The 235,902-nt window shown below is 46.2% G+C and overlaps 2 protein-coding genes across 5 annotated transcripts; both read right to left on the reverse strand.

Moving 5' to 3' along the window:
- Positions 1-10,340: 10,340 nt before the first annotated feature.
- PBK (PDZ binding kinase) lies at positions 10,341-43,803 on the reverse strand. Of its 3 annotated transcripts, none has more exons than XM_047762168.1 (8): positions 43,574-43,803; positions 28,610-28,687; positions 24,309-24,402; positions 16,530-16,672; positions 15,492-15,661; positions 13,392-13,521; positions 12,086-12,259; positions 10,341-11,293 (listed from the first exon to the last, which is right to left on the reverse strand). In XM_047762168.1, the coding sequence occupies exons 2-8, from the start codon at positions 28,665-28,667 to the stop codon at positions 11,094-11,096; spliced, it is 969 nt and encodes a 322-aa protein (XP_047618124.1). In that variant the 5' UTR covers positions 28,668-28,687; positions 43,574-43,803; the 3' UTR covers positions 10,341-11,093. The 3 variants fall into 3 exon arrangements, with proteins under 3 accessions (XP_047618124.1, XP_047618121.1, XP_047618123.1); XM_047762165.1 differs by lacking the exon at positions 43,574-43,803 and adding an exon at positions 33,265-33,447; XM_047762167.1 differs by lacking the exon at positions 43,574-43,803 and adding an exon at positions 33,361-33,446.
- A 37,738-nt stretch (positions 43,804-81,541) lies between these two features.
- SCARA5 (scavenger receptor class A member 5) lies at positions 81,542-214,497 on the reverse strand. 2 transcript variants are annotated; one of them, XM_047760395.1, is made up of 9 exons: positions 214,395-214,497; positions 209,943-210,060; positions 187,854-187,982; positions 140,844-141,518; positions 129,976-130,056; positions 127,056-127,154; positions 124,036-124,092; positions 94,953-95,147; positions 81,542-83,650 (listed from the first exon to the last, which is right to left on the reverse strand). In XM_047760395.1, exons 2-9 carry the CDS (start codon positions 210,052-210,054, stop codon positions 83,514-83,516), a joined length of 1,485 nt encoding a protein of 494 aa, XP_047616351.1. In that variant the 5' UTR covers positions 210,055-210,060; positions 214,395-214,497; the 3' UTR covers positions 81,542-83,513. The 2 variants fall into 2 exon arrangements, with proteins under 2 accessions (XP_047616351.1, XP_047616350.1); XM_047760394.1 differs by having other exon boundaries at positions 214,131-214,497.
- Between the last annotated feature and the right edge of the window lie 21,405 nt (positions 214,498-235,902).

A 235,902-nucleotide genomic window follows, 5' to 3' on the forward strand; every position in this document is an offset into this window, starting at 1 on the left:
ACTTAAAGAGGAGAAAATCAAGCCAGGAGGGCTATAGTTAACTAAGAGTCTATAAGGCTTATCATTAGCCGAGTTGTGACCGTCTCTCAATGGCTAAGCTTTTTCCAAGCAAGAAAAAGTTTGCTTCCGTTGGGTGCTGCTATCTTCATAGGTGGTGAGAGCTCCCCCTTCTGATCTCTCAACTTTGTTTTTTTTTTTAATACTTTTTTCTTTTTATAGATTAGAAATCTGCTTCCAAAATACATATTTACTTTGGCCATACAAAAGTGTAGCTGACGCTGATGTGTGAAAAAAAAATCTACAATAATATACACATTGAGGTCACTTATTTTTAAGCTTTTTTTTTCAATTTCATTATGATATTATTGAAGTATAGTTGATTTATTTACAGTGTTTCAGGTGTACAACAAAGTGATTCAGTTGTACACATATATTTATATGTTGTTATTTAGATCTTTTTCCTGAGTTCCCGTCGTGGTGCAGTGGAAACGAATCCAACTAGGAAGCATGAGGTTGCGGGTTTGATCCCTGGCCTCGCTCAGTGGGTTAAGGATCCCGCATTGCGGTGAGCTGTGGTGTAGGTTGAAGACGCAGCTTGGATCTGGCATTGCTGTGGCTGTGGCCTAGTCCAGCAGCTGTAGCTCCAGTTTGATCCCTAGCCTGGGAACCTCCATGTGCTGCGGGTATCGCCCTAAAAAACAAAAAAAATTCTTTTCTACTATAGGTATTACAAGATACTGAATATAGCTCCCTGTGCTGTGCATCCTTATGTATTTTGTATATACTCATGTGTATCTGTTAATCCCAAATTTCGAATTTATCTCCCCTGTCCCACTCCTTTCCCTTTGGTGACCATAGGTTTGTTTCCTATGTCTGTGAATCTATTCTGTTTTATAAATAAGTTCAATTGTATCATTTTTTTACATTCCACATATGATATCATATGATATTTGCCTTTCTCTGACTTAACTTGGTATGATCTCTAGATCCATCCATGGTGTTGAAAGTGGCATTATTTCTGTTTTATGGCTGAGTAGCATTCCATTGTATATATATTCCACATCTTTTTTTCCCCATTTTTTAAAGTTTTATTGAAGTATAGCTTTTCTATTGTATATTCTTGCCTCTGTCAAAATTAGTTAACCATAAGTGTATGGGGTTTATTTTTTTCTGTGCTTTCTAGCCTGTTCCATTGATCTATGGGTCTGGTTTTGTGCTGGTACCATACTGTTTTGATTACTATAGTAGAGTCTGAAGTCAGGGCATGTGATTCCTCAAACTCCATTCTTTCTCAAGAATACTTTGTCTATTCAGGGACTTTTGTGTTTTCATACAAATTAAATTTTGTTTTACTTCTGTAAAAAATGCATTGGTACAGATAGGGATTGCATTGAATCTGTAGATTGCCTTGGGTGGTGTAGTCTTTTTTTTTTTTTTTTTTTTTTTTGCTTTTTAGGGCTGCACCCACGCAATATGGAAGTTCCCAGGCTAGGGACTGAATCAAAGCTACAGCTGCCAGCCTACACCACAGCCACAGCAATGCAGTATCCAGGCAGCACCTGTGACCTACACTATAGCTCACAGCAATGCCAGATCCTTAATCCACTGAGCAAGGCCAGGAATCGTACCCATAACCTCATGGTTACTAGTTGGACTTGTTTCCACAGTGCCTCATTGGGAACTCCCAATCATTTTTAACAATATTGATTCTTCCAGTCCAAGAACATGGTATATCTTTGTTTGTGTCATCTTTAATTTCTTTCATCAGTGTCTTAAAAGCTTTCAGAGTACAGATCTTTTGCCTCCTTAGGTAGGTTTATTCCTAAGTGTTTTGTTTTTAATGTGATAGCAATGGGATTGTTGTCTTAATTTTTTTCTGATATTTCATTGCTACTGAATAGAAATGCAACCAATTTCTATAAATTTTGTACCCTGCAACTTTCCCAAATTCATTGATGAGCACTAATAATTTTCTGGTGGCATCTTTAGGATTTTCTTTCTGTAGTATCATGTTACCTGCAAACAACTTTTTTCAATTTGGACTCCTTGTATTTGTTTTTCTTCCCTGATTGTTGTGGCTGGGACTTCTAAAAACTAAGTTGGATAGAGGTTGGCATCCTGGCTTCTGCCTGATATTAGAGGAAATGCTTTCAGCTTTTCACCATTGAGTATGATATCTGCGGACTTGGCATATACAGTCTTTATTATTTTAAGGTATATTCTCTATTACTGAAGAGTTTTTGTCATAAATTGACATTGAAATTTATCAAAAGCTTTTCATGCGTCTGTTGAGATGATCATATGGTTTTTATTTTTAAATTTGTTAGTATGGTGTGCCACATTGATATGTGGATATTGAAAAATCCTCTCTTTCCTAGGATAAATCCCATTTGATCGTGATGTATGATCCTTTTAACACACTGTTAGTTTGCTAGTATTTTTGTCTTTTTTAGTATTTCTTGGGCTGCTCCAGCGGCATATGGAGGGTCCCAGGCTAGGGGTCGAATCGGTGTAGCCACCGGCCTACACCAGAGCCACAGCAACGCAGGATCCGAGCCACATCTGCAACCTACACCTCAGCTCACGGCAACGCCGGATCATTAACCCACTGAGCAAGGGCAGGGACCGAACCTGCAACCTCATGGTTCCTAGTCGGATTCGTTAACCACTGCGCCACGATGGGAACTCCCCAGTTTGCTAGTATTTTTGGAGGATTTCTGCATCTATATTTATCAATGACATAATGGTATCTTTGCCTAGTTTTGGAATCAGGGCGATGGCCTCATAGAATGAGTTCAAAATTGTTCCTTCCTTTGCAATTCTGGAATAGTTTAAGAGGAGTAGGTGTTAACTCTTCTCTAAATGTTTGATAGAGGGAGTTCCCAGCAGTAAAGAACCCAATTAGCATTCATGAGGACATGGGTTCGATCCCTGACCTCAATCAGTGGGTTAAGGATCTGACATTGCTATGATCTGGGGTGTAAGTCGACAATGCGGCTCAGATCTGGCATGGCTGTGGCCAGCAACTGCAGCTCTGATTTGACCCCTAGCCTGGGAAGTTTCATAAGCTGTGGATTTGGCCTGAAAAAGACTCCAAAAATTTTTGATAGAATTCACCTGTGAAGCCATCTGGTCCTGGACTTTTGTTTGTTGGCAGTTTTTTTGTTTTTATATTTTTGCTTTTTAGGGCTGCACCCACGGCATATAGAAGTTCCCAGGCTAGGGGTCCAATTGGAGCTGCAGCTGCCATCCTACAGCACAGCCACAGCAGTGCAGGATCCGAGCCACATCTATGACCTGGGCAACAGCTCACAGCAACACCAGATTCTTAGCCCACTGAGCAAGTCCAGGAATTGAACCTGCAGCCTGATAGATACTAGTCAGCTTCATTTCCACTGAGCCACAATGGAAACTCTCTGTTGGGAGTTTTTATTACTGATTCAATTTCACCACTGGTAATTAGTTCATATTTTCAGTTTCTTCCTGGTTCAGCCTTGGGAGATTGTACCTCTCTAAGAATGAATTTATTTTTTTTGTCTTTTGTCCTTTTAGGGCTGCACCCACGGCATATGTAGGTTCCCAGGCTGGGGTCTAATCAGATCTGTAGCTGCTGGCCTACACCACAGCCACAGCAATGCCAGATCCAAGCCGCATCTGTGACATACATCACAGCTCACGGCAATGCCGGATCCTTAACCCACTGAGCAAGGCCAGGGATCAAATCCACAACCTCATGGTTCCTAGTCGGAGTTATTTCTACTGTGCCATGACAGGAACTCCCATTTTATTTTTTTTTAAATAAGTCTGGTTAAAGGTTTATCAATTTTGTCTTTTCAAAGACCCGGCTTTTAGTTACATTGAACTTTTTTTTTTTTGTCTCTATTTCATTTATTTCTGCTGTGCCCTTCATGATTTCTTTCCTTCTACTAACTTTGGGCTTTGATCTTTCTCTAGTTGCTCTAGGTGTAAAGTTAGTTTGAGATTGTTCTTGATTCCTGAGGTAAGCCTGTATTGCTATAAATTTCCCTCTTAGAACTCCTTTTACTGTATCCCATAGGTTTTGGATCACTTTCATTCTCTAAGTATGTTTTTTAATTTCCTCTTTGATTTATTCAGTGATCCATTGATTGTGTAGTAAAATATTGTTTAGTCTCCTCATGTTTGTCTTTTCTGTAAATTTTTTCTTCTAATTGATTTCTATCTAGCCTTACAATGTTATGGTCAGAAAAGGTGCTTGAGGGAGTTCCCTATGTGGCACAGCAGAAACAATCCGACTAGGAACCATGAGGTTTCGGGTTCGATCCTGGCCTCACTCAGTGTGTTAAGGATCTGGCGTTGCTGTGAGGTGTGGGGTAGGTCATAGACGTGGCTCGGATCTGACATTGTTGTGGCTGTGGTGTAGGCCGGCAGCTGAGCTCTGATTAGACCCCTGGTCTGGGAACCTCCATATGCCGTGGGTATGGCCCTAAAAAGCAAAAAAAAAAAATAAAAAGAAAAGGTGCTTGATATGACTTCAACTTGGGATCTGTCTTAGAGAATGCTCCATTTGCACTTGAAAAGAATGTATATTCTGCTGCTTTTGCTTGGAATGCTCCATAAACATCAGTTAAGTCGTTTTTAGTCTAATGTGTTATTTATTTTTTGTCTTTTTAGGGCCATAGCATATGGAGGTTCCCAGGCTACAGGTCTAATTGGAGCTATAGCTGCTGGCCTACACCACAGCCGCAGCAATGCCAGATCCGAGACACATCTGTGACCTACACCACACCTCATGCAACACCAGATCCTTAACCCAGGTTCGATCCTTGGCCTGCAGCCTCCATGGTTCCTAGTCAGATTTGTTTCTGCTGAGCCACGATGGGACCTCCTAATGTGTTATTTATTTAAGACCTATATTTCCTTATTGATTTTCTGTCTGGATGATCTGTTGATGTAAGTGGGGTGTTAAAATCCCCTACTATTATTATTACTGTTAATTTCTCTTTTGCTTTTTTAGGGCTGCACCTACAGCATATGGGGGTTCCCAGGCTAGGTGTCGAATTGGAGCCGTAGCCACCAGCCTATGCCACAGCCATAGCAATTATAGATCTGAGCCACATCTGCAACCTACACCACAGCTCATAGCAATGCTGGATCCTTAACCCACTGAATGAGGGCAGGGATTGAACCTGTATCCTCATGGATATTAGTTGGATTCATTAACCACTGAGCCACAAAGGGAACTCCCCTTATTTTATTCTCTTGTGATATGATGACTGTCTTTACTGTTATGTTTGGATTCCTTTTGTGTGTGTGTGTGTGTGTGTATATCTATTGTAGATTTTTGGTTTGTGGTTACTGTGAGGTTTTTGTTGGTTTGGGGGTTGGTTTTCTTTTGTTTTTCCTTCTAAAGGTCACACTTGTGGTGTTTGGAAGTTCCTGGGCTAGGGGTCGAATGGGAGCTGCCGGCCTATGCCACAGCCATAGCAGCACCAGAACTGAGGCACATCTGTGACCTACACCACAACTCATGGGAATGCCAGATCCTTAACCCACTGAGCAACGCCAGGGATTGAACCTGCATCCTCATGGATACTAGTCAGATTCTTAACTTGCCAAGCCACAATGGGAACACCTACCAAAAGTTGATCATTCTAAGTCCATTTTAAATATCCTGCATTTGTGCTCTCCTCCCCTCCTGATTACTATTTCTTTTATCACATTTTACATCTAATTGTTCTGTGCATCTCTTAACTGCTTATTGTGGATATTGATTTTACTTTTGCCTTTTAGGTTTGGGTATGGGTGATTTCCTGCCTTTAGTGGTATGTTTGCCTTTATAATTATGCTTTTTCATTTCATTGTTTTCTTGTTTCTATTTGTGGCCTTTTCTTTTTTCTTAGAGAAGTTCCTTTAACATTTGTTGTAAAGCTGGTTTGGTGGTGCTGAATTCTTTTAGCTTTTACTTGTGTGTAAATCTTTTGATCTCTATCAAATCTGAAGGAGAGCCTGAGTATTTTTGGTTGTAGTTTTTTCCCTTTGATCATTTTAAATATATTGTGCCACTCCCTTCTGCCTTGCAGAGTTTGTGCTGAAAAATCAGCTGATAGCCTTATGGGAGTTCCCATATATGTTACTTTTTGCTTTTCCCTTGCTGCTTATAGTATGCTCTCTTTAATTTTTGTCATTTTACAGTGTCTTGATATGTTCCTCTGGGTTAATCCTATATGGGGCTTTCTGTATTTCTGGACTTTTTTCCTGTTTCTAGGAAAAAACCTGTTTCTTTTCCTAGCTTAGGGAGGTTTTCAGCTGTCATCTCTTCATATATTTTCTTGGGCGCTTTCTCTCTTTTCCTTCTGGGACCCCTATACTACAAGTATTAACTGCTTGATTTTTGTCCCTGAGGTCTCAAAATATCATTTCCTTTTTTCAGTTCAGTGGCAGTGATTTGCCCTGCTCTCTTCCAGCTTACTGAGCTGTTTTGTATCATTTAGTCTCTATTGATTCCTTCTCGTATATTTTTCATCTATTTGGTTGTTCTTTATATTTTCTCTTTGTTAAAAATTCTAATTTCTACGAGAAATTAGAAACAAATCTGATCAGTATCCAAATGAGAACACAGGTTCGATCCCTGGCCTTGTTCAGTGAGTTAAGGATCCAGCATTGCTGTGAGCTATGGTGTAGGTCACAGACGTGGCTCAGATCTGGTGTGGCTGTGGCTGCGGCATAGGCCAGTGGCTACAGCTCCGATTTGAGCCCTAGCCCTTGACCTCCATATGCCTTGGGTGCAGCCCTGAAAAGACAAAAAAAAATTTCTAACTTCTTGATTTGTGCATTTGTTCTTCCAAGTTTGTTGATCATCTTTGCCATCATTCCTCTGAACTCTTTTGGATAGATTGCCTGTCTCCACCTCACTTAGTTTTTCTTCTGGGATCTTACCTTGTTTCTTTGTCTAGAACATACTCCTCTGCTGCCTCTTGTCTAAGTTGCTATTTGAATTTTCTTGTGAGTGGTTGTTAGTTACATTTCTCAACCTCCAAGAAGTCATCCTGTGTACCCTCTTTACCCAAGCTGTATGTTCTAGCAGTTCCCCCTCTGAGAGCCATGTGGGTCCTTTTGTTGTGGTGAGCTGACTGTATGGGTGGTCTGGTTGTCTTGGCCCCTTCCAATTGGTTGCCCAGGCCTGCCTTGTAGAGATGCTGCTGGCTCTCTTTAGCAAAACTTGGTCACAAGGTGACTGGTTACAGAATCCTAGAGGGATTCTCACTAGTTGGCAGTCAGGGTCCCAAGCCTGGGGCTGTTGTCCACCCCCTGGCAGTTAAAGCCATTTCCTGCTATTAGTACCTGACTACTGGCATGCAGAGATGGTTCCTGGAGCCTGGCTGCAAGGCCCAGAGACCCGAGCTTCTTTCAGATCATTGAGGGCTTCCTGACACAGTTGGGTATAGGGTCTGGTGTGTTCCAAAGGTTGTGTTGGCCTGTTCCCGCAGAGCCAGGTCTCAGCTGGTCCCAGAGTAGGTAGGGTCTCACCTGCATTGCAGGGTCATGGTTCTCTTGCTCCTGGTGTCTACCCCCTTACACCCCTGGTTAGTAAGGCTGGTCTAGAGACTTGTGTCAGTGCCTACCCACTGGTGAGTGGAGCTGGGTCTTGGCCCTCTGGTAGGCTGGGGCATGTCTATAGGAAGCTATGGGCTCTTGAACAGCCTGTCTGATGGGTGGGGAATATGTCCCTGCTTTTTTTCATATGGAAGTTACCAGGTTAGGGGTTCCATCCAAGCTGTAGCTGCTGGCCTACACCACAGCCATGGCAACACCAGAGCCAAGCCTTGTTCATGACCTACACCACAACTCACAGCAACGCCAGATCCTTAATCCACTGAGCAAAGCCAGGGATCAAACCTGCGTCCTCATGGATACTAGTCGGGTTTGTTACCCCTGAGCCATGGCAGGAACTCCTGTCCTTGATTTCTTAGTTGTTTGGTCTGAGGCTCTCAGCACTGGAGCCTGCAGGCTATTGTGTGGGACCAGGTCTTTTTGCTAATGGACCAATATGGCAGTTGCCAGGATTGTTCACAAGGTTGGATGTTCCCCAATATGTCTGCACTAGTGTCCATGTACCCAGGATGAGCTACAGCTGTGGCCACATGTCTCCAGGAGCCTCCCAAGACCAGCAGGTAGGTCTGGCCCAGGCTCCTATTATATTACTTTTGCCTGGGTCCCAGCATGCCTGAGATTTTGTTTGTGTCCTTTAAGCGTGAAGTCTATTTCTTCCATTCTCCTGGGGCTCCTGCAGTTAAGCCCTGCTGGCCTTCAAAGGCAAATGCTCTGGGGGCCCATCTTTCTGCCAGACCCCTGGGCTGGGGAGCTTGAGGTGGGGCTTAGAACTCCCACTCCTGTGAGAGAACCTCCACTATAGAATTATTCCATTTTTTTTAATGGGTCACTCACCTAAGGGATATAGGTTTTATTGCAAATCTGCCCCTCCTACCTGTCTTGTTTATCCTTCTTTATGTCTTTAGCTGTAGAAGATCTTTTCTGGTAGATTCCAGTTTTTTTCAGTGATTGTTGTTCTGCAGATTGTTAGGATTCTTGTGCTTGTAAGAGGTGAGCTCAGGGTCTTTTACTCCATCTTGGCCACTCTCTTTAAGGATTCTGTTCTTTGATTTTTTTAACTGTTATATTCATAAATTGCCAAAGTATGGAAGCAGCCAAGATGTCCTTAATAGATGAAGAAACTGGTATACCCAGACACTGGAATATTTTTCAGTGCTAAAAAATTATCAAGCCACAAAAAGGAAACATTACTGAGTGAAAAAGCCAATCTCAGGTTACATACCATATGATTCCAACTATTATGACACTCTTGAAAAGGCAAAACTATGAAGATAGTAAAAAGATCAGTGGTTGCCAAGTGTTGGTGGGAGGAGAGGGATAACAGAACACAGGATTTTTAAAGTAATGGTAATACTATGTATGATATAATGGCAGATACATGTCATATTTTTCAAAACCCATAGAATGGACAACACCAAGAGTGAAACATCCTGGTTCTTAACCTTGCAACAAAGGTAGAACTCTGGTGAGGAAATGCTGATAATGGAAGCTAAGAAAATTGTTGGGGGTTATATGGGAAATTACTGCACCTTCTTGATTTTGCTATGAACCAAAAACTACTGTAAAAATAAAACCTTTAAAAAATAAGGTAAGACCAAAGGTAAATGACCAAAAAAAGAAGGTAACTTAAGAAAAGACTTGGAGTTCCCGTTGTGACACAGTGGAAACAAATTCGACTAGTAACCGTGAGGATGCAGGTTCGATCCCTGCCCTTGTTCAGGGGGTTAAGGATCCAGTGTTGCTCTGAGCTGTGGTGTAGGTCGCAGGTTCAGCTTGGATGCTGCGTTGCTGTGGCTGGGGTATAGGCTGGCAGCTGTAGCTCCAATTCAACCCCTAGCCTGGGAACTTCTAGATGCTGCAGGTGCAGCCCTAAAAAAGCAAACAAAAAGTTTCAGAGTAAGAATTTTAAACGTTTTCTTCCTGTTGGGAGTAAATTGTCCGAAACCTTGTTCTAAGGTCCGAACCAGACTCAAGGGGAAAACCAGACTGGGATCACTTTGTAATGTCTGCCATAGACAAGTGCTATGAATTTGTTGTCCCAATCCTTGGGTATTTCCCCTTAGACATTCCAACTATCGGATCTGGAAACAAATTACTCAAGGAAACAGCATATTTATGTATTAAAAAAGAAAGCTGTAATTCATGACAAGGGGCTGAGAGAAACTCCCTTGTTGGCTTGGCAGACCTAATGAGAAATGACACAACATCTAAGTCAAAGTCAGGATAACTGATGTGAGGATGTATATAAGTAATATTTTCAATTTATTTTCTTGGTATTTTAAAGTATTTTGATGGACAATTAAACCATTAATGATCTGTACAATATTGCTTGATACAATACTAAAAGGGAACACCTCATTGAATTCTAAAATTAAAGCTCAAAGTGGACCAGTTCTTAATCCAAGATCCCCATATGACAGTAATTTTTAGTCTGGGCATACCACCTAGATTCACAAGCACAATTCAATAACTGAAAAATCCCAGGGAATTGTGGCTTATAGATAAATACTAACGATTCAGGAGTTGTTGTGGTGCAGTGGCTTAAGAATCTGACTTCAGCAGCTTGGATTGCTGCAGAGGCACTGGTTTGATCCCTGGCCCAGGAATATGCTATGGGTTTGGCCATTTAAAAAAAAAAAATCACTCATTTTACATATTAAAATAAGATCAAGAGAGAGAAAGAAATGTACTCACATTCACTCAGTAATTTTAATAACACTCAAATAAAGGGAGTACAAAATAATATATTTTCTGGTAACTAAAGTGTCCTTTATTCTATATTCTGTTAGAATTTTATTTTTACAATACTATGAAATGCATATGATACAGATTAGTAAATTAAAACATTTAAAAGCTATCAGTACAGAAAATATATTTAATAGAGCAAAAACTAAAGATCTGGGTAGAGCCAAGAAAGCAAGACAAGCCTTAACCAAGAATATCTGGAGATAACCAAGAAGCTCCTCCCTCAAGCCATATCCCAGGTCTCTTAGTCTCAGTGACCATAGTTAATAAGCACATTAACCAGGAAAGACCAGCAAAAGGTTTAATGTTTTAAAAAAGCAAATGTAGACTTATTTTGTAATATACAAAGTGCTAATTTCAATAGCTCCATTAAAAGAATGAGAAAGAGCATTAATAAAAATAATGGTCACTTAATCCAGATGTTAGACATCAGAGATTACAGCACTTTATTGCTAGTGTTTTAAATCTGTATAAACAAGTTCAAATACTTGAGTAGCTAGTTTCTTAAACTTTTATAGAAAGCCCTCTACAATCTCAAATGCTTATCAGTGTAAGCATACATGTAATACCTTTATAATAAAAATAGTTGTTCAAATGTTATCAAGGTGTTATCTATGGTCCTAAAACAGGTTACTTCCAAACAGCCTAACAGTTATGGATCATCATGGTAGCGATATAAATGTACTATGGTAAACAGAACAGCTATACACCCGAACCATACTTTTGAAGCTGTGGTAGGCATGAGTGTGAGGTGATCACAGGACATCCATTTCCAAAGCGGCAACAATGTGCGCAGCAGAAGGGCGATCCTTAGGGTCTTCATTGGTGCATACAGAGAAGAGCTCAATTACCTTCTGGTACGTTGCATCCAATTCTTCCATATTAATAGGTGGCCGAGTTCCCAAGGCTGCATAGTACGCTTCATCATCAAAGTCACTTTCATCGAAAGTCTTATCTGATCAGGAGGAGTGAAGATTGAAATAATCAAAACACTAAATCATAGAAAAGTTTAGTGACTGCTCAAAATCAGCCTCCTGGCATAAGACAGCTGAACAGTCTTCAGCTGTCCTGCTGTTGTCAGTGGGTTTAAAGGTCATCAACCTCAAACCCCTTACTATGGTAGTTTTCCAATCTTTTTCTTAGGTAAGGGGATTTCTTAATTTTTTTGGCTGTACCTGCTGCACGTGGAAGTTCCTGGTCCAAGAATTTTACCTGTGCCACAGTTGCAGCCTGTGATCCTTAACCCACTGCGTGCACAAGGGAACTTCCAAGGGGAGTTTTTAAAGTAACTTTTTACTCCGGATTTTCTCAATTTATTCTCAAGCTACATCTCATCTTTATGAGATTAAACCAAGATAGTACCAAATTGGTCATCAGTATTAGAATAATTTATCTCATGCTGCTAAATCAAAAAACTTGTGCTTTTCTTTTTTTTTTTAAGGGTGCACCCATGGCACGTGGAAGCTCCCAGGCTAGGGGTTTGTTGGAGCTAAAGCTGCCGGCCTACACCACAGCCACAGCAATGCCAGATCCAAGCCGTATCTGCAACCTACACAACAGCTCATGGCAACGCTGGATCCTTAACCCACTGAGTGAGGCCAGGAATTGAACCTGCGTCCTCATGGATACTAGGCAGATTTGTTTCCACTAAGCCAAAGTAGGAACTCCAACTTGCTCTTTTAAATTTATAAGCTAATCTTGAGTTCAAACAGAGATTGGGATTTATGTTAAAATTATGTAGTTATACCTTCATCATCATCATCTGGAAGACTAATGTGTGGAATAGATAAAGTCATCATTTCCCACAGAGTAAGGCCAAAGGCAAATATGTCTGCCTTGTCAGTAATAATACCATTTTCCTCTAGAGCTTCCTTAGGTTTCCAAGGCTCAGTGCCGATGTAATAGGCCTCTGGGTCAGTCACTAAAACAGGTGAGATACAGATAAAATGGTCAGAAGAGCAAACACCAGAAACTAGTAAAAAAGGCAAATGACCCAAAGTGGGCAAATGATTTAACAGGTAGTTTAAAGTATAATAAATACAGCCAGTAAACATGAAGACACACTCAACCTCATAAAAAAACTACCTTTTCCCAACAGAGAGTCAAATATTCAAAAAGCTCATCAGTTGGCTGGGGTGTAGAGAAACAACAATTCTCTTAGATGTCCTTTTATTTTTATTCTTTTTGACAATTTCTAAATATATTTCCTAAGGTATCAACGTTGTAGCAGTTATTTATTAGCCTAAGGGTTTGTGCCAGTTCTATATTCATTAATGACTACAGACATCGTTATAAAATCAACCTACTTATCTTGGCTTTTTTCTTCAATTCAACTTGTAGACCTGAGATAGAAATTATGGTGTACATAAGTTCTAAACAGTATCAGTAGCCTTCCCTCTATCTTATATTTATATAAAGAAGCAAATTTAAATGTAATTTATTCAAGAGTATGTTGAAAGCAGAGGCTTCCTCTTTGAGGCTGGCTTTGGTTCTCATTAAGAACAGATCTTCAGTTCCCTGAGAAGAGAATGGTTAATAATATTCACAATAAAGGGAGCTGAATGAGTTGGGGTGGGCCAAGGGGCTAAAAGCAGAAGACTGGCCTTTATCAGCACCCCTCTTTCCTACTCCCACTCCAGTTTCTTCTAGCCGTTTCCCAAATATTGTCGCTATGCTAACACTAAATGAACTCCTTTATAACACCTTATAAAAATTTTATTTTCTCATTTGAGTAATATAAAAAAAAAATTTATTTTCTATTCCCCAATCTCTCACCACTTAAAAATCTCAATCCAGGTTAGAAATAGATACCCATGTTTCTTCAGTTAAAATATTTATTAGTAAGAAACCAATAATTTATCCTGTGTGTATGACAAGGGAAGAGGTTAGAGGCTGGATGGAAGAGAGACAGGAAAGAAGGAATTTTTTTAATTGTATACTTATTTATAAATAGTTTTTGATTTTTGAAGAATGTGAACTTATTACTTTTAAAATATGCAAAAACAAATTTAATATTTTATAAAAACAATTTTAAAAATTAGAATTCCACTTACCAGTCATATTTTCATCCAATGGTAGAGAGACTCCTACATCACAGATTTTAATTGTTTCAAAATCACCTTTAATAACAACATTTGAAGACTTTATATCTCCATGAAGCAGTTTCTTTTCTTGGTGCAGATACTAAAATAGTGGAAAATTTAACACATCTGAGCAACAATACAAACTAATCAGAAATGTATGACAAATTTCTATACAAAAATAACAACTTGAACTCCCTTCCTAACCTACAAGTTGACATCTGTCCACCATTTCAAATTATTTAAAACTAGAGAAGGGAACATCTCATGCTATCTTGGTCTGCCATACTGACCAGAAGTCTAAAAGATTCTTTGGAAATTGATATCTATTTATACATAAGCTAATTTTTTTTTTTTTTTAAAGGCTGCACCTCAGCAATATGGAAGTTCCCAGGCTAGGGATCAAAGTGGAGCTACAGCTGACTGACTATACCACAGACACAGCAGCATGGGATCCAAGCTGCATCTGTGACCTACACCACACCACAGGGCAATGCTAGATCCTTAACCCACCGAGTGAGGGCAGGGATCGAAGCCACGTCCCCGTGGATCCTTGTCAGGTTCATTAACCTCTGAGCCAGGAAGGGAACTCTAAGCAAATTTTTAATTTTTAAACCCACCACACATAACTTATACATCAAAGATGCTACTACAGATTTCAAAATATAATGCGATTTTACTTGAGGCTAGTAATTTTTAGAAATAATTTTGTAATCTTCACAAATAGTTTCCTCAAATTGTTAAGATAATGTTACATATAATTCACAGGCAGAAGAGGAAGAATAATGTAATCTAAAACTATATTGTGTTCTCACATTAACCCTTTCCTAGAATTGACAAGTGATGAAATTCATTCATAGTAAAAAATGTCCTGGGAATTCTTGTTGTGGCTCAGTGCATTAGGAACATGACGTAGTGTCCACAAGGATGCAGATTCAACCCCTGGCCTCTCTCAGTGGGTTAAGGATCCCATGTGTCCTAAGCTGTAACATAGGTTGCAGAGGTAACTCAGATCCAGTGTTGCTGCCTGTGGCTGTGACCGAAGCTGCAGCTCCAATTCAACCCCTGGCCCAGGAACCCATATGGCTGCAGGTGCAGCCATAAAAAGAAAAAAAAAAAAAATGTCCTGAAATTTGTTTTTCATCCATCAGCATTTGAGCATCTCCTCTGTGAGCTGGGCCTGAAAATGATGCAGAAACAATTCTTTTTTTTTTTTTAGCATAGAAATAATTCTTTGTATTTAACTTGGAATGCTTACTATCCTTAACTTAAATGCTGATCATAAATTGAATATGTTCAAATACATTTACAATGTAATTTATTAATTCCATTATAATACACATTTAAAATAACTATTGAATAATTCAAATTATTAATTTAGCTTATACGACACATTTAAAATCAGTTATTCTATACACATATTAAAATATATATTTAGAAATATTTGCCCTTTTTTCAGTTTCATGTTTCATGAATCAACTTTATTTGAACTTTTAACATGCGATGTTGACATTAATACTATTACATAATCTGTTTTTGAGTCATGCAACAATTTCCTGGACTCATAATTACTTAAGCTATTTAGGATTCAGAATTCTTTTGATTTCTTGCAATGTTACTATCCAAAGCACAATGATTTATTTGCGTAACACGGAGAACACTTTTTTTTAATCTTACATATGTCTATCCATCATGTCCAAAAACTTAACATACCTCAGAGCAATCTTTGAAAGGCTTGTTTACAGCCACAGAGGGTTAGCGTACACCCCCAGGAATAATGACTAAACTTGTGTTAAATTTATTAATCCTTTCAACTACATCTAACATGTGATTTCCAAAGCAAAACCACTTGACTTGGGTTATTTCAGGCTATGTGAAGGGCTCGAACAATACTCTGCTAATCAAAAGGAGTAAAGAGTGTACTCTTCACAATATGAGAGGTTCCATAAAGACTTTAACTTGAGGCAACTTCCTCTTTGGGAAACAGAAAAATCCACCTTGTAATTACATGTACAAAGTAGTTCGTTTTTTCATGCACCACTAAAGTCTTAAAATATAATATAGCACAGTTACCTTTAACCCTCTTGCCATGTTCAAAGCAACTTTTAAAATTATGGCTGCTGGAAAAGGATCTTGGCTATCTTTGTTTCGTTCTTCTATTAAGTCATTCAGAGATTTTTCACCTCCATATTCCATAGCAAGACACAGACTACCATCGCTGGCTTCAGTAAAAGCACGGTAACCTTAAAGAAAACATGATATTGTCTTACTGGAATAGGGAAGAACAGTATTTAAGTTTTTTATAATAATTTAATTAAAAACAGCTATGGATTAACACACTGCCAAATATACAATGAAGCAGCTATTCAGTAGATTTAATTTTAAAATGCCTTCAGTGTTTGCCAACAGTATCCAAATAGAAATATTTTTAATACTCTACGAGTTCCTAAATATAGTGATATCACCAGCCCCACTTACATTAAAAATGAAAATAAGGGAGTTCCCGTTGTGGCGCAGTGGTTAACGAATCCGACTAGGAACCATGAGGTTGCGGGTTCGGTCCCTGCCCTGGCTCAGTGGGTTAACGATCCGGCGTTGCCGTGAGCTGTGGTGTAGGTTGCAGACGTGGCTCGGATCCCGCGTTGCTGTGGCTCTGGCGTGGGCCGGTGGCTACAGCTCCAATTCGACCCCTAGCCTGGGAACATCCATATGCCGTGGGAGCAGCCCAAAGAAATAGCAAAAAAGACAAAAAAAAAATGAAAATAAGGAAATTACATTCACAAAGATCATTTTGCATTCCTGAATTCTCCACAGTACCAGCACTATGACGACTATATCTATTGCTGTGAGATGGCTTTTTTGTTATTGTTTTGCATGGCCATACCAGCAGCATGTGGAGGTTCCTGGGCCAGGGACTGAACCCAGACCACAGCAGCAACCCGAGCTACTGCAGCAACAACATCGTATCCTAAATCCACAGGAGAACTCCTGCCAAACTCCATCACTATTTTCTTTTTTATTAGAGAAACCAGTTAAGATATGATATAAACCATTTCTAGATAGACAGAATACTACACCAAATATTGTGTTACCAAATAAATCTAAACTTACCTATAATATTTGGATGATTAAGGCTTTTCAAAATCTTAGCTTCATCAGTCAGTCTCTTTTGATACATACTCTGATAATAATCATTACATCTAGGATTAATCTTTTTCACAGCCCAAGGAGAATGAGACAAACCTCTTGGAGATCTTGAAATATAATTAATCAAAAATACACATAAAGGTGGATAACATAAATACATTTCAAATGACTAATAAGAACTTCCAAACTTTGAAAAGAACTTGTAAATAAAAAAAGAAATTTTTTCAATTTTTAAAAAGAAATTTGAAACATTTTAGACTATCAACACTTCTATTACATGTCCTTTTGATTTAGATACAGCAGATAAATCCACTGATTACAAGAGAAGTCTGACATCTATTACTAGAAGGGAAGGATTAATTTAAAAAGAGAAAACCAGGAGTTCCCACTATGGCACAGTGGGTTAAGAATCCAACTGCAGGAGTTCCTGTCATGGCTCAGCAGTTAACGAACCCGACTAGCACCCATGAGGATGCAGGTTTGATCCTTGGCTTCGCTCAGTGGGTTGAGTATCTGGCGTTGCCGTGAGCTGTGGCGTAGGCTGGTGGTTACAGCTCTGATTCAACCCCTAAACTGGGAACCTCCATATATCACAGGTGTGGCCCTAAAAAGACAAAAAAAAAAAAAAAAAAGAATCCAATTGCAGCAGCTCAGGTCATGGATCACTGGTCACTGTGAAGGTGTGGTGGGTTCGATCCCTGGCCTGTGTGATATGGAAGTTGCCAGGCTAGGGGTCGAATCCGAGCTGCAACTGCCAGCCTACACCACGGCCAGAGCAATACCAGAGCTACATCTGTGACCTATGCTGCAGCTTGTAGCAACACGAGATCCTTAACCCACTGAGCAAGGCCAGGGACCGAACCCGCATCCTCAAATCCTAGTCAGGCTCTAAAGCCGCTCAGCCACATGGAAACTATTTTCTAGGAAGATTCAGCCGCTTTAAGATTATGTAAAGAATAAATGTTGGAGTTCCCGTCGTGGCGCAGTGGTTAACGAATCCGACTAGGAATCATGAGGTTGCGGGTTCGGTCCCTGCCCTTGCTCAGTGGGTTAATGATCCGGCGTTGCCATGAGCTGTGGTGTAGGTTGCAGACTCGGCTCAGATCCCGAGTTGCTGTGGCTCTGGCATAGGCTGGTGGCTACAGCTCCAATTCGACCCCTAGCCTGGGAACCTCCATATGCCGTGGGAGTGGCCCAAGAAATAGCACCAAAAAAAAAAAAAAAAGTATAAATGTTTTAAGGCCTAAATAAATGAGAAGGTAAAACAAAGTCAGAGAACGGTTTGCTTGCCTAATAAGATAAGCATTTATGAGCACAGCAAATTACAAAGGACAAAGTATGGTATCTAAGCACGAGAGCTAGTCAAACAGCATCAAAATTTAAAGATTAAAAGTTTAGGAGTTCCCTGGAGTTCCCGTCGTGGCACAGTGGTTAAGGAATCTGACTAGGAACCATGAGGTTTCGGGTTCAATCCCTGGCCTCACTCAGTGGGTTAAGGATCTGGCGTTGCAATGAGCCTATGGTGTAGGTCACAGACCTGGCTCAGGTCCTGCGTTGCTATGGCTCTGGCATAGGCCAGCAGCTACAGCTCCAATTAGACCTCTAGCCTGGGAACTTCCATGTGCCGTGGGTGTGGCCCTAGAAAAGGCAAAAAGACAAAAAAAAAAAAAAAGTTTAGTAGTTCCTGTGGCACAACAGGATCAGCAGCATTTTAGGAGCACTGAGACAAGGGTTCAATTCCCAGCTCAGCACAGTGGGTTAAGGATCTGGCATTGCCACAGCTGCAGCTTTGGTTGAGACTGCAAGCTGGATCTGATCCCTGTCCCAGGAACTCTGTATGCCGTGGGGCAACCAAAAAAGGGAAAAAAAGTTTAACCATGAAAACATGAAACAATAGAAACCAATTTACCATCACAAAGAATAAAATACCTATGAACAAATCTACCTAAAGAAACAAAAGACCCATACTCTAAAAACTAAGACACTGATGAAAGAAACTAAAGGTGACACAAATAGATGGAACATACCCTGTTCTTGGATTGGAAGAATCAATCCTGTCAAAATGACTATACTATCCAAAGCAATCTACAGATATAATGCAATCCTGACCAGTGACATTTCTTCACGAACTAGAACAAAAATTTTATTTTTTATTTTTTATTATTATTATAGTTGGTTTACAATGTTCCATCAATTTCTGCTGTACAGCAAAGTGATCCATTTATATATATATCATTTTTACATATATGTCATTGTTTTCTCACATTCTTCTCCATCATGGTCCATCACAAGTGACTGGATATAGTTCCCTGTGCTATACAGCAGCAAAAGGCTTTAAAATTGGTATGGAAACAGAAAAGACCCCAAATAGCCAAAGCAATATTGAAAAAGAAAAATGGAACTGGAGGAATGAGGCTTCCTGACTGCAGACTGATAGTAATCAAAAACACTATAGTAATCAAAACACTATGGTACTGGCACAAAAACAGAAATTTAGATCAGTGGAACAGGACAGAAAGCCCAGAAATAAACCCAAGCACCTGGGGTCAACTCATTTATGGCAAAGGAGGCAAGAACATACAGTGTAGGGGGAAAAAAAGCAACTTAAAATTGCACAGCAAAAGAAAACACTTAAAAAGTGAAAAGAACTCACGGAATGGGAAAAAAATCTTTGCAGATGAAGTGACTGATAAGGGATTAATCTTCAAAATATACAATCACCTCATGAGTTTTATATCAAAAAGACAAACAGGAGTTCCCATTGTGGCTCAGCAGTAACAAACCCAACTAGTATCCAAGAGGATATGAGTTCAACCCCTGGCCTCACTCAGAGGATCGAGGATCCAGCATTGCCAAGATATGAAAGCAACTTAATGTCCATCAACTAAGGAATGGATAAAGATGTGGTGCATATATACAATGGAATACTCATCCATAAAAAGGAATGAAATAATGCCATTTGTAGCAACATGGATGGACCTAGAGATTATCATACTAAGTGAAGTAAGTCAGATAAAGAGAAATATCATATGTAGAATCTAAGAAAAAAAGGAAACAAAAGAACTTATTTCAAAAGCAGAAACAAACAGATTTCAAAAGCAATCTTTTGGTTACCATAGGCGAAACTGTTGGGGGGAGGGAGGAATCGGGACGGTGGGAATAACATACACACACTACTGCATAAGACAGATAATTGCTGAGAACCTACTGTAGAGCACAGGAAAATCTACTCAATAGTTTTAATAACCTACATGGGAAAAAAGAATGGATATATTTATATATATGACTGATTCACTTTGCTGTACACCTGAAACTAATACAGCATTGTAAATCAACTGCATTCCAATAAAATAAAAATTTTTTAAAAAAGCATTCTAAGGATTACTAGATTTTTATTTATTTATTTATTTTGTCTTTTAAGGGCCACACCCACAGCATATGGAGATTCCCAGGCTAGAGATCGAATTGGAGTTGTAGCCACTGGCCTGCACCACAGCTCACAGCAACACCAGATCCTTAACCCACTGAGCAAAGCCAGGGATCGAATCTTCGTCCTCATGGATGCTTGTCAGATTCGTTTCCACTAAGCCACAATGGGAACCCCAAGATTTTTAATTCATGTATATCTATCATGTATAAGTCTATCTAAACTATTCTCAAACCTCCAGTTTTAGATAATAATAGCATGGATAATAATTCCATGTCATTATGAAAAATACATTTTCCAAGTTTCAAGGGGTACACTGTAGCTCTCGATTATTTAAAATTCAGGGGAGTTCCCATCACTGCTCAGTGGTAACGAACCTGACCAGGATCCATGAGGATGCGGGTTTGATCCCTGGCTTCCGTCAGTGAATCGGGGATCCAGCATTGCCATGAGCTGTGGTGTAGATTGCAAACAAGCCTCGGATCCTGGGTTACTGCGGCTGCTGTGCAGACAAGCAGCTATAGCTCCAACTTGACCCCTAGCCTGGGAACTTCCATAAGCTTCGGGTTCAGCCCTAAAAAGGCAAAAAAAATTCAGTGAACAAGTCCATCTTCACCTTTCCCATAATATACCTTAACCAACAGTATGACAAGAATATATTTATGAAAGCCGAATAAAATTTTGCCAAGATAAAACTTGGTTCACTGAAAATACTAATAAAACAGGATTTCTGTTGCGGTTGCACAAAGAAAAAAAAAAAAAAGGAGGCACAAATAATACTGCAAACAAAAATGAGGACATAACTATATATTCAGCAGAGAAAAAAAAAAGTGAATTCCAAAACTTTTAAGTCAATAGATTCAAGAGACAAAATGGAAAAATTATTTTTAAAAAGAGTCTAAGAAAACTGATTAAAGAAGAAATGTAATAGAGTTAAAAATCTTCCTACAAGAAATACAAAATCTAGATAATTTTATACATGAGTTTATTAAACTCTAAAGGAACATATTGCTCAATCACATACAGAGTGTTCCAGGGAACAAAATGAAAAGGGACTATGAGTCTAGTATAACCTTGACTTAACCCTAATTTAAAAAAAATCAAATAGGGACAAAAAAAAAAAAAAAAAAGGAAAATCACAAGCCAATTTTACTTATACCACAGATGCACAAATTCTTAGGAAAAAACCAGCAAAATGAATCCCTCAGTTTACTCAAAAATAATAATACATCACAGAAATGTTGGATTTAATCTAGCAATGCAAATTTGATTTAACATTAAAAAATAGAGGCATCTGAATTAAAATGATAGCTGAATTAAATTATACCACATATAATTTTGGTCCCTCCCAAGCACCACTAAAATGAAAGCAAATGAGGAGTTCTCATTGTGGTGTGATGGAAACGAATCCAACTAGTAACCATGAGGACCTAGGTTCAATCTCTGGCCTTGCTCAGTGGGTTAAGGATCCTGCATTGCCATGAGCTGTGGTGTAAGTTGCAGACATGGTTCGGACCTGGCATTCCTGTGGCTGTGGCATAGGCCATCAGCTACAGCTCCAATTTGACCCCTGGCCTGGGAACCTCCATATGCTGTGGGTGCAGCCCTGAAAAGCAAAAAAAAAAAAAAAAAAAAAATTAGAGGGGGAAAAAGCAGAGGGACTTTAGCCTGCAGTTGACTAGCATAGTTGAGGGGCTGTGAAGCATATATAGGAACAGAGTTAAGTCATGACTATGTACCACATGCATACAAGATGCTCAGTGAGTTTGCTCATGTGTACATAACTCTGTTACCAACATCCAGATCAAGATAAAGAATAATTCTAGCACCCCCATGAGACTTAGGGTGCCATTTTAAAAAGGAAATCTTTCAGATAATTAATTAAAAACAAGATATACAAAATTGAAAAATTAAATACAAGTATCAGAAGATGAAGAAATCTCCCAGAAAACAGAAAAAAGACAAAAAGACAAAAAAAGAAAAAGGTAGATCAAAGATCAGTCCAATAAATTCAACACACAAATAATAGGAGTTCCAAGATAGAGAACAAAACAACAGGAGTGAAAATGATCAACAAAGTTACTATTTAAGAATAGGAATTTTCAGATTCCAAGAGGCCCACACCCATGCATGCCGTTGTGAAATTCAGAACACTGATGACAAACAAAAGATCATATAAGGTTGCAGGACAGTGGGAAGAATAGATAACATAAAACAGACACATAAGGAGTTCCTGTCATGGTGCGGTGGTTAACGAATGCGACTAGGAACATGAGGTTGTGGGTTTGATCCCTGGCCTTGGCTCAGTGGGTCAAGGATCTGGCATTGCCGTGAGCTGTGGTGTAGGTCGCAGACACGGCTTGGATCCCGCGCTGCTGTGGCTGTGGTATAGGCTGGCGGCTACAGCTCCGATTAGACCCCTAGCGGGGGAACCTCCATATGCCACAGGAGCAGCCCTAGAAAAGGCAAAAAGACCAGAAAGAAAAAAAGAAATGCAAATTCTCAGGAGCTCCATGGTGGCCCAGCGGTCACCGCTGCAGCCTGGGTTCAATCCCTGGTCTGGGAATAGATCCCACCTCAAGCCACTGCACACTGCGGCCAAAAAAAAACAACTTTCTGTGCATCTTTTCATGGGGAGCTACCAAAGGTGTAAACTAAGAAACACTAAGACATAAGAAACAGAAAAACAGTGGATCCACTTCTCCAGAGAAGCAAAGGAAACCACTATGCTAGTAGCAAAGAAAAATCCCAGACTGACTGGGCCACATTATGAGAACTGGGGGCGGTCAGGCAGGAACTATTTTCAATATCAGTCACTTTGAAGTTTTTTTAAATTAAATCACATGCAGTATAACGTTGTTAACACACTTCATGTTTAAAAATATTTCTTTTAAAGAGAAAAAAAATGAGACTAACCATGAAGCTGTGAGAAATTATTTCCTTCAAAATAGCTTAGACAAGGGTTTTAGACAGTAAAAAATGGACCTTCACAAAACTAATGCAGGTGTTTTGTTTTGCTTTGCTTTTTAAGACTGCACCTGAGGTATATGGAGGTTCCCAGGCTAAGGGGCAAATCGGAGCTACGGCTGCTAGCCTACCCACAGCCACCACAACTCAGGATCCGACCTATACCACAGCTCACAGCAACACCAGATCTTTAACCAAATGAGCAAGGCCAGGCATTGAACCCGCACCCTCATGGATCCTAGTCAGGTTCGTTAACCTCTGAGCCATGGCTTTTCAGTCATTGACTTTTCTTTAAAGTATTTCTATTTGGAAACAATATAAACCTAGAGAAGCTCCGGTACCCTGGGTTGGACTAGTGAGGCTGATTCCAAGAGCATGTTAAGCAATTCATAACGGCTTGTTTGCCACTTAGTAAACATGAAACTAGGTAGAGAGTAATGAATAAAAGAAACAACTTTTTAAAAAATGTGTTTGTGGAATTCCCATCATAGCTCAGCAGAAACGAACGTGACTAGTAATCATGAGGACACAGGTTCGATCCCTGGCCTTCTTCAGTGGATTAAAGGATCCAGCGTTGCTGTGAGCACACAGATATGGCTCAGATCCCACGTTGCTGTGGCTGTGGTGAGGCCGGCAGCTGCAGCTCCAATTCCACCCCGAGCCTGAGAACTTCCATACGCCGCAGGTGCAACAGCCCTAAAAGGCAAAAAAAAAAAAGACGTGTTTGTTGTCATGTTTAGTACTAACAGTATTAGCTATTAGCACTTATTCTACTATCTTTTAATACAATTTTTCCACTGTAAAATCGCATACTTTCCCTTTCTACTTAACAATGATGATGTAAGAAATAAAAACATTCACTTCTTTAGAAGAGAATATCTTGAGAAGGCAACTCTCCAGACTGAAGGGATTAATAGTCACTGATCCCCCAACACTATCCTCTTTGAAGTTTTCTTACTGAGAATCCTGTGTTACTATCAGACAGAAACCCCTTTCCTTGGTCCTCTTCCCTTTTTACACAAGTGAAGAAAAAATTGTAAGGCAAATTACTTCTCTTTTAATAATCCATCAGAAGGACATTAGGAGAAAAGTATACCAGGCAAATCTATGAACATACCCCAAATCCATAATATTTGCATTTTTGTATTCTTTTTTGTCTCCAAGTACAGTGGAACTATGGTTTCACATAAAAACATCAATCTTAAATCTTTTTTTTTTTTTTTGGACACACTTGTAGCACGTGGAAGTTGCGAGACCAGGGATTGAATCTGTGTCACAGCTGCAGCAATGCCAGATCCTTAACCCACTGTGCTACACGGGAACTCCTTAATCTGAAATCTTACACTCACCTTTTCATAAGGTAGACATTTACTCCAGTACCATAGCCAAGCTTCTGCATAAACGGAGAGGCAGGAATGTTTATACATGGAGTTAAACACAATGCTAAATGTCAGAAAGAGAAATAAAAGGTAAAATTAATGTTTGAAAAAATCTCTACAAATGCATCCTAATATTAACACTATCAACTGGCAAAGTCTTTTCAAGAGCATTTTGACACTCCTTTCCTAATTTTAAATGGATACTCTTTGATCAAATTCACTTTTGGAGCTTTATCTTACAGTAACACTAAGCAGGAACCAGCAAACAGCCTGCTTGTGTGTGGCCCACAAGGCTAAGAATTGGTTTTTATATTTTAAAAGAGTTGTTAAAAATAGATCATGAAGGTCTCCTTAGACTTCATCACTGTCTTTCAACATAGCCCAAGACAACACCGCGGCAGCAAAGTGTAAATACAAGCTGCACCAAATTCACAGAAAATCAACTGAAAATCCTCATCAGCACTTTCGACCAAAACCTTATCCATGTTGTATTACCGAACGACTTGCCTTTTATAACACTGAAGAGTCTGGAATCCAGGTTTGGATTCCAGAAGAGCTAGGAACTGATTTCGGAAAAGATCAGAACCTTAAAACAAGACCAAGATCACCCTGAGGAGAAGATTCAAGTACAGTGTCATGCCAGCTACACTCCTCTCAATTACACACCCTCATCAAGGCATTTTCAGACAACCTTTATCCTGATTCCATTTCAAATTTGGTTTTGAAATTGAAGATCTAGATTCCATGTCCAGGATGGGAGAAAAGACAACCTGATGAGGCCTTAGAACAAAGACAAAACCAGAGATAAGATCTCTGAGATGAGGGAGCTCAAGGTGTAGAAACTAACTACACAGAATGGCACCAGTCTCATTAGGGACTGTCTTATTTCTCTGGAGCCAGGACAGGGGGAACAGAGAGACAAATTCAGTGTACTTGGTGTGATCAGACTGGATTCCAAATCTCTCTCACTCTTCCTGAGACCATAGCCTTCTAAACATACCTTCTGCATCTCCAGGAGCTGAGCCTTCTGGTGATGGTAAGCAAGACCTCAGGAGCCAGATACAAAGCACTGCAGCCCTACAGACTGAGCTTGCATCCAGAGTTCAGCAGATATTGAGGACAATGAAAATAAATTTATAGGAGTTCCCGTCATGGATCAGCAGAAGTGAATCTGACTAGCATCCACGAGGACGCAGGTTCAATCCCTGGCTCACTCAGTGGGTTGAGGATCCGGCATTGCCGTGAGCTGTGTAGATCACAGACGTGGCTTGGATCTGGTGTTTCTGTGGCTGTGGCCAGCAGCTATAGCTCTGATTCGACCCATGGCTGGGAACCTCCAGATGCCATGGGTGTGACTCTAAAAATATAAAAAAAAAAAATTATAAATATCATTTTCTAGCCATCACAGTAATGCCTAATTCAGGAAAAAAAATCATTGAAAAACACATAAAGAAGAATATACCAATAGGGTTCCTACACGGCTCACAAAGCCTAAACTATTTACCATCTGCTATTTACAAAAAATCTGCCATCACCTGCAGTACAGCATGCACGCAAAGACATCATACTCACACACATGCACATTTATGTGAATATTGGGATTAGCTTTTGTGGCTGCCAAAGACACAAAAAAGCCTGAGTAATCATCATTAGAGTCATAATTATAGTCTATACTACAGAGTATTATACAGTCATTAAAAAAGATGAGATAGAGGAGTCCTACTTTTGCTCATGAACAATTAACTGCTCCTGGAATTGCCATCTTGCAATGAACAACTAGAAATTTTGACAAAATATAATTGTTTTCAGATACTTGACAATAAGCAGAAAAGGACTGTAAACTCTGAGAGAAAAGAAACACATGAAGTGAGCCCTATCATTGCCCTAACTTACTGCTTAAAGGCAGTTTCCAAAAAATGCAGCCCAGAGGTTTTGTCAAATTGAGGAGACAAAGAGAGGTCAAGGAGACTTAACTAGCTAGAATTTGTGGAGTAGGGTGCTAAAGAGGGAGTCAAAAAAAGTGGGGAAAAAAAGCTCCAGAGATCTGAAAAGAGGTGTCCCTTTGAGCGTTTGGCTGAGTACTTATCTGCACACCCAATGGACAGAACCCCTCAAAGGTGAGGAAAGCAGAAAGTGAACCTTGAGCAGAAAGTACAACAATAACCATCCTAAATGTATTTGGTATCTAATAACAAGTTTCAAAACACATAAAGCAACAAATGACAGGACTGAAAAAAAAAAAGACAAATTCACAACTGTAGTTGGAGGCACTCTGCTCTCAGTAATACAATAAGTAAATAGAAAATCAGTAGGGATACAGAAAACTTGAACAAAACAACAAAAACAAGTCAACTGGCTTGACCTAATTGACATGTATGGAACACTGCACCCAGCAACAGCAGAAAATATCTGCTAGAATATGCATGAAATTCACCAAGACAGATAAACTTCTAGTCAGACTGATCAAAGAAGAAAATATAAAATACCAGTACCAGAAATGAAAAAAGAGAATACCACAGATCCTACTAACATTAGAAGAGTAATAAAAGTATATCACAAATAACTTTATGCCAATAACTTGAACAACTCAGAATAGACAAATTCCTTGAAAAAATACTAACAAAGTTTACACAAGAAGAAATAGATAATAGATGGAGGGCTAGTCAAGCTAACTGTCAATTCACACTTAAAATCTTCCAACTAAGAAAAGCCCAGGTCCACATGGTTTTACTGGTAAATTCTACCCGTTAAGGAAGAAATACTACCAATTCTACACACTGTCTTCAAGAAAAGAGTAGGAAATGCTTTCTATCTTACTTTATGAATACAAAATACCTTGATATAAAAACTAGACAGACATTTTAAAAAAAGGCAACTATTTCTTTCTATGTTCATGAGGCAAAATACCTCATGAACATAGAAAATATTAGCAAATTGGAGTTCCGTTCATGGCTCAGTGCTTAACAAACCCCCATGAGGCTGCGGGTTTGATCCTTGGCCTCACTCAGTGGGTTAAGGATCTGGCATTGCCCTGAGCTGTGGTGTAGGTCGCAGATGCAGCTCGGACCCTGCATTGCTATGGCTGTGATGTAGGCTGGGGGCTGCATTCAGATTCAACCCCTAGCCTGGGAACCTCCATATGCCACAAGTGCGGCCCTAAAAACCAAAAAAAAAAAAAGCAAATTGAATCAAGCATCATATACAATATACCATGACTAAATTAGCTCACCCTAGGAAGGCTGGATTGAGATTTGAAAACTAACATAATCACATGAATAGATTAAAAAAAAGAAAACTTTATCTTAATAGATTCTGAAAAAGCACTTAAAGTTCAATACCCATTCATGACAATAACCAGGAATAAAAGATAAATTTCTCAACCTGATAAAGGGCACCTGTGAAAAACCTACATCTAACATAATACTGCATTAGGAACAAAGCAAGTATATCCACTCATACCTCTTCTATTCAAAAATATATTGGAGCCAGTGCCATAAGGAAAGAAAAAAAAACTAAAGTAATACAGACTGGGAAAAAAAGTAAAACCATCTTTATTCATAGACATTACCAACTTTGTACTACATCCTAAGCAATCTACAAAAAAGCTAATAGAATAAGTGAGTTTAGCCTGGTTGTAGGGCGCAGGGTCAACATACAAAAATCTATAACTAAAAATGAACAAAAGATTTTCTCCTACGTTATCTACTAGAAATTTTATAATGTTAGCCATTATTTAATATGATGTAAGGTAAGAGTGGATTTACATATGGCTATCCAATTGTTTTTATTTGTTCAAAGGTTACCCTTTGTCCACTGAACTGCCTTGGGAATATCTTTCCCTCACAGGAGCAATGCATGTATGACAGGAGGAAAGGGGAAGTAGTTCCTTAGTGGTCCAAGTTAAGTTGATTCTTCACCAGGGAAGAACCTACAAATCTGTGAGAATGTCAATAAAATTAGCTCATAGATGACTAAAGCCTGACCTATAAAATAAGGCTTATTTCTTTTCTTTTTTTTTTTGGCCATCCCCATGGCATGCGGAAGTTCCTGTGGCCAGGGATCAAACCTGTGCCACAGCAGCAAGGCTGGATCCTTAACCCACGGCATCACCTGGGAACTCTGAGTCTTATTTCTTGGGATCAACATTATAAAGACAATTTAGGCTAAAATCATTTGCATATGATAGATAATAATTAAAGGATCAAACCACAATAATACAAAAACATTTCTGACAGCAATAACAATGAAGAAAGGTTTTATATCTATCTTACCAGGTTTCTTTTTTTCAGATAACTTGCTTGGTGTCTTGAAATTACTGCTTTCTTCCATTGTAATAATCACTCAAGATCCTACAATGAAAACAGATAGTTACACTGCAGTTATAAAGAAAAAAATGCCTGCAATAGTATCATTCATTTACATAAAACTTGAGAACTGAAAAAGACCACAAGTCAGTCCGATTTTATTTACAATGAGAGAACTAAAACCCAGAGATGTACAATTACATATCCAAGGTCATGCTATCAATAATGGCGGACTTCTTGTTTTAATCAAAAAATAATATATGCACTTGGTTAAAAATTACCTAGTACCCTCCCACCTTTCCCAGTAGTTATTTACAGGTGCTTTATATCCTTTAAAGAGACTGTCTACGCAAGCAGCATTATTCATAATAGCCAAAAAGAGGTAACAGAAGGAATTCCTGTTGTGGCTCAGCAGTAATGAACCCAACTAGGATCCTTGAGGATGTGGGTTCAATCCCTGGCCTCACTTAGTGGGTTAAGGATCTGGCATTGCCATGAGCTGTGGTGTAGGTTCCAGACTTGGCTTGGATCCTGTGTTGCTGTGGCTCTGGTGTAGGTTGGAAGCTATAGCTCCTTTGACCCCTAGCCTGGGAACTTCCATATGCTGTGGGTGTGGACCTTAAAAAGACAAAAAAAAAAAAAAGAGGAAACAAATCGTTATCAGATGATGAATGGATAAACAAAATATGGTATACAATATATACACAACAGGATATTATTCAGTAGAGAACCTATCTATACAATGGAATATTATCCAGTCATAAAAAGGAATAAAGAACTGATGCACATTACAACATGAAAGAATCATGAAAGCATTATGCTAAGTGAAAGACGCCAGACACAAGAGGCCACATATATGATTGCTTTAACATCAAATGTCCAGAATCTATAGACAGAAAATAGATTAGGAGTTGCTATGGGCTGAGGGGGGGAGAAATGTGGACTGCTAGTAGGTTTGGCCTTTTTGGGGTGATGAAAATGTTCTAAAATTAGGTGGTGGTTTAAAATATTCAACTCTGACTATTCCAAAAACCACTGACACTTTCAAAGAGTGAATTTTATGATATATGAATTATATCTCAATGAGCTATTTATTTTTTAACTTATTTTAAATTAAAAATAAAATATACATACTCCACACACAAACAAGTTAATCTCAGCTTTTTATTTCTCTAACATATTTCTTAAAGAATCTCTTTTATTTAAAAAAATTTTTCTTTTTTAAAAAAGTCAGGTTTCGGGAGTTCCCGTCGTGGCTCAGTGGTTAACAAATCCAACTAGGAGCCATGAGGTTGCAGGTTTGATCCCTGGCCTCGCTCAGTGGGTTAAGGATCCAGCATTGCCGCTAGTTACAGTGTAGGTTGAAGATGCAGCTAGGATCTGGTGTTGCTGTGGTGTAGGCCGGCGGCTACAGCTCGAATTAGACCCCAAGCCTGGGAACTTCCATATGCTGCAGGTGCGGCCCTAGAAAAGACAAAAAGACCAAAAAAAAAGAGTCAGGTTTCATATTAAATTTAATGTAAAGCAAAATGTTCCTCATGTGGATTGTCAAAAAAAAAAACTGCAAGGCAGAGAACATTTGCTTAAATGTTGTATAGAGCCCATAATATCCCTTAATAAACAGTATCTTTGTGTTTTATCTTTGTTTTTTAGGGCCACACCTGCAGCATATAGTTCTCTGGCTAAGGGTGGAATTGGAGCTGCAGCTGCCGGCCTACACCACAGCAACGCAGAATCCAGGCCACATCTGCCAGCTGTGCCACACACAGCTCATGGCAATGCTGCATACTTAACCCACCCGAGAAGATCCAGAAATCAAATCCACATCCTCATGGATATTTGTCGGGTTCCCTTCCTTACCACTGAGCCACAACAGGAATTCCAATAAATAGTATCTCTAAAAACTCTGTGCTAAGAAAGAAAAAAATCAGTTCAAAGCCCCAGATTTAATGGTTTATTATTCAAAGGCTTACTAATTTTCTTTAAACATAGCTAATGCCTATTCATTTTTTAAAAGTATAGCTAGTATAGCTACAATCGCCAGTTTTCAGATTTGCCTGAATTTAGAATATCAACGATCCCCCTTTCGTGCACTTGCCAAAGATATACTAATTTAATCAAGTGACATGTTCCATCCTCAGGAAGGAACAAGTTATTTGTTTCGTTTTGTTTCGTTTTCTTTTGTTTTTCAGTCACAGCTGCAGCATGTGAAAGTTCCTGGGCCAGGGATCAAACTGGCGCTGCAGCCAAGAACTCAATTTTGAATGCTTTTTTAGACATCCAAGTAGAAATGTGAAATAGGTAGCTGGATATAGGTCTGGAAACCTAGCTAAAGATATGTATTTGTGAGCTATCAGCATGTAGATGGTATTAAAACCAAGAGACTGGATAACATCACCTAGGAAGTACATGAAGATAGAAAACTGAGAATTCTGAGCAATCTCAACTCGAGAAATGGAAAACAAAGTAGCCTGAGAAGGGGTCAGAAAAGCAGGATGCAAATAAACCCAACAAGTATGGTATCTGGAAACCTTATTGCTTTATATGTCTCATTGCTCTTCCCTGCTCAGCATAAGGAGGATTTGGTCTTGAGACAGGCGGGGACCTGGAACCTTTTACTGAAGTGCTTGCACTTGCACCTGGGGGCAATTACCATCAATAAGATACAAAAAGGCCACAAACCAACTGCCACTTCAGAAGTGCTGGGACCAAAAGCAGGGTACTGCGCATGATCCCTGCACACAGCATCACCAAGGGGGTGGACAGACCATCCAAGCCACCAACCTGCCCCCACCCTCCTGAGCATGGGAACCTGTTACTTGTTTGCACTCCCTGATGCTGCAGCAGTAGTCCCAATAAAGCTCTACCTGAAATCCTCATCTGGCCTCATCAATTTCTATTGATGAGAGTCCATGGACCCTAGTTGGTAACAGTATTCAGAAGCAGAAGGAGTTTTAAAAATAAAATCTCTCATTAAAAAAGTGTAAGCTTAAACAGAAGCCTCTTAACATTTCATCACATCCTAGGACTCAGTCCTACCCACCATTCCAAGCTGCTTGCACCTAAATATACTATATCGTATCCATTTCACAGTTGTCTGAGGCAATGTTTTCCGCACAGGACTACATACTACTTTAGTCTACTGATAGATGGTTTCTAGCCACTAGCCCAAACTGTCTCAGATTCAGTATATACTGTATACACATTCTATATCTTTTTTTGTGTGTATTTTTATGGCCCCGCCCATGGCGTATGGAGGTTCCCAGACTAGGGGTCCAATTGGAACTGTAGCCATGGGCCTACATCACAGCCACAGCAACTCAGGATCTGTGACCTATACCACAGTTCTCGGCAATGCCAGATCCTTAACCCACTGAGCGAGGCCAGGATCGAACCTGCATCCTTATGGATACTAACTAGTTAGATTCATTTCTGCTGAGCCACAACGGGAACTCCCAAATCCTATATCTTAACTTCTAAATTTCCATACTAATCTAAGTCACAAGTTTCTTAGGAAGCACAAAATCATGACTATCTTACACGAAGATTCATTAGAAATGAGGGTGATATGACTTGGCAAATTTTCAGTTTGCCAAATACTTAGAATATTTTTTTAAAGTCATGTACTGTTGGAGTTCCCAATGTAGCTCATCAGGTTAAGGACCCAATGTCATCTCTGTGAAGATGAGTGTTCGATTCCTGGCCTCACTCAGTGAGTTACGGATCTAGCACTGCCCCTAGCTGCAGCACAGGTGGCAGCCGTGGCTCAGATCCAGTGTTGCCATGGCTGCGGCTGTGGTGTAGGCCTGCAGCTGCAGCCCTAATTCGACCCTTAGCCAGGGAACTTCCACATGCCCCAGGTGCAGCCCTAAAAAGTGGGGGAGGGGAGTCATGGACTATTTAAGAAGCAGTATTAAAAAGTGAACAGGGCTCAGTAAGCTAATCAACAGATCTACTGGATCAGATGTCCATTTCTGCTGGACCCTAAGTCACCATAGGACTAAAAAAAAAATGCATAGATACCACTGGCAAAGCTAAAGTGTAGCTAGGCAGCAGAAAGGAGGTGGGAGAATGGGAGAAAAAGTAAAGATAACTGAGAAAAGAGAAGCAAAACAGAAGGAGGAAGTAGAATGAAAAAGAACAGGAAAGTTCTGATCAGATTGTTTCTAAGGCCCTTTACACCTCACACCCTCAGTGGGAATCCCGGAGGAGGTGGAGGCACCACTGTTTACCCTAGGACCCAGGAGCTTATGCACGCTGTTAAAATCCTTCCCCCACCTCCTCTAGGCCTCACAGTACCCATTTGTAAAATAATGGCGGCTTGCTAGATCAGGGCTTCCCACATCTGTCTAACCGCCCTCTTCTCCTAGGGAACTTTCATAAGAAGTACAGACTGTCAAGCTTCGTTTCGAGAAAAGGACAATTTCTTTCTTGAAACCCCCATCCTACCCCGTGGCAAAGATGATTCCTAAGATCATTCCCAACTCAATGCCATATTCCAACGCCTTCCACCTTCCTTTTAAGCCCGGAGCTGTAGCCGAAAGCAAAAACAGAGGCCCCGGCTGGTGGCGACCCCCCCGGCCGGGCCACGCGTGAGCAGGACCCGCAAAAGCTCCCCTTACCCGAGCCGCGCGCGGGGGGCGACAAGAAGTTCAGGCCAAAATTGTCTTGAAAAGTGGTCCCGAGTGGCCCCAAACAACAAACGCAATCGACTCTACCTCCTATCCACCGCCAACACACTGGGCAACTGTCAATGCGATGGGAAACTCGGGCTTTCAAAAGTGCGCGCGCTGCCCCTACTCCCGCGAACTACGGCGTGGCGCGAAGGACACACCAAACCGCATTCGCCGTTCCTGCTCTTCTGCTTCTTTCTGCGTTGCTTATTGATCTGGTCTTACCACCCAACAGGGAGGCGCTGAAGCCAAAAAAAGAGAAGTGCAGCGAAAGACAAACTGATTTTTACAGCCACTGTCAGCCCTTCGGACGGGCAGCTCTAGTTAAAAGGAAGATACAGAAAATCATGGACTTGGAGAATAGACTTGTGGCTGCTCGACGGGAGAGGGAGGGAGGGAGAGGGAGGGATTGGGAGCTTGGGGTTATCAGATACGACTTAGAATAGATTTACAAGGAGATCCTGCTGAGTAGCATTGAGAACTACGTCTAGATACTCATATTGCAACAGAACGAAGGGTGGGGGAAAAATGTATACATGTAAGAATAACTTGATCCTCATGCTGTACAGCCGGGGCGGGGGCGCGGGGGGCGGGGGGGAAGGAAGCTATATTTAAAGCTGAGAAAGTTCCCCAATTACAAACACCGTGCCCAGGATATGTAATGATTATTACATACATTTTTATTACAGATTTATTTGGTCTTGAAACACTACAGCTAAAAATGCATTTGTCTAGTGTAATCATTTTTCTCTGAGAAGAAAAACAGATATTCAGAAATCTTGCTAATTCTTAAAATCACTACATTCAGTTCAACATTCCTTCACTTATTCAACAAATGTTTATAGAGCACATAATATGTGCCAAGTGTATATTGAATGCCCACCGCAGAGGCTATAATAGTCACTACTGGAACTGAGCAGGACCCTGGGCACAAAAGCTATTCTGTACCCCCCATTTCTTAGTTTTTTTAGAAAATGGGCCTCATTTAGTCTCTACAACCCTCCCCGAGTTCCAAGAGGGGCAGGTTCAGACACTTTTGATTGGGGAAGGGAGGGGATGCAGAGACAAGGGAGGAACAATCAAGCAGCAATCCTACAGCCTTGAGGCAGGATTGTGGTTTCCAACCCCACCCAACAAGGGATACACACAATGAGGTAGGCATCTTACACACCTCAAAGAAAAGTTATATTCCTTATACTTCTTATAGAAATGAATACTTTAATATTGAACAGCTTGGAGCCCTTCCTTATGCTTCTCCCTCGTTTGAGTGCACCCCAAACACAATCACCTGTAAGCTAAAGATTAGGCACCTTGACACAATGGCCTGTGGGTTAAAGACAATTAGCACATGATGTTTCCCAGAAACTTTCCTAGTTTGCTCTAACCTCTGATCAGTAGGCCTTTTTCGCAAGTATGGTTATTATAGGCAATAACCCAGAAGATCACCACCAGGATGACTCTGAGATCTCCTGAAGCCAGCTTCGATGACTAAGAGTCCCCCAAAGAAAAAATTCATGTCTGCTCCAATACTGATGCTTATCTGAAACCCTCTTTTTCGCCTTTTACTTTTTAAATTTTATTATTTATTTCCTTTTTAGGGCTGCACCCACAGCATATGGAAGTTCCCAGACTAGGGGTCAAATTGGAGCTGAGCTGTCTGCCTACATCACAGCCCCAGGGCAACACCGATCCTTTAACCCACGGAGCAAGGCCAGGGATCGAACCCACATCCTCATGGATATTAGTTGGATCTGCTACCGCTGAGCCACAAAGGGAATGCCCTGTTTTTCTTCTTTTAGAATATAAAACTCCCTGCAGTTCTTCCCCAAAGGAGGGTACAGTCTTTAAGACATTTGCCTGCTGTGGCCTCTTTTGCCTAGCAAAACAACAAAAGCTATTTTTTTCTCCTTCAGCCAAAACTCAGTCTCCATGTTTCTATTCAGCACCGGTGGACAAAGGCCAAGTTCTGGCAACACTACAAGAGACACAAAGATGATTACGTCACAGAACCCCCTCCTACTCAGGAGGAGCTTAAAAATCTATGTGGTGGGGGGAATGGGGAAAAGGTGGAAAAGTGCCCTAAGGAAGAAACACATACACAACTCGATGCAACATACACTATGATGTAGGTTACTGCGGTTGTAAAGGACATTTTTTTCAAATGAGGAAACTATGGCACAGAGAGGTTAAGTAATTTGCCTAAAGTCACAGAGCTAACAAATGATAGAGCTAGAAACTGAACTCATGTTAAAGTTGGACTTCCTTTTTAACAAATATGTTCAAAGTCTCTTTTATTTTACATACACACACGGACACACATACTCCCCTCCACCCCCAGGGCCTTCCCGTTTTTGGTCATGCTGTCCTAAGCAGAGATGATCTCATTGTACCTTCCCTCGCTCTCATTCTAATTTTTTGGTGGAGGCATAAGATAGACCTCATCGTCTTTAAAAATATGCCTATAATCTTCTATACTTTTTATTAAGCCCTACATTTTTTTTTTTACAAGTCCTCTGTTTTCTATTTTCACAGCTAATAAAGTCCTGCCTAAAGCCAGAGGCTTAGAGTTTCTTAATTAACCACTGCTTGTGCAAAAGAAACTCCTGGGAGAGGAGGATATTGACACAGGTGTAAGATGAGGCAGAAAATATTCACAGGAATGAAAGCCCTTGGGTAGAGAGTTACAACCATCCTGTTTGCCATCTTGTAACCATAGAAGTACCTCTAGAGATTATCCGAAGAAACATCTGATCTTCACAAGCTTAACGTTATTGCCTGTAAAATGTAATCATTAATCTCAAAATCTTGCACACCAGTCCACTGTCAGGGGAAACATCTTCCAACCTGAGTTGGTTATTTCTCCCAGTATATAAATAACCTAGATTTCTTGGCTCAGGCAAGAGAACCCAAACTCTGCATTTGACTCTTGGCTGGTGTGCCCAAGGAAACATCTGCATCGTCACCTATTTATGGCATAAATTCCAACTTCTGCTCCACGCAGGGCCTTCCCTTTTGAGGCTAGTTTTAAAGGGGGAAAAATGGATATTGGTTTTTTTCCCCCTCTTTTCTACTAATATTACATTGCAGTTCTCTTTGAGGCCATATGGATGCTGCTGATTGGCTAGAAGAATGGAATGTTTAGGGCAGAAAGGAAGGAAAAAATGAAAATTTCAAGATTTCATCTTATTACATCTCTAGACCCCGCCAGTCCACAGGTCCTGGGGTGCTGTTCAGGCATCCTGAAGACACTGGGTCCACAGCTGAGGCTGCCTGAGTGCCCTCCCACGCGGCAGTACTCCTCTCTAGGTCCCAGTTTTAGTGAATGGCACCTCCATCCATCCCCGCCACCTGAGCTTCCCTTCCATTGACCCATCCACGTTCTGACAACTCTTCCTCATGCATCTCTTAAATCCCTTTCTCCCTCCCCACCCCACCTTCCTACGCCTTGGACTATAAACTCTCACTTCTCTCTCTTGATGACTCCAACAACCTCCTATTTGACCCCTGCCTCCCTCTGGTCAGTCCTTTCTTCCAGGTGATTTCCACATGGCTGCTTAGTTAATCTTCCTGAAATGTAAATCAGGCCATGTCACTCTCCTGCTTGAAATGCTTCAAGGTTCCTCATTAACTTCAGAGTGAAAAACAACTCCCCTTAGCACCTGACCCTGAATGTCTCTAATTTGGATTCCTCCAACTCCAATTCTGATTTCCAACTACACTGAGTTAAGTTAGTTCCCAGAAAATGCATGTTTTCTCATGTCTCCAGCAAATGCACATGAATTTCTCTTGCCAGGAGAGCCCTGCTTCCCTTCTTGACTGGATCTGCATCTCCTTATCCTCCAGCACTCAGCTCAGATGCTGCCTGGCCCAGGACACTCTCTAATGCCCCCAATCTATGGGGGTTTTTGGTTGGTTGGTTGGTTGGTTGTCTTTTTGTCTTTTCTAGGGCCAAACCTGCAGCATATGGAAATTCCCAGACTAGGGGTCTAATCGGAGCTGTAGCTGCCAGCCTATGCCACAGCCACAGGAACACGGGATCTGAGCTGAGTCTGCAACCTATACCACAGCTCACGGCAACACCGGATCCTTAACCCACAGATAGAGGCCAGGATCGAACCTGCAACCTCATGGTTCCTAGTCAGGTTCAGTAACCACTGAGCCATGATGGGAACTCCTATGTGTTTTTGTTTGTTTGTTTGTGTTTTTTTTTTTTTTTTTTTTTAGAGCCGCACCCAAGGCATATGGAGGTTCCCAGGCTAGGAGTCCAATTGGAACTGTAGCCGCCAGCCCACGCCACAGCCACAGCAATGCCAGATCCGAGCCGCATCTGCAAGATACACCACAGCTCACAGCAACACCGAATCCCTAGCCCACTGAACAAGGCATCCTCATGGATACTAGGTGGGTTCGTTAACCACCAAGCCACGATGGGAACTCCCTCCCCAGTCTAGTTATTCCTCCTCCAAGGTCCCAGAATGCCTTTCAGTTCTCCCTGTCCCAGCATACACCCCAGTGCATTGGAACTTTCTCTCTCCTCCTGTCCTTCCCCCACTAAAGTGTCAGTTCTGAACCCCTGCCCTACATGCCTAGGTGAGTGCTCAGAAATATTTGGTGAATACATGAGGGAATGACAAGATGGATAAACATTGTTGCATATAGAATCCATCTGTCCTTCAGTGACAGAGAATATCCCAGTTTGGGGAGCTGGTAACATAAATGTCATTGAATCAATGTTTGCTGACTATTATGGACTGAATGTCTGTATCCCTTTAAACTCATATGTTGAAGCCTTAACACACACACACACACACATACACCGAGCACTGTGATGGTATATAGAGGTGGGCCTTTGGGAAGATAATTAGGTTTAGGTGAGATCATGAGGGTGGAGCCCTGGTCCAGTGGGATTTATGTTTTTTTATAAAAAGTGACACCAGGAGTTCCCATCGTGGCTCAGTGGTAACAAACCTGACCGACTAGTATCCATGAGGATTTGGGTTCGATCCCTGGCCTCACTCAGCTCACTCATTGCCATGAGCTGTGGTATAGGTTGCAGATGCCATTCGGATCCCGAGTTGCTGTGGTGTGGCCCTAAAAAAGGCAAAAAAAGAAGAGACACCAGAGAGCTCTCTCTCTCCTACATGAAGACCCGAGAGAAGGTGAGATCCGTGAGCCGGGAAGAGAGCCCTCACCAGAACCCAACCATGTCAGCACCCTGACATCAGACTAATAGCCTCCAGAACCGTAAGAAATGAATGTCTGCTGTTTAAGCTACCTGGTCTATGATATTTTACTATAGCAGCCCAAGTTAAGACACTGATCAGCTCTGGAAGTGGTTACCTCCAGCACAGGGGAAGGGGAGGAAAAGAATCTGAAGGCAACGAGGAGTATTTGCTCCCATCTATCTTCTCATTCTCATTTTCACCCATTCTCCCAACAGCTTCTCTGTTTTTTTTTTTTTATAATGATTTTTGTTTTTTCCATTATAGCTGGTTTACAGTGTTCTCTCTGTTTTTCTAATCATTCTCTGAAGTTTTATTTTTTTTTAATTGTTTATTATAGTTGATTTACAATGTTGTCAATTCCTGCTGCCCCAGCAAAGTGATCCAGTTATACATATATACTTTTTTTTCTCATATTATCTTCTATCATGTTCTATGACAAATGATTGGATACAGTACCCTATGCTGTACAGCAGGATCTCATTGCTTTTCTATTCTAAATGTAATAGTTTGCATTCACTCACCCCAAAATCTCAGTCCATCCCACACCCTACCCCTACCCCTTGGCAACAAGTCGGCTCTCCATGTCTGTGAGTCTGTTTCTGTTTTGTAGATAGGTTAATTTGTGCCATATTTTAGATTACACATATAAGTGATATCATATAGTATTTGTCTTTCTCTTTCTGACTTGCTTCACTTAGTATGAAAATTTCTAGTTTCATCCATGTTGCTGCAAATGACATTATTTTGTTTTCATGGCTGAGTAGTATTCCACTGTGTATCCATATCACATCTTCTTGATCCATTTATCCGTTGATGAACATTTAGGTTGTTTCCATGTCTTGGCTATGGTTAAGACCTTCTCTTTTGACTCCTAAAAATATATGACTCTCCAAACCCTCCATATTCAGTGGCTGGTCTAAAGTCTGTACTCATTTGCAATGGAAACACCTTGCTTCTCCTCCCCCATCACTTTCAGCACCAGGTCTCATATTTGAGAATAACCACAGAAATTACTTTGTCAGATTTTTTAAGATGTGGAAATGCCTCTGTGCCATCCCATTGCAGGGAGAGGACTTTAGACATGCCACACAGCCTATTGCTTTCTATACAGCCCTAGCTTTCAGTAAACTCTTCTAATACTGGAACAAAACTAGACATATCATCACAAACTCTAGCCCAGTGACAAAATTTAACAATATTTTTGATGCAACTACTTGATGCCAGGCACATCGGAGAACCAATATTGGGCAAGATCAATCTCTAGGCCCTCTTCTTCATAGAACTTCCTGTCTTCCAGAGAGGGTAGATAATACATGAGTAATTAAACTCTTTTAGACAACAACCTGAAGACTAGCCAAACAGGTCTTCTACCACTAAGGATATAAAGGGAAAAAAACCAAAACAACAACAACAAAACATGAACACACACATCAAGAATGGGTAGAAGGGGCAGAGACAAGACCTAATTAGGACCCATACCCCTGGCACAGGGACCAACAATCCAGAGAGTACGTGATAAACATAGAGGTCCTACCTAAAAAGTGATGATTTCATGCCCCACATTGCGCACCCCAGCCCTGGGGATCAAGCACCAGGAAGATAAGCCCCCTTTACATCTGGCTTTGAGTCCAAAGAGTTACCTCTAGGGACTGTAAGAATTGGTGGTGGCCAGAGGGGTGAAGATAGGGGATATGGGTGAAATAGGGAGAGGGGCTTAAGATATACAAACTTTCAGATAAAAATGATTAAGTCATGGTATTTCATACACAGCATAAGGAAAAAAGTTAATATTGTAATAACTTTGTATGATCATGATTGGAAACTAGACTTGTCATGTTATCACTGTGTCATGTTGACCACGTTGTGATTTATTAAAATACTGAATCACTAAAAAAAAAAAAGAGTAATTAAAGCTCTTGCAAGTAATGATCAAGACTGTGGTGGGCATATGCAACCTGCTGTGATAGAGAATCACGGGTGTGTAGAGGGTTATACTCTCACAGGATAGTCAGAGAAGCTTTATCTTAGAACTGATTTTTTTTTTTTCAGTCGCCCCGTGGCATATGGAACTCCTTGACCAAGGGGCCAAATTCAAGCTGGAGCTGCGACCTATGTCACAGCGGTGGCAACGCTGGATCCTTAACCCACTGCAGTGGGGATCAAACCTGTCTCCCTGCTACTGCAGAGACACCATTGATCCCATTTGCCACAGTGGGAACTCCCGAGAGCTAAATTTAAGCTGAGACCTCGGGGATCAGAAGGAGCCAATCTCAAGAGGAGCCAGGGGAAGAACCTTCCAAGCAGAAGGAAAGGCAAGTGCAAAGGCACTAGAGTGTTTCAGGGACTTAGAAGAGAGTACAGGGGCTGGACATACAGGGAGGTGGACAAAAGTGGCCCAGGATGAAGCTGGAGAGGTAGGTGTCCTCTTAGTGCAAGAAGGAGCCCCTGAAGAGTTTAAACAGGAGAATGACATGGTCTGACTTTTAGTTTAGGAGGATCACTCTGGCTGGAACATTTAAAAAAATATGCTGGATAAAATCCCAGGCCAAAAAAAAAAAAAAAAGAAAAAGAAAAGGAAAAAGGAAGAATCTTTACCTAAATCTTATTAAAAAATTAACTCAAAACAACATTATCCCCACCTAGATATATTATATATACAACTGATGCACATATGTGCACCAAAAGACACATACATAATTGTTTATAGCAGCATTATCTGTAATAGCCAAACTGGGAGACCACTCAACCGCCCATCAGCAGTAGAAAGACTAACTAAAATGGTGGTAATTTCTACAGTGGAATACCATATACCAGCATCATTGTTGCACCAATGGGGGATTAACTTCACAGTCCTGAGCAAAGAAGCTAGACACAAAATTACAATGCTGCATAATCAATTCCATTTATAGAATGCTTGAAAACAGGCAAAATGAAACCATACAATTTACCAGTGCATGTTTATCTGGCCAAAAAAAAAAAAAATTTCCTTTTAAACCACCACAGTGCTGACCATAAAAATCATGTTTATTGTCACTTAGGAGGAAGGGGGTGAAAAGTGATTGGGAAGAGAACAGGAAAGGCTCCTGGAGTGCTGACAGTCCAGCTCTCGACCTGAGTGATGCTACATGAGGGTTTGTTTTGATAAATCAGTGAGCTGAATGCTTCACTTTGAGTGCTTTCTGTATTTTTGTTACATTTTACAATAAAGGAGCTTTTTTTTAAAAAAAAAAAAAGTAAAGGAAGGAGAAGAAAGTGTAATATGGAGTATGATCCTGGGAGGTTTGGTAGCCTGTACAGTGGACAGAGGGAGGGGCTCTGGTTGTAAATTTGAAATTGCCAATGAGAGGTACTCAGTGCAATTTGGAAGGTGGAAGTGAGGTGGAAGCCCTTTCCTGCCCTTTCACCTGTGCGCCCCTGAGAAGCTGAGTTTTGGGGTTTGGGTAGCTACGTTGTATCTAGTGCCTTGTCACTCACTGTGTGAGTGTTGGAAGACATCTGTTGTGGCCGTGGTGGTCTCTCGGCCCCTGGGTCACAGCTATGGTGGATAACCTTGAACACGATGTTCCCCATCTGTTTTCTGCTAGCAGTGGGCACAGGTACTTAATCCTCATGAAGGGAAGAAGAAGGGTGAATAACACAAACATAATACAATCTACCATAGTAGCCTCGAAATCTTCATAACTGTATATAAAGTTCATTGTGTCAAACAACTTGGAAAACATGAACTCAAATGTAAAATACAAAAATAAAACTATAAAACTCAGAGTTTCTGTTGTGGCTCAGCAGTAACGAACCCGACTAGTATCCACGAGGATGAAGGTTCGATCCCTGGCCTTGCCCAGTGGGTTAAGAATCCGGCATTGCCGTGAGCTGTGGTGGAGGTCACAGACGCAGCTCAGATCCTGTGTTGCTGTGGCTGTGGCGTAGTCCAATTCTATCCCTAGCCTGGGACCTCCATATGCCACAGGTGCAGCCCTAAAAAGACAAAACAAACAAAAAACTATAAAACTCATAAAAAAACACAGAACTATAAAACAGTATAATGTAAGACATAACACTAAAACACAAGAAAAAAGCGTAAAACATAAAAACTATCAAGAACTTAGAAATGGAGTTCCCGTCATGGCTCAGATCCCATGTTGCTGTGTCTCTGGCATAGGCCAACGGCTACAGCTCCGATTAGACCCCTAGCCTGGGAACCTCCATGTGCCGCAGGAGCGGCCCAAAGAAATAGCAAAAAGACAAAAAAAACACAAACAAACAAACAAACAAACAAAAAAACCCCTTAGAAATACACTGGTGATGGTGATACTTGGAGAAAGTCTTTAGAACAAAGGGCTAGGTGACGAGTTTGTAGACTCCACACTAAAAGCAAACAAAAAGAAAAAGTGACAAAGTGAATCTCATCTCAGTGAGAAACTAGTTCTGCAAAAGAGCCTGTGAGAAAGGTTAAAAAAAAAAAAAGACACAGAGTGGGAGAAAATATTTGTGAACCACATGTTTGCAAAGGATTTGTATCTAGACTATTACATAAAGAATTTCCAAAATTCAGTAGAGAAAACAAACAATCCAGACTGAAAATGGGCAAAAGACTTTGTAATAGGCGGAATAATGGTCCCCAAAGACATCAGGTTCTCATCTCTGGAATCTATAAATGTTAGCTCAGTTGGAAATAGAGACTTTGCAGATGGGATTAAGTAAAAATTGTTGAAGGAGTTCCCTGGTGGCCTAGTGGTTAAAGGATCCAACATTGTCCCTGCTGTGGCTCAGGTCCCTGCTGTGGCTCAGGTCCCTGCTGTGGTGCAGGTTCAATCCCTGGGGTGGGAACTTCTGCATGCCCTGAGCACAGCCAAGAAAAAAAAAAGAAAAGAAAAAAAGATTTTGAGATGGGGAGATTATCCCAGATTACTGGATTATCCAGTAGGACCTAAATACAATCACCTGTGTTCTTATAAGAGGAAACAGGGAAGACTGACACAGGCACACACCCATCAAAAAGAAGGCAGTGCGAGGATGGAGGAGCGGATGCTGACCTTAAAGGTGTGGCCTTGTGGAATGCTGGCAATCATCAGAAACTAGAAGAGGCAATGATGACGACGATGATGATGATGAAACGGATTATCCCCCAGTCGCTTCACTCACACTCTTCATTCCACAAGAATCTGAACACCTGTTAAAGCCCGTGGCTGCCTCTTAGGCAATGTTTCTTTCTATCATGTTTTTCCTTTCCATTTCATCTCACCGGGAAACCACCTTCAGCTTAATTTTTTGTCATCTGCGTCATGGATGCACCTGTGGAAGCGGAGAAATGGTAAAAGACTGGGCAAACATGACCTCTCACTACCGTTTAATTATTTTTGGCTTCATACTCTGCTCCCTCCCCCTGAGGCCAGTGAATGTGTGTGTCGGTTCAGAGGGTGATCGTGAAAGGGAAACATTTAAAGACAGAAAAAAGAAAACAGAAAGGAGAATACTGGGGAACTCTAAACGGGAATCTGCTTGTCTAGAGCAGCTTCCTAAGACCAGGGCTCTGGGAGAGGGGGGCAGCTGCAAGCTTGGAGCAGAGCAGGAGCTGGGAAGCCCTCCACACAGCTGCATATTAGGACAACCGGACTCCACCAGCCTTTACTCATCCTCAACGGCTAAAGATTTCCACTTGCAGCTCTGACTTTTCCTACAGCCCAACAAAAAACACAATTTTGCTTGTTCTGGGAATATGGGGCTTGAGAAACAAGAAGAGCTTTGGAAAATGTGCTGGGATCTGAGTGTCACTGATGAGTTCCTTCCTCCATTGTGGTCCAGCAAACTGGGAAGATGTATCAGGGAATTCTAACCCTCCCTCAGGGAAGACGCCTACTTAATGCCTAACAAAGATGAGTGTTCCATCCTCTGTGATTGTGTAAGACTTCTGGACTGGTTGTGACATCTGGCCACAATTTCGGCACCCCAACATTGTTTTTGCGCTACGATGTTCTTTACTTTCTAATTCAGCCAGAAAACAGTTTCTTGATTCTTAACTTCTCAGGGTAAATCGATACAGCGAGTAACGGGAAAGAGGTTTTGGTGGTTTACATTTCAACTCCTCAAAACCTACCTGGAATGCATAGGGGGGTTAGAGGGAATGGAAATCCTTCTGCTTACTGCATGCTGTTGGAAAGTAGCCTGCCACTAAGGCTGTTGCCTTATGCATCTACTGAACGGATTGAGTGAAGAGAAATAAACCAGATGTTCTCAAGACATAAGGAAATTGTACATTCAGGCCCTTTCCTCCAGGAAGATAGTTAAATCGAGAAGCTGGTCGGGCTATACGTCAAAACGATATACCATACCGTATATTAAAACACACGAAGCCGAGCCGTTAAAACTAGCCCAGAGCTTGTTACCACCAGGCTGCCCTTAACTAGAGATCACTTTTCCAGCAACATGATATGCCCAGGTTTTTGTGAGTGAGTGTGAGTGTGTGTGTCTCTTTTTGTCTTTTTAGGGCAACACCCACGGTATATGGAGGTTCCCAGGCTAGGGGTCAAATCGGAACTACAGCTGCTGGCCTACACCACAGCCACAGCAACTTGGGATCCGAGCCGCATCTGCGACCTACACCACAGCTCACGGCAACGCTGGATCCTTAACCCACTGAGCAAGGCCAGGGCTCAAATCTGCACCCTCACGGATGCCAGTCAGATTCGTTTCTGCTGAGCCATGATGGGAACTCCAATACAGCCAGGGTTTGAAAATAATTGCCCCTCAGGTGAAGAGCCAGGTGGATATGAGAAGGGAAGGGTCCCCCAAGACATTGATACCTAGAGCCCTTCACATGTCTATTAATATTCTCTGCACAAATTCAGCAATGCTGAATGACAGGGCAGTCCTAAGGCAGGTATGGAGCATATTAAAATGGCTGCTGTGGTGAACAGGACAGAGCTAGCTTTTATTTATTTTTATTTTTATTTTTTTTGTCTTTTTGCTATTTCTTTGGGCCGCTCCTGCGGCATATGGAGGTTCCCAGGCTAGGGGTCGAATCGGAGCTGTAGCCACTGGCCTACGCCAGAGCCACAGCAACGCAGGATCCGAGCCACATCTGCAACCTACACCACAGCTCACGGCAACGCCAGATCCTTAACCCACTGAGCAAGGGCAGGGACCGAACCTGCAACCTCATGGTTCCTAGTCGGATTCGTTAACCACTGCGCCACGATGGGAACTCCGGAGCTAGCTTTTATTTACTTATTTACTTGTCTGTTTAAACTGGAAGCCTGAACTAAGTGGGCTTTGATAAGGCTCTTCCCTGTGGGTGGTAAGAGGGATTGTACTTTAAGAACTGCTCATGAAAATCCCAAGAAGTGGGTCAATTCATTCATTCATTTCTTCACTGAACCAGGTGCTAGAGGTTAAAAAAAAAAAAAAAAATATATATATATATATATATTCATATCCACCCTACCCTGCCCTCAGGAAGCATATAGACTAGTGAACAAATAGATATGATATAATATGATAGGTAAATAATGACAGCCTGGAATTCCCATCGTGGCTCAGTGGTAACAAATCTGACTAGTATCCATGAGGAGGTGGGTTCAATCCCTGGCCTCGCTCAAGTGAATTAAAGATCTGGGGTTGCCGTGAGCTGTGGTGTAGGTCACAGATGCGGCTCAGATCCTGCATTGCTATGGCTGTGGTGTAGGCTGGCAGCTGTAGTTCCGATTTGACCCCTAGCCTGTGAACCTCCATGTGCTGGAAGTGGGGCCCTAAAAAGACAAAGTAATAATAATACTAGTAATAATAATAATAATGACAGCCTGACTCTACTTAGGGTGGGGGAAGATTTCACTGATTTGGGCCTCGAAGAGTAAGAAATTTACCCAGCCATCCTGATTGGTGAGCAGAAGGGGAGTGGCTGGGGTGTCCAGGCTGAGGATAGTAGGTGTGGAGGCACAAGAAAGGATGCTTAATAGAGAACTAAATAGTAGGGGAAAGTGACTAGGAAAATAGGTTGAGGGCAGATCATGGGTTTTTCTTTTTTCTTTTTTTTCTTTCTTTTTTTTTTTTTAATGTCTTTTTGTCTTTTCTAGGGCGACTCCTGTGGCATATGGAGGTTCCCAGGCTACGGGTCTAATCAGAGCTCTGGCCGCTGGCCTATGCCAGAGCCACAGCAACGCTGGATCCTTAACCCACTGAGTGAAGCCAGGGATCAAACCCACAACTTCCTAGTTCCTAGTTGGATTTGTTAACCACTGAGCCACAACGGGAACTCCTCACGGGTTTTTTGATGGGAGGAATTTGGATTTTGGTTTGTAGGTGTGAGAGAGTCATAGAAAGATTTAAAGGGGGAGGGTAAGGAGTTCCCACCAAGGCACAGTGTGTTAAGAATCCAACTGCAGTGGCTTGGGGTTTGATCCTGGGCCTGGCGCAGTGGGTTAAAGGATCCAGCATTGCTGCAGCCATGGCATAGGTTGCAGCTTCGGCTCAGATTCAGTCCCTGACCAGGGAACTTCCATATGTCATGGGTGTGGCCATAAACTTAAAAAAATAAAATAAAAACTAAAGCGGGAGAATTATACGGTGAGATGCTAGGTGGAGAGGTCACCTGGCGGTGTACTGGGGGAGGGCAGCAGACAACAGGAGATTGTTGTGAGAGTCCAGATGAGGAGTCAAGAGGGTTACACTAGCCCAGAGCAGTGGGCTGGAAAGAACAAAATTAACTGGGGGCAATTGATGGAATAGAATCAACCTGTAAGAACTGGGAGGCCTGTAGAAGCCTATCAGCAAAACAAAAGGAGGTTGCCCCCCTCCAAGAAGAGTATGGGAACAGGGTCAAAGGAGAAAAGGCCAAAAGGGCTTCCCAGGTACTGCTCCCCTCTGGTGGGGACAGGCAGGGACCTGGGACAAAAGGAAGCTGGGAAAGGCTTCTGCTATGCTGAACAGACATCACACTGAGTCTACCTTGTGCTTTAGGATGGAGTGAAAAATTCCAGGCCAGATCACGACTGAAGACATGGGGTTTTTTTGGGTATCTTCTGTTAAATTCCTTTTAAAAAAAAAAAAAAAAGACTACTTTGAAAAATGTATTTAATTTGTGTTGAATCAAAATTCACATACAGGTATTCCCATTGCGACTCAGCAGTAACGAACCCAGCTAGTATCCATGAGGATGCGGGTTTGATCCCTAGCCTCGCTCAGTGGGTTGAGGACCCAGTGTTGCTGGGTCACAGATGTGGCTCGGATCCCGCGTTGCTGTGGCTGTGGCTGTGGCTGGCAGCTGCAGCTTCGACTCAACCTCTAGCCCAGGAACTTCCATATGCTGTAAGTGCGGCCCTAAAAAGACAGAAACACACACGAAAAATTCACATACAGTGAAATGCACAGATATTACAAGCACAATTTGATAAACTTCCCTTATCAACCCATAAATGTATACATGGTAAAATAATACACATTTCTGTCTCCCAGAAAGATCCATCTTGGAGTTCCCTGGCAGTCTAGTAATTAAGGATCTGGCATTGTCACTGCTGTGGCTTGGGTCACTGCTGTCCTGCAGGTTAGGTCCCCGGCCCAGAAACTTCTGCATTCTACGGGAAAAAAAAGTTTCCTCTCGTCCCCTTCCTGATAATCCCCACCACACGTAGATAACCATTGTTTTGATTTCAATATCTAATTCGTTTTACTTGTCCTTGAATTTCATATAAAAGTAGTCACACAGTATGTACTTTTTTTTAGCTGGATAGATAGATCGCAGTTTATTTCTCTCTTCTTCTGTTGATGGATATTAGAGTTGTTTCTAATTTGGGGTTGTTGTGAATATAACTGCTATAAACATTCTTGTACATGTCTTTTTATGGATATATGTTTTCATTAGTTTTGGATAAATATTAAAAGTGGAATTTCTAGGTCATGGGGCATGCGTGTATTTAACTTTATAAGGAACTGCCAAACCATTTTTCCAAAATTGCACCATTTTATACTCCCACTAACAACATATGCTTTTATTTCTAGTGCAAAGTGGTATTTTATTGTGCTTTTAATTTCTATTTCCCTGAGGACGAATAATGTCGAACATCCTTTCATAGGCCTGTTGATCATTCATATTACTACTTTTTTTTAAAGTGTCTGTTGACATGTTTAGCCCAGTTTTCAGTTGGGTTGGTCATCTTTTTATTATTGAGTTGTGTAAGTTATTTATATACTCTGTACACACAATCTTTCATGATCTGTGTGGAATACAAATATTTTCTCCCTTTGACTTGCCTTTTGATTTTCTTGACATTTTTTGTTTGTTTGTTTTGCTTTTTATTTTTCTGTTTTGTTTTGTTTTGGGTTTTTTGTCTTTTTAGGGCCACACTTGCAGCATATGGAAGTTTCCCAGGCTAGGGGTCAAATCAGAGCTGTAACCCCCTGCCTATTCCACAGCCACGGCAACACTGGGTTCTTAATCCACTGAGTGAGGCCAGGGATCAAACCTGCAGCCTTCTGGATACTCTATAGTTTGTAACCCGCTGAGCCACAATGGGAATTCCCTTTCTTGACATCTTTGTTGATGAATAGATTTTTAAATCCTTCGTGAAATCCAATTAAACAATTTTCTATTGGTAGAACTCCTTTGGCTTGATGGAAGCTGAGCTCCACTCCCCACCCGAAGTCCAGGGAGGAGACTTTTTGCCAGAATTATTATTTATTTCAAAACATTTCATATTCTGAGGAAGAGGGGGAGGAAGGTTTGGAAGTTATTTTGCTTTGCCCGGGTTATTCCTCCTCTTCCAAATAATTTGTGGGATGAATGGATTACCCAATATCTCTTGTGAAAAGGAAAAAAGGAAGAGGAAAATAACTCTTTTAATTCTCTGGAGAAGTAACATGGAATTAAAAATGGAAAAGGAGGCACCAATGATACATTCAATTTATCTCCAGCAAACACTGTAGGGGATGCCTTGACCACAGAATCCACAACGCAGGAATGAATGCTGACTCCTTTTTTCAAATGTGACATATTTTCCACAGAATTTGATTCTGATCTTTGCTATGACTGCCTGTGGCCACTCAGTTACTGGAAACCTACAATGCCAGTTCTTTTCTAAGTGTCTTTGGCAAGCCCTTTGCTAGTGTTTAATCACAGTAAGAAGATTCCAGAGACTTTATTAGCTGTATAAAGAATTATAGAGATATTAGCCTAAGTTGGATGAACCCCAGAGCAGCTGTATTGCTCTTCAAGTGCAAGAGAATTTCTCAGAGATATATTATGGTAACAGAAAAATATCCTGGGACTTAACCCTAAATTGTGTTAATAATGAACATAAGTGTTCTTTATTTTACAAAATAGCTGTATTCCTGAAAATTGTTGTGTAAATCTGACATCTCATACACAATCTTACTTCCCCATTCAATACACTAGAATTCTCCAGAACTCTTGATCTCCATTTATGGCTGCATGTCAAAGCACATACTGTTATCTTTCAATTCCTCTACTTCTGCAAGTTTCTTTGACAAGTACTTGAATATAAAAAAAATGTAAATATACTCTGATAGCTATGTAATTAGAGGAGTGTTTATTAAGCATTTCGGTAAAGGGAATTGTCACTCATTACATTTTGAGTTTTATATGTTGATAGGAATTCAGTCTAGGCTTTATCCAAAATATATGACTGGGGAAGGGGTGCCTTGTGAAAACAAAGGAGTCCATTAAGTTTGGCTTTTTTATTTGTTTAGCTTGCAAAGTCTGATGGTTCCAAAATGCCAATTTTCCAACCAGTCTGCAGCAAAGTTGCCACAGGGCTACCATTAAAGGAGTAAAAAGGGGGAATAAAGGACCTTTTAGAAGGCTAACAGCATTCAATTTCAAAGATTATTCTTCATAATCCTGAAATTACAAACTACTGTCTTTGTGGATGCTCAAATGTTCTCCCAGACTGAAATGGTGATGGTTGGTGTAGATGGTTTTTCAAAGACGTCCTTATACGGCAAATATTAAAAGTAGGCAACCTTATAACAGCCTCTCAATATTTTTTGGAAATTAACTGGTCAGTGAAACTCGGAAGGATGCAATCCACTGGCTTACCTAACTTTCTAAAATGTCTTTGCCTGTAATTAACATGCACTGGCATGAGGTACTGGGAGTATTTTGCATAATTTATGGCTGTGCATAATTTATGGAAGGAGGTAAATATGCTCTTCCTTTTGCAATTATAAATAAAAATATTCCACTGTTAAAATGAGTGCCTTCAATATACTTTCCATTAATCACTTAGATAGCATGACTTTCACATTAATTTAATTCTCAATTTATTCCAGTGCTTGATTAGCCTACAAGAGTGTTTCTCAAAGTAAATTTGGTAGAGCACTGGTTTTGTGTGTGACAGTTTTTCATGCTGAATGGAAAATGACCACAATCTCAGCAGTTTTAACACCAAACATTTAGATTTCCCCTTCTAGGATGACAGTGTGAAGAGCTCTACTATCTCCAGCAAAGCAAATATAAGTACCAAAAATTATTTTTTAAATCCTAGTATTTGAAGTCTCTGGAAATTATCCTTAGAGTATATAGCAAATAAAGAAATACTTATTTGGGAGTTCCCGCTGTGGCACAGTGGGTTAAGAACCTGACTGCAGCAGCTCAGTTTGCTGCAGAGGCGCAGGTTTAATCCCTAGCCCCAACACGGTGAGTTAAAGGATCCAGCACTACCTTTGGCTTTGATTCAATCCCTGGCCTGGGAACTTCCGTATGCCATGGGTGGGGCCTTTAAAAAAAAGAATAAAGAAAAGAAGAAAGAAATACTTATTCAAGCAAACCTACTAAAACTTGGTAAGAACAGTGAGAGTCTGTAGCATCTGAACCATGACTTATCCCCTCCCTCCACTCCCAGCTCAAAGGGACAGAAACTACTCCAGGCAGGTGAAGCCAAGAACCCAGGGATCTCTTTTCTCCCAGCTCTCACTTAAGGGATCTGGTATTTTCCTGGGAGAAGCAGGCCACCAAATGTTTTCATCAGCCCCCAAGACAAGTTGGTAAAGAGGAAGAGAAACTCATAAACTGCTGGTAGAAATGTTGCCTTGGAAAATAGTTTAGCAGTTCTTCAAAAGTTTCATCTTAAAGTTACCATATGACCCAGCAATTCCACTCCTATGTGTATGCCCAAGGGAAATGAAAACATGGCCCGCACACAAATTTGAGCACAAATATTCATACCATCATTATTCATAATAGTCAAAAGGTAGAAACAACCCAAAGACTCATCAGTGGATGAATGTGGTACATCCACATAGTGGCCTATTATTCAGCAATTTTTAAAAGATGAAATACATGCATATGTCACAACATGGATAAACCTTGAAAATATTATACTAAGTGGAAGAAGCCTGTCCCAAGAGATGGCATATTGTATGATTCTATTTACATGAAAAGTCTAGAATAGACAAATTTATAGGGACAGAAAGTAGATCGGCGGAAGCCTAAGGCAGAGGGACTAGAATGATGAGTCACTGCTAAAACATATGGGGTTTCTTTTGAGAATAGTGAAAATATTACAAAATTGACTGTGGTGATGGTTTCACAATGCTGTGAAGAGAATTAAAACCGTTGAATTGCACACTTTAGACGGGTGAATTGTATGACGTGAATAAAATTGCTAAGAAAAAAATGTACATAACCCAAATTATCTCACATTTTCTGTGGCTCTCAATTGAGACATGGCTTAACGAGATATTTTACTTAGGATCTCACAAAGCTGCCCTGAAGGTTCTGGGCAGCGCTGTGATCATATCTGAGGTTGGGATCCCCAAGTCAACTAGTTTTTGGCAGCGCTCATGTCCTTTCACTTGTAGGACGGAGGTCCTCAGCTTCTACAGGCCACTTGTCATTCCCTGCACATGGTCCTCTCCACAAGAAAGGCAGTTTGCTTCTTCAAGGCCACATACTAGCTTTTGTGATTTTGAATAAATGACCTAACCTATGTTCTACCTTCCTGACTTGAAAATAGTAACAACAACAATACTAATATCTGCTTACTATAGTTTTTGTAAGATCAAATAAGGTACACCTGCCTCCTCTTAGTTGTTGTAAGATCAAATAAGGTATACCAACCTCCCTTATTGGTTCAAGATTGTTGGGCTGTACCTGCAGGCCTAAACAAGGCCTGTCAACAAATTGCAGCTGATACACTATTAATAAGCAGAGGATAGTAACAGATGTTGCATGAAAAAAGTGTTCTAAGGTTTTAAAAATAGTTTGGAGGATCTAACTTCTAGAAAAATGTAGTAAATATTTGCAAAAATCTGTTTCTCTATAAAAACAATCACAACACCAGAAAAAATAAACAAAATCAACTTTTTTATAACTCTGGAAATTAAAAAAAGTTTGCAACAGGAGTTCCTGTTGTAGCTCAGTGGTAACAAACCCAACTAGTATCCATGAGGATGGAGGTTTGATTCCTGGCCTCGCTCACTGGGTTAAGGATCCAGCATTGCCATGGGCTGTGGTGTAGATCACAGACACGGTTTGAATCCTGTGTTGCTGTGGCTGTGGTGTAGGCCAGCAGCAACAGATCTGATTTGACCCCTAGCCTGGGAACTTCCATATGCCATGGGTGCGGCCCTAAAAAGCAAAAAAAAAAAGTCTGCAACAATCCAAGGAATGTTTATTAAGAGGAGGAGGAGAGGAGAAACAGCTGAATTTCAGTGAGAGTGAACCTTGTGGTGTTTTTACTTGCCCTATCCCATCTCTCTCTCCTCAGCTCCCTGGTAGCCAACAACAGTGATGGCAGCCATGAACTGGCAGGCTAGCAACCACTGAAGGGGGAAAACAAGTTTAATGTCCCCTAAAAAGCCCTATCCCCAGAGAATTGTCACTATTTGACCTGACTGCAGTTCCGTAGAAACACTAGTTTGCAGGGCTTATCTATCTGATCTGACATAGCCTTCCCTCAGTGTGAACAACCTTTTCTCTGGGGCGTTTGTTGAAAGTAATGAGCGGCAGTTGCTTAACATCACAGCTGCCTAAGGCACCACTAAGAGTTGGCGCAAACAAGAAGCCAATCCAAAAACATAAAAGGAAAATCTGGGGAATAAGATATGCATAGGGGGCTTTGAAAAGCTCTGACACTCTCCTGGGAATACAAAAGGCCATTTAGGGCTGTATATATTCCCAGGAAAGTTCTGAGAAGGCTGTAATCTCTCACCTCTGGCTGACTTTGAAGCTCTATGAATGCAGGAAGTGAGGGCCAAGGTCAAGTTGCAAACTGCCTGCAAACTGCACTGAAGATATTTTCCAACACACACAGAACCTCTAGACAGAGGCTGGGAGGCTTATTGGTTCAAGATTGCTGGGCTGCACCTGCAGGCCTAAACAAGGCCCTGTGCTTGCCCAGCTTCAAGACCAAAGAGCCTGGAGTCAGCAACAGAAATATGAATGGTTTCATGCATGGGGGAAGCTTACAAGTCTGAAGCAAGGTCCTAGAGGGACATCCCACCATGTGTGGCAGAAGAAGGTCAGGACATTGCAGTCTTCATTCCCAGGGGCAAGGGGAGATTGCCAGTTATAGGGGGAATTACATCAGGTTGGCTCATTAGTTACCAGGGAAACCAGCTAAGAGACATGCCCCCTACTTCCCCTTTGATAAGTTATCACTATGTGGGGCCTGGGGCAAGTACACGGAAAAGTCAGCCTCATGCAAGTGAGGCAGGCACTGGTTGAGCAGGGGATGTACGGAGAGCAAGAGGACAGTCATCTTTAGTGGCCCGATCATTCAAAGGTATTTAAGGAAATCTCTACTGGATTGCCACCCCAACCCCCCCACTGAGCCTTAAACTCATCTAGCAGAGACTTTGATGGCAACATACTGAGTATAGACTTTTCAGAATTCATTAAGGAAAGCCACTAAACAAACAGTAAAAATAACAACAACAAACAGCGATAACAAAAAACCCTGTGGAGTCAGGAGGGGGATCCAACTTTCAGAGTCTCCATATTATACTATTTAAATGTCCAGTTTTCAACAACAAAAAATGGCAAGGCATACAAAGAAACAGGAAAGTGTGTCCATCACAAGGAAAAAATAGCAGTCAAAGTAACTTTCTCTGGAGTTCTCTTGAACTGGTTAAGGATCTGGCATTGTCACTTCAGTGGCTTGAGTCACTGCTGTGGGGTGGGTTTGATCTCTGGCCTGGGAGCTTCAGTAGGCTGTGCGTGTGGCCAAAAACGAAAACAACAAGAAAGAAATACTAAAAGGAGTCCTTTCGGCTAACATGAAAGGACACTAGATAGAAATTTGCATACATATGAAGAAATGAAGAACACCAGGAAAGGTTAATAAGAGCAGGCAGTATGAATATTGCTTCTGTTCATAAGTCTCTGTTCCTTCCATCTGATTTAAAAGGCAACTGCGTAAAGGAGTAATTATAAATCCATGTTGATGGGTACACAATGTATAGAGATAGAATTTGTACAATGACAATAAGAATGCAAAGGAGAATGGAGGAAATAGAGCTACATAGAAATGAAGTTTTTGTATAGTATTTAAGTTGGTATTAATTCAAACAAGTGGTTATAAATTAAGATGCTATTTTTTTTTTTGCCATTTCTTGGGCCGCTCCCTCGGCATATGGAGGTTCCCAAGCTAGGGGTCTAATTGGAGCTGTAGCCAGCGGCCTACGCCAGAGCCACAGTGGGATCCAAGCTGTGTCTGCAACCTACACCACTGCTCACGGCAACGCCAGATCCTTAACCCACTGAGCAAAGCCAGGGATTGAACCCACAACCTCATGGTTCCTAGTCGGATTCGTTAACCACTGTGACACAACGGGAACTCCTAAGATGCTAATTTTAATCCTTAGGGCAACCACTAAGAAAATAACTGAAAATATAGTGAAAGAAGAGAAAAGGGAACTAATATAGTATGCTAGAAAACAACAGAAAAGAAAGCAGTAATGGAAGCACGGAGAAACAAAAAAGACATAAGATATGTGAAAACAGATAGCAAAATGGCAGGCATACATCCTTTCTTACCAGTAATTACAACACATGTGAAAGAATTAAACAATCTAGCCAAAGGCAGAAATTGGCCAAATGGATTTTTTTTTTTTTAAGTTTGGGAAATTATGGCCTAAATGAAATTAAACGAATTTCTTCACTACTTAGAGCCTTGAATAAGTTTTGAGATATGCTGGTGTCCATCATTTTAATGAGCAATAAATCCTATCTTGAAGTCAAATTTGGATACACTCTGGTCAATTTTGTGTCAGAACTGGTTTGTATTCAATATTGCACATTTCATTGTCAGAATTTCCCTAGTTTCTTTAATACAGTTGTGACGTTTTCCCCTTGTAGCTCCCTCATTTTAGCTATTAAAAAATATTTTTCCAAGAGGAACAGATTCTTCCTCAGTTTCCTAGTTCTCCTGGGTTTCTTTCAAGTGGTGTCAATAAGAAGGCAAAGAATGATGGCACAGTATAAAATTCCTGATGATGAGAATAACCCAGAGAATGCTTAACAACATTTTTTTAACAACTTTTCCTTTTTCATTATAAAAAAAGTGTTTCCAAGTGTTCGTTACCAAGGTGTTACTTGTATATAAAACACTTCCCTACAGCCTGTTGGTATCGGCCACCTGCAATTTTTGCCCTCTCCAATTCAAACCATTCTGTAAAAAATATTATTATTATTGTTATTATTATTATTATTTTGGTCTTTCTAGGGCCACATCTGCAGCATATGGACGTTCCTAGGCTAGGGGTTGAATCAGAGATGCAGCTGCCAGCCTACACCACAGCCACAGCAATGCCAGATCTGATCCACATCTGCAACCTACACCACAGCTCAGGGCAACACCGGATCCTTAACCCACTGAGCAAGGCCAGGGATGGAACCCACATACTCATGAATACTAGTCCGGTTCATCACTGCTGAGCCATGACAGAAACTCCAAGAAATATTAATATTAAATAACTTTTAAAATAAAGTCAAAATCTTATTTCAAGTCAAATCCTTGGTTTTGGGTCTTTGGTCATTTTATCTTTTCATTCTAGACTATCTCCCAAGGCAATGTTATCTTTCCCCATGGCTTTGGCACTAATACATGGTTAAGTGCTCAGAGTTTCTCCCTCTATATCTCTAGATAAGGACTTAAGTATTGGACATATTTCTTTTTCTGACTTGCTTCAATTAAAAATGATACAAAAGAACGAAGTCACAAAATAGAAACAGATTCAAAGATTTTGAAACCAAATTTATGGTTACCAAAGAGGAAATGCTGGGGGGAGGGATAAATTAGGAGACTAGGATTAACATATACACTGTGCTATATATAAAATAGGTAAGTAACAAGGACCTGCTGTATAGCACAGGGAAATCTACTCATTACTATGTAATAACCCATGTGTGAAAAGAATCTGAAAAGGAATGGAGGTGTATAGATAAATAACTGATTCACTTTGCTGTACCCCTGAAACTAACACAACAGTGTAAGTCAACTCCACTCCAATAAAAAAAAAAAAAAAAAGAACCTGCCCTAGTCTGTGGGGATCCCAGAAATCTTTGAGAAGAACGGAGTGTTTGAGCTGAAATCTGGCACAGGAGCAGTCGTTAATCAAGGTGACAGGGTCGTAGATGGGAAGAGCTGCTAGCCCAGAGGAAGAGCACGTCAGGGGCTCAGAGGCCTGATGGAATGGTACTTCCAATGGCGTGAAAGGCCGGCGTGCTGGAGTGCAGAGGGGAGGGCGAGCAAAGGAGGTACCAGGTGAGGCTGGGAGTTGGGGGAGACAAGCCAGACCATGCGGATTCTGAATTTCATTCTAAGAGCAGTGGGAATTTGTTGAAAGGTTTCCATCCAGGGAATGAAAAGACCAAATGTGTATTTTAATAGAGTTCTCTGGAGTTCCCTTGAGGCATAGAGGGCTAAGAACCTGATGTTGTCAGTACAGCAGCCGCTGCTATGGCATGGGTTTGATCCCTGGCCCAGGAACTTCCACATGCTACCGGCATAGCTAATAACAATAATAATGAAAAGAGGAGTTCCTGCAACAAGAACCACGGCATCTTTGGAGTACTGGGACAAAGGTTTGAGCCCCAGTCCAGCATAGTGCATTAAGGACCTGATGGCTGTGGCATAGGTTGAAACTGTGGTTCAGATTTGATCCCTGGCCTGGGAACTCCATATGCCGAGGGGTAGGCAAAAAAAAAAAATATTATATCTGGAATTCCCTGGTGGCTTAATGTGTTAAGGATCTGGCATTGCCACTTCTGTGGCTCTAGTTATGTTGTGTCAAGGATTTGATCCCTGGCCCAGGAACTTCTACATGCCATGGGCGGGGTCAAAAAAAAATTCTTTATGCCCACTCTGAAAAACTGCAGACAGGAAAGAGTAGAAATGGTGCAAATGAAGTTTCCTAGGAGCACTGGTGGCAGGGGCTAAGAAGCCTAAGGGAAGTGGAGAGCCGCAGACAGGGTGGGTGACACACTGGGTGGAGTGGCAGGAGAGGGAGCTGTCAGCCAGCCAACTGGACAGTGGCATTCAATGTTCACTGAATGGCAGAGGATGCTGTGTGATGGCACTCACGGATGGAAGGGAATCCCGGATTCCATTTTGGATATACTTTCTTTGTGTGGGGGGTGCGGGGGTGGGGGGCGCTTTTTAGAGCCGCACCCATGCGGCCCTAAAAGTTCACAGGCTAAGGGTTGAATTGGAGCTATATCACAATGTGGGATCCAAGCCACATCTGTGACCTACACCAGAGCTTATGGCAATGCCACACCCTTAACTCACTGAACAAGGCTAGGGATAGAACCTGCATCCTCGTGGATACCAGTCAGATATGTTTCCACTGTGCCACGATGGGAACTCCCTGGATATTCTCTATTTTAATTTGAAAAAAAATCATATACAGAAAAATCCAGGGCTCTTTTTCTGGAGAATATATATTTATACAAATTTTGGCAAATGCATAGATTCACACAACCACCACTGCAGTCAGGATATATAACAATTTCATCTCTAAAAATCCCAACCTGCTTACTCCTAAAACTTGGCAACCACGAATAGAGTCTTGGTCCCTATAATTTTACCTCTTCAAAACTGTCATTTAAATGAAATCATACAGTATATAATATTTTGAGTCTGGCTTCTTTCACTTAGCATAATGCATTTGAGACTCATCGGTGTTATTGTGTACATCAGTAACTCATCTCTTTTTATTCTATGTGGTGTTGCATCATATATACCACGGCTTGTTTATCCACTCACCCACTGAAGGACATTGGGGTTTCCAGTTTGGGGCATTTATTTATTTATTTATTTTTAAATTTTTTATTTTAGTTGATTTACAGTGTTACATCAATTTCTGCTATACAGCAAAGTGACCCAGTTATACATTTATATACATTCTTCTTTTCACATCATCCTCCATCATGCTTCATCACAAGTGATTAGATATAGTTCCCTGTGCTATATAGCAGGATCTCATCGCTTAGGCATTCAAAATTGGGGCATTTATGAATAAGGGTGCTAGAAAAATCCATGTGCAGTGAATATAGGTTTTCATTCCTCTAGAGTTGCTGGCTTGGATAAGTGTATGATTAACTCTTAAAAAACCGTTCAGGAGTTTCCATCGTGGCACAGTGGTTAACGAATCCGACTAGGAACCATGAGGTTGCGGGTTCAGTCCCTGCCCTTGCTCAGTGGGTTAATGATCCGGCGTTGCCGTGAGCTGTGGTGTAGGTTGCAGACGCGGCTCGGATTCCGCGTTGCTGTGGCTCTGGCGTAGGCTGGTGGCTACAGCTCCGATTGGATCCCTAGCCTGGGAACCTCCATATGCCGTGGGAGCAGCCCAAGAAATAGCAAAAACAAACAAACAAACAAAAAAAACCATTCAACTACTTTCCAAATGGCTATGCCATTTTGCATTTTCACTGGCAAAGTTATGAAAGTTCCAGTTCCACCATATCTTCATCACTACTTGGTTTGGTTTGTTTGTTTTTAATTTTGGCCTTGCTAATGGGTGTGTAGCAATGTGGCTTTTAGTTGTGTTGAGTGTGTTTTCACACACTTATTTTACATATGTATCTCTTCTTTGCTAAAGAGTCTGCTGAAATCTCTTGCTTAAATTTTTTTTTTTTTTTTGACCATACCTGTGGCATGTGGAAGTTCCTGGGCCGGTAATCGAACCCATACCACAGCAGCAACCCAAGCTGCCACAGTGGTAACACCGGATCCTTAACCAACTGTGCCACAAGGGAACTCCTTGCTTAATTTTTTTTTTTGCTTTTTAGGGCCACACTCATGGCATATGGAGTTCCCAGGCTAGGGGTCCAGTTGGAGCTATAGCTGCTGGCTTACACCATAGCCACAACAACGCCAGAACCGAGCCATGTCTGTGACCTACACCACAGCTCATGGCAATGTCGGATTCTTAACCCACTGAGCAAGGCCAGGGATCAAACTCGCAACCTCATCGTTCCTAGTTGGATTTGTTTCCACTGCACCACGATGGGAACTCCTCCTTGCTTAATTTTTAATTGGGTTCTTTGTTCTCTTCTTGGTGAATTGGCCACACTGCATTTGATAAGTCTGGGTGAAATCCTAGTGACAAGGTGTAAGCTTAGGGTTCAGAGATGCCTGGTCTGGAGATAGACATTTGGAGGTCAGGGGCATAGAGATGCATGATGCAGTGCAAAGAGTGCTCACAGAACTGAGTCTTGAGGAATTCCAGCATTAAAGGCCAAGGTAAAAGGGCGGCCCACAAAGAAGACTCAAGATAAGATGCCACAGGGGGGTGAGGGAAACTAGAAAAGTCTGGTGTCAAGGAAGCTGGATGATGCTGGGCAGCAGGGCTGAATGCTGATGTGTGAGCAGGATATTAAAGCCTACAAAAGGCCCATTTGGTTTACCAGCTAAAGAAAAATTGTTCCTCTACTCACAACACTTCTGACACCAAATGTGTGCGTTGTCCCTACCTAGTGTTTCTCCAACTGGTGTTTCACAACTCATTTCTACCCAGACACTAAACTACCTGCAGACCCCAGAGGTTAGGGGCTCTGTCTCCACAAATACCAAGTCTGGGCCTCCTGTGCTTTGGACTGACAAGCTATAAATCAAGGGTTCCCAGGACTCCCTCCTGTGATTTGATAATTTGTTATCACAGCTCACAGAACTCAAGGTAACACTTTACTGACTGTTACTGGTTTATCATAAAGGATAGACCTCAGGAACAGCCAAATGCAGGAGATGCAAAGGGCAAGGTGTGGTGAGAGGCAAGAAGCTCCCAGGCTCCCAGCCCCCTTTCAGCATCTCCATGTGCTCACTGACCCAGAAGCTCTCCCAACCCCACTGTTTAGGATTTTTATGGAGGTTCCATTATGTAGCATAACTGATTAAAACATTGGCCACTAGTAATTAACTCAATCTCCCTGACTCTCCTCCCAGAGATCAAAGCTAGGCTCAAAGTTTCAACTCTCTAATCAGATGGCTGATTCTTTTGGTAATAACCAACCCTCATCCTCCAAGAGTCACCCCACTAGCATAAACTTGGGTAAGGTGGAAAGGGACTTAGTATGAATACCAAAAGATGTCCCCTCTCATCTTTATCGATCAGGAAATAAGTGTTTTAGGAGCTCTACCCCAAGAAGCAGCAACCAAGACCAAATATACACATTTCACAATGTCACACCAGCACAGAAGTCACTGATGAGCTTAGAACTATTTCATTGTCCTCCAAGGGGTAGGTGTTAGTGGGAAGAAAGTAAATGGAATCAACAGGTCAGCCCCTTCTTTTTCTTTTTCCCCAGTCTTTTTACTGTATATGGAAGTTCCCAGGCTAGGGGTTAAGTCAGAGCTGTAGCTGCCAGCCGACGCCACAGCCATAGCAAGGTGGGATCCTTACTCACTGAGCGAGGCCAGGGATCGAACTCACTTGCTCATGGATACTACTCAGGTTCATTACCACGGTCGCAATGGGAACTCCCAGAAAATTTCAAAAAGCAAAACTTGAATTTGGCCGAACCAGTGACTACTGTTGACCCTTGAACAACATGGGTTTGAACTTTGCAGGTCCACTTATACACCGCTCTTTTTCAATAAAGATATTCTGTAGTATTACATGGTCCAGGGTTGGTTGAATCTGCGGATGTGGAACCTCGCATATGGAGGGCCGACTGTCAAGTTCACCTCTAATTTTTTACTTTGAGGGAGGTCGGCACCCCTAACCCCCCAAGCTGTTCAAGAGTCAACAGTATTTACAGAGCATTTACATTGTGTTAGGTGTTATGTAACTTAGAGATGATTTAAAATATACAGGGGGATGTGTATAGGTTATATTCAAAGACCGTGTGCCATTTAATATCAGGGATTTGGGCATCTTTGGATCTGGGTATCCATGGGACATCCTGGAACCAATCCCCCTTGGATACTGGGGGACAACAGTATACAGTTCCTGAGCAGAACAGATGGTTCTGTGTGTGACATCAAAGCAAGAGAACTCTTACAGCACTTTTCTTCTGTGGAATTTGTAAACCTATATGGTTTGAGGTCTTAAAAATTTGGAGCTAGCAGGGAACTGAGAAATCATCTAATACAGCCCTTTCATCTTACAAATGGACGAATTTGGGTCCCTGAGAGGCTAAGGAGCTTGCCCAAGGACACACATCTAGTAAGTGGCAGACTTGGGAATAAATCTTATCTTCTGCTTCCCAATTCAGGGAATTTTCCACTACTTCCTGCCAGATTGTACACACAAGTGTCAATTTCTGCATTTCTACTTTCATATAGCTGAACCATTACTTTAAATGGGTAATGTTAATGTATTCCATGAGTCAGCGCTTATTTTCATATTCTGCCAATTAATTGTGGTTTGGGGGTAATTCACTCCAAGGCCCTGGATTATAAAATGCAGCATCAGCTGTTTTTTCAAGGTAATGCATTCCAAAACTTGGACCAACAACACCTAATGCAGTTCAGAGTTAGCAGGATTTGTCTCTAAGTGTCCTTGAGTTAAAAAATCACGAGTCCTGTTTGTTTCCCCCAGGGCATGGCTACAGGAAACAATGGTAGCATTGGAGTGGGGGGTGGGGGGGTTCCACAGAACCAGGGGAAATAGGTACCCTGGAGAATGTAAGGGTTAGGCTTGAAGCAACCCCGCTATATCCTGGTGGATAATACGCTGGAGTGACTGTTTGGGGAGGTGACCTTTCTTTGTAATTGCAGCCAGAGATGACAGTAGGAAGAACCTATGTGACTTCTGACCTGGACCTCCCATCAGCAACCTGGACTGGGCCCTTACCATCTGGAAAATATCAATTTCACTTGGAAACCAGGAGCATCTTCTACCTCGTCTAGAAGTGGTTACTTCCTTAGCTAGGAACAGGAAAAGATCCAGGAGAAATAGGAAAAATTGTACAAAACAGTCATTTTTATACCCAAGGCATTTGGTGATCAGATTAATCTTTGGGGATGAGGGCCCTCTGCCATCCAACCTGACTCTTGAGCTCGTTAGAGGAGGCAAAGAACGAGACCAACCTGCACCGCTCTGTCTAAGCAGCGTGGCCTTGGGTCAGCGATGTTATCTTCAAGCATTAGAGCTGGAAAACCTTTCTGAGCTCATGCAGTTTCTTATTACAGACAAGGAAGCCAGGTTTAGAGAAATGAAACCTCTCAGGTTATTTACATTTGTGGTGGCACCTGTCTTCTCTCTTTGCTCTCCTGCTGCCTCGCCTTCCAAATAAGGAGGCTGAACAAGGTGACTTCTAATACCCTTTCCACCTTTGACATCAAATGTCCTGAAAGTCCCATAGAGCCCTGCTGCTCGGTGGCCTGTGGAGTGGCCAAGCAGCCCTGGGTATTACCTATGGAATCTTGGGTCCCATCCAGACCTACTGAATGTGAACCTGCATTTGAACAAAATCCCCAGGTGATCCATCTTCAGGTTAGAACTGGCTTTAGAAATCTGGTTGAGGATTTCCCGTTAAGAACCTGACGTAGGGGAGTTTGCACTGTAGTGCAGCAGAAATGAATTTGACTAGTATCCATGAGGATGAGGGTTCAATCCCTGGCCTTGCCCAGTGGAGTTAAGGATCCCGTGTGCCGTGAGTTGTGGTGTAGGTCACAGATGAGGCTTGGATCCTGCATTGCTATGGCTGTGGCTAGGCTGAAAGTCGCAGCTCTGATTCAACCCCTAAACTGGGAACTTCCATATGCCACGAGTGCAGCCTTAAAAAGGGAAAAATGGAAAAGAAAATAAATCTGGTTGATTTGGGCCCTGTCCTTTCTCTAAGGCTTTTAGTTTTCATTCCCTCATTAGCCTGCAGATGTCACCAGAGAGCCAACAGTGGTTTTATCAGAGCAAAGAGATGGATATAAAGCTTTTATTTTCCATTCACTTGCTGTCTACCTTCCTGCCCTGACACTCTGGTCTGTTATCCAGTAAAGCTACAGAGAAGTGGGCTTCAAAGTGTAATTTGAAGCTGTCCACACATCAGATGCTTCTGCGTCTGCTCTTCCAGAAAAGAACCAGACTTCTTGCTTCATAAGCAGACTCCCATAGAGTGATCAAAAACACCCCTCCCCCCAATTCTGTTTCCTCGACAACTCAGGTAAACTGGTGGTTGATACTCTAACAAGGTAATACTATAATGAATAATACTTTGTTTTAGTCCTAGAGTCTATTTATTAAGGCATTTGCATTGTATTTTATTGTCAGTCAATTTCTACAGTTTGAAATTATGACCATCTTTTCCACTAAACCAAAGGCCAAAGTCTTCCAGGTTATTATATAAATGTTATTATTTGTATAACCTTTTACATTTTGTAAAACACTTTTTTTTTTTTGTCTTTTGTCTTTTTAGGGCTACACCCGAAGCATATGGAGCTTCCCAGGCTAGGGATCAAATCGGAGCTACAGCTGCCGGCCTACACCACAGCCACAGCAACGTCAGATCCTTAACCCACTAAGCGAGGCCAAGGATCGAACCAGTGTCCTCGTGGATGCTAGTCGGGTTTGTTAACCACTGAACCATGACAGGAACGCCTAAAACCTTGTAATTTAACATTTTTTTCCTTTTTTTTTTTTTTTTAGGGCCACACCCATGGCATATGGAAGTTCCCAGGCCAGGGGTTGAATCAGAGCCACACCACAGCTCACTGCAATGTCAGGTCCGAGGCCAATTGAGCAGGGCCAGGGATTGAACCCATCCTCATGGATACTAGTCAGGTTTGTTACTGCTGAGCCACAGCAGCAAATCCCTAAAGCTTTTTTGGATACTCTCTCTTGTGCATCTCTCTCCTCTCCAAAACCTTTCTGTAAATTCTTTTTACCTTGGCTTTCCCAGGTGGATGGTGCCATCTCTTCAACTCAGGGAAAGTTCAGGGCTCCATGTGAATTTTTGCTCTGTGCTTTGGCCTGGAAATTCTCTCCAGAAAGTAACTGGAGGGAATCATGGACCTCACCGCTTTGTTTTTCACCTCTCAGGGATCCCTGTCCTTTATTGCCTAACGTCCAATGTCTTGAAAGCTGTCGTTTCATATTTTTTGTCCAGTTTTTTATTTCTCACTTATTTTTTTAAAAAAATTATTAAATTAATTAAGTAATTTATTTTTTTAAGGACTATACCAATGGCATATAGAAATTCCCAGGCTATGGGTTGAATCAGAGCCGCAGCTGCCTGCCTATGCCATAGCCACAGCAACACAGGATCGAAGCAGCATTCGCAACCTACACCACAGCTCATAGCAACACCAGATCCTTAACCCACTGAGCAAGGCCAGGGATGGAACCCACATCCTCATGGATCCTAGTTGAGTTCTTAACAGGCTGAGCTACAATGGGAGCTCCCTGTCCAGCTTTTTAATCATTTCAGATGGAAGGGTAAATTCAGAACTTGTTACTCCATCTTGGCTGGAAGCAGAAGTATTATAATTTCCATTTTGAATCTTACTTTTTTCATTTAGTGCCATCTTGAGCTCTTTCCATGGTGCTCTATGTATGCATCACATTTCTCTTTCATTGTTTTCTTTACATGATATTCTGAAGTATGCACCCGCCACATTTTACTTAACTGACTCCTTGATATACGTTCCTCTGACATGCATTCCTAAGACTGGGATTGCTTGATCATAGGCTTAACCATATTTAATTGTACTAAATACTGGCAGAATGTTCATCAGAAAAGCTGTATCTCCACTTAACACCAGCAGTGCACTAAAGCTCCTGTCTCCCACAGCCTCCTTCGTACTTGGTATCACCCACATTTTCAGTTTTTAATCCTCTGACGAGTTGTTTGAGCTCCCTTTCAGCTCAGGGGTGTGTGCTCTTAGAAAGCTCACCCCTTTGAGTTCAATGTCCTCCTCCACGCTGCCTTAACCCCTAGGCTTACCTTGACCTTTGCACTCAGCAAACCTTGTTGCCAGTTTCATTGTCCACCTTCCACTAAATTGAGAGCAACTTCAAAAAAAAAAAAAAAATGGAGTTCCCATCATGGCTCAGCAGTTAACGAACCTGACTGGCATCTATTAGGACGCAGGTTTCGATCCCTGGCCTTGCTCAGTGGGTTAAAGATCCAGCGTTGCCGTGAGCTGTGATGTAGGTCACAGATGCGGTTGGGATCCTGTGTTGCTGTGGCCCTGGCGTAGGCCTACAGCTCCAGTTGGACCCCTGGCCTGGGAACCTCCATATGTTGCAGGTGTGGCCCTAAAAAAGGAAGACAAAATAAATAAATAAATAATAAAGAAATAAATTTAGAGCACCTTGAGCCAAGGACTTCATACTAGAGATGCTGATCATCACCTACTCTCCACTGCTCCTAAAATAAATCTCCTGCCCACCACCCCCAACACAGAGACAGGGGAGTCTGTGCCACGGGACTGTGGTCTCTCATTGGCTCCTCCAGCCTGGTCACAGCTGATGAGACCAGGCAGTGGGTAACTTGCATGCAATCCTTTAAGGGAGCCACTTTGAGGGCATTTCTTTTTTGCAATCATTAGAGATTCGACTGGAACAGTCCTGTCTTTTGCAATTCTTTGTGCTTCCAGCACCTGACAGAGTACCGGGCATGAGGGAAGGACTCAATAAACATGTGAACGTGTTACTTCCTATTATTGTACAAATGAGGACACTTAAAGCAGGTCACCATTTGGTGTCCTAATGTAAGTTAGCCTTGATTAGCAGATAGGTACAGCACATACTGTTTGTTTTTTTTAGTTATTGAAGTATAGCTGGCTTACAATATTGCGTTAGCTTCAGGTGTACAGAAAATTATATATATATATGTGTATATACACATATATATATATAATTCTTTTTTCAATTCTTTTCCTTTTTTTTGGTCTTCTGTCTTTTTCAGGGCCACACCCATGGCATATGGAGGTTCTCAGGCTAGGGGTCTAATCGGAGCTGTAGCCGCTGGCCTACACCACAACCACAGCAATGCCAGATCTGAGCCACATCTGCCACCTACATCACAGCTCGTGGCAATGCCGGATCCTTAACCCACTGAGCAAGGCCAGGGATCGAACCCTCAACCTCCTGATTCCCAGTCAGATTCGTTTCCGCTGCGCCACGATGGGAACTCCTTAATTCTTTTCCTGTATAGAATTGTGCCTACTGTTGCACCTACTGTTTTGTGGGGAGGAAGAAGATGAAAACAAGAGTAAGCGCTGATTAACTAAGTGAACTAGGTCCAAGGAGATGGACAATCGCCTGTTCTGCACACTGACCATTTGACCCAGGCCTGCCTCACCCACGTAGCTCGGAGTGTTTCTGTGGCAGGAGGGGGTTTTCAGTTCTCCATCCCTTTCACTCCTCCCCATTCTCCCTCCTGGCGGGGAGGGGATCATTTAGCATCAGCCACTAACACTGTGCTCTGAGAGGCCATGGGGATAAGTGGCGGAGCTATGTTGCTATTGTAGGTACATCCCCCGAAGAACACAGGACTGGCACTTGCCACCCATGATGGAACCTAGGTCCTTGGAGCTGCAGCAGGACGGAGCTGGGCCCCTGGGGGCTAGGCCAAGGGGTGAGGAAGGAAGATAAGAAGTAGACCTAAAAAGAGGGGCCTTCTAGAGGCCCATCTGAGCTGGACTCTGTGTAGACCAAAAGGTAGCCTGACCAGCAGAGTGAAGACAAGTTTTTCAGCAGGACTGGATTTGGGGTGTGTCCATGACAGGCTCTGGGTAAAATGAGACATAACGAAAGGTAGATAGATATCATCGATTCTAAAGAAAGCACTGAAAAGCAGCGTGGGGCTCCCGCCTCCTAACATGTAAGCAAGAGAATGGATCTAATTTCCTTACCCTGAGGAATGCCCATCTCCTTTCTTTGTGAGAAGACTTGGGAGGACGCCCGAGGCAAAGAGGAGGTACAGGGCTGGTTATTTGCATCTCCTTAGACCCTTTGGCCTTAAGGGTAGCCAGAAGCATCATGGGTAAGTAATCACCACCCAAATCTCTCAAGCTGAACCCCTGTCTTCACTTGTCGCCATGGCATGAGGCCAGACATGGGCTTAAATCCCAGCTCTACCCCTGCGTAGTTACATGATCCTAGGCAAGTTACTTAACTCCTCTGGGCTACAGTTTGTACATCTGTAAAATGGTAATAACAATAATTTCCACTTCATGGGGTGGCTGTGAGGATTAAATAAGGCCCTATAAGGGAAGCACCTAGCACATGGCTGGCAAATATAAGGTAACCCAATCAGCATAGCTTCCCTTCCTTTCTCTCGCCCCCTCCCCAGCATTTCATACTCCACACTCCTCACATAGCGGAGTCATTTACTGATTGCTAAAGAAGAGCTGCTGATGACGTCCAAGGTCGCATCTGTAACACGAACCATAAGAAACGTCAGCCTTTACCCCTTTGCAATTTACTCCACTTCTCTGGTTTGCACTAATTATACCTCAGTGTCCTTATCTCATCTTTCCCACTCGATTGAGGGCTTCCTGGGGGCAAAGAATGCTGCTTTCTTCATTTTTAATAACCACTCGCCTATGTCCTAGGGCTGCGTCATATGCGTGCAGTGTGAATGTGTTCATTCTCTTTATTCCGAGAAGGAAGGATCTGTGCCATCCAGCTTCTAGAGCTTCATGGTACAGGTTACATCTGGGCTGAAGAGTCATTTATGCCAATTACTGGTTGTGTTACCCTGCCTTGGTTACTATCCTTTCTCTAGGTTATTCTCCTTATCTATAAATAAATGGGAAAACTAGCCAACAGAATTGTGTTAAGGCTTCTGGTGTGGGTGTGGTACTGAGGCAGAATACGAACTCAGGTAGTCAGTGTAGGAGCATGGGCTTCAATGCATTCTTTGATATGGCTATGGATTAATATTTGTGGTTTAAGGGCTCCAGAGAGCAATTCCCCACAGGCCTTTTTTAGTATAGGAAACGTGCCTTCCCCCACATGGAGCTTAATTTCTAACCCACTCCTCTACTGATAGAAAAGGAATGAGAGGAAGGGTGACTCTGTCTAAGGAAAGAGAAGGACAAAGATACCATAAAACTTATGGGACATTTCTACCCCTAAACGCCCCCATTGGACAAGGACAGATAGAGCTAACTGGGCAAAGCCAATGGGAGAAAACTGCATCTTTCTGGATCCCACATTGGTACCCACCCCCCATCTTTAAGGGATTAAAAACCCCTATAGGACAATGGGGGGGGGGGCACTCTTCTCCCACCTCCCAGCAGCCCTGGGAGCTATTTGCTTTCCTGTAATAAAGACTTTGCTTGCTTGCTGCCTGTGTGTTCATGGAGTTCATTCTTTGACTGTGTGAACATAAACCCCAGATTCCACTAACATCTTTTTGGCATCATTTTTGGGAGCTCATCGGGGATCCAATCCAATACACCAGTGCTCACAAGGTAAGCAGCAGCAAGCTTGCACTTTCTACTCTTTCAGTTTTGTTTACCTCTGAAAGGAGGGTGAATGTGCCAATGAGTGTGCGAGTTTGAGACGCGTCCTGGACACAAGCGAGTTCAGAGTCTGGATCCGCGGTTCTGTTTAAGCTCCTGAGCGACCTCATACAGCTACAAGGCAGCCCTCCTGAGTCTAATCGGGCCAGGAAGTCTGATCGGGGCTTTATACCATCCTGCCAACATGCCAAGAGGCACCAAATGGGGTGTCCTGAGAGGGAGACAGTGAGAGACAGAGGAAGCGAGTCATGAGGCAAACGTTTCTTCCCATTCCCCCCACCCCAAAATCTCCTCTCTCTATGTACTCTATAGTAAAGCATTTGGGAAATCACAGTTTATTATATTTCTGAAGGTTCACAATTGTTGAAAGGCATGTGAGGAACAAAAATGTTGTTTTTGTAAATTCTTGAAGGGTGATGAAGGGTTTAAAGTAGCACCCCCCCAACCCCTTACGAGACTCTCGCCTCCTCTTTCCCTGCTTCCTACGGTAAGTTAGGAGACAGCATTTTACAGTAAATGATGTTAGTTGAGTGGCCGGAGTCCAAATTTTGATGAAAATCTTTTAGTGGCGTCCCTAAGAGAACAAGACACAAGGAAACCCCTTGCACTGTGGGAGAAAAAAAAACAAAAACATTAAGGGATATATGGACAGAAGTCCTCATAATCCAGTTCTGTAAGCTTGGGGAGTTCCCCTTGAATTATAAATCCATCCAATTGTGTCGTACTTCCACTCTTCTACCCCTCGCTCTCTTTAGCCAGTTCAGCACCCCTTGGGCTTAAGGCCAATTGATACCACCTCTCATACGACTTCAGCCTCGTCCCCTATGCTGGGCTGGGTCCTTGTTATATTCTTCTCATCAAACAATGCCTGATCTCCTTAGGAGTACTTTATATATATATATATATATATATGTATTTTTTTTTGTCTTTTTTGTCTTTTTGTTGTTGTTGTTGCTATTTCTTGGGCTGCTCCCGAGGCATGTGGAGGTTCCCAGGCTAGGGGTCCAATCGGGAGCTGTAGCCACTGGCCTACGCCAGAGCCACAGCAACGCGGGATCCGAGCCGCGTCTGCAACCTACACCACAGCTCACGGCAACGCCAGATCCTTAACCCACTGAGCAAGGGCAGGGACGGAACCCACAACCTCATGGTTCCTAGTCGGATTCGTTAACCACTGCGCCACGACGGGAACTCCTCCTTAGGAGTACTTTAAAGGGCTCAACTCATCCGATCCTTTATCATTTCCTTTGCTATTACCTCAAATGGAGCTGCTGGAGCAAAGGAAACAGACCTCTAGATGTTAAGACCACCCTGAGTTGTTACCATGCCTTTGGGGTGAAGGAGTTCATAACTAGTATACAACCAACTAAGACAAGTGTTTAGCCTCAGAGCCCGGGCATGGTCAGTTTTGCTTTTGGCTATTTACTTTCACCCTGGTTGGAGAAACCGACAGCTGGTTCATCCAATTTACCTGTTAACTGTGGCTTAGGAACTTTCCTAAGATTAACAGAGGGCATGTCAGAGCGAGCATCTTAGGATTCGAAAGCTCAGGGCAGAGGCCATATGCCTGGGTTTTCTTGTTTTTTTTTTTTCTTTCTTTTTTTTTTTTTTTGTCTACATTAGTTGAATGTATCACCAGGTTTATTTGGTCCTTCTTTAAAGTGTCTTATTTTCATCGATGCCTGGGTTTTCTTCACCTCTGTCCAGAGACAGGCAATGGGCAGGGATGATGGGAAGAGAGGCTACGCTGGTGAAGAGTGGTTAAATCCAGTCAGCCTAAGGACATTGACCACTAATGTCTAGCTGCTCCATACAAGAGGGGGCACCCTCACATAACCAAGAAAGGATAATAGGCTCTGGATGCTGGTCTTTTCTCTTTCAGATGGGAGCGACATCCTCGAGCCTGGTGCCTGGCTCAGTAGCAACTCCTCTGACATGTGCCTTAAAAAAACTGGGAAAAGTTTGACCCTCACACTCTGAGAAAGAAATGTTTAATTCTCTTTTGCACGAAAGCTTGGCTACTATATAACCTGTGGGATGGGGGAGTGATGGCTACCTGAAGGCTCTCTAGATTATAATACTATTCTCCAATTAGACCTACTTTGTAGACGAGAAGGGAAAAGGTCAGAGGTACCTTATGGTCAGATCTTCTTTACAATGAGGGAAGATACTAAACTGAGGAAGGTTTGTGGACTTCCCCAGTGTGTTATGCCAACTCTCTCAGGACCTAAGTGCCCAGCATATCCTGGCCCAAATGGGTCAGACCCTCCCGAGGTTAATCAGCCTTCTCCAATAGTGCCCAAGGCTCCTCCTCTCCCTGCTCCAGTGCCAAAGTTATATCCCTTTACGAGAGGTAGCAAATCGAGAATGGGGACCAGTATGGGTCCATGTACCTTTTTTGCTTCAGGACTTAAGGCAGATAAAAACAGATTTGGGAAAATTTGCTGACGACCCAGAGAGATATACTGAGGTCTTTCAGGGTCTCACACAGTCCTTTGAGTTAGCCTGCAAGGACGTTATCACTAAACCAGACATTGACTATAAGTGAAAAAAATAAAGTCTTAGGAAATGCTCAAGGCTGGAGAGATGAGTGGTATGTCATGAATGCCAGAGGCAGATCAGAAGAGGAACAAAAAAGATTCCCCACAGGGCATCAGGCAGTTCCTATGAGCAATCCTAATTGGTCTGTTGATGAGGGGGAAAAAGACAATTGGCATAGAAATCATTTTATTGCTTGTATAGTTGAGGGACTAAAAGCCACACGAGTGAAATCTGATCACTACTTCAAACTATCGGAGGTTCGTCAAGAGGAACAAGAGAGTCTATCAGCTTTCTTAGAAAACTCAGAGAGGCATTGAGAAAACATACACCAATGGACCCAGGATCAATGGAGGGCCAAATCATTCTTAAAGAGAAATTCATAACTCAGTTGGTGCCAGATATATGGAGAAAGCTCCAAAAATTGGCTTATGGCCCTGATCGGGACCTGGAGCATCTTTCTAGAGTAGCAACTCATGAATATTATAATCAGGACCAGGAAGAACGAAAGGAGAACAAGAGGAGAGACAGAGAAAAAAGGCTGAGGCTCTAGTTAAGGCACTACAGGGAGTCCACCTGGGAGCTTCCAGGGAGAGAGGACTAGGGCAGAGACCTAAGCCTGGAGCCTGTTTCCTCTGTGGAAAAGAGGGACACTTTTTGTTTGTTTGTTTGTTTGTTTGTTTAAGATACTTTGGTATTTCTTTCTTTCTTTTTTTTTTTTTGTCTTTGCTAGGGCCGCACTTGAGGCATATGGAGGTTCCCAGGCTAGGGGTCTAATTGGAGCTGTAGCTGCCGGCATACACCAGAGCCACAGCAACGTGGGATCTGAGCCCCATCTGCAACTTACACTATAGCTCACGGCAACGCTGGATCCTTAACCCACTGAGCAAGGCCAGGTCGAACCTGCAACCTCACGGTTCCTAGTCAGACTCATTAACCACTGAGCCACGATGGGAGCTCCAAAGAGGGACACTTTAAATGGGAATGCTCCAAGGCTCAGACCCCACCACCTAGGCCATGTCCTATATGTCGGGGAGAGTACTGGAAGCAGGACTGCCCCCCAAAGACGGAGGTCCTTGAGGTGGATCCCTGAAGCCCAGGATCAAGACTGATGGGACCCGGGGGCTTTCCATATTGGCTCTTGTCCTTATCACCACTCAGGAGCCCCCAGTGACTCTAAATGTAGGAGAACCACCTGTACACTTCCTCCTGGATGTGGGAGCCACCTTTTCAGTCCTCCTCTCCAACCCTGGGCCCCCCGCAAATAGGTCTGCCACTATTTGTGGTATTTCTGGAAATCTTACAAAATTCTTTACCCAAACTTTTCTTCTCTCATGCTTTTCTGATTGTTCCAGAGGGGAGTCTAACTCTTCTTTTTATTTATTTTTTTTTAATTTTGCTTTTTAGGGCCACACCTGTGGCATATGGAGGTTCCCAGGCTAGGAGTCTAATTGGAGCTACAGCTGCCAGCCTACACCACAGCCACAGCAACGTGGGATCTGAGCTGCATCTATGACCTACACCACAGCTCCAGATCCTTAACCCACTGAATGAGGCCAGGGATCGAACCTGCATCCTCATGGATCCTGGTTGGGTTCGTTAACCACTGAGCCATGAAGGGAACTCCCAAATCCTCTTTTAGTCAAAGGTTAAAAACCTGCTCAACTTTACATCCCGAGACTTTTTTTTCTTGACTCACTAGATCAGAAAGTTAAGCATGATTGTCACCAGATATTAGCTGCTAATTATGCAGCCAGGGAGGATGTAAAGGATGAGCCCTTATCTAATCCTGATCTCACTATGATTACAAATGGCAGCTCTTTTATTGAAAGGGGAGGACTCGGAGTTCCTGTCCTGGCTCAGTGGTTAATGAAACTGACTAGGAACCATGAGTTTTCGGGCTCAATCCCTGGCCTTGCTCAGTGGGTTAAGGATCCGGCGTTGCTGTGAGCTGTGGTGTAGGTCACAGATGCAGCTCAGATCCCACATTGCTGTGGCTGTGGCGTAGGCCAGTGGCCACAGCTCCGATTAGACCCCTAGCCTGGGAACCTCCATCTGCCGCGGGAGCAGCCCAAGAAATGGCAAAAAGACAAAAAACAAACAAACAAACAAACAAAAAAGAAAAGAAAAGAAAAAAAGAAAAGGGAGAATGCAAGGCAGGATATGCAGTTGTAACTCTATATGAGACCCTAGAAAGTGGACCTTTGAAGCCAGGAACAAGTGCTCAATTAGCAAAATTAATAGCGTTAACTAGGAAAAAGGATAAATGTTTACACGGACTCCGAATATGCATATCTAGTCCTCCATGCACGTGCAGCACGTAAACTGGAAAATATTCAGTATTAAATTAATATCTTATATTAGAATTAAAGTTTGTTGATCTAATTAATACAGACATGTCATTACAGTTATCAAGTATAATATCTTATAGTATCTAGGTTTGATAGAAGTCAAATGAGACACTGAGACATCAGTTACTAAACAAAGAAACTAAAGTATTTAGGACTATTAATCAATATGTTTAGTGTCACCCTGAGATATTCTCTATAAGAAAAACATGCATTTTTAGAAATTATAAGAGACAGTCTGTGGTTGCTTTAGAAAAGCGGAATGTGTGTGCTTTCAGTAAAGAAGGCATGAAGGATGAAACTGCATTTTATTAAGGGAAAAGAAAGATAGTCTGTCTTTAGCTTGTTGCCCTGGATGGAAAAATAAGGGGCAGGCTAATATGTATACAAAAAGTGATGCAAGGTGTGTGGGAAGTGGACAATAATAGAGTTAATGGAGCAAGGTCAATGGGAGAAAACTGCATCTTTCTGGACCCCACATTGGTACCCCCCCAACTTTAAGGGATAAAAATCCCTATAGGACAATAGAGTAGAGGGGCTCTTCTCCCTCCTCCCAGCAGCCCTGGGCGCTATTTGCTTTCCTCTAATAAAGACTTTGCTTGTTTGCTGCCGGTGTGTTCTCGGAGTTCATTCTTCGACCATGTGAACAAGAACCGCAGATTCTGGTAACATCTTTCTGGCATCAGTACCTTGCAAGTTGTAAGTATGTATTTACTAAATTTCAATTCTACTCTTTGGAGTCTAAATGGAGAGCCAACATTACTTATGTTTTTCAGAACCTTGGGGGTTTTGCTTGTTTGTTTAGGTGGTAAAAACACGATATGGTCTAGAAGAAATGATGGTCTTGGTGGCTGTCACTGAAGGAGGGATTCTGGAGCAATGATTTCATCAGCTTCAATGCTATATCAGTGAGTGTCCAGGCAGAAAGCAAAACTGTCCCAGTTACTTGAGAGAAAATCCAATATGAAAACCTGTTAACTACGGAACTAAGAGAGCAAAAGGAGAACTCTACCAGATCATGGTGTTAGCGATCATAGAAAACAACTACAATCCCTACAGCTGAGAGAACCCAGAACACTATGGGAAACCTAGAGGAGGGGTCCTGCAGAGCGGAATCCAGGACCCTGGGGTGGGGGTGGGGGAGTGGGGGGGGAATGGGGGGTGGGGTGGGGGATGGGAAGGTGGGTGGGAGTGGGGGTGGGGGATGGGAGGGTGGGTGGGGTGGGGGATGGAGGGGTGGCTGGCTGGTGCTGGTGTCTCTGAGAGGATGTGATGAGGCTGGTTCTACAAGTGTTGGCAAAACTGTAGACTGAATCCAGCTGATGCTACAGGAAGGCACCTCAGAAGTTATAGGAAGGTATCTTGGTGGAGTGATGCTCTCAGAAACCTCAAGCAAACAGGAAAAGCTCACAGAGGGAAAAACTTTCTCCCCGTAGCTGCAGATAAGCAGGTAGGATCAAGTCCTTCTCTGGCTTCCAGACTCACAGTCGCCCTCTAGTGCTGCTACGTGTAGAGTGCAAAGCAGAGCCAGATAAGTGCAGCTGGCAGAGTTATCACAAGGTATCAGAAAAGCATCAGGATGCATATAACTTAGCAACTGACAAAAATGTTCTGAGCGGCCATTTGTAAAGTGGCAAAGGGCTTTGGATGCCAAGCTGGTCTGATGCCCTAGAACCACACATACAGGATTTTGGACCCTAAAAGAAGTGAGGAATTACAATGAAATCTTCTAATCCTTCGTAAAAAGTTAGAACTTGAATGGATGTTATAATACACACAGAGAAGGAGGTTCTTGACTGAGTATTTCATCAAATTTTGCTTGTCGTGGTCATCATTTTAGTAAAATGAGCAAATGTTATGCGTAACTTTTTTTTTTTTTTGGTCTTGTCTTTCTAGCGCTGCACCCGAAGCATATGGAGGTTCCCAGGCAAGGGGTCGAATCAGAGCTATAGCTGCTGGCCTATGCCACAGCCCTAACAATGCCGGATCCAAGTCGAATCTATGACCTACACCACAGCTCACGGCAACGCCGGAGCCTTAACCCACTGAGCAAGGCCAGGGATCGAACCTGCAAACTCATGGTTTCTAGTCGGATTCGTTTCCGCTGCACCACGACAGGAACTCCAGTGTAACTTTTAATAAGACTTCTGATTTGACATTTACTAGAATGAGTAGAAAATCAATAGTTCTGGATTTTGTATTGGCAATGTCATTTCAACAAAGGGCCACGCTTAGAGTATCACTTATCACCTGAGGGGAGATGGCCCTAAGTGAAGATAGAGTGTACAGAGAGATTAATCAGCTTAATATGCAGAACCACCACCATCATGACATATGCAAACATTCTGTTTCTTTTTCCTTTCTTTCTTTTTTTTCTTTTTTGCTTTTTAGGGCTGCCCCCACGGAATATGGAGGTTCCCAGACTAGGGGTCAAATTGGAGATATAGCCACCAGCCTACACCACAGCCACAGCAAAGCCAGATCTGAGCCACATCTACAACCTACATTGCAGCTCATGGCAATGCCAAATCTTTAACCTACTGAGCGACACCAGGGACTGAACCTGCGTCCTCATGGCTGCTAGTCGGATTTGTTTCCTCTGAGCCACGATGGGAACTCCCAAAGTTCTGTTTCTTAGACAGTGGAATCTTGCCATCAGGAGATACTATTGCCCAGAATTGTAGATAAAAAATGGACCACAGGAGAGGGCTCAGACTATTTATAATAAGATCCCTGATTCAAATCACTTTTCTTGGAGTTCCTGTTGTGGCTCAGCAGAAGGGAATCTGTCTATTATCCACGAGGACACAGGTTCAATCCCTGGCCTTGCTCAGTGGTTTAAGGATCCAGTGTTGCTGTGAGCTGTAGTTCAGGTCACAGGCGTGGTTTGAATCTGGCATTGCTGTGGCTGTGGTGTAGGCTGGCGGCTGCAGCTCCAATTCAACCCCTAGCCTGGGAACTTCCATATGCTGTGGGTACGCTCCTAAAAGGACCAAAAAAAAAAAAAAAAAAAAAAAGAAGAAGAAGAAAGAAAGAAAAAAACCTTTTCTCTGTGTTTATAAAATAGAATTTGAAGTTTCTGATCCCAGACTTGAAATTCTTGAATCCTCATAGTAAGCTCCAAAAAAGTTGGGTTTGTTGGTTTCTTAACAAGCACAACTCCTGCCCTGATTTTTCTACTGTAAAAGCAACCTGTTTCCCCTCCCTTCCAGACTCATATCCCAGCCTGAACCAACTCCCTTCCGGCCTACCCCTCCCTGTGTAGATACAGAGACAGTCTACCTCCCCTTTATCTTCTGCTGCCCAGATGGATGAAAAGCTAGCCAAGATGGATCTCAAAAGACTGGCCTTTAAGATAGGGAAGAACAAATCTGACTCCATATATTAGATCTGTTCCTTTTTCTTTAACTCTCCTTCAACCTTTGGCCTCTGTCACTGTGCTTAGTCATCCTGGCTCTGAACCTTGTGCAAAAGGATGCTGCCTAGAGCCTGAACCAAACAGGATAGCCTATTCTTAAGGTTATGACCCTTAAGAGCATAATTTTTTTAGATTAAAAGTTGCAGAGCAGAGGAGAACATTTATTTCCTTGGAGGTTTACAGGAACACCGTGACCTGACCTACTTGGATAGTTACAAGAACAAAGATTTCTGCACCAAGAAGTCTGCAACAACTGAACGCTCCCCCTCCCTTTTCTTGTATGAAAGGAGCCTGAATTCTGACTAGGGGGAGATGGTTCTTTGGGACATTAGTCGGCCGTCTTCTCCATCTGCTGGCTTTCCAATTGAAGGCATTATTTGCGGCCCCAACAACCTGTCTCCTGATTTATTGGCCTATTGTGCAAGGAGCAGAACAAACTTGGACTCAGAAACAATATGTTTCTTAACTCTCTGGTTGTCTATGTATCAGAAGCGCATGGAAGGAATAAGATATTTGATTATAACTAGATAACTTAAGTAATACTTCTTAGCTTTGATTCAGGAAATGTTACCCACTTGCTCTGACTAGGTGTGTTATAGTGGGCCCTGCCTGACATTCTTCTTTGCATAGTTATGTAGCTCCAAATGTCAACCAACATCCCCCCTGGCCCACTTTGTGATTCAGGAGTAAATAAATATGTCAGATGATTTTAAAAAGGGAAGAACTTACACTCAAACATGACTTGGGTGAAAACTTTGGCTAAGAGAGAAGACTTTAGGAATAACTTCAGAAAGACCAAAGGTGCCGAGGAATGTGGGAATCGAAAGAAGAAACCCAAAGTATTTGGGATCATAGATGGAATCCTCTGATGATGTAGTCGCTGAGCAGATCCTGGGTGCTCCGTACACATTTGTCTGACTCCTTTAAGGGCTGTAAAAAGCAGAGATCTTCTAGGACTGGCCAGGAAGGAGGGATCACCAGCCTCTTTACAGAGAGTGTATCGTGGATCAGAGGGAGTCTGTGATGGCTCTGTGTGGGTTGGTCCTAGGTAAAGGGCTTGCTCTGGGTTCTCTCTGTGGGTTATGCCTTGGGTCACTGAGATGTAGGTAACCGAATGCAAAGCTGTTTATTTCTGTAAGCATGTTAAGAGACTCAAGGGTTCAAATACTTTGTATTCGCACATAGTTGATCTACGATCTTCATTTCCACCTTCCTCAGGGTCAACCTTTTAGAATTCTAGTACAATCTCTGCTTGTGTTACATAGAATATAGTGTTTAAGGTTTCCTGCATTCAAGTCCAAATGTCTCCACTTACTGTGAGATCCTCTCAGTGCCCAAGTCTCCGGCATAGAACTGGGATGATGAGTACAGAACCAGTGTTTATAAAGATTCAGGGAGTTCATTCTTATAAAGCCCAGAGATGCTGTCTTATGGTAAATGCTCAAGGGATGCTAGCTATTGCTTCTGCATATGATGTCTGCTAACCTACTGATATTTTGAAAGAATGGGTATATGTACTTTGTGTTCAATCATCCCCATCTCCTATTGAGGATTATTTGTATAGCCAGAGCTACCTGTGCTATTGTTAACTCACAGCAATGACGACTATTTTTTTTTTGAACAATTGAGCTACTTGTGTTTTGTCTAAGTAGCTTGGCAAGTAAGCATTGACCCTTCACTGGGCATTTCCTGTCATTAGATATTACTGTTCTTATGCAGTTAATATTATACTGAAAGCCTGTGAAAAGGACATAAGAGCCAGAATGTAAGCTCCATGAGGGCAGGGACCAAATCAGTCTGGTCCTATATCTCCTGGACCTGATACAGGCCTCACAGGTGGCAGAGACTCAATAAACACTTATGAACATGCAAATGAATGAAGAGCAAGAACTTTGTCAGAACCATTCCCTTGTGGGGAGGGCATGGGTTTCCACTGGGAGAGAAAGGTGCTCCACTAGGCATGTTAAAGTGATCTGCATCCATCAATGGCAGAAGGATGAGGTCTTCCCCTCAGACCCAGGATGAGCTCTTAGTGACTGGAGGTCTGGCAGGCAACAGAGCCAGCACACGAGAGAACTTCTTATTGTTGAGAAGACGATGGGCAATGGTAAAGCAACTATGGTGTGGACACAGGCAGAGCTGAGAAGGAAATAGGCCAGGCAAAGAGCCAGGAAATTTTTACCTGCTCTCAGGGACCACAACTCAAGCCATTATTGCAGGATCTAAGACCTCTGTTTTGGAGACCTATTTTAAAGCTCTTTGCCTTTTTTTTTTTTTTTTTTTTTTTTTGCTTTTTAGGGCCGAACCCATGGCGTATGAAAGTTCCCAGCCTAGGGGTTGAATCGGAGCTATAGCTGCCAGCCTACGCCACAGCCACAGCAATACTAGATCTGAGCCGAGTCTGCAGCCTACACCACAGCTCATGGCAACGCCAGATCCTTTAAACCATGGAGCAAAGCCAGGGATCGAACCCGAATTCTCATGGTTACTAGTCGGATTCGTTTCCGCTGTGCCACAATGGGAACACTCTGTTTGTCTTTTTCTGAAACTATTTCCTTGTAGCTCATCCTTAGCTTAATTCAGCCAAGTACTAAAGAGAACCAAACAAGAGCCTTGGGGTAGTTTCCTGTTGTGGCTCAGTGGTAACAACCCAACCAGTGTTCGCGAGGACACAGGTTCAACCCCTGGCCTCGCCCAGTGGGTTAAGGATCCCACGTTGCTGTGGCTGTGGTGTAAGCTGGCAGCTGCAGCTCCAATTCAACCCCTATCCTGGGAATCTTCATATGCTTTGGGTTCAGCCCTAAAAAGCAAAAAAAAAAAAAAAGAGCTTTGGGGAACTAACCTTGGAAGAAATCTGAGCTGTTGAGGCTGAGGGAGGATGTGATGGGGAAACTCCCTCCCCACCTGAAGAGTCTCTCTCCAGAGCTGGTCTCTGCCAGACTCCCACCCCGTGCCGAGTTCAAACCATGAAGGCCCTTCCCTGTGATTCTCTCCCACCAGAAAGCACCCTCAGGGAGGACTTCCACTTTGGACTGTGAGAGGGTCCTTTGCAGAATCATCCCCCTTCTGTTCTAACTAGAAAATGGTCCAAAATCCTTGACAAAATAGTTTTGGACTTTGGACCACAGGTGGCTCAAGGCTGTGCTCCTTGATCAAAAGACTGCCCTGGCCTGGGCTCTCTGTTGACTGAGGCCGAGTCCCGCCACCTTGCTGAAGTGAGGAGACAAGCAGGACACCGCCTTTGCACATTTCCAGTTAAGTCCACATTTCCCTGTTGACTTCATTCAGCAGATTATCATGGCCCACGGCAAGCTTGGGCCATTAGCTTTTCTGAGGGGCAGTGATGAGCGTGTGGGCAGGACTACGCCTCAGCCTGGGCCAGCCCCACACACCGTCTGCCCCGATCCTCTGCCTGGGAGTTCCCGCCTCTCCTTAGGTGATGAGGCCCCATCACTTCACAGACCTTGTACCCAACTCTGGACGACTTGTACCCAACAAGTCAATGCATCTCCAGGTGAAAGCATGTTCCCAGGTGAAGAACTCTGGAGATGTGAGCCAATAGCGGTGTTTGTTCCTTTAAGGACTACAAAAGCAATTCTCTTACAAGCTGGGCCTCGATTATCATTTTGTTGCTGAGGAACCTTTCCTTAGGTGACCTAATAAGGTTTCAGACACCATGCTCTTGGTCTAGACTGTGCTTACTGTTCTTGAAGTTATTCAAGCAGCTTCTTGCAAGTCGCCCTACTGAAAAGTGATCAGACCCATCCAATTTTCACCAATCCTTCCCAGGCAGGCTGAGTTTTCATGAGAAAGGATGTGAAGGAAAACTTGTTGGTGACATGTTTTTAGCTTTATTGAAATTTTCTCTTACAAAAGGTCTGCTGCATTTTAGGCCTGGCCTAATTTCCTTTAGTCCCTGAAAGACGGGTCCACAGCTATTTCCATGGCCTCTTAAGTAGGAATGTAAACTTGTAGATGTTTAAGGTTCAAATGCTTATCACCATTGTTTTTATTTACCATAAATCAAGGCTTGTGTTTTCTCAAATGAAAAGACCAAGTAAGAAAGTCACGTGGGTCCTTCACTGGTGGGATAACTGGATTCCTCACCACAACAGACTTGGGGATTTATTTCATTCAATGTGATCTTTTTCCACCTTTAGCATTTTCTTGTTTGAATGCAAACATTGCAATGTGCTGGGCTATGTAGGAAAGAATGCTTTGTTCATATATGCATACATATCTTGGCTCCGGGAAAAGATGCACGAGTACGTGTTATGTAAACATAGCAATCGGTCAGAAGGAGAGTCTCTGATCGTTAGGACATTAATGAATAGCAAGCATATTGCAAGCAAGGAACAACCAATAGCGCATATCGGTCTAGTTGTCAGCTGGGAACTCTGCTGGTCTGACACCTGCAGCGTCCCAGGTGGCACTTTCCCCAGCTAAGTGATGCTCACCAGCTAGGACAGGTGATTGTGTAGCCCAGGCCTGACTGCCTTCATGACACCCCCAATGGAGGTGGGTCTGTACTCCCCCTAAATAGCTCCCCAGGCCTAGAGCACATACATATAGCCCAGTCTGACCTCCTCATGTCAAAAGCAGAATATGATCTCCCCACCACTACAAAAGGGATGCAGACCGAGGACTCGCAAAGGCCTATGGCCTCTTCTTCCCCCAAAGGTTGTAGGGAATCTTCATTTCCTTCCACTCCTGTAGGATTCATCCTGGCCACAGGATGACACTCAACGAAGCCTGGAAGGCTCAATATCATTACCTCCAAGCAGCTTTGGGACATGGGCAACATGGCTTTGACTCTGACCGCCAGATGGCTGAGGGTTGGTTTTGGTTTAACCCAGGAGGCCCCCATGTCACTCTTCAAGTTGGCTTTCCTGCTGTGTGGTTGATTGTCCTGGAAGCCAGTCATGTCTGACCTTGAACTCACGCCCCATGGGTCCTGAACGTCCTGCATCCAAGTTTCTTGCCTGAGCCTAGCAAAGTCGCATGGAAGTTCAGGTAGAAACAATGATCTAGGTCATTTTGGATCTGACTGATAGGCCAGAGGAGTGGGCCAGTAGAGTGCTACCTGGAGATCAAGTGGTACCCAAGCTAACATGACTGGTAAGAAGGCTGCAGAGTGAGCAATGAATTTAGCACCCAAGACACTATGATAGTCACTCAATAAATGTTCCTTTCACTCCCCTTCTCCAAATCCAGACTGGTTCCTGCAGGAGACTTGCATTTCCCTCTTGCTCCCACAGCTGGCCTCGCCTCCATATCATCTCCCCAAAATAACAAACGCTGTGCAGAGGCAGAGTAAAGAGGGGCAATGAATCATTCAGGACTGTCTCTTGCGGGGAAAGAAGAGGTCTCTTGGCCTGAGGTTTGAGAATCATCCGAAGAGGAAATGATCTGCAGTGCCTCCCTCGCATCCTCAAAGCTGCCTGGTCTCCAAGGATCACCTGCAACTCACAAACCACAGGGAACGTGGATATGGAGGCCCGAGGCAGGGTGTTTAGAGGACTAAGCAAGATGGTGATCCAGTTGATCAGGGCTCCACACAGGACCATAGTAGAAGGGACATATGGGCAGTAGATCCCAGAGTCACACTGTGGAGCAGAGGTCCAAGGGGAGGAGGACAACAGGCCCCCAAGGTCCTGGGATGGGCATATGGGGGGTATGGGGGTGCTGGGTGGGGAGAGCAGAGGTCCAGTCAGGGTAGCTCCGAGCGATGCCCCCACCCCAGGAATGCAGGAAGGAGGCTCAGCGGCAGGGCTGGGACTCTGGGCTGCTGCGCCCACTTTCAGTGTCTCTTGCATGTCACTCCAGCATCCTCAGCGTGGCCGCAGTTTGTCACCCCCCATTTGGAGAAGCTGCAGCGGAAGATGGTTTCCTCTGTGCCCTTGCAGGCAACATCATCCATCCAAATTCTCCCTGTGCCTGTGGAGACAAGTCAACATGATTTCTTAGCAGGTCTGCAGGAAACGCAGGACAGAAAAGGAGCACTGCTGTCTGTCCTTGACTCATCTGTCCCAGGCTCTGCTGTCAGTTCTCAGATCTAGTGGTTCCCATCTGCCTTCTCCATTCCACCAAGACCAAGACTTCTTTTTCTAGGCCCAGTTTCTTGAGGGCAGAATAATTGATAGTGGAGATGGTGGTATTTACTGAATAGCTCCTATGTGTCGGGCACCTTACATATATGGTCTTCTCTTTCTTACCATGGGGCTGTGAGATACATATCAATAAACCCTTTTTCTAGATGGGAAAACTGAGGTTCAGAAAGCAATGGGTGCAAGGTTGCTCAGCTGGGAAGCGGCAGAGTCTGAACTCAAACCCAAGTCTTGCTGCCTCCCGGGCTCACACTGTATATGAGACACTTCTTAGCTTCTGAGATGTATCTTGTAGTCTCTGTTGATGAATATTCAGTCAAGGCTAATTAGAGGAACGATGTCACACAGATCCTGGGTTGGAGAGATCCAGTGCCCCATAAACAAGTCAGAGCCAACTCACCTCCAATCTTTTGAATTTAAAGCAGATGGTCACTTTCTTTTCTTTTTTTTTTTTGCTTTATCTTTCGTTCTTTCTTTCTTTCTTTCTTTCTTTCTTTTTAGGGCCACACATGTGGCATATGGAAGTTCCCAGGCTAGAGGTCTGCAGCTGCAGCTGCCAGCCTACGCCACAGCCACAGCAATGCAGGAGCTGAGCCAAGTCTGTGACCTACCCCACAGCTCACGGTAATGCCGGATCCTTAACCCACTGAGTGAGCCCAGGGATCAAACCTGCAATCTCATGGATTACTAGTCAGGTTTCTCACCACTGAGCTACAACGGGAACTCCCAGATTGTTTCTTTCTATAACCCCAAAACAGTGGTACTTTGAATGACAGGGGATCCCAGAATGTAACTAGACATATATGTAATGACAGGCAGAAGCATCTCTAGCTATACATAATTAGGACAGGTCACAAAATACAAAGTTGCTAAGACAATCTAGTTGAGTTTTGCCTGCCTCTTCACCCTACCCTGTTCACTGAGGTGTTTTTTTGTTGTTGTTGTTGTTGTTTGTTTCTTTTTGCTTTTTAGGGTCGCACTGGTGGCATATGGAAGTTCCTAGACGGCTAGGGGTCCAATTGGAGCTACAGCTATGGGGCCTACGCCATAGCCACAGCCACATGGGATCAGAATGACATCTGCCACTTACACCACAGCTCATGGCAACGCCAGACCCCCAACCCACTGAGCAAGGCCAGGGACTGAACCCACATCCTTATGGATACTCGCCGGATTTGTTTCCACTGTGCCACGACGGGAACTCCCTCACTGAGTTCTTAAGGGGACCAACCTGCTAGTCTGAAGGTCCTCATGCATGGGAGCTTTTAGTTGGCTTTCCAGGATTGTACTTGAGCTTCAAGAGATATAAACTTTTCACTGAGGACCCTCAATGTCAGGGGAAGAGTTCCCATCGTGGCTCAGCAGAAATAAATCTGACTAGCCTCCATGAGGACACAGATTCAATCTCTGGCCTTGCTCCGTGGGTTAAGGATCCAACATTGCTGTGAGCTATGGTGTAGGTCGCAGACACGGCTTGGATCCTGTGTTGCCATGGCCGTGGCGCAGGCCAGCAGCTATAGCTCCAATTTGGCCCCTAGCCTGGGAACCTCCATATGCCATAGGTGCGGACATAAAAAATTAAAAAAAATAAAATAGAATGTCAGGGGGATAGGGCAGCTGGGTGAGGCTCTGAGGGAATGGAAAGGGCTTGTCTGGGGTCAGAGGGGTGGAGAGGGGAGGGGCTGCCCCAAAGTCACAGACAGCCCCACTGATAAACTGCGAGGGCCATCACCTGGGGTGGGCTCTCTGGGCTGATGGCTAAGCCAGGCCCCTGATGGTGGGAGCCCACTCGGGAGCCCTCTGGAACGATGCCTGAGCTTCAGGGCTCCCACAGAAGCAGTGGCTTAGAGCTTTGCTACTCAAAGTGTGGTCTTGGACCAGCAGCATCAACACTGCCCAGAGCTTGGTAAAAATGCAGAATCTCAAAACAGACTCACAGATCTTGAAATCAAATTTGTGGTTACCAAAGAGGGAAGGTAGGAGCGGGATAAATTACGAGTTTGAGGTTACCATATACACACTACTATATATAAAATAGATTTAACATATACACACTACTATATATAAAATAGACAACTAACAAGGACCTACTGTATAGCACAGGGGACTCTACCCAATGTTCTTCAATAACCTATATGGGGAAAGAAGCTGAAAAAGAACAGATATGTGTATATGAATAACTGATTCACTTTGCTGTACACCTGAAACTAACACGACATTTACTCAACTCTACTCCAATAAAAATTTTAAAAAAAGATTCTGAAGCAAACTTTTTTTTTTTTTGTCTTGCCTTTTCTAGGGCTGCTCCCGTGGCATATGGAGGTTCCCAGGCTCGAATCGGAGCTGTAGCCACCGGCCTATGCCAGAGCCACAGCAACGCGGGATCTGAGCTGAGTCTGCAACCTACACCACAGCTCACGGCAATGCTGGGTCCCCAACCCACTGAACAAGGCCAGGGATCGAACCCGCAACCTCATGGTTCCTAGTCGGATTCGTTAACCACTGCGCCACAATGGGAACTCCTGAAGCAAACTTTAATAGAAATAGTCACTGAGCTGAGGAAATAGGGAGCACCCACCATTCATATCCCCTTTGCTGAAAATAAATTTCTAAACAACAGCAACAAAATGCAGAACCTCAGGCCCTGCCCAGGACCTACTGAACCAAAAGCTACATTTGAACCAAGCCGTTGTGCACTGAAGTTGGAGAAGCATCAGTAGAGCAGAGAAGTAGAACCTTATAATAAATAAGACAAATCTGGAGTCAAATCTCAGCCCCATCTAGCAGAACCAGTTTTAAAACTGGGAGGGGATTTCCAGGGTATTTGGTGCTAAAGCTGGGTTGGTTCTGGATAACCCAGGATGGTTGGTCACTCCAGCACCCAGACGTGTAAGGTCTAGGAGCTGGCACTATAAGTCATGGGATTCAAGGTCATAAACTGGGTTCCAACATGACTGACTGTCAACCTAGGCGAGTTAAATGAGATAACGCCAGAGTTGCTGTATTTTAAAGGGCTTTGAAATAAACCAAAACCCTATACAAGAGCTAGCTCAAGGGTCAGTACTGGACTCTGAGCCTAGCCCAACCTCCTCCCTGTCCCATCACTCAGCAACCAGACAATCAGTCCTAGAGGAACTGTCAGGACCAACTACGGACATCTTTACACTGTCACTCACCCCTGGACTGCATGGGAAATCCCTTTACAAAGAACATCCAGGGAACCATTTTGCTGCCCACTGTGTCTACAACACGAACTAAGTGGTTTGGACCTGTTTTTGTTATGCCGGGATTTTCGGCATCTGTTGTCACAACATTGCCGAGCAACGAATTCGCGGACAGAGGCTTCCTTGGATGTTGTTCCTGCACCCGCGCCTCTTCTCTGGCCGGATACAATGCGCCTCTTACACAATAAGCCCTTTGAGGCCAAGCAAAAATTCATAGATTCAGTGTCTCCTGGAAAACACATCAGTTTACAAATTACCCAGGAAAAGGCTGCAGGCCCAAGAGCTCCACGGGATTAGTCACGCCCCAAACAAATAAAGAAGCAAAGGGAAGAGACCGACAAACACAGAACAGGCCCAAGGTTACCCACCCTGGTGCATTTGCAGGATCGTGAACTCTGGTTGATATTTGGCCAGGGAATTCTGGCAAATGTTCAGTCATGGAAGAGCGACTAAAACGAGAGCAGCACCGTTACATCAGCAGCACTGGACATCTGTAATTCCTGGGGCATGGCTGAAGGGCTGATTAACCCTCAGACCATCTCTGCTCCTGCCACATGAGAGAGGCCAGAACACCCAGGATCCAGGTACCAGGCATCCCTTTAGCTTCAGAGTGGACACCTGAGACTCAAGTGTGCCCTGGGGACCTCGAGGTCCGTATCACCTGGGAGCTCATCAGCAAGGCAGGGTCTTGGGCTCACCCAGCCCTCATTAGAGTCCACCAAGATCCCCACAATTCAATGTGCGTTGAAGTCCAAGACGCCCTGCTTAGATCAGGTCTGCTCTTCCGCACAGGTTCTGTCTGTGAGCTCTGTGACAAGCCTCGTCAGGTAAGCAGGGAGGGGGGTACTCTGTGCCCCACTTTACAGTCAGAGCATTAAAGCAACAGATGTTTTATCCGGAGGAGGCAAAATTGGGACTAGAGGCCAGGTCTCCTGACACTTAGAGCACTAGCGACTGTTGGAAGGTGATCCTGTTGGGATGAGTAGTGGTGGTTTTATTTCATCCTTATCATTCATTCATTCAAACACTTAAGAGCCTACCTCATACTCAGCACTACTCTACTTTTTTTTTTCTTCTGCTTTTTAGGGCCACATCCGCAGCACATGGAGGTTCCCAGGCTAGGGGTCTAACCGGAGCCATAGCTGCCGGCCACAGCCACAGCAACTCAGGATCTGAGCCACATCTGTGACTTACACCACAGCTCACGGCAACACCGGATCCTTAACCCATTGAGTGAGGTCAGGGATCGAACCTGAAACCTCACGGTTCCTAGTCGGATTCATTTCCACTGCGCCATGACAGGAACTCCGATCAGCACTATTCTAGGTGTTTGGACTACATCAACGAACAAAAGATGATTGGGGAAAAAAACAACAACACTGTTGGTGGGAATGGAAACTGGCATAGCCACTGTGGAGAACTGTGTGGAGGTTACTCAAAAACCTGAAAACAGAACTACCATATATGATTTAGCAGTTTCACTCCTGAGCATATATCTTAAAAAACCAGAACTACTAAATCAAAAAGATACATGCACCCCAATGTTCACAGCAGCATTATTTACAATTGCCAAGATATGGAAGCAACCTAAGTATCCATCAACAGATGAATGGATAAAGAAGATATGATATGATACACACATACCCATGCACACAATGAACCACTAGGCAGCCCATAAAAGGATAGAAATGTTGCCATTTGAAACAAATATGGATGGACTTGGAGGCCTTTATACTAAGTGAAACAAGTCAGACAGAGACAAATATTGTATGACATTACTTATAGGTGAAATCCAAGAACTACAACAAACTAGTGGCTATAACAAAAAAGCAACAGACTCACAGAAACAGAGAACAAACTGGCAGCTAAGAGTAGAGGGGGAGGGGCAATGTAGGGGTGGGGGAGTGGGAGGCACAAACTATTGGGTGTAAGAGAGGCTGCAGGGATGTGGTGAACAACATAGGAAAGAGCCAACATTCTGTTATAACCATAAAGGGAAAGTAACCTTTCAAAATTGTATAAAAAGAAAACCAAAATCTCTGCTTTATAGGATCAACGTGTGAGCTGCTGTATGTTTATTTAGAGTAATATGAAAAGAAGGAATGAGTTACACTGAATCCTACAGGCTGCAGGCTGCCATCAGAACCTCACACAGGAGCAGGCAGGACAATTATCAGATATTTAAGAGAAAGGAAAATGGAGGCCCCAGAAAGGTTAAGTGGCCAGTTCCACAATTATTAAGGGGAAAGAGATCATGACCCAGGCCTCTGACGTCTGGCCAGTCCAGCCCCTGTTCCTTGTAGGACCCCAGTACACAGTGCACAGCACTGTCACTAAGCCAGGAGGTGGCAAACCCAATTCTGCCCCCACCACCTACTTTTTTGTAAATAAAGTTTTATTGGCACACATCTGATTCTGGCCCCTCATCTGATTACATTTTATCTGTGGTTGCTTTCATGGTACATCTGTAGAGTTGAGGCATTGTCAAAGAGATTGCAAAGCCTAAAATAGTTACTCCCCGGCCCTCTAATGTTTGTTGACCCTTGCACTAAGCCACCTTCCACTATTTGCATTTTATCTTAGAAAAAAAGGGTAAAAAGTGCTAATAACGATGTAATTAGATGTGTACACTCCCAACTCCATCCACGCTCCCACCTACCAAACAGTCTGCATCTGGACTCACCCTCACCTCTTTTGTTTGTCTCACCGAAAGATTTTCTCTGAGGGTCCAAAACTAATTCCCGGCTGTGCCCTAGTGATCTCACCAGCTTCCATCTCCCCCTGGACCCTGTCCCAGCCATCACCTCCCATCTTCTCTACCTGCACTCACTACCCACCCCCTTCAACAGCTCTTGGACCAATTTAAAATTTAAAATAAAGCAAAAAACAAAAAACCTCCCAGTCTTTCTCATTTGGGCCTTTCCTTGCTTTTTTTCCCAGGGAAACCGATAATTTGATTCTTGAGCCCTGTCCAGGAAAACTTTTACGGTGCCAGACCACTGAGAGCACTGCCAGGGCTTGGCAGTTTCTTGGATTACACTGGGGAGGACGCAGGTTCACACGGACGGAAGTGCCTTCCTTCCTCTCCCCCACCTCCTGTCCCTCCTTCCTCCCTCTCACGTTTAGCCAGTACCTATCACGTCCCAGGCACAGTTCTGGGGTTTGGAGCTCTGCCCTCAAGATGTTCTCACATACCTTGGAGATCATGAGTGTTGGAGAGGGACGCACAGAAGACCGCCAAGGAGCAGAGGGGCGAGGCTACGTCATGCGCTGGGGGCGGAGCCGGCCCGAAGGAGCCACCGAGTCTCCCCCAGGAGGTGATCCTTGAGGGGCAGAGGAATTAGCTAGGTGAAGGAGAGGGAAAGGTATCCAGACCCAAGGAACAGCACGTGAGAAGATACAGAGACGGGAAACAGCTGGGTGAACTCAGAGGCCGCACGTGGATGCAGGCGGGTGAAGGGTGAGCCAAAGGTGGGAGGAGGTGGGAGGCACATTAGCACTGGCCAAGGGCCCTAAGCTAAGAAAACTAAGGGCCCTAAGCTATGGATCCCGAGATCCATAAAGGCCCACTGAACATTGAGCAGGGGTGTGACAGGAGCAGGAGCTTTTAGAAAGATCCTGGGCAGCCAGGAGGAGGAAGGCAAGGGGTGTCAGCTTGGAGGGGAAGGTATGGGGCAGCAGCTCACAGAGGACTATAGCTGCTACTGCACCCACCTGACTGACCCCCTACCTCCACCCAAAAAGTAGCACATAAATGAGCACCACAGGGCCTGCACTGTGCTAACTGCTCACCGGCCATGATCTCATTTCACATTTGCAATCATCCTGCCAAAGTGGAAGGGCTGAAGTCAGGAGAGGTTAAGAAAGCTGCTCCAAGGAGTTCCCATAGTGGCACAGTGGAAACGAATCCTACTAGGAACCACAAGGTTGCAGGTTTGATCCCTGGCCTTGCTCAGTGGGTTAAGGATCTGGCGTTGCTGAGAGCTGTGGTGTAGGTTGCAGATGCAGCTCAGATCTGGTGTTGCTGTGGCTGTGATATAGGCTGGCAGCTCCAGCTCCGATTTGACCCTTAGCCTGGGAACCTCCATATGCCATGGGTGTGGGCCTAAAAAGACAAAAGACAAAAAAAAAAGAAAGAAAAAAAAGAAAGTAAGCTGCTTCGGGTCACTAGGCTGGTATGTGGCAGATTTGTGATACTAGCTTTGGTTGGACCCAGAGCCTGAGCTCCTAAGGCAATAGCAGTGAGGACAGAGAGGAGGGGACAGAGTTAAGGGACCACAGAGACTGATACTGGTAGAATCTGTAGGATGCAGGGAGGGGGTGAGGGTGGGAGGAGGGACAGGACTGCAGTCCTGGCTGGAAGGGCAAGCACAGCGGGAAGAGACCAGGGCTGATGGAGGACGGGCCCAAGGCTTTGGAGACTCCCTGCGGCTGAAGCTGAGCAGACTGGGGCTGGGACGGAGAGTTGGGGCACCTGTGTGACGGGAGCTTGTGGTCAGAAGGGCGTCTGGACCTGATGCACTGCCCACCTTCTGCCGGGAGAGGCGGGCATCCTTTCCCTCTGCCCCAGAGCTGCAGCGTCATGATACCCCTTGAGAGTCTGTGAACATGTCTGCTTCCTCCTCTAAACTGAACACACTGAGGTCAGAGACAAGCTGACCCAACACTAGTGCCCCAGTGCTGAGCCTAGCCCTGCCCATGGAAGGTGCCAGAAGCTGTCTCAGGAAGCAGGGAGTGCAGCGGGGCTGGATGGATGGGCACCAGGCAAGCTTGCTGGGTCAGTCCCCTCCCTTCCCAGCCCCCACTTCCCTGTGTGTACCCGGGAATGACACCTGGCTTGCCTACCTGTCCAGGTCTTGGCTATCACATGACCTAAGCGATTAGACAACAATGGGGAAATAACGGTGCAAATCTGATGTGGACTGGGAAGTGAGTCTGGCATCCCACTGGCATCCCAAGTGGCAATTGTAGAGCATCCCGTCACGCCACATGATGCAAAAATCAAGGGAGAAAGAAAAAGGCCACAACGGCTCAGTTTTAGCTAGTCCTGCCCATGACATTCAAACGACGTACTGGGGCTTCTCTAAAAGAGGTTATGATTTTTTTCCCCTCCAAGGTTTGAATTCCACTTATTAGGGAGAAGTCCTCCTTGGAGCCAGAAATAGAGAAGCGAGGACTGTTCCCACTGCTTCTCTTCCTCCTGCAAACAAAAACAGCCCTTTTCCTTGAAGAAAACAAGCTTTAGGTGGGAGGAATGTGCTCTCCCCCGGTGGGCTGCCCTCCTCAGAGCGGGACTCTTTGAACTCCCCATGCTGGCCCTTAAGTAGAGAGGCTGAGATGCTGGGGTCAACCAGCCGCTCTCTGCCAGCTGTCACAACAGATTTCACAAGCGTCCCTTCAGTGAGTACGATTGTCCTAGTCTGCTCAGACTGGGTGGCTTATAAACTCAGACATTGATTTCTCACGGTTTTGGAGGCTGGAAGTCCAAGATCAGGGTGCCTGCGTGGTCTGGTTCTAGGGAGGCCCTCTTCTGGCTGGCGGGCTACCGACTTCTATTTTCCTTACAGAGGTAGGAGGCGGGAGCTCTGTGGTCCCTTTTATAGGGCACTAGTCCCATCATGAGGGCTCTGCTAGTGACCTCATCATCTCTCAAGGGCCTCCCCTCCCAAGACCATCGAAATGGCCGTTAGGATTTCAGCATGAATTGGGGGGGGGGGGGACACAAATATTCAGTCTGCAACAGGGATTAGGGTCTAAAGTACAAGATTCTGAGCAAGAATTGTGGTGGTCCAAAGTGGGGACAAGGAGAAAGGCAGCTGTGAGGAGTGGAGGGTTCCACGGCCAGTCAGGATGTGACCCAGCCCCGTGTCCCTGTCGGAAAAGGACGCCCCTCATCTCAGCACAAATCCCTTTACCATCTGGCACAGTGGGCTGGGCAGCCACGGTCTCTGGCAAGACAGTAAATGCTCTGTGACCCAAGGAGCTCCCACAGCAGGGCCAGTGGTCCCTCCCCAGGTCACAGGGAGATGCGGCAACCGAGTGTGAGAGGGTCAGTCCAAATCCCTCCCCGCACCTGCTGGGATGCTGGACCGCGTGACAGGTGAGCAGGTGCATTTCAAATCACAGGGACCCAGAATAGACATTACAGACTTTAGGTTACAGACACCAAGGTGCCGAGGGGAGAAGCAACAAGATCACACAGCCCAGGGCTGGGGGCATGGGTACATTATTATACCGGCACTGTGTTCACACACGTGGGACCAGGGTTTTAGTTGTGAGTCAACACAGGTTTCTCTAGGTTTGAGGTCTGATGGAGGACAAAGCATGTGTGACAGCGAATGCTTGCTTTTAAGTGTGAATGTGTAGTGTGCTAGGGAATGCGTGGCACACGCTAGTGCTCTCAGTTCACATGCAGGTCCTCATATCACCTTGCAGGGTGGCCACAGGAAGCGTGCCCGGGTATAGAAGAGTGTCATGGGCTGAACTGTGTCCCCCTCAATGTCCCTAAGTGGAAGCCCTAATGTGGCTGTCTTTGGACACAGGGCCTTTAAAGAGGTGATTAAGGATAAATGAGGTCATTAGGGGGTCCTAATCCACAATGACTCATGTCCTTATAAGAGGAGGAGACACAGACACACACAGAGGGACGACCATGTAGGACACAGCAGGAAGGTGTCCATCCATCCACAAGCCAAGGAGAGAGGCCTCAGGAGAAACCTGCCCACACCTTGACCTTGGACTTCCAGCTTCCTGACTGGGAGACAATAAAGGTCTGATGTTTAAGCCCCACGGTCTGTGGTATTTGTTATAGCAGCTGAGCTGACTAATACAGAGGACTAGCCTGAGGGGCAGACACAGAGCTGTGGCTAGAGACCGGAGCTGGGGAAGAGCCAACCTCTCTGCAACAGGAAAGGGACAGATGGCTCAAATCAGCTGCCTGCCCAGGAAGGGTCTATACCCCTCCCTCAAAGTCCCTTGTACCGTCAGTGAGAAGGGAGATGGGCTTGATCCTATTAAAGGAAAGCAACCAAGATGGTGAAGGCTGTCAAAATCTTATCCTCTGAGGACAAGATAAAGTACCTGGAGACATTCATCTGAAAAAGAAAAGGCTCAAAGAGGAGTGGAGTGATAAAAACACAGACTATTGAGCCACCTGCTTAGGCTTGAACCCAGGCTCTGCCATTTGCCAGCTGTGTGACCTTGGACAAGTTATTCAACCTCTCTGTGCCATTGTTTCCTCATCTGGAAAACAGAGATGATATCTAGTGTTGTGATGATTCCATGAGTGGTAACATGTTTGGAACTAAGCCTGGTACACAGGAAGTGCTACAGAAACATGAAATAATAATGGAAATATATGAGGGGTAGGTGGAAGTGGGGTTAGCTAAGTGCCCTGAGATGCAGAACTGAGGATAGGGGTCAACAGGGGTTCTGACAGGAGACAAAAAAAAGGGAGTCAGGAGCTCCCATTGTGGCTCAGTGGAAACGAACCCGACCGTAACCATGAGGGTGCGGGGCCAATCCCTGGCCTCTCTCAGTGGGTTAAGGATCTGGCATTGCCATGAGCTACAGTCTACAGTCAGAGGGGGCTCGGATCTTGCATTGCTGTGGCTGTGGTGTAGGCCAGAGCTGCAGCGCCAATTCGACCCCTAGCCTGGGAACTTCCACATACTGGGACCTAAAAAGAAAAAAAGGGACTCAATTCAAGGAAAGGAAGGAATGTTCTAACAATCAGAACTGTCTGAAGACTGACTGGCTTGCCTGGGGGTGGGTGAGCTTCCTGTCTTGGCATGGATCCAGGCAGAGGCCAGATGACACTGGGCAGGGTCCCAGTGGAGGGGGCGCTGCACAGGAGGGCAGGCCTAGGACTCCCAGGCCCTCGCCCAGGTTCTCCTCCTAGTGCCCTACCTTGTCCGAAGTGAGCCGTCCGGTGCACGTCCTCGGCGCTGGGGAAGCCCAGCATGCGGCACACCACATCTCCGTCCTTCTTGTCCCAGCCATCGTCACACACGGTGCCCCAGCGCCGGTCGTGGTACACCTCCACGCGGCCCTGGTGTGGGCCCGTGCCATTCACCAGCCGGACCATCACGGCCTCCACGATACCTGCCGGGAGCAGCACAGGGTCACTGGTCACCGCCTTGTTTTGGACTCAGCAGGGCCCCTCAACAGGGCCCCTCCCCCACTTCCCACTGCCACCTGCATAGGAAGGGGGCTGGAGCCACAGCCAAGGCCCAGATGGCGCCCAGCAAAGGCCAGGGCATCACCTTTGCCCTTTGTCACCCCTGCTCGTCTTTCTTCTTCCCTCTACTTTTTTTTTTTTTTTAAATAGGCTTTTTTTTTTTGGCCCTGCCCAAGGCATGAGGAAGTTCCCAGGCCAGGAATGACAATGACAATGTTAGGTCTTAACCACTAGGCTACCAGGGGACTCCCCCAAATAGACTATTGTTTTCAGAGTGGTTTTGGTTCACAGCAAAATCGAGAAGGAGGTACAAAGATTTCTCCTAGACCCCCTGCCCCTACACGTGCAGAGCCTCCTCCCCCCCCACCACCACCCCAACAGACTGACTGCACGTTTGCTATAATCTATGAACCTGCAATGACACATCACCATTGCCCAGGGTTGATGGGGTTCACTCCTGGTGTTATCCAGTCCATGGTTTGGACAAATGTACAAGGTCAAGCATCCACCATTACAGTATCACACAGAACAATGTCGAAAAAGCCCCTGTGCTCCACCTCTTCATTCATACCTCTCCACCCCCTAACCCCTGGCAACCACAGATATTGTTACTGTCTCCACAGCTTTGCCTTTTCCAGAGTGTCACATGGTTGGAGTCGCATCAAATTCAGCCTTTTCAGATTGGCTTCTTTCTCCCAGTAAAATGCACTTAAGGTTCCTCCATGTCTGCTCACGACTTGATATCTCCTTTCTTTTAGCATCAAACACTATTCCACTGTCTGGATGATGTACCACAGTGTATTTATCTCTTCAGCCATGGAAGCACATCTTGGCTGCTTTCGAGTTTTGGCCAATCATCCATAAAAATGCTGGAAACATTCCGTGCATGTTATTGTGTGCATGTATTTTTAACTCACTTAAGTAAATACCAAGGAGTAGTAGGATTTCTGGATTCCGCTCCACTTTGTTTGTTTGTTTTTTTTTGTTTATTTTTAGAGCTGCACCCGTGGCATATGGAGGTTCCCAGGCTAGGGGTCGACGCAGAGCTGTACCCGCTGGCCTACACCACAGTCACAGCAATGCAGGATCCAAGCTGTGTCTGCGACCTATACCACAGCTCACGGCAATGTGGGATCCTTAACCCGCTGCTGCTCCACTTTTTGAGACCTGGTGACCAGCAGTCAGGCCTGCCAGGGAGGAGGGTGAAGGGGAAGAGAGAAAACCAAGGGATGGTCAAAACTGCGGGCAAGTGGCCCTGCTGGGCAACCTAGTAGGTGGGGAAACCCTCAGGGTGTCTCAGCCCTGCAATCCATACTCGGGGTCCACTTTCCCAGTAGGCCATTGGCACGATATTGTTTGAAGCCAGGCAGACATGGGTACGAATTTTGGCTCTGCCCTTTGTTTGTTTGTTTGTTTCTTTCTTTCTTTCTGCTTTTTAGGGCCATACCTGTGGTATATGGAAGTTTCCAGGTTAGGGGTTGAATTGGAGCTACAGCTGCTGGCCTACACCACAGCCACAGCCACAGCAATGCAGGATCCAAGCTATGTCTGTGACCTACACCCCAGCTCACGGCAACACCAGATCCTTAACCCACTGAGCCAGGCCAGGGATTGAATCCACATCCTCATGGATCCTAGTCCGGTTTGTTGACCACTGAGTTATGATGGGAACTCCGGCTCTGCCCCTTACTATCTGTAAGAGGGAGACCGTAGTTCATCAAATCTAAGATGCCACTTTTTGTAAGGCCCATCACTATTTTCTTTTCTTTTTTCTTTATTTGTTTTTATTTTTTGTCTCTTGTCCTTTTAGGACCACACCCGCCATGTCTGCAACCTACACCACAGCTCACAGCAAAGCCAGATCGTTAACCCACTGAGCAAGGGCAGGGACCGAACCCGCAACCTCATGGTTCCTAGTTGGATTCATTAACCACTGCGCCACGACGGGAACTCCCCAATTTTTTTTTTTTTTTGTGTGTGTGTCTTTTTGCCATTTCTTGGGCCGCTCCCGTGGCATGTGGAGGTTCCTAGGCTAGGGGTCGAATTGGGGCTTTTGCTGCCAGCCTATGCCACAGCCACAGCAACGCCACATCCGAGCAGCATCTGCGACCTACACCACAGCTCACGGCAACGCCGGATCCCTAACCCACTGAGCAAGGCCAGGGATCGAACCCACAACCTCATGGTTCCTAGTTGGATTCGTTAACCACTGAGCCACGACGGGAACTCCCAACACCACATTCTTAACCCATTACATCACCAGGGAAGTCCCCATCACTATTTTACATGCTACTAAGAAGGAGGAAGCTTGGCCAGTTGCAATAACATGTTACGTCAATTGCTACATGCTTCCAGACTTCAGAGGTGTTTTCACTGTGTGTCAGAGAACCGGTGAAATATCGCCATAGATGTAAAGAGCTTACAATGGCAGCTGGCAGAGAGAAGACTCTTCTCTCTCCCTGAATGACCTTGAGAAAGTCTCCCAGCGTCTCTGAGGGCATTGCTGGCAACTGTGACGTGGGACAAGGCACTGGGCTATTTTGCAGACTAAGTAAAACGACCTGTATGAGGCTCTAAGCATGGTGCCTGGCACATAGTAGGAAATTAGCAAATCCTAGTTTGCCACCCACCCCCTTCTCTTTGCATTACAAAGTAAGGTGATACTTCTAGGGGAGGCGGGGTGGGGGGAACAGCTGCTAAAAGCCTTCTGATCATCTCAAAGCCAGAGTTTCACTGGAGTGTTACAGTGTCAGAGTGATACGCTGTGTGTGGGCACTGGGATGGGAGAGTGGGCCTCCACCTGTGTCATCAGCAGCCTGCCTGCCCTGCCCTGCCCTACATGGGGGCCTATCTTTACCTCTCAGGGACCCGACCTTCCTCACTTGACAAGATACTGCAGGGATCATTGAGATTTCTTTTTTTCTTTTTGGCTGCATCCATGTAGAAGTTTCTGGGCCAGGAAATGAACCCACGCCACGGCAGTGACCTGAGCTGTTGCCGTGATAACACCACATTCTTTTTTTTTGTTGTCTTTTTGCCTTTTCTAGGGCCGCTCCCGCGGCATATGGAGGTTCCCAGGCTAGGGGTCGAATCGGAGCTGTAGCTGCCAGCCTACGCCAGAGCCACAGCAACGCAGGATCCAAGCTGCGTCTGCGACCTACACCACAGCTCACGGCAACGCCGGATCCTTAACCCACTGAGCAAGGCCAGGGATTGAACCCGCAACCTCATGGTTCCTAGTCGGATTCGTTAACCACTGAGCCACGACGGGAACTCCCAACACCACATTCTTAACCCATTACATCACCAGGGAAGTCCTGGCCACTGAGTCTTAAATCTGGCCACACATCAAAATCATTAGGAATCTATACATATTTTTTACAAGTGTCCCAAAGGACTGTGAGGTAATTGATGTTTGTGGAGTGGCCTCTGGGAGTGAAAAGATTCAGGAATCCAGAAAGCTCCTTCCAGATCCACTGTTCAATGATTCCAAAACCAGGCGAGAGGTCAAGGTTGTTACTTCTGGCAGCCAGAAGCCACCTGGACATGTGGGCTGGAGATGTGACACAGTGACAAGAGGGTGACATCATACATCATGCAGGAAAATCCTCACATGAACTGCCATAGAAAACAGCAAAGCCCGATCATGTTCTGTTCCCAATAAGTACTGAACCCTTGGAATTTTTTTTTTTTTTTTTGAGTCTTTTTAGGGCTACACTTATGGCATTTGGAAGTTCCCAGGCTAGGGGTCCAATCAGAGCTGCAGCTGCCAGCCTATACCTCAGCCACAGCAACTGGGAATATGAGCCGAGTCTTTGACCTACACCACAGCTCACAGCAACACCAGATCCTAAACCCATGAAGTGAGGCCAGAGATCAAACAAACCAACATCCTCATGGATACTAGTCAGGTTCTAAACCCGCTGAGCCACAATGGGAACTCCACCCTTGGACTATTTTTTTGTCTTTTCTTGGCCAGCTGGCCTAGGGGCTTCCCTCTTCTAATGATTGTGACTCAGCAGAGAACTTTGTAGGCTCCTGGAGGAGCTGGCAGAACTGATAAACCCCACAGCTGTGCCACATGAGAAAGGAGAGGAGTTGGAACTGGCCATGTGTCTGTTTCGAGCTGCCCAGGCTAGGAAAACCCCAGAATACTCTGTGCAGGGGCACCAAAAAAGTCCCCAGGAACCACACCAAAGATGCTGAAAGAGGACAGACTTGGAAAAGCTCCTTGAAATGTTTAATGCAATTTTCTTTCTTTTTATCTTTTTAGGGCCCCATCCACAGCACATCCCAGGCTAGGTGTCCAATTGGAGCTGTAGCCCCAAGCCTGTACCACAGTCATGGCTACAGCAATGCAGGATCCAACCACAACCTTCAGCACAGCTCACGGCAATGCCAGATCCTTAACCCAATGAGCAAGACCAGGGATCAAAGCCTCATCCTCAAGGATACTAGTCAGATTCATCTCCACTGTGCCACAACGGGAACTCCTAATGCCATTTTCTATGTATCTCTCATCCCTGATCATTCTTCCTGCATGGCTTTACGAGCTCCAGCCAGGAAAGGCTGAGGACGAGCAAGAGAGCACAGGACTCCTGGAGACAGAGACCACGGAGGGGCAGGATGCAGAAGCCAAGTAAGTCTGAGACAGACATGCCTGCACGAGCAGTAATGACCAGCAAACCTGGAGCCACAGCAGCAAAGGCCACCTGGCCCTGGCTGGGGCTTGGCTCTGGTGGGGTGGCCAAGGTTGACACCAGCCTTGATTTCTCCCAGACCTGCCTCACCTCTGTCAGCACCCGGTCCCAAGTGGCAGTGGGCCACCCAGGCCAGGAGGCCTCCAAGGGCAGCCTCAGTGTGGGGTCATCAGTGTGGCAGGAGGGTGCTGTGTGTCCCAGAGCCGGCCAGGCAGAGTTCAGGGTCAAAATAACAGGAAGAGGCCGGGTGGAGTGTGGGCAGGCAGGGCTGATGTTCAGAGACATTCCACATCCTCTCCGTTCTGGCCGGCCTGAACTCACTCTGTTCGTGTCTTTATTTTGCCAAGTACGTGATGGCCATCTGTTAGGGGCCTGGTCCTGTTCTAGGAGCTGCGGATCCATCTATAACAAAGTCTCTGCTCTGGTGGACTGATATTTTAGAAGGAGAGACTAGCAATAAAACTAGGAATCAAATGAAAATTTTCCTAAATGAAAATTTAACTATGACCACGTGCAAAGATAGGAACAGAAGCACAAGAAGAGAATGGAGTGGGAGGGGAGGCTGTATCTTGGATGCAGAGACGAGGAAGCCCTTGAGTAAAGCCCTGCGTGAGCTGGGGGAGAACGTGGACCCCTCCTCCCACTTCAGAAAAACCCTCTCTGTACTCTGGCCTAAAAGTTTCTTGTCCTTTAAATCTCAGCTTGTATGTCTCATCTCCCCCAAAGCCTCCCTTGATCCCCCATACCTGGGCAGGACCCCTTTTGAGGACATACTTATCACTTCATATGATAATTTCCTATTATAAGGACACTGTAAGCATGCTGAGGACAGGTCATGTAGCCAGATGCAGCGCCTGGTATACTGAGACACCCAAGCTGGGCCCCATGAAGGCACCCACAAATGGAAGTACCCACTCAGATCGTATACACCCAGGTGTGCAGGTCCTGACTAGTGGACACAGCTCCCCAGAACCAACAGCTTTGGTGGGAGCCTGAATGGAGAGTCAGCATCAGGCTGCTCCTGTTTCCAATACCCTCTTTATTATAGCCCAGCCCTGTCTTTTTTTTCTTTTCCCCTGTGGCACATGGCAGTTCCCAGGCCAGGGATTGAATTGGAGCCACAGCTGCAACCTACATACCACATCGCAATGTGGAATCCTTAACCCACTGTGCTGGGCCAGGGATCAAATCAGAGCCTCCACAGGGACAAGCCAGGTCATTAGCCCACTGCACCATAGCGGGAACTCCCAACTTCACAGCCCCTTCCACTCACTCCCTCGCCGATGGCTTCTTTCGGTGGGATGGTCCTAAATTCTGGACCCAGAATTCAAGGTTTGGTACAATAACCATACATTTCAAATAAAAAAATAAGGATGTGGTCTGTCATGTGATTATGATGAGTGCTGAAGGATATCTGGAAAGTGTCATTCGGCTGCTGAAATATTAGAATTCCCACAAGGCTTCGATGTATACGGAAGTAGCAAAAGAATATTTGGAAACAGAACAACTTCAAAAAATTGGAAACACATGGTAACCATAATTGTGAGACTTAATGCGTCAGTTTCAAGGATGTTTCTGGTTTATGCCCCATGCTCCCCACAGATCAAGCAAGGTCGCAGCCCTCAGGACTCCCCCCACCAGGGTTGGCTCATCAAGCACAGAAGCCTATTCCTTGTCACTTGTTTCCAGACCCCCCAGATTCAGGGCTTCTCCCCACAATGGAGGCTCAACATGGTCCCCTTGCCATGGGGTCAGCACATGCTACACACCCCAAAAAAATCCAAATTAGGCACATTTTAGTCTAGCTCCATCTCATAGAACATGGCACTAAGCTGTGATTTTTGCATCATTTTTCCCCCCTAACAGAAACCCATCTTGGAGTTCCCTTCATGGCTCAGCAGTTAACAAACCCAACTAGGATCCATGAGGATGTAGGTTCTATCGCTGACCTCGTTCAGTGGGTTAAGGATTCAGCGTTACCATGACCTGTGGTGTAGGTCACAGATGCGTCTTGGATCCCACGTTGCTGTGGCTGTGATGTAGGCTGGCAGCTATAGCTCTGATTCAACCCCTAGCCTGGGAACTTCCATATGCCGCAGGTGTGGCCTTAAAAAGCAAAAAAAAAAAAAAAAAAAAAAAAGGCCATCTCTATAGATACCTCCCTTAGGAAGACTATAGGCTAAAGTTTGATCTGATTATGATGCAAACTGCCCAAATTCAGGACACGGCTATCCCATGAACAGTATCTCCAGCCTTCTTTGCCCTGAGGACTGCCAGGGGTGGCCATAGGCAGGCCTTTTCCAGGCTGAGACATGATGCCACCTTCTGGAATGCCCTTGGGTAAGTACCCAGTGACTGCAACACTGACCCCCCCTCCAGCCTGAGAAAGACGTCAGGACTTGCTAAGAAGTTTGGGTTTCTGTGGGCAGAGGGTGTAAACTCTGCCTTTTCCCAGCAGTTCCTGCCCTACAGCAAAGCTTTCCCACCAAGCAACCAACCACCATTAAGAAACATTCTCACAGCCCCACAAAATCAGATGCAGTGCCTGAGAGGCTGCTGAAGCCTGATTTGTGCACCACCGCCCCCACCCCATACTTCTTGTAAGTCCTGGGAGCTTATTCTTAGACGCCCACCCAGAATAGTCCCCAAGGAGTGGGCAGGGCTATTTGGAGTCAAGGAGATGCCTCTCTTTGCATAGGACAGTGTAATAGAGAAGAACTAATCTGACTCCTTGGAAATTCTGTTCCTTTTACTCTAACCTTACTTTAACCTTTGTGCTCTGTTGCTGGCTTTGCACTCTTTGTAAAAGAATGTTGCCTATAGCCTGAAATATACAGGATAGCCTGACAGTGGCCTGACCTGAACAGAAAACAACATTAGCCTTGTTGGAGGTTTACAGGAACATCATGACCTGACTGTGACATGACCCAGTCCTTGACAGCTGCAAGAACAAAGCATCCAACACCAAGAAGTTTGCAGCAACTAACCGGGCCCCTCCTTCACCTTGTCTTTAAAAGGGCTTTGCCAAAAGCCTTTGGGGAGGTCAGGGCTTTTTTTTTTTTTTAAGCTGCACCTGCAGCATATGGAAGGTTCCTGCCAGGAGTTGAATTGCAGCTGCAGCTGGGGCCTATGCCACAGCCACAGAAATACCAGATCCAGGCCACAGCTGTGACCCATGCCTCAGCTTGTGGCAATGCCAGATCCTTGAGCCACTGAGTCAGCCTGGGGATCGAATTTGCATCCTCACAGAGACAATGTCAGGTCCTTAAACCGCTGAGCAACAACTAGAACTCCAAGGGTTTTTAAGGCATGAGCCACCCATCTTCTTGCATGGCTGTGCAATAAACTTTTCTCTGCTCCAAACTCGGACATTTCAGTATTGCGTGGCTTCACTGGGCACTGGGAACATGGACTTGCATTCAGTATCAATAGCAGAGGAAGACAGAAGGCAGGGGTTTTGATTGTACAAAACTCAGGCACTCCAAAGTGGGCAGATGGAGAGGGCTAGACCAGGTTGAGGCAAAGGACCTCAGGCTTTCACAACTGCATGTGTCTTCCCTTAATAGCTGCTCCTGGGAAGTTCCTGTCGAGGTGCAGTGGAAATGAAGCCAACTAGGAACCATGAAGTTTCGGGTTCGATCCCTGGCTTCACTCAGGGGGTTAAGGATCCGGTGTTGCCGTGAGCTGTGGTGTAGGTCATAGATGCGGCTCAGATCCTGCATTGCTATGGCTGTGGTGTAGGCCGGCAGCTGTGGCTCCAATTAGACCCCTAGCCTGGGAAACTCCATATGCCGTGGGTGTGGCCCTAAAATTAAAAAAAAAAAAAAAAATTAGCTGCCCCTGAGAGGCCTCTTTACTTCTTTCTTTGCATCCCACATCAGTGAGCCCTGGGAAATCCCTCCTGAGCAAAATGTGGATGAGCAACTCCGCAGAACCCCTGCCCTGGAGGAGTCCCGTGTGGATATCTGAGCATGACTCATAAAGGCAGGCCCCTAGGTGAAGAGAATAGCAAACTCTTTCTCTTTCTCTTGTTCTGGGGCCCCTATCCTGCAGACTGGCATCTACCTGGACATGTGGCCACAGTTCACAAGTGGAGGGGACCATAGCGACGGCAATGCTGGTGCCCACCCTGCTCTCTTCGAGAAGAGCCCCAGCTGCACGGCATCCCTTGTCTGGGAGACCCAGGCTGAAGGCAAATACCCAGTGGTTCTTCCTCACTGAACACCTGGAAAATGGGTGGACAGTGTTCTGACCTGATGGCTTATCCCAAGCCCTGGTCCACTAAGTCTTGGGCAGAGCTCTTCATTACGCACCCATGGCAGGAACATCCTGCTGTTCTTTTTTCCCAGCTGCCCCAGATCTGGGGTCAGAGGTTTTCCCTTTTTATACAGAGAAGTAGACAGAGAAGAGTCCCTTCAATCAAAGCCTTGATAGGAAGCATCAAGACTTATCTCCACATGTAACTACAGGGGAGGAAGCTGATGCCAGAAATCCAGGGCAGGAGTTCACGTTGTGGCTCAGTGTTAATAACCCTATATAGTGTCTGTAGGTTCGATCCCTGGCCTCACTAAGTGGGTTAAGGGTCTTTCATTGCCACAAGCTGCAGCATAGGTAGCCGATGTGGCCCAGATCCCATGTTGCTGTGGCGTAGGCCGGCAGGTGCAACTCCGATTCAACCCCTAGCCTGGGAACTTCCATATGCCATGGGTGTAGCTGTAAAAAGAAAATAAAGGAAAAGAAAAGAAAAGAAAAGAAACCCAGTGCAGGAGGCTTGCCCTTTCTAGCTGGGTAGCCTCTTCTTTGCTGTCTCCCAGATTAAAAGTCTCAATCATTTCACCAACATGTTTTCGGGAGCATCAGTGCTTCTAATCCCTGCTTGGAGCTTCCCATCTAGTTGCAAGGTCAGACCACAGAACCCACCTCTTCATTCCCTGACCTGTTCTTTTGGGAGCAACCATGAGGCTCCCATCTACCCTCCTGCAGTAGGACCACAGGTCTGCTCCAGTCCGGACCAGGCCCCTCAGTAAAGAGGTGGGGCTAAGGCGCAGATGGGGTCAGACGGTGGAGAAAAACAATGCATGGTGCCTGGATAAGGGAGTTTTGCATTTTCTGGGGCATCTCTAGCAAAAACTTCCTCACACTCAAGTGTGCGCTACAGATGTCACCACTATTTGTAGATACTTTAGGTAACTGTCAGGTAAACTCTAGGCTTTTCTAACCATCACAAATGATGAAGAAGCCTAGAATTTGCCAGGTGGTGGAGACCTGGAGACCACATTAATCCTGACTTCCTGTGATACACAAGGAATCAGAGGCCCAGATAGGTGCTGTGTTTGCTCAAGGCCATCCCACAGTCAGTAGTAGAAGAGATGGGCCTGAACTTGAGACTTCACACTGAAGCCAATTCTATGTCTATCTCTTTCTTTCTCTTAAGTCATTCAATCTTCATGAGATCTCTAGGCTTGGTACACTAAGTCTGCTGCACAACTTTGATGCAAGATGCCTTTGGATGGAGGAGGAGTTCCATTAAAAACGATGCTTTAACCCTTGAAATATAATGCTTTTACCCCAAATGCATAGAACAGTTTGGCTTCTCCTAAGTTTGTTTTTTGTTTGTTTGTTTGTTTTTTGTTTTTTTTTTTAGGTCCACACCTGTGGCATATGGAAGTTCCTGGGCTAGGGGTCCAATTGGAGCTGCAGATGCCAGAGCCACGCAGGATCCAAGCTGCATCTGCGACCTACACCGAAACTTGTGGTAATGCTGGATCCTTAACCCACTGAGTGAGGCCAGAGATCGAACCTGCATCCTTGAGGATACTAGTTGGGTTCTTAACCCACTGACCTACAGCGGGAACTGCTGGCTTCTCCTAAATCCTGTGGGAGGACCAGGATGATGAAAATGCCCTGGTGAAGCACAGCTACTGCAGAATTTGTATTTAAAAATGAACATGTTTCTGTTTCTAGTCAGGGGAAGGACAAACCAGTCTTAGCTTTGGGGAGAAGTGATAGTATTTACTGACATCCAATCTGATCCTACTTCCTGTGCACAGATTTGGGATACTGAAGATACACTATCCTTTACTAATTCTCTGGACAATGTATGCATTTCTTTTCTCAGTTACTCATTTATTTATCCAGCCAGATGCACTTACAGAGTCCCTACCACATTCCAGAACTGTACTAGGTGCTAAGGATGCAAGGACACATAAGTATTGTCTTGCCCTTGAGGCGCTCAAATGAACTAAGCCTAAAAATGGATTAGATGGGAATTCCCATTGTGGCACAGCAGAAACGAATCTGACTAGCATCCATGAGGATGCGGGTTCAATCCCTGGCCTCGCTCAGTGGGTCAAGGATCCAGCGTTGCCACGAGCTGTGGTATAGGTTGCAGATGCAGCTCAGATCTGGTGTGGCTGTGGCTGTGGTGTAGGCTGGCAGCTGCAGCTTCAATTTGACCCCTAGCCTGGGAACTTCCATATGCCTAGAGTGTGGCCCTAAAAAGCAAAAAAAAAAAAAAAAAAAGGATAAGACCACAGAATGTCAGAGCTGGCAGAGACCGCAGGGACTTCCCAGTCCAAATCCCTCCTCTAGAGATGAGGAAACTTACCTTCAGAGCTGCTACTGGGATGCCAGAGCCTTCTCTTTCTAGACTACTTCTCCTTTCAGTGTTGGCACTTTCAGTACTGCCTAGGCTGTAGTACAGAGTTAAGCTGGTCCCACGTTAAACCAGTAGAGCCAAGATGGAAGCAAGCTGGCACTCCTTAGGTCAGAGGTCACTGCTTGAGAGAGCTTAAGAAAAGCTCTTAGGAGTTCCTGCTCTGGTGCAGTGGAAACTAATTCGACCAGTAACCATGAGGTTGCAGGTTCGATCCCTGGCCTTGCTCAGTGGGTTAAGCATCCGGTGTTGCTGTGAGATGTGGTGTAGGTTGCAGACATGGCTCAGATCCCGCGTTGCTGTGGCTGTGGTGTAGGCCAGTGGCTATAGCTCTGATTCGACCCCTGGCCTGGGTAGTTCCACATGCTGCAGGTGCAGCCCTAAAAAAGCAAAAAAAAAAAAAAAAGCTCTTAATCTCTGAGGGTTATGTGTACCTATCCTATTTTCCCTTAGGAAGAGACATGATGTTTTATTTGTCCACAGTCCCTCAATACTTAGTATTCTACCTGGCTGGCTGAAAATGCCAAGTACATGTTTGATAGGTAGGTGGGATATAGGGCAGATGGGTGAATGGATACATGACCATATCAGTGGGTCCAATCAGGATCCCCACCTAGTACCTCCTGGTGCCTATATCTCCCTGGTTCTAGTCTTAACCTTTAGTGCCTGGCTGTTCAGAGTGGGTGCAGGGCCCACCCCTTGACCCACCTCCCCAGGATGAAGACCATGACTGGGGCCCTGACCTTGGTTTGTGTCTATCTGTAGATCTTTCTAGGTCATTCTGTAGATCACCCTATTACTGGTTGGTCTCTAAACGTGGATCGACCCAGCCGTGGGGACAAAAAGGGATAGAACCCTGCTTCATCTTGGGACACAAAAATGCTTCAGGGCAATTCCAAGCTGCCCCTGCTGAGTGCTTGTGGAGGAGATCAGGGCGGGCAGTGGGGGTGGGAGGGAGGGTGGCGAGCCAGGAGAAGGGGCAGTCAGGGCATGCTGCCGGAGTTCTTGAGTCTTAGAGGCACAAGGACACTCTCTCTTCCAATTTCTTCACCTGTCACACTCACTTCTCAGGCTTGTTGAGGGGATCAGTGATAAAGATTCTATCCTTGACCGAACTCTAGCCACGATCCTCTGAGCCCTCTCATCAACCAGGCCTCAACTTTGTCCTAGAAAGACATGAACCAAATAGTAACACAGCACAGCTTATTTGCTTTTTTGTTGTTTGTTTGTTTGTTTTTGTTTGTTTGTTTGTTTAGGGCCACTCACATTCTTGGCATATGGAGGTTCCCAGGCTAGGGGTTGAATCAGAGCTACAGCTGCCAGCCTACACCACAGCCACAGTAATGCCAGAGCTGAGCTGCATCTGCAACCTACATCACAGCTCATGGCAACACTGGATCCTTAACCCACTGAGCGAGGCCAGGGATTGAACCTGAATCCTCATGGATCCTAGTCGAGATCGTTAACCACTGAGTCACGACGGGAACACCTTAACACGGTTTCTAACATCTCCAAGCTGCATCCCTGGGCTGACCCTAGTCCCCCTAAAAGTGCCTGCCTGAGAAAACTCAAGCTGCCAAAAGAATTTACTGTTTGTTCCACCTGCCACCTGAAGTTAGGGTCCATCTCCCAGCATCTGTGGAAAGTGTGGGGGTCCTCAATGGGATCAGCCCCAGTCAGTAACCCAGAGGCCTTCACAGGGACCAATTCCCCTCCTGCTTTTAGTAATTTCTCATTTCCCTGATTCTACTGAGCCCCCACCCACTCCCTCCCATCCCCTCAAGTCTCCCATTAAAATGCTCAGTCACTGCTGTACAAATGGAAGCTAGCTCGGTTCCTGCTGGCCTCTTTTCCCCCACTGCAATAGTGTATTATTGATGAAGATCTGTCCTGGCCACTCTAGCACCCGGCTTGGCTTACCTCTGACATCAGATGCGACAAGACTGGCATTAGACAAGCTGGTCGAGGCATACGCTATGCTCACAGCCTGCAGGCACTTCCCTTCCCAGGGGTAAGGCCACCAGGGATTGACTCATCTGGCTCAGAAGCTCTGTCCGAACCACTATAATGATAATTAGCAAGACCACCCAGATTCTCTTAGGAATTGGGTGGAGGGGGGAATATTCAGAGAGCAGAGAGCCAAGTAGAAGGGGAAGCAAAAAAAGAAGGGCTGGTGGAATTCATAAGCCACGTTGGACACGAGACACTAGAATGATGACGTGGAGCCTTGGGCTGAAGCCCCCAGAACAGGCTCTGCAAGACCCATTTGTATTATGAGCCCTAGTCTTCCAAAGTCTTCCCAGGCATCCTTACCATATGACCCCACTACTTGCAGGGACCAGTGAGTCCCTGGTCCTCGCCATCAAAAACTGCCCCCAAAGAGCACCTATGAATCCCAAGCACCCAGCTAAGGGCTAGGGAGCTACTTGCCTCCTGGGTGCTGGGTTCACTGGGGAATTTGGATGGAGGAAAACGTGGTGGTGATTCCTGTGGCGGGGGGGCAGCAGGGGAGAGTAGGAAGAGGCTGGTTCTGGACTCAGGAAGAGGGTTTAAAATCTGGCTCCATTATGGACCAGATGGGACCCCTCTACTCTACCCTCTTTTCTTTCTTTCCTCTTGCTTTTTTTTAGAACTGCACCTGTGGCATATGTAGGTTCCCAGGCTAGGGGTCAAATCGGCGCTACCGGCCTACACCACAGCCACAGCAATGCAGGATCTGAGCCGCGTCTACAACCTACACCACAGCTCATGGCAACGCCGGATCCTTAACCCACAGAGCAAGGCCAGGGATCAAACCTGCCTCCTCATGGATACTAATCAGGTTCGTTCACGCTACACCACAGTGGGAACTCCCTATACCTACCCTCTTCTTAAAACAGGTAAAATGGTGATGGTTGGGAGCCATAACACATGTCAAGGACTTGGTACATCACAGGCGCCCATCACTCTGAGTTGCCATTCCTCACCCCCACTCCACAGCCAGCACTTCACTGAGTATGGGTTGGCTCTGACGCATCTTCATGGGTTGCTGAGGATGGCTTGGCTATCAGTAGCCCATCAGCGACATGGCCTCAAAAGCCTCCTTGCAAAGCAAGCCTGCTGCTTGGGCAGCAGGAGCAAGAGGGGCTCATGGCTCCAATTGGATTAATCTCCTAACTTCCTCTGCTCTTCCCAGGGAGCAGTTCCTGGCTTCTAAGCTTATTAGGGGAGGGGGACAGGGGTGTCGGCAGAAGACTGGCTCCTGCTGTCACCGAGTTTCTGCTCACTAATGCAAGCGGGATGTGATTCATTAAGCAAGGCGGCTAGAATGGTCTAGGAATGTGGCATGAGGGCTGAGGCGGTGCTGGGGCTCCTAGCACACACATCTTAACACATCTAATCTGTGGGGATTCTTGCCTCAAAACAAATACCTTTGCTCCCTTTGCCTTGTAAATATATCTATAGGAAAAGCAAGGTCCCAGACAAGCAGGCTGAGTCTGCTCCAGATCCCCTGCCTTGGCCTTGACTATCTGAGCCCCAGAGCTGGGAGGGACTCTGGATGTTGGCCTTGAACCGCTGCCCCCCGCCCCAAACTTCAAGTACAGGAATCTTCTCCTCTCAGGACCATGCCTGACAGCTGCTCATTCTGCCTCTGGGAATGGAAGGGAATTTGACAGTATCTCTTGGGGATCCACTCCAGGATATTTTTTTGGGAGGGGGGCTGTACCCTCAGCATATGGCGGTTCCTAGACTAGGGGTTGAATCAGAGCTGTAGCTGCTGGCCTATGCCACAGCCACAGCAATGCCAGGTCCAAGGCAGGTCTGTGACCTACACCACAGCTCATGGTCAGTAATGCCAGATCCCTAACCCACTGAGCAAGGCCAGGGATCGAACCTGTGGCCTCATGGATACTAGTCAGATTCGTTTCTGCTGAGCCATGATGGGAATGCCCATTCCAGAATTTAAAAAACAGCATATGGTTTCACTCCCAGGGAGCGGGCATCTCTGGACGGCCCCGGAGTTTCTCCATCCAATTGTTCCCTACCTTAATTTACTCTACATGCTTTGGGTTTGGCGGTTATAATTGGGAGGCGAGAGGAAGAACAGCTTCCTCTTTCTCCCGCATCTGGTGCATCTGGGGAGAATAATAGAGGGAGTGGCTGCATTATTTGGCCCCTCATCAGGTCTGGGAGGACAGCTTAATGGCCAGTAGTTACCATCTCCAAACCGGTTTCTAGAGCTGGGGTGGCCTTAAAAAAACCCTTGGGCTTGTCCACACCTGGGTCAGAGCTGCTCCAAACCCAGCTACAACAAAGATGGGTTCTAGGTGCTGCCCGGAGGAGATTTCTAGTCAAGGATGGACAGTGAAGGGAACTCATATACACTCGGTCCCCAGGTTCACTCGACATGCCAAGTGCCAGGGAGAGCCTCACGCATATGTTTTCTCATTTACTCTTCACCCCAGCTCTGTGAGTTGATCACTGACTCCCACTTCACAGAGAAGAAAATGGGCCCAGAAAATCTTGCCTAAGGTTACACAGCTGCTGCAAGGTGAAGCCAGGGAGAAAGCAAAGGCCTTTCATTTTCAAACCACAGGGCCTACAGTCAGGATGAACACTTGAGACCAATATTTAATAAATACTTCCCTGTACATAAAATGCCATTCACCTATCTCCCAGCAGCCCTCTGGGTTTGCAGGAATTTGTGTCTCTAGGAGTAAGAGAAAGAGTCTGTGACTTAAAGCCGTGGTTCCTGGCCCTAGGCTTTATGTAAGAATCACCAAGGATGCTTTAAAATCTACAGGAGTGGGGTGGGGGGGTGGAAGGAGGGGAGGGAAATTTTTGAATAGTTCACAAGTTATGTAAACGCACAGCCCGGGCTAGAAGCACTGCTGGAGAGGTCAGATCTGGGAGCAAGCCTGGGCTACACAACTGAGTCGTAACCAGGCCTTGTAAGGCATGTCAGTGTCACCTACCCCAAGAAGGCCTCCCTGATAAGCGCTCCCCACTGATGAGAAATAGTACAGTACCACTCCCTTGGCCAGTCTGCATGCCTGCTCCCATTAGCTCCCATAGGCTCTGATGAAGGGACAGGCATGCAGCATCTTGTTCCTAGTCCTAGTCGCAGCCCCACTTGCAGGCAGGGACCTGCCACATCACCATCAACAAATGGTTCTAAATGAGTGAGTAAGTGAATGGATGGATGAGGGGCTCCAGGAACAAAACTGATCCCTAAATACCCCAGAGCCTTCCTGGCTGTACATCAGAAGGGCCCAAAAGCCCAGGGCACTTGGCTTCTCAAGAGCAGGGAGGAGGGGAAACCCAGCATAACCTTGAAATCTCACAGCTCCTTTAGGTGTGTTTATCCTGCCTTCCAGGTCCCGCCAGAGCCAAACAAGTCCAGAGAAAGGAGGCTGTTCGGAAGAGAAATAAACACACAGGGCTGGGAAAATAGGCTCTGATTCTCTGCAGCTGCAGAGTCGAGCCCCGGGGATAATCTGGACCAGCTGCCCATTAAGGAAGCTGAACTTTTCTTCTCCTGTGAAGAAAGAACTCCGGGTGCCCCAGCCAGCCTGCAGCCCCGGAGCTCTGTGCCCGCCCAGGCAGGGCCCGCTCCTTTCCCCAACATCCCTGGGAATCAGTCTGGATGGGAAAGAAGAAGCCGTCCCACAAACCTACGGAATTTCCAGTCAGGCTCTGCGGGAGGGCACCGCTTTAAAAATGTGGCCTGGCCTGTGGGGGTACTTTACAAAATGCTATTCCCTAATGGTGATCTGCTCTAAATCCGGTGATTTATGCCTCTTCAAAACCTTTTGTTAGACAGGCTTGTTTGATCTTTGCAGTCCTCCAGGGTGGCTAGTGTGATACCCATTTTACAGATGAGGAAGTGGAGGCTCGGAGAAGAAGAGTGACTTTCTCAAGGTCACCTGATAAAGTGGCCATACCTGGACCTCCAGCCCCGCAGCTCCACAGGCCACTGTACTTTATCTCTGATTGAGGGTCACACAGGGCCCTCAGGACTTTAACTGGGCAGAAGGAATAGCAGAAATATCTCCCAAATTATCACTGCACTTTTCATGCTGGATTTTTTTTTTTGTCTTTTTGTTGTTGTTGTTGTTGTTGTTGTTGCTATTTCTTGGGCCACTCCCGCGGCATATGGAGGTTCCCAGGCTAGGGGTCGAATCGGAGCTGTAGCCACCGGCCTACGCCAGAGCCACAGCAACGCAGGATCCGAGCCGCGTCTGCAACCTACACCACAGCTTACGGCAACGCCGGATCCTTAACCCACTGAGCGAGGGCAGGGACCGAACCCGCAACCTCATGGTTCCTAGTCGGATTTGTTAACCACTGCGCCACGACGGGAACTCCCATGCGGGATTTTTTTTTTTCGTTTTGTTTTGTTTTTGTTTTTTGGATGGTGCCTGGCATGTGGAAATTCCCAGGCCAGGGATCAAACCCCCACATAGCAGTGATCCAAACCGCTGCAGTGACAATGCTGGATCCTTAACCTGCGAAGCCACAAGAGTACCTACTAATCATTTCACGTTGGATTTTTTTTTTTTTTTTTTTTTGTCTTTTAGGACCACACCCACAGCAGACCTAAGTTCCCAGGCCTGGGGTTGAATCGGAGCTGCAGCTGCTGGCCTACGCCACAACTACAGCAACGCCAGATCTGAACCCTGTCTGCGACCTAACACCACAGCTCACCAAAACGCCGAATCCTTAACCCACGGAGTGAGGCCAGGGATTGAACCCACATCCTCATGGATACTAGTCGGGTTCCTTACCAGTGAGACACGACAGGAACTCCTGGATTTTTTTTTTTTAAACCAACTCCTGGATTGTTTTTTTTTTTTTAAACCATTGACTCCCCCACGGTCTCCCTGGCTCTACTGCATATTCCTTGGAAACTGGGAGTTTGTCTTGGCTGATTTTCTCTAATCCCCAAGTCCTGGCCGCCTGGCTCCTAGCAGGTGTTCAATGAAAATGTGTCCCATCAAGTAACAAACGGAGGGCTTTTCCTGCCCAGTCCTGAAGCAGGGTTCACCCCATGGCAGCAAGAGAATGACGCTAGTGCCCAGAAGCTCTGCTCAGAGCTGGATGTGTAGGACTTTACCAGGCAGCCCAGATGGAGAGGTGACTCTTTGTCCTGCTTTTGTTTCTGGGTCCCTCAAAGGACAGTGAGGGACCAGTGAGGGTCAGTGGACCTTTAGGACCAGAAAGAAATGCTGTGAGCTGGGAGAAAGGCCTTGATGCTGAACCCTCACCCTGTCGGGCCTATAGCCGTGAGGGGTGCTGGGGTGGACACAGCATTCCTCTAAAGCCTTCGCATGCCATTGCCTTTACCTTTGGGGCTCGGTACCAGGACTATCGGCCTGTCTGAGGAAGACTTTTTCACACCCTCTGCCTTCCTTCACCCTGTCCTCACCCTGCCCTGTCTCCTCTCTTGGTTCTGCTCTCTTTCAAGTTCAAGGCCAGAGACCCCTGGCTGGGATGCTTCCCCATCTGCATCTTTTAAATCCTAGATGACAGGACCTGCCTGTCTGCTGGGTCTCCCACTTTCTAACCCTTTGACCTTTTTTTTCCCTTCTTTTTGCTTTTTATGGCTGCACCCCCAGCCTATGGAAGTTTCCAGGATAGGGTCAAATCAGAGCTGCGGCAGCCAGCCTACACCACAGCCACAGCAACGCCAGATCTGAGCTGCATGTTCAACCTACACAGCAGCTTGAAACAACACCAGATCCTTAACCCACTGAGCAAGGACAGGGATCAAACCCCCATTGTCAAGGATGCTAGTTGGGTTCTTAATCCACTGAACCACAATGGGTACTCCTAGCTCTCTGACCTTTGGCTAATTTAACCTGTCAGAATAGTTTCCTCATCTGTTAAATGGGATAAGGACACATACCTGAGAGAGTTCTTCTGAAAGATGAGGAGCTCAGGGACCGGGGTGGTCAGTTCTCCATAAATAGTACTGAACTCAATAGAAGCCCCAAGGATCGTGGTGGGGACAGAGGCCCTGCCGCAAGGGACTTGCCCAGTCTTTGAGTCAGTGAGGAAACAAGCCATGACCTCCCCACCCTGACCACAGCATCCACAGACCTCCCGGGATGCGCATGGGGCTTTGCCTACCAATTTGTTCCAACAGAATACTCCACAACAGCACTCCTCAGCAGGGAGGCTGCGATCCAGCGAGAGGGGAAGCAAACCCATCTAGACAACTGGTTCGAAGTCCCTCTGAGGGAGCTTTCCACAGTCAAAAGCCCCGCGGGGAAGTGCAGCCGTGACGTTAATGCAGCGGCAGTGAACGGTGATGCAGTTACCTCAAAAAGACGGGGTGTAGGGGGCGGGGGGACCTCCCGGATTTAATCTAGTGCCTGCAGTGCGAGTGACCTCCCAACCTAAGGCCCGTGAGTGCAAGGTTGTGGGGACTAAGAGCAACTCCTGAGTTGGTTGACCTGCTTTCCCAGGAAACAGTCTCACCATTCCTGGTTTGAAGTACGTCAGCAACCTTTCTTTGAGCAAAAACCCCCATCAGGAAGTTTCCATTGTGGCTCAGTGGTAACGAGCCCTATTTGTATTTATGAGGATGCGGGTTTGATCCCTGGCCTCCCTCCATGGGTTAAGGATCCGGTGTGCTGTGAGCTGTGGTGTAGGTCACCGATGTAGCTCAGATCCCACGTTGCTGTGGGTGTGGTGCAGGATGGCGGCTACAGTTCCAATTGGACCCCTAGCCTGGGAACCTCCATATGCCGTGGGTGCAGCTCTAAAAAAAAGAAAAAAAAAGAAACCCACATCAAAGACCAAAACTTCCATCCTTTAGGCTTCCAAGGCATTGTTAGTGTAGAAAATGCCTTGCTCACCTTCAGGCTAAGGTTTATACTACAAAAAGGCTTCCTCAGGGCAGATTCCAGAAAACAGCGCTTGTTAGTCAGGGCGCCAGGAACGCTATGGTCCTCCAGGCTCCCGCGAGGGTGGGCCCAGAAGTGCCAGCTGAGTGGGGGTCACAACAGGAATGAAGACAGTGCTGACATGCTTCCTGGCTCAAGCATCAGATAAAGTACAGGGGCTTCGAGGACTGGTTACCTCCACCCACAAGCCTAACAGTTAAAAGGAGTAAACCTTACACTTGGCCACTCATTCTCAACATAAACTGCAAATACTAGCTTGTTAATTTTTCTCTGCCTAGCTCTCAGCTGGTTCCTGCTTTCACTTGGCATCTACTCATCAAGAATACAAATACAAGGAATTCCCATCGTGGCTCAGCAGTAACGACCCTGGCTAGTATCCATCAGGACGCATGTTCGGTCCCTGGCCCTGCTCAGTGGGTTAAGGATCTGGCATAGCTGTGAGCTGTGGTGTAGGTCGCAGATGCGGCTTGGATTCTGAATTGCTGTGGCTGTGGTGTAGGCCAGCAGCTACGGCTCTGATTCGACCCCTAGCCTGGGAACTTCCATATGCCAAGGTGTGGCCTTAATAAGACCGATTAAAAAAAAAAGAAAAAAAAGAATAGAAATACAAGAAGTTGCCTGGTAGGTCAATGGGTTAAGGATCAAGCATTGTCACTGGTGTGGCTCTGGTTAGATCTCTGGCCCAGGAATTTCTGCATGCTGTGGGTACAGCAAAAAAAAAAAAAAAAAAAAAAAGACTACAAATCCTAGTGGGCCTGTTAATGACCTTTTAGCACCACTCTCCTTCTCTCTCTGATTCTCCAAGGGGGCTGAATTTCTCCAGGGCTCAAGCCAAAAAGCTCAAAGCTTGTCTCTCTTCCTTTTATAAGCCAGGAATGTCAGGGGCTCTCAGGCAGCCCCCCCACCCCACCCATACCCCACACTCCCATTTCACACCAGGCTTCTTAAAGGAACCAGGCTTGTGATTTTCCAGACTTTCTTGGAGTTATCTGAAGCCATCAAACTTAGGGCAGCTCAGATTCATCATAACTGAGTTATTTTTTGCGCAGAGCAATTTGAAGCTCTCCTGGAAGGGGTCACTAGGAAGCTTTCAGGAAAAGTCACTGGCTTTGTTTTTGGAAGGCTTAAGATAGGCTCTTGGCAAAGCGAAATGCCTGCAGGGCCAGATCCCATCCTTCGCACAGAACGGGGGAGAAAAAGGAAATTGTGGCTGGAGAGGCTCAGCAAGTGGCCTCAGGGCCACACAGCCAGGTCAGAAGGGGACTTGGATCTCAGCACTGCTGTTCCAAGGCCCGCCCGCCCGCCTCCTCTTCTTAGGAAATGGGAGTTTCTGAAAAACAGGCCTTTCTGAAAGGGGAGCAGCTCAGGCAACAGCAGGAGCAGGGGTCCCAGGGAAGCCTGGACCCTGTGGGGCTCCTTTCCACGGGGGAAGGGCCTGCCCACGGGGGGCTGGCACTGGCTGGGGTGTTGAGGGCCATCAGGAATGCTAGGGCTCTGCTGCCACAGCCTTGGTCCTGGCTCTAGTCTGATTCTCTGCCTGGCCGGTCCCCTCTCGTGGCTGCCATGTCATGCTCGTCTTGACCACCCAGAGACTGAGCCTGGACTCCTGACCTGGGATTCCCCAAACATCTCTCTGACCTTATTTTTTGCTTCTTGCATCCCAAAACTTTGCTGCACCAAACGGGTTGTGTTTATCAGACTGTGCTCTGCCATTCCAAGCAGGTTCACTACCCGGAATTCCTTCACCTTCTCCACATGATGGACTGGTGGGCTCCCCAACTTGCCCTTCAAGATTTGGGGCAGAAGCACCTCATGGAGTGACCCCCTTGGTACCTCTGTCTCCCACAGCCCTCACCACACTCTCCCAGGATTGTTGCATGTCCCTCTCACCTGCCGGCCTGTGAGCTCCTAAGGTGAGGCCAAGGCCTTATGTGTCTGGACTCCTCAGCCCTCAGCCAGGGCCTGCTCTCCAGCAAAGGCTCCGTGAACATTCGCTAAAAAAGTGAATGACATCTCTTCCTTATACGTTTCTTTCCTGCCACACATCTATCCCTTTTCTGTGACGGAAGTGAGGGAAGCCTACTCTCACCTCTGCTCCCTTCCAACGCCAGCTCCCTGCCCGGTTTCTGATCCACGGGCCTCAGGCTGTGACTGTCCCTGCTCCATTTTCATCTGCCTCCCAACACTGCTCATTTTCCATGTCCTGCCACTCACGCTCACTTCTCTCCCTGGCGTCCCCCACCCTGCATCAGCCAGCAGTGGAAGCACTGTTTGGGCTGGGGCAAAGTTTCTTCTTTTTGGGGCTGTGCCTGCAGCATGCAGAAGTTCCTGGGCCAGGGATTGAACCCAAACCACAGCAGTGACAACACCGGATCTTTCACGGCTAGGCCACCAGGGAACTCCTGGGGGGACCATTTTTCTACGTGACTTTTCTGTCTTTGTGTATGTTCAGTCACCGGACATAAACGAAGGGGAGAAAACATTTGAAAAACACTTTGCCGCCCCCACCCATCCTGTGGCGTTTGCCTCGGTCAGGCACCATGTAAGGAGAAAGAGAAAGGATGAACCAAAGTACACACTAAACGTAATCACACAATGGAGGAGAACTGGGAAAAGCCCGCAAGCGGGGCGGGGCTCTGCTGGCAGAGGTGGAGCCCGTGCCCCACTCCCACCTCCCACCCCCCTCCACCCCTGCCCCTGCGAGAACCTTAGTCAGGCCTACCCAGAGCCACCAAACCAGTGAGCCCACCAAGGCTTGGTGAAATAGAGAGCAAACTCTGACACAGGGAAGAGTCCCTTAAAAGTGACTCAGTCCCTAAAAAAATACAACACACTAGTGAATATAGCATCAACAACAAAGCAGATTCACAGAACAAACTAGCAGTTACCAGTGGGGAGAGGGTGGCGGTGGGGGTGGCAATACAGGGGAAGGGGATTGAGGGGTACAGACTATTAGGCATAAAATAGGCTACAGGGATGGATTGTACAGTCTGGGGAATATGGCCAATGTTTTGTGATAATTGCAAATAGCATGTAACCTTTAAACATTGTGAATCACTGTATTGTGTTCCTGTAATGTATATAATGTTTTATAGCAACTACATTTCTTTTTCTTTCTTTTTTTTTGTCTTTTTTGTCTTTTTGCCTTTTCTAGGGCCGCTCCCCACGGCATATGGAGGTTCCCAGGCTAGAGGTCTAACTGGAGCTACAGCTGCCGGCCTACACTAGCGCCACAGCAATGCCAGATCCAAGCTGCGTCTGCAACCTACACCACAGCTCACGGCAACGCCAGATCCCTAACCCATTGAGCGAGGCCAGGGATCGAACCCACAACCTCATGGTTCCTAGTCGGATTCGTTAACCACTGAGCCACGACAGGAACTCCAGCAACTAGATTTCAACTAAAAAATGTAATATGAACATTGGTAAGGAAGAAATTAGCACTTTCAGATTAAACCCATGGAGAATAAACAGGATCCCATGAAGACCCCATGCTGACAAAGGCCAGAGAGAATAAAAAGAGGATCCAAGATGGGAGCAGAAGGACTCTGAAGTGGGCTCCAGGCTGGACAGAACTGATTCGTGTCCTGGCTCTGCCTCTGATAAACTCCGGCGGCTCTGGGTTGGCTCCTTATCCTCCACCCTCAGCCTTCTCCCCTCTCTCTAGCATAGACATTATTATGCCTCCTGAATGGGACTGGGGAATTTTGTAAAAAGTCGGGCACAGAGACTACCTTCTCAGAGTACCAGGTGCAAGTTGGTGAGCAGCCTTGTGTTAAGCGCTTCCTTTTTCTTGGAAGTGTCGTTTACTTTTAAATCATGTTGTTGCTGGGGTATTAAGTTGTATAAGGAAGAGGATGTACAGGCAGGTGAGTTAATAAAGAACTAGAATTGTGTACAAGAAGTCCACAAGCCCAAAAGTGCGCTAATTTTTGGAGTTATACTACCCCAAAGAGGTTCCCTGGGGCACCCAGGTCAGCCAACTCTAGAGACAGGAAGGGACAGAAGGGAATTCATAGACTCCCAACATTGTCTTTGCATCCTTTATCCTAAAACAGAGATAGAGACATCTCAGCAGCAATGGAAAAAAAACCATCTACAGGAGTTCCCATCATAGCTCAGTGGTAACGAGGCCGACTAGTATCCATGAGGATGCGGGTTCGATCCCTGGACTCGCCCAGTGGGTTAAGGATCCAGCATTGCCATGAGCTGTGGTATAAGGCCGCAGCTGCACCTCCGATTCGACTCCTAGCCTGGGAACTTTCATATGCCATGGGTGCAGCCCTAAAAAGACAAAAGCAAAAGACAAAACCATCTACAAACCACCGTCCTGATAATTTATTCTGAGCTTATGCTGCATGCTGGGGTCCGCCGCCAAACGCACACAAACCTACTTCCCTAAATATTAAAAACACACACACAAGGTGTTAAACATTTTTCAAGTTTTCTGAGATGTCACTGATAGTTATCAACAAGCACTGCTTTGGAATTTACCCCTGTACATTCTGCATACTTTTTTCCATGTGAAACCCAATGGAAAAAAACATTTTTAAACAATCTGAACTTATATTCTGCTTTAAATTCATGCTGTGGGGCTCCAACAGAACTGAATCCTCTACCCACCCCCCAGCTGCAAAAATGCTATTTATTTTTGCAAATGGACCATATATGAGGGTAAAACAAATGTCTTTCTGTCTTAAGATGTATATGTGCAGCTTTTTTTCCCCCCCTGGCCAAACTCTCAAAAGCCAAACATCTAACAGAATGAATGATATATCCCTTGCTTGAAACAATCAACAACCAAAAAACCTTTACTCTCGTCAAGCAGAAATCAGGGGCTCTGTATTCTAGGCCCAGTTTGGCCATGACCTCGCTGGTGGGCTGTGGGAATTCTCTCCAGCTCTCTGTTCTGTGAAGTGGTAGGGTGGGCCGTGGTGGGAGAGGAGTTGGTTTGAAATGCCACCCAACTCCAAAACCCTATGACTTCAGGCCAAAACATGGATAAACAATAAGACCTTGTTCTGAAAAATATTTTGATTTTGACTTAAAACATGGGGCTTGAGAAGCCTTTTTGGTGATGCCCTCATCAAAGGAAAACCCCCACTTTCTGATTCTGACCTGAGGGGTGTCTGTGTTGTTTATCTCATCAATCCCTCTAATGTAGTAACATCACCACCTGCAGGAACTTTAGGTTTTTGCTGCTAAAGCTGGGAGGTGTTTGTGAATGTCCCACACCCTCAGGCGCAAGCTGCGCATTCCCAGGGGAGGGCTCCTTTTTTGAAGGAGGGTGGGACCCCGTGCCGAGAACTTCTTCTTCCCACCCACTGGATCTCACAGTGGGGCCGCCCTGGGCTCAGGGAATGACTAAGAATCCCCCAGCAGTGGGCACTGGGCATTGGTCAGAATTTCCACACTTTTCTGAAAGATGATCCCTGGCTCCCTCCTCGGAGCCTGAGTCCCAAGGATCCAGTTTAATGCCTCTGGGATTGGAGTTTCTTGGAAACCTAACCGGGAGCCTGAATACAGTGTGGGTTTGGTGTGGGCAGAGGCAGGCCAGGGCGTGGAGGCCGTGAGAAGGCCCAGGTCTCAGCCCTTAATTGCTTCAGTGGTCCCCTTTCAGTTTCAGGCCCTTAAATCCACATCTCTGGGTGAGAGTATCCTGCGGGGGTTTAAGGAGCCTAAAGCTACTCCTCAAGACCGGGGCCTGAGCTCTCATTCCAGAATCAGACAAGTCCAACGCCTGGGCTTTCCATCCAGCTTCTGCCCTTTCTTGGGAGCCTCCACTCCCCACTCAAGCCTCTGAGAAGGGGAGATGGACGGCCTCAGTCCAGCCTGGTGGATCTGCAATCCCCGTGTGTCTCCCCTGTGTCACGCGTGCCAATGCCACCTGTCAATGGGGCAGTTCCTGTCCTCACTTCCCAGGTCCATCACCAATGGAGACATTTTTGGTCTTGTTAAGGGGCTGTGATCTGAACTCTGGGGTCCTGGGAAGGGAGAGCCTCTCAGGGCCATCCCTGGGGAAGGTGCCATCCCAAGCTCATATAAGCCTCCAATGATGCAATCAAGAAGCTCCAGGGCCAAGTGGACTAGATGTCCTTTTCCCAAGCTCTCACCTGTGCCTGGGGGAGCCATCCACCACCTCTGTGGCTCAGGCCCCCCTCCCATACTGTGCTCCCAGCCCTCAGAGCCCAATCCCAATGCAATCCCAGCCAGCTGGGCCCACAGAGGCAAGGTAAACAGTGACAACATCATCCTTGGGATGAATGGTGACAGATAAGCACCCCCTTTCCCAGGGCCTGGCCAGCCCATCCTTTCCCACTGGAGAACAGTTGCCAAAGGGCCCTGAAAAGCACCCTGGGTACCTGTCACCTAGGCACTGTGGGCAGCGTTTCTGATCTTCCTCTCTAAGGTCCTTCTCTCCCTGCCACCATGTCAGAGGTTATTTATCTCACACAGCTAAACACCACAGTCCTTCTCAGCTGCCCTGGGAACATTCCATCAGAAGCCAATCTAACAAAGAGTAGGAGGGGTGGCATTCAGGAGACCAAGTACAGTGCCCAGCCCCTAGACAAATGTGACTCAGATCTGTCACCAATGTCCTAGATCAGATCTAGACTCTCTTCCTGCACCTTCAAAAGTTTCTTCTGTCTCCTGCAGGGTCCGGACAAATCTCATCTAGCCAGGACACTCCCAGTTAAGCCCTTGGCTGACCTTGAAAGGGACTCTAGAGAAGGCTAGAAAGGCTGCACGGCAGGTAGACGACTTTGTGGATTACAGCATCTAAGGGTAAGGTGGATGCGTGGAGTCCAGGGTAGACACGGGCAGACCATGTCCTCGAGTACACTCAGTACTTTAGAGTGACAAAGAGCTGTCATGCACATTCTTCCTCTTTGACTTTAATCACTGCCCCAGGGGGAAAGGAAAGGGCAGAGGGAGCGGGAGACAAGCTAAAGTTTCTGGGACCTGAGGGAAGGGCATTATTCAAGAGCAAGGTCTCCTTGTGGTCCTGCATGCCTGGGATGGAAGTGTCATCTTTTTCGGTTTGTTTGTTTTTTAGGGCCGCACCCGAGGTCTATGGAGGTTCCCAGGCTAAGGGTTGAATTGGAGCTGAAGCCGCCGGCCTACACCACAGCCACAGCAATGAGGGATCTGAGCCACATCTGCAACCTACACCACAGCTCACGGAAATGACGGATTGTTAACCCACTGAGCGTGGCCAGGGATTGAATCTGAATCCTCATGGATAGTAGTCAGGTTCATTACTGCTAAGCCACCACGGGAAGTCCCTGGAAGTATCCTCTTAAAGACCCACTGAAACCAAAGATCAGCCTCAGGGAAACCCTCAATCTGGGTCCAAAGTGTGCATTTGCAGTGGGATCTTCCCTCAGCCCAAGATTCCTAGAGAGCCAACACCAGCACCCAGATAGCCTAGAAAAGGATAAACTGCTGAGACCTCACACAGATGGCAGTGTTTCAGAACCCAACAAATACTATATGCTGGTATTTTTTGTAACTTGGCTATGAGACTCTATTCATTGAAACTTGGCTCAGAGGCTCGCTCTTCTCTGGCAATCTCTCCAAGCTTCTACACAGAGCCCTTTGAAGGGGAAATAAGCCCCAGAAAAGCGTATCCTAACTAGATAAGCTGGCTTCTCTTGTAAACATTTTAGGAAGGGCTCTCGTCAGAAAGACGCCCATTCCTAGGATGGGTGGACAGCCAAGCAATGAGATCTCCGGCATCACGGCTCACTCAGCAGCCGAGGAGGAAAACAGACAGGATGCTGCTTTGCCGCTATACCTTTCCCCAGGTAACCACCCAGGGAGGTCGTGTGTTTTAACTGAATTTCAGCAAGCATCTTTATTTTGGTTTTTAGGGCCACACCTGTGGCATATAGAGGTTTCCAGGCTAGGGGTTGAATCGGAGCTACAGCTGCTGGCCTGCACCACAGCCACAGCAACTCAGGATCCAAGTCGTTTCTGCAACCTACACCACAGTTCATGGCAATGCCGGATCCTTAACCCACTGAGTGAGGCCAGGGATCAAACCCACAACCTCGTGGTTCCTATTGGATTCGTTTCCCCTGTGCCACAATGGGAATGCCTCCAATGACTTTAGAAAGTCTGTCTGAATTGGTGTTTTACATAGGATAATAATAACTACGTACTGAGTCCTAACCACACGTCCCCACCATGAGTTACATGGATTAACTCATTTATTTCTCACAATGACTCTATGAAGTAAGACCTCGTCTTATCCCCATTCTATAGATGAGAAAACTGAGGCACACATTACACAATGAGGCCGCCAAAAGGGAGCGCAGGCTGTCTGCCTGCCTCCCACACAACCACTGGGCTTATTCCACATCTGGAGACATGGCCCATGCCCCTGGGGTATAGTCATCTCTGGCTGGACCAGCAGAGTCCTGGAGCAAATAGGGAGCTCCCTTGACCCTGGATCCCTGGCCAATGGCTCCAGCCTCCAGGCCCCAAAACTTGTGGGGCTGCTTGGGTGACAGCCACACCTGTGCTGACAAAGAAGCCAGTGACCCCAATAGAACTTCCTTACTGGTATCTCCTGTTCTGTCTCCTTTCTCTCCTTTCTCTCCTTTTGGGCCTCGGTCACCTGAAACAGAGGAGGAAAACCAGCATTAGGAATGGAAATCAATCTACTTGTGAACAAACTCTCATCGGCAAGAGACTTATTAACCCAACAGCCAAGAAATCCTCAGGCCAGGAGCCCACAGCACTGGAGGGCACTGGGCAGGAAGTGAAGAGCTTCAGCCAATTAGGCTGCCCGTTCCCGGTCCTCCTCGGAAGGAGGGTGGGTGGGTAACGAACTGAGAGGTTTCCATCCCGCTAAAATAAAGCAGAGAAGCAGCGCAGCACGGATCGAAGGAGTACGAGGTATTCAGCAGGAAGGAGACAAAGCAAAGATATTCCTATTAAACAGCCAAGGTTTTAGAAGTCCAAATCCAGGGTTGCTCTAATAAGCGTAGAGGGAGAAGAGGAGGGAGGGAGGGTCTTCAGTTACAAAGGGAGGGACGCAGGTTCTACGTCAGGCAGATTTATCATCAGGGGAAGCTATAAAACATGAGGGAGAGTTTCCAGGGAATTGTGGAATTTCCTTCCCAGGATATGGTTAAAAGAACAGAGCTCTTTTCTCAGCTAGCATCTCACTCTGCAAAGAAGTAGAAAGGTCCTGACACCACTCAAGGGGACATTAAAATGACCAGGGAATTCTATCCAAGTACCTCCAGAAAGATAGCTGCAAATCAAAAGCTTATGGCATATGCTCTTGTGAAAAAAGCAAGCCAGCAAGTTCCAGGGGAGAATGCCTCGTGTGATCCAAGTTTTGGAAAGAAGAAGAAAAAAAAAAAGGCCACCATATATGTAATATGAACATGCTTAGAAAAAGATTGGGCAGGATGTGCTCCAAGGTGTTTATAGTAGTCTACAAACAATAAGTGCTGGAGAGGGTGTGGAGAAAAGGGAACCCTCCTCCACTGTTGGTGGGAATGTAAATTGGTACAACCACTGAGGAGAACAGTATGGAGGGGCCTTAAAAAACTAAATACAGCATTACTATATGATCCAGCAAGCTCATTCCTGGGCATACATCCAGAGAAAACCATAATTCAAAAGGGTTCATGCACTCCAGTGTTCATTGCAGTGTTATTTAAAGTAGCCAAGACACGGAAGCAACCTAATGTCCACGGACGGAAGAGTGGATAAAGAAGACATGGCAACATGTATAAAATGGAATATTACTCAGCCATAAAAGAAGGAAATAATGTCATGTGCAGCAACATAAATGGACACAGAAATTACCATACTAAGTGAAGTAAGTCAGAGAAAAGACAAATATCATATGATTGATATTACTTATACTTGGAATCTAACAAAAATGATACAAAACAACTTATTTATAAACCAGGAACAAACTCTCAGATTTCAAAATCAACCTCATGGTCACCAAAGGGGAAACCACAGGGGAGAGAAATAAATTAGGAGTATGGGATTACACATGTATGTGCTACTGTATACAACATAGATAAATAACAAGGACTTCCTGTATAGCACAGGGAAATCTACTCAATATTCTGTAATCATCTATATGGAGAAAAAAGAATGGATATATGTATATGTAGAACTGGTTCACTTTGCTGTACACTTGAAACTAACACAACATTGTAAGTCAACTCTACTCCAACAAAACAATGCCCCCCAACACACACACATACAGTAGTTATTCTGAAGAGTAAGAGCTTAAGAGACCAAGGCGGAGGGCACACACTTTTTACTTTACACTTTACACACTTCTGCATTGTTAAATTGTTTTCAATACGCAAGTGCTGCTTTTGCAATGTGTTTTAAAATCCATTTTTTAAACATGTGGACCATGAAAGGAAGGAAACCCGCAGCCTGTTTAATCACTAACCAGAAAGCAGAGTAAAAGTTCCCAGTGACCCAAGATTACAGTCATCTGAGGAGTTCCCGTTGTGGCTCAGTGTAAATGAATCCAACAAGTATCCATGAAGACGCAGGTTCAATCCCTGGCCTTGCCCAGTGGGTTAAGGATCTGGCATTGCCATGAGCTGTGGTGTAGACTGCAGATGCTGCACGGATCCGGTGTTGCTGTGGCTGTGGTGAAGGCCAGCAGCTACAGCTCCGATTCAACCTGCAGCCTGGGAACTTCCATATGCTGCAGGTGCAGCCCTTAAAAGACAAAAAAAAAAAAAAAGAAAAAGAAAAAAAATAAAGAAAGAACAAAAGAGGTCACCCTAGATGTGAGGTGGGAATGGTGAACAGTGCTTTGTTCTTAGTTTTCATTTTAACAAGTGAGAAGACAGAGGCTGGGGAAAGAGTGTCAGATTTCCTCCTCTTCTTGAAATGGACGTGGAAAGACAGGGACTGCCTATAGAATGGGCTCCCCTGAAAATGGACAATGTGACTATTCGCAGGAAGGAAAAACACTCAGGAGAAACACTATGGGCAAAAGAAATCCGAGAGCTGATGAAAGTTTTAAATATTTGGGGAATAAGAATATTACAAACGGGTTCCCTGGTGACCACTAGGTTAAGGATTCAGCATTGTCACTGCTGCAGCTCAGATCGCTGCTGTGGTGTGGGTTTGATCCCTGGCCCGAGAACTTCCGCATGCCACAGAAGACAATACGATAAACTGAAGAATCTGGCAGTACTGGGAGGGGAGGTGAATATCCTGGGTCTGCAGCCTTTGTGTTTTTCCACTTTCTCCAGTTACATCACTGAGCTGTAACCAGGAGCAACAATCCCTTGCATCTATACAGCATTTAGAGCTTACCAGATTTTCACACGTAGACGCCCATGTAATCCTCTTGATGGCCCTGAGAAATATAGCATCACGAGGAGTTCTAGTTTAGGGATGAAGAAACTGATGTTTAAAGAGATTAAGTGACTTGCCCAAGGTCACTCAGGCAGTCACCGGCCAAGCCAGAATTTGAACCCAGGCCATGCTCCAGTGGCCACGCTGGTGCGCAGAGGCTAGCAGTAAGCAAGGTGCAGTGGCGGGTGTGTGTGTGTGTGTGTCTCTGAGACACATTGTTACCTTTGAACCCACGCATGCCCATCGGTCCTGTGGCTCCCAGCTTCCCCTCGTCGCCCTTGGGGCCAGGTGGTCCTGAGGTTCCTCTCTCCCCTGGAAGACCTGGGGAGACAAAAAAGTCTTGGAGTCTCAGACCCAGAACTGGAAAGGCCAGCAGAGGCCATCATCACACACCTCAACCATGCATCCTCCCATTGCCTCTGCTTCCTGATTCTTCTCAAAGATGCTACAAAAACAGTGGCCAGAAGGTCAGCACGAACTCTCCCTGCCGGCATCTTTTACTCAGTGAGGCCAGCCCCCTTTCCCTGAAAGGTCAAATTCTTTTTCTTTTTTTTTTTTTTTTGGCCATGCCCATGGCATGCAGAAATTCCCGGACCAGGGATTGAACCTGTGCTACGGCAATGACTACACTATACCTTTGACCCACTGAGCTACCAGGGAACTCCGAGAAAGGTCCAATTCTATTGTAAGTGATAGTGGAGGTGCCAGCCTCAGCTGGAAGCTGTCTCTTCACCTCTAGCTATGCTGGAGATTTAGATGGGCAAAAAAATTTTATGTGCCAGGCACTGTTTTGGATGCTGTCCATGAAGTATCTGATTTAAGCCTCACCATAAACTGAGGTATTACTTCACCTGTGTTACCAATGAGGAAACTGAGGCCCAGAGAGGTTAGGTAACCTGCCTATGATCACACAGCAATGACTGTTGGAGGTAGGATCCTAGCCCTGGGCAGTTGGCTTCATCTCGCGCTGGATGTAAAGGGCTTACTAGTACTTAGGGTGGGAGGAAGATGAAAGCACTCCGCATCCTATGTAAGGCAAAGCCAGAAAGTTCCCTCCCTGTCATGAACACAGGGAGGTGTAGAGAAGAGGATGGTAGGCTGAAGACGAAGGAGAGCTCGGCAAGCTCAGTAACAGAGGCAGACACGCGGCCTCTGGGTCAGGCCCCCGGCTCCTGGCCACGAGGCCCCGGGCGCCGGCCACATTTCACCACGAAGAGCCAGAGTCAACAGATGCTTTCACCCAGCAAGGCCCCAGCCCCAAGGCCTGACCTCAGCCCTCGGTTCTCTCTGCAAAGCAGGGCACTCTAATTAACTAATTAATTGTTTTTTCCTGCCTCGAATGTTGGTTGGTTTTCTTGGGCTTTTTTCCGTGACATGAGGAAATCTGTCTCCCAGTTATGACTCCTCCGCAGCAAATACCAAATGCCTGAAAGAAGATGGGGGCCCCGAGAGGGTGGCAGGACCTCAGAGAAGGGCTTAATTTCTTTTTTCTTTCTTTTCTTTTTTTTTTCCTTTGGTCTTTTTAGGGCCGCACCCATGGCACGTGGAGGTTCCCAGGCTAGGGGTCGAATTGGAGCTGCAGCTGCTGGCCTATGCTACAGCCACAGCAATGAGGGATCCGAGCCACATCTGCAACCTATGCCACAGCTCACGGCAACGCTGGATCCTTAACCCACTGAGCGAGGCCAGAGATCAAACCCCACGGAGCAAGGCCAGGGATCAAACCCCGAGTCCTCATGGATACTAGCCGGGTTTGTTACCAATGAGCCACAACGGGAACTCCAGGCTTAATTTCTTTCTTCTCCTTCCTAACACAATGCTCCCGGGACCCAAAAGTCCTGCTGCCATAGAGTTCTGAATCTAGTGCAGGTTACGCCCACGCAGCCCCCATCCCATCTCTGACTGAGGCAGGAAAAGAGGTTCCACAGCTCTGGGAACCCCAGGGGCATCCTTAATTCTGAGTTTAGGGCGCTGCACTGAGAGGGGGAGGCCAGGAGTGGAGGCCAGGCTACGGGCTCTGCCTCTGCCAGCCTCTGCCTCCTCTCCTCCTCAGAGATTTAGGAAGGGGATGGCCTGGAGGTATAATTCCTGACTAAGTCAGCATCCACCTTTCCCCTGTTAAGCACCTCCCTTCTCTTACGTCATTTAGAACATCCTACACTCTTCTAGAGAAATGCTGCTCAAGCGGAGGTTTGGGAACAGACAGACCCAGACCAAAGCATGACAAAGTAATGGGACAGGAACTTCTGAGACAAGGCATCTAAGAGGAGCACAGTCTTTCCAGGAGGCCAGAAAGGACCCCCTTTGCCAGCCCCTGGACCTTCCGGGCTGACTCTAGTGTGTGGGGCAGGATGGCGACGTCAGGAGAGAGGCAGGTATCTACTGAGCAGGGGGGATCAGCAGGAGGCAGGCGTCAGGCACTGGGGATCCAGGAAAGACTGAGGGGCGAGACATACTTGACAGGTTGATCTGGATCGTGGAACTCCCTCCCTCCCTGCCTTCCTCCCTCCCTCCCTCCTTTCTGCCACACCCGTGGTATATGGAGGTTCCCAGGCTAGGGGTCAAATCCGAGCTGCAGCTGCTGGCCTACACCACAGTTACCGCAAATACCTTCCATTCTTTCTGATGGCCCTGGTCGCAGAGACCTGGATGCCTGAGGTGGGAAGTGGATTCAAAAAGCTCTGAGATTAGAGTTCCTGTTGTGGCTCAGGGGTTAATGAACCCGACTAGGATCCATGTGGACCTGGGTTCAATCCCTGGCCTCGCTCAGTGGGTTAAGGATCTGGCGTGGCTGTGGCTGTGGTGTAGGCGGGCAGCTAGAGCTCCCATATGCTGTGGGTGTAGCCCCCAAAAGAAATAATTTTTTTTTTAAAAAAAAGAAGCTGTGAGCCTCACATGCACCCTTTTCCTTCAGATCATGGTACTTTCTATGGAAATGGATTTGCTCCAGCCTATTGTTCTACTGTTATACCAACAAGTTCTTAGTCTCTTAATAGAACAGGGCATTTGTAGCTGAATTGATGGGGCACTTTCCAGAGAGCCCCATCACAAACACCAATGAGAAAACAGAGGGTCAGGGATGGACTGGGGGCCCCTTTCCTTCCTGGAATGTCCAGGTCCCTCCCAGGGGACTCTCCCTTACCTCGAAGTCCAGGCAATCCAGGGATTCCAGGCTGGCCTTCCTTCCCTTCATCACCCTGATCACCTTTGGGGCCTGGTGGTCCTGGAAGGGTTACAAACAGCAGAAGGTTAGAGGATGGCTTTCTGAAATAGGTCACCTGCAGGGGAAATGAAAACTCCGTCTAAAGAGAGGAAGAGTCAGCATAATGCTTTGGAAGCACACAGAGCTCCACCTGGTCCAGCCTTGTGTGTGTGTGTGTGTGTGTGTGTGTGTGTGTGTGTGTATGTATGTGTGTGTGTGTGTGTGTGTGTGTGTGTGTATGTATGTGTGTGTTTGCAGTGGGGAGGTGGAAATCAAGGAAGCCTTCCTGGAAGAAGTAACATCCAAAGCGAAATCTCAAAGAGGGACATAAGGTGTCTAAGTAAAGGGAGGAGTGGGATCGTGTTATGGGCTGCATGTCCATGGCTCCCACCCCTACACCCACACCAAGTGCACATGCTGAAGCCCTAAACCCCAGTGTGATGCTATTTGGAGATGGAGCCTTTGGGAGACGATTAAGTTTAGATGGGGTTATGAGGGTGGGGCCCCCATGATGGGATTAGTGCCATCAGAAGAAACCCCAGAGGGCACTCTCCCTCTTTCCATTGCTCATGCTGGCACTGCCAAGCATGCTTTCTCTGCCACAGGAGGACACAGCAAGAAGGCAGCCATGTGCAAGGCAGGAAGAAGGCTCTGACCCAAACCCAACCCTGAGCTCAGACTTCCAGCCTCCAGAACCGTGAGAAAGAAATCTCTGCTGTTGAAGCCACCCAGTCTGTGACATTGTTAAAGCAGCCCTAACTAAGAGGGAAAGAGGAAAGTTCCAGGCAGAGGAAAAAAATCCCTGTAAAAACTTAAAGAAGGAGATCTGTGAGTCATGATGGGATCAGAACCTGGGGGCAGGGTGCGGGATGGGAGAAGAAGTGGGGAGTCTTAGGGGCCTGGCCTGGTGTAAGTGCTGAACTTGACCCTGAGGGCACCAGAAGCCACAGGAAGCACCTGAGAGAAGAGTGTGGTCAGATCTGCACAGGAGGAAGACGGCTGTGTCGGAAGATAGATGGGAAGAGACGGAAAGCAGAGGCAGGATGTCAAGAGGAGGTGGCACTCCAAGTGGGAGGTGGCAGAGCCCTGATTAGGGAAGCAGGGATGTGAGTGGCCGTTGGGAGGTAGAAGAGGCAGACCTTGCTAAACATAGGTGGAGGTGGGGCGGCAGTCAGATCAGGATCAGGATCAGATTTCGGGCTTGAGCACCCGGATAGAAGAAGGGGTTTCTAATTGCTCCATGGGATCTGCTTCCAGGGTGAGGCGCCAGCATCCTGACAGGGATTTTGGCAAGTGTGATTGGATTGAATCTTCACACACTGGGTTGCAGCCACATAGCTGGCTAGCAAGTGAAGGTCCCAGGTCTCTACTCAGGTCTGTCTGGTCCTGCCCACTCTGCCTTGCTCATCACACTAGATGTCATTCCCAGGATGCTCTCGAACCTTCCTGCACCTCGATCTGCTGTTCCCAGGCTGGCGAGCCCAGGAGCCCTCCCTGCCAATCCCCTGTGGTGACCTGGTCCCTGAGGCTGCTCACAGCCACCGCCTTGCCCTTACTCCTTCTCTGGTCCGTCATTCCTGCTGAAAGTGGGCATCGCGTATTTGAACACATGTCCTTGGTGCCACTTGATGTTTGTCTCCCACTGCCTCGGCCTGGAGTCACAGGTATACATCAAAGCTGTTCTCTTTTTCCTAATGATATCACCCGCTCCATGACACAGAACCACATCCTTGACATCCCTGTTCCAGCTGTGAAGATCCAGCCTCTAAGACCCCCATTCCTGCTGCGTGGCGAGAGGAAAAGAGGACCAAGGAATATGCCAGAACTGTACTTTGCTAGGTTGAAGGGGGTCCCCTCCAAGGTGATGTCTACCTGGAACCTCAGAGTATGACTTTCTTTGAAAATTGGGTCTTTGGGAGTTCTTGTTGTGGCGCAGCAGAAACGAATCCAACTAGTAACCATGAGGTTGCAGGTGCAATCCCTGGCCTTGCTCAGTGGGTTAAGGATCCAGCATTGCCATGAGCTGTGGTGTAGGTTGCAGATGCGGCTCGGATCCAGTGTTGCTGTGGTTGTGGCGGAGGCAGGCAGCTACAGCTCTGATTCAACCCGTAGCCTGGGAACATCCATATGCCACGGGTACAACCCTAAAAAGAAAAAAACGAAAAAAGAAAAAAAAGAAACAGAAAGAAAATGGGGTCTTTGTAGATGTAACCAGTTAAGATGAGGTCAGATTGGAAGAAGGTGAGTCCTTACACAATGACTATAAGAAGAGAAAGCACAGAGAGACCCACAGGAAGAAGGCCATGTCACCATGGAGGCTGAGACTGGGGCGCTGGGTCTACAGGCCAAGGAATGCCAAGGACCACTGGCCACATCAGTTAGAAAGAGGCCAAGAAGCATCCTTCCCTAGAATGTTTAGAGGGAGCATGGCCCTATGGACACCTTGATTTCAGACTTCCAGCCCCCAGAACTGTGAGAGAATACATTTCTGTGGTTATAAGCCACCAAGTTTGTGGTACTTTGTTATGGCAGCCCTAGGGAACCAAAACATGTATACTCATAGCCCAGCAGTCATGTCTTGCACAATAAATATTTGATGAATGAAGGAGTATATGAGATCAGAGGGTTTTAATACACACAAAACAGCCAGGCAGCCAAGAGCAAGATGTCCTGATAGATTCCCAAAGTTGGCATCATCCCCAGCCCCTAACCAAAGTTGACAGCTATTTAAGAATTCAATGGCACACGCACAGGGGAAAAAAGTAATCAACAATTGAAAAATGCATAAGTTACACACAAATCATTCAAGGGGGACTGGGCTATGTGACCACCTTCCTATCTTCTATGAAAAAAGCAAAGTAAGGAGTTTCCACTGTGGCATGGTGGGTTAAGAACCAGACTGTAGTGGCTTGGATTGTTCTGGAAGTGCTGGTTTCATCCCCTACCCGGGTTAAAGGATTGAGCATTGCTGCAGTTGCAGCTCAGATTCAATCCCTGGCCTGGGAACTTCCACGTGCTGTGGGAGTGGCAAAAAAAAAAAAAAAAAAGAAAGAAAGACAGAAAAGCAAAGTCAGACTGGCCATGCTGACTAGATGAAAAGACTGGGACACAGCACACGTTTGGAACATACCTAAGGTCACACAGCAAAGAAGGATAGAGCAAAGAAGCAAATGAGTTTACAACTCCCATTCCAGCCATCTCCTGGCCAGGTCAAGGCTGCAGCAAAGGGGGCCAAGAGAGGTTCCTGCACTGCTCTGGCAGTTACAAGGCAGTCACCCTCCCTGCCTCTAGCACAACCCCTTTTTACTCTTCTCTGCCCCCTCCACCCCTCCCTGGGGGAGCCAGCCCAGCACTCCAGGAATTAAGCAGGTCAAAAATGCCATGGACCACACCCTCCCTTTGTTCTATTTGCTCTGACCCAACGTATGGACCCTCCCAGGACTAATTCTGGCAAAGAGGATGCTGCCCAGTGGACTGACCCTTGTGGCGAAGCATCAAGGTGGCACAGAGATCAGGTGGAAGGTGGGGTTGGTGGGCGGACATGGAAAATCTTGGGTTCAGGTCCTGGTTCTCCAAAATCTAAGTAAAAATTCCTGCCTTGGGCATTCGTCATGAGGAGTATGTGAAATCAAGGAGCTGGTGCATGTAAAGGGGCTTGGCAAACTTTATAGGTTACCTGGTGGTTTCCTGGCCACCTGTACCCCACTTTGCACAATGCTTCATCAGAACCACTCTGAGATGCCCAAGGATGGTTATTCTAAGTGGCAAAGCTTGGCTGGGTCATTCAGGGAGAATTGGGTCTGAAAAACATGCTACACGTGGATATAGTTTTTAAGACACAAATAAGGGGTTCGGGAGGGCCTGTCCTAGAGAGTCACTGGGGAGAAGCTGGAGTGGACAGTTAAAGGGGGGTGCTGCTTTTCAAGTCTTAGTCACGTCCTCAGGTGGTACTGGCCAGGTCAGAAGAGCCTGGGTCGTGGCCAATCTGAGTCTCATGGGGCCAGGCTGCCTGGAGCTCTGAGGACCAAGTGCCTCTTCAAACCACTGCCCATGGGTGATGATGCACTCTTGGGTTTGTCAATTTCTCAGAAGCTGGGGCTAACAGTCTGGCGCTTGCTTGGACTCCCCCCTTCCTCTGCCCCACCCCCTACAAGGCTGTCACCCAGGTGATTATCCAGGTGTATCTCTACCTCCTTCCTCACCGCCTCACTCATCAGGGTCCTCCCAGCTTTGTAAAATACCTCCTTGTCTTCAGCCTTTCTCTTGAACTCGCTTTGCATACTGCTGTCCAATTTATTTCATTAGAGGCAAATGACCCAGAACCCTTGCAGCCCCTCCCACCGCAACAGGCGGCTCCCTGTGATGGAGACCCAGCAGACCTTTCCCAATCCGACCCCTGCTTCTGCAGACTCACTGTCTGACACCCCTGGACACAAACTCTTCCACCTCGGCGTAAACGTTCTGTTCATGGTGTCCCCAAACACTGGCCAAATCCTTTCCTTTCTAAGAGGCCCATCAGTCTTGGCCCTAAAGTTCACCTTCACGCTCACCCTTCCGATGTCTGAGGGTACCAGGGCGCAGAGCCAGAAGGAGCCTCAGACATCACTGTGTACACACTCTTCAGGGGAGCACCCTATGCCACATGCCAGCCACTGTCGCTCCCCTCAGACTGTGGTCCCCAAGGAGGACAGGCCTATCTGCAGGGCCAGAGCCCCACTCTCTGTGGCCCTGGGCCTCACACAGTGCTAAGCCCATAGGACAGAATCAAGGGATGACTTCTGGGCCGTCGTAGACGCTGTTACAGCATCAGTGGTTCCAGTGGTCCCTGGATGAGCTTTTAAACTGCTCAGCGTTGGTACTGTCACTGTCTCACCTTTATTATTATTATTATTATTATTTTTTTGTCTTTTTGCTATTTCTTGGGCCGCTCCCGCGGCATATGGAGGTTCCCAGGCTAGGGGTCGAATCGGAGCTGTAGCCACAGGCCTACTCCAGAGCCACAGCAACGCGGGATCCGAGCCGCGTCTGCAACCTACACCACAGCTCATGGCAACGCCAGATTGTTAACCCACTGAGAAAGGGCAGGGACGGAACCCGCAACCTCATGGTTCCTAGTCGGATTCGTTAACCACTGCGCCACGACGGGAACTCCCTTTTTTTTTTTATTATTATTATTTTTTTAATCACTGGAGCAGAAGTGGGCTGGGACAAGGAGGAGCAGAATCTACTTCTCTGTCATGAAAACATCCCAGAACCCCTCCACGGAGCTTCCGGTCCCCTGTGCCAGCAACCCTCTCCACCGCCTTCCACAAGGTGCTCAGGGACTGGGAGGAGGAAAGGGGAACCTCCTGGCCCTGTGCCCCGGGGGCCCCCTCTGAGCCTGTCCACTGGTCTAGCCCACCCCCTATGCCGCCCCAGTGCCGTTCTGTCCTTGCTTGGCTGTGCTGAGCCGCTCCAGCTGGAAGCATCCTTCAGAACAGAACAAAGGATTTGGGATGGAGCATTTGGGAAAAACACCAGGATTCTTCTGGGGACCAGCCAACAGGGAGGGAAAAGCAACCCGTTCTCCCTTCCCAGATCCTGGCACGAGCGACGGGCTGCGGGACTCGTGTGTGTGCTGGAATCTGGACTGTGACCCGCCAAGAACAAATGACCATGACAGCTGATGCAGCGAGCCCGAAGCTAGCCACACAGTGACCAAGATTGTAATGTAAACACCCCTGCAGACCATGCTAATCCCGGGCGGCTGCTGGAGGTGGGGTCCATCCACTGATTACTCTGTGCTTCCACTGCCCTGATGTCACTGGGCTCTGGATTCTCAGCGCTATTACGTTTATAGTCATTTATGGTTGTGAGCTCTCTCACTTCCTTCATTCCCGGCACCCTCTCCATGACCCTGAGCATGTGCGCAGGGCTGCGGCTCCCCCCAGCCTGCAAGGCCAGCTTTCCTCTGAGCCCCAGGCAAAGGGCTGGTGGGCGAGGCTGGGTGCGACCGCTAATGCCCACAGCACGCCCTCCACTCCCGCCCCAGCAGAGTCATCGGATGTGGAAGGCGAAACAACAGAGCCCCCTGCAACCCACCCAGGGGTCACCACCAGTCTCTGGTGGGCTGGAAACCCCACCTACAGGCCACTCTGTTCGGAGAGATGCCCACCACCGCCAGCACGCCCTGTGCCCCGAGGCCAGGGCCCAGTGTTCCAGCCTGGAAGCCAAAGCCCCACTCCTGCTGTGATCATTTTTGAATGGGACCCTCTATGCTACTAGATAGTATTTTTTTTCCTCGAAAAAGCAGCCCAAAATTTGCTTTGCCAACTTGCTTTCATTAATTGAGAGATGGATCTGCTAGTCCAGCTGGACCACTTGCTGGGGATTTGATGCAGGCAAGTCATTTCCTTGTTCTGAGACGCAAGGTCCTCAACTACAAAATGACAGGAACAGACCAGAAGATTTCCGAGCCCTATTGTCACTCTAACCTTCTGTGAGTCTATAAAACAGTCATGGGGCAAAGAGAGCCGTCTGCATACGGCTGGAGAGTCTTGCCTTCAGGCCTCTGCTCACCCACTGACCCTTCCTGGGAGGCCCCCCTCTCTGGACGGCTTTCCTCCTCCTAGGACGCCTCCCCTGTCTGATCATCTAGGTTCTCTGCTTCTTTCGAAGCCACAGAGAGATTTCAACAGATGTGATAAATGCTGAAAATCCAAAGCAGAAAACAGAATGCACCACTGTGAATGTACACAAAAGATAAACCAGAGACCCAGTCCTAGAAAACTGTATAACAAAGTGAGAGAATGAAACTGCTTGGGGTCAAGCTCAAGAATAACATAAACAAGCTCATATTTGAAAAATATACATAGCGGAGTATTTGTGGCTTCTGAGCCAGGAAAGGGCAGAGTGGGAATGTATGTGTGTGTGTTTCAAGACTAAGAGAGGAACCAGGCAAAGCTAGCGCAGGAAGGCCACACGGGCAGCAGTATAGAAAGGCACGAAAGCTTACCTAGTCAAACATCCCTTATCCAAAAGCCAGTGCACAGTTTTGCACCATTCAATATGTCAAACAGAACGCTCTAAGCTCCCCAACTGGGTCCCTGGCAACTGTGAGAGAGCGAGGTGAGAAAGGGAGACCCCAGCCGCAGTGGTGGCCCTGGGAACTAGAGAGGCCACGTTCATCTCTGAAGAGCCAGCAGCCGAGCAAGAAGGCAAAACCAGAAGACTGAAAGGCAGGCCTGGGCAGAATTGAGATGACACGTCAGTGGGACACTTGGTTTCAGAACCAAAGGAAGATTACCTGGAGGATTCCAACAAAAGAATGCCTGACCCAGGGAGTTCCCTTTGTGACTCAGAGGGTTAAGAACCTGACTAGCATCCATGAGGATGCAGGTTCGATCCCTGGGCTTGGTCAGTGGGTTAAGGATCTGTCATGGCCAGGAGCTATGGTGTAGGTCACAGATGTGGCTCAGATCTGGTATTGCTGTGGCTGTGGTGCAGGCCGGCAGATGCAGCTCTGATTCGACCGCTAGCCTGGGAACCTCCATATGCCATGGGTGGGGCCCTAAAAAAAAGAAAAAAAAACAAAAAACTAAGAATGTGTGGATCCAGAGCCATTTCAACCGAGCCTAGGAGAGTGGACTGAAAAATGAAGAGAACCAGGATATGAACGTTCAGTGAGGCCAAGGAGGTTGCACTGGGCAGCGTGGTGATGCCTGCTGACTGGAGGAGGAAGGCAGGGGAGCACCTGGCAGGGACTAGCCCCCAAATGCAGGAATGGACCCGAGGGACCACCCTCACTTCTCTCATCACAGCTCCTAGCTGGTTTCTCTCCACCCTGGAAAGCCCCATGGCCAGTGACAAAAACATGGTTGCTGAGCCAGAAAGACCCACTTTGCATCTTGGCTTTGCACTTGCCAATTGTGAGAGGAACGCTGGGAAAGTTATTAAAGTTTCTCAACTATAAAGTGGGTTCAAGAATGCCTTTTTTGCAGGATGTGAGGGTGGGCAGTCTTTAATGTCTACTTAGAGAATGAACGTCGACAAAATGTCTGGCTTGTAGGTTATGATTTGGTGTCACGGCTATTATTAGTAAGTACCGAACAGACTGGGGAGGTCAAGGAAAAGCTAAGACCCCAGGGGTGTGGCCTTGGAAGAAGGCATGCTACCTCCTGCTCTCTTGCCATTTCTGAGAAATGAAACCCAAAGTGACCCAGTACATAAAATCAATCCTCTGGTGGCACAGGTTCAAGACGTAACAGCTGTTTCACAAACATTTCTTGAGTTCCAGCCACATATATCACACTATGAAGTGCCGGGGCACGCAGGGGTGGACAGATGAGGGTGGATGGGCTGTGGCGGCTGGAGCACTGGAGATTGGGTTAAAAGTCTGGCCTGGCCATTGAACTGTACACTGAAACGGGTGAATCTGATGGCATGGAAACTATACCTTATTAAAGTTGTTGAAAACAAAAGTCCTGGGGTTGATCAATTCAAGTCATGTGGCATTAAGCAAGCCAGGTATTACCTCCTGGAGCCTCAGTCACTTTTCTGCAGGAATCTGACCTGCCCTCAATACCGAAACTTCAATAGTGGTGATGGGGAAAATAAAATAACGTGTCGAAAGCACTCTGTGAACTGGAAAGTATGATGCGAAATGGAAAGCTCTATCAGGACTACTTTCTGCTCTGATAAATAAGAGAATCTCAGAGGCGGAGGTCAGTGAGCTAGAGAGGCCAGAGGGTTCTTGGGAGATGGGTTTTGAGCGAGATCAGAAGGACCAGTGGGATTTGGATGACGAGGAGGAAAAAAGAGGCACGGCCAGAGGAGGGACAGCTGAAGTAAAGCTAAGGCAATGGAAAAAGGCGGGCCGTGCCTCTGGGGCAGTGACATGATGTGTCCCATTGGACTGGATGCTTCACTCAGGGCAGGGGGTGCAGGTTGGCCATCTGTGGACCATGTATGAGCCACAGATGTGCTGTATTTGGCCCACAGAGTTAAACAACTAAAAATTTCTAGAACATTCCATGTTTCTGGTTTGTCTGGAAAGATGAGAAGACCTTGTCAACACCAGGCCAAAATGGGCTGGAGGGAGTTTCCGTTGTGGTGCAGCAGAAACGAATCCAACTAGTATCCATGAGGATGTGGATTTGATCCCTGGCCTCGCTCAGCGGGTTAAGGATCCAGCATTGCCATGAGCTGTGGTGTACGTCAAAGATGTGGCTCGGATCTGGCGTTGATGTGGCTGTGGTGTAGGCAGGCAGCTGTAGCTCTGATTGGACACCTAGCCTGGGAACTTCGGTATGCGGTGGGTGCAGCCCTCAGAAGCAAAAAACAAACAAACAAAAAAAACAAACCCAAAAAACCCAAAAAACCAAATGGGCTGGATGTGTCATAGCCTCTACTACTCCCCTAATACCAAAGTCATATTACTCATTGACATTGCTCTAGTGGCCCCTGCAGACAGTTCTGTTTGCAACTCTTGGTCCAGGGGAAGAGCTGGAGGAGAAGGCAGGAAAGATAGGCTGGGGCCAGGTACGTGAGAGTAAGTATATCAGCTCTGGGATCAGAAAAGCCGTGGTCCAAATCCTGGCTCCATCATCTCCTAGCCTGGACTATGTGAGCAGCTTTCTGACCTTAGTACATCAGGGTTGTTTTTAAAAGACATCCTATGAGATAACATGGTACGTGATGCAGCTGGAGTTCAAAATGGCCTTATTGTTGTCCCCTGTCAGGCTAAGGAGCTTTTGACGAACCAGGCAGATCTTGGGAAGCCACAGAGGGTGACCCTGCATGGGGTCATGCAGGAAAAGTGCATTTTGTGAACTGTGCCTCTGACAGTGATGTGCAAGAGTAATAAATGAAGCTAACGAATTGTTAAAGTGCATTCTTCCATCTGGATGAATATAGATCTTTAACAGCCTGGAAGACCAGGTTCAAACTTAGAATTCTCCAACTTTCTGTAGCTCTACCCACTGGAACATCATGCATATGGTCAGGCCGTCCAAGATGGCCGTTCTCTTGCTCTTTGTACATCTCTTACTCAACCAGTGCCTGCTTCACCTTCGCCCTGACTGACCTTCCTATATACTTGCCCTGGCCCCAGCTAGTGATTGCTCTTATCAGAGGGGCAGTGCTTCTCTGCTGGTTTCCTGATAACCCATGAGCCAACCTGACATCAATTCCTTCTATAATTAGCCATCTCCCCTCCCCCTAGGAGCAAAGACTGCTGCCCCCTCCTGCCTGCCTCCCTTTGCTGCACAGGGTGGGGTGTCACTCTGGGACTTTGCTTCAGACCTGCAAGCTCCCCCATCCATCATTAAACCACTGATGCCTCAGTTGCTGACTCTGAGCTCTTTCTTGGTCTTAAAGCTGGGCAACTACAGGCCTAGTGGCCTGTGGGGTGCAGCCCAGCACCATGGAACACCACGGAAGCTCCAGGACACTAGAGGAGCACCTCTCTGTTCCCAGCCTGAGCCCCTGCTTTCCTTCCCAGCCGAAAACTCTTGGAGCTGATGCATCTAAGCCTGAACACCCAGTCCCGCATGAGCCACCCTTGGCCATTCTCATGCCTTGGGGGTGTGTACAGGGAGTGTGCCATCCGCTGAGGAAGTGGGGTGGGGAATGGAGGTAGAGGGGCAGGGAGGAGGTTGAGCCTGCGCAGCCCTGGAAATGCAGAGAGCCAATTTGGGCAGAACACTGGGGTGGGGGGCGTGGAAGTGCAAGACTTAGTACAGGGGGAGGGGGCTTGGGGAGGTAGGTTCAGGAAGAAGGCCTGAGCAGGAGGAGCCCAAGCTGTCCCGGGGGCCTCGGCTGTCGGGTACCTTTGGCCAGGGAGATGTTCCGCAGCGCAATGGAGTGCTCCCAGTCCTTGAGGCGCAGGTCCTCGGTGACGCTGTTGAGCACGGCCAGTTCCTGCTTGAGCTGCAGCTCCAGGCCCCGGTGCACAAGGCGCATGCGGCGCGCGTCCTCGCTGGCGTTGCTCACCAGCACCTGCAGGTCCCGCAGCCGTGTGCCGTGCAGGGCCACGTCGTAGGACAGGCTGTGGTTGAGGCCGCGCAACGCGCCTCCCACGTCGGCCAGCTCGTCACCCAGGGCGCCCACCCGGCGTGCCAGCCCGTCCAGCAGGCCGGCGTGGCGCCGCAACAGCAGCTGACTGCGGTTGCTCTCTACCTGGAGCTGATAGAGCTCCAGCTGCGCCGCGTCGCTCTGCTGGCCCGTGCGGTCGCGCAACAGGGCCACGGCCTGCTCACTCTGAGCCGCCTGCGCCTGCAGCCCCCACAGCGCGCCCTCCAGCCGCTGCACCGCGCCTGCCAGCGCCTGCAGCGAGTCCGACTGGTTCTGCAGCGCGTCCTGCGCCTTCCACACCTGCTCGCCCAGCTCCGCCTGCAAGGGCGCCTGTAACAGCCGCAGTTGCAAATCCCGGAAGCTCTCGTTCAGCCGGTTCACGTTCCGAGTCAGCGCCTTCAGGTCGTCCGGGGAGCTCCGTGGCCTGGACACTGCGTAGGAGGAGGAGAGGCGAGAGATGAGGCGGCTGGAGGCGCCCCGGAGGCCCAGAGCCCGGTATTCAGTAGGTGCTCAATAAACACCAGATGAAGGGCAGGCAGAGGTAGACGATAGACAGTAGGCTGCTTTAACACCTTAGCGCCTCTCTGTGCTCAGCCAGGGGTCCTCAAACATGTCTGCCCATTAGAATCACCTGACCAGGCATGGCAGAAATTATGGTTGGATGGGTATGGGAGGTGACCCGGGCTTTGGAATGTTAAAAAGAGCCCGTGATGCACTCGGCAAGCGGCGGCAGAGGTCTTGGATGTGGCTCGGATCCCGCATCACTGTGGCTGTGGCTTAGGCGGGAGGCTGCAGCTCTGATTTGGCCACTAGCCTGGGAACTTCCACACATTGTGGGTGCGACCCTAAAAAAACAAAACGAACGAAGAGTTGGAGATAATCCCAAGGTGTTGATGAGTTTGGAAACCTCTGGCTGCATCTATGGATTAGGTTGATCCACTGGAAACTGTCTTTTCTGTACTTTGGAAATGACTGGTTATCAACAGGTTCACGTGGCTCACCCTGCACTATTGTGTGTTATCGTCTCCACTTTAGGAGGGAGGTACATTTCTTATCCCCTTTTAGGGCCTGAGCTGGTAACCGTTGCCCCAAGCAGCATAGCAAGTAAGTCTTGGAGCCAGGATTCCAACCCACAGGGCTTGCTTGCATCCAGATGCTTCCCTACAAGTTTGCTAGGGAACTGCGGGAAGGGACCAAGCCAGTGACTCAGCCAGGCCCTGGGCAACACTGTTAATTCCCAGCCTACTGAATTCAGGGTCCCATTACCCCTGGGCGGTGCAGATACTTTTACCTCCAGGCCCTCCCCTCTCTGCCTCTGACTCTTCTGTAGATCCCCTATTTCCCTTTTCAGGCCAACGACCCATCTTGGTGATTTCCCACCCTTTCCTCTTGGAGAGGTTTCCTTTTCTTGGTTAGAATCAGCTATTTGGTTAGAATAGCTGATGCAGGAGTGTGCATCTTAATAATTATAATCTAGCATCCAGTGTCTCCTGGACACTCATGGACTGCTCTCAGGCACACTACAAACCTTGGTGCCTCTTGGGATGTCTAGCAATGCTTGTTGTCTGTTTGCTGTGCACTGTCCACAGCTGTGTCCCTCTCTGCGCTGCACACCAGGAAAATGGCAACTAATGGTGGGGGTGGGGCAGAGTAGGAGGTGGGTGCAGATGGGGCACAGAGGGAATTTTGCCTTCGAAATCTTGGAATGAGGAGTCGGAGAACTTGGTACTGCTTATTCTAGCAGTGAGAAGATGTGGCTAGAATAGCTCTCTTCCCTTGGAGTTCCCCTTGTGCCTCAGTGGAAATGAACCTGACTAAATCCATGAGGATGCAGGCTCAGTCCCTGGCCTTGCTCAGTGGGATAAGAATCCAGTGTTGCTGTGAGCTGTGGTGTAGGTCACAGAGGGGCTTAGATCCTGAGTTGTTGTGGCTGTGGCATAGGCCGGTGGCTACAGGTCTGACTTGACCCCTGGCCTGGGAACCTCCAGAGGCTGCCAGTGCAGCCCTGAAAATATCAAAAAAAAAAAAAAAAAAAAAAAGAATAGCTCTCTTCCAGAATCATGGGAATGGGGAAGGTAGGGTGGAAAGGGCTGGGGCTGATGCTTCTGGATGTACAGCATTCATGGTGGCTGCTCTGGAGGAGATAAGTTATTTCAGATTAAATTCAGAGGCTCACAGTGCTGGATGGGCACCTCAACTTCTCCCTCACCCAGCACACTTTTTTTGTCTTTTTAGGGGCACACTCTTGGCATATGGAGGTTCCCAGCCTAGGGATCAAGTCCGAGCTGCAGCCACCCGCCTATACCACAGCCATAGCAATGCCAGATCTGAGCCATGTCTGCCACCTACCCAGCAGCTCATGGAAACACCAGATCCTTAACCTGCTGAGTTAGGCTAGGGATCAAACCCACATCCTCATGGATACTAGTCGGATTCGTTACCACTGAGCCATGTTGGGAACTCCTCAGCACTTTTTAAAAAAGTTTTATTGAAATATACTTAATTTGCAAGGCTGTGATAATGTCTGCTGCACAAGAAAGTGACCCAGCACTTTAATCTCCAAGAAAATCACACTGTCCAGCCTCTGCTTAGACCCATTTCTCCACCTTCGGTTAGTTCTAACTCATGGAATGTTCTGCATTCTGTTCAGACTTCACATCTGCCTCCCTGTAATTATCTGTCCATTGACCCTGCCCTCCAGGGTCACAGAAGGCTAGTGAATTTTTTCTTTCCCCACAAGACAGCGCTCCAGAATCTCAAAGACAGTTATCACATCTTTACATAATAATGTTTCTGGTTTAAATCTGCAGTTCCTTCACGGGCTGTCTCATAACTAGCTCCTAAGCCCCCAGGCGTTCTGGCTAACCTCTTTTGCACATACTCAGTGTGTCAGCATCCCCTTAGAGGGTGGGGTTTGATCTAAATGTGGTTTTCCAAGGTGTGCAAAAACTAATCCAAAAATGGTAAAAGGATCATTAGCATCATTCTGGACCTAAGACTCTCTAATATGGCCCAAACTAGACCCAGTTTAGCTTCATCTGAGCTTTTCAGACTTTGGTCATAATTTTAATCTCTGTGGTCTTTGGTGAAGCTTCCTCAATTTACAGAAAAAGAGACTGGGGCCAGGAGAGAATTTGCAATCTGTCTAATGGTACACTTCCCAACTGCTGGCCCAGGGGGTTCTGGCTACTGATGCACCGCTCTGCTAAGTGAGCTGAAGAGGTTCTGGGGAAATGATTCCATGACCCAGTCACAGCCCAAGTCACCACAGGAATTGTCTGCCCAAGAAATCATCACAGGCCAGGATTGGATGGTGTGTTTGTCCAATATTCAACCCAGATGGGTTGATAAGTATTAGAGACAGGACAGTTGGAAACCAGAAAGCCTGATATTTTAGTGTCGGTCTCTGCTCTTGATACCCTGGAATTCAAAGAGACACCGCAGCTTATCAGAAGTAGTAAAAACCATGTGCTTTGTAAATTCTGGTTTTAACATTGGGATTGTGAGTGACTAAGAGACATAGCACAATGACTTGATTTATGTCACAGGATGGGTTTAAGGTTCCACTTGCTCAGATCAGCCAGCGACGACATCATGAAATAGGCAATTTCCCTTACTCCCCATCTCGGCCAGCTCCCACCAGTCCCTCCTTCCCCCTTCACGTGGTCTCCATGACATTCTGGGGCCCTGTGCCCTTGGAGGCCCCTGGCCTTGCCCATCAGCCCCTCCTTTCAGAACCTACCGGCCCTAAGGGCCCTTCTCTCCATCCAGAAAACTGGACTGAAAATCACCCGCGTGGGGAAGGCCGATAATCAGCTACCCATCCCCAGAGAGTTCACTGGGGTCTTTGATTATAGTTCATTACACAACCTATTTTAACTTAAAATAAAAGAAGGAAATCCACGATTTCATGACCTCCAACAAAGCACACTTGTTTTCTTTTCATTTCCTTCTTCTAATGCCATCCCTGTGCATATCCAATCTTTACAGTTTCATTTCTGGGTTTTTTAAACCTAATACAATTATTTCATAAACGTTTCCCCAACCTTTTCTGTGTCTTTTTTTTTTTTAATTTAATTTTTTTTTTCGACTGTGCTTGTGGCATGTGGAAGTTCTTGGGCTAGGGATTGAACCTGCACCATAGCAGTGACGCTGAATCCTTAACCGCTAAGCCACAAGGGAATGCCTCTCTGTCATTTAAAATTATATTCTTGATGGCTGCCTGAGAGTCCATTGAGGAGATGCAATAATTTAATTTACCCATTCTCAATCATGGAAAATAAATGCAGAAAGACTCTCCTTCTTTCAAAAATTTTTTTACCAATAAATTGCCACAGTTGGATTAGTAGAGCAAAAGTTATAGATATTTTTATGACTCCTAAAAATTCCAGACAAATCACACAAAAAAGAATAAAAACAAACCAAAAAAGTTTAAAAAATTCTAAAATTTCCCACCAAATCACTTCCCCCAAAGTTATACCTATTTATATGTACATTATAGATTTTTTTAATTTATTTTCAGTCTTTTTTTAGGGCTGCAGTCATGGCATATGGAAGTTTCCAGGCTAGGGATCAGATTTGAGCTGCAGCTGCTGCTGGCCTACGCTACAACCACAGCAATGCCAGATCTGAGCCTACGCCACAGCTCATGGCAGCACCAGATCCTTAACCTACTCACTGATCGATGCCAGAGGTCGAACCCCAAGTCCTTATGGTTACTAGTCAGGTTCCTTACTGCCGAGCCACGATGGGAACTCCAACATTATAGGTTTTTAAATGTGCCAGTTTCTGTGAAACCTCAGTGTACTATTACAATTTTCATTGGTTAATTTCACAGGTACAAAATGGTACCTTGCGGGTTTTTTTTGTTTTTTTTTTTTAACGTTAGTATAGTCCCATTTTAGAAGTGGCATTTTCAAGGCAATGCATTAGCTGAAAGGAATGACGTAGGCATTTTAGATACCCAGGCTAATCAGAACAAAATTTTCTGGAGGGGTAAATATTCTTTGGGCTCCAATCATGCTATAGAAACCCAGAGCAGCTTCCCTCTTTTGGGATCACTTACCCACCCCAGAAATGAACTATCTCCTTCCAACAGTCACAGTGTGTTCTCAGCTCACAATACCCCCTACCCCTCCTCATCACCCATTTAATTCCTTCCAGATGTTTGCTGTCCTCAACAGGGAACAGTTCTTCTTCAAGTGTGACTCTCTTAATTCATGTTTATGCAAACAGTTCATTTATCTCTCTGCCTGCTGTGTTTACTTTTCATGCACTTTATTCTTCAACTTTTGTACTTTCACAAAATGGAGAATAAATCATACAGTAACAATTATAACTGGCATTTCCTGAGTACTTACTATGTGCCAGGCACTGTTCTAAGTGCTTCCTATATTAATACACTTAATCCCCTAACAACCCTGTGCAATAAGTACTATTATTATTATTATCATCTTATTCCAAACAATGAAACTGCGGCACCCAGAGGTTGAATAATTCCCAAGGTCACACAGCCAGTAGAAGGAGGAGACTGACTTTGGGCTCAGGCAGTTGGGTTCCAGAGCTCCCTCTGGAAGGGTAAAAGGCACAAAATAAACTTTTCAACAGAGACACACAAATCTGGAATCAGCTTTGATGGTACTGCGTTCCTCATCAGGCTGGAGTCAGGCTGTTTGGCAGGAATCGTGGATTCTAATTCGGATTCTGATTCTGTTTGAATTGCTGGATACTCATGAGCATGTCCTTGTACGCTCTGTAATAATGAATGCTTCGCATATTCATGTCCGCCTCAGGCCATGCCCTGGGCTAGGCGGTTCTACAGGCACATCCTCTGCAGCCTTCCCACCCACACCCCACCCTGGGCTGGCCCCCTGTTCTATAATTGTCTTTTTTTTTCTTTTTCAAAAAACTTTTATTGAAGTATAGTTGATTTACAATGTTGTGATCATAATTGTCTTATACATTCGTAAAAAAATGATCTTGAGCTGGTTAAGTCAAGGTGCCCCAGACGTGGTCCTCCAGCCTACAGGCAGACAGCATCACCATTTCAGACAGGCTGTTTTCCCAAACACACCAGGCACAGTCACAGTGCCAGCGAGGCAGGGGATGTGTGTGTGAGTCAGAAGGAAAAAAGCTAAGCATTCTGTTTGAGGCTTGGTGACCTAAACGTTGGGCATTGGTGTTAACAACCCTTTATCTTTGTATAAAATTTCGCATCGGGAGTTGCCGTCGTGGCGCAGAGGAAACGAATCTGACTAGGAACCATGAGGTTGCAGGTTCGATTGCTGGCCTTGTTCAGTGGGTCAAGGATCCGGCATTGCCATGAGCTGTGGTGTAGGCCAGCAGCTACAGCTCTGATTAGACCCCTAGCCTGGGAACCTCCATGTGCCACAGGTGCAGCCCTAAAAAGGACAAAAAGACAAAATAAAATAAAATAAAATTTCACATCCATTACCTCTCTTAATTTTCAACGTAACCAATCTTGGGAGATAGGCACGGCAAGTATTCCTAATCTCATAGAAGGGTGAAAAAAGAGGCTCAGAGATGGCACAGATGCCAGAAGCATAAAATAAGGATCGATTGGGATGCTCTGTTCCTTAATCAGGTCCTCTGTCCTCTATACATGCGGCAGAGATGGCTAGTTTCACCTGAATTCCAGCATCTACATGGGGACGCAGGGCAGAAGATGGCATTTATGAAGCACCTGCTGTGGGCCTAACTGGGTTCTAGTCTCTTACTAGAGGGCTTCATTTCCTCTTCCCATCACTCTTGTGAAGTAGGAATTCTGCCCGTGTTCAGATGAGGAAGCTTAGGAAGGTGGCGGAGCGGGAAAGGGGACATAGGCTGCTTGGTCTCTGAAGGTCCTGCTTCCACTACCACCCCTTACACAAAATAGCAGAAAGCATCTGCCCCCCCCCCCATTTCTCTGCTCAAGGACCTGAGCAGAGGCCCTTGTGCCAGCCTAGCAAGTGGGAGGGATTTGTGAGAGGCTGGGGGTGGGGATGGGGGGACATGGAAGTGGCATCTAAATTTGATGGAGGCAGCCCTTGGGGCGGCAGGGGTTAGAACACTGCCAAGTGCCCTACAATTCTCACGAGGTCCTCCTAAGTCTACAGGCAGATGGCATCACCATTTCACAGATGAAAAATCAAAACCTGAGCAATCAAGGAAATAATGCCACCCCGTGAGTAGGAGGTGGACCTGCCTGGAGCTTTCACTGCTCCGCACAGTGGTACTGCCTCGCCTTTGTTTAGGCTGATGATGCTGAAGGGAGCAAGATGGGTATCAGAATTCACAGGGCATCACGTTAAGGTCAGGGTTGGGAAAGGATGAGGCTGGACCGAAACTGCAAAGCAAGCACATCCACTTAAGCACCAAAAAGATGACAAGGGCTTTCTTTCAGGTGGCCTGCAACAATGGGCTGCATTTCCTGAGATCTGGCCACGTGCGACTTGAATAGAAAATTAATTTAAAAGTGGAGAATTGCATAACAAAGACGTTATCAGCAGATCTTCAGCACTTAAAGTGAGGCACATTTTCATGAGGGTCCCCTTGTTTCCAAGAGATAAGAGAGAACCAAGGCCAGCCTCATGATGTGTGACCAGTCCGGTGACACAGCGCCCCACACTCAAAAGGGCCACATGCTTGGAGCTTAAAGCTCTGCAGTCACTCTCTTGAAACTTTGGCTGATTTTACCTTTGAATTTGTGTCTTGTAAGTGCGGGGTTAAAGCAGAGGAAATGAAGCAGATGGGGGCGCACCTTCTTAAGGACCCAAAGAGTGGGGCAGCAGATTGCTAAATTTGGGGTGAGCTTATTTACTTTCTTACTTTTAAGTACCAGACGCCCTGGTTCCTAGCTTAGCAGGATGTCCAGGATAAACATTTACAGGCTGGAGACAAACTTCTGCTTTGTCTGCGGCCCCACCAGCCCCTTCATTCACACAGGGGGAGCCGGAAGCTTCCAGCTGCAGCTCAGAGCAGCAGGAGGCCCCTTTGAGAAGCCAGAGTCTCCATCTTTGCATCTCAGGTGGCCTGAACTTTTTGATGCCCCGTCAGTCTGAAGGCTCATCAACCAGTGTCTCCCGGGGCCAGAGCTTTGCCTGCATAGGTGTGCTCTCCTCCATGCCTGCCTACAGTGGCCTTTGTCAGGGGACTGGCAGAGGTCTCTAAGTAAGCATGCACAGGTGGCCAATTCTAGACTTTTTTTTTGCGATTTCTTGGGCTGCTCCCATGGCATATGGAGGTTCCCAGGCTAGGGGACAAATTGGAGCTGTAGCCACCAGCCTACGCCAGAGCCACAGCAACTCAGGATCTGAGCCGCGTCCGCCACCTACACCACAGCTCACGGCAACACCAGATCCTTAACCCACTGAACAAGGCCAGGGATTGAACCCACAACCTCATGGTTCCTATTCAGATTTGTTAACCACTGAGCCACGACGGGAACTCCTAGACTTTTTTTTTTGGCTGCATCCGTGTGGAGGTTCCCTGGCCAGGGATTGAACCCATACTACAGCAGTGACCCGGGCTGCTGGAGTGACAACGTTAGATCCTCAACTCACTGAGCCGCAAGGGAACTCCTCAATTCTAGGTATTACAGACAGGATATAAAAAACAGCCATGAAGGATGCAGACTGCCTGCCCCGTGGAATGCAACCCAGATGCCCCCCCTTATTTATTTTTATTTTTTGTCTTTTGTCTTTTTAGGGCCACACAGGCACCACATATGGAGGTTTCCAGGCAAGCGGTTGAATCGGAGCTGTAGCTGCCAGCCTATGCCACAGACACAGCAATGTGGGATCCGAACCACACCTACACCGCAGCTCACAGCAATGCCAGATCCTTAACCCACTGAGCAGAGCCAGGGATCGAACCTGCATCCTCATGGATACTAGCAGGGTTCGTTAACCACTGAACCATGATGGGAACTCCCAGATGCCCCCTCTTTAGACACAGCCCCTCCTCTGGCACATTGACGAGCACAGGCTGGGAGCTGGAGGAGGCATGGAGTGTATGCTGGCTGGTGGCAGCAGCAGCCATGGGCGCCCACACGAGGGCGGCCTGGCATGACCTCAAAGGGAAAAAACCCCACCAAGATGTCGATTACTTCCCCAGAGGTGTGGCTGGATATTCTGTGCTCCTGGCACAAGGGCTCCCTTTGGTGGTCCAAGCAGATGGAATCTCTGATAATTTGCTGTTGATTACTGTGGAAATGGGATACAAGACAAATGATAAGTCAAAAGGCTCCTCCTGAGGAGGCTGTCCCCAGGTTCCCTCTTTCGGAGGCAAGAATATCTGGAATCATTCCCAGCAAGGTCAGAAGACCCAGCGTGTTGATGGGGAGCATACATCTAAGAGGAAAGAGGCCAATTCTTTGGGAATTCGCAAGTGGAATGAGCAACTCGCTCTTTATTTTAATTTTTATTTATTTATTTATTTTTGTCTTTTTGCTTTTTCTAGGGCCGCACTGGCAGCATATGGAGGTTCCCAGGCTAGGGATCTAATGTAAGCTGTAGCTGTTGGCGACAGCCACAGCCACAGTAACACGGGATCCAAGCCGTGTCTGCAACCTATACCACAGTGCACGGCAACGCCGGATCCTTAGCCCACTGAGCAAGGCCAGGGATCAAACCTGAAACCTCATGGTTCCTAGTTGTATTCGCTAGCCACTGAGCCATGACGGGAACTCCAAGCAACTCGCTCTTTAAACTGAGATGGTGCCTAGTGCAGAGGCTTGAACCCTGGCAGCTGGTCCATAAAGAGCTGTCAGATGAATGAGTGAATGACTGGAAGTGGAGGGTGGAAGGAGGCTCAGAAGTGCCCACCTCTCAGAAATAGAAGAGCTTTTCCTGGCAGAGGTGGCAGGGTGGCCCTTGGGCCAGGCCTTCCTCTCTCTCAGCCCACCCAGACCTACAACGACCAACTTGGGGTCAGGGTGTCCTGGCAACACCCCACTTCATCTGCACCTCCCACCTCTGGCTATCTGCCCTCAGGGCTTCTGTGACTTCTCAGAATCAGGGGACCTCGTCCATGTGTGGCCTTGACCCTCTGGGAAACCTTGACCTATGCAGGCAGGAGCTGGTGGGTAAACACTCCCCATAGATAACTCTGCTGCTCTTACCACATAGCTGCTTAGAACCTCCTGGTAGGACTGACCCAGTAGCTACAGCAGATGCCAGCTCAAGACTACATCCCTGTCACTGTTTTCCCTCCTTTATGACCCCCTCCCCCCTCCCCAACTCCTGCTTCCTGGGATCACTTCTCAATAAACTACAGGCCCGCTCTGATGTCCATGGACATTTCAAGCTAAGCTAAGAAGCATCCCTTCCCCTCTCAACGTAAAGAGGCCAGCTCTCCTCCCATCTTTTGTCTGCAGACTCCCCCGTGTACATCCTGAGTCGCTTTTGTCCCTAAGAGATCACAGATGAAGTTGAATTGGGGATACACATTTGATCATTCATTCATTAAGTCATTTAATACTTGTGTATATTGTATGTATGTAAGTGACCAACTCACTATATGGGTTTGGTCAATGATAAATACAGAGAGGTCTAAAATACAAGCTTTCCAGAGTTCCTGTCATGGCTCAGTGGTTAACGAACCCAATTAGCATCCATGAAGATGTGGGTTCAATCCCTGGCCTCGCTCAGTGGGTTAAGGATCTGGTGTTGCTGTGAGCTGTGGTGTAGGTCGAAGATGTGGCTCGGATCCGCATTGCTGTGGCTGTGGTGTAGGCTGGTGGCTACAGCTCTGATTAGACCCCTAGCCTGGGAACCTCCATATGCCGAGGGTGCAGCCCTAAGAAGACAAAAGACAAAAAAAAAAAGAAAGAAATGAAATGAAATAAAATAAAATAAAATAAAATACAAGCTTTCCTATCAAGAGATGTATCATTTCCTTAGGGAGGAGAGTACACAAAGGAGAGAATCTGTTTTAAAACTCTTCTGTTCTAGGGTGTTTCAAAATGTAAAACTCTTCTGTTCTAGTGTGTTTCAAAATGTTCTCTGCAAAAAGAAAACCCAAAACCAATGTTAAGATTATCTGAAGAATGGATACAATGAATGTCATGAGTGAACATTCTTCAGCAGTCGGGCGTGGGGGTGGCTTCTTGTTAGATGCCTCAGTCAGTCTTGCAGAGAATGAGTTGGAAAGAACAGGACCTGGAGGAGGTTTGGAAACTGGGTAGGAGGCTGGAGTCCTGGTGACAGAGGAGGGGCCTGAAGCCTATTAGGATGGAGAAGAAGGACATACAAGATGTGACAGAAATAATATTGCCAGGACTGAGTGGCCCCTTAGAATTGGAGCTTGAAAAATAGAAAAGCCTTTTTTTTTTCCCCCTTGGGCCCACAAATGCAAAAGTTCCCAGGCCAGGGATCAAACCTGCATCACAGCTGCAACCAGAGCCATAGTAGTGACAATGACAGATCCTTAACCCACTGAGCCACCAGGGAACTCCCAGGAAGTCTTTAGTACTGTTGAATAACATGATGTCAGCCTGGATGAATCAAAATTTTTGGGGTGGGGAGGGTCCACTTTTTAAAAAAATTAAAGTATTGTTGAATTACAGTATTGGGTTATTTCTGGTGTACAGCAAAGTGACTACATATATAAAATATGAAATATTTTATAAAATATGAAAAGGAATATGTATATATAAAGTGACTTGCCCCATGGTACGTGCTCAGTGATTTTCCAGGCACTTTTTTTGTTGTTGTCGTTGTCCTTTTGCCATTTCTTGGGCCGCTCCCGCGGCATATGGAGGTTCCCAGGCTAGGGGTCTAATCGGAGCTGTAGCCACCGGCCTATGTCACAGGCATAGCAACGCAGGACCTGAGCCACGTCTGTGACCTACACCACAGCTCACGGTAACGCTGGATCCTTAACCCACTGAGCAAGGCCAGGGATTGAACCCGCAACCTCATGGTTCCTAGTCGGATTCGTTAACCGCTGAGCCATGACAGGGACTCCTCCCCAGGCACCTTTCTTTGGCATTTAAGCTAGAGTCACTACTAATATACAATATAATAAAACCCTCAGCCTGTAAGAAGCAGTCCATCCAGAAAGGGGGTCGTGGTGTCAGTACTGCCCTTTTAGAGCCCAGACTTGATCTTATCTCTAGCAGTTTTCATTCTATTAGAAAAGGAGAATAAAACAACAGCAAAAGAAAACCAAAAAACCCTGAAACCTAACTTGCTGGATTTCACTTAGTACCTAGCTCTTCTAAGTATGTGGTGCCCCTCTCCCATCACAGAGCAGAAACTCCTTTCTAGAATCTCATTTCATCAATGGGCTAGCAAATGCACCATTCTCATTTAAAAAAAAAATACAAATAAGAGTTTGAATGTTATTAAGACATGAGGCAGTTCCATTGAATCGAGAATAATTTATAGGAGTTCCCATTGCGGCACAGAGAAAATGAATCTGACTAGTATCCATGAGCATGCAGGTTCGATCCCTGGCTCCGCTCAGTGGGTGGGGGGATCCAGTGTTGCTGTGAGCTGTGGTGTAGGTCGCAGACATGGCTCAGATCCTGCACTGCTGTGGCTGTGGTGTAGGCCAGCAGCTGTAGCTCCAGTTTGACCCCTAGCCTGGGAACTTCCATATGCCTCGGGTACGGCCCAAAAAAGCAAAAAGATAAAAAAAGAATAATTCATAAAAAGGGAAACTTTCACACTCAGGACTTACTGATTGCTAGGCACTGCGCTGGAGACTTTACCATGCGTGGAATACCCAAAACACACCCCAATCTTATTTTTTACAGCAGTCCTCAGAGATCGATGCTGTGGGGAAACTTAGGGGTTCTGATCTACAGGTGAGATGCTTACATCAGCATGAGAATGAAATGTATGTGGTGGAACAGGTACTTTTGTGCTTCAGCACCTCATATGCCTTGTCCTGGCTCCCTGGCTCACCAAGCCGGGGGGGTGGGGGGCGGTGGGGGGTGCTGGGGAGGTTAATCGTGTGGGCTCCAAAGAGATGGTCCAGTGCAGGCCACTGTGTCAGAGAGGGATGTCTATGCTCCAAGATGTGGACAATCTCTTTATCAATCCGGCATCACAGTTTCAACCTCCAGGACTGCCTTTTCCGTGGTCCCCAGTGGGACCTCTTGTCATTGTCTTTCCACCCCACAAAGGTGCACTTCGGTCTCAGCAGGAATCAGAAGGAAAATGACAACGTCAGGCCTGAAAGTTACCTTGGCGACCATGTGGCTCCCCCTCCCTATTCACTAATGGGAAAACAGAGTCCTAGGCAGAGGGACCCTCTTGCCCAGGTCACACAGCCGGACAGACCTGTAGATAGTATGATATCCCATGGTTCATTCACTGAACTGAACAGAGGAAGAGAGAAAAATAATATCAGTGGTTGTCCACCTAGTCCAAGACAGGGGGCTGGGTGTTGTCATGTATTTTGTCTCCTGTGAACCTCTGAGATGGTCATTCATAGTGGTTGTAGAGAGGAGATGTGTTGTGTGTTGCATACATATGTATACATGCAGGCCTGCCTCATTTTATCACACTTCGCTTTATTGCACTTTGCAGATACCATTTTTGTACAAATTCAAGGTTTGTGGTGACCCTGCATCAAGTAAGCCTATCATCATTTTCCCAACAGTGCTTGCTCATTTTGTGTCTCTGTGTCACTTTTTGGAAATTCTTGCAATATTTCAACCCCCCCCCCCCCCCCCCCGACTACCAGCAAAAAGACTACAGCTCTCTGAAGGCTCAGATGATGGTTAATATTGTTTAGCAATTAGGGGGAGTGTTTTGTTCTGGTTTGTTTTTTTTAATGGCTGCACCCACAGCATATGGAAATTCCCAGACTAGGGGTCAAATCAGAGCTATAGCTGCAAGCCTACACCATAACCACAGCAACGCAGCATCTGAGCCACATCTTCGACCTACACCCCAGCTCTTGGCAACAGCAAACCCTTAACCCAGTGAGTGAGGCCAGAGATCAAACCCACATCCTCATGGATCCTAGGCAAGTTGGTTTCCACTGAGCCTCAACGGGAACTCCTGTACATTGTTTTTTCAGACATAATGCTATTGCATACTTTATACTACAGGATAATGTAAACATAACTTTTATATGCACTTTTTGGAAACCAAACAATTCTTGTGACTTGCTGTATTGCAATATTCACTTTATCATGGTGGTCTGGACCCAAACCCACATGATCTCTGAGGTCTGACTGTACATATAATTATTTTCTGTATATTATGAAGTTTTGACATCTTAAGAAAGCTTTCTGGCTGGGGAGAGACTGCCCCTCCTGAAGCTAGCCTGCACATGACTTTGCCTTCTGCTCTGGGGCCACAGCTCCTCTCTCTGGCCCCAAGAGGCAATATTCCTCTGCCTTAATCATGCCAGGGCCAGGTACCAGGCAAATGGCAACCACCTCGATCCTCCAAAGTCCACCAAAATTAGGAGTTCCTGTTGTGGCACAGTGGAAACAAATCCGACTGGGAACCATGAGGTTGCAGGTTCGATCCCTGGCCTTCCTCAATGGGTTAAGGATTTGGCATTGCTGTGAGCTGTGGTGTAGGTCACAGACTTGACTCGGATCCTGAGTTGCTGTGGCTGTGGCATAGGCCAGCAGCAGGAGCTCTGATTCAGCCCCTAGCCTGGGAAACTCCATGTGTCGAGGGTGCCACCCTGAAAAGAAAAAAAACAAAAGGCAAAATTATTCACACTAGCTAGTCCTAAACTGTCTGCCCTGTCCTGCCCTGTCTTTCCCACAGAAACCTCAATAAAGGCTGTGGCCTAAATGTTCCCCTCACTCCTATCTTCAGTTTCCTGCTGCCCCTGCTGCTTCCCCATGTGGCCCTGTGTGGTGTGTGTGCCTCCTGCCTGGGGACCCGTGAGCCCAATAAAGTTCACCAATAAAGTTCACTCTTCTTAGAGCCACATCTGCCTGACCCTTTCTTTCTTCCTTCCTTTCTTTCTTTCTCCTTCCTTCCTTCTTTCTTCCTCCCTCTTTCTCTCTTTCTTTCTCTCTCTCTTTCTTTTAATGGCTGCACCTACAGCATATGGAAATTCCCCAGGCCGGGGACTGAATCCCAGCTATGGCAGATACTTTTAACTCACTCCACCAGGATGGGGATCAAACCTGTGCTTCCACAGCAACCCAAGCCGCTGCAGTTGGATCCTTAACCTGCTGCGCCACAGCAGGGACTCCACCTGACCATTTCATAAAAGAATACCCGACATGTTCCTATGCCCAGTTGGACAGATGAGTCTTAGATTGAGCGGTTCATTCAAGAAAACACTGCTGGTGAATGGGAAAGGCAGATTTAAACCCCAGACTGTGTGACTTTCTGCTCCGCCCAGTGCAAGGGCCACCCCTCTAGCTCTGATGGGCGCCTCCAGATGCTGGGTCAGAGGGCCCTCCATCTCTCCAGCCTGCCTCCCAGCCACAGTCACATGAGGCCGTCATCTGAAATCAGGGAGGGCAGTGAGCGTGTTTCTCTGGTTCTATCTTTCTGGACAATTTGTTCCATAAGTGCTTGTTTTCAAACAGCTCAGTATTGGTCCCCAAGGGTTTCCACATGGCTTTGGGATGGAGTGATGTGAGTTCTCCCCTTTGGCTTATTTTCTCAGATCCGTCTTTCTTTGCTTCTTAAGCCTGTCATAAATTATTTTAAGGAGGTTGGAGCTTCTTCTCACTCATAAGCATGTAAGGAATCAGGGCCAGACTTGCCCAAAATCTTGGCACTTATTGGGTTTCCTCTTTCAGAACATGAGGTTTACAGCCAATGTGTCAAACCTCTTATATCTTTGTTCTTCACAACTTGGACTCATGGAGCAGTTAGATCATGGATGCTTTGGGCTGAAAGTGACCTAAATAATAATTTATTTCTTGTTTTCAGGGGAGGAAACAAAAGCTGAGAATGGTGAGATGAAAATGTCCCAGGTCATCTAATAATTGGTGTCAGAACAATGGCTAATGCTCATATTTTTAAAAACTTGGTTCACGTCTCTTTCTACTATACCACCTGCTGTCCAAGAAACCAGATCCATCCATCTGTCTGTCCAGGCAGCCATCCACCCATCCATGTGAATCATCATTATCAATAACACAAAAGTATTTTCACTCAAACAGGCAGAGTTTTTCCAATTAAAAACATTTATATCAAGAGTAGGAGTTACTTCGACATGTTAATTTATCCCTAGATTATTTGCTATTGTGATTTTTTTTTTTGTCCTTATAGGGCTGCACCCACAGCATATGGAGGTTCCCAGACTAGGGGCTGAATCAAAGCTGTAGCTGCCGGCTTACACCATAACTACAGCAATGCAGGATCCAAGCTGTGTCTGCGACTTATACCAGCAACGCCGGATCCTTAACCTACTGAGCGAGGCCAGGGATCGAAACTGCATCCTCGTGGATACTAGTTGGATTCGTTTCCACTGAACCACAATGGGAGCTTCCATAAGGGAAAATGTTTAATGCAACTTTTAATATATTGTAACTTTTAAAAAACACTGCATGCATCTCGTGTTTACAGTTCTTAAAAAACGGACATCATGGTGTGAAGTGCAGATTATATAAAGGAAATAGATTTGAGAATTTCATAGACTATGAAAATTGGATGAGTCCTAACACAGAGATTAGAAAGAAAGGCATATTCAACTCAGAATCCAAAGGTCTGGGTTTGAGTCCTTCCCACCACTTCACATGCTGCTCTTGGACAAGGGAATTCATCCTTCTGAGGCTCTCCTTTTTCATCTAAAAATAAAATTAACATCTACCCCAGGGGGCATTTAGTGTGGGCCAGGCATGGTGTTACGTGTTTTAGACAGATGTGATCTCATCTGAGGAAATCATATACCTGGGAAGAAATCCCCAGATTTATTTTGAAGCCCTCTTCAAATTCAAACTATTGTTTTTTTTTTTTAATCTTTTTTTTGTCTTTGTTTTTTTTTGTTTGTTTGTTTGTTTGTTTTTTTGCCTTTTCTAGGGCTGCACCCATGGCACATGGAGGTTCCCAGGTTAGGGGTCTAATCGGAGCTGCAGCCGCTGGCTTACACCACAGCTCACAGCAACGCCAGATCCTTAACCCACTCAGCAAGGCCAGGGATTGAACCTCCAACCTCATGGTTCCTAGTCAGATTGGTTAACCACTGTGCCACAATGGGAACTCCCTCAAACTACTGGTATTTAGGTAACCCTTTACCCTAGGTGTCTTCCCTTTCTTCACGGATTATCAGATTAGTTGGCCATTGATATTCATAATGGTACCTCAAAGAGTCATATAAAGCTTTACATTTTCAAAGCACTGCTATGCACCTGATCTGATTTTACTCTCTTCACCAGCATTTAATCCCCATTTATATTGGATGAAGAACTGAGGGAGGTGAAAAGAAATGGTTTTTCTACCATGAGCCGGTGACAGACGAGCCTTGAGACTCAGTCCCACACACCTTTATCCCTCACCCACCCGCTGTTTGTGACTCACTTCAAAGTCAAAGCTGAACACACAGTTCTTTGCCTTCTGGGGTCGCTGGCGGGGAAGATGGTGAAGACCTCCCCACGCTGCTCCCCCTGGGACCTAGGAATCATCAGGTACTTCCCCAAAAGGTCCGAACACTGACACCCCCCTTTACCATCACCAGCAAGCCTGTCAGCTCTCCCACCAGCCTGTCACTGTCTTCAAGGGCAGACTGATCCTGGTAACAGGACCTCCTCCGTGAGCCCTCCTCTGGTCTCGCCTGAATCGCTGCTGTGTCTGGATTCAGAGCTGCTTGCAAATGCCCCAGGCCTCTGGGAGTTTGCCTGCTCTATAGTCATCATGACAAACCCTGGGCAGCCACACCCCCCTCCTTGCCTCGTTTTACTTCTTGGATCACATGGTAAGCTGAAAAATTGTGCCAACATGGCCCATTCTTGTGCTGTTGGAATATACCTGAAGTCGAACGGCTTTGAGTGGGTTGGTAGGCTGCAAAAAATCCCCTTAGCTGCTCTTCCAAACTTTCTTCATGCCCCTTAACACCCAAGCCTTCTTTATCCCTCATTCTTAGAAGTACTTCTGTAATGGCTTCAGTAGGATACAAATGCCACGAACTCTATGTCCTCTGCACCTCGTATCTCCGCATCCACATTGTTTCCTCCTGGACCAGAGTGAGAAGCATCCAGTTCCCTTCCCAAGGTGACCTGCTGCCTCTGCCCTCCATCCCACCCCTCAGCTCCCCACAGGAAGGCATGTGGTTCCTTCAAGGGTTCAGGCACACCTGGAGCACCAAGTGGGAGGGAGGGTGGGGTGTTGGGTTCCCTTCTAAATAACAAAAATTCCCCACAAGGTAGTCATTTAAATATTTGAAGACAGATCCCCTTTCCTTGAGGTTTCAAATCCCTCCAAATACCAAATATCAAAACCCATTCTCCTTTGAAGGTTTCAGCTTGTCTACATCCTGCTATATAATGTTTAACAACTGCTTCTCCAGAGGAAAAACACAAATCCCACCTTGTAGCGTTTGCCAATTTCTGAGGTGTAAATACTCCCACTATGGCCGACATGGAGCTACTGACATGACATCACAAATTCAGAAATGGGGAAAGATGCATGTAATTGAAGCCGACTTCACCACTCCAGTGTCTGTGTTCATCTATAACTCTAGGGCCCAGAGAGGAAAATAAAACTGAGGTGGGCTAGAAAAAAAGTCACCCAGGTTTCTAATAACTGATTCAGGCAAGAATTCTCAGTGGATGATAAAATCATTGAGTCAAAGACTGTTGGGAAACAGTGTATTTACACAGTATCAACGAGTCTCCCACAAATCACTCCTTTTTTTTCCCCTGTCTTTTTAGGGCCGCACCTGCAGCATATGGAAATTCCTAGGCTAGGGGTACTGTGAGCCTCCACCACAGCCAAAGTGATGCCGGATCCAAGCCTCATCTGCAACATATACCAACAATTTACAGCGATGCCAGATCCTTAACCCACTGAGTGAGGCCATATAGATCGAACCTGCATCCTCATGTATACTAGAAGGGTTCATTAATGCTGCGTCACTATAGGAACTCCTCCCACAGATCATTTCTTAATTAGAAAGGAAATAAAAGGTACCCTTACAGGAGATAAAGACCTTAACCAAGCAATTAAATTTAACTCATCAATAAGAGAACAAAATGACATAATATGCCCCTGATATGATTCATTTAGAAGGATTTATGAAACATTTCTGCCAAGAATGTTTAACCAATATCTAATTATAGGGAAACAGTCAAACAAACTGAAATCAAGGAATATTATACCAAGCAACAGACCTGTGTTCTTCAAAAATATCACTGTTGAGAAAAATAATCACTGGCTAGGAGTCATTCTAGATAGAAGACCAAAGACGTAACTGAATGGGTAATCCTGGCTTGGATCCTACAACAAGAAAAAATGCTATAAGGAGTATTACTCAAGCAATTTAAGAAAGTTAATTATGGATTATATATATATTTTTTTGTCTTTTTGCCTTTTCTAGGGCCACTCCCATGGCATATGGAGGTTCCCAGGCCAGGGGTCTAATCGGAGCTGGAGCCGCCGGCCTACACCACAGTCACAGCAAATTGGGATCCGAGCTGCATCTGCGACCTACACCACAGCTCACGGCAATGCAGGATCCTTACCCCACTGAGCAAGGCCAAGGATTGAACCCATGACCTCATGTTTCCTAGTGGGATTCGTTAACCACTGAGCCATGACAGGAATCCAATTATACATTTATATTTATATTGCACCAATGTCAATTTTTCTGAATTTAAAAACTAAGTAGAGATATAAGAGAATTTCCATGTGCTTGGAAATTCATATTGAAGTGTTTAGGGAGGAAGGTTGTTTTTTGCTGTTGTTGTTCTTTGTTCAGAAATATCTTTATTTGAACTTAGGGTTTTTTTTTAAAGTTTTATTAAAGTATAATTGATTTACAAGGTTGTGTAATTTCTGCTGTACAACAAAGTGATTTAGTTATATGTGTACACACATCCATTATCTTTCAGACTCTTTTTCCACATAGATTATCACAGAATATTGGGTAGAGTTCTCCATGCTACACAGTAGCTCCCTTTGGCCAATTAGAGGTAAAGTTTACCTCTTTCTTTCTTTCTTTCTTTCTTTTTTTTGACTGTGCACATGGCATTAGAAGTTTCTGGACTAAGGATTGAACCAGCACTATAGCAGTGACAATGCCTGATCCTTAACCTGTTGAGCCACCAGGGAACTCCTACTACTTACTTTCAAATGGTTCCACAACAACAAAAAATAGTAGTAACAATGGGAGTGGATGGGAAAGAGAGAGAGGATAGTAAAGAGAAAGAAAATGTAGCAAAATGTTAACAATTGATGGACTAAGATGAATGGTATATAGGTACTCATTATGCAATGTTTCCAGATTTTCTGTAGGTTTAAAATGTTTTTCAAAACAAAAAAAAAAAAGTGAAAAGAAAAAAATGCAAACATTGAGGAATCATGGAGTTGTCTAATCTATGTGGAGCCAGATGGGACTGTCACCTCCCTTATTCACCACACTGTACCTCTATTAACATGACCTTGATTGTGATAACTTTTGGTGGGCAGCTGTATTACACAGTTACACATACTGCCAACCTCAAACCCGGAAGCTTTAAAATTATAGTCAATCACAACTTCCCCATGCTGGAGCACAGGACCTCATGCTCATCCACATCCACACGCTCAGGTCTGGGCTATCGCTCTCGGTTTCAGCCTCATTTTGGATTTTTTTTTTTTTTGTCGTTGTTGTTGTTGCTATTTCTTGGGCCGCACCCGTGGCATATGGAGGTTCCCAGGCTAGGGGTCGAATCGGAGCTGTAGCCACCGGCCTACGCCAGAACCACAGCAACTCGGGATCCGAGCCGCGTCTGCAACCTACACCACAGCTCACGGCAACGCCAGATCGTTAACCCACTGAGCAAGGGCAGGGATCGAACTCGCAACCTCATGGTTCCTAGTCGGATTCGTTAACCACTGCGCCACAACGGGAACTCCTCATTTTGGATTTTATTCTTTGAATTGAATACAGATCTCTGTGTACTACAAAAACAAATGTGTTATCTGGCATTGAACTACATGCAACAAAATTACTGAGCACACAAAATGTGCAGAGCAGTGGACTGGGAACAAAAAATCAGCAATAACTAAATAAGATGTGATTGGTGATTTTAAGCTTCTGGAAGGTAAGAACTAAGGCTTATATGTCCTTGGTCACCCCGTGGTACCCCATGAGCATGCAGTAGATACTTGATAAATATCTGATTTGGCCTCACATAGGTAATCAGGCAACAGGCTTAATGAGGCAAAAGTTTCTTAAGAGATGATACAATTAATTGTCAGATGTATGAAAAGCTTTATGGGATCATTAGTGGCCAAAGAAATGCAAAATAAAATAAAATAAAATAAAATCTATCTAAGAATAATGGGATAGTGCTACATCATGCTGGCAAGAGTATGGTGAAAACTAGTGTGTTTATACATTGCTGATGACAGTGTCAAACGCTCTGGAAAGCAATTTGGCAAAATGTATCAAGAACCATAAAAATGTTCACATCCTTGGCTCAATAATCTCACCCCTGGTAACTTACCCTAAGGAAATAGTCCAAAAGAAGGGAAACAGAATAGCACAGTTATCTGCAGCAGTCAAAATCTGGGCAAAGTTGTGACTAAACAATTTAGGAATAATGAAATCATGGAACATCAACTAAGTGGACTTTGATGAAGCTCTAAAGAATAACAGCCAGGAGGTCTATTATGTAACAAGGCAGAAAATGCACATGCTTTAATGTTAAGCAAACACTCACATAAGGATCAAAACTGGGTTTCTTTAAAATACTTGATTTTTTTGTGGTGGAATTATGAGTCTTTTTTTTTCTATTTCCTGATATTGTTATGTTTGAGCAAAATATAATTGTATATTGAATGAAGGAGGAAAGGATTGTGTTATGGACAAAATCGTGTCCCCTACTTCCCTCCAAATTCATGTGTTGAAGTCTCAACTCCCAGGACCTTAGAATTTTAACTGCATTTAGAGGTCAGGCTTTTAAAGAGGTCATTAAGTTCAAATGAGGCCGTGAGAGTGGGGCCCTGATCTAATATGATTCATGTCCTCATAAGAAGGGAAGACACCACAGACATAAGTACACAGAGAGAGGACCTCATCAAGAGGCAGCAAGAAGGCGGCCATCTGCAAGCCAAGGACAGAGGCCTTAGAAGAAACCTACCTGCTGACACCTTGATCCTGGATTTCCAGTCTCCAGAGCTGTGAGAAAATATATTTCTGTTGTTGAAGCCCCCTGGTCTGTGGTATAGTATTATGGCTGCCTGAGCTGACTAACACAGACTGTTGCAGACAGCACCGTTGCAGCCTTGGCTATAGCCAAGGATCTGACAGCCAGAAGACCGGGTGTAGTGGACTGGTCATTCTTGACATGCCAAGTGTACCCAGGACAGAGAATCTCACATTGTCCCTTTCCCCATCTTTAGCCCAGTGGGTAGATTGCATAATTTTCAGGCAATGGCTTTAAAACTTGCTGCAAGTCAGAAGCACCTGAGTGACTTTGAGATTATAGCCTGGAGATTCTGATTTAGGAATGGGCTGGAGCCTGGCAATCTGCATTTCTAATAGCAACTCTGCCCCATTTCTGCTTTAGTGACATAATGGTGCTGGGAATTATGGGATGGTTAACATTTAATGTTTCCTTAGCTTTTGGTTTTCTTCTCTTTCCTTCAACCTCTGCTGTCTCTTCCAGCAAACAGAGGTCCCAGGTGGTTAGAATGTCCCACTGAACTTTCAAGGGCAAGCTTAAAAATCCACAGAGCAAGTAATTCTAGTTCTGGGGAAACATATTTCCCCAAACAGAATTGGTTGAAAACCATGACGCAAAGAGATATTTGTACACCCATGTCCACAGCAACATTATGCACAACAGCCAAAAGGTGGAGGCAACCCATGTCCACTGATAGATTAATGGATAAATAGAAAGCAGCATATAAGTGTGTGTGTATACACACACACACACACACACACACATATGTACACAAAGGAATATTACTCAGCCTTAAAAAAGGAAGGCAGTCCTGTCACATGCTACAATATAGATGAGGTTTGAGGACATTATGTTAAGTGAAATGAGCCAGTCACAAAAGGGCAAACACTGTAGAGTCCACCTTTATGAGGTCCCTAGAGTAGTCAAATGCATAGAGACAGGAAGCAGAAGGGTGGTTGCCAGGGGCTGGGGGCAGGGAGGAAAAATGGGGAGTTAGTGTTTAAAGGCTGCAGAGTTTCAGTTTGAGAAAAGTTTGCTGGTGATGGCTGCACAACAGTGTGAACGTACTTGACTCTACTGAACTGTATGCTTAAAAATGGTTAAGATGTAAGTTTTATGTTATGTCTATTTTATCACAATTAAAAAAAAAAATCTAAAGGGGAACTAAAGAGGAGCCGGGTTGTGGCGGGAGGAGGGGAGGGGTGCGGGGGGGAGGATGGCGAGAAGATGGAAGAAACCTCTGCTGGCTGGGTCTGGGGATTGACCCCGGTGGGAGTGTCAGGGTGGGACTGAGGGGAGAGCCTGGCTGGGTCCGCGCACGAGCCCCAAGCAAGCATTACCCAGGCTCTGCCCAGTCGCACCCAAGGCCAGATGATAAATGGCCCAACTGGGAGCCACTGATGAAGTCCCAGCTCAGCTTTCCCAACTAGAGTTTCAGGACCTGGCTTGGCGCCCAGGGGTTGGAATCTTCTCCCCCCATCCCCCACCGTCTCTGCCATCAGACAGAAAGGTGGAGGGGCCAGGGCTGGCCCTCTCTGGGGAAGGTCAGGACTGTGGGCCAGCTTTTTGGCTCACTGGGAGGAAGTGTAGAGTTTGGGGCCCATGTAAACACTTGAGGACTTGAGAGCTCTTCACATTGGCTATGCCTCTGGGGTTCGGTGGGTAACCTTCCCAAGTCCCTCTCCAAGGGAGAAAAACAAACAGCTGAGAGCAGGCGGCTCCAGCTGTAGGACAACTTCCAAGATGGAGAGAAAGAAAAAAATTATTGCCGCCCAAACGCCTAGTTAAATTGAAAGCAGTGGGCTGCAGAAAGGAACAGGAATTCTCCAGCACCCTCAGTTTTATCAGGAAAGTTAAAAAATCCACCCCGAGCCTTTGTGAGTGTTCCTTTGTCACTGGTGATGCATTAGAGCCGTTTCTGCAGATCTGTTTGTATAATGTGGGCTAAAAGAGCAGACATTATAAAAACCCGCTATGTGAACCGATACAAACAGATGGAAGAGGGAATTGGCTTGGAATTAGCCTTTTTTGTGTGTGTGAAAAACCACCCTCCTTGACCCTCATGACCAGATAGGTGTTTATCTCTTCTTGCTTGGAGGCCATGAGCTATAGGGACAGAACAATGAACTTGGGAAGACCTGAACCCCAGGCTTGGTGTGATCACCGGGAGCAGAGCCCTTCCTGCTTTGCCCAGAACTCTGCTCCGGAGCTGAGCCGCCTGCCCTCACTGGGGGCCAGGTGGAAACCCTCCCAAGGCATGTGGGAGGAGCTCTCCCCTAAGAAACCTGAGTCTGAGCCCAGCTCAGCCCCTACCACGGGTGCCAATTAAATTTAATGGCTACCTGTTCACCTGTGGGAACTAGCCATCTCGTCGCTTCTCGATTTTCTCATCTGTAAGTAGGGGTAATGGTAACTACCTCACCAATGTAAATGGTGGATAGAAAGTAGAATACGGAGTTCCCATCTTGGCACAGCAGAAATGAATCCGACTAGGAACCATGAGGTTGTGGGTTCGATCCCTGGCCTCGCTCAGTGGGTTAAGGATCCGGTGTTGCCATGAGCTATGGTGTAGGTCACAGACGAGGCTCGTATCTTGCCTTGCTGTGGCTGTGGTATAGGCCGGCAGCAACAGTTCTGATTAGACCCCTACCCTGGGAACCTCCATATGCTGCAGGTGCAGCCCTAAAAAGACAAAAGACAAAAAAAAAAAAATAGACCACCACTGTAAGGTGATGGTGACCATCGTGGTGAGGGTGGCAGCTGCCATGCGGGAGGGTGGGGTCCCAGGCACCATAAACTGGGCCCCATCAGGCATGGTTTGCATGAATTCACAGAGGGAGGAAAGTGAGAAGGGGCAAATCAGCAATGACACATAACTCATCCCCAGCTGACGCCCTTCTGCCTGGACCACATCCCATTAAACAGCTCTCCCTGGTGGAAACTGTTATCTCGAGGTGACTGGAGCAGCTGGGAGCACCCCTGCCTGGTGTGTGTCAGGCCGGCGTCCTCTGTGAGGGGCAGCCTGGGTGAGGATGGGCAGGAGACTCGGGGGTGGTTCCTGAAGAAGATCTGGGGGGTGGGACAGTGCCCTAGCTGAGGAGAACAGTACTTCCATGGAGAGAACCAGGGCTGGAGCCAGCAGGCTGGTCCTGGGCAGGTCTGGGGGCACCAACAGGGACCCGAGCAGAGACTGGGGAAGGCACAGTGAGTATATTTGGCCACCACCCTCCCTCCCAGAAGGCCCGCGCTGGGACAGTGTCGTTGTCCCCCTGCACACCCCTCCCCCGGGCATCCCCCGCCACTGCCTCTGAGCAGAGTCCCTGTAGCCAGGGGAGATCCAGAGCCCTCAAGGAAGGGACGGTTTAGCACAGGGCTGCTGCCAACTGGAAGCCAGCCCCCGGCTCTGAGGCAGTGACACCAGCACATTCGTAGCCATTAAATCACCCATGTCTGAGCTTTGACGAGAGCCAGACCTCAGAGGTGCCAGGAACACGCACGCCTCCCCAGAACCTGGTCTGGGCCCCGGGCCTGGGGAGATCCCAGCATCCACATTCCATCCTCAGCCCCCCAACATCTGCACACAGCTCTAGCTTCATGACGCCCTGGCCAGCAACGTGATTTGCCCTTGGCAGGATGGTCCAAGGGCCCTGGAGGAGAGCTGGGCCTTCAGGGCAGGAAATTCCCCAGCTCTAGGTGGCCTGGAGCAGGGCCCAGAGGGAGGAGTTGAGGGCTCCGGGCGGGCACATTCTCTTAGTCCTGAGGACTCCTCTCTCTATGGGATGGGATGTGGTCGGATAAAGGACCCCCCTCTAAAGTATGGGGACAGGGTGGGGGCTCTAGTCTGGGTGCCTGGGTCTCAATGTGGCACTGGCCTTGTCCATCTCAGTGGAGTCAGGAGCCCCAACACCAACTCTGACCCTTGAATATAGATTAAAAGACACGTTGAGTTCCCATCGTGCCGCAGCAGAAATGAATCTGACTAGGAACCATGAGGTCTCAGGTTTGATCCCTGGCCTTGCTCAGTGGGTTAAGGATCCGGCATTGCTGTGAGCTGTGGTGTAGGTCTCAGACTCAGCTCGGGTCTGGTGTGGCTGTGGTGTAGGCTGGGAGCTGTAGCTCCGATTAGTCCCCTAGCCTGGGACCCTCCACATGCTGTGGGTATGGCCCTAAAAGGACAAAAAATAAATAAATAAAGAGACACCAGCTATGCACTCATTCAGTCAGTCCTGCTGAGGCCTTTTACAAAATGTCTTTTTTAAAAAATCATTTTTTATTGATTTTTACTTTAATTCTGTTGTGGTCAAAGAACATACTCTATCATTTCAGCCCTGATAAACTTATCAAAGTGCTTTTTTTTTTTGGAGTTCCAGTGGTGGCTCAATGGTAACAAACCTGACTAATATCCATGAAGATGCAGGTTCAATCCCTGGCCTCACTCAGTGGGATAAGGATCAAGTGTTGCTGTGAGCTGTGGTGTGAGTCACAGATATGATTTGGATCCCACATTGCTGTGGTATAGGCTGGCTCCAATTCGACCCCTAGGACCCCTAGTCTGAGATCTTCCATATGTCATGGGTGTGGCCCTAAAAGACCAAAAAAAAAAAAAAAAAAGATTTAAAAAAATCTTGAAGTATATTTGATTTACAATGTTAATTTTTGCTGTATAGCAAAGTGACTCAGTTATGCATATATATATATATATATATATATATATATATATACTCTTAAAAATATTCTTTTCCATTATGGTTTATCATAGGACATTGAATATAGTTCTCTGTGCTATACAGTAAGACCTTGTTGTTTATTCCCTCCATGTATAATAGCTTACATCTGCTAACCCCAACCTCCCAATCTGTCCCTTCCCCTTCCCCCTCCCCCTTGGTAACCACAAATCTGTTCTCTGAGTTTGTGAGTCTGTTTCATTAATAGGTTCATTTGCGTCATATTTTAGATTCCACATATAAATGATATTTCCTTTTCTGATTCATTTCATTTAGTATGATAATCTCTAGGTCCACACGTGTTGATGCAAATGGCATTATTTCATTCTTTTTTATGGCTGAGTAGTATTCCATTGTATATATATACCATATCTTCTTACGCTATTAATTTGTTAATGGACATTTAGGTTGCTGCCATGCCTTAGCTATTGTGAATAGTGTTGCTATGAACATAGGGGTGAGTGTATATTTTTGAATTACAGTTTTGTCTGGATATATGCCCAGGAGTGGGACTGCTGGGTCATATGGTAGTTCTATATGTAGTTTTCTGAGGAGCCTCCATATTATTTTCCATAGTGGCTTCATCAACTTACATTCCCACCAAGAGTGTAGGAGGGTTCCCTTTTCTCCACACCCTCTCCCGCATTTGTTATTTGTAGACTTTTTAATGATGACCATTCTGACCTGTGTGAGGTCATACTTCATTGTAGTTTTGATTTTCTTTTCTCTAATAATTAGTGATGTTGAGCATCTTTTCTTGTGCCTATTGGCCATTTGTATTTCTTCTTTGGCAAAATGTCTATTTAGGTCTTCTGCTCATTTTTTGCCCTTTTTTGGGAGGAGGGGTGTCTTGTTTTGCTTTGTTTTATTTTGTTTTCCACATGCCTGCAGCATGTGGAAGTTCCTGGGCCAGTGATTGAACCTAAGCCACAGCAGTGACAATGCTGAGTTCTTAACTGCTAGGCCACCAGAAAACTCCTCCTGCCCGTTTTTTTTTGTTTGTTTGTTTGTTTGTTTTGTTTTCTTTTTAGGGCCACACCTGTGGCATATGGAAGGTCCCAGCCTAGGGGTCAAACTGGAACTGTAGCTGCCAGCCTGCACCACAGTCACAGCAACATGGGATTTGACCCGTGTCTTCGACCTACACCACAACTCACAGCAACACTGGATCCTTAACCCACTGAGCAAGGCCAAGGATTGAACACTCATCCTCATGGATACTAGCCAGGTTTGTTACCACTGAGCCACAATGGGAACGCCCTTCTGCTCATTTTTTGATTTGGTTGTTTTGTTGCTGTTGTTGAGTTCTATGAGCTGTTTGTATACTTGGTAAATTAAGCCCTTGTTGCTTGCATCATTTGCAAATATTTTCTCCCATTTTATAGGTTGTCTTTTTGTTTTTTATGGTTTCCTTTGCTGTACAAAAGCTTGTATGTTTGATTAGGTCCCATTTGTTTATTTTTGTTTTTATTTCTATTGCCTTGGGAGACGGACCTAAGAAAGCATTGGTATGGTTTATGTTAGGAAATGCTAGAGAAAACTCTAGGAGTTTTATGGTGTCATGTCTTATGTTTAAGTCTTTAAGCCACAAAATGGCTATCCGAGTGCTGAGCTCTATGAGAAAAAAATAGGTTAGTCAGGACTAAACAGCTTATTGTACAGCCTGCATGGAGAATTACCAGAGTGAACTGGGACTCCCTCCCAAGAGGAATGCTGGATGCTTAAATACACCACTCATTCAAGGGCCACCATGTTACTCAGAGGATGGCACTAGGATTCCCACTTGTAGAGAGAAGCAGCCTGCAGCTCAGAGAGATGAAGTAATTTGCTAAAAGTCAGAGTGAAAAAGAGTAAGCTGGGATTGGAGCCCAAGTCAGTGTAATTCCAAAATCTAGGACAATGTGGATGATACAGAGGTGTTGAGAGATGGCCCCTGCCCTCCTGGAAGTCACAGTTGAGTGGGGGTCAGACATAAAAACCACCAATCTAAATACAAGAGCAAGATGAAAGACGGGCTAAATGGATGCAAAAGAGGACACCATGGGAGCTAGAACTTTTCCGAGCTGACAGGATGCCAACAGTCTAGTCCAGACATCATCAACGTGGAGTCCCTGATGTAATCACTAAAGAGCCCCAGAGCAGAAATGGGTTTTCCAAGTAGCCAACAGACAGTAATCCTTGGTGTGCCAAATGTGCCCCCAGGCTCCCAGGAGAAGACCTCCCACCCAAGGTCACACAGCTAGTGGCAGTGTTGGGGCTGAGAGCCAAAGGCCAGACCACCAGGATGGGGACCTGTCCTCCTGGTGCAGCTGCTGAAGCAGGAGGCAGAAGCCAGTCTAGAATGTCCCTGTGCCCTGCCAGACCCCCCAGTGTGCTGTGCTGGTGTGCAGGAGCTGGGACCTAGGAAGCCAGATCCGTCCTCTTTCCCACGGAGGGCACGCATTGTATATGTGCTTAATTTTCTGTATAACAGGAGTTTTGTTTTCTTTCTTTCTTTATTTATATATATATATTTTTATTTTTAAGGCCACACCTACAGCATATGGAAGTTCCCAGGCTAGGGGTTGACTTGGAGCTACAGGTGCTGACCTACGACAGCCACAGCAATGCGGGATCCTTAACCCACTGAGTGAGGCCAGGGATCAAACCCTCATCCTCACAGATACTCGCTGGGTTTGTTACCGCTGAGCCACATGGGAACTTCCTCTTTTTTTTAATTTTTAAAAAATTTTTATACAATGTTGTGCCAATTTCTGCTGTACAGCAAAGTGCCCTGGATACATATATGTATATCTCATACTATCTTCCATCATGTTCTATCTCGAGAGTGGATATAGTTCCCTGTGCTATACAGCAGGACCTCATTGCTTATCCATTCTAAATGTAACAGTTTGCATCTCCTAACCCCAAACCTCCAGTCCATCCCACTCCCTCCCCCTCCCCCTCGGCAACCACAAATCTATTCTCCATGTCTGTGAGTCTATTTCTGTTCTGCAAATAGGTTCATTTGTGCCATATTTTAGATTCCACATTATTTGAATGTTTTGACATCATAAAAAGCCTTTCCGGCTGGGAGAGACTGCCCCTCCCTGGACTGGCCAGTTCTTAGAGGCAATAGCAAGAGCCTCAGCCCGATGCATGCCTGTGATTTGCAAATGAACCAGCCCAGAGCCACACTCAGGTGGCAATTTTCCTCTGTCCTAATCATCTCACCAGGCAACTGGAGACCACCAAAATCATTCCAACCAGTCAGTCCTAATCCTTTAACCCTGTCTTTCCTTTCCTTTCCTGCAGGAACCCCGCTACAGGTCATGGCTGAAGAACTCCTCTGGCTGCCGTCGTCTGCCTCCCGGATCCCCCTGGGGCTTCCTCGTGTGGCCCTGTGTGCCTCCTGCCTCTAGGACCTGTAAGTATAGGACATTTTGTTTTCCTGAGCCTCTCCTTTCTTTCCTCCTGTGGCTGCTCCTGATGACTGGGTCATGAAACAGTACAAATCAGGGAGTTTCCCTGAGATTCAGTAGCAGAGGGAACCCAAAATGTTTTCTTTCCTTTTTTTTTTTTCTTTTTAGGGCCACACATGTGGCATACGGAAGTTCCCAGGCTAATGGCCGAATCAGAGCTACAGCTGCCAGCCCACACCACAGCCACAGCAATTCGGCATCTGAGCTGAATCTGCCAGCTACACCATAGCTCATGGCAACACCAGATCCCCAGCCCACTGAACAAGGCCAGGGATGGAACCTGCATCCTCATGGATACTAGTCAGATTCATTTCTGCCGTGCCACAACGAGAACCCCTGTTTTCTTTCTTTTAATGCTTTTCACCAGGGATGACTTCAAGTGTACTTTCATGTCCTGGTGTATTGGCTTGAAGAGTGTCCTGCACTAAATTCATGTCTACCCAGAACCTGTGAGGGTGGCCATATTTGGAAAGAGGGTCTTTACAGATATAATCAAGTGAAGTTAGGGTCCTACTGGATTAGCGTGGGCCCTAAATCCAATATGATTGTTGTCCCATGTTATAAGAAGAGGGAATTTGGACACAAAAACACAGACACACAGGGAGAGGGCCATGTGAAGATGGGGCATGTGTGATAAAGACGCATCTACAAGCCAATAAATACCAAGGATCACCAACAGCCACCAGAACCCAGAAGAGACAAGGAAGGATTCTCCCCTGGAGCCTTCAGAGGGAGCATGGTCTCACCTGCACCCTGACCTTGGCCTGCTACCCTCCAGAACTGTGGGAAAACACATTTCTGTTGTTCTCAGCCACCTAGTTTATGGCTCTTTGTCAGGATGGACCCGGGGAGTCATTTTCTGATGAGCTCCAAGTTGGAATATGAATACGTGGAGATCTCAGTTTGTATGGACCAAGCCCTTGGAAAGGTGGAGGACAAGGGACTCTTTCTGCCTTTACTGCTGCCACCTAAGGGCGTGGGCTGCAGACCTGGCAGAACACTGCTTCCCTTGGGACCTGAGTCCTCAGCTGGTCACCCAAAGGGCAATTGAGCTACCTCCTCTGTTTCTCACAGGTGACAACAGTGCGGACCCAACATTGTGGACCCAACAGTGACAAACCATTTATACATATTTAAGACAGTAATTCCAAATCTTGGTGCAATCTTTCCCTTAAAGACACACATCCACTGTGACCCAGCAATATCACAGTCAGGAATATATCCCAAGGGAGTAACTGGACAATGATGAAGTATGTGCTATGTGGACAGTGGTTTACGTGCAAGCATTATTTATTACAGCAAAACACGATGGGATAGAAAGGATTTTTTTCCTTCTCCCTTCACCCTCTTCCTCATGATGACACACACCCAACTCCTTTTGGGAGGAGACAAAAGCCAAGCTCAGTTTTAAAAGGGGGCCTTTTGGAGTTTCTGCGGTGGTGCAGTGGGGTCGGCAGCATCTGGGTTAAGGATCTGGCATTGCCACAGCTGTGGTGTAGGTCACAAATACGGCTCATATCTGGTGTGGCTGTGGCTGTGGCTGTGGCTGTGGTGTAGGCAGCAGCTGTAGCTCAGGCTAGACCCCTAGCCTGGGAACTTCCATATGCTGCAGGTGCGGCTGTAAAAACAAACAAAAAAGGAAATGATGGTATGCCCATAAAATGGACACATCTTAGATGGTTATGTTATTAACCAAGGTGAGGAATAAGGGAGGCTAGAGGAGGAGAAGCAGTGAGTTTAGGTTTAGGACCATTGACCCTGAGGTGCCCACTGTCGTCACAGGGAGCTCCTTAGAAAGCAGTGCCTGTAAGGAAGGAAGCAGGGACTCGGGCTCCTCAGGACAGGCAGGAGGTGGCAAAAGCTGTGAAAGCAGATATGTGTTAGGAGACATGGGTCATGACACTGAGGCGTGCTCCTAGTGTGGAAGCAGACGGGGGCCACTGGGGAAGAAGTCACAGAGAAACATTACTTCATGCCCTGCTTGGTGGGAATGTAAACTGGTGCCGCCACTAGGAGAACAAGAAGTAGGGAGGTTCCTCAGAAAATTGAAAATAGAATGACCTTATGATCCAGCAGTCCTGCATACATCTGAAGGAAATAAAATCAGGATTTTTAAATTTTTTGGCTGTGCCCATTACATATTAAAGTTCCCAGGCCAGGGATCGAGCCTGACCCATAGCAATGACAGTGCTGGACCCTTAACCACTAGGCCACCAGGAAACTCCAAAATTAGACTATTAGGAAATTCCAAATTAGAGAGATCTGCACTCCCATGTTCTCTGTATCATTTATTCACAACAGCCAAGACATGAAAACATCTGGATGTCTATGAATGGATGGATGGATAAAGAAAATGTGATATATACACGAACTGGAATATTACTCAGCCATGAAAAGGAAATCCTGTCATTTTCAACAACATGGGTGAACCTGGAGGACACTATACTAAGTGAAATAAGTAAGACAGAAAAAGACAATTTATGATCTCATTTATATGTGGAATCTAAAAATGTTAAACTCATAAAAACAGAGAGTAGAAGAATGGGGAGCTGGGGGCTGGGGGACAAGGGGAGTTAGTTTGTTCAATGGTACAAAGTCGCAGTTATGCAAGATCCAAGGTACAGCATGGTGACTATAGTTAGGGATAAACACTGTACTATACCCTTGAAACCTGCTGAGAGAGTAGGTCTTGTGTTCTCACTACACAAAACATTGTAACTATGTGAGTGGATGGATATGTTAACCACCTGACTGTGGTGACCATTTAATAACATGTATCAAAACATCACACTGTACCCCTAAACCTATACAATTTGTGTCAGTTATACTTCAGTAAAGCTGGGAGGCAGGGAAGGCTCAAAGCGAGAAAAAGGAAAAACAGTTTAAATAGAAACTTGGAGCCCTGGGTTTTACTCCCAAAGAAAGTAGAAGTTACCAACAAACAAAATTAGCCAGGCAGTGTGCTTTGAAGACCAAGGCAGGCCCCAGAAAGCCTGTGTCTAGGTCTGGGTGACAGCTGGGAGCCCTGAAGAGGGTATGCAGGGAAGCTAGGGCTTCCTGGGGGATCAGCAGTTTTGGGGGTTCAGGAGCCTTGGATGCAAGTCTCCATGGGGCCACATGCAAGGGAAACCTGAGCGGGATGCCTCCTTCCTGGGCCTCATTTACAGAGTTGAGGGCAGGGCTAATCCTTCCTAGCCTGGATTATGTCACTGGGCCTCTCCCTTGCTGTTGCCCTTGGGGCATTTGCCTGACCGCTTCATCGGCATCCTCTGGTCTCTGCCTCCGGGAAGCCTCTATGGGCCATTGTCTGCAACCAGGAGGGGGCAGCACCCACGCATGTTTGGAGAGACCTGCTGGCCCCACCTAAGGGTGAATCCAGGGCAGTCAGAACTAGGCTGGGCACAGTGTTCCCAGGATTGCAGGACTCCCATGGCTTTTTTAAAAGGGTGGTTTTATTAAATCACCAACATTAGAGGAAATTGAGAAAGAAGAATGCGTACCAGGGAGGCTTGCTCTACCACAGTTGTTTTCATTCCTCCAAGTTCCCTTCCACCCTTTCTCCTTTTATACGCACATCTGCTTGCACAACCGCACTAGAGCGAACACACGCAATCAGGCAGTCTTTTCTCCCTTGATGAGATTTCATAAATCTTTCCCTATGTTGCTTCCTAGTGATCATTTGCAATGGCTGTGTAATATTCCTTTGTGTTGATTTGCCCTTGTTTAGCTAAACAATCCCTTCAGGTTGGACATCTCTTTTTTTCCCCCAGTTTTGAGCGATGCTGAATAACGTTGCCAGGAGTTTTGTATACCTGCCATTCTCCTTTGCAATTGTTGTGTTGAGACAAACACAGCAGGGTTTCAGAGCCAAAGGGTACTGACAGCTTTTATAGATCCTGAAAGGCCATTGATTTCCTCAAGGCAATTTGCTTGTTTATTCAGGCTCAATGGCCACTCCACGTCAGGGGATGAGTATTCATTGGTAAGTAAGAGATGCCTTTCCCAGACTCCTCCCAGAAAGAGGCAGCTTTTCTAAAAACCCTGGCAGATGATATGCTGAAATGTTACACAGAGGACAACTGGCCAGACCCTGTCGTCATTGACAACGGCCAGGAAGAGAAACAAAGCGCTTCGCAAAGGAATCCCTCCCAGAGTGACTCAGCGTGGCCAGGGCTATGACTCCCCCACTTCCCACCCTCGGAACTGGCACCATCACCTCCTTATGTCACTTTGGACATCTTCACACCCCTGCCATGTCCCTGCAGGTGCAGAGTGGGGGTGGAGGTTCCAAAGGTCCTGCAGGTATGTGGGTCCAGTCAAAAGAGGGGGGCTGGCTCTGGGTGGCCCCACTAGACAAGAGCTAAGCCCAGACGTGTGCTCTCATTAGAGAGAAGCGGGGTGGGGGACCCTTGGGAGAGGCCACCCACATGCCCCGAGCTGGAGCAGAACCTGTGCTTTCCTCTGGGATTTCTCAAGGGGAGGCGGTGGAATCAGACCACAGCAGCAGGATGAGCCAGGAACACACCCCACCCCCTGCCCCGGTTCCCTGCATCCCTTGGCTTGTTCCAGAAAGGATTTCAGGGAACATGGGGCTCTCACGCAGGAGCACAGAGAAGGACAGAAGCACAGGGATGCCTGCCAGCTGTCGGGCTGTGCTGGGCTGCTCAGCTGGATGGGCAGCTGCAGCCCAAACCCTCTGTCTCCCATCTCTGAGGGGCTGCCGAGGGGGGGACAGCAGGGAGTGAAGGTGGGTGCGCTCCTCACAGCAATGGACCACCAGCCTCTGCTGGAACCAGAGAGAGGGGAAGGAAGCTCCCACCCAACACCAGCACCCTGCAGACTCCATACTGTCCAGTTATGTGAGCGGCTCTCTGCCTCATCATCCTTCCACCTGGGCCTCCTACCACATATTTGAGTCAGGCTTATATTAGAAAACTGCCCATCATTTATCTGAAATTCACATTTATCAGGGCATCCTATATGTTTATTTGCTAACTCTGGCAACCCTGCACGGGACACACGGGGTGGGGTCCAGGCGAGGGACCATGGGGCTCATCAGGATTTGCTGATGGGATGTACATGAGAGGTGGGTGACATAAATCTGGAGGATTCCTTGGTTTGGGGTTCATGCCACTGGGTAGATTATCGGGTCATTTATAGAGATGGAGAAGGAACAGATGGAGAGGGAACGGCAAGGGTTCTATTTCCATGTTGAATTTGAGGTGCTTATCAAGGAACCAAGTGGGAATGGCACAAGTATGTAGTTGAACAGTCTGGCACTCAGGCCAAGTCAGAGGTAAAGACAGATGGAATTTCATCGAGTTTGATAAAAGTCAGTAGGAGGGGAGTTCAGTTATCAAGAGGAGACGAAGAACGGAGCTCCAAGTAACCAGGATATAGAGGTGAAGCAGGAGGGGGTCAAGCAGCAAAGGAGACCAGTGTCTTCTCTGAATTAAATTGCAACTTCACAGACTATTTGAGTGCCTCCATTTGGATACTTAGAGGGAAATATTTATTAAGCCCCTGGTATAAGCCAGGCATGTAAGGCGCTTTATGTGCTATCTCACTGAATGCTCATAATGCTGCTAAGGGATCCTTATTCTCCCTAATTTAATGGGGTTTTTTAAATGAAGTTTAAATAATTTCCCCAGATCACAACTCATAAATGATCAAGCTGATATTTGCCTGGTTCCAAAACTTTTCTTTGCTCTACCCTGTGTTTTCTAGTTTATCTTTGCATATCTGCTCTTCCTTCCAGTTGGTATGACTCTCTGGCAGGGGCCTCTCTTCAATTCCTCTTTGTATCTCGGTGTGTCTAACACTGCACCAGGCTCATTGCTGGCACTCAACAAGCACTTGTTGTTTGCATTTGATGTGAGAGGGCTCCAGGCCCCTGGGTGGAGGCAGACAAGGCACAATGCCTAAGATTGTTGCAAAAATTCTGAGAGTTCATAACTTTTTCTCTTCAAAAGGGCAGAATCTGTGAAATTGTTAGTGACTTGGCTGCAATCCTAGTGCCATCTCAAAGCAAACAGTTGGTGACAAAATCTATGTGATAGTTCATTGCACGATCAGCGGAAGGTGGAACCAGAAAGCAGAAGGAAAGTGGGATTCGCAGGTGCAGAGGCTGAGCCGTGAAGCACATGCAGCAGAAGACAGAACCAGAAATCAGAAGGAAAAGGAGGTTTTGCAGGTACAGAGGCTGAGCCATGAGGGAGTTGAAAGCTGCAGAAAGAAGCAAGAGCCTAACTCAAGCCCATTCTCATCTAATTTTTGTTTAAATAAGAAAGCTTTTTTCTTAGCAAGAGCTGAGAGCTGCATTCACAGTGCCTCTAAAGTTCCCTCCAATCCTGCCTCCTGGGAGAGAAATCTAAGCAACTGCCAAGTCTCTCTTGATATTTCTTCTATAGACACGGAACAGCGACGGCTGGATTGTCGTGCAGTTGGTAAGAGTTATACTAATTACAACTCCTAACAACGCTGATGATACTTAACCACGTGCCATGAACTACTCTAGGCAGTTTGCTTGAGTCAATTAATCATCATCACAACTCTTCCAAGTAAGGAGTGTTATCATTTCTGCTTTATAGATGAGGACAATAAAGCTCAGGTCACTTGAATCACTTTCCTGAGGACACATAGTACAGGGCAAAGTCAAGGTTTGTACCCGGCAGTTTGACCCTAGCACCCATGCACTTGGACACTGAGAGGTAGAGAGTGCCTCCAACCTGAGTCTGGGGTCACAGAAATCCCAAATTCACACATTCCCATTGTCCTGGTCCAGGCTTTGCTTCCCAGCTAAGGGACCACAGGTTGGTTACACACAACTTCCCTGAGCTTGTTTTCTCATCCAGATGCTGTGAACTTTTTTTTTTTTTTTTTTTTTTGGCTGCACCTGCAGCAAGCAGAAGTTCTCAGGCCAGGGATCAAACCCATGTCGTGGCAATGACCCCAGCCACTGAAGTGACCGTGCTGGAGCCTTAACTCACTGAGCCACCAGGGGACTCCCAGGTGCTGTGAACTCTTTTCTGGAGTCCCTCAATTGTTAGGAGGATTAGATGACATCGCATATATAAAAATTCTTTGAAAACTTTGATGCACAATCCAGAGGTGAAAGAGTAAAGGGCTAATTAGTGATCAGTATCAGCCTAGAGGGGGAGTTCGGCAAACCTTTTCTATACAAGGCCAGTGAGTAACTATTTTAGGCTCTGCAGGCCAGCTAGTCTCTGTTATAACTACTCAACTCTGCCCTTGTAGCAGGAAAGCAGCCACAGACAATACCTAAATGTGGCTGTGTGCCAATAAAATTTTATTGACAAAAACAGGCAGGGTCTGTTTACAGGAAGGATTCCAGGGGAGAGAGCTGAGATAGGTCCTCTGCCCTGTCCCACCTAATTATTGTCACAATTTGAAGACCCAGAGAACATGTGGTTTGATTTGCAGGTGACCTTCCCTTGTGCTCACTTTTTTCATTTCAGGGGTGGTTGGAGGCATCTGTCAAAATCAGAGATAGGAAAGCTCTCCCATCCTGGGCAGCGGAATCTTTGTGGAGAAGTCAGGATGTCAAATTTCTCTCCCTTCTTTTTCTCCCAGGGCCCTGGAGCCAAGGTGAGGTGGGGGTACCTTCTGCTGGAGAAGCTCTGCTGGCCTGGGAAGACCCTTCCAATCAAGGTGAGATGCAGGGAACAGGTGGTTTCTCAGGCAGGGGAGGTCTAGATTTAAGAAGGAAGGCTGGTGAGGGTCTTTGAGCTGCCCCCACCTCACCTCAAGGGACAGTAAAGCATATGCCTGGGCTAGCGTGCCTTGGCTCATATCCTCCTGGGAACTGTTCACGTGGCAGTAGGCTGTTGGGGATAGGGCTGGGATACTGGCTCAGACATGACTGATGACACAAGGCTGAAAGGAAAAGCTCGAGGACAGATGTCCAAGTCTAGATTCAAAATCATCCAACAGGCTGCAAATACTTGGCAGAAACCAGTGTGATGACACTGAACTGGGATCACTAAAAAGATCTGCTTTTTCCTTTCCTTTTTTTTTTCCCCCGTCCTTTTTTAGGGCTGCACCAGTGGCATATGGAAGTTCCCAGGCTAGGGGTTGAATCGGAGCTGCAGCTGCCAGCCTACACCACAGCCACAGCAACTCAGGATCCAAGTCATGTCTATGACACACCACAGCTCACAGCAACACTGGATCCTTAACCCACTGAGTGAGGTCAAGGATCGAACCTGCGTCCTCATGGATACTAGTCAGGTTCATTTCCACTGAGCCAATGACAGGAATTCCCAAAGATCTGCATTTAAGCTAAGGCAACAATAAAACCAATAAGAGCCGGTTGTACTGAGTGGGATGGAGGGGCCCTCATGAGGCCATGTTTCCTTTGAGAGAAATCTGGGCTTGGGGGTGGGTGGACAAGGGATGAGACTATGAGTGGCTGACTCGGGGTCCATCATTTGGATGTGCTGTTGTGTGTCACTACAAGCCACTGCTAAGGAGGCTCGTGCAAATTTTGGCTATATCAGCATATGTGCAGATAAACTTGGTCACAGCCCGGCACACCCTGTCCTGGTCAGACCCACACCAGCAGTGCTATATCTAAGTCCATTTCCTACTAAAATCTGGAGCTGGTGGGAAGGGGGCGGGAGGAGAGGATGGCCATCATGTTGAGGCATTCAGTCTAAGACATGCATTAAATGAGCACCTACTATGTGCAGGACATTATGTTAGGCACTGGGAGTACAGAGATAAACGAGGCACAGAGCCTTACTGTGAAGAGCTTTCTTCTGGAGTAGAAGGGGAGCAGGAACATGAGCCAATAACTTGAATACAATGTGGCAAGATAGGGGCATCTCACGGAGGTCCCCAGATGAGGTCTTATGAGCTACTGGATGAGGAGAAAGCTTTGTTGTGAGTTATTCCTGTGAGAGAAACTAGAAAGAGCATGTGGGGGACAGTCGAGTTCCTGTCACTTGTGGTGGTCCTTCAGTAAAGCACAGCACCTCTCTGTCTAGGAAGTCGGGAGGGAGGTTGCACGAGGCGTCCCCTGAGGCCCCTCCTGAAGCTCAGCTCCCCTGTGGTACCGCAGAGCTGGCCACCTGCTCTCACCACTAAGGAGCCACAGTGCTGGAAACAGTGTCCTGTTCCTTGGCATCCTGAGCCCCATGCTGCCACACGAGTCCAGGATCCCTCTCGGCTTCCCCTATGAGTATTTTGGAACCGTACGGGCAATGAACATATCCCCTCCTGCTGTCCCAGGCATGCCGAATTTTCTCTGTTTAAACACAAAACCACTGGGTGCTCAGGCTCAAGGAGGAGGTTTCTAATCCTTGGCTATTCTGACAGCAAAATTGCTCTGCTTGTTTTAATAATGCCGACAATAAAACTAGGAACAATAATCATGTGTGTTGATTACTTTTTGGGTGCTGGGCACTAAGAGTTTTCATGCCTTAATTTATTTCATCCTCACAAGCACCCCAGGGGGGTAGGTACCATTGTCATCCCATTTGATAAACGAGGAAACAGGACTTGAGAGGTTAAATGATTTGCCGATGATTATAGACACAGTCAAAGGCGCAGCCTGGGCTTGAACCCAGAAGTTTACTCTCAAAAGTCGTGTACAGAAGAAAACACCGCTATTGCCTTAGAATGTCTGAGAGCTACATGGAATAATAGAATGATCATTTAGCCCACTGTATTTCAGACTGGTTTGTACTCCATTCATGGATCATGGAATAAATATATGGCTTGTGACCATTTTAAAAAAATGAACAGAATAGAAAATCATCAGCAACCATTATACATTTAAGATTATCTCAGTTATGTATATATGTGTGAACTAGTTGTCATGTAAAATGTATTTCTTTTGTCTTCCTTTTTTTTTTAAGTGGCTGCACTGATGGCCTGTGGAAGTTCCTGGGCCAGAGACTGAATCTGAGCTGCAGCTGAGACCTACACCACAGCTGTGGCAACACCAGCTCCTTTAACCCACTGGGTTGGGGTTAAACAGGCTGGGGATTAAACCTGTGACTCCACATCCACCTGAACTGCTGCAGCTGGAGTTTTAACCCACTGCACCACAGCGGGAACTCCTAAAATGTATTTCTTTTCTTTTTTTTTTTTTTTTGGTCTTTTTAGGGCCGCACCCACGGCATATGGAGGTTCCCAGGCTAGGGGTCAAATCAGAGCTGTAGCCCGGCCTACACCACAGTAACGCCAGATCTGAGCCATGTCTTTAACCTACACTACGGCTCATGGCAACGCTGGATCCTTAACTGAGTGAGGCCAGGGATCGAGCCTGCAACCTCACGGTTCCTAGTTGGATTCGTTTCCTCTGCACCACGACGGGAACTCCCCCTAAAATGTATTTCTTAATGTGGGTCCTGGTCAAGAAGTTTGAAAAACATTGATCTAGTCCAACCTGTTCCTCTTACAAACGAATATACCAAGGTTCCGAAAGCAAAGAGATTTTCCCCAAGATTACAGGGTGTTAATGGATGAGCTGGGACTAAACCCAAGTTTTTCTGACTCTTGGTTTCCATGGTCAAGCTCAACTGACTGCAAAGAAAACCAAGAAAGAGCAAGAGTAATCATACTAATAGTAGGGGTAGTACTATTACTCTAACAACAATAACAAGAGCTATGACTTTTATGATGTTTAATGTGTGCCAGGCACGTTTCTAAGTGCTTGAGATGTATTAACTTATTTAACTCATGTAACAACCCAGTGAGGCAGGTACAATTATTTCTCCTATTTTCAGATGAAGAAACTCAAGTGCAGCAAGTTCAAGGAACCATCACATAGCCTGTAACGGAGAATGGGGGAGTCAGACCCATACAGGCTGGCTTCAGAGTCCCTGGAGTTAACCAGTATAAGGTTCTGCATGACCTAAATGCTGTGGTGCCAAAACAGCATATACCATGATGTGTGTGTCTTAAGATAAATAACTACACACCTACTTCTATTAGCCACAGGTCCTTTTTGGTGAACATTTACTGTGTCATTTAGATACTTGGCTCAAACTGAAATAATCACCTTTTTCCCCAAATGAGACCCCCTCTAAGGTATCTTGTCTCTGTCATTCATTCATTCATTCATTCACATATTAAATCATGTACTTGCAGAATTGAATAGAGCAGGCAGAATTATTTTTAAAAGATTAAACTGGGCATAAACACACTTCTTTGTTCTAAAAAAGATTAAAGTAGTTTAAGAGGATACACAAAATAGACTAAAATAACAGAAGACGGGAACAAGATGAAGAAGTTAGAGACACTCAATGGAGGTAAGAATGAAATTAGCAGAAAAATGCTTTCCAGAAAGTCTGTACACCTGCTGAGGGTAGACCGGGTGCTGTCTCCAGGCTTCCACTGTAATTGCCTACAAATTCACACATCTTACAAGGGGAGAACAGCTAACTCTTGATTTACATTAATTACCTCCTTGAGAGTGATTTTAATTACTCTCAGATGCACAGCCTCCTTCAGGTGAAAACAAACTAATTCCTTCTGAGACTAAGAAAATTCTTTCTCCACGGGTCCTCTGTAGTTGACAGCATCCTCAAGGGCACCACGCTCCCCATAAGCACAGGCGGGGGAAGTGCATGTGCAATTCTGATAGTGTCCCAGCAAAGGCTAAGGGCATCATGCTCTAAATTCCAAGATGCACGATGCTGTCGGTCACCTGCCCTGTAAAGGGGATGTGGGCCCTGAGCACGATATCCTCTGATTGCAGAGTCGGGGACAGATCTGCTTGAAACAGGGTGATCTAAAAAGGGATGCTCAGGTTAAAGAGCATTTGGGTCACTTGGTGTTCAGCTCTCCCAGGCTGAGGCCACTCCAACCACTTCAGCTCTCAGAAATCACACTCTCCTTTGCAGAATTTGGCACGCAGCATTAGTTATATAACATTGCCCTGGTGTGTATTTGCTTTATAATTTGAAATCCTCCCTGAGCCAGAATCACATCCCAGGATTCCTTTTATTCTCCAGATATGGACTGAATGTCTGTGCTCCTCCCAAATTCATATGTTGAAATCCTAACCCTCAAAGTGCTGGGATTAGGAGATGAGGCCCTTGGGAGGTGATTAGGTCATGAAGGTGGAGCCCTCATGACAGGATTAGTGCCCTTATAAAAGAGACCCTGGAGAAATCCCTCGCCCATTCCACCATATGAGGACACAGCAACAAGACAGCCATCTCTTATCCAGAAGTGGGCTGATTCCTCACCAGACACGGAATTGGCCAGGGCCCTGATCCCAGGTTTCCCAGCCTCCAAGGCTGTAAGAAATGAATGTCTGTTGTTTAAGCCACCCAGTCTGTGGTAGTTTGTCACAGTAGCTCAAACAGACTAAGACATCTGTGTCCTGTGTCCTGCACCCACTCATGTACAAGTTAAGCACTAATTGAGGATGGCGATGGCTGGTTTCTGCTGTTAAGAGAGAATTAAATTAAGGCATGCAGGGAGCCTGTGTTTCACCAGGAACTCCCCCCAGTCCACTTCTGCCGTCTACCTTGCTGTCATGCTCTAGTTTCCTGCCAAGTTAGATCCCCAGATGTTCATACTTGCCCTTTCTGTTATTTTAGTGTCCCTGCGGGAATTCATTCCTCAACAGAGCCATGACGGGAAAGAGGAGGAAGAGGTAGTTCCCTATGACCACCCTTTGTCACCACAGTGATGTCCCACGATGAATCATGGGTAAGACTGAACCTCCTCTAACCCTTGAACTCCATCACATCTTCCCTAAAGCACTAGATGGAGGACCTCCTGACTGCATGGCCATCCAGTCTCAAGTCTCTGGTTCACCAACTGAAGCCTGATAGTCTGTACTATCCAAAGATGAACAAGGAATGGAACAACAACATAATAGGGAACCATCAGTCCAGTTAATAAAATGGGTTGAAGACATGGAAAGGCTTAGAGGAATTTGGGAGGAATGGACTAATACCACTTCCTTGGGAGATGACAGAAGGCTGAGGGCATAGAACACAGATGGCATGGAAATATCAGCATCTCAAGAGGATGCTGTTCAGGAACTGAGAGTTGGGTGCTGGGTGGAAAGCCCAACTGAGAACATAATTTGGGCAGGGGTTTGATTAACCTTCTTAGGAAGTGGAGATGCTGCATAAACACAGGTACAATATTTGCCTTTCTTTTGCATACTTGGATAAAGAAAGGAATTGAGAGAAATCCCATGAGAAGTTTTATAAGAGTAATACTTTCATGCAATTAGATTATAATTTTGTAATAAGCATTTGTCCTTCACTGCTTATTCAGTGCTTGTTCAAAATAAGAACAAGAATTTGTACTTCAATCAGATGTTACCAACCAGTTATTCAGACATGGCACTTGGCTGCAATGGATAATTTGGATAATTTCATCATCCATGTGTAAGATGTATGAGCTTTGTGTTGTCAGGGAATTTTTAAAGTCTAAGAGTAGTTCAAACAGAACTTCTTTTGTCTTAGCTGGGGCTGCTATAACAAAATACCATAGGCTGGGTGGCTCAAACAACAGACATTGATTCATCACAGTTATAGAAGCCGAGAAGTCCAAGATCAAGGTGCAGGCAGATTTTGTTGTTGGTGAGAGCTCTCTTCCTGGCTTCAGATGATTCCTTTCCCTTGTGTCCTCACATGTCAGATTTCTCTCTCCCTCTCTCTCTCTCTCTCCTTTCCTCCCTCCTTCCCCTCTTATATAGCCACTAATCCCATCATGAGGGCCCCACCCTCATGACCTAAATTGCTCCCTGGGGCTCCATCTCCAAATCCTACTGGGGGTTAGAGCTTCATAGATAAATTTTGGAGGAGGCACAATTCAATCCATAATACCTCCTGAGCAAGGAGACCTCAGCAGGGCCCTGGAAATCACATTCAGCCCCAAATGAGGAAGCAGCCACAGAAGGACACCTAACAGGTGGCCAGGCAAGCTCTGGCTTATGTTGAACCATGGATCTCCCCACCGTCTTGGTCTTTTCTGAAAAGGAGCATCCCTGAAGGTCTTCAATCAGGGCAATCTGAAGAAACTTCCTACCTAAGCTTAGGCAGGGCCTCTCTGAAGAATGGTGGACTCATTCACCACTTTCCTAAGTCCAACCGTGTGCAGTAGCCACCAGCCTGTCGTTTCATTGGTTCCCTTCATCGGACCTCTCCCAGAGGCCAACGCATTTTTCCAGACAAGAACTTGGGAAGGTGACAATGACCTTTCCAAGAGATAAAGTATGATGCTCTCTTTCACCAGATCTGTTCTAATCTATACCCAATTTTCATTCCACACAGGCAATCTGGTACCCATAAACTTCAGGTTCAAAGGTAATTACAATGATCAAGAACCTCCCCAGATTTCTGCATAGAATAATTAAAGAAGTCAGGCAGCATTTCCTTTAGACTAGGAAAGCCACATTCCACCTCCTTTCTAGAACTTGCAGAATGTCACTGTAAATCCCATTCAACCTCCAAGCCAGGAGAGAAGCTCTTCTGCATCATGCTGGACAGTGTTACTTGTCAGAAACTCTCCTCTCTTTTGAATGGGAATGTGTCTCTTTACAAAATCCACCCATTCACTTAGTTCTACCCTCAGAGACCACACAGAATACGTCCGCCCGTTTCCACATGGCAGCCCTTCAGACTTGACTTCCCTTCAGACCCCAGGAAACTTGCCCTCCCCTGCAGCTCTTCTCTTCCCAAGAAATGATACCCTTCCAGGCCTCCAGAGACCAGCAGCCGGGACCCCACCAGCCTAGCTCTCTCCTCCAGCCCCTCTTCCATCCCCTAAAAGTTCTTGTTCGGCAGAGCAGTTGTAATACCACAGCCCAGCTTTCCTACGGGGCTGAAACACTTTCCAAAAATTCTGGAAATTTGTTATGGTCATGGCTGCCAAGCCCACAAAACCCAGATCCCAATCTCTCACTGAGCAGCCCAAGAACATGTTCAAAAAAATCCTCTGGCTGGACTTTATGCCTTGGTCCCTGGGAGGAATCATGAGTTTCTCTCGTTGTTGCTATTGGCTGCCCCCCCCAACCCCGGTCAATGGTTAATGGTTGATGGGAGAGACACCACTCCTAGTGATGCCCTTTGCCCTGAGTGTGGGAATCAGAGGGCAAGGGCAGCCTTGAACATCCCACCACTGGGCCCAAGTGACTATTCTCATTCCACAGAAAGTGACACAAAACCAGGGATTTCTAGTGAGGGGTCATCTGCAAGGTCTTAGCCTCTATATGCCTGCCTGGGAGTTAACTCAAGGACCCCACCCTCCAAAGTACAAGTCAGCTCTGCCTGGCTGGCAGCCTTTCTCTGACCACTACCCCACCCCCACCTCCGGGCCACACCACACTGCCTCTGTATGCCTCTCCTCTGGATCGTCACAGGTCCCATCAGAGTCCCCTGACACATTCTTCCTTGAGACAGGGCTCTACCTCTGCTCTCCTGCCTCATCCCCTAGACTAGGAGCTCCTGGCAGGGACCCTCTAGGTCTTATTTATCTATGTTGCCCATCCTAGCATGGTATCTGGTATAGAGTAGGCACCCATGTAAGACAAGTGATGCTGAGATTAACTGATCCCTTGGCCTTACTTTGTCAAGCCTTACATACCTCCATCAAGGCAGGTGGGAGTCAGGAAGGACCACCACAACCTCTGTCCCCCTCTGCTCCACCATCCCCATCACAGTGGCATGAGAGGTGTGAGCTGGGCTGCTCAAAGCATGGGGTCCTCCATCTGATCCCTTCCTGGGTCCGTGAGCTCTGCTTCCTCCTGGCTAGAGAGTGTGCTCCAAACCCCAGCCCATTACCAGCCTGTTCTACAGACAGAAACTAGAGAGAAGAGCCTGGCTCAACTGGGGAAAATTCACCCCAGTAATCACAAAAGGGCAGCAAGTTTACCAGGACCCTGGTCAGCCTCAGCAATGTGTCTTGTAACTATTGTCATCACATCCCAGGACAGGGGGCCCAACCGGCTCAGTACAAACTACAGCACAGAGCTCCAGGGAGGCCCAGTGCAATGCACAGCATCACACCGCGAGGCAGGACAAGTCATTTGGAGCAGCTAAGTCTCTGCTCCTGGACTCAGAGATCTCCCCCACTCACATAGCCCCTGCCAGTTCCTCCACCCACGTGACCTGGGAAATGCTGCTCAGAGTCTCGTCCAGTGGGAAGGACCAGCCAGCTTCCTCCCTTGTGGTTTCCATGGTGAGGAGGGCAGTGTCTGGGCTCCTGACTGAGGGAGTGAAGAACAGAGGCTTCGGGTCCCCAGCTCCCATCTGCTCTCGCTTCCTGCTCACCTCCTTCTGCATCCTTAAAGGCCAGGCCAGGAAAGGATGCACTTACCTGCTAAGATGAAGATGCCCACAAGAATCAGGAAGACCAGCAGGTAGAGCCCAAGAACCGCATGCTTCAGGGCCGACAGTGAGCCCAGTTGGGTGCAGCAGCCGCCAGCCCGTCGTTTGTGGCACGGACCTGGGCAATAAGGGGAAGAGGAGGAAGAGAGACATTTGAAAATCCCCAAAGTCTTTTTATTCTTTCAGTCTCATCTCTCCCCAATGCACACAGATGTTCATGTGGAGTCTCTCACACACCTTCTGCACATCTGTAGCTAGGATGGTGGGGAGCTCTTCAGAACCACGATAAATGCTTCAGCTTCTAACCTCTATGTTCATGAACCAGCCAGACACGCATGCCCACAGCCCACAGGATCACATGAACCCACCCTCCTGGAGCCATTCCAAGCCACAGTGAAGGCTCAAATAGGCTGGAATATGTGTCCTTTACAAAGTATCATTGTCCCATGCGACGTAGAGAATATGGAGAAAACTTTGAAAAGAGGTTGCAAACCCCAGCTTCCAGAGTGGCCGGGAAGGGATGTGGGCCCAGTGGGCCGGGGGAACTCCACAGTGCACGCCCTGCCTAGAAGAGGTTGTGATGTAGGAATGAGGGCCGGGTGTTACAGGATGCAAAATTTTCAAGACAAGCCAGAAGTGATTTGGAGAAATCTCCCTATTTTTAAGTGTTGACAACTACTTAGGAAAAAAAAAAAAAAACACCAAAACAAAACAAACAAAAACCGCCAAAAAACAAAAAAACCCCAACCCACTAGGGAGTATAAACAAAACAAAACACATTTACAGGCTGGATCTGGCTGCCAGTTTACAACATTGGATTTAGATTTACAGGAAAACACAATATATAACTTCATCCTGTGAAACTACATGGGGCTCATCAGGTCTGGCTAAAATGGAATTGTAAAATATCAGACTTCTTTGTTTTTTTTAGACAGGATTTTTTTTTATTAAAATATTGTTGATTTACAATGTTGTGACAATTTCTGCTGTACAGCAAAGTGACTCAGATATATATATATGTGTAGTGTGTATATATATTCATATATGTATATATATGAATTCCTTTCTTTTTAAAAATTATAGTTGATTTACAGTGTTGGGTCAATTTCTGCTGTATAGCACAGGGATCCAGTAATACATATCTACACATTTTATCCTCATATTATCCTCCATCATGTTCTATCCCAAGAGATTGGATATAGTTCCCTGTGCTGTACAGTAGGACCTCATTGCTTATGCATTCTAAGTATAATACTTTGCATCCACCAACCCCAAACTCCCAGTCCATCCCACTCCTTCTCCTCTTCTCCCTGGCAACCACAAGTCTGTTCTCTATGTCTGTGAGTCTGCTTCTGTTCTGCAGATAGAGTTCTAATGGACCTTACAAATCATTTGGTCCAACCCCTTCAGTTTATAGGTAAAGGACGTCAAATGTTAGCAGTTAAACCCTGGGTGAGGACCGGACCCAGGTGCCCTGACTCCTGCTCATCTTTCGGCCGGACTTCTCCCTTGAGGGGCCCTTCTCTCCCTGGAGGGGCTGGTGCAAAGACCAACAACCTCCACCTGCTCTGTCAGCTGACCATGGAGACGGAAGGAGGCTGTCTCGCCCTGACCCCTAGCATAGCAGGTAAGACTCGAGGGAGGGCAGTTTTTTTCAAAATAGACATGGCCCCAAAAGGTTCATTCTCCACCCCCTGCCAAGGGGAGTGTTGCCAGCTGGAGCACATTATGCGGGGAGGCAGGTGTGGGAGCCCGAAAAGGTTGACAACAGATGTTGAAATAATTGATCTTCAGAAAATATTTGTAAAGATGGTGTGATGTTTGCAATCCTTGGTAACTTTGGGTTTGTAGGGAGAGATCCTTTTCACCTCTCAGGTATTATCACCAGCTCCATGGCCTTCAAGAGGTTTGGTGACCACATAGGAAATGGCGGTGACCACAGTGGCTCCCTGGTTCTCAGAGGATATCGTTAAGTGAGGGATATTTTCCCACTCATTTACTCCATTTTATTGAAAATGTTGTTGTGCAAACAGCTAAGTGGAACTATTACATAATATTTCCATAAAACATTGGGTACAATTTGGAACACGTTGTCAAGAAACACAAATTCAATTACCACTTTCATCAAACCTTAAATGTTAGCAAATTTTGAGAACTTAACCTGATCTTTCTAAAGCACTCTAAATCTTTTCCAGAGTTTTCTATGTCTTTCCACACACTAGGATCTATAACCTGTTTTGCTCCTAAATAGGCAGGCTTCTTGTAGCATTTTGTCTTTTTTTTTCCACATGAGAGCCACTGGCTGTCCAGTTGCAACTCATTAGAGCAAAGTTTCTTTCCTTCAAGAGTCAGAGAGGAGGCATAAGACTGTATATTACACAACTATTAGTATCATTATGGTGAAGGTTGTCCCAGCTCCGCTCTAAGCCCTGCTTCCTCTTGAGATGATGATGAGGATGATGGAAGCCCAGCAACTGGGAGGGGTCAGAGGATACACCTGCTGAAAGATATTATCCTCATGTTTATCCCAAACCATTTTGAGCTTCTCTATTCATCGGCTTAGTGTGACCCTCTTCTTATTTCCCTTGAAAGTATAATTAGGTTCAGCCATATTCTGTTAACTGTTCCAGGTTCACTGGGATCTCATATTTTTTGTTTCTTATAAAAAGAAATTGTTCTCGGAGTTCCTGTCATGGCTCAGTGGTAATAAACCCAACTAGAATCCATAACGTTGTGTGTTCGATCCCTGGCCTCGCTCAATGGATTAAGGATCAGGCATTGCCTTCAGCTGTGGTGTAGGTCAAAGACGTGGCTCGGATCTGGCATGGCTGTTCCTGTGGCGTAGGCTGGCAGCTGTAGCTCTGATTTGACCCCTAGTGTGGGAACCTCCATATGCCGTGGGTGCAGCCCTAAAAAGACAAACAAAAACAACAACAACAACCAAAAAAAACCTTGTTCTCTCAAAAAATGTTGATATAGGGAATACCCACTGTGGCACAGTGGGTTAAGAATCCTAGGATACTACTGCAGCAGCTTGGGTCACTTTGAAGCGAGGGTTTGATCCCTAGCCTGGCTAAAGCATCCAGTCCTGCTGCAGCTCCTTGGATTCAATCTCTGGCCTGGGAACCTCCATATTTGTGTGTGGCCATTAAAAAAAAAGTTTATATATATATATGTGTGTGTATGTATATTTATATTTTTTCATGTAACTTTTTTAAAAAATATATTACATTGTACACTTTATCTATTTATTTATTTCCGGCCATGCCAGTGGGATGTGGAAGTTCCTGGGCCGGGGATTGAACCTGAGCCACAGCAGTGGCAATGCTGGATCCTTAACCCACTAAGCCACCAGAGAACTCCTGTGTGTAACTTTTTATTGAGGCATAAGACATTACAATTTGCCTGAGGTGGAGACAGTCCATTTAGTAAGCTCAATGTCAATACGGTTAAAGATTAAGTGCAAACAATATGCTTTCACAAATTGACTAGCGAGGCTGCTTCAGAATTTATAAGGGGCCAGATTAGTGCTAATTGCCATTCAGTTTGAAATTTCTCACCTTGGGGAGGAAAACAAAACCATCAGGACCACTTCCTACCTCTAGGAATGAAAACATTGCCCTAAACCAATCAGTCACAAGGGCAAGAGCTACTTGTCCATCACTCCCACTAATTAGAACACCATCTCTTTATTGTTTAGTCTGTACCGATTTTCAATGTTGGCAGAACAGTAGGAGGAAAATCATACTGCAAAGGTGACTGCTAACTTGCATCTTGCTTTGTTGTTTGCATGCATGTTGCTAGTTTGTAACACAACAACTCATTGTAAGACTGGCACAAACTGCAATGCTATAGTTCTATTTTTTGCCATCAAAAACGAGTAGTTCCCAGAGTTCTTTTGCAGTGCAGTGGGTTAAGGATCCTACCTTGTCACGGCAGCAGTCTGGGTCGCTGCCGTGGCAAGGGTTCAGTCCCCGCCCCAGAAACTTCCACATGCTGCAAGCACGGTTTCCCTCTACCTGAGGCTTCTCAGGTAGCAAGCCACCACTGGTGATGGGTCCCTTCTTCTGAGAGAGGTCTGTCCTTTTAGCAAGACTTGGTTCCTTTGTGCGTGAAACAAAATCTCTCCTCAGTAGAACATAACAAGGGTTTCAAATAGACATTTTCCACAAACAGTTAGACAAACAGAACTTCATTGAATGGTTCTGGCAAGATGGCTAGAGAATATGCTTATAAGGGAAAGAGGACAATTTATGGGAAAGACAAGTTATTAAGTCCACCCAAAACACATCTATTGACCTTTTAATGTAACATGGCAGCAGCATGTGAGCTGAGTAAACCACTCAAATTAGTTAAGCTAAGTGGAAGATTAAAAACACTCCAAAATGATGCAAGAATCAGTAAAAGCGGGGCAAAAAGCATGCTCATTTATTTGTTAAAAAAAAAAAGTAAAAGTAATGAGCCATCAAGCCATGAAAAGATATAGAAGAAGCTTAAGTGCCTATTACTAAGTAAAGATGCTAAGTAAAGATGCCAACTACATGACATTCTGGAAAAGGCAAAACTATGGGGACAATAACAAGATCAGTGGTTGCTAGGGGTTGGGAGTGGGTAGGGACAAATAGGTGGAACACAGAGGACTTTTAGGGCATTAAAACTACTCTGTGTGACACTGTGCTGATGGACACGTGTCAGTATATATTTATCTAAATCCACAGAATGCACAATACCAAGAGTAACCCCTAATGTCAATGATGAACTTTGGATGACAATGACATATCAATGCAGGTTCATCAACTATAACAAACACACCTTTCTAGTGGGGGGTGTGGGTAGTGAGGGAGGCTGTGTAAGTGTGGGGGCAGGGAGTACTTGGGAACTCTGTCCTTTCCACTTAATTTTGCTGTCAGCCTGAAACAGCTCTAAAAATCGGGCTATTTTTAAAAAGTAAAAATTTTCATTTAGGGATTGTTGGGGTAAAAAGGCTAACAGACTCTTATTGGACACCCACTGTCCTACTGTGTAGCCAGCCTTCAGTAAGGCCCTGGATGATTCCTGCCCCCTTACATGGTCCCCTTCTGCAATTTTTCCTGGACTTCAATAGAAAGTGGCACAAGTGATGATGTGTCCCTCCTGAGATGAGTCAAAAGACACTGCAGTTTCCTTCCTGTGTACTCTTTCTCTGTCTGGGAATATTCACTGTGGGGTGGGGGTGGTTGCAACCAGCCACTATGTCATGGATATCCTATGGAGAGGCTACATGCTAAGGAACTGAGGCCTCCAGCCACTAGTCACGTGCGTGAGTCTGGAAGCAGGTCCTCCAGCAAAACCAAGCCTTCGGATGAGTACACCATGGCTGAGATCTCGACAGCATTCTCATGAGGGACCCTGAGCCAGAATTCCCCAGCTAAGCTACTCTCAGATGTCTGCCAGATTGGATTATATGTATGTACATATTTCTAAGCACATTTTTGGATCTGAAAAAATAAAATCTCAGATTTCCTTGCACACCCATGGCTTCCTCAGATGCAGGGTGAGAAAATAATTTTGTGTTGTTTTAAGCTGCTAAGGTTTGGGGTAACTTGTTACACAACTGTGGATGACTAATACACTGGGATAGACATCAGGAAATACTGAGCACAAGGCGCATGAGGGATCCTTTCACATCGAACTTCCCAGTGCCTGGACCAGTGCCAGGCACATAGTAGGCATTCAGAAAATATCTGTTAAATGAAAGATGAAGATTCAATCGCTGCCTCTCAGATGCTCATACCTGAAGGGAAGAAGACATATAAGAGGATACTTATTACACAGGAGTGAATGAAGTAGGAGTAGAAGGGTGAAGGGTGACACAGGCGATAGGTGGCACCACCGAGGCAGTGATTCATTCTGTGTCACCCCAGAGTCTGCCTGGAGGAGGCAGCACGAGGGCTTTGAAGGATAGGACTTGGTAGATGGGCTGTAATCAGTTATCTTTTTCTCCAGCTTTATCCCCTGATTGACAGCTATTAGAAATTTGAAAACTGTGACTTTAAGAAGAAAACTTTCTTCCTCCATGTGAGAACAGTTCTGAGGAAAGTACCAGACAAGGCTGTCAGGTATTAAACATAGCCATTGTCTGCAGACACGGTCACACACAAAACCAAACCAAGGGGGAAAACAGCACCAGTGGAGCAGAAAAAAACCAAAACTCTTCCAAGATCCAGGAGAATCAAAGGAAAGGTTTTCCACCTTGCAGTGGCCTCCAAAAAGGAGGGCAGCATCTCAGGAGAGGAGGAAGCCAAGAGAAGGAGTCTCAAGAGGCTTGCAGAGGACAAAGGCCACCAGAGAGCAAATAGGAACTAAAAAAATAAGTACCAAGTGACTTGCAGGCTGCATCCAGAATGCCAGGCTGGGAGATGTTTATCTCGGCGTGGCACTCTGCTTCCCAATGAATGGTGGTTTCCTAACCTCTAGACACACTGTCCGTGTGCAGCTTGCACAATTTTGCCAGAGCTGAGTATCCCAGGGCTATTATTTTATTTTATTTCTTTTTTGGCCGCACCATGGTATAAGGAGTTCCCCAGGCCAGAGATCAAATCTGAGCTGTGGTTGTGACCTACTCCCAGAACCTTAACCCATGGTGCCAGGCCAGGGATCAAACCTGTGTCCTAGAGCTGCAGAGATATCACCAATCCCGTTGCACCACAGCAGTAACTCCTATTATTTTCTCTCTCACTCCACTTTAAAAAAATTTTGTTGTTGGTTTTTTTTTTTTGCCTTTTCTAGGGCTGCTCCTGCGGCATATGGAGGTTCCCAGGCTAGGGGTCTAATCGGAGCTGTTGCTGCCGGCCTACGCCGCAGCCACAGCAACACCTCTGTGACCTACACCACAGCTCATGGCAACGCCAGATCCTTAACCCACTGAGCAAGGCCAGGGATCGAACCTGCAACCTCATGGTTCCTAGTCAGATTCGTTAATCACTGAGCCATGATGGGAACTCCTAAAAATTTTTTTAATTCAAGTATAGTTGATTTACAATGTTGTATCACTCTGCTTAATTTTTATTTTATTTTTTTAGGGCCACACCCACAGCATAGGGAGGTTCCCAGGCTAGGGTTTGATTCAGAGCTGTAGCTGCTGACCTATACCACAGCCACAGCAACACCAGATCTGAGCTGTGTCTGTGAGCTACACCACAGCTCACTGCAACACTGGACCCTTAACCCACTGATTGAGGCCAGGGATAGAAACTTCGTCCTCATGGATCCTAATCAGATTCGCTTCTGCTGAGCCATGATGGGAACTCCCACTCTGCTTCTTAAACTTAAATTTATGGAAGAAGGAAATTTTATAGCATCCTCTTAAGTGGAAAATTTGGGTCTTCCTATTTATTACACATGGAAATAAATACCTGAATATTCAAATAACAAATTCACACCCATTGGGAGTTCCCTTTGTGGTGCAGGGGAAACAAATCCGACTAGGAACCATGACGTTTCAGGTTCGATCCCTGGCCTTGCTCAGTGGGTTAAGGATCCGGTGTTGCCGTGAGCTGTGGTGTAGGTTACAGACGCGGCTCGGATCCCGAGTTGCTGTGGCTCTGGTGTAGGCCATTGGCTACAGCTCTGATTCGACCCCTAGCCTGGGAACCTCCATATGCTGTGGACGCGGCCCTAAAAAGCCAAAAAAAAAAAATCACACTCACATGTCACTTAATGTCACCTTAAATACCATTGTATTGTAATAGAGTCACATTCTGGGAATCGTTGACTTTAGTAGAAGAAATTACTGTTCGAGGACAAGTTGCAGGAGAAGAGTTGACGCATTTCACAGAAGATTCACTTTACAGAGAAGCAAAACCAAACTTTTTAGATATTCAAGGTTAAGAATAATCTGGAAGGTGAAATGTTAAGGATTCAATACCATTGAAATAATGGCATCACCTTGCCCTCATCTCTGGCACTAGCCTCATTCTTCACAATTATCGACTTTTACTCCTCTGCCCCACCCTCTAAAGGTCCTCTGAGACTCACCCGTCTCCCTGCCCGTCAGTCAGCATACAGCACAACCAAAGTAGTTTCTTTGTAAGAACAAAGACACATGGGAGTTTCCTGGTGGCTTAGCAGGTTAAGGACCTGGCATTGTCCCTGCTGTGGTGCAGGTTCGATTCCTGGCCCTGGAACTTCCACATACCATGGGTGGGGCCAAAAAAAGAACAAAGACATGTGTAAGCCATTTGGCTCTTACAATTGCCTTATGCAAACAGTTGACACATTTTTGTTGGCTGGAAAAAACCAACATTTTTGAGCAAAATTTTGGTCTGAAAAAATAAACAAAATCTTGACTTTCCTTGTTCACCTATGATTTGGAATTGCCACTTAGGGTCCAAATAGGTAAATGGTGGGAGCAAGTCCTTGGCCCTGAATCAACACTTAATCCTGGCTAAGGAGCATCATCACGCGTGACTCTTCTTAGATGTCTCCTGACCTGAGCCCCACCCCTGGACATTCTGATTCCAGTTCAAAGATGAAGTCATACATCCATGGCATCGAGGTACACAGTTTTGGAGAAAGGCATTTGTCATGTCAAAACAACATGAAGACACATCATTGGAAAATCAATGAAAAATCTTATTATGATCAGAGCTTGGTTTAGTTTTTTAAAAAAAAAAACAACAACAAAAAAACGCCTTTGATTTCTTCTTAATAGGGCACATTTAAAATGGGGTTGTCTCAATCTATTTTATTATTCCCATAGGTTACAATGGTGAAGCCCTCATATACAGGACTGGGTCGCTTTGCTGTAGGGGAGAAACTGGCACAGCACTGTAAGTCAACTATATTTTAATAATTAAAAAAAAAACCTAAATAAAGAAAAAATCGTGAAGGCTTCTTTTGAATCATGGGAACAAGAGTACCCCTTAAAGAGCTTTTGCTAAAATACTGTGTGCTAAGGGTGGGGAGGTGCTTGGGAGCGAGGATTAAAGAACAGAAAAGGAAAGTTTCTCAGAAAACCACTCAGCCCAGGACAGTTGAGCTGAGGATGCACTGGGGGATGGTCCTTCAACGTCAGTGCCACCTTGGGGTGGAGCCTTGGCACCTCTGGGTCTTCGCTTCCCTGTACCGAATTAGGTGAGTGAGGGTCCCTGCTACTCTCACAAGGGACAGACATAGGTGTGGCGCTCTCTGGTGACAGATTCAAAGCCTGTCTCTACCACACCTTGGCTGGAAGAGCATGAGAAAGCATTCTGAGTTGGCCCTTGCCTCGATTTAGCCTATCTTTGTCAAACTCATGTTTCAATTTCTTTTCACAATTTTTTTTTGGGGGGTCTTTTTAGGCCCACACTGTGGCAAATGGAGGTTCCCAGGATAGGGGTCCAATCAGAGCTGTAGCTGCCAGGCTATGCCACAGCCACAGCAATGCCAGATCCGAGCCAAGTCTTCAATCTACAATGTAGCTCACGGCAACCCCATAACCTTCACCCACTGAGCAAGGCCAGGGATCGGACCTGCGTCCTCATGGACACTAGTAGGGTTCATTACCACTGAGCCACAATGGGAATTCCTCATTTCAATTTCTTCTTCTTTTTTCTTTTTTCAATTTTTTGATCATAATTTTAAGGCATACTGGGAGTTATCTGCTTGAATTTATTTTCCTCCCATTAAAAAAAATACTCGTAAATTGCATCTGATAAAAGTGGGTGTTTATATCTTTTCAAAGAACCTGGGTCTAAGCAACATTAAAAAAAAAAAAAAGGATGAAAAAAAGGATGAAATGATTCAATGGCCACCTGAGTTCTTCCAACAACAAACACGTGGTCATTTTCTTTCTTGTTCTCTTTGGTCCCACAGATCATAAACAGCAGGTGAAGATAAGGTTTTATGGCTGGGAGGGACCTTGGACGCATCAAGGCTCGTGTTCTACCCTCCCAAGGCTGACGTCATCATCCTCACTCTGGTTACTCACCACTCTTGCTGTTCAGCGTAATAGGCAGCCCCAAATAACCTCTGTCTCTGAAGCTGCCATCATTTTCTGGCTTTAACGGGGACCTCTGTTTATTGGCCCTCAAGAAAGGGAAGGGGAGGGTGCGGGGCAGGGATAAAGAGCAGTTTCATCTGAATCTGGGAGGGTCCCAAACCACCAGTGGGGGTGAGGTGAACCCTAATCCCCTCTGCCTTTCAGGACTGCACACCTAAGTCTTCGAGGCAGACAGCCCAGTGAGGGCGCCAGACAAAGGAGGCTACGGTCTCTTACATGATCAGATGGGCTCCCATTTCTAAGAAAGGAAGAAGGGGTGGCGGGGGTGGAGTAGGGTGGCAGAGCTAATTCAATTTAGATATTATGATGACCTAGGACAGTTTCTCCAAGTACTTCCAGAGGTATTTTGTAATTTTGTAACTGTCCTGCAATATTTGTTATTTTTCCCAATCCCTATCTATTTCTCAAGTTACTCTGCTTAAAAATTCTTGAGAACAATCAGGGGCTTGTGTGCTTCTTTTTGCAGCAGGGGGGACGGGACTCTGGCTGGTGTGCATATTATTTTGCAACCGGGGCTGAGGGATGGAGAGAGAAAGCCAGGAGGGAGGGGAGATGAGGGCAGGCAAGGTGAGCTAGCTGGTCATGACCTAGGAGGAAGGGAGGAGCCAAGGAGTCCCCAGGAAGAGGAAGTGGGCCCGGGGCCGGGGGAAGATGGCCGGGCTCAGATGGCCGGCCTCTTGCCCAACATGGGCAGCGCATGGATTGCAAGAAATGCTGTCTCAATGTGGAGAGACCCCTAAACACCAGCAGGCTCAGGGTTCTGCCTAAATTGGGGCCAAGAGGCCCTCCTCTGACAGAGTGGCTCTGGATCCCTCTCAAAAAAAGTCCCAATTTCTCCCCTGGAGCCTGGTCAGAGGAAATAAATCATCCAATGATATGTTTGCAATGTGGTGGCCAGGGCTCAGCTATTTATTTCCATTTTAAAACCATTACTTTTTCCAGGCCATTAGCACAACCTCCTGCCCATCCCCTGGTCTGCCTTGGTTTGATGAATTGGTCCATTCTTGGGGCAGGAACGGGTACGTCTAATCTTCCCATCTCACTCCCCCAACTCCCAACCACCAGTTGAGTTGGAAAGGCCATCTGGGTGTCTGGTTTTGAAGACAGGAAGGCTAAGGTCCCAGGCCACGCCACCTGCCCAGGGTGGAGCTAGGACTGCCCCCGAAGACTCCAAGCTCCACAGCAGGGACCAGCACAGGCTGGGCCACAGAAGGGTGGCCCATGAATCTGAGCAAAGATCATGGTCTTCAGACCCACTGAACCTGTCCCCTCTGTCTCCAGGTAAAGCCTAGAACCAAGAGTTGTCATGTATAGAGCTTCATTGGGAAACGACCAGTGATGGCCTAGTGAATAATGGAAACGGAATGGCACTCCTCAGTCAATGAACAGAAATACATATTTGTCAAAGGTCAGCTTCCAAAAGGCAGGGTCTGTGATTCATTTTTGGCTCCCACAGGTCCTGGCATATAGCAGATGCTCAATGAGCATCTGTTGACCGTTTGTAGGTAGATGAGACTAATGAACAAAACACACATTTACTGGGCCCTCCACACCATTGTTTCGACTTTTGTAATAACCTTGTATTCTAGTCTCTGCATTTGATGATTTGACATCTGGGAGGCTTGCTAGCCTCTCCCAGCGCTAATCAATTCCTGGAGATAATAATGGTTTGCTTGGAAGCAAGAGTTTAGTATGCAAACCAACCAATCCCGAGCCCACAACACCTCCCTTATCCAGCTCTCACACTCCTGGCCACTAGCCCCCTGCCCTAATCACCCCAAGGCCAGGTATCAGACAGCCAGGGACAGCCCCACGCCCCAGAACCTGCAGAAATTATTCAAGCTATAAATCCCAAGCTGGCTTCCTCTGTCTCAGCCAGTCCTTCCAAGGAAACCACCTTAGAGACCCTCAGCTTTGTTTTCCGATTACTCCTGCCTCCCGACCACCCCCCATCCGCAGCCTGTATGGGGACATGATGTGTCCCTTTCCTCTGGATCTGTGAGTAACAAACGATCTTTTCCCATGACAGTCGTCTCCTGATCTAGTGGCCACCACGTGCACGGATAATGATAAAACCTACACATTGAAATTGCTTCGGAATCTCCAACAATGGGAAGCAACAGAACCACAGCGGCCCCTCCCCCAGTACCTGTTCTGGTTGAGCGCTTAGATACATTAATCCTAAACACGACAACCATTGTGATGGTAAGTTTGATGATTCCTGTTTACCAGACAGTGGAGCTGAACCTCAGAGAGGTCCAGTGGCTTGCCCAAAGCAAGGGGCAGAGCTGGGAAGTTTTAGTCTTGTGAAAAGGAGGACGTGTGGGTCTGGAGAAGGGATACTACGGGTGGGTGTAATGTAATGGGAAAGTCAGAGGAAAGAGTCCACAAGGACAGTTCTTGCATTCATTCAGTGGCCATTTTTGGAGCAAGATATGGTGGTTGAGACCACAGATTCATGGACTCCACCTCCACTGCCCATTTAGCCCTTTCATGAAAGGGTCAGCTCCCTCTCCTTCAAGCAGCCAGTCCCAAGAGCAATGGAGCCAGCATCCTGGAGGAGCCTGGCTGTTTCAGGAACACCCAGGGGAGAACCCCAGGGCTGTTTGCTTTATCTCTGCTTTACCCTTCCCTGCCGCCACCTCTCTCAATAGGACTTCCTCAACACCAGGCTGCTGCTGCTGCTTTTTTTTTTTTTTAAGGGCCACACCTGCAGCATATGTAGGTTCCCAGGCTAGGGGTCGAAGAGGAGCTGTAGTTGCCGGTCTATACCACAGCCACAGCAACATCAGATCCGAGTCATATCTACAACCTACACAACAGGTCACTGCAATGCTAGATCCTTAACCCACTGATTGAGGCCAGGGATTGAACCTGCATGCTCATGGATGCTAGTTAGATTTGTTTCCACTGAGCCACAACAGGAACACCCAGGGCTGCTTCTGCCTGCCATGAATATCTTAGATTATCTTGACTTGAACTCAGCCTCCAGTCAGATAGCAGGAAGCAGGAAGGCACCAGGGAGCAGGCAGGCTTCAGGACCCTGCGGAAGGCTGGGACCCTCACAGGCCCCCATCAGCTCTGTGGCTGGGCCTTACATTAACCAGGATCTGTGTCTGCAGGGCAGGGGCCTGGCCAGCCCTACCTTGCTGGGCCCCCTCTTCGAAGCTGTGTTTGTATCTCCCCAGTCCTACTGCTGAGCTCTGCTCAAGGAGGTCAGACTCCAGGCCAGAAGCTCCAGGAGGTGGCAAGGAGGGTGGAGGGAGGGACACTGGGGAGGGTGGGGCCCTTCTCTGACCTAAAGTCCATAAAGGTTAGTGTCCCTTAAGATTAAGACCCCGTCATTGTGCTCTTGTCCAAATCTATTTGCATTTATATCTATTTCCTGCCAGCGGCACCTCTTAGAATAATTTGTTCCATCTGTCTCCTGCGTTTTAGCCATTTATTCCCACGGCCCCACCCTAGCTTTGTCATCAGCCAGGATGTCTCCACCTCTGAAACCTGAGACTCCAAGAATCTGATCTCTTAGCCCCTCAGCACCTCCAGCCCGGTTCTTGAAAGTACCGGGTCTCTGGGGTCTGGAACTGCAGCCAACAGGGTGAGCTGTGCTAAGGGGTGGGGCTTAAGGACCAGGCAGTTGAGGATTTGAATCCAGGCTCTGTCGCTGTCTTAGCTGGGTAACTTTGAGCAGTTTGCCTCACCTACGACTTCATCTTCTCATCAACAAACTGGGAATAAGAATATGTACTGAGGTGTAATGGAGACAATTTACAGAAGCCCAGAGCACAGCGCCTGCCTGCGCCAGGTGCTTCAAGGAGAGCCGTTGTGTTACCATCTCTTCTATGTATCACACTGTATCTTTATCACTTCTATTGGACACACACCATCCTCTCACCACCTCCAGGAATATCCCTGCCTCCATAAAAGCCAAAATAATCTACAGAGCTCTTGGTGCTCCAGGATGCTCCCCCACCTCCAACCCCTCCCCCAGCCCACACACACCACAGTCCTGCTAGCAGTTCATCCTTGGGACCAGCCTCTTAACCTCAATGAATCCTCCGCCCTGGTTTCTATTAGCCCCAAGCCCCCCCACCCCAACAGCCTTGCTTATCCTCCTTTAGCCCCATCTCCCTCTTCATCTGTGGAAACCTTCCCACTGCGGCCCCCATCCTCTAGGCCAGTCATCTGAAAAATCCCTCATTTCCCCAAACTCTGCATGAACATTTTTTCCTCCATCTTGTTCTAATTGCACCCAGCTTGCCTTTCGGTTTCAGGTGTGGACTTCTCTCTCTCATGTTCCTGCAACCGGCCTAAGGGAACGGTTCTTTGCTCTCGTCGCTACTTCCAGAACCTTCTCTGTTCTCGCTGAGCCTCACTCTCACATCACAGGGCTGCACACTTCCTGCCAGAGGACACACGTGCTCCCCTGCCTTTCTCTGGCTCACTGTCGCCCTCTCCCAGACTCCAGGCCTAACTTCCTGATCTTCCCTCCTTTCCTGATTGCACACCTTCTTGATGCTCCTGAAATGTGGCCCCAAACGAGACAGGCTTGAAGTGCAAAATACACACCAGCATTTGAAGCCTCAGCCTGAGTAAAAATGTCTAAATATCGCCATCATTTTTATGGTGATTATGTTAGGTAGGTTAGGATAGGGACTCTGACCCAGGTGATTCCAAACTGACCATTTATCGTTACCAAAAACAGGAGGCTTTCGATCAAACAATGAAGACACATGCAGATACCAGAGGCATGCCCTACGGAGCATCCCCTTATAACCTTTTTCCCATGCAAATAAGGCATCCTTGCCAGGAACCAGTCAGAGGATCCAGCTGCAGCCAGGGCCAGCCCCTACCCAAGGCGGAGGCTCTCTCTGATGGTATAAAAAAACCTGCAGTACACTGCTACCTGACTCTTGACTGTGATCTCGGAGGCAACCAGCAGGAGCAGGTTTTTCACCTGGGGCGATGGACTGGAACAGCTCATTAAAAAATCCCAGGCCAGAGCTGTTACACTAAGGTGTCAGTTCAGTTCGAGGGGAAGTTCCCTTCAACCCAGAACTGCTCCCTTCCTGAGCTGATCGCTCCTGCCTGAAGAGACCGCTTGCCTTGGTCTGTGCACAGCAAGACCACTAGGTCTATTCCGGTGCTCCTGCAGCACCTCCCAGCAGGAACAACCTCCCACCAACCTGCCTCCATCCTTGTGCAACGAACCTGCTGGCTCTATCCAGGTGCCATTACTGTGTTTCTCAGCCTGCACCTCCAAATCCTTGTTCTGTGTAGGCAAGGACTGAGGGAGATAGTGCAGAGCAGATGAACCTGACAATTACATATTAGATTCATGACATTTTAGATGCACTGGATTAAATATGTTCCTTATTTATTTATTTATTTATTTATTTGTCTTTTGTATTTTTAGGGCCGCGTCTGTGGCATATGGAGGTTCCCAGGCTAGGGGTCGAATTGGAGCTATTGCTGCCGGCCTATGCCACAACCACAGCAACTCGGAATCCAAGCCATGACTGCAACTTACACCAGAGCTCATGGCAACACCAGATCCTGAACCCACTGAACGAGGCCAGGGATTGAACTCATATCCTCATGGATACTAGTTGGGTTCATTAAGCACTGAGCAAACATGGAAACTCCAAGTTCCTTATTTAAATTCATTTCATCTGTGTCTCTTTTGTGTGGCTACTAGAGACTGTCAAATTGCACATGTGGCTCACATTACACTTTGACTGGCCTTACCAATAATCGAGACCCTTTTTTCCTTTTTTGTTTTTTTTTATTGAGGCCCTTTCTTAATTCTGAGTCCCAGGCGAGAGCCACCTCTCCCGTCTCTGGTCCATCCTTCCCTTCCTGTCCAACTCATATTCCACGATTTACATTCTCCACTCTCTCCCACACCCTCTCCTCTCCAATCCTGCCCTGCCTTCCTCACACTCACTGGGCAACACTCAAACCCTGGTTAAATCTGTGCTATACTTCATCCACACGGCCCAGCATCGGTGGGAAAGGAAGGGCACTGCGTCCAGACTCGTGACATTACAAGAGAACTTCCTTCTCACTGCCCTGCAGGGCCATCCCCATATGGAAAAAGAGAGATTATTATGGATGTTATGGATATCAAGTGTGGGTCCAGGTACCAGATGCCAGGGAGGCTGTGTGGGCCTGGCACCAAAGGCCAGCCTCCACTCAGGGACAATGAAGGGCACCCCTAGACTCTTCCGGTGGCCATCCTCAGGGATCTACCACCTCTGTTGGAGGTGGGGGATGAACAGACTCATACATGCCACAGAGCAAGCTGGCCTTGGGACCCAGCATATTCCTCCAGATTCTACTACGTGGGGGATAGGACTAAAAGAACTTGATTTCCTTGAGCATCTAGGCTTCATGAGGACTTCCACGAACCACAGTTCTGCTTTTTTTGCAGACAATTAGAACTGTCTGGTTCTGGTAAAAACCAGTCTTAAGAAGAAGGTAAGAACACATCCAGGCCAGGGGACCCTGGGCGGCAACAGCTGCTCCTGTCTCCCCCATCCTTCTCCATTTCCCCAGGGTGTGCAGGGGACTGCCCTCCACAAACGGCAGGGAAGTGAAACAGGGTGTGTCAAGGGTGAACTGTGTCCAAGGTGCTTTGCTCGGGTTATATCACAGGTCCTGAGAGCTGAGTAGCATTATTCCCATTTCGCAGATGGGGACATTGAGGAATAGAGGGTCAGGGCTCCAGTGAAACAGACAGCCCAGTTGAATTAGGGAACGTCACAGGATTTAATAAAGGGAATATGTGTTGAGGTGTGGCCAGGGGTTAAGACACCTACAAGGGCCAGAGTGGTGTCCTAGGGCTTGTAACCATCCCCTGTCCCAGGAGGGGAGCAGTCACTGGAGCTTGTTAAAGGAAAGCCCGTGTAGAGACGGTGGCTGGCTTACAAGGGGCTGTGATGTCAGGTGGAAGGACAGGAGCTGAGGAATAAACATGCCAAGCTCCCATCTTCATCCTTCCAGTTCAGCTCCCCACAAGCAGAGAGCGGTGAGCAGAGGTGGATGGGAGTGAAGGGGCAAAGGATGACATGCCATGCTGAGCCCAGACCTGCCCAAGTTCAACTCCAGGTTCTTGGCACCTCCCAAGGCTGCCACCCCTTTTATGAGGGGTGGTCCCTGGGGCCAGAGAGACCCAGGATCCTGCTTGGTCACTAGCCCCAAGCAAGCCCGGAGTTAGCTGGTGGTGCCGAGGCCACGGCGGCAGCGCACGAGTTAACCTCTCGGCTCCCCTCCTGCTCCAGTGCCTGATTCTCCAACCTGCAGAGGGCGGGACCCTCTGTGAGGCCCCAGCCGGAGCCAGATCCTCCCAGGAAGTCACTCCCACCCTTGGGCTGCTGCCCTTGGCGCTCTGCGATGCCAGCAGAGCAGGGGAGATTTGATTAATGAGAAAGTGGATGTGGGGGTTCCCCTAAGAGAATCATTTAATTTTATGGGGGCAGGAACACAGGACTGGGGAGCTCTGGGCCCTCAACTCAGCAAGCCGCCCAGCTGCAGGCGTCCAGGCGTGGCCAGGACCATGTGTAACTCATTACCTTGGCCAGCCTCCCATCTGCGGCCGGTGGATGACGCCCGGAGTGTGGTGGAGGCCCGAGGCCACGGGCCGAGTGTGACTGCAATATTTTTCTGACACTAACACCTCTCTCTGGCCTTTGGAAAGGGCTGCAGAGGAGCCAAACATCACCCACGCCCAGCCCTCCGCCTCCTGGTGCCAGACTGGAGAGGCTTCAGGGGTCCAGACAGAAAGAGAAAGGCAGGACCCCAGAGGTGAGAGGGGAGGAAAGGTGTCAAGCCCAGCTGGGCCCCTGTGTGGGTGTCTGCTCAAAGGGAGGGGTCAGTGCACACCGAGGTCAGAGGGGGCTCAGCTGGAGGACCTTGAAGTTTGCGTTCCACCATGAGCTACCCTGGATTCCAGCGACACAGGTGAAAGCTGTGCTATTCCCCATGGGAGACCCAGAGCTGGGAGGCCCCTGCCCCGGGCGCCTCATTGTCCGCAGTGGGGCTGTGGCGAGGGTGCTGGCAGCTCAGACAGAGGACAAAGGCAGGGGTCCTGAGAGGTGGCCCAGCCAAAAAGGTGCAGAGGACAGAGAGGTCCTAAAGCCATCACTATGGAGCAGGGGTGCATGGGAAAGAGCCCACAAGGGTGTGGGAAGTACCACGCGGGAGACAGCAAGGTGGCCTGTCCTGAAGGGCACGGGGAACCCAAGCGTGAATGGAAGGAGCCCTTCGGCTTCCTTCCCACCTGGTGCGTGAAGAGAAGGGGAGGGGCGGAAGCCAAGCAGGAGGAGAAGGCTGGAGAGGTGAGCAGAGGAGGGGAGGGGAGGGAGTCGTCCATGGAGGATGGATGCATAACGCATTTACAGCTTAACGTCTTTAAACCCCTAGCTGCAGGAAAGCCTGAGTCACACCTTAATAGCTGGGCTGCAGTTGTGCAGCTTGGTCTCCCATCTCCCCACTTTCAAGGGGAAAATCCTGGGAGGGACTCGGAGCCCCAGCTGACACTGTTTTAATTTACTCAGGGGCCCAAGGCGGGAAGAGTCTCCTTCCCTTTCCCCACTTCTATCCCCTTCTGCTTTCCAGTCAACCTCCCTCCACCCTGCCCGCCCCACCCCTCTTTCCCCCTCCTGTTAGTCTCCAGAGATGAGGATCAAAGCCGAGAAATGCTGGGGAAACAGATCAAATCTGGCTTGAATTTCCCCATGTCAGAGCTCACCATTTTTCCTCTTAGAAATGAAAGGGAAGGGGGAAAAAAATCAAACCAGAAACCCGGGAGCTTTTAGGTGGCTGTTTCATGTCAACACTCTGGTCTTTCGGGGGTCCTCCAGCCCCCTGACCCTGCGCCTGGCATCCAGGAATGAAGGGCGAAGGAGACCCAGACCATGTGGAAGTCAGGTTTGGAATTTATTTGTTCTGCCACCTTTAGATGTCAGGGGCCTCTGTGTTCGTTCATTCATTCATTCATTCATTTATTCAACAAACACTTAGAAGCACCTGCTATGTGCCAGGCTGGCAGACATGGATGAACAGATGTCTGCCCTCGTCCAGCCTGTGTTCTTCTGGTGAAGAACAGACAGTAAATGATAAACATAATAAATAAGAAGATGACACAGTGTGTTGAGGAGACTAGGGCTGTGGAAAAAAGTATAAGGAGAAGCAGGGGAAGGTTCCTGGGGAGCAGGGGGGACAGGAAGCCCTGACGGGGAGGAGAGGGGAGCTGGGCAGGTCTGGGGACAGTGTATGTCAGAGATGGCAGCCTTTTGCAGAGCAGAGGCCCCAGAGAGTGTGCCAGTCGTTCCCCTGTGAAGGTCAGAATCTCCAGGCCATGAGCAGTGCCTGGGTTTTTACTCTCATGGAAGTGGGAGCCTTGGCTGGGCTATGCTCCAACTTAGGTTTTAAAAGGACCACACCACAAGTGCAACGACCAAGTCTATTTCTGTGCACAGAATTTTAGGACTGAACAGGACCTCAGAGACACCCCCTCTGCCCTCATGTGGCACTGAGACAAAGACACTGAGGCCCAGAGAGAGGACATGCCTGGCAGGTCACACGCTGGGGTGGGAGGAGGGGTGAGTCAGCCCACATCTTCCAACTGCAGCCGCCCCCACTTCATGGGGTGCTGGGCCTCAGGGGACCCCCCAGGACACTTGCTGGCCTGGCTCTAAAGCTGCCCTCTGACTAGATCTCCCCACAGCTGGGGTCACTGTTATTTTTCAGTCTTTCTGGTCCAAATGGACTTTTTAAGCCTCAGGTTCAGAAAAGAGGAGGTAAGATGAGGTCAAGGGAAGGGGGGACGATGCCCCATTGACACCCCCAGGCCATTCCCCACTCCTGAGGTCCTCTGCCCTTCCCCCACTGACACCCCAGGTTGCCCCTTGTGGTCCTCCAGTTACCCCTCTGTGCGCTATCCCAGTTCTTTCTCGCCAAACCAGGCCTCCCTTCTGATGGGTCAATGGGTGGATCAAGGATGTGAAAGCCAGCTTGGCCTTTGCTGATGTGCTGGTGGGGAAGTGCTGAGCACTGGTCAGCATCCCAGACCCCCGGGGCCTTCCTCTCTTCCCAGGTTCATTAACTTGACAGAACCATTGGCCTGGCTCCATGCAGCTCAGCCTGTGATACCTTTCCCCACCTACCTCTTCTCTTACAAAACCATATTCAGTCTTTAAGACCTTTTTCAGAAAGACTTTACCCTGTCTGACTTTTTTTTTTTTTTTTGGCTATACCCAAGGCACATGGACATTCCAGGGGCCAGGGATCAAACCCAAGCCACAGCAGTGACAATGCTGGAGCTTTAATCTACTATGCCACCAAGAGAACTCCATCCTCCTGCTTGACTTTAATAATCAAATACATTTTTATCTCCTTTACATTATGGGTAATTGTCTCCACACCAGTCCCTTCCACAGGGATCAGAAGCCCTTGGAGGGCAAGGATGGTTTAATTTCTCTTTGGAGGATCTCTGGTGCCTAACCCATAGCTTGACACATCGTGGGTCCTCAAAATGTGTTTGTTGATTGGAATGCAAAGGAAGAGCTCTGACAGTGGGAAGTTTACTAGGGCAGGGTGAGGAGCCCAAATCTCCTGTCTCCTCTCCCTGCTGAGACAATCTGCAGTCCCTGCCTTTCTGAGCCACCTGGATTCCCTTTCCACACTCAGCACCTCATGGGAGGAAAGATGGGGTTGGATGAGAGGAGGGGGATCATTCCTAATTTTGAGTAATTTCAAGAAAAGGCAATTGGCAGAAGGGAGCACAATGAAACAGGATGCTTGAGAAAAGCGTTCAATAAAGGTATCTGGGATGGCTAATTTTAGGCGTCAACTTGGTTGGCCACTGGGTACCCAGGTGAAACATCATGTCTGGGTATGTCTGTGAGGGTGTTTCCCGATGAGCTGGGCATCTGAATTGGTGATCTCAGTAGAGCAATGGCTCCTTCTTAAATGTGGGTGGGCTGCATCTAACCAGTTGAGGGCCTGAGTAGAAAAGTGGCAGAGGAATTTGCTTTTGGCTTTCTGCCTGCCTCCTGCAGCTGGGACACCTCTCATCTTCTCTGCCCCTCAGACTGTGATTTACAGCCCTGGCTCCACTGGCTCCCAGGCCTTCTGACTCCGACTGAACCACACCACCGGCTTTCCTGGGTCTCCACCGATGGCAGGTCGTGGTACCTCTCAGCCTGCATAACCATGTAAGTCAATTCCTCATAAGCAATCTTTGTGTGTAGACATCCTACTGGGTCTGTTTCTCTGGAGAACTCTAAGATGGCCTGTCTCCATCTCACTGACCATAGATCTTTAAAAACTCTTCTGTGAGTGTCCTATTCAGCTCTGAAGTGGGGTTCAAGCTCTCTTTTCTACACTCACCGCAAAAAGGAGTGTATTTGTTGAGGCAACAAGCATTTATTAAGCACCCACTAAGTGTCGAGCTCTGTGCTGGGTACCTGGGAGCCAGCTGTTGGCAAAGTGCTCTGAGCTCCTCCAGAGGGAGCTGCATCAGTGACGCTCCAGAGTTTTAGCAAATAACCAACCCCCAAAGATGCAGAGCCATCTGGGTCACCAGGATGTGGCCCTTCCTGGGCCACAATGACCTGGGGCCTCAGACTCAGGGGAAGGAGAAGCACCCTGGAGAGGTACGCTCCTTCTCTGCAATCGCTTCGGGAAGTGGATTAGAGCCTCCTCACCTAAGAGGGTCTGGGTTCCTTGGTTCAGAGGTCTTGAGCTTGACCCCAGCCTCACCCAGAGGAGAGGGTGGCAGAGGGGCAAAAGGACTGCCCCCAGAGTTGACAGGCTCAGTGCTGGGGCCCCTCTATGACTGACTATGTGGTCCTTAAAGCTTTTCTCAGCTCCCAGTAGCCCCATCTTTAAAGTGGGTCTCATCTTGCTGGTCACACATGTGTTGAGATACATGAATGAGAAAACACAGAATAGACCTTTCCGAGCATGAAAGATTCAACCTATGCAGTATTAGCTGGGGGAGGGGGGGGTCAGGGTCAATTTCATGCCCAAGACCCAGCCAGAGGCACTCACCATCCTCACACAGGTTCAGCTTGGACAGGCTCCTGCCATCAAAGGGCTCCTCAAAGATGGAGCCGGAGTCGCGGTCGCTCACAGTGTGCAGGTACATGGCTTTGTTCTCCATCGCGTCCTGCAGCCCCAGCAGGAGAGGGAGGGAGGGCACAGGGGAGAGAGAAAGAGTGTAAGCTGTGGGTGGCAACAGAAATGAATGGACCCTTCCTCATCCACAGGCATTAGCCACCAGGTCCTCAGGATCCCAGTCCCCCTTCCCAACTTCCTTGGCTTGGGGAGGCCAAGGCCATTGGACCTTTCTGACTGTGGGGTCTGTCTCCTTCCTTCACAGCCCTTGGTGGGGCTGGAAGCCCTGCGCTGGGGACACCGAGGGCCAGGCTGGGTGGGGCCAGGAGGAACTGACCCTTCTGACCCAAATGGAGTCATTTCCAAGATTCCAGAGCCAAGGGCACATCAGGGAGGCTTAGGTTTCTGTTCTGTGTTGGAAATGGGGGCAAAACTAGACACAAAGCGGGCTACAGAGACCACCAGCCAACCCAACTAAGGCCAGAAACTGCTCCCAAACCCGGCTGGGCTGGCGTGATCAGAGGAGCAGGGTTCAAGGGGACCACAGCAGGGGTTCCCCTCCATGGAAGGCCGAGAGGCGGTGGCCTCAGTGGGGTCCCCCAGACACTAAGGCCTGGACAACCTTAGGCCATGGAGAGCCCTGGTGTCTGATGGCCTCTTGAGACTGAATCACTGCAGCTCTGGGTGGACCCTACTGAGTTCCAGAAAGGTACCAGCACTGTGGAGAAATGCTATACTCTTCGAAGTGAACCAAACCAACCCTGTTGACATAAGTGTGTACAATGCCATCTCTTTCTGTTATATCTATACATGTTCTGAGTACGTGACAGGAAAGCTTATGTTCCGAGATGTTCTGGGTTTCTCTGGGTGAGACGAATATTACAGGACTCTGGCAGGGATTGTGGGGATTTTGTGCTTGTTTTTGTTTGCTGGCTTTTCTGGGTTTTCTAAGATACGTTTGCATTCTTTGTGTAAAAAGAAGAATCCATTTGCCCAGCCAGATTGCAAAGTATTTATTTACACAAAATACTTAATATCCTTTTCCCACATGGATGCTTAGTGATTTGACAAATGACCTTCTGCTTGCAGTTCAGTTCCTTGGTTCACATTGACCTTGGGTTCTGAAGCTCTTTGACTACCTGGATACTGAACCCAAAGGTCCACCTTTAAAAAGTGGATTATTGGGAGTTCCCTCTGTGGCACAGTGGTTTAAGGATCCGACTGCACTGGCTCAGGTTGATGTGGAGGTGCAGGTTCAATTCCCAGCCACGTGCAGTGGGTGAAAGGATCGGGTGTTGCCAAAGCTGTGGTGTAGGTTGCAGCTGCGGCTGGGATTCAATCCCTAGCCCAGGAACTTCCATATGTAGTGGGTGTGGTCCTGGGAAAAAAAAAAAAAAAGTGAATTCTCCAAGCATAGTGCCAACTGAACCCTGAGGCCCAGGGTGCCAAGTTAGGCATCTACCATGGGGAGGGGAGGACAGGGCCTGGCAGGTAACAGTGAGGGGACAACAGCCACTGACTGGAGGGAGAGGAGGCACCTGCCCTGCTCCAATAACAAGGGACAATGAGGGAAGAGGCTGGCCAGCACAGCAAACTCAAATCCCCTGTTTTCACAATTTGACCTTCTCTCCAGGGACCTCTGACCTCAGGCCTGAGAGGGGGCCAGAAATGACCAGTTGCCTTCCAATCATCCTTTCACTGGCCCACGAGGGATGCAAGGGGCTTCAGCTCTGGACTCTTCAAGTAATGAGTCCCCACATGCCCTGCACATGCGTTCATGTATGCAGGTGCGCGTGCACACACACACACACACACACACACACACTCAGGCAATCACGCACAAGCAGGGTGTTCCCAGACCCTGTGGGTCCTTCTTGCAGCCTGTGGGAGGGAGGGGTGGAGGGGCCCACAGCCCTGCCAGCATCTCTCCTCCCTGTTCCAGCGGTTCCCGGAGCCCCAGCGGCTCCCAGCCCAGCTTCGCGGGGCTGCAGTTGTGTCCAGTTTGCGAGTCTCCTGACACCGGCCCTCTCTCCAAGTCCTCCACCCAGGGAGGGCCTCTAGGTGGGGCCCCGCGCAGCTACATTGCTGCTAAGCGACTGGGGACCCTCCCTCTTTCACAAGCACTCAGAGCAGCGCCACCCCTCCCTCTGGCCTCAGTCCTGCAGAGCTGCGGAGCGAAGCGGGAGGCCAGTGTCTCCTCTGAGAGGGAGAAGCCTCTCTTTGCCAAAGGCAACAGCAGCTGCCGCCCAGAGCCCGTGGGGGCGCTGCGTGCGGGGAGGGGTGGCGGGAGAGGTGGCGATGCGGAGCCGGCTTGGACCAGTTTCCCCATCTGCCTTTCCACCTTCCCGCTCTACCGCCTGCTCTGGAGCAGAGCTGGAATGCGAGCCTCTTATCTGGAAAGTGTCTGTAGGGCGGCCCCTCGCTGTCCTCCCCACCCCTCAGCTGGTGGCGCCCAGACCGCCCGAGGTTGGGGCGGGGTGGGGGTGGGGGAGGGGGAGCCTGCCCGGGAGAGGGGCGAACCGGGGGCCAGATGTGAGTGTGATGAGATTGGAAGTGCTCAGGCAAGTCTGCTAATGTTTGTTACCAGGGAATGAAACCTAAGAACGTTCTGTCTGCCGCAAGTTTTATTTGGGGCTGTTTTCCTTTCTTGGGGTGGGGGTGGGGGCCAGGAATTTGGACCCTCTGATCATCATCGGTCTCATAGCCTTTGGGCCAAGTCTACCTAACTAACTGCCAAGTGCAGTAACCATAGAGCAATACCCACACTCCCCCACCTTCCACCTGGCAGGCATGTACCTGCATCCCACGTGGTACAGTTCTTTTGCCATCAGGATCTCTCTGCCTCCCAGGAGCCCTGTGAAGGGGTGGAGGGACGTCAGTCTGTCGGTCCCATTTTAGAAATAAGCTAAGGGAGGCTGAGAGGGGCAGGCACCGGAAGGGTGTGGGGTGGGGGGCATGGTGGTGGTGAGACTTCCCAGCCAGTGCACTGGCTCACCGCAACCTTGCCTTGTCCCCTTCAGTGGCGACCTTTAGGACCCAAGACAAGGCAGTGAAGAGGGTCAGATAGGTCCCTGGAGCCAAGAGAACTGGAAGGGAGGGGACCAGGGCCACAGACACAGGCAGGGTGTGGACACAAAAGTGACCTGTGAGAGTGGGGCTCAGAGCATCTGGGGTCCTAGCCTGGCTCCACTTCTTATCCTTGGGGACCTTGGCCCCATCTGCTGTGCTGGTTCAGCCTCAGGCCATCCCCTCTGTGATGGGGAGAACACGTCCACCCGCTGCTCGGTCCCTGCGAGCCTCGTGTGGAACAGTGCACGTGGGAGAGCTGTGTGCATGGTAGAGTCTGTGAGAACCAGTAGTCCCTCGGCATCCTCTGATCCTGCCAGGCAGCCAGATACGGGCATCTCTGGGTTCCCAAGGCCTCCCACCTGCCCAGCCGGTCCCAGAAACAGTGCTATTTGGGTCCCTTCACAAGAGAAAATCGTGAATGCAGATCCAAGCTGAGAGCTGCACCCTCACTCTCAAAGTCCCCCTCTGGGCAGCAGAAGGACGGAGTCCACAAGCCTTGCTTGTTGCTGCAAAGGTGGTATCTCTAGGCTCCAGCATCTAACTCTACAGAGTTTGTAACCCAAGTAGAAATCACTGAGAATGTGGCTCTCTCTGGAGAGAGAATCGCTAAGTGGTTTTAAGCGCTTTCCTCCTCTAACTGGACTTAGTTAATATAAATCATAGCTTAGAGCTGGAGAGGCACAGATGTTTTATAAACAAGCTCTTCCTTCATGTGGTCCGCTCCTGGGCACACACATACACACACACTCCCTGCACACGTAGAGGAACTGTCACCTGTACCATCTGCTCCCTGAATAGGCTCTTGAGCTGTGACAGGAGCCAGGCAGAGTTGCCACTGAGGCGATCCCTTCCTCTGGCTCCCAAATGGGGGCTCACCCTCCCCAGCCCAGGCAGCTTGGATGAGTTCCCAGCAGGTCCCCGCAGGCTGCAGTCAGGACCTTCCCACCCAGCACCAGTGCCTCCACACTCCATGTCCTGAGGCTGCCCTGTGTCCCTTGGCTGCTTTTGGGAAGCAATGCCAGGTGTTAGGGCACAGTCAGTGCCAAGACTCACCTGAGTGTCCCCAACGAGGCTGCAGAGCTCGTCCCCTCAGTTCCTGGCATTCACCATGGTGGCTGGCGAGCTGGCTGCTGCCACCACCCCAAGACCCAAGCAGCCCCTCAGGGCTTGTTCCCACTGCCAGCCAAATCCAGATGGAATCATAGAAGGAGGCTGCACAGTGCCCAGGATCTCAGGGGACACTTCTCCAGGAGGATCAGATCAGGAGGCAAGACTCAAACTTGTGCCCAAGTGGGAGTCCCTGTCTTGGTGCCTCACCTTGGCCAGCCTCGGGCTGCGCTCGGGAGATGTTCTGTGAAGACACCAGCAGCTCTGCTAGGTGCTGTCTGAGCCCGGGACTGCAGCAGCTCTGGCGGCCAGGCTTTATAAAGTTCTTGGAGCAATTGCAAGGCTCCCCTGGGGCTTGGGACGCTTCCCCCCTCTAGTGGTCAATCTCCACATTACAGCCGCCCGCTGGAACGCCCGGGGTCCAGAGCAGAGAAGCTAGCCTTGGTCTTGGGACTCCACCCTCCTGTTCTAAAGGCCCTGCTCAAGATACTTTTTGGAAAGCTTCGAGTGGAATGGCAGCTGGACCTGGCTTATGAGCCGCACAAGAAAACCAGCCTTGTAAATGTATTTATAGAACAGGATTGGCATTGCTCAATTCATTCACCAAACTGGGCTTAGAGTTACTTTCTGTGTTTTCCTGAAGTCACAGCTACCTCCAAAAAACACAAGTTGGCCACACCGGGGAGATTCAGAAGAGGGCTCTGGGAGTGCTGAAGGAACTTCCCAAAGTCAAGTCCAATGCAACTCAGCAAGGAAGCCAGCATTTCTGAAATTCACTGACATTGCACGAGGGCCAGGACGCAGGGGTGCGTGAGAGGAGCCCACTGTCTTCAGCGGGGGATGCAGTCCAGGCTAAGCAGTGGGCTTGGGCACAAAGGGCTGTAAATCGAACATCAACCTAAGCATGACTGTTTCCGTGTACGAAGGAGATCTCACTAGAATGTTAAGGGCATAATGACCTTCAGATTGCGGTAATGATGGGAGAAGACATCACAGAAATTCTCAAAAGAGTCTGAACTACGCTGCACGGTCAGTTGGCATGTATGCTAAGCCCTCCACCCCCACCCCAGGGACAGAGCTCTGAAGGTAACATTCATGAACTCACTCCCATTTATTTACACATTCAGCCTCAACAGTTGAGGGTCTAGAGTTTCCGAGGCTCAACTCTCCCTACCAAAACCACAGCAGCCACCAAACCACAGCTGAGTCAGAAATGTCTTCGTCATTTTCAGTGACTGAGCCTCCTGACCAGCCCTGGGAGGCAGCTGCAATGTGAGGCTCCTTGGCTTTGTTTTACAAAGAGGGAAAATAGTAATTATATAATAATGATAATAATAATAATAAGTGGACGAGAAGGAAGAGGTAGAAGGAGGGGAGAAGGGAGGGATGAGTGGGAAAAGGTGAGGAAAAAAACCTCTTCATGGTATATACTCTGGGCGAGGCAATTCCAAGTGCTTTTCATATATTAACTCATTTAACCTTGAAAACAACCCTGTGAGGGAGGTACTGCTGTTATTCCCATTTCATAGAGACAGAGAAACTAAATGATTTGTCCAACATCAGGCAGCCTGTAACAAATGGGCAGAGCTAGATTCCACTTCAGGCAGTTTGTGGAGTTTGTGCCCCAACCACTTCCCTAAACGGCCTCTGATGAAAATGAGTGTGTTTTAGTCACCCACCAATTCACCACTATTCCTAGGAATGTAATCTTAAAGATAGCAGGAAGTGTGCTCAAAATGTTATGTGCAGCGATCCCGTTAGATGTATATATTAGCAATAAATGCAGTGGTTGGCGAGCCCCTGGTGATGTCCATTTTAAGTAAAACAAATCTTTTTTTTTCATGTTTAAAAATTGAAGTGTAGTTGATTTACAATGTTGCATGTACAGGTTCAGTTATACCTGGATATGTATATATTTCAGACTCTTTTTCATTATAGATTATTATAAGATATCGAATATAGTTTCCTGTACTATGCAGTAGGACCTTGTTGTTTATCTATTTTATATATATTTTATACATAGTAGTATTTATCTGTTAATTCCAAACTCCTAATTTATCTCTCCCCCTTTTCCTTTTTGATAACCATAAGTTTGTTTTCTGTCTGTGAGTCTGCCTCCATTTCATAAATAAGTTCATTTGTGTCGTATTTTAGATTCCACATACAAGTGATATCATATGGTATTTGTCTTTCTCTGTCATTTACTTCACTTAGTATGATGATCTCTAGGTCTACCCATGTTGCTGCAAATGGTATCATTTCATTCTTTTTAACGGCTGAGTAATACTCCATTTATATATACCACATCTTTATTTACCTGTTGATGGACACTTAGGTTACTTCCATGTCTTGACTATTGTATGTAGTGCTTCATCTTTTTGAATTAGAGTTTTTACCTTTTCTGGATATATGCCCGGGGTGGGATGGCTAGATCATATGGTAACTCTATATTTAGTTTTCTTTTTTTTTTTTTATTTTCCCACTGTACAGCAAGGGGGTCAGGTTATCCTTACATGTATACATTACAATTACATTTTTTCCCCCACCCTTTCTTCTGTTGCAACATGAGTATCTAGACAAAGTTCTCAATGCTATTCAGCAGGATCTCCTTGTTATATTTAGTTTTCTAAGGAACCTCCTTAACTGTTTTTCAAAGCAGCTGCACCAAATTATATTCCCCCCAATAGTGTAGGAGGGTCCAAACATTTTATTTTATTTTATTTATTTATTTTGTCTTTTTGTCTTTTCTAGGTCTGCACCCACAGCATATGGAAATTCCCAGGCTAGGGGTCTAATCAGAGTTGTAGCACCACAGCCACAGCACCTCAGATTCCGAGTCATGTCTTTGACCTACACCACAGCTCTTGGCAATGCAGGATCCTTAACCCACTGAGTGAGGCCAGGGATCGAATCCACAACTTCATGGTTCCTAATCAGATTCGTTAACCACTGAGCCACGACGGGAACTCCACATTTTTTTTAAACATTCCTATGCTGGTGTGCTCTTCCCATAGTGGAAGGAAAGGATGGGGACCCAAATGCAGCCCAGGCTATTGGCTGAGGCTCTTTCTCCTTTGGTAATTGGTAATAGGGGTATGGAGGGGTCTAGCTTTCTGCATGTGAGACCCACAAGCAGTGTATAGAACCATGTAACTGTAAAATTGCAAGAGAAATGATGCTTTTTGGGGGGAGAACACCCATGGCATATGGAAGTTCCCAGGCTAGGGGTCGAAACAGCTACAGCTGCTGGCCTACACCATAGCCACAGCAATGTGCCTGCAACCTATACCACAGCGCACAGCAATACAGCAATGCCGGATCCTTGACCCACTGAGTGAGGCCAGGGATTGAACATGCATCTTCATGGATGTTAGTCAGATTACTTTCCACAGCACCACAAGGGGAACTCCCAGAGCTTATCTTTTTAAATTTAGTAGCTTCAGGCAAGAGGACTTGCCTTTCTCACTTTCATTTCTGATTTATTTCTCTTCTTAGAGTAATAAGATTTGTCGATATCAGTGCATGTAGCCATAGTTCATTCTTTTCTTTTTTCTGGCTGAGTAATATTCCCTTCTATGCATAGAGTGTGATTTGTTTATCCATTCTACTTTTGATAGGCATTGGGTTTTTTCCAACCTTGTCTGTTATGAATAAAGCTACCCAATCAGACAAGGAGATGTTTGATAGTAAAGTATAGGAGTGACCTGGGAAGCACATTTTCCAGGGCATGAGAATCCTTCTGGCAGCAGCAGGTCTCTGCCTGATGGATTTGCGTCAACTGTTCTATCTGCTTGGAATGGTTCCCCCACATGTTTGTAAGGTGGACTCTTTTGCCTTCTTCCAGTCTTTTCTCAAATGAAACTTCGCCATGGAGCTGACCCTAAGGATCTTGTTTAAAATTGCTCTCCAGGCCCTGCCTTCCTGATTCTCTGTACTCCACCCTACTTTGGGTCTTTCTAGAAATCACCCCACTAGACTTAACTTATGACATAATTCACTATAATTGCCACCGATTATTATCGTATTGTTTACGGTCTGTGGAACACCAGCCCTGGGAGGCAGCTCACTCAAGCATCCCAACAACCCACACCAGTGCCTGGCACACAGGGAGTACTGCTGGGATCCATGCAGTGTGCAGACGTGGGAAAGAGTGTTCCAGGCACAGGGAATGAGTAGATTCTCAGGCCCCAGTATAGAGACAAAGTGTACATGTTGGAGGGGCAGACAGGAGGGAACACAGGAGGAAGGGGACCTTGTTGGTTCTGAGAATAGTGGGGAGCCCAGGCCCCTGCTCTGTTCATATAGTCCTCTTTTTCTAAGGAGCACAAGGGGCCTGCATTGTATATTTAAACAGTTTAACATATATTTCATTATAATTTGCCACTTATTTTTAAAATTTCAAAATTAATTGTGCTAAAATACACATAACATGGAACACCCCATCTTGACTTTTTTTTTTTTTTTCTTTTCTTTTTAGGCCTGCACCTGCGGCATATGGAAGTTTCCAGGCTAGGGGTTGAATCAAAGCCGCAGCTGCCAGCCTACACCACAGCCATGGCAATGCTGGATCCAAGCCACATCTGTGACCTATGCCGCAGCTGGTGGCAACGCGAATCCGTAACCCACTGAGCGAGGCCAGGGATTGAGCCCACATCGTCATAGGTACCAGTTGGGTTGGTAACCCACTGAGCCACAACTGGAACTCCCTATCTGGGACATTTTTAAGTTCAATAGTTAAGTGTATTCACAGTGCTGTACAACCCATCTCCAGAGCTGTTTTCATGCTGCAAAACTGAAACGCCACACCCATCAAAGAGTAACCCTCCACCCCCGCCCCTAGCCCCTGGGGGCCCTTGTCTCCCTTCTGTCTCTAAGAATGTGACGATCAAGGGATCTTGCTGTTTCTTCATCTGTGGCCTGCTTTATAAAAATATATTCTTTGTAATTTTTACATTTCCTCTTTTCTTTTTCATTTGTTTTAATCTGGCTCATGTGAACTGCAAGTATTTAAAAAAAAAAAAGATTCTTGTCCATGGCTCACAAACCAGTGTTTATCTTTTTCTGTTATTCAGCTTTGTAGGAATGTTATGGTGAATAGTACATAATCTCTCAGAACCCAGAATTTAGATTTACCATTTTCAAAAAGTGACTATTGTTTCATCATACAGTGAATTTCATCCGTCGAGGTCTTGTTTAGGAGAGTTTTGGTAAAAAGTCATTATTGTATACACATGAAGTGATGGAGAAGTCTGCTTTTTGTGGTTTTATACACTTTTGTTTGATCAATAATATAAATGCTTTCTGGTTTCTCATCTTATTGTTTATCTAATCTTAACTGAAATCTATCAGTCACCTCCGGCCACTAGCCCCACCACTCCTGCCAGTAGGATCTAAGCATGAAGGGAGGAAGCTTGTACCCAAGGAAGGGGGCTTCTGAAATAGAACAGCTTAGGCCTCTGGGAAAATCTACATCTGATCAATTGCAAGCCATTGCTAGTGCTTTTTATTTCCTCCTCCATAACTTTGTGTACCCACCCCTCCAAAATAAATATGTATACTTTGTTAATTAGGAAAAATACAATAATCATCTTCAAAAAAAATGATTTGGACACTGTAAAGCTGAATTAGGACAAAGCTGTAGACTTCTAGTATCTCCTACTGTCCAAGCATGTACTTGGGCAAAGCACCAAGTTTTTGGTCTCAGTATTCTCATTAGTCAGGAAGATAATAACCCCTTTTCACGGACAGTTGTGAAGATTGGATGGGATGAGATAGTTTACTATGAACCCCTTAGTTTCATGAGATGTCCCTAGGAGTCCCTTGAAAAAGGGTTCTCTGATCAAAGCAAAAGTGTCCCTTTGTTGCAGGACTTATCAGGGCCTTTGTGATGCTATTGAGCATGGTGCCTCTCCAAGAGGTAAGTAGAGTATTAAGCTTTCTTCATTTTTAAGTGCACGCAGAGAACAAGGCTAGTGTTCCACAGCACATGCTGAAGGAAATTGTGAACTAAGTTTGTAAAAAGATTTTGTTTATAATTTAAAACAAAAATAAATTTTAGAAAATTATAAGGCTCATTGTTCTGAGTACCAAGCAGTAGAAGATGTCTCATGCTGCTGGAGTGTGGGGAGAAGACATTCATTCTGTGAGGATGTAAGACAATCCTATCTGTCACCTTCCCAAGGGAAGGACCATGTCCCACTTGTCATTGCCTCCCTAGCCTATAGCTCCATAAATGTTTGTGAGCTGGTTGCTTAAAGCATGGGTTTCCCTTCCTTGCTCAAGACCAGTGACTGCCCAGTACCACCTGCTCACCCTCTGCATCCTGTCTTCTTCCACTTGCCCCCCACTTAGGTCAGTTCCTTCTCACCCATCCCCACCCACACTCACCTATTGCCTGTCCCCTGTCCCCTACCTCCCCAGACTTTGCAACACACAGCTCATCCTGCAGGGCCAGCCCACACCCTTCCCCTCACCTGAAGCCTCCTACACTCACTGGGCCTCTTCTTCTCTCCATGGCTCTTGTGCTCAGGGGCCACCCTGTCCGCTCAGGTGCCTGAACAAAATGCTGTACGTTGCATGGAGCTCAGGGAGGTCAGGGTTCATGTGTTATGTCTTGTGCCTGCCCCCTCCAGCATGGAGCCCAGTGACAGCCAAGAGATGGACTCATGTGTAACTTCTCAGCTTCAGAGTCGCTTTGTGGAAATACTGGATTCCAACACAGGATGCTCAAACTTGCCTCCAGCTCTACCCTCTGGCGTGGGCATGTTTCTGACCCGCTTCACATCTTGGCTTCCTCATCTGTCAAACTGCATCACTACTTCCTGACCTTCCCATCTCAGGGGTTGTTAGGGGGGAGAGGGATGTTGAAAACTCAAAGCACTCCGCAAGTATTAGCCATTGTTATCATTTTTTCAGAGTTCACAGCCCCTGACAGCTGGAGTATTCATCACGATGTACAACTTTCTCTAGTGTCCAGCTGCCGACAGCTGGCGCGGAGTCTGAGATGGTGGGAGCAGGGCTTCCGCCTCATGGAGTTCCCTGCTCCACATCCAGCATGGAATCCACCCAACCATCTGCCTTGTCCCCATGTGCCTGGCTCATTTTCATTCATTTCCCAGAAGGTGTGGGGATGATGGGATTACAGGAGGCAGCCCGATTCTGACTCTGGTCCAGGCTTGTAGGCAGTGAAGGTGATGAGCCCCCCTCCCCATCATGTGCACATGTCAGAGACCCAAGGTAGGACTTGCCTGGACCTCCTCCTCTTGTCAAACTCAATGGTCCAGGGGACCCAGCACATGTCACAGAGTGAGGGGCTCTAAGGGGATCTGCCTTGGAGCAGAGCTGATGGAAATTTTGCTTGGGAATTGGGTGATGAAGTAGTTTTAATGTGAGCAATGTGTAACTGGAAGCCAACCATGGTCACTGAAGTGAATCCTAAGAAACTTCTCAAAACAGGGTGAAAATTTGGGCCAAAACTCAGAACAAGTGATTTAGCAGGATTAATGTAAAACAGACAGCAATGCTAATACAACTCCTCTGTTCACATATGGGCTATAGGATATCAGGCCTCTCAGGAATACAGCAGGAAAGAAGATTAAAAAACATAAGGTTTTCAATGACTTTGAGGTTGATGTAAGTCAACAAGAGTTGAGAGAAACAGATATTCAGCTATTTCAAAGTGTAGGCTGCATCAATAGAAGCATGGTGAGCAGAAAAAGGGAGGTGAGAGAACTCCTGCAGTCTGCATGCATGAGCTCAACCCTGGTGAAGGATGTTCCGTTCTAAGTGTCTGTGACTGAAAGAGGAAGTCATGGCTTAGAGAGTGCCCATGGGGGTGACCAGGGTGGAGAAGGGGCCAGAAACCAACAGAGAAGAGCAGGGTTTAGCTCAGAGCAGAAGTCACTCAAGGGGACATGATCTCTGATGACAGATGTGTCAGATATGGTGACAGAGCTGTCATGGTGAAGAGTGTTAGTCTTTTTTAAACTACCCTGGAGAGACAGGCAGACTTCCATTCAACTTATAGAAGTTCATAAGCATACCTGAGCTGTCTGGATCTGGGTGCCCTGCCTGATGACTGAAAATTCACACCATTTAACCAGAGCCTGGGTAATCTGTGCTGGGCGGAAGGACTGCAGAGCGCTCTCCTGCATCGGGTGACTGGTCAGACCCAGTGACCTCTGATAGCTCTCCGAAGTCTAAGAGCATCTTTACATAAACAATTTCTCTTCAAGGAGTTCCCGTTGTGACTTAGCAGATTAAGGACCTGATGTTGTCTCTGTGAGGATACAGATTTTATCCCTGGCCTTAGTCAGTGGGTTAAGGATCCAGCTTGTTGACACAAGCTACAGTACAGGTTGCAGATGGGGCTCAAATCAAGTGTTGCTGTGGCTGTGGCGTAGGCCTCAGCTACACCTCTGATTTGACCCCTGGCCTGCGGAACTTCCATGTAGGTGTGGCTGTAAAAAGAGAAAATTTAAAAAACAAAAATTATAAAAAGAAAGAAAAAAAATTCTCCACCTTGTGAAAAAGTAACTTGAACTGATTTTGCTGCTTAGGTTGCTTTGGCTGGGGCAAAGAAAGAACATTCCATGCATGCTTTTAATATTAAGAACTAAGAACAGGAAACATTATATTCAATAAATGTAATAAGTAATAATAATAAAAAAGATATTTTGGCTGCTTATTATGCCAGAAATCAGAAAAGGAGAAAAAAAGGGGAAAAGATGAAGAGAAATTGAGAAAGAATGGTGGAGATAAAAGGGAGGAAAACAAGGCAAATAAATGGAAAAAGAAAGGAAGGGGGAGAAAAGGGGTAGAGGGAAGGAAAGAGAAAAGGAATCAGAAAATAAAGCGATATAATATTTTTTTCTTTCTCCCCCTTCCTGAAGCATTAGATACGTATCATGGCTCGTGCAAAACAGAGGTTTTCTTTCTTTAACTTAGGTTTTATATTTATCAAAGATATGCATGCACTTTTAACCATCCTTTAAAAGAATCAAATAGGTCTACAGGCTGGTTATGAAAGCAACAGCTCCCTAAACTCTCATACCCAAATCCTAATTCCCATGGGCATCCATTTTCAATCTTTAAACTGTTACTTTTTTTTATGTTTATTTCCCCATTTATAAATACCACAGTTATATTGCTATTTCTTGATTTTTGTTTGTTTTACCATTATCCGTTGCCACTATGGAGAAAAGAATTAGCTTTCTTTACCTCCCCGTTCACACACATTCCTTCCCCTGCTCTCCTAGTATAGCTGTGTCATACTTTTGTTTAGATCATTTTTCAGTTTATTTCATTATGCCTATGTAGATATGGTTTATAGCCAAGCCATGCAATATATTTTCTTCTACAATATTTAATTTTCCCTGGAGTTAATAATTATTTTTCTGATTCTGTAGTTTTTTATTTATCTATCATGAATTCTTCTCCAATCTGCATCATTTACATCCATCTCTTCTAGATAGAGTCAAATACCTCAAATATTCTATGAACTTATGTCTCTATGGACATTCCCCCAAACTTTCTGATCTGCTTCTTACAGACCAATTGCTCTCCACACCTCATTCTGGATAATGGCTATTATCCAGAGATTTTCCTTTACCTTAATCCTGGAGCTTCTCCTTGATTCTGCCTTTGGCTAGAGCCTCTGCTTTCTCACTCTCCTGCCTTTCTCTTCCTTGTTTGGTGGAGCACACTTATGATGGAATACTTTTATGGAGACTTTGCACATCTGAAACTATCTTTACTTTTACCTCCACCCTGATAGTCTGTCTGGGTATAAAATTCTAAGTTGAGGTATTTTCTCCTCCACATTATTTTTTAAATTTATTTTATCAAAGTGTAGTTGATTTGCAATGTTTTGTTGGTTTCTGGTGTGCAGCAAAGTGATTTAGTTATACATACATGTAATCACTTGCATCTGCTAATCCCAAACTCCCAATCCCACCCCCCTTCCCCTTGGCAAAAACATGTCTGTTCATATAGACTTACAGGTCTTTCTGTTTTGTAAGCAAGTTCATTTGTGTTATATTTTAGATTATATATTTAAGTGACATCATGTATTTGCCTTTCTCTGTCTCACTTCATTTAATATGAGAATTTCTAGTTGCATCCATGTTGCTGCAAATGGTGTTATTTCATCCTTTTTATGATGGAGTAGTATTCCACTGTATAAATGTACCACATCTTCTTTATCCATTCATCTGTTAATGGACACTTACTTTGCTTCCATTGTCTTGTGAATAGTGATGCTGTGAACATGGGGGTGCATGGATATTAGAATTATAGTTTTGTCTGGATATGTGTCCAGGAGTGGTATGGCTGGATCATATGGAAACTCAACTTTTAGACTTTTGAGGAATGTCCATACTACTGTTTTCCATTGTGGCTTCACCAATTTACATTCCCACCAACAGTGTAGGTGGGTCACCTCTTCTCCACACACTCTCCAGCATTTGCTATTTGTAGACTTTTTAATGATAATCTGGTGTAAGGTGGTACCTCATTGTAGTTTTGATTTGCATTTCTCTAATAATTAGTGATGTTGGGCATCTTTTCTTGTGTCTATTGACCATCTATATGTCTTCTTTTGAGAATTATCTATTTAGGTCTTCTGCTAATTTTTTGATTGGGTTGTTTGTGCTTATTTTTGTTATTGAATTATATGAGCTCTTTGTATATTTAGGAAATTAAATTCTTTCTTTTTTTCTTTTTAGGGTCACACTCACAGCATATGGAAGTTCCCAGGCTAGGGGTTGAATCAGAACTACAACTGCTGGCCTATGCCACAGCCACAGCAATGCCTCAGACACAGTAACATTGGATCCGAGCTGCATCTGCAACCTACATCACAGCTCAAGGCAACACCAGATCCTTAACCCCCTGAGCGAGGCCAGGGATTGAACCCGCATCCTCATGGATACTGGTTGGGTTCGTTATCCCTGAACCACAATGGGAACTCCAGAAAATTAAACTCTTGACAGTTGCATCATTTGTAAATATTTTCTCCTAGTCCATAGGTTGTCTTTTTGTTTTGTTTATGGTTTTCTTTGCTGTGCAAAATTTTATAAGTTTGATTAGGTCCCATTTGTTTTTCATTTTATTTCTATTGCCTTAGGAGACTGACCTGAAACTTTACAAGGATGAATGTTGATGTGGGTTTGTTTTTACCTATTCTAGGCACCGCATGAGATCTTTCAGTCTGAAATCTCAGGTTCTATATTTTTGGGAAATTTTCTTGAATTATTTCTTTCATAATTTCCTTTCCCATTCCTCCCCTCTCTCTTTTCTTTTTAAAAACTCTTCTTATTCAGATGTTGGATTTCCTGGACAAGTACTCTAATTTTCCTAGCTTTTCTGTCCCAGCTTCTATCTTTTCATTTTTTTAGTCCTACTTTTGGGGACATTTCCTTGAATTTATCTTTCAAATGGTTTTTTTTTAATTTTTTAAAAATTTTTGCTAGCGTATTTTTTAATTTACAGGGGTTTCTTATTCTGTGATAATTTTTATCATAGCCCTTCCTTTTCTCATTGATGCAATATCTTCACATATATCCTTAAAAATATTAACGATAGTTTCTAAGAAGAATTTTCTCCTTGTTACTGTCTCTGTTTCCTCTAAGCTGCTTATATTCTGTTTGCTTTGGTCTTTGTCTCTTATGTAAGAGACTTTCTCTAAAGGCTTAGGTGGTTCTCATATTTAAGAGTAGAAGACTAGGAGTTCCCATTCTGGCACAGTGGTAATGAACCCAACTAGTATCCATGAGGACGCAGGTTCAATCCCTGGCCTCGCTCAGTGGGTTAAGGATCTGGTGTTGCCGTGAACTGTGGTGTAGGTGACAGAAGCGGCTTGGATCTGGTGTTGCAGCGGCTGTGGTAGAGGCAGGCTGTGGGTCGGCGTTGGGGGAGGGTGGGCCACACAGGAAGTATCAGGGTTGGTCAGGAGGTAGAGGGAATGAGGGGGAAACATGGATAAGAGCCTTCCTTGTGACTTTCCTGGGAAGGAACAGGTAAATCAGGGAAAGCAAATTTAGGATTAGCTATTTTGAATAATTTCATCAGGCTCTTGGGCATGGAGGGGCTCTCACTACTTATCCACTACCTGACCCTGGGCTGGTCAGGGCAGGCTGATGGTGGCCTAGAGTATGAGAGCCCAGTAAAGGGTGGTTTAGGGTGTGGACTCTGGACTCAAATGTGGGTTTGCGTTTCAAAAAACATGCTCCCTAGAGGGCAAGTTATTCACTATCTCTAGGAACTGGATACTCGTGGATCAGTGTCAAAGGGTTGGGACAGGCCCTCCAGGGTAAGCAAGGCCCCGGATGTCAAAGCATCAGAAAATAGAAAATAAATTATGTGGGTAATACAGTGTGTCAATACAGAAGTACAGTGTGTTAATTCACATGAACAGTGTGTCAATTCACAAACACAGTGTGTCAATTCACAAGTATGGTGTGTCAGTGCACAAGTATGGTGTGTCAGTTCATGTCAGTTCAAAAACACGGTGTGTCAATACACAGACACGGTGTGTTAAAACACAGACATAGTAGGCTAACATTGATTCCAGGCAAGTCTGGGGACAGTCTCAGGGAAGTCCTGCCTCAGGGCACATAACACTACCAATCTGCTTTCTCTCTACCCCAAATATTCTCTGTCTTACCTTCCTTTTCCAAATGTAGGAGAAAAAAAGGAAGTGTCAGAATAATCTGGCCACATTTCCACAAACCACTTCTGTGAATCCTCTCTGCTCATGAGTTTGGGGACTCTGCTGGTGGTAGAACAGAGGTTCAGCATGCAGACGGGGGGCCAGCACTGGAAGGTGTGTGCACACATGCATGTACTTCTCAAGATCCATCCATCCCTCTATCACTAGTTTTCTCCCTTCCCCAACTCCTACTGAAACCTATTATGCACAGAAACCTCATTTCCAAGTGACAGGCAGTGAGTTAGAATCAAGCCCAGCTGGGATTGAGTGTCTGCTCCTTAAGAGCCCCTAGGACGACAAGCTCTTGGCAACGGTATGTGAGCATTCTTGCTCTAGGGCATCTTCCCCCTTCTCTGGATTGAGTGCACTTGGCCGCGTCCCCAGCACGCACTGGCTCTCCACACATGTGCCACCGGGCTCCCCACAGAGTGGACTGCATCCATTTTAGCATGTGTTGGGAATAGCTCGTGACTCTTGCTATCTTTCTCTGGAAACTCTTCCATCCTTTGAATGGTAGAGAGAAGCTGCTGAGGACCCAGGCTAAAGGCAGATGGCCAGACCTCAGCCAGCAGCAGGGGCTGAGCTGGGAAAACGCTCAAAAGCACTGACAAGCCTTGCACCCTTGTGCCTCCATGTCCCCACGTGTCATGTCACCTCGAGGTGAGGCCAGCAGGCCAGCAGACGTCACATTAGTGATAAACTCTCCATTTGATCACACTGCTTGGGTCACTGTCCACATCACAGAAGATGGAGAAAGAAAGGCCCTGTCGCCATGTCTCCTCCTCGGAGCCTGCATTCCCAGCAGGTATATCCTGGTTCAGGAGGGAATTTATGGTCCCTTCCAACTCTTACACTCTCTGACTCTGGGTTTGATTGAAGCATCCTTCCTTTTGAAGCCATCCTCCCTGGTGGCCAAATCTGTGTTCTTGTTATCTTCTTTGAGGGTCCTCTCTGCAGTCATACACCCTGAGTTGGGGCACTCAGAGTCCATCCCACTGCACAACTTCAGCCTGAGTGGCAGTATATCCAGAGGCCACAGGCACTTTGCCAAGGGATTGAAGCCTAAGCATCCAGGTGCCAACACGCTAAACCCACACCCTTGGCCTTGGCAGATCTCCGGGCCCCTTCAGTGCTAACATTCCAGTAGTCAGTTCAGCACGTTTGAGTGCACAGTCTCATATTACAAGCACAGCTTGGCACATGTTCAAAGCACTGAGCAGTCACTCCCAAGCTTTCCCTTCCAGGCACCAGGCCCTCTTCGGCCTAATCTTTTCTGTTAGAGTGGGGAAGACACTTCTCAGGGGGTGGGGGAACCTACCATTTGTGGACAGTTGGAAGAATATTGGTCCCTAAAGGATACAGCAATTTTTAAAATTGCCAATGCATTCTACATGGAAAGGAATTTTGTGGGAACTCAAGAGTTAAGGGAATAAAGAAAGTACCCTGGGGCTGCTCCATTGCACCAATGCAGGGGGTGCCACTCATTTTATTTGCTGGAGTTACATCCCTGGACTTACGTGTTCCTGCTATCTACCGTGTCCTTCCTATTTCCTCATCCAGTCTACTGTCATTTGGGACAACCCTCCAGCCCTTTGGAAAACTTCAAGTTAGTCTCTTAGAATGTAAGATCTAGAAGGGAACTTTGAGTTTAGTGACACAATATTCCCTCATTTTGGAGCTGAGGGGCCTGTGGCCCAAAGAGGTAGAGTTCCTCGTGCAGGCATCCCAGCAGAAGAGGCCAGGCCTATGGCCAGGGAGCTTGACTTTCTCTTTATCTTTGCTTCCCCAAGAGTGGTCCACAGGCCAGTAGCATGAGCAGATCTGGGAACCTGCTGCAAAGGCAGCATCTCCAGCTCCAACCCAGACCTGCTGAATTAGAACCTGCCCTTAAACAAGACTCCCCAGTCACTTGTATATACCCATGAATGTTCTAAGCATTGACCTTCACCCACCTAACAAGAAATCATGGAGATCTAATCATGCACCCTTGTTTTAGGATAACCCAGATTTCCCACACTCTCTGGAAGGGCAAGGATTGAGGAGGAGGGAGAAAGACTAATATGTACATTTTCAGAATCTACTCATCTGGAGAAACTTATTTTTCCAGGTGGATGGCCTGAGAGGGGACATCCATGAGGCATGCTCGTGTATGTTTTAGGAGGTGAGACCTCGCCACCTCTCATCCTCTTACTTGAGCAGGGTTTTGTTTTGACTTCTGCTTAACTGAACAAAGGCCTAATGTCTTGGCTCCTCACTCTCTTGCTGTCAAGAACATGACCCTTTGCAGAGGGAGGATGTCCTGGAGGAGTGAGGGACCTCAGTTTGAACACTCTCCAGTGCCAGCAGCTCAGCTTGGGAGCAGTCACTCCTGGAGTCACTGCTTCTCAGGAAGAGGCTATAGCTCCCCAAGTGCTATGAGCCGAATATCTGTATCCCACCAAAATTCATATGTTGAAATCCTAACCTCCAGTGGGGCCATTGAGAGGTGATTAGGCCATGGGGGTGGAGCCCTTGTGAATAAGATTAGTGACCTTATGAAAGAGAGCCCAGAGGGCTCCTTTGCCCCTTCCACCAAGTGAGGACACTGTAAGAAGGTACCAGTTATGAGCCAGAAAGAAGGTTCTCTCCAGACCTTAAATCTTCTAGTGCCTCGATTTGGACTCCCTGGCCTCCAGAACTATGAGAAATAAACTTCTCTTGTTTATAAGCCACCCAGCCTGTGGTGCTATCCTAGCAGCCCAAACAGACTAGGAGACCAGGCAACAAGTTCTCTCTCCCCACTGAAGCCCCAGAACTGTTTGGACATCTCTTGAGGTTCGATTTTGTATATATATGTCACCCCCACATTTCCACTACGTTGCAGGCTTTCTTGAGGAGGGACTGACTCTTGCGCATTGTAGTCCTAATTGGACCTAATAGATAATGCGGTGCTGACCATGAGTTAGAGAGGGACTGGTAAAGAGCACACATCCAAACGTGGAGGCAACCAGATTCTGGTCTTGTGAAGTATGCATCAGACCTCCTTTGGTTCCAGGAAGACCAGTCCATGGTTATGGGCTGAACTGTGTCCCCCTCAAGTTCATGAAGCGCTAACTCCCAACGCCTTGAAGGTGACTATGTTTGGAGATAGTGTCTTCAAAGAGGTAATTCAGTTAAAAGGAGGCTGGTGGGTGGGCCCTAATCCAATCTGACTGGTATCCTTATAAAAAAGAGAAAACTCAGATACACCTAAAGACACCGGGGGTGTGCAGAGAAAAGACCGTGCAGCGAGAAGGGAGCTCTCTATGAGCCAAGGAAAGAGGTCTAACCAACCCTGCATGGAACTCCTTGAGCTTGAACATGAGCTTCTGGAGAAAAGAAATCTCTGTTGTGGCAGCCACACAGTCTGTGGTGTTTTGTTACAGCAGCCCCAGCAGATTAAGACACCCGTGAATATGTACAATGAGCTGGATTCTCGCATAGCAAAATACACATTATTCTCCATTTCTGTGAAGAAATTGGAGCAATTTCTAGGCTCAAAGTGGAAAAACCTCCTACTTTGTTATAAAGTCATAGGAGAAAACAGATGATTGCAGAGAAAATATAAAATTTTCTTCCCACTGGGAAAGAAACTGCAGTGTTTCTGATTGTCTTACGGCTGAGGTTTTATTAGCATATTTTACAGCAGGGAATGTATACACTCCTTTTTCCAGGCATAATTAGATTTCCTTAAGAGCCAGAGAACCTACAGAGCAGGGTTGGATTTGAGCTGTTGCTTATCAGCCCACCACCAATATTTTTAAAACTGTGTCCCAGGAGAGAAGCACTTTACTTTTTCAAAAGGGTAGTTACAGTGCAGGCAATCTCTTTTTTTTTAACTTCAGTTTTATTGTGATATAATTGACAACAGCACTATATAATTTAAGGTATACAGCCTCATAATTTGACTTACATCCATCATGAAATAATTACCACAATAAGTTGAGTGAGCATTCATCATCTATAAATACAACATTAGAGAAACATAAAAGATGTTTTCCTTGTAAAGAGGATTTACTGTCTTCACAACTTTCATACGTAATATACAGCAGCGCTCATTATATTTGTCACGTTATACATTATAATCCTAGTACTTATTTATCCTACAACTGGAAGTTTGTATCTTTTGACCACCTTCATCCAATCCCCCCTCCCTCCACCCTCATCTGATCTCTTTTTCTATGAGTTTGTTTGTCATTTGTTTTTGAAACAACACTGTTAGTTCCTATTATACAAGGTAGCGATTCAATATATTTCTGTACATTTCAAAGTGATCCCCATGTTTAGTTATAATATGTCACTATACAAAGATATTACATAGTTATCGACTACATTCCCCACACGGTCTGTTTCATGTACTCATCTCTTTTGCAACTGGAAGTTTGTACCTCTTACTCTTGCTCACCTATTTCTCCCCCACCCCCTCTTCTGGCAACCACCTGTTTGTTCTCTGTATCTGTAACTCTGCTTTTGTTTTATGTTTGTTCATTTTTTTTTTTTTTTAGATTCCATACATAAGTGAAATATGTCTGAGTTATTGTATTTGGCAAAATACACTCTAGGTCAATCCATGTTGTCAGAAATGGCAAGGGTTCATTCTTTTTTATGGTTGGGTAACATTCCACTATGTATTTATACATAATATATATAAATCCAGCACTTTCTTTATGCATTCATCTGTTCATAGTCATTTAGGTTGCTTCCATAGCTTGGCTATCATAAATAGTGCTGCTACAAACATAGGTATGCATATATCTTTCCTGATTCCTGTTTTTGTTTTCTTTGGATAAATACCCAGGATTGGAATGGCTCGGATCCTACATTGCTGTGACATAGGCCAGCAGCTGCAGCTCTCATTCGACGCCTAGCCAGGTGTGGTCCCAAAAAATAAATAAGTAAATTAAATAAGACTTGATGCCTGAGTTCTACTCCCAGAGACTAATTAAAATGGCATATGCAGCATGACCTGCTTGGGCATGGGAATTTTTTAAATCTCCCAGATGATTCAAAGGTATAGTCAAAGTTGAGAATGATGTCCTAAAATACACCCAAATAATATAAATAAATGTCATTTTCAAAATAATAAAAATTGAACAGTCTCTGTAAGTTGTAAAGAAACATATGCCTAAATATAACCCTTAATTGTCATGAATTACTGCCACCTAATGTTGGCTCCACCTGATCTGGGCTTGAGTAGGAATGTTTCAGTCGCCCTGAGCTATTTCTAAGACACAGGTAGTTCTGATCTCTGAGAAATAGCAATGAGTAATGGCTTGAAGCAGGATCTTAATTTCCTGCTCAGGAATTCAACCTGAGCAGCCTGGGTGAAAAGTTGGAATCCTAGCCACTAGCTAGTGGCTAAAAGCTTTATTGTTGTCCTGATTCTTGCCCCATTGAAAGCAAGAATGTTTCAAGGAGTCAAAGGTTGTAAAAAAACAAAACAAAACAATCAAACAAAAAAACAGGTACAAAGTTTATTATCAGAGACACAGTACAACATGAGTGAGCGAAGCAGTTTAGAAGCAAAACAGCAGAGTCAGAGAGGAGTGTGGGTGCCACTGCTAGTGGGGAGCCTGCCAAAGGGGTGATTTAAATCAATTGTATAGGGGCAGTTCTTCTGGGTTTTGTTTTCCTTTGGCCAATTATCTTGCTTTGTTTCTCACACCTGATTGAAGTCAGGACCCTCCCTAACATGTGTGTGCATTTTTTAGCTAAGATGGATTCCAGAGCAAGGGACTATGGAAGGGTTACCAGGACTTATTATGGTCTGGTGCCCCTCCCTTTCTGACCCTGAGAGGTCTTTGGTTGCATGTGTAGTTGGGATCTCCCAACCCCGAAAATGGGAAGTATGTGACCTCTTGATCTTTTGCCCAAGCAGGGCTTAGCCCCTCTCTGCCCTTGCCATTCCCGTTGTTTAAAGTGTCCACAGAAGGCAAAGTCCGGTCGTTTGCCTCGTTCTTGTTATTTCCATCTCGAAGTATAAACAGGTAGCTGGTTGTAAATGTCTGTCCTGGAGCTCATCTATCTCCTGCCTCAGTTCCAGAGTTTCAACAATTCTACCAGGTTTTTAAAAACTTCTTTGTACTACAGGTTTTGGTTTCAGAGAGAGAACCAATCAGCAGACATCTGCGTCCTTCTAACCCCTCTATACAGCCTTTGCTCTTCTAACTCAAAGCAAAAGCCTCCTTCTCCTTCCTGTGATGCCAAAAGACAAAGACCACAGGCACGTACCTTGTCTTCTTTCCAGCAGCAAAAACCTACATGTTTCTTCCAGGAGGCAAAATTTAATGAAAGAGCTTGTATAAAGACTAGGCAGCAAGACCAAGATTTTCAAGTAGAGATTTGGTGTGGTTTTCATCACAGAGGGTGTCTAGAACACAGTCTCATCCAGATTTCATGGCTCATTATCGACTTTCTCTTTGTCCCTAATCAGATTAAACCATGTGGTTGGGAGAAGGGAAGATATACTGAGTTAGGACATGGTATTTAGACAGAAGAAAATAAACCAGCACATATTCATGCTTTTCTGGGTAATTCAATTGGAGTGGAGAGACATGCAAAAGAAACAAAAGAAGTGAAGGTCAATTGGTAACACGGATTGAGCGTGGTACCAAGCTTCCAGAGGAAAATGATAGGTTGTTTCTCAATTGTCTCCTTGACATGGAAATGCCAATGCTGTTGAATTTTGATAGTAACACCTCCCTTACCTCACGACTTCAGATAATGCAGTACTCCACAAACAGCACATTCCCTTTTGTCATTTAGCACAGAAACATTTTATTTTCATTTTTTACTTTCTTAAAATTATTTTATTTTTTAATAGGAGTGTAATTGATCTACAGTGGTGTGTATAGTGTTCGTTTCAGGTGTGTAGCAAAGTGATTCAGATATACACACACATAAAATATACACACACACACATATGTACACACACATATACATACACATATATTCTTTTTTGATTTTTTCCATTATAGCTTATTACAAGATATTAAATGTTGTTCTCTGTGCTCTACAGTAGGTCCTTGTAGAAACACTTTTTGTTTCTGCATTTTGAGTGGTGTGCATGCTCAAATGATCATCTCTCTACTTTCTTAAGCAGAGCTTGTTAGCTATAATTTAATATTTGGGGTGAGTGAGAAGCACCCTTTTTTTAAATTCAATTATTTTCCTTTTCTTTTTTTTTGGTGCCATATGGCACATGGAGTTCTCAGGCCAAGGATCAGATCTGAGCCACAGTTGCGACCTATGCTGCAGCTGCAGCAACACCAGATCCTTTAACCCACCGTGCTGGGCTAGGGATGGAACCTGCATCCTGGCACGGCAGAGATGCTACCGATCCTGTTGCATCACAGCAGGAACTCCACGGTCACCCTTTCTGATTATTATGATGTAATTGTGAGAGGATACACGTGGCACCTCCCAAGGAAGAGAGCTGGAGGTGAGAAGGAAGCAACGTGAACTGGGCACTGGCCAGCTGAGTTGGGTGTGACAGAGTCCGTGTCAGTTCAGGCGGTGGCCTTAGTGATATCAGCCCAGAGTAGGGCGGGCTAGAGCACCATCGGGCCAAGAAACTGAGGCCAAGAGTCAGCTCTCCTCATATGAGCCAAGATACCGCTGGGTCTATGGAAATAGTAGCAGTTGCTTTGGAGACAAGTGCTTGTCACAGATGATCTGCAAGGAGCAGTTTCTGCTGGTGGGGAGGATGGACTGCTGTCATTCGGACCCATTCCTCCCCGCTTTGGCCCTGACACACTGAAGCCAACGAGGAGCATCCCCGTTAGTTTCTGGCCAAAGCATGGGCTCCGGAGCTTTCCCCGGAAGGTAGAGAAGGGCAGGATTCCCCAAGGATGGTGTGTGGGGCCTGAAGGGGCCTGGGGGAGAAAGGATGTGAGGAGAGGAGACAGGGGTTCAGGAGACAAGGAGCCACAGATGGTTCCAGCCTGGCAGGCTCCTCTGCTTAGCGGCAAAGGTCACACGCCTCTTGGCCCCACCCACGGCTGTGCCCCAAGATCCACCTAGGCCTTCAGGAGTTCAGCTGGTTTGGAGGGTCAGAGAAGTTGAGAGAGGAAGATACTGCTTCCTGATGCCCACAGGCTGAAATGAGGCTAAGGGTCTACTACCTTCTCTCCCCTCCTCCACATTGTGAATGTACCTTGGCGGTGCCCCCTGGTCACTGGAGGCCATGGGAAGGTGACATTCCAGGCCTAGGAGACTGGGAAGCTTACTCCCAATTGTCCTCAAGTCCCCTGCCCTAGACACTCACTCCCATGGGCTAGTGAGGACTTCCCTGTAGGTCAGAAAGCAAGGAATCTGCTTCTACACCCGGGTTAGACTTGTATCTACTTTAAGTCTCCAGGATCCTCTCTCACTGTCACATGGTCAGCAATGAACCCTGACTTTGTTCATTAAAAAGGATGAGACACTGAAGTGGTTGTTTTTAACCAAAGATAGATATGCTAATCCTAATCATGAAAAGATATCAGACAAACCCAAATTTTATAAGACAGCTGGTCTGTATTCCTCAAAAATGTCTGCGAGTAGGAGCTCCTGTTGTGGCTCAGTGGTTAACGAATCCAACTAGGAACCATGAGGTTGCAGGTTCGATCCCTGGCCTTTCTCAGTGGGTTAAGGATCTGGCGTTGCCGTGAGCTGTGGTGTAGGCTGCAGATGTGGCTCGGATCCCACGTTGCTGTGGGTCTGCTGCAGGCCAGCGGCTACAGCTCCGATTCAACTCCTAGCCTGGGAACCTGCATGTGCCGCTGGTGCAGCCCTAGAAAAGGCAAAAAAAAAAAAAGGTCTGAGAGTAAAGGAATTAAAGAGACGTGACCACTAAATGAAATACTTACTCCTCTGTTGGAGGCTGTTCTGAAAAGTACTGCTTTATAGGCCATAATTGGGCAATTGATGAAATTTGAAAGTAGATTGTGGATAAGGTGATACTGACGTTGAAGCTCCTAAATGTGGTCATGGTACTGAGGTTACATAAGA

The sequence above is a fragment of the Phacochoerus africanus genome, chromosome 15 (assembly GCF_016906955.1).
Source record: "Phacochoerus africanus isolate WHEZ1 chromosome 15, ROS_Pafr_v1, whole genome shotgun sequence".
Taxonomy (NCBI): Eukaryota; Metazoa; Chordata; class Mammalia; order Artiodactyla; family Suidae; genus Phacochoerus; species Phacochoerus africanus.

Coding starts and splice junctions, on each gene's coding strand:
- PBK (XM_047762168.1), bottom strand. CDS start 28,667: ATGGAAGAAAGCAGTAATTTCAAGACACCAAGCAAGTTATCTGAAAAA. Junction 24,403..28,609: donor ATCTGAAAAAAAGAAACCTG/GTAAGATAGATA, acceptor TCTGACATTTAG/CATTGTGTTTAACTCCATGT. Junction 11,294..12,085: donor TCCAGATGATGATGATGAAG/GTATAACTACAT, acceptor CCTCCTGATCAG/ATAAGACTTTCGATGAAAGT.
- SCARA5 (XM_047760395.1), bottom strand. CDS start 210,054: ATGGAGAACAAAGCCATGTACCTGCACACTGTGAGCGACCGCGACTCC. Junction 130,057..140,843: donor GAACATCTCCCTGGCCAAAG/GTACCCGACAGC, acceptor TAACCCTTCCAG/GACCACCAGGCCCCAAAGGT. Junction 124,093..127,055: donor GGGCATGCGTGGGTTCAAAG/GTAACAATGTGT, acceptor CCTCTGTTTCAG/GTGACCGAGGCCCAAAAGGA.